Below are 288,358 nucleotides of genomic sequence, written 5' to 3'. Positions count from 1 at the left end.
GAGAGGAAGGACCCTTGTGAGGATGCTAGAGTTAGGGAGAGTCCAAGAGCTTGCAGAGGCTTGATTGACCCATATGGAGAAAGCCATGAAGGGGACGCAAGTGGGGGAAGAGCATGCATTCAGATCCAAGAGCAAGAGGACAGCCCAGGCAAACGGGCAGTGAGCAGCCCCACAACGAATAGGGGCAAAGAATGTGTGAGTTCTGTGGAGGTAGTATGCCAGGTGGTAGGGTGGCAGTTCAAGGCAGGACACTATGCTAACTTCTACAAGGACCCCTAGCCCTCAATCCCTGCTGCCAATGTATCCGAGCCATGAAGAAATGGGTGGAATTAAGTGGCTGCCCACATAGCGAGCATCGCAGAAGAAGATGGAGGGAGGGATTGCAGTAGCGAGGCTGGCATTGAGCCCCTTCTCGAGCACAAAGATGTGTTCCCTGTGCAAAGGTGGTGCAATGACCGCTGGTGACCAGGGCAGGTGCTGCAGCACGAAAGAGGTTCAAGAATATGGCGCAAAAGGCCCGGGCCCGACAGCGCAAGAATGCTAGCACCAAAAAGGGTACCCTATGGTTGTGGCTTATTACTTTATGAAATGCTGTGTTTATGTTTTCCTCTTGTTACCTTTGGCACGGGATGTTGTGATGGCAGCAGGTGCACGTGCTGTCATGTGAGAATGTCACGTGTGTGGCTCCAATAAAAGGGGCAAGCGGCTATCCTCTCGCCAGTTATGTCACCCACTAACTGATTGTGTGGGTGCGGTAGAGTTGGGCCGGGCCTACCGGGTGGGGGTCCCAATATGCCATCTCTTCTGACAACCCTTGATACCATAGGACTGCTCCAGGGGTGATGGGCGTGGAATAAATGTCCAATAATGTATCAGAACATCTCACCAACAGGCTCCTCTCCAGCTCTTGGATCATGATTTCTGAGATGCCCATGGTGTGGCCCGCATTGTCTGACCCGCATGGTGTAGCCTACATGGTGTGGCCCGCATGGTGTGGCCTGCATCGAGTAGACCACATGGTGTGACCTGCACGGTGTGGCCTGCAGGGTGTGGCCAACATTTGTATGTTTGTTTATTTATATAGCACGCTGGGCCCAAGTGTGTGGTTGGGCCCACACGGCGTGGCCCGCATGGTGTGGCCCGCACGGTGTGGCCCACATGGTGTAGTCTGTATGGTGTGACCTGCATGGTGTGGCCTGCATGATGTGGCCCGCATGAAGTCACAGTAGTGCTCTGCAGACACAGGTGTTTGGAAGTGGGATGTGATTGTTGTTTTTTTTATTTATTTGTGAGATCTTTGCTGGGGTTTGTAAGGATCGGTTTATGGTCTAACCATGCCTGCCATGACAGGCCAGAATGATGCCCAGAACTATACTTATAGGGACTTATCTGGTATGACTGCCCATTAGCCTACAGAAGTGTGCAGGGCACCAACCAGGGCCTCTAGTAGTTTGTGGAATGGACCATGGCCTTGCCAGGCTGTGGCCAGAATCGTAAGGTCAGACCGTGAAGATGCATTTGGGAACATGGTGTTCAGAGTGAGTAAGGGCACTCTCCTAGCATCAGAATAATATGTGGAAACAACAATAGGTGTCATAAAAGGTGCATGCTTAATGACATGGGCATGTTGAGAAGTAAATCGCCATCCATAGCGCATGGCTCCAGAAGTGGATGTTTTGGGGTTCGCATTGCCCATCGGGATATGATTGTGCCTTAGGTTTAGGGCTGCTCTGCTAAATGTCTTGGGATTCAAAGGAATTGTGGCACCACTCGCCAAAGGGTTAATTATTCTCAGACCAAAAAGGAATGTTTCCAAGGAATTCTTGCAAAATCCAAGAGTTGCTCCTTTATTCTGCTAATTGAGAGTATATCTTGGTGACGCTATTATCCACTGGGTGCTGGAGGCCAATACAGCCCAGCATCAAGTGGTGTTCTGAAAGGAAACGAGCTGCAACAGAACACAGTTCTGCAGATTCTATTCATATAGAAAGAACATGAGAAGATTGTCACTATAAACTCTGCCGGCTGCAAAGCAAGTCCGGGATGCAGTCCGCGGACACCCACCTTATCTACCGAGCAATACAGACCTATGACCCTGCACATTGTGAAATCGCAAGCAATTCCAGGAGTGCTGGAAAATTACATTGAAAATAGGTACAAGTTAATCTCTTTACATAGTTGCACGTAATAAGTTTGTAAAATTAACTGCAAGCCATCTTAAAGTGCCACCAAGAAATAGAATGTACATGGCACTCTAGGTAATCGTGACATTCAAGACTTAGGGCCTCGTTAGGACCCTGACGCTCAGTGTTTAACGGAGCCGTAAAAGGCTGCGGCGCCATTAAACACTTAGCGCCTAATTACGAGGTCCCTTTGCGGGACCCGACCTTAACGGCTGGTCTACACCAGCCGTTAAAGTTGGGACCCGCAAAGGGACCTTGGTGCTAATTACGGTACCGTAATTAGCGCCTTTCCCATTCCCATTGAGCCCTATTGGGCAAAAATGGGAATGGGGAAGGGCCATGGCGGCATGGGGAATTACCGCCCCGCCAACCTTGGAATGGGGTGGTAATTCCCCACTCCGCCATGGCGGACTCCGGCATGGACCATGGTGCTAATAGCACCATGGTTTAGCACCGGAGTCCTAATGAGGCCCTTAAAACCCATATCCTGAGAGGAGGCCGCGCTGTTGGAATTTGAGTTCATAGGCAGGGTAGAAATTCCATGGCTGGAAACCATACAAGAGCTTCAATGTTCTCCTCTGTAACATTCGACGCTAGTTCATTGATTCTCTTGAATATATGTATATTGATTGATTTCTGAGAACTTGAATCCTTCTTATTTGATGGGTTGCCCAATAGGACTACTGAACTACTGATTAGTCTTTTGGTGAATGTGTACTGAATACATGTTTCTTCTCTCTGCAGGTAACTACGTGGGGTCTCATGGAAACAGATAACAACACCCGAGTCAGTGAATTCATCCTCCTGGGATTTTCCTACCACCCACAAACCAAGATTCTGCTCTTCATGCTGTTACTCGTGCTATATCTCGTGAACCTCGGCGCCAACAGCGTGATCGTCATAGTTACTTTGGGAGACCCCCACCTCCGCGCACCAATGTACTTTTTTCTATGTAACCTGTCACTTCTGGACCTCTGCTTCGCATCGGTCAGCACACCCACTGGACTTGGGGGGCTCCTTGTACAGAGGTTCACCATTGCTTTCTCTCATTGCGTAACACAAATGTACATCGCTCTCTCCTTGGGTCAAGCTGAATGTTTCCTATTGGCCGTGATGGCCTGGGACCGCTATGTTGCTATATGTTCCCCGCTGCGCTATCAGCAGATCATGAGCACTAGAGCCTGTATCAAGCTCACCATCATGACATGGGCTAGCGGCTTCCTCATCTCCCTAACATCGATGGCTATTGTTCCAGTGATTCGCTACTGCAGGCAGAACGTCATCGACCATACAGTCTGCGAACTACAAGCTATCTCACGGCTCACCTGCATGGACTCCCATTTCTCTAACGCTTCAACCCCTTTTTTTGCTTTTGTCACTCTTGTGGGCCCCCTTTGCTTTATCCTTTTCACCTATATTCGGATCCTTTCCACCATCTTCAGAATGTCGACGGCGGAGAGCAGGAGCAGGACGTTCGCTACCTGTGGGTCCCACCTGCTGGTTGTGATTCTCTTCTACGGAACTGCTATTGGGATTTATTTGTTGCCTAAGTCATGGGTCTCATCTGAGAAGGACAAATCGATGTCTTTGTTCTATGGAGTGGCGGTCCCAGCGCTTAACCCTCTCATTTATACTTTGAGGAACAATGAGGTGAAGGGGGCTCTGCGGAAACTGTACAGTAAGAACATGTCTTGTGATAGATTCAGAGAATGAGCTTAAACTAGAGCTTGGCAAATACTCTCCAGAGAGGGGTCAATGAAGACCCAGAAATGCCAGATATCACTTCAATGTTTTTATTCAATATTATAACTCCAAGGCCCTGACAAACAAAGGGAACATTCTTTTGTCTTCTCGAGCAACAAATACCAATTGAAGATGAGCTGTTTCTGACAGGGGATAATGTGGTATTATCTCACAGGTATATCCTTTCAGAATATCTTTCTAGACAATGTTAAAGTACACTGTGAAGCGTACCTGAGCTTGTTGGAGTGTGCTGCCTGACCATAGGACATCATCAAGGACTTAATTAGGGGAGATTCTATTCAGTTTGAGCCTGTGCTGTTCAGTTGCATTGATCTGTCATCAAGTTCTTCCCAATTTCCCAATTAAGCTAGAGGAGGTGAAAGATAGAGAAACGCTTACCTTTGACTATTGGGCTTGCTTGGCCCATTGAGCCAGTGTCTTGGAAGTCAATCAAGGTCACTGAGCAACACACCATAGAGCTAGACTCCTACAAAAACACCAGGCTGGTGCAGGCACAATTCCATAGACGAGGAGCTAGGTGCCTTGGCTGTAATACTCATTTAAAGAACTTGCAACTTCACACATAAAGAGACTGGCCAAGCCTATCACGAGTGTTAAGAAGTGTTTGTGCAATTCAAATCATGCCGTAGTTTTCACTTTTCCACATTGTTCTTTTTAGTGATACTCTGTCTGAAGGACTATCAATTGATCCCATCCCAATGTACAATTCTAACTCTAGGTCATCCAAAATGACCAGTTATACGACCAAAGCATTGATTAATGATAATTACTATGAATAGAAAGGGGCCGTTCCACTGTTTGAGCCAAACCACCAATGAATACCTGAAGAGAGAGCTGCAGGGATCCAGGCTGGTGGTGACATTGGCCCAACATCACCAAAGATAAGCTACAGCAAGGGTCCACTCACACTCAAACCTCTGTAATACTGACATTCATCATAGAAGAAAATTGGTTGCAGAACAGTAAAGAGATCTCAAATGACAAATAACTAATCCAATTCCAACTAATTCCATGATTCTTATATATTTATTTGGTGAAAAATAAAAATCTGCCAACGCGTGTTCGGACCACTGAAGGTCCTCTTCACGGCTGTTAAAATCAAACATTTCAGAATAAATACAGTCAAAATATAAAGTGCAAGAGTAAAACCCCCAATTGCACATAAATACACGAATTGGACAGAACCAGAATATGAACAGTGCATGAAATGTGACTGCCCAATAATATGATATGATAGGGTATTTATAACACACTTAATACCCAGAGGTTTCTAAGCATGGACCCAGGGATCGAACCTGTGTTGCTCCGTGTTGTCTTGTTTCCAAGACAAGCACGTTGCCGCTGAGCTATCCTCCCGAACAAATAATAATAGTGAATCTTGATATGAAACCAAATGAAAAAACTGAAATAAACATAAAACATGAAAAACAGGGAGAGAACAAATACATAAAAAGTAGATTATTAAGCTCTGAATATGCACAGTTTCCAGGACCAGAAATTAAATGAAAATAAGTCTTGTGTACTGGCATTCAATCTGTAAAATGTGTGTCCCTACCGCGAAAGGGCACATATAAAATGAGCATCTATACATATAAAACAAAGTCATGTTTGTTTGTGGGTTTGTATGTGGCGTTCTTGGGACATTACTCCTCATGAGTGGTGAGGTCTGGTTTTATGGATTTTGCATGGAATATTCTTTATTTCATTGGTGAATTAATGCAACTATGTCTGGCTCAAAAGGTCATCCTGTTCCCGAGATAATTAATCTTTTTGGTTTTTTGGCTTTATTTTACGGCATTATGTTTTCTAGTGTTACACTGCCCTCTACAGGTCATTTGTAGAAGATGCTCATCATCGCACATCGAAGTTGAAACATGATCAACACCTGATTATTTTCTATCGCAACATTTTGTAAAGGACAGGTACTTCACCCTCATGACAGCAAATGGAATTTTGCTACAATTTGAAAATTACATAGTTGAATCAGTTGATTTGATTCAGGTTCCATGTTTAACAAAACAGACTTCTTTCCTATGTATTCTGTCCTTAATGCTTTAATCTCACAAATATATTTTTACAGAAATGCCACAAAAAAAGAGAGCAGTATGTAATCCCACCCAAATAAAAACAAAACCTTGAAAGCTGAAACATATCAACATTCTGTTGAAGAAAGATCTCAAAAACATGAAGCTGATAGAATTCAACAAACTTTGAGACAGAACAATGAACGTGCTGAAAAACCTGGAGCAAGACTTATTAATCAGAGAATGTGTGCTGCTAAAAAACAAAGCAAGGGAACTGCTGAAGAAACTGAAACAACTTGCAGTGAAGAGAATTTGTGCTGCTTAAAAACGAAGCAATGAAACTTCTTAAGAAACTCAAGCTACACTTACTGATCTGAGAATTTGTGCTGCTAACAAAGAAATTGAATAGAGACTTACGATCAGATTTTTAAAAATCTGAGAATTGAAATCCCAGGCGCGGCTGGGTAGTTAAGCTATAATCCATGTAAGAAGTGAGATCCCACTGCTGAAGTGTGAGGTAGAGCAGGAACATGGGAGCAGGAAATGACCAAAGTGTAAAGAGATAAGAGATAAGACTAGTCTAGTATCAATGTGCTTGAGAGAACTAAAAAACACACAGCCAATACAGTGAAATTACAACAGATCCAAATGGCAGCAAGAACCTTAGAACCTTTCCCCACATGCGTGAAAGATTCAAATTGTGCAATACCCAATCCTAAAATGGCAAATCTCCTTACTAACTGCATTGATTAATGAAACGAGCTGGGGGTAGATCTCTGTGTTCGGCTGGAGCCTCCCTTTGGAACTGCCTCCCTTCCACCTTGAAACTTGAGAACCCCCATTTGTCTTCTGCACTTATCAGATACACCCTATCTGACTAACCTTGCACTTTGCCACTCACAGGCTGCACTATCACTGTTTTTGCTAACATTATTTGTTTATTTACATATTATTTATATTGTTCTCTCCTATTCTCTGCACTTTCCAATTTCTCCCCCCTCCCATGACCGTTCCCCCTTTTCCCTTCCCAATGACTTGCGCATTCTCAATGTCACTGGGCCTAGTAAGATTGTTGTTTTTGTTTTCTCCCTTGTTCCCTTCCCTTTGCCTGGTTGCGCTCTGAAAACACCTGTGTACGAGCGCAATATAAATATCATATCATATTATATCCTGAAAGCCCCTATTAAGGCGTGATTAGCGTCACCAAATCCTAACTGTAGCAAGATAAACATGTTATAAACAATGCCAATAATGTAAACTTCCCTGCCCCTTAACATCAAATCATATACATACATGTATATGCAAATAAACATAGATTAATAGATACACACATCAATCTAACACAAACACACATGTGCACACATATATCATATATATAGATACACATACACATACACATACACACATGCATGTACACACACATACAACTGATAATCTCTCCCTTTACCCTGCTAACCTCTCTCTCCGCTCTATCCCTCTCTCCCTCCTTTTCCACACTGCTTCCTGACTGCCCGGCGGGTGCACCTCATATTCTCACAGGTTCCTGGCACCCTTGCCAGTCTTATCACACTTGCCTCCGGGCCTGCACTTGCCTCATCGCTACTGCACTTGGCCAATGAACCATGAGAGTGACATCTTTCAGCACTGGTGTAAAGCAAAAGTGATTCCAGGACTCAGCGCCATCAAATATATGCTTGTTTAATTGTGTTGATTGTCACACATTCAAAAGCGAAAAGGGCCCATAAATGATAACATGTTTTGGCTATACTAAGCCTTTTTCAAATCTGGGCTACATAATTCGGGAAGTATCACACGCAAAAGCAGCAGGGTACGTGTATTCCAGGGGTGCGCGGGAAGTATCACATGCAAAAGCAGCAGAGTACGTGTATTTCAGGGGTGCGCGGTAAGTATCACACGTGATCCATCAGGGTATGTGTATTCCAGGGGTGCGCGGGGAGCACCACACGTGAATTGCACGTGTGGGTCCTCCCAGGTGTTCCCTCTACACCCTCCATGGCCCCTGCAGGCGGCAGGGACTACCCTGCACATGTCCCGCAGGCAGCCCATCCACCATGCCCATGCCCCCCAGCCAACCCACATGTCACCTTGTACTACTGCCCACCAACGCATGTCCCCCTGCACCACCAGCCCCCAGCATCCAGGGGCACCCTCCACCAGGCCCCCACTCATGTCCAACTCATGTCACCCAGCACTCCCACCCCCAGCAGTGCAGGGCACCCTCCACCAGGCCCCCACTCATGTCTCCCATCACCCCCACCCCCCAACATCCAGGGGCACCCTCCACCAGGCCCCCACTCATGTCCAACTCATGTCTCCCACCACCCCCACCCCCCAGCAGTGCAGGGCACCCTCCACCAGGCCCCCACTCATGTCTCCCACCACCCCCAGCCCCCAGCAGTGCAGGGCACCCTCCACCAGGCCCCCACTCATGTCTCCCATCACCCCCACCCCCCAGCAGTGCAGGGCACCCTCCACCAAGCCCCCACTCATGTCTCCCATCACCCCCACGCCCCAGCATCCAGGGTCACCCTCCACCAGGCCCCCACTCATGTCTCCCATCACCCCCACCCCCCAACATCCAGGGGCACCCTCCACCAGGCCCCACTCATGTCCAACTCATGTCTCCCACCACCCCCACCCCCCAGCAGTGCAGGGGACCCTCCACCAGGCCCCCACTCATGTCCCCCTGTACCCCCATCCCCCAGCATCCAGGGGCAACCTCGACCAGGCCCCCACCCATGTCTCCCATCATCCCCACCCCCCAGCAGTGCAGGGCACCCTCCACCAGGCCCCCACTCATGTCTCCCATCACCCCCACCCCCCAGCAGTGCAGGGCACCCTCCACCAGGCCCCCACTAATGTCTCCCATCACCCCCACCCCCCAGCATCCAGGGGCACCCTCCACCAGGCCCCACTCATGTCCAACTCATGTCTCCCACCACCCCCACCCCCCAGCAGTGCAGGGCACCCTCCACCAGGCCCCCACTCATGTCTCCCACCACCCCCACCCCCCAGCAGTGCAGGGCACCCTCCACCAGGCCCCCACTCATGTCTCCCATCACCCCCACCCCCCAGCAGTGCAGGGCACCCTCCACCAAGCCCCCACTCGTCTCCCATCACCCCCACCCCCCAGCATCCAGGGTCACCCTCCACCAGGCCCCCACTCATGTCTCCCATCACCCCCACCCCCCAGCATCCAGGGGCACCCTCCACCAGGTCCCCACTCATGTCCAACTCATGTCTCCCATCACCCCCACCCCCCAGCAGTGCAGGGCACCCTCCACCAGGCCTCCACTCATGTCCGCCTGCACCCCCACCCCCCAGCATCCAGGGGCACCCTCCACCAGGCCCCCACTCATGTCCAACTCATGTCTACCACCACCACCACCCCCCAGCAGTGCAGGGCACCGTCCACCAGGCCCCCACTCATGTCTCCCATCACCCCCAACCCCCATCATCCAGGGGCACCCTCCACCAGGCCCCCACTCATGTCCAACTCATGTCTCCCACCAGCCCCACCCCCCAGCAGTGCAGGGCACCCTCCACCAGGCCCCCACTCATGTCTCCCACCACCCCCACCCCCCAGCAGTGCAGGGCACCCTCCACCAGGCCCCCACTCATGTCTCCCATCACCCCCACCCCCCAGCATCCAGGGGCACCCTCCACCAGGCCCATGCCCCCCAGCCAACCCACATGTCACCTTGTACTACTGCCCACCAACGCATGTCCCCCTGCACCACCAGCCCCCAGCATCCAGGGGCACCCTCCACCAGGCCCCCACTCATGTCCAACTCATGTCACCCAGCACTCCCACCCCCCAGCAGTGCAGGGGACCCTCCACCAGGCCCCCACTCATGTCTCCCATCACCCCCACCCCCCAACATCCAGGGGCACCCTCCACCAGGCCCCCACTCATGTCTCCCATCACCCCCACGCCCCAGCATCCAGGGGCCCCCACTCATGTCCAACTAATGTCTCCCACCACCCCCACCCCCCAGCAGTGCAGGGGACCCTCCACAAGGCCCCCACTCATGTCCCCCTGTACCCCCACCCCCCAGCATCCAGGGGCACACTCCACCAGGCCCCCACTCATGTCTCCCATCACCCCCACCCCCCAGCAGTGCAGGGCACCCTCCACCAGGCCCCCACTCATTTCTCCCATCACCCCCACCCCCCAGCATCCAGGGGCACCCTCCACCAGGCCCCCACTCATGTCTCCCATCACCCCCACCCCCCAGCAGTGCAGGGCACCCTCCACCAGGCCCCCACTAATGTCTCCCATCACCCCCACCCCCCAGCATCCAGGGGCACCCTCCACCAGGCCCCCACCCATGTCCAACTCATGTCTCCCACCACCCCACCCCCCAGCAGTGCAGGGCACCCTCCACCAGGCCCCCACTCATGTCTCCCACCACCCCCACCCCCCAGCAGTGCAGGGCACCCTCCACCAGGCCCCCACTCATGTCTCCCATAACCCCCACCCCCCAGCAGTGCAGGGCACCCTCCACCAAGCCCCCACTCATGTCTCCCATCACCCCCACCCCCCAGCATCCAGGGTCACCCTCCACCAGGCCCCCACTCATGTCTCCCATCACCCCCACCCCCCAGCATCCAGGGGCACCCTCCACCAGGTCCCCACTCATGTCCAACTCATGTCTCCCATCACCCCCACCCCCCAGCAGTGCAGGGCACCCTCCACCAGGCCTCCACTCATGTCCGCCTGCACCCCCACCCCCCAGCATCCAGGGGCACCCTCCACCAGGCCCCCACTCATGTCCAACTCATGTCTACCACCACCCCCACCCCCCAGCAGTGCAGGGCACCGTCCACCAGGCCACCACTCATGTCTCCCATCACCCCCACCCCCCATCATCCAGGGGCACCCTCCACCAGGCCCCCACTCATGTCCAACTCATGTCTCCCACCAGCCCCACCCCCCAGCAGTGCAGGGCACCCTCCACCAGGCCCCCACTCATGTCTCCCACCACCCCCACCCCCCAGCAGTGCAGGGCACCCTCCACCAGACCCCCACTCATGTCTCCTATCACCCCCACCCCCCCAGCAGTGCAGGGCACCCTCCACCAGGCCCCCACTCATGTCTCCCATCACCCCCAACCCCCAGCATCCAGGGGCACCCTCCACCAGGCCCCCAATCATGTCCAACTCATGTCTCCCAGCATCCCCACCCCCCAGCAGTGCAGGGCACCCTCCACCAGGCACCCACTCATGTCCAACTCATGTCTCCCAGCACCCCCACCCCCCAGCAGTGCAGGGCACCCTCCACCAGGGCCCCACTAATGTCCAACTCATGTCTCCCAGCACCCCTACCCCCCAGCAGTGCAGGGCACCCTCCACCAGGCCCCCACTCATGTCTCCCATCACCTCCACCCCCCAGCAGTGCAAGGCACCCTCCACCAGGCCCCCACTCATGTCTGATATCACCCCCACCCCCCAGCATCCAGGGGCACCCTCCGCCAGGCCCCCACTCATGTCCAACTCATGTCTCCCACCACCCCCACCCCCCAGCAGTGCAGGGCACCCTCCACCAGGCCCCCACTCATGTCTCCCATCACCCCCACCCCCCAGCAGTGCAGGGCACCCTCCACCAGGCCCCCACTCATGTCTCCCATCACCCCCACCCCCCAGCAGTGCAGGGCACCCTCCACCAGGCCCCCACTCATGTCTCCCATCACCCCCACCCCCGAGCAGTGCAGGGCACCCTCCACCAGGCACCCACTCATGTCTCCCATCACCCCCACCCCCCAGCAGTGCAGGGCACCCTCCACCAGGCCCCCACTCATGTCTCCCATCACCCCCACCCCCCAGCATCCAGGGGCACCCTCCACCAGGCCCCCACTCATGTCTCCCATCACTGCCACCCCCCAGCATCCAGGGGCACCCTCCACCAGGTCCCCACTCATGTCCAACTCATGTCTCCCACCACCCCCACCCCCCAGCAGTGCAGGGCACCCTCCACCAGGCCCCCACTCATGTCCCCCTGCACCCCCCCCACCCCCCAGCATCCAGGGGCACCCTCCACCAGGCCCCCACTCATGTCCAACTCATGTCTCCCACCACCCCCACCCCCCAGCAGTGCAGGGCACCCTCCACCAGGCCCCCACTCATGTCTCCCATCACCCCCACCCCCCAGCATCCAGGGGCACCCTCCACCAGGCCCCCACTCATGTCCAACTCATGTCTCCCACTACCCCCACCCCCCAGCAGTGCAGGGTACCCTCCACCAGGCCCCCACTCATGTCCCCCACCACCCCCACCGCAAGCAGTGCAGGGCACCCTCCACCAGGCCCCCACTCATGTCTCCCATCACCCCCACCCGCCAGCATCCTGGGGCACCCTCCACCAGGCCCCACTCATGTCTCCCATCACCCCCACCCCCCAGCATCCAGGGGCACCCTCCACCAGGCCCCCACTCATGTCCAACTCATGTCTCCCACCACCCCCACCCCCCAGCAGTGCAGGGCATCCTCCACCAGGCCCCCACTCATGTCCCCCTGCACCCCTACCCCCCAGCATCCACGGCCACCCTCCACCAGGCCCCCAATCATGTCCAACTCATTTCTCCCACCACCCCACCCCCCCAGCAGTGCAGGACACCCTCCACCAGCCCCCCCTCATGTCTCCCATCACCCCCACCCCCAGCATCCAGGGGCACCCTCCACCAGGCCCCCACTCATGTCCAACTCATGTCTCCCACCACCCCCACCCCCCAGCAGTGCAGGGCACCCTCCACCAGGCCCCCACTCATGTCTCCCATCACCCCACCCCCCAGCATCCAGGGGCACCCTCCACCAGGCCCTCACTCATGTCCAACTCATGTCTCGCAGCACCCCCACCCCCCAGCAGTACAGGGCACCCTCCACCAGGCCCCCACTCATGTCCAACTCATGTCTCCCAGCACCCCCACCCCCCAGCAGTGCAGGGCACCCTCCACCAGACACCCACTGATGTCCAACTCATGTCTCCCAGCACCCCCACCCCCCATCAGTGCAGGGCACCCTCCACCAGGCCCCCACTCATGTCCAACTCATGTCTCCCAGCACACCCACCCCCCAGCATCCAGGGGCACCCTTCACCAGGCCCCCACTCATGTCCAACTCATGTCTCCCAGCACCCCCACCCCCAGCAGTGCAGGGCACCCTCCACCAGGCCCCCACTCATGTCTCCCATCACCCCCACCCCCCAGCATCCAGGGGCACCCTCCACCAGGTCCCCACTCATGCCCAACTCATGTCTCCCACCACCCTCATCCCCCAGCAGTGCAGGGCACCCTCCACCAGGCCCCCACTCATGTCTCCCACTACCCCCACGCCCACCCCCCAGTGGTGCAGGGCACCCTCCACCAGGCCCCCACTCATGTCTCCCATCACCGCCACCCCCCAGCAGTGCAGGGCACCCTCCACCAGGCCCCCACTCATGTCCAACTCATGTCTCCTACCACCCCCACCCCCCAGCAGTGCAGGGCACCCTCCACCAGGCCCCCACACATGTCTCCCATCACCCCCACCCCCCAGCATCCAGGGGCACCCTCCACCAGGCCCCCACTCATGTCCAACGCATGTCTCCCACCACCCCCACCCCCCAGCATCCAGGGGCACACTCCACCAGGCCCACACTCATGTCTCCCATCACCCCCACCCCCCAGCAGTGCAGGGCACCCTCCAACAGGCCCCCACTCATGTCTCCCATCACCCCCACCCCCCAGCAGTGCAGGGCACCCTCCACCAGGCCCCCACTCATGTCTCCCATCACCCCCACCCCTGAGCAGTGCAGGGCACCCTCCACCAGGCACCCACTCATGTCTCCCATCACCCCCACCCCCCAGCAGTGCAGGGCACCCTCCACCAGGCCCCCACTCATGTCTCCCATCACCCCCACCCCCCAGCATCCAGGGGCACCCTCCACCAGGCCCCCACTCATGTCTCCCATCACTGCCACCCCCCAGCATCCAGGGGCACCCTCCACCAGGCCCCCACTCATGTCCAACTCATGTCTCCCACCACCCCCACCCCCCAGCAGTGCAGGGCACCCTCCACCAAGCCCCCACTCATGTCCCCCTGCACCCCCCCACCCTCCAGCATCCAGGGGCACCCTCCACCAGGCCCCCACTCATGTCCAGCTCATGTCTCCCACCACCCCCACCCCCCAGCAGTGCAGGACACCCTCCACCAGTCCCCCACTCATGTCTCCCATCACCCCCACCCCCCAGCATCCAGGGGCACCCTCCACCAGGCCCCCACTCATGTCCAACTCATGTCTCCCACTACCCCCACCCCCCAGCAGTGCAGGGCACCCTCCACCAGGCCCCCACTCATGTCCCCTACCACCCCCAGCAGTGCAGGGCACCTTCCACCAGGCCCCCACTCATGTCTCCCATCACCCCCACCCCCCAGCATCCAGGGGCACCCTCCACCAGGCCCCCACTCATGTCTCCCATCACCCCCACCCCCCAGCATCCAGGGGCACCCTCCACCAGGCCCCCACTCATGTCCAACTCATGTCTCCCACCACCCCCACCCCCCAGCAGTGCAGGGCATCCTCCACCAGGCCCCCACTCATGTCCCCCTGCACCCCCACCCCCCAGCATCCACGGCCACCCTCCACCAGGCCCCCAATCATGTCCAACTCATTTCTCCCACCACCCCCACCCCCCAGCAGTGCAGGACACCCTCCACCAGCCCCCCCTCATGTCTCCCATCACCCCCACCCCCAGCATCCAGGGGCACCCTCCACCAGGCCCCCACTCATGTCCAACTCATGTCTCCCACCACCCCCACCCCCCAGCAGTGCAGGGCACCCTCCACCAGGCCCCCACTCATGTCTCCCATCACCCCACCCCCCAGCATCCAGGAGCACCCTCCACCAGGCCCCCACTCATGTCCAACTCATGTCTCCCAGCACCCCCACCCCCCAGCAGTACAGTGCACCTTCCACCAGGCCCCCACTCATGTCCAACTCATGTCTCCCAGCACCCCCACCCCCCAGCAGTGCAGGGCACCCTCCACCAGGCACCCACTGATGTCCAACTCATGTCTCCCAGCACCCCCACCCCCCATCAGTGCAGGGCACCCTCCACCAGGCCCCCACTCATGTCCAACTCATGTCTCCCAGCACACCCACCCCCCAGCATCCAGGGGCACCCTTCACCAGGCCCTCACTCATGTCCAACTCATGTCTCCCAGCGCCCCCACCCCCAGCAGTGCAGGGCACCCTCCACCAGGCCCCCACTCATGTCTCCCATCACCCCCACCCCCCAGCATCCAGGGGCACCCTCCACCAGGCCCGCACTCATGTCCAACTCATGTCTCCCAGCACCCCCACCCCCCAGCAGTGCAGGGCACCCTCCACCAGGCCCCCACTCATGTCCAACTCATGTCTCCCAGCACCCCCACCCCCCAGCAGTGCAGGGCACCCTCCACCAGGCACCCACTCATGTCCAACTCATGTCTCCATGCACCCCCACCCCCCAGCAGTGCAGGGCACCCTCCACCAGGCCCCCACTCATGTCCAACTCATGTCTCCCAGCACCCCCACCCCCCAGCAGTGCAGGGCACCCTCCACCAGGCCCCCACTCATGTCCAACTCATGTCTCCCAGCACCCCCACCCCCCAGCATCCAGGGGCACCCTCCACCAGGCCCCCACTCATGTCCAACTCATGTCTCCCAGCACCCCCACCACCCAGCAGTGCAGGGCACCCTCCACCAGGCCCCCACTCATGTCTCCCATTACTGCCACCCCCCAGCATCCAGGGGCACCCTCCACCAGGCCCCCACTCATGTCCAACTCATGTCTCCCACCACCCCCACCCCCCAGCAGTGCAGGGCACCCTCCACCAGGCCCCCACTCATGTCCCCCTGCACCCCCCTACCCCCCAGCATCCAGGGGCACCCTCCACCAGGCCCCCACTCATGTCCAACTCATGTCTCCCACCACCCCCACCCCCCAGCAGTGCAGGGCACCCTCCACCAGTCCCCCACTCATGTCTCCCATCACCCGCACCCCCCAGCATCCAGGGGCACCCTCCACCAGGCCCCCACTCATGTCCAACTCATGTCTCCCACTACCCCCACCCCCCAGCAGTGCAGGGCACCCTCCACCAGGCCCCCACTCATGTCCCCCACCACCCCCAGCAGTGCAGGGCACCTTCCACCAGGCACCCACTCATGTCTCCCATCACCCCCACCCCCCAGCATCCAGGGGCACCCTCCACCAGGCCCCCACTCATGTCTCCCATCACCCCCACCCCCCAGCATCCAGGGGCACCCTCCACCAGGCCCCCACTCATGTCCAACTCATGTCTCCCACCACCCCCACCCCCCAGCAGCGCAGGGCATCCTCCACCAGGCACCCACTCATGTCCCCCTGCACCCCCACCCCCCAGCATCCACGGCCACCCTCCACCAGGCCCCCAATCATGTCCAACTCATTTCTCCCACCACCCCCACCCCCCAGCAGTGCAGGACACCCTCCACCAGCCCCCCCTCATGTCTCCCATCACCCCCACCCCCAGCATCCAGGGGCACCCTCCACCAGGCCCCCACTCATGTCCAACTCATGTCTCCCACCACCCCCACCCCCCAGCAGTGCAGGGCACCCTCCACCAGGCCCCCACTCATGTCTCCCATCACCCCACCCCCCAGCATCCAGGGGCACCCTCCACCAGGCCCCCACTCATGTCCAACTCATGTCTCCCAGCACCCCCACCCCCCATCAGTGCAGGGCACCCTCCACCAGGCCCCCACTCATGTCCAACTCATGTCTCCCAGCACACCCACCCCCCAGCATCCAGGGGCACCCTCCACCAGGCCCTCACTCATGTCCAACTCATGTCTCCCAGCACCCCCACCCCCAGCAGTGCAGGGCACCCTCCACCAGGCCCCCACTCATGTCTCCCATCACCCCCACCCCCCAGCATCCAGGGGCACCCTCCACCAGGCCCCGACTCATGTCCAACTCATGTCTCCCAGCACCCCCACCCCCCAGCAGTGCAGGGCACCCTCCACCAGGCCCCCACTCATGTCCAACTCATGTCTCCCAGCACCCCAACCCCCCAGCAGTGCAGGGCACCCTCCACCAGGCACCCACTCATGTCCAACTCATGTCTCCATGCACCCCCACCCCCCAGCAGTGCAGGGCACCCTCCACCAGGCCCCCACTCATGTCCAACTCATGTCTCCCAGCACCCCCACCCCCCAGCAGTGCAGGGCACCCTCCACCAGGCCCCCACTCATGTCCAACTCATGTCTCCCAGCACCCCCACCCCCCAGCATCCAGGGGCACCCTCCACCAGGCCCCCACTCATGTCCAACTCATGTCACCCAGCACCCCCACCACCCAGCAGTGCAGGGCACCCTCCGCCAGGCCCCCACTCATGTCTCCCATCACCCCCACCCCCCAGCATCCAGGGGCACCCTCCACCAGGCCCCCACTCATGTCCAACTCATGTCTCCCACTACCCCCACCCCCCAGCAGTGCAGGGCATCCTCCACCAGGCCCCCACTCATGTCCCCCTGCACCCCCACCCCCCAGCATCCACGGCCACCCTCCACCAGGCCCCCAATCATGTCAAACTCATTTCTCCCACCACCCCCACTCCCCAGCAGTGCAGGACACCCTCCACCAGCCCCCCCTCATGTCTCCCATCACCCCCACCCCCAGCATCCAGGGGCACCCTCCACCAGGCCCCAACTCATGTCCAACTCATGTCTCCCACCACCCCACCCCCCAGCAGTGCAGGGCACCCTCCACCAGGCCCCCACTCATGTCCCCCATTACACCAACCCCCCAGCAGTGCAGGACACCCTCCACCAGGCCCCCACACATGTCTCCCTGCACCCCCACCCACCAGCAGTCAGGGGCAGCCTCCACCAGGCCCCCACTCATGTCCCCCAGCCAACACGTCATCACAATCCAGATCCCAGGCTCCTAGGCCCACCCAAATCCCACCCCACGCCACCGCAGTCCAAACACCCAACCAAGCTTTACATCCATTCAAAATGGAAATACCCATTACATGATAGATAACAAATAAGCAGTATGCGCATGAGTACAAGTCCCTCAGACCCACACAATGGCAACACATGACTGTGAAAACCCACACTGTGGCAGGCATGAAACCAATGAGAGAAGTCCACACATTGAAGTAAGAAACAAAAATGTATTACAGTGTAAATGAAGTGAATGAAATCAAAAGAAACAATAATGGCAACAAATATCAAAATGCTGCATGTCCACCAAAATAATAAATAATGAAAATGGGAATCCAAAATAACCGTAATGAAATTGTGTCCAAAATCACCGTCCAACAAAGCAAATCCAAAGGGAAAGTAAAGTGAAAATCCATTGCTCCATGGTGAAAAAATAAGAAAAGATGACGGCCACAAATCCACTGTCAAACGATGTACAAAGAGCAAATCCAGGGTCCATGATCCCAACGATGTAAATGAAACCTACAATATAGCCTACCTAACTAATAACTATATACAAAAAAGTGGGGCATAGTCCAAGTGCCACAAATTAAAAAAATAAAAATAAAACCTAACACTAATTAACTATATACAATGGCAGCGGGCTAGTCCAACGGCTCACTTCTGGATGTTGCGGGCCAGGACATCATCGAACTCCTGCTCAATGTCCCGGAGGCGGTCCTGTTCCATGGCCCCGAGGGTCCGCAGGGACGACGACATGTTCTCCTCCATCTCCCTGCGGATTGCCTCGAGGCACTCGGCCCGCCTCATGGCCCTCCGCATGGAGCTCTCCGTCCTGACCATCGTGAGCCGTGCCTCTTCTGCCTGCTGCCGCTCCGCATCTATGGCGTGGCCCAACCGCTGCCACACAGAAGACACTTCCCTTCCTGGGTCCTCCTGCCCTCCGGCCGATGCCTGCCCCTCTGATGTCGAAGGCCCCGAGCCATCGTGGCTCCCACCTACAGCCTCCTGCTGCTGCTGCTGCTGTCCATGTGCCCTGTCCGATGGTGCCTGCACATCCTCCTCCAGCTGGGGTGCAGTTGTTGATGTGGCCACCCCTGCTGGATGTCCGACACCCGACTGTGGCAGGGATCCGCTGTCCACCAGCCTGGCCGCACGGTCAGAGGCAGCTCCACAGGGCACCCAGGTGATACATGGGTGGGAAGATGGCATGGAGGACGACTGGGGCATAGGGGGTTCCGTTGAGGAGGGGGTCGGAACAAGGTCCAGGAAACGGAGGAATCCGGCCATGGTGAGCTGTCCCAGTAGGTCAACGCGGTCAACGAGCCATGTGAGAAGACGTGCAGTCTCATCATGGAAAGACTGCAGGTCAGCTCGCATGGCCCGTTGACGCAACGCCACCCCACCCTGGACAAGCTCAACCTGTTGCAGGATAGCCACATCCGCAGGGAGAGGAAGGCCAGTTGGTGTAAGCCAATCCCCTTCCTGAGAACGGGTCTGGAGGTAGGCATCCCTGCTGGTGCAAGATGATGCAGTGACAGGAGCAGGGACAGGATTGCACACAGGCACCTCCGCGGTGGCCTGTGCTGCCACCTGTCCCTGGTCCTGCACTGCACCACTAGCACCAGTGGAATCCCCACCTCCAGACCCCGCCTCTGTTGCTTGCACAGCCTCCTCCTCCACCAAACCCCCCACCAACCTGGATGACTCCGTTGGGCCCTGTGGGGTCCCAGCTGCCCCTTCTGCTGCCGAGGAGTCCAACTCCAACCTCCGCCTCCTGGACCTCCCCTTGGCAGCTGCGGCCTCGGACGCGGCACCGGACTCCTCACTCCCCGACGAGATCACAACCTGGGAGGGGAGCCGGGCCTTGCGTCTCCGGCTGGTGGTGCGACCCCTGCCGCTGTGCTCCACAGCACCTTCTCTGCCCTCTTCATCAGTTGACGCTGCAGACAGGGAGAAATAAAACACAGGCATCAGGGCACTGTATAATGGACTCATAAACACATGACAGTTGTACATGAGTGGCATTGGCAAACCTCAGACATGCCATCACAATCCCCAACACACATGTCATTTCAACTTGCACGCATGAGCTATACCACAGCCATATCGCAACAGCCAGCACCATCCATACACATACAACAGCATGAGCAGGCAAAGGTGAGCCAGACATCACATGTGACACAGGGAGTGCACTACACATGCACACACACCACCACACTTGCATGCATGTGTACACCTCTGCCAACTGTCGCAGTGTTCAAATCAGCATCCATGTCACACCTGCCAATCATTCTTCCACATCCTTTGCCATGCAAACCTACACACACAAGCGCCATCCATGTGTCACACACGAGAGCCCTCGCATGTGTCAGCCTCACGGCCCTGTACCGCCCCCATACTTGGCCACATAAAACCACATGTGCAACCTGCACACTCCTGCCACACCACCACACGCACGGCTCACAATCAGTATGCATGTACACTTACCGCTCGACTCCAGATGGGTCTGCCTCTCAAGGACCTGGACGTGGAGCGCTGGGGATATGTGTTCCAAGACCCTCATCTGATCTTCTGACAAGTGGCCCCGGCGCCCCTAAGCATCCGCTGCTTTCAGGAGGCGACGGGCCTCCTTGAGGGTCCTGGACCTGAATTCCTACCAGCGCTTCTTCACATGATGGAATAGTCTGACGGCCACCCCCTCCGCGTTGATGGCAGTCACGATGTCCGTCCAGATCCGAGTCCGTCCTTCCTTGTCAGCGCGCAACCTTCCAAAGAGGGCATCATACTGCCCCAGGACATGCTCCTCCAGGACACCAACTTCGGTGGCAGTGAAGCTGGTGCCCCTCTGCCTCTCTGGCCGGGGATTGCCACTGGTGCCAGATGTTGCAGTGCCCGACATGGCAACCCCAGAGGCAGGAGTGGGTGGGCAACTGGGTCCTGGGGCTGGGCTGTGGAGCGACAGCAACAGCACCCCTGGCTAATGTGCAGGCAGCAAATGGCAGGACACGTGGGCAGCAGGCAGTCAGGCAGCAGCAGATGGCAGGTGGGAGCATGCTCGGGGCTCTGGGGGGCAGTAATTCGGCCTTCTGGGCAGGAGCGTGGTCTTCCATGTGCTTACGCGTGGCCAGCTTGATACGGAGTGATTTGGCACGTGAAAATCCAGCATGTCTGCGTGTAATTCGGGGAAAGGCCCTTAGCGTGTAAGCGTGTCAGCACACGTACGTTAATTCATTGGCCCAAAGGCCCCCAGGCGCATCTATGATGTCACGCGCATGGCCGTAGAGAATGGCGCGTGTAAAAAAATATATACACGCCCCAGTGTCAAAGCGTGTAATTGGCGGAAATGGCTTCATCACTTATGCGCGTCTGTGATGTGTGTATAAAAGGTACGTGTAGAACGCCATTTCCTTGTATGTGCTTTTCGTGGAGAGCGAGTGGGTGAAATCTGTACTTCTTGTCGGTTCACACACGATTTACTTCACGGCGTTTCAAGTTCGTACTCCCTGTTACCTCTGACAGCTTTTTCTCTTTTCCTCTTTTTCCTGGGCCTGTTCCCTCAAACAGCTTTCCCTTCTACTGTTGTCCTGTCTCCTCAGACAGCGTACAATTCTTCTTTTGGCGGGGGTGTTGCCAACGCGCACACATGCATATTTTGCACGCTTTTGTTCCTGGCAGACGGTGAGTCATGCACGTATTTAACATCTGTGCTTGCCCCGTGTGTCGCATACCCCTTCAGAGGTCATTCTAGGCTTCGTGTGACACGCATACGTTCATTCTTGTGTTTCTGTGTGCCACAGCGTAGTGCAGGTTTATTTTTTCACACACGTGGTCTAGGAGGAGTGGTGCACATTACTTCCCTTTTTTGGGGTGCCTGTGCATTGCGTGACCCGTCATCTTTCCCCAGGGGTGACATACAGCCTTGCTTGAGCACTAGGGTACGATTACCATCTGGTACCCAACCCCTTTGACCCCAATTGCCCAGGACAATAGTTCACAGCGACTCCCATACGCACAATAACATCAGTGCCATGGCTGGGAGGCGAACAAGCCGTAAGGGTGCAAAGGTGACCGAGCCCCAAGTGGTGGCCGTGGTGGATCCGGTAGGGGACGTGGCCGTGACTTGCACGGTGCCCCTAGCCCCCCATGTGTGGAGGACCAGTCAGGGATACCCATGCCCCCCCCCTTGTTGAGGGTAACGTGGCTTACACCATCCATGCTCAGCCCTTGTTGGACCAGCCCACTCTGGAACCAGACCTGGCACAGGGTGACTCCATGGCTGACTTCCAGGTCAGCAGGTCTAGGCCACGTGCGCCGGTGCACGTTGGTGTCATCAGGCCACGTGGATCAGGGGCAGCTAGGTCATCTGCTGCCCTGCGTAGGCAGGCTGGGGAGGCTGCAGGGGCAGCTGTGGCTCCATCCACCCCACCTCTCACACACCCAGCCAGGACAGTGTCGGTCCAAGTCCATCCTGCTGACATTCCCCCTGACACCATCACACTTGAGCTAATGCCTGCACCAACTCCCATGCTGAGTGTGCAATCCCACATTCCTAGTACAGAGTCCACCGGGGCTCCTGCCCCTAGTGTCCAGAGCGGCGTAGGACACTCAGGATCCCCACCACCTTCCAAGCGGAAGAGGAAGAGTGCTCGTCCAGTAGAGGCTGATGCCCCAGACACGGCTACACAGTCCGGCCCGTCAAGGAAGACCAGCTACAATGAGGCCGAACTGAATGCACTTGTAGAGTATGTGTCCGCACATAACCGTGAAATGGTGATTGTTGCAGGATCCAAAACCACACCTGCACAACGTCTGGCACACTGGCAGACCATCGCGGACATCATAAGTGCCCTTGGAATCGTGAGGCGCACAGCTACTGAATGCTACAAGCGCTGGAATGACCTGAAGCGCAGGGCAAAGAATAAGCTGGCCTCAAGTCATGCCGCTACTCTAGTGACTGGAGGTGGGTCTCCAGCAGAGGACATAGAACTCAGTCCACATGAGCATGTTGCTGGGACCTACGTCACGGAGGAACAGATCCAAGGGTGGGAGAACTGGCAGATTACGAGGAATTGTCCAGTGAGTGCACATGTATGTGTGTGTCATCCATGTGCATAGTGTGTGTGTGTGAGGGCTTCTGTTTGGGTGCCAGGTGAGGGTGTGTGTGCCTGAGTGGTTTGGGTCACCCATGTGCCTCATCCAATACATTCTGCGCACCAGCATTTGGGTATAGCAGTATCCCTTCTGCCAACATTAGACATCTAGCCCAACACCACGCCAGTTGCCCTTGAAGTGTCATCTTGCCACAACATTGTTGCTTATTTTTCTCTGTTTATTCAGGCAGATTGTTTGCATGCCACCACTTTTACTAGGCATTTCTCAGTCCTATTGTCACATGTCTAACATGGCTATGGTACAGTGGACTGACTTTGTTTCCTGGATATGATTTGTTTAGACATGTCCCTGTGCTATAGGACCATTTTGGACTGGCAGCTCCAGGTTAAACATTTGAACCATTTCAATGAAAAAATCAATTTCATGAGCAAACTAGACTGAATGAACAATTGGTGCCCTCCTCTCCCTCTTCACTTTATGGCTAAGGTACATGCCATCTGTATGATGGCATGTGTATTTGACCTGCCAATCACAGGCCAATGTGTGATGCCACTGCTAGGCAGCATGCAGCGAATTTGTTCATCTTCCATCTTGGTGTCATCAATGTGTGCCATCTGCCTCCCCTTCACACGCAGTGACGGTGCATGCATGGGAGGGTTTTAGTCATGTGGGACATGTGTCAATCAAGTACTGGTTCTCTTGCTTCTCAGCCCTCATTGTGTGCCATGGTGCTAATGCCTGTTTCCATTTCTTTTCTTTTATGTCTTTGCAGGGGATGACGCACTTGATACTGCTGGGGTTGTGGAGATGGTGCAGACCCAGGAGGGGTCTCAGTGCCGACCGACCACCAGTGAGGGACGTGGTGTGGTGGTGGGTGAGAACCCACAACTGCTGCAAGTCGTGCTCTCAAGGGGTGTCTCTGGCTGCACCTCCCCCGAGCTGTATTCAGGTGTCGATTCGGATGATTAGACCTATGTGCCGTCGCAGGTGAGTGTTCCTGGGAGAGATTCTGTTCTGTCTGACCCACCTGCATCAGGCTTAGAACCCTCAATGGGGATGTCAGTGTTGGCAGGTACGCCTTTGGTGGTTACGGATGCAGGGTCACACTCCGCAACATCTGATCCTGTTCCTGGGCCAGCGGATCAGAGGGGGAATGCAGTCCTGCAGCCTCAGGCAACGCCGGCACAGCAAGGTGCAGTTTGCCTTGCCCCAGACAGGTGTGGTGCCCGCCGACGTGGTGGCCGTACGCCACCTGGCAATACCGCATGGGAGCAATCCATATACGGTATGGCAACCCAACAGGCAGCATCATCAGAGATGATGGCTCAGGCCATGGATAGGGTGGCCACTTCCATTGTCCCGCCCGAAAGGCTGATGGAGCGACTACAGCAGGCAACAGACTCCATCTGCCAGTCACACAGGGAGGACATGTTGGCGTCCGACAGGGACAGGCGGGCGGCACTGTCGACTCTGCGGGTAGCCATTTCCATAGAGTCCCAGGGCCACAAGGAAGCCCTGAGGGTGGAACTCTGTCACCTCAGGACGACTCTTGTTGAGCTTGAGGCTTCAACAAACACAAGGACAGAACAGCAGATGGAGCGTCTCACACGTACGCTCTCAGCTGAGATGCAGGCAACTAGGGCGGAGGTCCGGGCATCCCGTAAGTTGTTGCATGGGGACCTACGCACAATTATCCTCCAGAACGAGACCTTCCACACCCGCATGCTTGCTGCCATGGAGGACCAGACTAGGGCTTTGCGTGGGCTGCCTCCCATAGTGCCACCACCTCCTGATGCAGCTGCAGAGGGTGAGGAGAGCGACAGCAGTGATTCTCTCACAATAGGGTAGCCGTGCAGGCCATGAGCCCATGGAGGTGTTTTTTTTCCGCAAGATCCACACAGATGGGTTTTGGTGTGCACCCTGTCCTCCGACCCCCTGGGTGGCCTCCCACACCCTCCCGGGCCCATTAATGGCCATTTTTGATTTTCTTATTTATCAGTGTTAGGGAGAATTCTCTGTTTAGGCTAAATTTCCTAACCTAGCGAGTCCCCCAGCAACTTTGCTGGATTTCTGGAGTTTGTTTTTTCCACCCTGCCAAGAGTGAGACTCTTTTTCTCCCACTCTTGGACATGAATGTGTGTAATTCCTTTGAATGTCAATGTGTTCTATGGGCTATGGGGTCTTTTACTCCATAGGGTCTCATATGTTTTTCTATGTGTGTTACACCGCACCCTAGGTGCCGTAACACTGGGGCGTCCTAGCGGACCTCCATCATAGACTCCATACCCGGGGACTGACTACTGTCTCCCCGGGCATGTAAAGTCACCATTGGCTTTACTAGACCTAAATTTACTAACAGAACTAGTACAAACCATCCTATTGTGGACGTACTAGTAGGGGTAATTTGATTACTCCTGGGTCTGTTATTCGAGGGGGCACTGTCCCGTCCCCTCTCGTCGAGTTTTGGCTGGTGGCAGTGGAAACTACTTGTTATATTCGACCCCGAATATAACCCTATGGGATTCTTCCCATTGTTAGAGATTGATACTGTTTCTCGTTAATCTCTAACATACCACCGGTCTACTTATCTTAAATAAGTCTATTGGATGGTATTTTCTGCCAGAACTCGGTTTTTGAAATGGCGTCTGTGTTCGTCTCTGTGACTCCTAAACCAAAGGTCGAGCCCTTTGTTCCACTTTTGGCGGGCTCTGTACAGAGACCCTCCAAAGTGGTGCCATTCTGTCTGGGTTACCACAGGGGTGTGGGAGGGGGTTTAGGCACCCTGCACCGAGTTGCCTTGCCAACTCCAGTCGCACTCTGGTGTGATTGGCCAAAGTGGTGAGCCTCCCCGCTCACCACTTAGCGTGTGTTGATTGACAGCTTGGCTGAATGAATGGGTGTTTTCTGCATAAAAGTAGGGCTTTTGAGACTGGATCTTCAGAAGTCGCCACAGGACCTAAGAATCCGACGAGGGTAAAGCTGAGCCGACCTGCAACGACGACACCTCCGGTGGAGCCCTGCTGAACCGACTCACCACTTCCCGACGACAGAGGAGATCTCCCTGCCGGAGAGTCTCTTCCCCTGACTGGTGGGAACAACCAGTCCCTTTTGCTTTTTCTTCGCCTCAGGACGCAGTGGTCGAATTGCCCGTGCAGAGCACCTCGGCAACCGGATAGCCACTACCCCTGTACCGCGACCAAAAGGTGGTGCCTTGTGATGGAGCACTCCGCGGCTGGTCTCTTCCCTGGTGGTGCAACGATCTTCAACTTTCCTTCGACGACGAGATCCTCTCTTCTCTTGGCAAAGACCGGACGTGCATCCACCACCAGGAACAACTGCCCCCGCCGGAGCTGTCTCTCCACAATCAAGGTACTGTGTCCGCCTGGCTTCCCTTGTTGCCGGATAGAGTGAGGCGTCTTAATCCACGCCTCTCCATAGGGTCGCCTCCAAGCTTTCTCTAGCGTGTTGTTCTGAACTGGTCCAATCTGCCGATAACAATTTGCTTCAAAGACTCGAACGCATTTTCACTAAGATACTTTTGGGACATATCGCCTCGCCTCTCTCCGAGTGGGCCTGGCCTCTGACCTTTATAATCTATCGTGGTTCTTGTCTTCTAGCCTTGCATTTGCCCATTCAGTATTGGGACCGTGTTGATTTCGTAACCTGCTTATTTTTCTCTCCCGTCCTAACAAATGCTAGAGTGCTATCTAGGTCGAGGCGTACACCTCGGTCTGCAAATAAGTGATGCTGGTAGAACCTAGACTTGTCGAACTATTGTTAGGGGGATTGATCTGTTCTCTTCGTAGAGTAATTGTAATTTAATTGTTTGCCGTGATAGTGCCAAAGTGTTTTCTATAGATGTGCCGTTATAAATAAATACCTTTATATCTTTACACTGAAGCCTTGTTGCGTGTTTGCTTGTCTTACTGTGAAGAATTGCCCTATCTTGTATACTCCACATACTGCTTAACTCTTCTTGAGGGAAGTCTGACTGCTCAGCCACAGCTACCAAGTGAATCTGTGTGGTACAGACTGCTACCAAGTGGGTTTACTGCCAAACACCTGCAGTCCTAAATCTTTTGCAGTGGTCCCAGAGGGAACTGCACAGGTTTCCGCCTAACAATCAGGTAGTGAGGCTACCAATTTTTTAAGTCTGTACTGTCATGTTTAAGGTAGGTTGGAGGTTGTGTAGGTGATTGGTATTCTTGGTAAGTATTTGGTAATGTGTGTTGTAGGTCCTGCATTACTGTGAACATTTCATGTGTGGCCAGTTTCCATTAGGGACACTGTAGTTGGTGACACTTGGGGCATGTTGTGGGGATTAATTTGTTTGCTCTCACATTGCATGACATGCCATTGTGTGTTGTGTGGCCGTGCCGGGGAGGGGTTGGGTGACATGGCACTGTTCTCATGTAGTATTTTGCAAGTGGGTATTCATTTCTGCTGCATGGAAGTGTGTCTTTTGATGACACTGCATTGGTGGTGTTTGTGTAGGTAGGGATGCACACATTGTGACACTTCCACATGAACAATCTCAGGCTGCTATGGTTCTGACAGTTGACTGTCCCTTTGTTCGTCATAATTGTCAGGTCGAGTCATCATTGCTTATCAGATGGTATGTGCCAGGGCTGTGTGCACTCCACAGGGTTGTGATTTCTATGTGAAGTAATTAGCCACCAGCTGCGTACGGGCTGCCTCACCCCGTGCCCTTTCCCCTCCCATGCGCAGCTGGCGTGCATGTGGTTGGGGATGTGGGGGCACCACCATGTCCACAGCCAGGCCCCGGCGTGTTGCAATATTGTGCAGGACACATGCTGCCACTATGATCCTGCACACTACTGGGGGCGCATATATCAGCTGCCCGCCAGAACGGTAAAGGGAGCGAAAGCGTGACTTGAGCACTCCGAATGTGCGCTCCACTATGCCCCGGCTTGCAATATGGGCTGTGTTGTATCTTACCTCGGGAGGCGTGATGGGGTTCCGAATTGGCGTCATCATGTGGGTGCTCAGAGGGTAGGCACTGTCCCCTGGTGAGGAGGTGATGGGTATCATTAGTGCGGTAGTGACATAACTCTGCATCTGACATGCATGCATGTGTAGTGGCAGTCATACTCACCAAGCAGCCATGTATCGCCATGCCGCCCAGCTTCTAGGTCCCGGCTTAGGGTAGACATTCGGTAAATGAAGCTGTCGTGGGTGGACCCTGGATAGTTGGCATATACTGAGGTGATGATTCCCTTGGAATTACATACTACCTGCACGTTGATGGAATGCCAGTGCTTGCGGTTCCTATAGATGTGCTCAGATGCCCTGGGGGACTTAGTGCCACATGGGTGCAGTCAATGGCACCTAGCACTTTGGGGAATTGTGCCACACCGTAGAAATCCAGGGCGGCAGCCTGCCATTCTGCAGGTGTCCTGGGCAGGTATATGTGCCTGCGGACTGATGGGCGTGCAGTCATGATGTTCAAGACCGGGTGTAGGCAGCGTGACTGCTTGGCCTGTGACACCCCACCCACTATGGCACTTGTCCGCTGAAATGATCCAGTGGCCAAGAAGTGCAGTACATTAAGGACCTTCTCCAGGGGGCTGAGTGCTTGGGAGCGCAGGGTGGTATTATGTGAGGTGGAAACCTGTACCTCCCATACACCTGGTAATCAGGCATCCCAAAAAGGCTGGTTCTGGGACTGAAAATTCGGGCCCTCACTATCCTCCTCCTCCTCCTTTGGTAACCCACGGCCACTGCTGCTAGGAACGGTATATTCATCCTAGTGTCTGAGCTTGTTTCTTGTTTGCACGCACTTTTATGCTGCGCGGGTCGACGTACGCCTGCTTCCTGCTGGCGTACGTGTTTCCGGATTAGCACGTTTTTTTGTGCGCATGCCTTAGCCCCGTTCAATTCCATGGATACGTGTTGTTGGCGAGCGTGTAAAACTTCCCGCGCACCCCTGTAATACACATAGCCAAGCAAATCGCGTGTGAGAATTCCTGCACACCTCTGTAATACACGTACCCAAGCAAATCGCGTGTGAGAATTCCTGCGAAGCCCTGCAATACACGTACCCAGGCCAATTGCGTGTACGCGCACTTTCATCCAATTACACGCAATGATACTCTGACGTGCAGTGTGCTCTGTCATCACGTGCTATGACGGAAACACCCGCGCGCGTCACGTCACAGACGCGCTTACGCGCTGAGGGCCTTTGGTCCAATGGAATCGCGTATGCGTGCTGACGCGCTTACGCGCTAAGGCCCTTTCCTCAAATTTCACGTTGACGTGCAGGATTTTCACGTGCCAAATCACTCTGTATCAAGCTGGCCACGCGTAAGCACACGGAAGACCACACTCCTGCCCAGAAGGCCGAATTACTGCCCCCCAGAGCCCCGAGCAGCCTCACACGAGCCATCTGCTGCTGCCTGCCTGCCTGCTGCCACCGTGCCCTGCCATTTTGTGCCTGCACATCTGCAGGGGTCCAGTTGCTGTGTCCACCCCTGCTGGAACAGAAGACTCCCGACTGCTATACCATTGCTCCACAGCCCAGCCCCAGGACCCAGTTGCCCACCCACTCCTGCCTCTGGGGTTGCCATGTCGGGCACTGCAACATCTGGCACCAGTGGCAACCCCCGGCCAGAGAGGCAGAGAGGCACCAGCTTCACTGCCACCGAAGTTGGTGTCCTGGTGGAGCAAGTCCTGGGGCAGTATGATGCCCTCTTCGGATCGTCACGCGCCAACAAGGAAGGACGGAACATGATCTGGGACGATTTGGTGGTTGCCATCAACGCGGAGGGGGTGGCAACCCGCAACATCCAGAAAGTCAAGAAGCGCTGGGAGGACTTGAGGTCCAGGACCCTCTTGAAGGCCCGGCGCCTCGTGGAGGGGGGCCGGGCCGTATGAGTACCATCCAGGTGAGGGTCCTGGAACGTGTAGACCCAGCTCTCCAGGCCCAGATCCTTGCGAGGCAGACCCATCTGGAGTTGAGCGGTAAGTGGGCAAGCATTGCTGTGTGAGACAGGGCATGTTGCAGTGTGCTGGTTGTCTGATGCTTGCCTGTATGTGTGACATAGGCCATGTACGCATGTATGAGTGCAGGGACATCATGGTCATGCATGTGAGACCAGTAATATGTGAACCACACGGTTGGTGCATGTGTTTAAATGCATCATGGGGAGTCCTATGCGGATTGGACACATGAGAGCATGCCAGTCTCTGTTCCTGGACATGGGTGGGGGTGAGGGATGGGTGCTGATGCCATGTACATGTATGGTATCCATGTCTGTGTGTCTGACCTGCGTGTCTGTGACTTGTGAATGCCATGGATGCATGACACATGTCTGTGACAATGTACAGATTCACAGATGCTGCCTAGTTATCCTTGTATCCACTGTGTCTGGGGTGTACAAGGCCAGATGGATGAAATTAAGTTGATGTGTGTGCATGTGATAGGCATGACCTATGATTAGGGTGTCCGGTTTTCGGGGATAACCGGAAAGTGCCTGATATGTGACCCCCGTTAAAATGTATAAACCCCGTATTTCATAGTGCTGGGAGCGGGATTCGAAAGCATGGTGTCTTGTTTCCAAGACACACATGTTGCCAGTGAGCTATCCTAGCAGCTCTGTTAAAGCATTGTCTATTTGAACTGACATTGCTACTGACACTACAATGATCATTTTTTATTATCCCCTATTGCCACCTTGTGTCCAAATGCCGATTTGACTGCCTGGTCATAAGGACCTCACATTGCAAACTTTGGGCTTGTTTTTGAAGCAAGTCGCGTGTTTTTTTCATAGGTCGCTTGTCAAGGGTTTTGTCCGCTTATCGTGTGTTTTAGTCGCTTAATGTTGTGCTTATTTCTTCATAAGCACAACAATAAGAACACTTCAGTTCTCCCTGCACCTAAGATCAGCCCCTCCCATTACAATGCCAGCACCAAACTGCTAATGATGGGCCATTAGTCACTGAATGGTTTCGTGCTGTTATTGTAATGGTAGGGGAGGTGTGCCGGTGCATGGGGAGTGGGCCTGCATTCTAGGCAGCTTTACCTCTCTGCAGGTGTGCAACTGTCATCAGTTAACACTCTGTGACTCATTCATACCAGCACCAGTTTGCCCGCGTAAAAAGCGCTTAAAAACACCCCAGTGTCACTAACAGAGCAGAGAGCACTGACAGCAGCCACTTGCCACTCGTCTGCCGTCTCCAGTGAGCCTGAGCCAGCTTCTTCTTTGTTTTGCTCCTGCCCGGCATCACCGTCTGTCCCCAGAGGATCCAGCTTGCAGCCTGCCCGGGAGTCGCGAGCTGTTCCCCCTCCCCCCCCATTCAGTATCTTCAGTAAGGTAAGTGAGTCATGTGTGTTCCGCTTTTTACCACTTTGTGCCCCGAGCTCCCCAGCCCCCTTCCATGTGTTTTAATGGCAAAAGTGCCCCCCAGGCCCGCATGTGCCCCGAGCTCCCCAGCCCCCTTCCATGCGTTTTTCCTCCAAAAGTGCCCCCAGGCCCCCCCTTCCATGCGTTTTAATGGCAAAAGTGCCCCCCAGGCCCCCACGTGCCCCGAGCTCCCCAGCCCCCTTCCATGCGTTTTAATGGCAAAAGTCCCCCCCAGACCCCCGTGTGCCCCGAGCTCCCCAGCCCCTTCCATGCGTTTTAATGGCAAAAGTGCCCCCAGGCCCCCGTGTGCCCCGAGCTCCTAACCCCCTTCCTTGGACATGTATGCAAATGTCCATAGCATGTGCCATGCCTGTTACTGCGTGTGTTTTGCCTGCACTGACCCATGTTTTGTGGAGGGACATGATGGAAGTGATCTTTGACAGTGCCACTCATCTGCTATTGCTTCCTGTCTAGGGGACCATTGTACAGTACCCTGATGCTTGTGTTCTATGTCTCCCTCTACACAGCGGCAAGTGAAGAAGAGGGTGGAGACGGCGCTGTGGAGCAAAGCGGCGGGGATGCCCCCACGGCTGCAGCGGAAGGGGTGGGTGAGCCCCCACAGGGGCTTGCAACGGCGGAAGACGGTGTGGAGCCATCCAGGTTGGTGGTTTCCACAGAGGAGGAGGAGGCCGCTACTGAGCCGCACATGGGGCCTGGTGGGGGCATCCCTACTGGTGCAAGTGGTGCAGTCCAGGGGCAGGGGCAGAAGGCAGCACAGGTCGCCGTGGAGGGGCCTGTGCATGTCACTGTCCCTGACACTGTGACTGCACCACCATGCACCAGCAGTGATGCCCCATCCCAGGCCCGTCCGCAGGTAGGGGGGATGTCCATGTCATCTGACTCCCCTCCACCTGCGGACGAGGGGACCCCTGGCCGTATGGAGAAGGTCCTGATTGGTGTCGCGTTGCGCACGGGTGTCATTCGTGATGACGTGCATGCTTCCCGGGAGGAGCTTGCATGTCATCACGAAGAGCACCGTGCCAACGTGGCCCAGTTGGGATCGGCCGTGGTCAGGGGTTTCATACATGTGTCGACCAATCTGGCGGCCCTCTCCTCCTCTGTGGAGACTATACGGCAGTCGTTCTCCATGCCGTCTTCCAGCCCAGATGCCACCAGGGCCCCCTGTGGACCTGCCCTGACCAACGCAGCCAGCTTGGTGGGGATCCCATCCCTGCCACAGTCGGGAGTCGGAGGTCCAGCAGGGGTGGACACCACAGCAACTGGACCCCAGCAGATGGAGCATGTGCCGGCATCATCAGGCAGGGCACGTGCACGACGGCGTCGGTGGATTCCATCAGCCTGGATGCCGTCGTGCTGGCAGAGGCAGTGGCGTCGGAGGCAGCAGCGGAGTCAACGTGGGAGGCATCATGGCTCGGGGCCATCAACATCGGAGGGGCAGGCATCGGCCGGAGGGCAGGAGGACCCAGGACGGGAAGTGTCTTCCGTGTGGCAGCGGTTGGGCCAGCAGATAGGTGCAGAGTGGCGGCGGGCGGAAGAGGCGCGGCTCACGATGGTCAGGGTGGAGAACTCCATGCGGAGGGCCCTGAGGCGGGCCGAGTGCCTCGAGGGAATCCGCAGGGAGTTGGAGGAGGACATGTCGGCGTCCCTGCGGACCATCGGGGCCATGGAACAGGACCGCCTCCGGGACATCGAACAGGAGTTCGATGATGCCCTGGCCCGGGACACCACGGAGTGAGCCGCTGGACTAGCCCGCCGCCTTTGTACATAGTTAATTAGTGTTAGGTTTTATTTCTTTTTTTTAATTTGGGGCGCTTGGACTATGCCCCACTTTTTTGTATATAGTTATTAGTTAGGTAGGTTTTATTGTAGGTTTCATTTACATCGTTGGGATCATGGACCCTGGATTTGCTCTTTGTACATAGTTTGACAGTGGATTTGTGGCCTTCATCTTTTATTATTTTTTTCATCATGGAGCAATGGATTTTCACTTTACTTTCCCTTTGGATTTGCTTTGTTGGACAGTGACTTTGGACACAATTTCTTTACGGTTATTTTGGAGTCCCATTTTCGTTATTTATTATTTTTGTGGACATGCTGCTTTTTGATTTTTGTTGCCATTATTGTTTGTTTATATTTCATTCCCTTCATTTACACTAATACATTTTTGTTTCTTACTTCAATGTGTGGACTTCTCTCATTGGTTTCATGCCTGCCACAGTGTGGGTTTTCACAGTCATGTGTTGCCATTGTGTGGGTCTGAGGGACTTGTACTCATGCGCATACTGCTTATTTGTTATCTATCATGTAATGGGTATTTCCATTTTGAATGGATGTAAAGCTTGGTTGGGTGTTTGGACTGCGGTGGCGTGGGGTGGGATTTGGGTGGGCCTAGGAGCCTGGGATCTGGATTGTGATGACGTGTTGGCTGGGGGACATGAGTGGGGGCCTGGTGGAGGCTGCCCCTGACTGCTGGTGGGTGGGGGTGCAGGGAGACATGTGTGGGGGCCTGGTGGAGGGTGCCCCTGACTGCTGGGGGGTGGGGGTGATGGGAGACATTGTGGGGGCCTGGTGGAGGGTGCCCCTGGATACTAGTGGGTGGGGGTGCAGGGGGACATGAGTTGGACATGAGTGGGGGCCTGGTGGAGGCTGCCCCTGACTGCTGTGGGGTGGGGGTGCAGGGAGACATGTGTGGGGGCCTGGTGGAGGGTGCCCCTGACTGCTGGTGGGTGGGGGTGCAGGGGGACATGAGTTGGACATGAGTGGGGGCCTGGTGGAGGCTGCCCCTGACTGCTGGGGGGTGGGGGTGCAGGGAGACATGTGTGGGGGCCTGGTGGAGGGTGCCCCTGACTGCTGGTGGGTGGGGGTGTAGGGGGACATGAGTTGGACATGTGTGGGGGCCTGGTGGAGGGTGCCCCTGGATGCTGGTGGGTGGGGGTGCAGGGGGACATGAGTTGGACATGAGTGGGGGCCTGGTAGAGGCTGCCCCTGACTGCTGGTGGGTGGGGGTGAAGGGGGACACGAGTGGGGGCCTGGTGGAGGGTGCCCCTGACTGCTGGGGGGTGGGGGTGATGGGAGACATGTGTGGGAGCCTGGTGGAGGGTGCCCCTGGATGCTGGTGGGTGGGGGTGCAGGGGGACATGAGTCGGACATGAGTGGGGGCCTGGTGGAGGCTGCCCCTGACTGCTGGGGGGTGGGGGTGCAGGGAGACATGTGTGGGGGCATGGTGGAGGGTGCCCCTGACTGCTGGGGGTGGGGGTGGTGGGAGACATGTGTGGGGGCCTGGTGGAGGGTGCCCCTGGATGCTGGTGGGTGGGGGTGCAGGGGGACATGAGTTGGACATGTGTGGGGACCTGGTGGAGGGTGCCCCTGGATGCTGGTGGGTGGGGGTGCAGGGGGACATGAGTTGGACATGAGTGGGGGCCTGGTGGAGGCTGCCCCTGACTGCTGGGGGGTGGGGGTGGTGGGAGACATGTGTGGGGGCCTGGTGGAGGGTGCCCCTGGATGCTGGTAGGTGGGGGTGTAGGGGGACATGAGTGGGGGCCTGGTGGAGGGTGCCCCTGACTTCTGGGGGGTGGGGGTGATAGGAGACATGTGTGGGGGCCTGGTGGAGGGTGCCCCTGGATGCTGGTGGGTGTGGGTGCAGGGAGACATGAGTTGGACATGAGTGGGGGCCTGGTGGAGTCTGCCCCTGACTGCTGGGGGGTGGGGGTGCAGGGAGACATGTGTGGGGGCCTGGTGGAGGGTGCCCCTGACTCCAGGGGGGTGGGGGTGATGGGAGACATGTGTGGGGGCCTAATGGAGGGTTCCCCTGGATGCTGGTGGGTAGGGGTGCAGGGGGACATGAGTTGGACATGGGTAGGGGCCTGGTGGAGGGTGCCCCTGACTGCTGGGGGGGTGGGGGTGGTGGGAGACATGTGTGGGAGCCTGGTGGAGGGTGCCCCTGGATGCTGGTGGGTGGGGGTGCAGGGGGACATGAGTCGGACATGAGTGGGGGCCTGGTGGAGGCTGCCCCTGACTGCTGGGGGGTGGGGGTGCAGGGAGACATGTGTGGGGGCATGGTGGAGGGTGCCCCTGACTGCTGGGGGTGGGGGTGGTGGGAGACATGTGTGGGGGCCTGGTGGAGGGTGCCCCTGGATGCTGGTGGGTGGGGGTGCAGGGGGACATGAGTTGGACATGAGTGGGGGCCTGGTGGAGGCTGCCCCTGACTGCTGGGGGGTGGGGGTGATGGGAGACATGTGTGGGGGCCTGGTGGAGGGTGCCCCTGACTGCTGGTGGGTGGGGGTGCAGGGGGACATGAGTTGGACATGTGTGGGGGCGTGGTGGAGGGTGCCCCTGGATGCTGGTGGGTGGGGGTGCAGGGGGACATGAGTTGGACATGAGTGGGGACCTGGTGGAGGCTGCCCCTGACTGCTGGTGGGTGGGGGTGCAGGAGGACATGAGTGGGGGCCTGGTGGAGGGTGCCCCTGACTGCTGGGGGGTGGGGGTAATAGGACACATGTGTGGGGGCCTGGTGGAGGGTGCCCCTGGATGCTGGTGGATGGGGGTGCAGGGGGACATGAGTTGGACATGAGTGGGGGCCTGGTGGAGGCTGCCCCTGATTGCTGGGGGGTGGGGGTGCAGGGAGACATGTGTGGGGGCCTGGTGGAGGGTGCCCCTGACTGCTGGGCGGTGGGGGTGCAGGGGGACATGAGTGGGGGGCTGGTGGAGGGTGCCCCTGACTGCTGGGGGGTGGGGGTGATGGGAGACATGTGTGGGGGCCTGGTGGAGGGTGCCCCTAGATGCTGGTGGGTGGGGGTCCAGGGGGACATGAGTGGGGGCCTGGTGGAGGGTGCCCCTGACTGCTGGGGGGTTGGGGTGATGGGAGACATATATGGGGGCCTGGTGGAGGGTGCCCCTGGATGCTGGTGGGTGGGGGTCCAGGGGGACATGTGTGGGGGCCTAGTGGAGGGAGCCCCTGGATGCTGGTGGGTGGGGGTGCAGGGGGACATGAGTTGGACATGAGTGGGGGCCTGGTGGAGGCTGCCCCTGACTGCTGTGGGGTGGGGGTGCAGGGAGACATGTGTGGGGGCCTGGTGGAGGGTGCCCCTGAATGCTGGGGGTGGGGGTGCAGGGGGACATGAGTGGGGGCCTGGTGGAGGGTGCCCTGCACTGCTAGGGGGTGGGGGTGATGGGAGACATGTGTGGGGGCCTGGTGGAGGGTGCCCCTGGATGCTGGTGGGTGGGGGTGCAGGGGAACATGAGTGGGGGCCTGGTGGAGGGTGCCCCTGACTGCTGGGGGGTGGGGGTGATGGGAGGCATATGTGGGGGCCTGATGGAGGGTGCCCCTGGATGCTGGTGGGTGGGGGTCAAGGGGGACATGAGTGGGGGCCTGGTGGAGGCTGCCCCTGACTGCTGTGGGGTGGGGGTGATGGGAGACATGTGTGGGGGCCTGGTGAAGGGTGCCCCTGGATGCTGGTGGGTGGGGGTGCAGGGGGACATGAGTGGGGGCCTGGTGGAGGGTGCCATGCACTGCTGGTGGGTGGGGGTGCAGGGGGACATGAGTTGGACATGAGTGGGGGCCTGGTGGAGCGTGCCCCTGACTGCTGGGGGGTGGGGGTGGTGGGAGACATGTTTGGGGGGCTGGTGGAGGGTACCCCGGGATGCTGGTGGGCGGGGATGCAGAGGAACATGAGTTGGACATGAGTGGGGAGCTGGTGGAGGGTGCCCCTGACTGCTGGGGGGTGGGGGTGGTGGGAGACATGTGTGGGGGCCTGGTGGAGGGTGCCCCTGGATGCTGGTGGGTGGGGGTGCAGGGGGACATGAGATGGACATGAGTGGGGGCCTGGTGGAGGCTGCCCCTAACTGCTGGGGGGTGAGGGTGCAGGGAGACATGTGGGGGCCTGGTGGAGGGTGCCCCTGACTGCTGGTGGGTGGGGGTGCAGGGGGACATGAGTTGGACATGAGTGGGGGCCGGGTGGAGGCTGCCCCTGACTGCTGGGGGTTGGGGTGGTGGGAGACATGTGTGGGGTCCTGGTGGAGGGTGCCCCTGGATGCTGGTGGGTGGGGGTGAAGGGGGACACGAGTGGGGGCCTTGTGGAGGGTGCCCCTGACTGCTAGGGGGTGGGGGTGATGGGAGACATGTGTGGGGGCCTGGTGGAGGGTGCCCCTGGATGCTGGTGGGTGTGGGTGCAGGGGGACATGAGTTGGACATGAGTGGGGGCCTGGTGGAGGCTGCCCCTGACTGCTGGGGGGTGGGGGTGCAAGGAGACATGTGTGGGGGCCTGGTGGAGGGTGCCCCTGACTAAGGGGGGTGGGGGTGATGGGAGACATGTGTGGGGGCCTGGTGGAGGGTGCACCTGGATGCTGGTGGGTGGGGGTGCAGGGGGACATTAGTTGGACATGAGTGGGGGCCTGGGGGAGGCTGCCCCTGACTGCTGGGAGGTGGGGGTGCATGGAGACATGTGTGGGGGCCTGGTGGAGGGTGCCCCTGACTGCTGGTGGGTGGGGGTGCAGGGGGACATGAGTTGGACATGTGTGGGGTCCTGGTGGAGGGTTCCCCTGGATGCTGGTGGGTGTGGGTGCAGGGGGACATGAGTTGGACATGAGTGGGGGCCTGGTGGAGGCTGCCCCAGACTGCTGGGGGGTGGGGGTGCAGGGAGACATGTGTGGGGGCCTGGTGGAGGGTGCCCCTGACTGCTGGGGGGTGGGGGTGATGGGAGACATGTGTGGGGGCCTGGTGGAGGGTGCACCTGGATGCTGGTGGGTGGGGGTGCAGGGGGACATGAGTTGGACATGAGTGGGGGCCTAGTGGAGGCTGCCCCTGACTGCTGGGGGGTGGGGGTGCAGGGAGACATGTGTGGGGGCCTGGTGGAGGGTGCCCCTGACTGCTGGTGGGTGGGGCTGCAGGGGGACATGAGTTGGACATGAGTGGGGGCCTGGTGGAGGCTGCCCCTGACTGCTGGGGGTGGGGGTGCAGGGAGACATGTGTGGGGGCCGGGTGGAGGGTGCCCCTGACTGCTGGTGGGTGGGGGTGCAGGGGGACATGAGTTGGACATGTGTGGGGGCCTGGTGGAGGGTGCCCCTGGATGCTGGTGGGTGGGGGTGGTGGGAGACATGTGCGGGGTCCTGGTGGAGGGTGCCCCTGGATGCTGGTGGGTGGGGGTGCAGGGGGACATGAGTTGGACATGAGTGGGGGCCTGGTGGAGGCTGCCCCTGACAGCTGGGGGGTGGGGTGCAGGGAGACATGTGTGGGGGCCTGGTGGAGGGTGCCCCTGACTGCTGGGGGGTGGGGGTGATGGGAGACATGTGTGGGGGCCTGGTGGAGGGTGCAAGTGGATGCTGGTGGGTGGGGGTGCAGGGGGACATGAGTTGGACATGAGTGGGGGCCAGGTGGAGGGTGCCCCTGACTGCTGGGGGGTGGGGGTGGTGGGAGACATGTGTGGGGTGCTGGTGGAGGGTACCCCTGGATGCTGGTGGGTGGGGATGCAGGGGGACATGAGTTGGACATGAGTGGGGGGCTGGTGGAGGCTGCCCCTGACTGCTGGTGTGTGGGGGTGCAGGGGGACATGAGTGGGGGCCTGGTGGAGGGTGCCCCTGACTGCTGTGGGGTGGGGTGATGGGAGACATGTGTGGGGGCCTGGTGGAGGGTGCCCCTGGATGCTGGTGGGTGGGGGTGCAGGGGGACATGAGTTGGACATGAGTGGGGGCCTGGTGGAGGCTGCCCCTGACTGCTGTGGGGTGGGGGTGCAGGGAGACATGTGTGGGGGCCTGGTGGAGGGTGCCCCTGAATGCTGGGGGTGGGGGTGCAGGGGGACATGAGTGGGGGCCTGGTGGAGGGTGCCCTGCACTGCTAGGGGGTGGGGGTGATGGGAGACATGTGTGGGGGCCTGGTGGAGGGTGCCCCTGGATGCTGGTGGGTGGGGGTCAAGGGGGACATGAGTGGGGGCCTGGTGGAGGCTGCCCCTGACTGCTGTGGGGTGGGGGTGATGGGAGACATGTGTGGGGGCCTGGTGAAGGGTGCCCCTGGATGCTGGTGGGTGGGGGTGCAGGGGGACATGAGTTGGACATGAGTGGGGGCCTGGTGGAGGGTGCCCCTGACTGCTGGGGGGTGGGGGTGGTGGGAGACATGTTTGGGGGGCTGGTGGAGGGTACCCCTTGGATGCTGGTGGGTGGGGATGCAGGGGGACATGAGTTGGACATGAGTGGGGAGCTGGTGGAGGGTGCCCCTGACTGCTGGGGGGTGGGGGTGGTGGGAGACATGTGTGGGGGCCTGGTGGAGGGTGCCCCTGGATGCTGGTGGGTGGGGGTGCAGGGGGACATGAGTTGGACATGAGTGGGGGCCTGGTGGAGGCTGCCCCTAACTGCTGGGGGGTGAGGGTGCAGGGAGACATGTGGGGGCCTGGTGGAGGGTGCCCCTGACTGCTGGTGGGTGGGGGTGCAGGGGGACATGAGTTGGACATGAGTGGGGGCCTGGTGGAGGCTGCCCCTGACTGCTGGGTGGTGGGGTGGTGGGAGACATGTGTGGGGTCCTGGTGGAGGGTGCCCCTGGATGCTGGTGGGTGGGGGTGAAGGGGGACACGAGTGGGGGCCTTGTGGAGGGTGCCCCTGACTGCTAGGGGGTGGGGGTGATGGGAGACATGTGTGGGGGCCTGGTGGAGGGTGCCCCTGGATGCTGGTGGGTGGGGGTGCAGGGGGACATGAGTTGGAATGAGTGGGGGCCTGGTGGAGGGTGCCCCTGACTGCTGGGGGGTGGGGGTGGTGGGAGACATGTTTGGGGGGCTGGTGGAGGGTACCCCTGGATGCTGGTGGGTGGGGATGCAGGGGGACATGAGTTGGACATGAGTGGGGAGCTGGTGGAGGGTGCCCCTGACTGCTGGGGGGTGGGGGTGGTGGGAGACATGTGTGGGGGCCTGGTGGAGGGTGCCCCTGGATGCTGGTGGGTGGGGGTGCAGGGGGACATGAGTTGGACATGAGTGGGGGCCTGGTGGAGGCTGCCCCTAACTGCTGGGGGGTGAGGGTGCTGGGAGACATGTGGGGGCCTGGTGGAGGGTGCCCCTGACTGCTGGTGGGTGGGGGTGCAGGGGGACATGAGTTGGACATGAGTGGGGGCCTGGTGGAGGCTGCCCCTGACTGCTGGGTGGTGGGGGTGGTGGGAGACATGTGTGGGGTCCTGGTGGAGGGTGCCCCTGGATGCTGGTGGGTGGGGGTGAAGGGGGACATGAGTGGGGGCCTTGTGGAGGGTGCCCCTGACTGCTAGGGGGTGGGGGTGATGGGAGACATGTGTGGGGGCCTGGTGGAGGGTGCCCCTGGATGCTGGTGGGTGGGGGTGCAGGGGACATAAGTTGGACATGAGTGGGGGCCTGGTGGAGGCTGCCCCTGACTGCTGGGGGGTGGGGGTGCAAGGAGACATGTGTGGGGGCCTGGTGGAGGGTGCCCCTGACTGCTGGTGGGTGGGGGTGCAGGGGGACATGAGTTGGACATGTGTGGGGTCCTGGTGGAGGGTGCCCCTGGATGCTGGTGGGTGGGGGTGATGGGAGACATGTGTGGGGTCCTGGTGGAGGGTGCCCCTGGATGCTGGTGGGTGGGGGTGAAGGGGGACATGAGTGGGGGCCTTGTGGAGGGTGCCCCTGACTGCTAGGGGGTGGGGGTGATGGGAGACATGTGTGGGGGCCTGGTGGAGGGTGCCCCTGGATGCTGGTGGGTGGGGGTGCAGGGGACATAAGTTGGACATGAGTGGGGGCCTGGTGGAGGCTGCCCCTGACTGCTGGGGGTGGGGGTGCAAGGAGACATGTGTGGGGGCCTGGTGGAGGGTGCCCCTGACTGCTGGTGGGTGGGGGTGCAGGGGGACATGAGTTGGACATGTGTGGGGTCCTGGTGGAGGGTGCCCCTGGATGCTGGTGGGTGGGGGTGATGGGAGACATGTGTGGGGGCCTGGTGGAGGGTGCCCCTGACTGCTGGTGGGTGGGGGTGCAGGCGGACACGAGTGGGGGCCTTGTGGAGGGTGCCCCTGACTGCTGGGGGGTGGGGGTGATGGGAGACATGTGTGGGGGCCTGTTGGAGGGTGCCCCTGGATGCTGGTGGGTGGGGGTGCAGGGGGACATGAGTTGGACATGAGTGGGGGCCTGGTGGAGGCTGCCCCTGACTGCTGGGGGTGGGGGTGCAGGGAGACATGTGTGGGGGCCTGGTGGAGGGTGCCCCTGACTGCTGAGGGGTGGGGGTGATGGGAGACATGTGTGGGGGCCTGGTGGAGGGTGCACCTGGATGCTGGTGGGTGGGGGTGCAGGGGGACATGAGTTGGACATGAGTGGGGGCCTAGTGGAGGCTGCCCCTGACTGCTGGGGGGTGGGGGTGCAGGGAGACATGTGTGGGGGCCTGGTGGAGGGTGCCCCTGACTGCTGGTGGGTGGGGGTGCAGGGGGACATGAGTTGGACATGAGTGGGGGCTTGGTGGAGGCTGCCCCTGACTGCTGGGGGGTGGGGGTGCAGGGAGACATGTGTGGGGGCCTGGTGGAGGGTGCCCCTAACTAAGGGGGTGGGGGTGATGGGAGACATGTGTGGGGGCCTGGTGGAGGATGCCCCTGGATGCTGGTGGGTGGGGGTGCAGGGTGAAATGAGTTGAACATGAGTGGGGGCCTGGTGGAGGCTGCCCCTGACTGCTGGGGGTGGGGGTGCAGGGAGACATGTGTGGGGGCCTGGTGGAGGGTGCCCCTTTCTGCTGGTGGGTGGGGGTGCAGGGGGACATGAGTTGGACATGTGTGGGGGCCTGGTGGAGGGTGCCCCTGGATGCTGGTGGGTGGGGGTGGTGGGAGACATGTGCGGGGTCCTGGTGGAGGGTGCCCCTGGATGCTGGTGGGTGGGGGTGCAGGGGGACATGAGTTGGACATGAGTGGGGGCCTGGTGGAGGCTGCCCCTGACAGCTGGGGGGTGGAGGTGATGGGAGACATGTGTGGGGGCCTGGTGGAGAGTGCAAGTGGATGCTGGTGGGTGGGGGTGCAGGGGGACATGAGTTGGACATGAGTGGGGGTCTGGTGGAGGCTGCCCCTGACTGCTGGGGGGTGGGGGTGCAGGGAGACACGTGTGGGGGCCTGGTGGAGGGTGCCCCTGACTGCTGATGGGTGGGGGTGCAGGGGGACATGAGTTGGACATGTGTGGGGGCCTGGTGGAGGGTGCCCCTGGATGCTGGTGGGTGGGGGTGGTGGGAGACATGTGTGGGGTCCTGGTGGAGGGTGCCCCTGGATGCTGGTGGGTGGGGGTCCAGGGTAACATGAGTGGGGGCCTGGTGGAGGCTGCCCCTGACTGCTGTGGGGTGGGGGTGATGGGAGACATGTGTTGGGGCCTGGTGAAGGGTGCCCCTGGATGCTGGTGGGTGGGGGTGCAGGGGGACATGAGTTGGACATGAGTGGGGGCCTGTTGGAGGGTGCCCCTGACTGCTGGGGGGTGGGGGTGGTGGGAGACATGTGTGGGGTGCTGGTGGAGGGTACCCCTGGATGCTGGTGGGTGGGGATGCAGGGGGACATGAGTTGGACATGAGTGGGGGGCTGGTGGAGGGTGCCCCTGACTGCTAGGGGGTGGGGGGGTGGGAGACATGTGTGGGGGCCTGGTGGAGGGTGCCCCTGGATGCTGGTGGGTGGGAGTGCAGGGGGACATGAGTTGGACATGAGTGAGGGCCTGGTGGAGGCTGCCCCTAACTGCTGGGGGGTGGGGGTGCAGGGAGACATGTGGGGGCCTGGTGGAGGGTGCCCCTGACTGCTGGTGGGTGGGGGTGCAGGGGGACATGAGTTGGACATGAGTGGGGGCCTAGTGGAGGCTGCCCCTGACTGCTGGGTGGTGGGGGTGGTGGGAGACATGTGTGGGCTCCTGGTGGAGCGTGCCCCTAGATGCTGGTGGGTGGGGGTGCAGGGGGACACGAGTGGGGTCCTTGTGGAGGGTGCCCCTGACTGCTGGTTGGTGGGGGTGATGGGAGACATGTGTGGGGGCCTGGTGGAGGGTGCCCCTGGATGCTGGCGGGTGGGGGTGCAGGGGGACATGAGTTGGACATGAGTGGGGGCCTGGTGGAGGCTGCCCCTGACTGCTGGGGGGTGGGGGTGCAGGGAGACATGTGTGGGGGCCTGGTGGAGGGTGCCCCTGACTGCTGGGGGGTGGGGGTGATGGGAGACATGTGTTGGGGCCTGGTGGAGGGTGCACCTGGATGCTGGTGGGTGGGAGTGCAGGGGGACATGTGTTGGACATGAGTGGGGGCCTGGTGGAGGCTGCCCCTGACTGCTGGGGGATGGGGGTGCAGGGAGACATGTGTGGGGGCCTGGTGGAGGGTGCCCCTGACTGCTGGTGGGTGGGTTTGCAGGGGGACATGAGTTGGACATGTGTGGGGGCCTGGTGGATGGTGCCCCTGGATGCTGGTGGGTGGGGGTCCAGGGGGACATGAGTGGGTCCTGGTGGAGGCTGCCCCTGACTGCTGTGGGGTGGGGGTGATGGGAGACATGTGTTGGGGCCTGGTGGAGGGTGCACCTGGATGCTGGTGGGTGGGGGTGCAGGGGGACATGTGTTGGACATGATTGGGGGCTTGGTGGAGGCTGCCCCTGACTGCTGGGGGATGGGGGTGCAGGGAGACATGTGTGGGGGCCTGGTGGAGGGTGCCCCTGACTTCTGGTGGGTGGGGGTGCAGGGGGACATGAGTTGGACATGTGTGGGGGCCTGGTGGAGGGTGCCCCTGGATGCTGGTGGGTGGGGGTGGTGGGAGACATGTGCGGGGTCATGGTGGAGGGTGCCCCTGGATGCTGGTGGGTGGGGGTGCAGGGGGACATGAGTTGGACATGAGTGGGGGCCTGGTGGAGGCTGCCCCTGACAGCTGGGGGGTGGGTGTGCAGGGAGACATGTGTGGGGGCCTGGTGGAGGGTGCCCCTGACTGCTGGGGGGTGGGGGTGATGGGAGACATGTGTGGGGGCCTGGTGGAGGGTGCAAGTGGATGCTGGTGGGTGGGGGTGCAGGGGGACATGAGTTGGACATGAGTGGGGGCCTGGTGGAGGCTGCCCCTGACTGCTGGGGGGTGGGGGTGCAGGGAGACACGTGTGGGGGCCTGGTGGAGGGTGCCCCTGACTGCTGGTGGGTCGGGGTGCAGGGGGACATGAGTTGGACATGTGTGGGGGCCTGGTGGAGGGTGCCCCTGGATGCTGGTGGGTGGGGGTGGTGGGAGACATGTGTGGGGTCCTGGTGGAGGGTGCCCCTGGATGCTGGTGGGTGGGGGTCCAGGGGGACATGAGTGGGGGCCTGGTGGAGGCTGCCCCTGACTGCTGTGGGGTGGGGGTGAATGGAGACATGTGTGGGGGCCTGGTGAAGGGTGCCCCTGGATGCTGGTGGGTGGGGGTGCAGGGGGACATGAGTTGGACATGAGTGGGGGCCTGTTGGAGGGTGCCCCTGACTGCTGGGGGGTGGGGGTGGTGGGAGACATGTGTGGGGTGCTGGTGGAGGGTACCCCTGGATGCTGGTGGGTGGGGATGCAGGGGGACATGAGTTGGACATGAGTGGGGGGCTGGTGGAGGGTGCCCCTGACTGCTAGGGGGTGGGGGGTGGGAGACATGTGTAGGGGCCTGGTGGAGGGTGCCCCTGGATGCTGGTGGGTGGGGGTGCAGGGGGACATGAGTTGGACATGAGTGAGGGCCTGGTGGAGGCTGCCCCTAACTGCTGGGGGGTGGGGGTGCAGGGAGACATGTGGGGGCCTGGTGGAGGGTGCCCCTGACTGCTGGTGGGTGGGGGTGCAGGGGGACATGAGTTGGACATGAGTGGGGGCCTAGTGGAGGCTGCCCCTGACTGCTGGGTGATGGGGGTGGTGGGAGACATGTGTGGGCTCCTGGTGGAGGGTGCCCCTAGATGCTGGTGGGTGGGGGTGCAGGGGGACACGAGTGGGGTCCTTGTGGAGGGTGCCCCTGACTGCTGGGGGGTGGGGGTGATGGGAGACATGTGTGGGGGCCTGGTGGAGGGTGCCCCTGGATGCTGGTGGGTGGGGGTGCAGGGGGACATGAGTTGGACATTAGTGGGGGCCTGGTGGAGACTGCCCCTGACTGCTGGGGGGTGGGGGTGCAGGGAGACATGTGTGGGGGCCTGGTGGAGGGTGCCCCTGACTGCTGGGGGGTGGGGGTGATGGGAGACATGTGTTGGGGCCTGGTGGAGGGTGCACCTGGATGCTGGTGGGTGGGGGTGCAGGGGGACATGTGTTTGACATGAGTGGGGGCCTGGTGGAGGCTGCCCCTGATTGCTGGGGGTTGGGGGTGCAGGGGGACATGTGTGGGGGCCTGGTGGAGGGTGCCCCTGGATGCTGGTGGGTGGGTTTGCAGGGGGACATGAGTTGGACATGTGTGGGGGCCTGGTGGATGGTGCCCCTGGATGCTGGTGGGTGGGGGTCCAGGGGGACATGAGTGGGTCCTGGTGGAGGCTGCCCCTGACTGCTGTGGGGTGGGGGTGATGGGAGATATGTGTGGGGGCCTGGTGAAGGGTGCCCCTGGATGCTGGTGGGTGGGGGTGCAGGGGGACATGAGTTGGACATGAGTGGGGGCCTGGTGGAGGGTGCCCCTGACTGCTGGGGGGTGGGGGTGGTGGGAGACATGTTTGGGGGGCTGGTGGAGGGTACCCCTGGATGCTGGTGGGTGGGGATGCAGGGGGACATGAGTTGGACATGAGTGGGGGCCTGGTGGTGGCTGCCCCTAACTGCTGGGGCGTGGGGGGTGCAGGGAGACATGTGGGGGGCCTGGTGGAGGGTGCCCCTGACTGCCGGTGGGTGGGGGTGCAGGGGGACATGATTTGGACATGAGTGGGGGCCTGGTGGAGGCTGCCCCTGACTGCTGGGGGGTGGGGGTGGTGGGAGACATGTGTGGGGGCCTGGTGGAGGGTGCCCCTGGATGCTGGTGGGTGGGGGTGCAGGGGGACACAAGTGGGGGCCTTGTGGAGGGTGCCCCTGACTGCTGCGGGGTGGGGGTGATGGGAGACATGTGTGGGGGCCTAGTGGAGGGTGCCCCTGATGCTGGTGGGTGGGGGTGCAGGGGGACATGAGTTGGACATGAGTGGGGGCCTGGTGGAGGCTGCCCCTGACTGCTGGGGGGTGGGGGTGCAGGGAGACATGTGTGGGGGCCTGGTGGAGGGTGCCCCTGACTGCTGGGGGGTGGGGGTGATGGGAGACATGTGTGGGGGCCTAGTGGAGGGTGCACCTGGATGCTGGTGGGTGGGGGTGCAGGGGGACATGAGTTGGACATGAGTGGGGGCCTGGTGGAGGCTGCCCCTGACTGCTGGGGGGTGGGGGTGCAGGGAGACATGTGTGGGGGCCTGGTCGAGGGTGCCCCTGACAGCTGGTGGGTGGGGGTGCAGGGGGACATGAGTTGGACATGTGGGGGGGCCTGGTGGAGGATGCCCCTGGATGCTGGTGGATGGGGGTGCAGGGGGACATGAGTTGGACATGAGTGGGGGCCTGGTGGAGGCTGCCCCTGACTGCTGGTGGGTGGGGGTGCAGGGGGACATGAGAGGGGGCCTGGTGGAGGGTGCCCCTGACTGCTGGGGGGTGGGGGTGCAGGGGGACATGAGTGGGGGCCTGGTGGAGGGTGCCCTGCTCTCCTGGGGGGTGGGGGTGGTGGGAGACATGTGTGGGGGCCTGGTGGAGGGTGCCCCTGGATGCTGGTGGGTGGGGGTCCAGGGGGACATGAGTGGGGGCCTGGTGGAGGGTGCCCCTGACTGCTGTGGGTGGGGGTGATGGGAGACATGTGTGGGGGCTTGGTGGAGGGTGCCCCTGGATGCTGGTGGGTGGGGGTCCAGGGGGACATGAGTGGGGGCCTGGTGGAGGCTGCCCCTGACTGCTGGGGGGTGGGGGTGATGGGAGACATGTGTGGGGGCCTGGTGGAGGGTGCCCCTGACTAAGGGGGGTGGGGGTGATGGGAGACATGTGTGGGGGCCTGGTGGAGGGTGCACCTGGATGCTGGTGGGTGGGGGTGCAGGGGGACATTAGTTGGACATGAGTGGGGGCCTGGTGGAGGCTGCCCCTGACTGCTGGGGGGTGGGGGTGCATGGAGACATGTGTGGGGGCCTGGTGGAGGGTGCCCCTTACTGCTGGTGGGTGGGGGTGCAGGGGGACATGAGTTGGACATGTGTGGGGTCCTGGTGGAGGGTGCCGCTGGATGCTGGTAGGTGGGGGCGCAGGGGGACACGAGTGGGGGCCTTGTGGAGGGTGCCCCTGACTGCTGGGGGGTGGGGGTGATGGGAGACATGTGTGGGGGCCTGGTGGAGGGTGCCCCTGGATGCTGGTGGGTGGGGGTGCAGGGGGACATGAGTTGGACATGAGTGGGGGCCTAGTGGAGGCTGCCCCTGACTGCTGGGGGGTGGGGGTGCAGGGAGACATGTGTGGGGGCCTGGTGGAGGGTGCCCCTGACTAAGGGGGTGGGGGTGATGGGAGACATGTGTGGGGGCCTGGTGGAGGGTGCACCTGGATGCTGGTGGGTGGGGGTGCAGGTGGACATTAGTTGGACATGAGTGGGGGCCTGGTGGAGGCTGCCCCTGACTGCTGGGGGGTGGGGGTGCATGGAGACATGTGTGGGGGCCTGGTGGAGGGTGCCCCTGACTGCTGGTGGGTGGGGGTGCAGGGGGACATGAGTTGGACATGTGTGGGGTCCTGGTGGAGTGTGCCCCTGGATGCTGGTGGGTGGGGGTGCAGGGGGACACGAGTGGGGGCCTTGTGGAGGGTGCCCCTGACTGCTGGGGGGTGGGGGTGATGGGAGACATGTGTGGGGGCCTGGTGGAGGGTGCCCCTGGATGCTGGTGGGTGGGGGTGCAGGGGGACATGAGTTGGACATGAGTGGGGGCCTGGTGGAGGCTGCCCCTGACTGCTGGGGGATGGGGTGCAGGGAGACATGTGTGGGGGCCTGGTGGAGGGTGCCCCTGACTGCTGGGGGGTGGGGGTGATGGGAGACATGTGTGGGGGCCTGGTGGAGGGTGCACCTGGATGCTGGTGGGTGGGGGTGCAGGGGGACATGAGTTGGACATGAGTGGGGGCCTGGTGGAGGCTGCCCCTGACTGCTGGGGGGTGGGGGTGCAGGGAGACATGTGTGGGGGCCTGGTGGAGGGTGCCCCTGACTGCTGGTGGGTGGGGGTGCAGGGGGACATGAATTGGACATGAGTGGGGGCCTGGTGGAGGCTGCCCCTGACTGCTGGGGGGTGGGGGTGCAAGGAGACATGTGTGGGGGCCTGGTGGAGGGTGCCCCTGACTAAGGGGGTGGGGGTAATGGGAGACATGTGTGGGGGCCTGGTGGAGGGTGCCCCTGGATGCTGGTGGGTGGGGGTGCAGGGTGAAATGAGTTGAACATGAGTGGGGGCCTGGTGGAGGCTGCCCCTGACTGCTGGGGGTGGGGGTGCAGGGAGACATGTGTGGGGGCCTGGTGGAGGGTGCCCCTGACTGCTGGTGGGTGGGGGTGCAGGGGGAGATGAGTTGGACATGTGTGGGGGCCTGGTGGAGGGTGCCCCTGGATGCTGGTGGGTGGGGGTGGTGGGAGACATGTGTGGGGTCCTGGTGGAGGGTGCCCCTGGATGCTGGTGGGTGGGGGTGCAGGGGGACACGAGTGGGGGCCTTGTGGAGGGTGCCCCTGACTGCTGGGGGGTGGGGGTGATGGGAGACATGTGTGGGGGCCTGGTGGAGGGTGCCCCTGGATGCTGGTGGGTGGGGGTGCAGGGGGACATGAGTTGGACATGAGTGGGGGCCTGGTGGAGGCTGCCCCTGACAGCTGGGGGGTGGGGGTGATGGGAGACATGTGTGGGGGCCTGGTGGAGGCTGCCCCTGACTGCTGGGGGGTGGGGGTGATGGGAGACATGTGGGGGGCCTGGTGGAGGGTGCCCCTGACTGCTGGTGGGTGGGGGTGCAGGGGGACATGAGTTGGACATGAGTGGGGACCTGGTGGAGGCTGCCCCTGACTGCTGCAGGGTGGGGGTGGTGGGAGACATGTGTGGGGTCCTGTTGGAGGGTGCCCCTGGATGCTGGAGGGTGGGGGTGCAGGTGGACACGAGTGGGGGCCTTGTGGAGGGTGCCCCTGACTGCTGGGGGGTGGGGGTGATGGGAGACATGTGTGGGGGCCTAGTGGAGGGTGCCCCTGGATGCTGGTGGGTGGGGCTGCAGGGGGACATGAGTTGGACATGAGTGGGGGCCTGGTGGAGGCTGCCCCTAACTGCTGGGGGGTGGGGGTGCAGGGAGACATGTGGGGGCCTGGTGGAGGGTGCCCCTGACTGCTGGTGGGTGGGGGTGCAGGGGGACATGAGTTGGACATGAGTGGGGGCCTAGTGGAGGCTGCCCCTGACTGCTGGGTGGTGGGGGTGGTGGGAGACATGTGTGGGCTCCTGGTGGAGGGTGCCCCTGGATGCTGGTGCGTGGGGGTGCAGGGGGACACGAGTGGGGTCCTTGTGGAGGGTGCCCCTGACTGCTGGGGGGTGGGGGTGATGGGAGACATGTGTGGGGGCCTGGTGGAGGGTGCCCCTGACTAAGGGGGTGGGGGTGATGGGAGACATGTGTGGGGGCCTGGTGGAGGGTGCCCCTGGATGCTGGTGGGTGGGGGTGCAGGGTGAAATGAGTTGAACATGAGTGGGGACCTGGTGGAGGCTGCCCCTGACTGCTGGGGGTGGGGGTGCAGGGAGACATGTGTGGGGGCCTGGTGGAGGGTGCCCCTGGATGCTGGTGGGTGGGGGTGCAGGGTGAAATGAGTTGAACATGAGTGGGGACCTGGTGGAGGCTGCCCCTGACTGCTGGGGGTGGGGGTGCAGGGGGACATGAGTGGGGGCCTTGTGGAGGGTGCCCCTGACTGCTGGGGGGTGGGGGTGATGGGAGACATGTGTGGGGGCCTGGTGGAGGGTGCCCCTGGATGCTGGTGGGTGGGGGTGCAGGGGGACATGAGTTAGACATGAGTGGGGGCCTGGTGGAGGCTGCCCCTGACAGCTGGGGGGTGGGGGTGATGGGAGACATGTGTGGGGGCCTGGTGGAGGGTGCCCCTGACTGCTGGGGGGTGGGGGTGATGGGAGACATGTGTGGGGGCCTGGTGGAGGGTGCCCCTGGATGCTGGTGGGTGGGGGTCCAGGGGGACATGAGTTTGAGCCTGGTGGAGGCTGCCCCTGACTGCTGTGGGGTGGGGGTGATGGGAGACATGTGTGGGGGCCTGGTGAAGGGTGCCCCTGGATGCTGGTGGGTGGGGGTGCAGGGGGACATGAGTTGGACATGAGTGGGGGCCTGTTGGAGGGTGCCCCTGATGCTGGGGGGTGGGGGTGGTGGGAGACATGTGTGGGGGCCTGGTGGAGGGTGCCCCTGCCTGCTGGGGGGGTGGGGGTGGTGGGAGACATGTGTGGGGGGCTGGTGGAGGGTACCCCTGGATGCTGGTGGGTGGGGATGCAGGGGGACATGAGTGGGGGGCTGGTGGAGGGTGCCCCTGACTGCTGGGGGGTGGGGGTGGTGGGAGATATGTGTGGGGGCCTGGTGGAGGGTGCCCCTGGATGCTGGTGGGTGGGGGTGCAGGGGGACATGAGTTGGACATGAGTGGGGGCCTGGTGGTGGCTGCCCCTAACTGCTGGGGGGTGGGGGTGCAGGGAGACATGTGGGGGGCCTGGTGGAGGCTGCCCCTGACTGCTGCAGGGTGGGGGTGGTGGGAGACATGTGTGGGGTCCTGTTGGAGGGTGCCCCTGGATGCTGGTGGGTGGGGTGCAGGGGGACACGAGTCGGGGCCTTGTGGAGGGTGCCCCTGACTGCTGGGGGTGGGGGTGATGGGAGACATGTGTGGGGGCCTAGTGGAGGGTGCCCCTGGATGCTGGTGGGTGGGGGTGCAGGGGGACATGAGTTGGACATGAGTGGGGGCCTGGTGGAGGCTGCCCCTAACTGCTGGGGGGTGGGGGTGCAGGGAGACATGTGGGGGCCTGGTGGAGGGTGCCCCTGACTGCTGGTGGGTGGGGGTGCAGGGGGACATGAGTTGGACACGAGTCGGGGCCTTGTGGAGGGTGCCCCTGACTGCTGGGGGTGGGGGTGGTGGGAGACATGTGTGGGGTCCTGTTGGAGGGTGCCCCTGGATGCTGGTGGGTGGGGGTGCAGCGGGACACGAGTGGGGTCCTTGTGGAGGGTGCCCCTGACTGCTGGGGGGTGGGGGTGATGGGAGACATGTGTGGGGGCCTGGTGGAGGGTGCCCCTTGATGCTGGTGGGTGGGGGTGCAGGGGGATATGAGTTGGACATGAGTGGGGGCCTGGTGGAGGCTGCCCCTGACTGCTGGGGTGGGGTGCAGGGAGACATGTGTGGGGGCCTGGTGGAGGGTGCCCCTGACTGCTGGGGGGTGGGGGTAATGGGAGACATGTGTGGGGGCCTGGTGGAGGGTGCACCTGGATGCTGGTGGGTGGGGTGCAGGGGGACATGTGTTGGACATGAGTGGAGGCCTGGTGGAGGCTGCCCCTGACTGCTGGGGGGTGGGGGTGCAGGGAGACATGAGTGGGGCCTGGTGGAGGGTGCCCCTGACTGCTGGTGGGTGGGGGTGCAGGGGGACATGAGTTGGACATGAGTGGGGGCCTGGTGGAGGGTGCCCCTGACTGCTGGGGGGTGGGGGTGGTGGGAGACATGTGTGGGGGCCTGGTGGAGGGTACCCCTGGATGCTGGTGGGTGGGGAGGCAGGGGGACATGAGTTGGACATGAGTGGGGGCCTGGGGATGGTGCCCCTGGATGCTGGTGGGTGGAGGTGGTGGAAGACATGTGTGGGTCCTGGTGGAGGGTGCCCCTGGATGCTGGTGGGTGGGGGTCCAGGGGGACATGAGTGGGGCCCTGGTGGAGGCTGCCCCTGACTGCTGGGGGTGGGGGTGATGGGAGACATGTGTGGGGCCTAGTGGAGGGTGCCCCTGATGCTGGGGGGTGGGAGTGCAGGGAGACATGTGTGGGGGCCTGGTGGAGGGTGCCCCTGAATGCTGGGGTTGGGGGTGCAGGGGGACATGAGTGGGGGCCTGGCGGGGGTGCCCCTGACTGCTGGGGGGTGGGGGGTGATGGGAGACATGTGTGGGGGCCTGGTGGAGGGTGCTCCTGGATGCTGGTAGGTGGGGGTGCAGGGGGACATGAGTTGGACATGAGTGGGGGCCTGGTGGAGGCTGCCCCTGACTGCTGGGGGGTGGGGGTGCAGGGAGACATGTGTGGGGGCCTGGTGGAGGGTTCCCCTGACTGCTGGGGGGTGGGGGTGATGGGAGACATGTGTGGGGGCCTGGTGGAGGGTGCACCTGGATGCTGGTGGGTGGGGGTGGCGGGGGACATGAGTTGGACATGAATGGGGGCCTGGTGGAGGCTGCCCCTGACTGCTGGGGGGTGGGGGTGCAGGGAGACATGTGTGGGGGCCTGGTGAGGGTGCCCCTGACTGCTGGGGGGTGGGGGTGCAGGGGGACATGAGTTGGACATGTGTGGGGGCCTGGTGGAGGGTGCCCCTGGATGCTGGTGGGTGGGGGGGCAGGGGGACATGAGTGGGGGCCTGGTGGAGGGTGCCCTGACTTCTGGGGGTGGGGGTGCAGGGGGACATGAGTGGGGGCCTGTGGAGGGTGCCATGCACTGCTGGGGAGTGGGGGTGATGGGAGACATGTGTGGGGGCCTGGTGGAGGGTGCCCTGGATGCTGGTGGGTGGGGGTCCAGGGGGACATGAGTGGGGGCCTGGTGGAGGGTGCCCCTGACTGCTGTGGGGTGGGGGTGATGGGAGACATGTGTGGGGCCTGGTGGAGGGGGTGCCCCTGGATGCTGGTAGGTGGGGTCCAGGGGGACATGAGTGGGGGCCTGGTGGAGGCTGCCCCTGACTGCTGGGGGGTGGGGGTGATGGGAGACATGTGTGGGGGCCTGGTGGAGGGTGCCCCTGGATGCTGGTGGGTGGGGGTGCAGGGGACATGAGTTGGACATGAGTGGAGGCCTGGTGGAGGGTGCCCCTGACTGCTGGGGGGTGGGGGTGGTGGGAGACATGTGTGTGGGCCTGGTGGAGGGTGCCCCTGGATGCTGGTGGGTGGGGGTTCAGGGGGACATGAGTTGGACATGTGTGGGGGCCTGGTGGAAGGCTGCCCTGACTGCTGGGGTGGGGGTGCAGGGAGACATGTGTGGGGACTTGGTGGAGGGTGCCCTGACTGCTGGTGGGTGGTGGTGCAGGGGGACATGAGTTGGACATGAGTGGGGGCCTGGTGGAGGGGGCCCCTGACTGCTGGGGGGTGGGGGTGGTGGGAGACATGTGTGGGGGCCTGGTGGAGGGTGGTGGAGGGTACCCCTGGATGCTGGTGGGTGGGGATGCAGGGGGACATGAGTTGGACATGAGTGGGGGGCTGGTGGAGGGTGCCACTGACTGCTGGGGGGTGGGGGTGATGGGAGACATGTGTGGGGGCCTGGTGGAGGGTGCCCCTGGATGCTGGCGGGTGGGGGTGCAGGGGGACATGAGTTGGACATGAGTGGGGGCCTGGTGGAGGCTGCCCCTGACTGCTGGGGGGTGGGGGTGCAGGGAGACATGTGTGGGGGCCTGGTGGAGGGTGCCCCTGACTGCTGGGGGGTGGGGGTGATGGGAGACATGTGTTGGGGCCTGGTGGAGGGTGCACCTGGATGCTGGTGGGTGGGAGTGCAGGGGGACATGTGTTGGACATGAGTGGGGGCCTGGTGGAGGCTGCCCCTGACTGCTGGGGGATGGGGGTGCAGGGAGACATGTGTGGGGGCCTGGTGGAGGGTGCCCCTGACTGCTGGTGGGTGGGTTTGCAGGGGGACATGAGTTGGACATGTGTGGGGGCCTGGTGGATGGTGCCCCTGGATGCTGGTGGGTGGGGGTCCAGGGGGACATGAGTGGGTCCTGGTGGAGGCTGCCCCTGACTGCTGTGGGGTGGGGGTGATGGGAGACATGTGTTGGGGCCTGGTGGAGGGTGCACCTGGATGCTGGTGGGTGGGGGTGCAGGGGGACATGTGTTGGACATGATTGGGGGCTTGGTGGAGGCTGCCCCTGACTGCTGGGGGATGGGGGTGCAGGGAGACATGTGTGGGGGCCTGGTGGAGGGTGCCCCTGACTTCTGGTGGGTGGGGGTGCAGGGGGACATGAGTTGGACATGTGTGGGGGCCTGGTGGAGGGTGCCCCTGGATGCTGGTGGGTGGGGGTGGTGGGAGACATGTGCGGGGTCATGGTGGAGGGTGCCCCTGGATGCTGGTGGGTGGGGGTGCAGGGGGACATGAGTTGGACATGAGTGGGGGCCTGGTGGAGGCTGCCCCTGACAGCTGGGGGGTGGGTGTGCAGGGAGACATGTGTGGGGGCCTGGTGGAGGGTGCCCCTGACTGCTGGGGGGTGGGGGTGATGGGAGACATGTGTGGGGGCCTGGTGGAGGGTGCAAGTGGATGCTGGTGGGTGGGGGTGCAGGGGGACATGAGTTGGACATGAGTGGGGGCCTGGTGGAGGCTGCCCCTGACTGCTGGGGGGTGGGGGTGCAGGGAGACACGTGTGGGGGCCTGGTGGAGGGTGCCCCTGACTGCTGGTGGGTCGGGGTGCAGGGGGACATGAGTTGGACATGTGTGGGGGCCTGGTGGAGGGTGCCCCTGGATGCTGGTGGGTGGGGGTGGTGGGAGACATGTGTGGGGTCCTGGTGGAGGGTGCCCCTGGATGCTGGTGGGTGGGGGTCCAGGGGGACATGAGTGGGGGCCTGGTGGAGGCTGCCCCTGACTGCTGTGGGGTGGGGGTGAATGGAGACATGTGTGGGGGCCTGGTGAAGGGTGCCCCTGGATGCTGGTGGGTGGGGGTGCAGGGGGACATGAGTTGGACATGAGTGGGGGCCTGTTGGAGGGTGCCCCTGACTGCTGGGGGGTGGGGGTGGTGGGAGACATGTGTGGGGTGCTGGTGGAGGGTACCCCTGGATGCTGGTGGGTGGGGATGCAGGGGGACATGAGTTGGACATGAGTGGGGGGCTGGTGGAGGGTGCCCCTGACTGCTAGGGGGTGGGGGGTGGGAGACATGTGTAGGGGCCTGGTGGAGGGTGCCCCTGGATGCTGGTGGGTGGGGGTGCAGGGGGACATGAGTTGGACATGAGTGAGGGCCTGGTGGAGGCTGCCCCTAACTGCTGGGGGGTGGGGGTGCAGGGAGACATGTGGGGGCCTGGTGGAGGGTGCCCCTGACTGCTGGTGGGTGGGGGTGCAGGGGGACATGAGTTGGACATGAGTGGGGGCCTAGTGGAGGCTGCCCCTGACTGCTGGGTGATGGGGGTGGTGGGAGACATGTGTGGGCTCCTGGTGGAGGGTGCCCCTAGATGCTGGTGGGTGGGGGTGCAGGGGGACACGAGTGGGGTCCTTGTGGAGGGTGCCCCTGACTGCTGGGGGGTGGGGGTGATGGGAGACATGTGTGGGGGCCTGGTGGAGGGTGCCCCTGGATGCTGGTGGGTGGGGGTGCAGGGGGACATGAGTTGGACATTAGTGGGGGCCTGGTGGAGACTGCCCCTGACTGCTGGGGGGTGGGGGTGCAGGGAGACATGTGTGGGGGCCTGGTGGAGGGTGCCCCTGACTGCTGGGGGGTGGGGGTGATGGGAGACATGTGTTGGGGCCTGGTGGAGGGTGCACCTGGATGCTGGTGGGTGGGGGTGCAGGGGGACATGTGTTTGACATGAGTGGGGGCCTGGTGGAGGCTGCCCCTGATTGCTGGGGGTTGGGGGTGCAGGGGGACATGTGTGGGGGCCTGGTGGAGGGTGCCCCTGGATGCTGGTGGGTGGGTTTGCAGGGGGACATGAGTTGGACATGTGTGGGGGCCTGGTGGATGGTGCCCCTGGATGCTGGTGGGTGGGGGTCCAGGGGGACATGAGTGGGTCCTGGTGGAGGCTGCCCCTGACTGCTGTGGGGTGGGGGTGATGGGAGATATGTGTGGGGGCCTGGTGAAGGGTGCCCCTGGATGCTGGTGGGTGGGGGTGCAGGGGGACATGAGTTGGACATGAGTGGGGGCCTGGTGGAGGGTGCCCCTGACTGCTGGGGGGTGGGGGTGGTGGGAGACATGTTTGGGGGGCTGGTGGAGGGTACCCCTGGATGCTGGTGGGTGGGGATGCAGGGGGACATGAGTTGGACATGAGTGGGGGCCTGGTGGTGGCTGCCCCTAACTGCTGGGGCGTGGGGGGTGCAGGGAGACATGTGGGGGGCCTGGTGGAGGGTGCCCCTGACTGCCGGTGGGTGGGGGTGCAGGGGGACATGATTTGGACATGAGTGGGGGCCTGGTGGAGGCTGCCCCTGACTGCTGGGGGGTGGGGGTGGTGGGAGACATGTGTGGGGGCCTGGTGGAGGGTGCCCCTGGATGCTGGTGGGTGGGGGTGCAGGGGGACACAAGTGGGGGCCTTGTGGAGGGTGCCCCTGACTGCTGCGGGGTGGGGGTGATGGGAGACATGTGTGGGGGCCTAGTGGAGGGTGCCCCTGATGCTGGTGGGTGGGGGTGCAGGGGGACATGAGTTGGACATGAGTGGGGGCCTGGTGGAGGCTGCCCCTGACTGCTGGGGGGTGGGGGTGCAGGGAGACATGTGTGGGGGCCTGGTGGAGGGTGCCCCTGACTGCTGGGGGGTGGGGGTGATGGGAGACATGTGTGGGGGCCTAGTGGAGGGTGCACCTGGATGCTGGTGGGTGGGGGTGCAGGGGGACATGAGTTGGACATGAGTGGGGGCCTGGTGGAGGCTGCCCCTGACTGCTGGGGGGTGGGGGTGCAGGGAGACATGTGTGGGGGCCTGGTCGAGGGTGCCCCTGACAGCTGGTGGGTGGGGGTGCAGGGGGACATGAGTTGGACATGTGTGGGGGCCTGGTGGAGGATGCCCCTGGATGCTGGTGGATGGGGGTGCAGGGGGACATGAGTTGGACATGAGTGGGGGCCTGGTGGAGGCTGCCCCTGACTGCTGGTGGGTGGGGGTGCAGGGGGACATGAGAGGGGGCCTGGTGGAGGGTGCCCCTGACTGCTGGGGGGTGGGGGTGCAGGGGGACATGAGTGGGGGCCTGGTGGAGGGTGCCCTGCTCTCCTGGGGGGTGGGGGTGGTGGGAGACATGTGTGGGGGCCTGGTGGAGGGTGCCCCTGGATGCTGGTGGGTGGGGGTCCAGGGGGACATGAGTGGGGGCCTGGTGGAGGGTGCCCCTGACTGCTGTGGGTGGGGGTGATGGGAGACATGTGTGGGGGCTTGGTGGAGGGTGCCCCTGGATGCTGGTGGGTGGGGGTCCAGGGGGACATGAGTGGGGGCCTGGTGGAGGCTGCCCCTGACTGCTGGGGGGTGGGGGTGATGGGAGACATGTGTGGGGGCCTGGTGGAGGGTGCCCCTGACTAAGGGGGGTGGGGGTGATGGGAGACATGTGTGGGGGCCTGGTGGAGGGTGCACCTGGATGCTGGTGGGTGGGGGTGCAGGGGGACATTAGTTGGACATGAGTGGGGGCCTGGTGGAGGCTGCCCCTGACTGCTGGGGGGTGGGGGTGCATGGAGACATGTGTGGGGGCCTGGTGGAGGGTGCCCCTTACTGCTGGTGGGTGGGGGTGCAGGGGGACATGAGTTGGACATGTGTGGGGTCCTGGTGGAGGGTGCCGCTGGATGCTGGTAGGTGGGGGTGCAGGGGGACACGAGTGGGGGCCTTGTGGAGGGTGCCCCTGACTGCTGGGGGGTGGGGGTGATGGGAGACATGTGTGGGGGCCTGGTGGAGGGTGCCCCTGGATGCTGGTGGGTGGGGGTGCAGGGGGACATGAGTTGGACATGAGTGGGGGCCTAGTGGAGGCTGCCCCTGACTGCTGGGGGGTGGGGGTGCAGGGAGACATGTGTGGGGGCCTGGTGGAGGGTGCCCCTGACTAAGGGGGTGGGGGTGATGGGAGACATGTGTGGGGGCCTGGTGGAGGGTGCACCTGGATGCTGGTGGGTGGGGGTGCAGGTGGACATTAGTTGGACATGAGTGGGGGCCTGGTGGAGGCTGCCCCTGACTGCTGGGGGGTGGGGGTGCATGGAGACATGTGTGGGGGCCTGGTGGAGGGTGCCCCTGACTGCTGGTGGGTGGGGGTGCAGGGGGACATGAGTTGGACATGTGTGGGGTCCTGGTGGAGTGTGCCCCTGGATGCTGGTGGGTGGGGGTGCAGGGGGACACGAGTGGGGGCCTTGTGGAGGGTGCCCCTGACTGCTGGGGGGTGGGGGTGATGGGAGACATGTGTGGGGGCCTGGTGGAGGGTGCCCCTGGATGCTGGTGGGTGGGGGTGCAGGGGGACATGAGTTGGACATGAGTGGGGGCCTGGTGGAGGCTGCCCCTGACTGCTGGGGGATGGGGTGCAGGGAGACATGTGTGGGGGCCTGGTGGAGGGTGCCCCTGACTGCTGGGGGGTGGGGGTGATGGGAGACATGTGTGGGGGCCTGGTGGAGGGTGCACCTGGATGCTGGTGGGTGGGGGTGCAGGGGGACATGAGTTGGACATGAGTGGGGGCCTGGTGGAGGCTGCCCCTGACTGCTGGGGGGTGGGGGTGCAGGGAGACATGTGTGGGGGCCTGGTGGAGGGTGCCCCTGACTGCTGGTGGGTGGGGGTGCAGGGGGACATGAATTGGACATGAGTGGGGGCCTGGTGGAGGCTGCCCCTGACTGCTGGGGGGTGGGGGTGCAAGGAGACATGTGTGGGGGCCTGGTGGAGGGTGCCCCTGACTAAGGGGGTGGGGGTAATGGGAGACATGTGTGGGGGCCTGGTGGAGGGTGCCCCTGGATGCTGGTGGGTGGGGGTGCAGGGTGAAATGAGTTGAACATGAGTGGGGGCCTGGTGGAGGCTGCCCCTGACTGCTGGGGGTGGGGGTGCAGGGAGACATGTGTGGGGGCCTGGTGGAGGGTGCCCCTGACTGCTGGTGGGTGGGGGTGCAGGGGGAGATGAGTTGGACATGTGTGGGGGCCTGGTGGAGGGTGCCCCTGGATGCTGGTGGGTGGGGGTGGTGGGAGACATGTGTGGGGTCCTGGTGGAGGGTGCCCCTGGATGCTGGTGGGTGGGGGTGCAGGGGGACACGAGTGGGGGCCTTGTGGAGGGTGCCCCTGACTGCTGGGGGGTGGGGGTGATGGGAGACATGTGTGGGGGCCTGGTGGAGGGTGCCCCTGGATGCTGGTGGGTGGGGGTGCAGGGGGACATGAGTTGGACATGAGTGGGGGCCTGGTGGAGGCTGCCCCTGACAGCTGGGGGGTGGGGGTGATGGGAGACATGTGTGGGGGCCTGGTGGAGGCTGCCCCTGACTGCTGGGGGGTGGGGGTGATGGGAGACATGTGGGGGGCCTGGTGGAGGGTGCCCCTGACTGCTGGTGGGTGGGGGTGCAGGGGGACATGAGTTGGACATGAGTGGGGACCTGGTGGAGGCTGCCCCTGACTGCTGCAGGGTGGGGGTGGTGGGAGACATGTGTGGGGTCCTGTTGGAGGGTGCCCCTGGATGCTGGAGGGTGGGGGTGCAGGTGGACACGAGTGGGGGCCTTGTGGAGGGTGCCCCTGACTGCTGGGGGGTGGGGGTGATGGGAGACATGTGTGGGGGCCTAGTGGAGGGTGCCCCTGGATGCTGGTGGGTGGGGCTGCAGGGGGACATGAGTTGGACATGAGTGGGGGCCTGGTGGAGGCTGCCCCTAACTGCTGGGGGGTGGGGGTGCAGGGAGACATGTGGGGGCCTGGTGGAGGGTGCCCCTGACTGCTGGTGGGTGGGGGTGCAGGGGGACATGAGTTGGACATGAGTGGGGGCCTAGTGGAGGCTGCCCCTGACTGCTGGGTGGTGGGGGTGGTGGGAGACATGTGTGGGCTCCTGGTGGAGGGTGCCCCTGGATGCTGGTGCGTGGGGGTGCAGGGGGACACGAGTGGGGTCCTTGTGGAGGGTGCCCCTGACTGCTGGGGGGTGGGGGTGATGGGAGACATGTGTGGGGGCCTGGTGGAGGGTGCCCCTGACTAAGGGGGTGGGGGTGATGGGAGACATGTGTGGGGGCCTGGTGGAGGGTGCCCCTGGATGCTGGTGGGTGGGGGTGCAGGGTGAAATGAGTTGAACATGAGTGGGGACCTGGTGGAGGCTGCCCCTGACTGCTGGGGGTGGGGGTGCAGGGAGACATGTGTGGGGGCCTGGTGGAGGGTGCCCCTGGATGCTGGTGGGTGGGGGTGCAGGGTGAAATGAGTTGAACATGAGTGGGGACCTGGTGGAGGCTGCCCCTGACTGCTGGGGGTGGGGGTGCAGGGGGACATGAGTGGGGGCCTTGTGGAGGGTGCCCCTGACTGCTGGGGGGTGGGGGTGATGGGAGACATGTGTGGGGGCCTGGTGGAGGGTGCCCCTGGATGCTGGTGGGTGGGGGTGCAGGGGGACATGAGTTAGACATGAGTGGGGGCCTGGTGGAGGCTGCCCCTGACAGCTGGGGGGTGGGGGTGATGGGAGACATGTGTGGGGGCCTGGTGGAGGGTGCCCCTGACTGCTGGGGGGTGGGGGTGATGGGAGACATGTGTGGGGGCCTGGTGGAGGGTGCCCCTGGATGCTGGTGGGTGGGGGTCCAGGGGGACATGAGTTTGAGCCTGGTGGTGGCTGCCCCTGACTGCTGTGGGGTGGGGGTGATGGGAGACATGTGTGGGGGCCTGGTGAAGGGTGCCCCTGGATGCTGGTGGGTGGGGGTGCAGGGGGACATGAGTTGGACATGAGTGGGGGCCTGTTGGAGGGTGCCCCTGATGCTGGGGGGTGGGGGTGGTGGGAGACATGTGTGGGGGCCTGGTGGAGGGTGCCCCTGCCTGCTGGGGGGGTGGGGGTGGTGGGAGACATGTGTGGGGGGCTGGTGGAGGGTACCCCTGGATGCTGGTGGGTGGGGATGCAGGGGGACATGAGTGGGGGGCTGGTGGAGGGTGCCCCTGACTGCTGGGGGGTGGGGGTGGTGGGAGATATGTGTGGGGGCCTGGTGGAGGGTGCCCCTGGATGCTGGTGGGTGGGGGTGCAGGGGGACATGAGTTGGACATGAGTGGGGGCCTGGTGGTGGCTGCCCCTAACTGCTGGGGGGTGGGGGTGCAGGGAGACATGTGGGGGGCCTGGTGGAGGCTGCCCCTGACGGCTGCAGGGTGGGGGTGGTGGGAGACATGTGTGGGGTCCTGTTGGAGGGTGCCCCTGGATGCTGGTGGGTGGGGTGCAGGGGGACACGAGTCGGGGCCTTGTGGAGGGTGCCCCTGACTGCTGGGGGTGGGGGTGATGGGAGACATGTGTGGGGGCCTAGTGGAGGGTGCCCCTGGATGCTGGTGGGTGGGGGTGCAGGGGGACATGAGTTGGACATGAGTGGGGGCCTGGTGGAGGCTGCCCCTAACTGCTGGGGGGTGGGGGTGCAGGGAGACATGTGGGGGCCTGGTGGAGGGTGCCCCTGACTGCTGGTGGGTGGGGGTGCAGGGGGACATGAGTTGGACACGAGTCGGGGCCTTGTGGAGGGTGCCCCTGACTGCTGGGGGTGGGGGTGGTGGGAGACATGTGTGGGGTCCTGTTGGAGGGTGCCCCTGGATGCTGGTGGGTGGGGGTGCAGGGGGACACGAGTGGGGTCCTTGTGGAGGGTGCCCCTGACTGCTGGGGGGTGGGGGTGATGGGAGACATGTGTGGGGGCCTGGTGGAGGGTGCCCCTTGATGCTGGTGGGTGGGGGTGCAGGGGGATATGAGTTGGACATGAGTGGGGGCCTGGTGGAGGCTGCCCCTGACTGCTGGGGTGGGGGTGCAGGGAGACATGTGTGGGGGCCTGGTGGAGGGTGCCCCTGACTGCTGGGGGGTGGGGGTAATGGGAGACATGTGTGGGGGCCTGGTGGAGGGTGCACCTGGATGCTGGTGGGTGGGGGTGCAGGGGGACATGTGTTGGACATGAGTGGAGGCCTGGTGGAGGCTGCCCCTGACTGCTGGGGGGTGGGGGTGCAGGGAGACATGAGTGGGGGCCTGGTGGAGGGTGCCCCTGACTGCTGGTGGGTGGGGGTGCAGGGGGACATGAGTTGGACATGAGTGGGGGCCTGGTGGAGGGTGCCCCTGACTGCTGGGGGGTGGGGGTGGTGGGAGACATGTGTGGGGGCCTGGTGGAGGGTACCCCTGGATGCTGGTGGGTGGGGATGCAGGGGGACATGAGTTGGACATGAGTGGGGGCCTGGTGGATGGTGCCCCTGGATGCTGGTGGGTGGAGGTGGTGGAAGACATGTGTGGGGTCCTGGTGGAGGGTGCCCCTGGATGCTGGTGGGTGGGGGTCCAGGGGGACATGAGTGGGGCCCTGGTGGAGGCTGCCCCTGACTGCTGGGGGGTGGGGGTGATGGGAGACATGTGTGGGGGCCTAGTGGAGGGTGCCCCTGATGCTGGGGGGTGGGAGTGCAGGGAGACATGTGTGGGGGCCTGGTGGAGGGTGCCCCTGAATGCTGGGGTTGGGGGTGCAGGGGGACATGAGTGGGGGCCTGGCGGAGGGTGCCCCTGACTGCTGGGGGGTGGGGGTGATGGGAGACATGTGTGGGGGCCTGGTGGAGGGTGCTCCTGGATGCTGGTAGGTGGGGGTGCAGGGGGACATGAGTTGGACATGAGTGGGGGCCTGGTGGAGGCTGCCCCTGACTGCTGGGGGGTGGGGGTGCAGGGAGACATGTGTGGGGGCCTGGTGGAGGGTTCCCCTGACTGCTGGGGGGTGGGGGTGATGGGAGACATGTGTGGGGGCCTGGTGGAGGGTGCACCTGGATGCTGGTGGGTGGGGGTGGCGGGGGACATGAGTTGGACATGAATGGGGGCCTGGTGGAGGCTGCCCCTGACTGCTGGGGGGTGGGGGTGCAGGGAGACATGTGTGGGGGCCTGGTGGAGGGTGCCCCTGACTGCTGGGGGGTGGGGGTGCAGGGGGACATGAGTTGGACATGTGTGGGGGCCTGGTGGAGGGTGCCCCTGGATGCTGGTGGGTGGGGGGGCAGGGGGACATGAGTGGGGGCCTGGTGGAGGGTGCCCCTGACTTCTGGGGGTGGGGGTGCAGGGGGACATGAGTGGGGGCCTGATGGAGGGTGCCCTGCACTGCTGGGGAGTGGGGGTGATGGGAGACATGTGTGGGGGCCTGGTGGAGGGTGCCCCTGGATGCTGGTGGGTGGGGGTCCAGGGGGACATGAGTGGGGGCCTGGTGGAGGGTGCCCCTGACTGCTGTGGGGTGGGGGTGATGGGAGACATGTGTGGGGGCCTGGTGGAGGGTGCCCCTGGATGCTGGTAGGTGGGGGTCCAGGGGGACATGAGTGGGGGCCTGGTGGAGGCTGCCCCTGACTGCTGGGGGGTGGGGGTGATGGGAGACATGTGTGGGGGCCTGGTGGAGGGTGCCCCTGGATGCTGGTGGGTGGGGGTGCAGGGGGACATGAGTTGGACATGAGTGGAGGCCTGGTGGAGGGTGCCCCTGACTGCTGGGGGGTGGGGGTGGTGGGAGACATGTGTGTGGGCCTGGTGGAGGGTGCCCCTGGATGCTGGTGGGTGGGGGTTCAGGGGGACATGAGTTGGACATGTGTGGGGGCCTGGTGGAGGCTGCCCCTGACTGCTGGGGGGTGGGGGTGCAGGGAGACATGTGTGGGGACTTGGTGGAGGGTGCCCCTGACTGCTGGTGGGTGGTGGTGCAGGGGGACATGAGTTGGACATGAGTGGGGGCCTGGTGGAGGGGGCCCCTGACTGCTGGGGGGTGGGGGTGGTGGGAGACATGTGTGGGGGCCTGGTGGAGGGTACCCCTGGATGCTGGTGGGTGGGGATGCAGGGGGACATGAGTTGGACATGAGTGGGGGGCTGGTGGAGGGTGCCACTGACTGCTGGGGGGTGGGGGTGGTAGGAGACATGTGTGGGGGCCTGGTGGAGGGTGCCCCTGGATGCTGGTGGGTGGGGGTGCAGGGGGACATGAGTTGGACATGAGTGGGTGCCTGGTGGAGGCTTCCGCTGACTGCTGTGGGGTGGGGGTGATGGGAGACATGTGTGGGGGCCTGGTGAAGGGTGCCCCTGACTGCTGGTGGGTGGGGGTGCAGGGGGACATGAGTTGGACATGAGTGGGGGCCTGGTGGAGTCTGCCCCTGACTGCTGGGAGGTGGGGGTGGTGGGAGACCTGTGTGGGGTCCTGGTGGAGGGTGCCCCTGGATGCTGGTGGGTGGGGGTGCAGGGGGACACGAGTGGGGGCCTGGTGGAGGGTGCCCCTGACTGCTGGGGGGTGGGGGTGATGGGAGACATGTGTGGGGGCCTGGTGGAGGGTGCCCCTGGATGCTGGTGGGTGGGGGTGCAGGGGGACATGAGTTGGACATGAGTGAGGGCCTGGTGGAGGCTGCCCCTGACTGCTGGGGGGTGGGGGTGCGGGGAGACATGTGTGGGGGCCTGGTGGAGGGTGCCCCTGACTGCTGGGGGGTGGCGGTGATGGGAGACATGTGTGGGGGCCTGGTGGAGGGTGCCCCTGGATGCTGGTGGGTGGGGGTGCAGGGGGACATGAGTTGGACATGAGTGGGGGCCTGGTGGAGGCTGCCCCTGACTGCTGGGGGGGTGGGGGTGCAGGGAGACATGTGTGGGGGCCTGGTGGAGGGTGCCCCTGACTGCTGGTGGGTGGGGGTGCAGGGGGACATGAGTTGGACATGTGTGGGGGCCTGGTGGAGGGTGCCCCTGGATGCTGGTGGGTGGGGGTGCAGGGGTACATGAGTTGGACATGAGTGGGGGCCTGGTGGAGGCTGCCCCTGACTGCTGGTGGGTGGGGTCCAGGGGGACATGAGTGGGGGCCTGGTGGAGGCTGCCCCTGACTGCTAGGGGGTGGGGGTGATGGGAGACATGTGTGGGGCCCTGGTGGAGGGTGCCCCTGGATGCTGATGGGTGTGGGTGCAGGGGGACATGAGTTGGACATGAGTGGAGGCCTGGTGGAGGGTGCCCCTGACTGCTGGGGGTGGGGATGGTGGGAGACATGTGTGTGGGCCTGGTGGAGGGTGCCCCTGGATGCTGGTGGGTGGGGGTTCAGGGGGACATGAGTTGGATATGTGTGGGGGCCTGGTGGAGGCTGCCCCTGACTGCTGGGGGGTGGGGGTGCAGGGGGGCATGAGTTGGACATGAGTGGGGGCCTGGTGGAGGGTGCCCCTGACTGCTGGGGGGTGGGGGTGGTGGGAGACATGTGTGGGGGCCTGGTGGAGGGTACCCCTGGATGCTGGTGGGTGGGGATGCAGGGGGACATGAGTTGGACATGAGTGGGGGGCTGGTGGAGGGTGCCCCCGACTGCTGGGGGGTGGGGGTGGTAGGAGACATGTGTGGGGGCCTGGTGGAGGGTACCCCTGGATGCTGGTGGGTGGGGATGCAGGGGGACATGAGTTGGACATGAGTGGGGGGCTGGTGGAGGGTGCCCCTGACTGCTGGGGGGTGGGGTGGTAGGAGACATGTGTGGGGGCCTGGTGGAGGGTGCCCCTGGATGCTGGTGGGTGGGGGTGCAGGGGGACATGAGTTGGACATGAGTGGGGGCCTGGTGGAGGCTTCCCCTGACTGCTGTGGGGTGGGGGTGATGGGAGACATGTGTGGGTGCCTGGTGAAGGGTGCCCCTGGATGCTGGTGGGTGGGGGTGCAGGGGGACATGAGTTGGACATGAGTGGGGGCCTGGTGGAGGGTGCCCCTGACTGCTGGGGGGTGGGGGTGGTGGGAGACATGTGTGGGGGCCTGGTGGAGGGTACTCCTGGAAGCTGGTGGGTGGGGATGCAGGGGGATATGAGTTGGACATGAGTGTGGGGCTGGTGGAGGGCATAGCTCTCAACCATTTCTGTTGCAAAGGCGGGTGAAATCACCCGATTTTGTTTTTGGCGGGTGAGACGCCCATTGAAATGAATGGGCGTGCATGAGGCTTGGCGGGTGAGTTAGCCCTTTACAAGGCGGGTGACACCCGCCAAAAACGTGTGAGTTGAGAGCTATGGTGGAGGGTGCCCCTGATTACTGGGGGGTGGGGGTGGTGGGAGACATGTGTGGGGGCCTGGTGGAGGGTGCCCCTGGATGCTGGTGGGTGGGGGTGCAGGGGGACATGAGTTGGACATGATTGGGGGCCTGGTGGAGGCTGCCCCTAACTGCTGGGGGGTGGGGGTGCAGGGAGACATGTGGGGGGCCTGGTGGAGGGTGCCCCTGACTGCTGGTGGGTGGGGGTGCAGGGGGACATGAGTTGGACATGAGTGGGGGCCTGGTGGAGGCTGCCCCTGACTGCTGGGGGTGGGGGTGGTGGGAGACCTTTGTGGGGTCCTGGTGGAGGGTGCCCCTGGATGCTGGTGGGTGGGGGTGCAGGGGGACACGAGTGGGGGCCTGGTGGAGGGTGCCCCTGACTGCTGGGGGGTGGGGGTGATGGGAGACATGTGTGGGGGCCTGGTGGAGGGTGCCCCTGGATGCTGGTGGGTGGGGGTGCAGGGGGACATGAGTTGGACATGAGTGAGGGCCTGGTGGAGGCTGCCCCTGACTGCTGGGGGGTGGGGGTGCGGGGAGACATGTGTGGGGGCCTGGTGGAGGGTGCCCCTGACTGCTGGGGGGTGGCGGTGATGGGAGACATGTGTGGGGGCCTGGTGGAGGGTCAACCTGGATGCTGGTGGGTGGGGGTGCAGGGGGACATGAGTTGGACATGAGTGGGGGCCTGGTGGAGGCTGCCCCTGACTGCTGGGGGGTGGGGGTGCAGGGAGACATGTGTGGGGGCCTGGTGGAGGGTGCCCCCGACTGCTGGTGGGTGGGGGTGCAGGGGGACATGAGTTGGACATGTGTGGGGGCCTGGTGGAGGGTGCCCCTGGATGCTGGTGGGTGGGGGTGCAGGGGTACATGAGTTGGACATGAGTGGGGGCCTGGTGGAGGCTGCCCCTGACTGCTGGTGGGTGGGGGGGCAGGGGGACATGAGTGGGGGCCTGGTGGAGGGTGCCCCTGACTGCTGGGGGGTGGGGGTGATGGGAGACATGTGTGGGGGCCTGGTGGAGGGTGCCCCTGGATGCTGGTGGGTGAGGATCCAGGGGTACATGAGTGGGGGCCTGGTGGAGGGTGCCCCTGACTGCTGGGGGGTGGGGTGATGGGAGACATGTGTGGGGGCCTGGTGGAGGTTGCCCCTGGATGCTGGTGGGTGGGGGTCCAGGGAGACATGAGTGGGGGCCTGGTGGAGGCTGCCCCTGACTGCTTGGGGGTGGGGGTGATGGGAGACATGTGTGGTGGCCTGGTGGAGGGTGCCCCTGGATGCTGGTGGGTGGGGGTGCAGGGGGACATGAGTTAGACATGAGTGGGGGCCTGGTGGAGGGTGCCCCTGACTGCTGGGTGGTGGGGGAGACATGTGTGGGGGCCTGGTGGAGGGTGCCACTGGATACTGGTGGGTGGGGGTGCAGGGGGACATGAGTTGGACATGAGTGGGGGCCTGGTGGAGGCTGCCCCTGACGGCTGGGGGGTGGGGGTGCAAGGAGACATGTGTGGGGGCCTGGTGGAGGGTGCCCCTGACTGCTGGTGGGTGGGGATGCAGGGGGACATGAGTTGGACATGTGTGGGGGCCTGGTGGAGGGTGCCCCTGGATGCTGGTGGGTGGATGTGCAGGGGTACATGAGTTGGACATGAGTGGGGGCCTGGTGGAGGCTGCCCCTGACTGCTGGTGGGTGGGGGGGCAGGGGGACATGAGTGGGGGCCTGGTGGAGGGTGCCCCTGACTGCTGAGGGGTGGGGGTGCAGGGGGACATGAGTGGGGGCCTGGTGGAGGGTGCCCTGCACTGCTGGGGGGTGGGGGTGATGGGTGACATGTGTGGGGGCCTGTTGGAGGGTGCCCCTGGATGCTGGTGGGTGAGGATCCAGGGGGACATGAGTGGGGGCCTGGTGGAGGGTGCCCCTGACTGCTGGGGGGTGGGGGTGATGGGAGACATGTGTGGGGGCCTGGTGGAGGGTGCCCCTGGATGCTGGTGGGTGGGGGTCCAGGGGGACATGAGTGGGGGCCTGGTGGAGGCTGCCCCTGACTGCTGGGGGTGGGGGTGATGGGAGACATGTGTGGGGGCCTGGTGGATGGTGCCCCTGGATGCTGGTGGGTGGGGGTGCAGGGGGACATGAGTTAGACATGAGTGGGGGCCTGGTGGAGGGTGCCCCTGACTGCTGGGTGGTGGGGGGAGACATGTGTGGGGGCCTGGTGGAGGATGCCACTGGATACTGGTGGGTGGGGGTGCAGGGGGACATGAGTTGGACATGAGTGGGGGCCTGGTGGAGGCTACCCCTGACTGCTGGGTGGTGGGGGTGCAGGGAGACATGTGTGGGGGCCTGGTGGAGGGTGCCCCTGACTGCTGGTGGGTGGGGGTGCAGGGGGACATGAGTTGGACATGTGTGGGGGCCTGGTGGAGGCTGCCCCTGACTGCTGGGGGGGTGGGGGTGGTGGGAGACATGTGTGGGGGCATGTGGAGGGTGCCCCTGACTGCTGGTAGGTGGGGGTGGTGGGAGACATGTGTGGGGGCCTGGTGGAGGGTGCCCCTGGATGCTGTTGGGTGGGGGTGCAGGGGGACATGAGTTGGACATGTGTGGGGACCTGGTGGAGGGTGCCCCTGGATGCTGGTGGGTGGGGGTGCAGGAGGACATGAGTGGGGGCCTGGTGGAGGGTGCCCCTGGCTGCTGGGGGGTGGGGGTGCAGGGGGACATGAGTGGGGGCCTGGTGGAGGGTGCCCCTGACTGCTGGGGGGTGGGGGTGATGGGAGACATGTATGGGGGCCTGGTGGAGGGTGCCCCTGGATGCTGGTGGGTGGGGGTGCAGGGGGACATGAGTTGGACATGAGTGGGGGCCTGGTGGAGGGTGCCCCTGACTGCTGGGGGGTGGGGGTGGTGGGAGACATGTGTGGGGGCCTGGTGGAGGGTGCCCCTGGATGCTGGTTGGTGGGGGTGCAGGGGGACATGAGTGGGGGCCTGGTGGAGGATGCCCCTGACTGCTAGGGGGTGGGGGTGATGGGAGACATGTGTGGGGGCCTGGTGGAGGGTACCCTGGATGCTGGTGGGTGGGGGTGCAGGGGGACATGAGTGGGGGACTGGTGGAGGGTGCCCCTGACTGCTGGGGGGTAGGGGTGGTGGGAGACATGTGTGGGGGCCTGGCGGAGGGTGCCCCTGACTGCTGGGGGGTGGGGGTGGTGGGAGACATGTGTGGGGGCCTGGTGGAGGGTGCCCTGGATGCTGGTGGTTGGGGGTTCAGGGGGACATGAGTGGGGGCCTGGTGGAGGGTGCCCCTGACTGCAGGGGGGTTGGGGTGATGGGAGACATGTGTGGGGGCCTGGTGGAGGGTGCCCCTGGATGCTGGGTGGTGGGGGTGCTGGGGGACATGCGTTGGTGATCAGTAGTGCAAGGTGACATGTGGGTTGGCTGGGGGGCATGGCCATGGTGGATGGGCTGCCTGCGGGACATGAGCAGGGGTTCAGGATAGTCCCCTGTGGTGTGGGCTGCCTGCAGGGGCCGTGGAGGGTGTAGAGGGAACACCTGGGAGGACCCACACGGTCAATTCACGTGTAGTACTACCCGGCACCCCCGAAATGCACGTACCCTGCTGAAATCGCGTGTGGAACTTCCCGCGCACCCGGAGTACACGTACCCTTCAGGATTAGCGTGTGGAACTTCCCGCGCACCCCGGAATCCACGTACCCTGCAGAATTAGCGTGTGGAACTTCACGCGCACCCCGGGATACACGTACCCTGCAGGATTAGCGTGTGGAACTTCCCGCGCACCCCGGAATCCACGTACCCTGCAGAATTAGCGTGTGGAACTTCACGCGCACCCAGGAATAAACGTACCCTGCAGGATTAGCGTGTGGAACTTCCCTCGCACCCCGGAATCCACGTACCCAGGCCAATCGCGTGTGGGACTTCCCGCGCACTCCGGAATACACGGACCCAGCCAATTTGCGTGTGGGACTTCCCGCGCACCCCGGAATACACGGATCCAGGCAATTCCCGTGTGGAATTTCCCGCCCACACCGGAATACACGTACCCAGCCAATCGCGTGTGGCACTTCCCGCGCACCCCAGAGTACACGTACCCAGGCAAATCGCGTGTGGGACTTTCCGCGCAGCACAGAATGCACGCACACGCTATTTTTCACACAGCGGGTGCCCGTGTTTGTCGCGTACCCCTTTGCACGTCATTTCTCTTAGAGGGCCACAGTATGTGACATTCATCAAAGCTGTATATAGGTGCTTTTTGTTGGCGCACATTTTGGCGCACATTTATTTCAGGGGCAGGGACACTACCGCCTGCTTTCTTGTGGCAGACGTGTTTGGGCCTGTGCGCTGGTTTGACTGTGCGCTGGTTTGCCCTATTGGATTCCATGAATACATGTTGTAGGCGAGCGTGTGGGCGTACCGCGCACTTGCCTCCTGTACTTCCCCCGTGACGCCCACATTTTGACGAGTTGTTCCCCATTCCGAGTGTTACACCCCGTGTTACGCCTACTTTTGTTGTGTGCGCCGCGCTATGTGCGATTTCGCTGTGGCCGTGGCGCACGCCGTTAGATATCCTGTGCGCCGGCGTGCGCCGCGCACTTTTTCAGCGCACATCCGATATTTTTTTTCGCGCATGGCCTTCCATGAATCGATGTGCGCTGGTTTCCCTGCGATTTTCACACTTGCACTGCGGTTTTCGCACTTTTACTGCGAATCGCACGTTTTGGCACCTCTGCGCAGGAATTTTCGGCGCACATTAATTCCATGAATCGACACCATAGTGATTAGTGAAATCAATAATAATAAAGCCAATATAGGCACAAGGTCAGCGTATTAACTAGTTGTGTACGTGGTGTTAATGCTTACCCATTGTAGTATGAGACAAATCCACAAGACTATTGTCACTGTGGTAGTAACGGGGTAAGGTCCCCAGAACAGAATCTGTAAACAAGTAAGTGTAATTTCAAGTATTGGTATTGCAAAGATGTTGATTAACTTCTCATTGCAAAAGAAAATATTCATGCCAAAAATCCCCTATGTTTAGTGCAAGTAACGTGTTGTGATGTTCCTACTTAGTATTAATCACAATATGTCCGAAAGTATCCGTGGGCTAGGGTGTAATGCGAATACAAGAAAGAACAGGAATCCCGTATGCTAAGGAATACTTCCCTCACGCCGCACCGTATTGTTAGAAGTTTAAATGCAAACTCATCCCAAATTGTCTTATTACAAAACAGAAACACTATGGTTTATAGCTATCTGGCTACGTATCCAGATTCACGAGTCTACGTCTAGCAAGACCCGTTGAAAAACAGAGCATTCAAAGACCAGAGCTCACTATGGCTTACCTTCACTCTGTGAACAGGCAATCACACGCATTGGCAAAATCAGAGTGCCGAACAGGGGCGCCATCTTGTTATCTCTACCATGTACGGTGGGCATGGCAACGCGTGTAACGTTGCCATGGAGATCTGCATCTGTTTGGAAAACGTCCGCCGTGACCTCAAGTATCATTAGCTTCTTACCCTCTTGGAGGTGGCAGCCGACATTACCAAGGCGGCCCCTGAGCCCACTACTAACTGTTGTCACCAGTTGACATTATGAAACTTTGTCTACCTCATGCTGACTCAATCAAACGTGATAATTTGGAAGAGTACTATATGTAATACAAGAAAAATAATTAATTACACGACATTATAGAGAAACATATATCACAGTAGGGGTACCAGCTTTGCACCTGCAATGTAAAACTCCAGGAAAATAAACACATTTCACATTCATTGAGATGTACAATACTGCAAGTCTAAATGTACTAAAGAGCTATGTTGCAATTTGCCAACACTACAGAAAGGAAACCATTTCGTTATCACTGTTAAGGCCTGTGACAGTGGAATTGAAATAACAAATTGTTTGCGCTTCAGCTTTCCTCAGTGCTTTCAGTCTGTCACCGCCCCTTTTATTCAAAGTCACTTGCTGTAGACCAATAAATTTGATCTCGGATTTATTGTGCAGTTGATGTACCTTCTGCCAATGTTCTGCTAGTGGTGTTGTTGGGTCCTGGCTGCCAATCTTTGCCAGGTGCTCATGTATCCGGATTCTCAAAGCTCGCTTGGTGCTACCAATATATAATCTTTACATACACTGTTGATACAGTAAACAACAAATTTTGTTTTGCAGTTAATTCCCTGTTTAATGGTCCAATGTTTGCCATTAATGTATTCAAACTCCTTCGTAGAATCATGTGCATATTTACACTGCGGGCATGTGCCACATTTTCTGAAACCCTGATCTTTTCTATATAGCCATGTGCCTTGATTATCTTTCGTAACGTCCGGCAGCAGGGATGGACTAAGGATGGACTTAAGTGTGCTCGCTCTTTTGTAGATTATACGTGGATGCTCACCCACAAAGTTACAAATGTGATCATCCAATTTGAGTAGGTACCAATGTTTATTGAGTATTTTCTGTATTGTCCGGTGGTCAGAACAATATCGGGTAATGAAACTTATTGCCGTATTCAAATCAGAGTTCCTCTTTGGTCGATATCCCAAAGTATCTTGTTGCTTCATAGGTTTTGTTTTCTTATATGCCCTTGTCACAGATGTATTCGAGTAACCCCTGTTCCTAAAGCGTTGTTGTAAAAGAGTACACTCCTCTTCAAATTTATCTTCATGTTGGCAGTTTCGTCTGGCTCGAATATATTCACCTGATGATATGTTGAAGATGGTTAAGTGAGAGTGACAGCTGCTGGCATGCAACGTCGAGTTCACTTCTGTGGTTTCCTAAATGTCCATGTCTGTAGCTTATCGCCATCTGTATGTATTGTTAAATCTAAGAAATTGAGTTCGTGTGGATCACAGACCCCTGTGAATTGTATATCAAAGCAATTCAAGTTCAGCACTACACCAGTTTCTGACTGACTGGGTGCACTTGGACCCCCTCCCTGCACTTGTTCCCCCTTCCCTCTCCTGTACCGTCTGTGCACTTGCACAATCTGAACGCACCATGCCTTGAAGATCGTCTATCTATCTTCCATGCCTCCCTTCCTTGCATGGTGGCGCCACAATGCACTTAGAGATCTGCAGAATCATTGTCAGACTTATTTTGGTTATCTACACCGTTACTTCTATTATATGCACTTGTTCCATGAACCCACTCGGCCTATGCAGACTTGAATCGTTCAGAAATTCAAGGGGCTCTGAATGACTGTTGTTTTCCCCCCTTGTTCCCTCCCTCCTTGAGTGCTTATGAAACACTTGTTTTGTATATAGGCGCTTTGCAAATAAACATTACCATACCATACCAATTTCAGGGTGTGGTACACAAACATACACACACATACATCCTACATATATAATTATAGGCACATGCATACCTACATATATACACATAAATCTGATCATTCCGGTGTGGAGTACAAAACAAAAAAGCTGTCTTTATCTTATCTCCTCCGTCTTTCTTCTACTTCACACCAAGGAGTACCCACACTCACCTCTGTGCCGTGCCAACTACCTACACATCAGTGTATTACCATCTACTGCCCTTACACATAGCTCTGCTGCCCTGCCTGGAGCTTCCCTTGCTGGGCATCTTACCCCCATACTGGCCCGTGCTGAACCCCCCCTTGTGAACTACTAAGCAGCCTGCATGCCCACAAACACCTGCAATGTTGCCTCTGCCAGCAGCAGTTCTCCTGGCAGCGGTGTGTGCCCACACTTCCACCGCCCTCTACCCCAGAGTAGTCACGGGCCGGGATTTCCTGGAGTAACACTAACCCTGACATACAGCACATTGTTCCATATGAGTGAAGTTTCATGACCCCACTTTGCCCACCCACAGGGCCGACTACCCGGGGTATCAGCATAGCCATATCATGGCCGCCCCCTACCTTGAAAGCGGCGTCCATTGCTGGTCGCTGCCCTGTTACTGCACCAACTGCACCTCCCCTGGGGTACTAGTAGTTGCCCAGGTGCTCGATAACCCCACAGAGGCCTCTTGACTTCACCTGGATATGAACATCTATAGTGTTTTGTTTTAATGAACTAGTCATTAACAGAAAAAGTGGCCTGTGATAGAAAATGTCCATCAATGATCCTCGTGGAGGTCCTGCATCACCCACACACATTCATCCATTAGGCGGCCCAGCAAGTGCTTGAGATCCCTGATGGCGGTTCGTATGCCTTGCTGGTGTTGTTTTATATAAGACTGCATTGCAATAGGCTGCCTCCAAGCCTGCTAGAGGCAGATGGGGGAGGGGCTGATCATGACCTACAAGCAGTTGGCCTTCAAGGGTAAAGGCGCTTTATTTGAACACCCTCCCACTCCTGCGTTCCGCCACCATTCCTTCATCCGATGGCACCAGGCGTGTAGCAAGACCCGGGGAACTCTATGTAAAAAGAGAAGATTCCTGAATGTTCCTGGAGTGCATGTGCAGACCGACCAATGCACAGCTCCTCCCTCTCGTGCACTTTCCTGCATCGTCCCCATATGCCCTGCTTCCATTCCAGTGGAATTTATTGCGCACTATGCAGCGCAAAGTGCTGTACCACAATGTAAAGAAAGACTCTCTTATGCCACACAGGTACACCATGTGGTGTGCTGGGGTGAGTATATGGGAACATGTTTTTGCATGGTGAGGGAGTGGTGAGGTGAGTTTGGGGGATGGTGGCTTGTGTGAGGTGCTTGGGTGATAATGGTTGCAGTGGTGGGATGTTAGATTGTGGAATGAGGTGCTGGGACAGGCTGGGTGCTGGGGCTCAGTGATCAGTTGCAGGGTTAGGTTTGGGGGTTGATGGTGCTGCGGAGGAAAATTATAGTGTAATGTTGGGTGTTGCTGCACTCATGGGAGGTGCTGGGTTGATGTTGGGTACTGGGGTCCTGGAGCAAGGCATTCAAAGATGTTGCCTGGGGAGTGATGGGTTACCAGGTGTAGGTTGCTGGGGGCACTAGAGTCGGGTGCTGGGGTGAGGTTAGATGTCTTATGCACGTTGCGCTTCACTGGACTCCTCCTTTGCACTCCAACTGACTGTCCCATGAACCCTGTGCCTCCTTCCTGCTTCGGCTCCTTCTCCCTGCTTGCCACAGCCCACTGGATCCCAATGCCCATCACAATCAAAGCCTGGCCCACTGGATCCCAATGCCCATCACAATCAAAGCCTGGCCCACTGGATCCCAATGCCCATCACAATCAAAGCCTGGCCCACTGGATCCCAATGCCCATCACAATCAAAGCCTGGCCCACTGGATCCCAATGCCCATCACAATCAAAGCCTGGCCCACTGGAACCCAATGCCCATCACAATCAAAGCCTAGCCCACTGGATCCCAATGCCCATCACAATCAAAGCCTGGCCCACTGGATCCCAATGCCCATCACAATCAAAGCCTGGCCCACTGGATCCCAATGCCCATCACAATCAAAGCCTGGCCCACTGGATCCCAATGCCCATCACAATCAAAGCCTGGCCCACTGGATCCCAATGCCCATCACAATCAAAGCCTGGCCCACTGGATCCCACTGCCCATCACAATCAAAGCCTGGCCCACTGGATCCCAATGCCCATCACAATCAAAGCCTGGCCCACTGGATCCCAATGCCCATCACAATCAAAGCCTGGCCCACTGTGGATGTCTTCACAGCTTAGCTTAAACTTCACTTACTTGCAAAGGTGGGAGCTCGCACTGGACTCTGTACAATCCTCTTTACCTTCCCCCCCCCACCCCCCACTACCCTCAGTACTTTGTTGTTTTGCCCCTGGTCTATCACCCACTTTCTTCACACCCTCATAAACTGGCTCACCACTTGTTCTCGTCTTTGTGCTATTTTAAAGACACCCTTCTTTAGAATGCTTCCACAGTCTCTTAATGTGTTATTGTGAGTCATTTCTGATTGAAATTGACATCCCTGTCTTTCTAGTAAATACAAATACAAACAATAGATGCTGGAGGTTTGAGTGGCAGGTGAGCTGTGTTGCAGTGCTTGGGGGAGTTGGGTGATGGGGCACTGTGATGAAGTGCTACGGTGATGCAGGATGCAGTGACACAGGGGTGAGGGCCCAGTGTGAGGTTGAGTGGTGCGGGTGCTGTTGTGAGATGCTGGGGAGGTTGAGTGGCAGGTGAGCTGTGTTGCAGTGCTTGGGGGAGTTGGGTGATGGAGCACTGTGATGAGGTGCTACGGTGATGCAGGATGCAGTGTCACAGGGGTGAGGGCCCATTGTGCGGTTGAGTGGTGCGGGTGCTGTCGTGAGATGCTGGGGAGAATGAGTGGCAGGTGAGCTGTGTTGCGGTGCTTGGGGGAGTTGGGTGATGGAGCACTGTGATGAGGTGCTACGGTGATGCAGGATGCAGAGTCACAGGGGTGATGGCCCAGTGTGAGGTTGAGTGGTGCGGGTGCTGTCGTGAGATGCTGGGGAGGTTGAGTGGCAGGTGTTAGGGAGAATTCTCTGTTTAGGCTGAATTTCCTAACCTAGTGAGTCCCCCAGCAGCTTTGCTGGATTTCTGGAGTTTGTTTTTTTTCCATCCTGCCAAGAGTGAGACTCTTTTTCTCCCACTCTTGGACATGAATGTGTGTAATTCCTTTGAATGTCCATGTGTTCTATGGGCTATGGGGTCTTTTACTCCATAGGGTCTCATATGTTTTACTATGTGTGTTACAACGCACCCTCCGTGCCGTAGCACTGGGGCGTCCTAGCGGACCTCCATCATAGACTCCATACCCGGGGACTGACTACTGTCTCCCCGGGCATGCAAAGTCACCATTGGCTTTACTAGACCTAAATTTACTAACAGAACTAGTACAAACCATCCTATTGTGGACGTACTAGTAAGGGTAATTCGATTTCTCCTGGGTCTGTTATTCGAGGGGGCACTGTCCTGTCCCCCCTCGTCGAGTTTTGGCTGGTGGCAGTGGAAACTACTTGTTATATTTGACCCCGAATATAACCCTATGGGATTCTTCGCATTGTTGGAGATTAATACTTTTTCTCTCGTTAACCTCTAACATACCACCGATTTACTTATCTTAAATAGGTCTATCGGATGGTATTTTCTGCCAGAACTCGGTTTGTAAAATGGCGTCTGTGTTCGTCTCTGTGACTCCTAAACCAAAGGTTGAGCCCTTTGTTCCACTTTTGGCGGGCTTCTGTACAGAGACCCTCCAAAGTGGTGCCATTCTGTCTGGGTTACCACAGGGGTGTGGGAGGGGGTTTAGGCAACCTGGACCGAGTTGCCTTGCCAACTCCGGTCGCACTCTAGTGTGATTGGCCCAAGTGGTGAGCCACCCCGCTCACCACTTAGCGTGTTTTGATTGACAGCTAGGCTGAATGAATGGGGGTTTTCTGCATAAAAGCAGGGCTTTTGGGACTGGGTCTTTAGAAGTCGCCACAGGACCTAAGAATCCGACGAGGGTAAAGCTGAGCCGACCTGCAACGACGACACCTCCGGTGGAGCCCTGCGGAACCGACTCACCACTTCCCGATGACAGAGGAGATCTCCCTGCCGGAGAGTCTCTTCCCCTGACTGGTGGGAACAAGCAGTCCCCTTTGCTTTTTCTTCGCTCCAGGACGCAGTGGTCGAATTGCCCGTGCAGAGCACCTCGGCAACCAGATAGCCACTACCCCTGTACCGCGACCAAAAGGTGGTGCCTTGTGACGGAGCACTCCGCGGCTGGTCTCTTCCCTGGTGGTGCACCGGGCTTCAGTTTTCTTCGACGACGAGATCATCTCTACTCTTGGCAAAGACCTGACGTGCATCCACCACCAGGAACAACTGCCCCCGCAGGAGCTGTCTCTCCACAAACAAGGTACCGTGTCCGCCTGGCTTCCCTTTCTGCCGGATAGAGTGAGGTGTCTTAATCCTCGCCTTTCCATTGGGTCGCCTCCAAGCTTTCTTTAACGTGTTGTTCTGAACTGGTCCATGTTAGGCAGAAACCTGTGCAGTTCCCTCTGGGACCACTGCAAAAGATTTAGGACCACAGGTGTTTGGCAGTACACCCACTTGGTAGCAGTCTGCACCACACAGATTCACTGTTGGTAGCTGTGGCTGAGCAGTCAGACTTCTCTCAAGAAGAGTTAAGCAGTATGTGGAGTATACAAGATAGGGCAATTCTTCACAGTAAGACAAGCAAACACGCAACGAGACTCAGTGTAAAGATATTAAGGTATTTATTTAAAACGAAACATCTATCAAAAACACCATGGCACTATCACGGCAAACAAATCAATCACAATTACTCTATGAAGAAGAAACGATCAATCCCCCTAACAATATGTCGACAAGTCTAGGTTATTCCAGCACCACTTATTTACAGACAGAGGTGTATGCCTCAACCTAGATGGCACTCTAATATTAGTTAGGACGGGAGAGAAAAATAGGCAGGTTACGAAATCAACACAGTTCAATACTTCGCGGGAAAAATGCAAGGCAAGAAGGCAAGAACCACAATAGATCATAAAGTTCAGAGGCTAGGCCCACTCGGAGAGAGGCAAGGCGAGATGTCCCAAATGTCTCTTAGTGGAAATGCGTTCGAGTCTTTGTAGCAAATTGTTATCGGCAGTTTGAACTAGTTCAGAAAAATACGTGAGAAAGCTTGGAGGCGACCCAACGGAAAGGAGAGGATTAAGACACCTTACTCGAACCGATCGAAAGGGAAGCCAGGCGGACACGGTACCTTGTTGAGGAGGGCAGCTCCGGCGGGGGCAGTTGTTCCTGGTGGTGGATGCACCTCGGGTCTTTGCCAAGAGTAGAGATGATCTCGTCGTCGAAGAAAAGTGAAGTCCGGTGCACCACCAGGGAAGAGACCAGCCGCGGAGTGCTCCGTCACAAGGCACCACCTTTTGGTCACGGTACAGGGGTAGTGGCTATCCGGTTGCCGAGGTGCTCTGCAGGGGCAATTCGACCACTGCGTCCTGGGCCGAATAAAAAGCAAAGGGGACTGGTTGTTCCCACCAGCCAGGGGAAGAGACTCTCCGGCAGGGAGATCTCCTCTGTCGTCGGGAAGTGGTAAGTCGGTTCCGCAGGGCTCCACCGGAGGTGTCGTCGTGCAGGTCGGCTCAGCGTTACCCTCGTCGGATTCTTAGGTCCTGTGGCGACTTCTGAAGATCCAGTCCCAAAAGCCCTGCTTTTATGCAGAAAACCCCCATTCATTCAGCCTACCTGTCAGTCAACACATGCTAACTGGTGAGCGGGGAGGCTCACCACTTGGGCCAATCACTCCAGAGTGCGACCGGAGTTGGCAAGGCAACTCGGTCCAGGGTGCCTAAACCCCCTTCCACACCCCTGTGGTAACCCAGACAGAATGGCACCACTTTGGCGGGTCTCCGTACAGAGCCCGCCAAAAGTGGAACAAAGGGCTCGACCTTTGGTTTAGGAGTCACAGAGACGAACACAGATGCCATTTTACAAACCGAGTTCTGGCAAAAAATACCATCCGATAAACTTATTTAAGATAAGTAGATCGGTGGTACGTTAGAGATTAACGAGAAAAAGTATCAATCTCCAACAATGGGACGAATCCCATAGGGTTATGTTCGGGGTCGAACATAACAAGTAGTTTCCACTGCCACCAGCCAAAACTCGACGAGGGGGGACGGGACAGTGCCCCCTCGAATAACAGATCCAGGAGTAATCGAATTACCCCTACTAGTACGTCCACAATAAGATGGTTTGTACTAGTTCTGTTAGTAAATTTAGGTCTAGTAAAGCCAATGGTTACTTTACATGCCCGGGGAGACAGTAGTCAGTCCCTGGGTATGGAGTCTATGACGGAGGTCCGCTAGGACGCCCCAGTGTTACGGCACGTAGGGTGCGGTGTAACACACATAGAAAAACATATGAGACCCTATGGAGTAAAAGACCCCATAGCCCATAGAACACATTGACATTCAAAGGAATTACCCACATACATGTCCAAGAGTGGGAGATAAAGAGTCTCACTCTTGGCAGGATGGAAAAAACAAACTCCAGAAATCCAGCAAAGCTGCTGGGGGACTCACTAGGTTAGGAAATTCAGCCTAAACAGCGAATTCTCCCTAACAGTCCAATCTTCCATAACAATTTGCGATAAAGACTCGAAGCGCATTTCCACTGAGACACTTTTTGGGACATATCGCCTTGCCTCTCTCCGAGTGGGTCTGGCCTCTGAACTTTGTGATCTGCAGTAGACCCTGCCTTACTTGCCTTGCATTTGTCCGTAAAGTATTGGTACCGAGTTGACTTCATAACCTGCCTTATTTTTTTCTCCCGTCCTAACGAATACTAGAGTGCCATCTAGGTTAAAGCATACACCTCTGTCTGAAAATAAGTGATGCCGGTGAACCTAGACTTGTCGAACTATTGTTAGGGGGATTGATCTTTTTCTTCGTATAGTAATTGTGATTGAAGTTGTTTGCCGTATTAGTGCCAGAGTGTTTTCTATCGATGTGTGGTTATAAATAAATACCTTTATATCTTTACACCAAAGCCTTGTTCCGTGTTTGCTTGTTCTACTGTGTAGATTGCCCTATCATGTATACTCCACATACTGCCTAACTCTTCTTGAGGGAAGTCTGACTGCTTAGCCACAGCTACCAAGTGAATCTGTGTGGTACAGACTGCTACCAAGTGGGTTTACTGCCAAACACCTGTAGTCCTAAATCTTTTGCAGTGGTCCCAGAGGGAACTGCACAGGTTTCCGCCTAACACTGGTGTACAGCGGTGGGATTTGTATCGAGTATACAGTTTAGAGTGCTTTTTGACACTTTAGGATAACTAACCACAAAGCTTAGCACTAAAAAGCAACTTTCAAAAACATGTCTACTATGGAAGCTTACATCGAGAATTCTTGTCAGGTGAAAATATTGAGAGTTTACGAGCTCTCTGTAGGCAAGAGAATCTTTCCATAAGAGGCAAAAAGTTAGAAGTGATAGCGAGATTGCTGGAAAATCAAAGTCTGGGTACTGGTTCAGAGGAACCAACTTCTCCAGCAGATGTAGATAACAGTGATGGTGTTGATCTAAATCGTAATTCAGACGATAGTGATGAAGAGGCTGAAGAGGAAGGAGAGGCTAACGAAACTGTCTCCCCTGCTCCTCTACCTGCCTTACCAGCTGTACCTATGGGGCCCATACCAGGTCCCACATGTAACCCTGCTTATTTTGAACTTGAAAAAATGAAGCTCAAATTAGAATACAAACGGTTCTTGGCTCAATCTGAGAGAAACCAAGAGCTAGAGTTCAGAAGAATGAATGCCCAGGCTGAGCAGAAGCAAGCTGAGTTAAGACTCAGGGAAATATAACTTAATCACGAGTAAGAGATGAAAAAGTTGTCTGTGGAAAATGCTTCTCTCTCCTCTGGTTCCTCTAGGAGCTCCAGTCCCAAAAGACCCCGGATGCCGAAGGAATTAGTGGGTATGTATGAACCGAGATTGGATGTGTTGGATTGGTTAAAACTGTTTGAGTACAATCATGGGCTCCAGGACATCACCGGGAATGATTTACTTCCCTGGTTGTTCTCTAGGCTCCCCCCTGTTGCGACTGATGTGGTAATGGAGTTGGGGGAGGCGGATAAGACGGATTACGAAAGTGTGAAAATAGCTTTGATAGCTAGATTTGGGAAGACCCCTTCCCAGTATCTTAAGAGGTTTAGAATCCTCAAAAAGCATGACGGTACCCCTTGGGCTACCTGGGTGAGTGAAGGGTTGAAAAACTTAGAGGGATGGATTAAGGGTTACAAAGTGAACACTTATGAGGGTATGAAGAATCTTTTTATGTTGGAGTCGATTTATGATGCCTGTTCTCCCGAGCTCAGACAGCACTTGGCTGATTCGAAGGAATTGGATTCCCGGAGGCTAGCTAAGGCTGCTGACTTATGGGTTGCCAACAGGGCTACTCATAAGGATTCTGGGGCAACTCAGAAAAAGGATGAGGGAAAACAGATTAAAAAAGACTCAATAGAGAATTCTAATAACTCAAATTCCAAAGAGGGCCCCAAACAAAACCAGAAGGGTCAGGGCTCTCTCTTCCTAAATATCTTCCTTCCCAAGCCCTTCGCTCATCCGTCTCCAACTCCCTCAGGGTCAGCCGCTTCTCAAAGCAACGAGCTGGGGGTAGATCTCTCTCCGCGGCAGGGGCCTCCCTCTGGAACAGCCTTCCTGCCTCCCTGAAACTTGAGGAGAACCATCTCTGGTTCCGGAAACACCTCAAAACCTTCCTCTTCACTTCTGCTTTCTCTCTCCCTCTCCCCTGCTAAATTCTTCACCTAAACTGCACTGATTCTGCAACTGGGCCACTCTCACCGACCTCGGTCCTGGGCCCAGTCACTCTTCACTTGCACTGCCTCCCTGGCAACCCCTGCACTGCGGGACTGTCTCTGTATCCCTACAGCCCCCCCCAGCACTTGTCTGCACTTACCTTGCACTTGCCACCAGCTGGCCCTATTATTTATTATTTTATTTCTATTCTACTTATTTGTACTGCACTCCCCCCCCCTTCCCCTTGCACTTTTTCCCTTCCCCCTACCCCTGCACTTGCGCGGTCTGAATGACACCTGGCCTAGTAGGATCGTTGTCTGTCTTCCCCTTGTTCCCCCCTCCCTGCCTCGTCGCGCCTTGAAACACTTGTGTATAGGCGCGTTACAAATGCCATATCATATCATATCATATCACAAGGAAAACCGCAGCAGAATAGTGTGTCTTCTGGTGCCAAACCGGAAGGAGGCCAGAACAAGCCACCATTCCAAAAAGCATTCGGTAAATGCTTTGTTTGTGGCTCGACTGCCCACGTGAAAGGAGATCCCAGATGTAAGGGTAAACTTTCAGGGGTCCAGCTTGTCTCCTTAGCCTTCGCTCCAGAGGAGGAAGTCCAAATGGCAAGTGGAAACTTTCTACTGCTAGCTGATGAACCCATTGGAGTCTCAGCCAGCGTTTCTTTAGTATCTCTGGGGTTGTGGGAGCAACAGAATTTAGACGTCTATAATTCTATCCCCGATAATACTAAAGAGTATTGTAAGGACAGTGTCCAGGTGAATGGTCAGGAGACTCCTGCCAATAGGGACACTGGGGCCAGCATAACTGTGGTGGATAAATCGTTTTTTCAGGCTGAGGATGTTGCTAAGGCACCCAAACGCCTCACCAAGTTAGCTGGAGGGCCTGTGCAGATGCTTCCCCAATTACCTGTTCTCATCCAGTGTAACGACATGACTGTGAAGATACCTGTCAGCGTACAGAGTGAGGTACCAGGACGCGTACTGTTGGGTAATGATTTGAAAACTCTCAGAGTTGTATTGCATACTCCCAGACCTCCTAGTAAACGGTTACAGGAGGTAACCAGACCTGCAAGAGAGAGGACCATGCGCGGTACTCTCCAGGAGATGATGAAGAAAGAAATCACTCCTGCTCCACTGGAATTATCGGCCGCTGTCTCGAAGAAACCAGAAGCGAAAGGGAAACCTAAGACTTCTACCCCAAAACCAGCAGCCCGCATTTCAGTGCAGCCAACAAGGACTTCCCCGCGGTTGTCCAAAAATACACCCGTAATTCCACCTCCAGCTGAGGCTGAGAGGGAGGTACAACCCTGTGTGGTAGAAGTACACTCTGACGAAGAGCTAATGGAAGGCCAGGAACTCATTGGAGATCTGGATCCTGTTGACCATCCTGAGCTGCAGTCTTTACTGGCAGAAGGTGGACCCAGCAGGGCAGACTTCAGTAGGGGACAGAGAGAATGTCCAACTCTGGAAGGTCTTCGCCACCAGGCTGAAGCTCAGGCTGAAGGGCAAGACCCTGGGAAATACAGGTTGCACTGGGAAGATGGCCTCTTCTACAGTGAACCGACCGAGACTGCACCTGGAGACTACAAGCGGCTTGTAGTACCCCAAGAGAACAGACCACAGTTCTTGCAGTTAGCCCACGAGATTCCTTTGGCTGGTCACTTGAGTTTCAAGAAGACTAAGGAAAGGCTATCTCTCTACTTCTATAGGCCAAAGATGGGAGCCGAAGTAGAAAAGCACTGCAGGAGCTGCCACACCTGCCAGACCTCTGGTAAGGTTGGCTCCAAGAATGTGGCACCTTTAGTGCCTCTCCCAGTTGTGGGAGTCCCATTTGAGAGAGTAGGGATTGACATTGTTGGTCCCCTTGATCCTCCAACCTCCTCAGGCAACAGGTTTATACTTGTTGTAGTAGACCATGCTACTAGGTATCCTGAGGCAATTCCTATGAGGACTGTTACAGCTCCGGCTGTGGCTAAGGCCCTCCTTGGTATTTTTACCAGGGTCGGGTTTCCTAAGGAAGTAATCTCTGACAGGGGGTCAAACTTTATGTCCCACTACATGAAGGCCATGTGGAAAACCTGTGGAGTTACTTACAAGTTCTCAACAGCTTACCACCCACAAACCAATGGGTTGGTAGAACGGTTCAACCGAACCATGAAGAGCATGATAGGTGCTTTAGAGGAACCCCTTAAGCGTAAGTGGGACCTTCTACTGCCATGCCTTCTCTTTGCTTATAGGGAAGTCCCTCAGGAGGGAGTAGGTTATTCTCACTTCGAACTTCTCTATGGTCATCCCGTCAGAGGTCCATTGGCCCTGATTAAGGAGGGGTTGGAGAGTGCTCCTTCCCCCAAGCCAGTCAGAGTGACTGACTACGTGATAGGTCTCCGGAGGAGAATGTCGCACATGATGACAGAAGCAAGCGATAACTTGAAAGCTGGACAAGCATTGGTCAAGCACTGGCACGATCAAAAGGCTAACATGGTTGAGTTTGCTCAAGACCAGCTCATTCTCGTTATGATCCCACAAGGCAGAGGGCCTTGCAAGACAAGTGGATGGGACCCTTCAGAGTTGTGGGTAAACTCGGAGAGGTCAACTATCTGGTGGACTTGGGCAATCCCAAGGAGGCTCCGACAGTCTTCCACACCAACCGACTCAAAGCGTATGTCTCAAGATCCGATGTAGGAGCTTTGCTTCTAGCATCATCCGAGGAAGAAGAAGAGAGTGAAGCTCTTCCTGATCTCCTCAGAGGCTTACCTTTGGACGAAAAAATAGAAGGAGTAAATCTCTCTTCCAATCTGACACCCGAGCAACAAGAAGAGTGCAAATCCATGTTGAATCAGTTTGCCTCTCTGTTCTCGCTTTCACCAGGCTTGACCCCTTGGGGCCAGCACGACATACTCACTGGTGACTGTCTGCCAGTCAAAAGCAGAGGATACCGAATGTCAGAAAACGTACAAACCCACATCAAAGGTGAGGTCAGCAAGATGCTTGATCTCGGGGTAATAGAGCCCTCTTCTAGTCCATGGTCTAGCCCAGTTGTGTTAGTACCAAAGGCCGGATCTAAAGAACTTAGATTCTGCGTGGATTATAGAGCTCTTAATGCAGTCACCAAGACTGATGCCCACCCTTTGCCAAGAACAGATGAGTTGGTGGATAAACTTGGCGCCGCCAAGTTCCTCAGCACATTTGACTTGACGTCAGGCTATTGGCAAATAGCCCTGACAGACCATGCCAAGGAGAAAACGGCATTTTCTACCCCCGTTGGCTTATACCAGTTTAAGGTAATGCCTTTCGGATTGAAGAATGCACCTGCTACGTTTCAACGGATGGTAAATCAGGTTCTGAACGGGATGGAGGGCTTCTGCATGGCATACTTGGATGACATAGCAGTGTTCAGCAATTCCTGGGAAGAACATGTAACCCACCTGAGAGATGTTTTGCAGGCTCTTGGACGAGCCAATCTGACCATAAAGGCAAGTAAATGCCAAATTGGACAGAGTAAGGTAGTCTATCTTGGACATGAGGTAGGAGGTGGAGAAATAAGGCCTTTGCTCAGTAAGATTGACGCTGTGCAAAATTGGACAACACCTACTACTCAAACCCAAGTGAGAGCCTTCCTAGGCCTCACTGGGTATTACAGGAATTTCATCGAGAACTATGGGACCATAGCTTCTCCACTGAATGTCATCTCCTCGCCCAAATTTCCTAAAAAGGTTGGATGGAACGAGGAGTGCAATCAGGCTTTTGAAAACCTGAAAAAGCCTCTTTGCCAAGCCCCAGTACTCAGAGCTCCTGATTACCGCCAACACTTCATTGTGCAGACAGATGCTTCAAATGTAGGAAAAGGTGCCGTACTCAGTCAACTGGATGGGAAAGGTAGGGAGCACCCCGTTTGCTTCATCAGCCGCAAGCTGAAGGATCCTGAAACAAGGTGGGCAACAATCGAAAGAGAGTGCTTTTCTATCGTGTGGGCTCTGAAGAAGTTTAGGTTGTACTTGTATGGTTCTACTTTTGTCATTCAGACTGACCACCAACCCTTGAGATGGTTAATGCAAATGAAAGGGGAAAACCCGAAACTATTGAGATGGTCGATCTGCCTGCAAGGGTTTGATTTCACCATTGAGCACAGGTCAGGATGTCACCACCAAAATGCTGATGGTCTCTCTAGGATGTATGTCATCAAATAGAGGTATGAGATTCATCCAGGAGTGGATTAAATCCTCCTGTCCCTTAGTCTGGGGGGGGGGCGAGTGTTAGGGAGAATTCTCTGTTTAGGCTGAATTTCCTAACCTAGTGAGTCCCCCAGCAGCTTTGCTGGATTTCTGGAGTTTTTTTTTTCCATCCTGCCAAGAGTGAGACTCTTTTTCTCCCACTCTTGGACATGAATGTGTGTAATTCCTTTGAATGTCCATGTGTTCTATGGGCTATGGGGTCTTTTACTCCATAGGGTCTCATATGTTTTACTATGTGTGTTACAACGCACCCTCTGTGCCGTAGCACTGGGGCGTCCTAGCGGACCTCCATCATAGACTCCATACCCGGGGACTGACTACTGTCTCCCCGGGCATGTAAAGTCACCATTGGCTTTACTAGACCTAAATTTACTAACAGTACTAGTACAAACCATCCTATTGTGAACGTACTAGTAAGGGTAATTCGATTTCTCCTGGGTCTGTTATTCGAGGGGGCACTGTCCCGTCCCCCCTCGTCGAGTTTTGGCTGGTGGCAGTGGAAACTACTTGCTTTATTCGACCCCGAATATAACCCTATGGGATTCTTCCCTATGTTGGAGATTAATACTTTTTCTCTCGTTAACCTCTAACATACCACCAATTTACTTATCTTAAATAGGTCTATCGGATGGTATTTTCTGCCAGAACTCAGTTTGTAAAATGGCGTCTGTGTTCGTCTCTGTGACTCCTAAACCAAAGGTCGAGCCCTTTGTTCCACTTTTGGCGGGCTCTTTACAGAGACCCTCCAAAGTGGTGCCATTCTGTCTGGGTTACCACAGGGGTGTGGAAGGGGGTTTAGGCACCCTGGACCGAGTTGCCTTGCCAACTCCGGTCGCACTCTAGTGTGATTGGCCCAAGTGGTGAGCCGCCCCGCTCACCACTTAGCGTGTTTTGATTGACAGCTAGGCTGAATGAATGGGGGTTTTCTGCATAAAAGCAGGGCTTTTGGGACTGGATCTTTAGAAGTCGCCATAGGACCTAAGAATACGACGAGGGTAAAGCTGAGCCAACCTGCAACGACGACACCTCCGGTGGAGCCCTGCGGAACCGACTCACCACTTCCCGATGACAGAGGAGATCTCCCTGCCGGAGAGTCTCTTCCCCTGACTGGTGGGAACAAGCAGTCCCCTTTGCTTTTTCTTCGCTCCAGGACGCAGTGGTCGAATTGCCCGTGCAGAGCACCTCGGCAACCGGATAGCCACTACCCCTGTACCGCGACCAAAAGGTGTTGCCTTGTGACGGAGCACTCCGCGGCTGGTCTCTTCCCTGGTGGTGCACCGGGCTTCACTTTTCTTCGACGCAAGATCATCTCTACTCTTGGCAAAGACCCGACGTGCATCCACCACCAGGAACAACTGCCCCCGCCGGAGCTGTCTCTCCACAAACAAGGTACCGTGTCCGCCTGGCTTCCCTTTCTGCCGGATAGAGTGAGGTGTCTTAATCCTCGCCTTTCCATTGGGTCGCCTCCAAGCTTTCTTTAACGTGTTGTTCTGAACTGGTCCAATCTTCCATAACAATTTGCGATAAAGACTCGAAGCGCATTTCCACTGAGACACTTTTTGGGACATATCGCCTTGCCTCTCTCCGAGTGGGCCTGGCCTCTGAACTTTGTGATCTACAGTAGACCCTGCCTTACTTGCCTTGAATTTGTCCGTAAAGTATTGGTACCGAGTTGACTTCATAACCTGCCTTATTTTTCTCTCCCGTCCTAACGAATACTAGAGTGCCATTTAGGTTAAAGCATACACCTCTGTCTGAAAATAAGTGATGCCGGTGAACCTAGACTTGTCCAACTATTGTTAGGGGGATTGATCTTTTTCTTTGTATAGTAATTGGATTGAAGTTGTTTGCCGTATTAGTGCCAGAGTGTTTTCTATAGATGTGTGGTTATAAATAAATACCTTTATATCTTTACACCAAAGCCTTGTTCCGTGTTTGCTTGTTCTACTGTGTAGATTGCCCTATCGTGTATACTCCACATACTGCCTAACTCTTCTTGAGGGAAGTCTGACTGCTCAGCCACAGCTACCAAGTGAATCTGTGTGGTACAGACTGCTACCAAGTGGGTTTACTGCCAAATACCTGTAGTCCTAAATCTTTTGCAGTGGTCCCAGAGGGAACTGCACAGGTTTCCGCCTAACAGCAGGTGAGCTGTGTTGCAGTGCTTGGGGGAGTTGGGTGATGGAGCACTGTGATGAGGTGCTACGGTGATGCAGGATTCAGTGTCACAGGGGTGAAGGCCCATTGTGAGGTTGAGTGGTGCGGGTGCTGTCATGAGATGCTGGGGAGGTTGAGTGGCAGGTGAACTGTGTTGCAGTGCTTGGGGGAGTTGGGTGATGTGGCACTGTGATGAGGTGCTACGGTGATGCAGGATGCAGTGTCACAGGGGTGAGGGCCCAGTGTGCGGTTGAGTGGTGCGGGTTCCTTCATGAGATGCTGGGGAGTTTGAGTGGCAGGTGAGCTGTGTTGCAGTGCTTGGGGGAGTTGGGTGATGGGGCACTGTGATGAGGTGCTACAGTGATGCAGGATGCAGTGTCACAGGGGTGAGGGCCCAGTGTGAGATTGAGTGGTGCGGGTGCTGTCGTGAGATGCTGGGGAGGTTGATTGGCAGGTGAACTGTGTTGCAGTGCTTGGGGGAGTTGGGTGATGGGGCACTGTGATGAGGTGCTACGGTGATGCAGGATGCAGTGTCACTGGGATGAGGGCCCAGTGTGAGGTTGAGTGGTGCAGGTGCTGTCGTGAGATGCTGGGAGTTTGAGTGGCAGCTGAGCTGTGTTGCAGTGCTTGGGGGAGTTGGGTGATGAGGGACAGTGATGAGGTGCTACGGTGATGCAGGATGCAGTGTCACAGGGGTGAGGGACCAGTGTGCGGTTGAGTGGTGCGGGTGCCGTCGTAAGATGCTGGTGAGTTTGAGTGGCAGGTGAGCTGTGTTGCAGTGCTTGGGGGAGTTGGGTGATGGGGCACTGTGATGAGGTGCTACGGTGATGCAGGATGCAGTGTCACAGGTGTGTGGGCCCAGTGTGAGGTTGAATGGTGGGGGTGCCATTGTGTGATGCTGGGGAGTTTGAGTGGCAGCTGAGCTGTGTTGCAGTGCTTGGGGGAGTTGGGTGATGTGGCACTGTAATGAGGTGCTACGGTGATGCGGGATGCAGTGTCACAGGGGTGAGGGCCCAGTGTGCGGTTGAGATGTGGGGGTGCCGACATGAGATGCTGGGGAGGTTGAGTGGCAGGTGAGCTGTGTTGCAGTGCTTGGGGGAGTTGGGTGATGGGGCACTGTGATAAGGTGCTACGGTGATGCAGGATGCAGTGTCACAGGGGTGAGGGCCCAGTGTGCGGTTGAGTGGTGCGGGTGCCGTCGTGAAATGCTGGGGAGGTTGAGTGGCAGGTGAGCTGTGTTGCAGTGCTTGGGGAGTTGGGTGATGGGGCACTGTGATGAGGTGCTACGGTGATGCAGGATGCAGTGTCACAGGGGTGAGGGCCCAGTGGGAGGTTGAGGGGTGGGGGTGCCATTGTGCGATGCTGGGGAGGTTGAGTGGCAGCTGAGCTGTGTTGCTGTGCTTGGGGGAGTTGGGTGATGTGGCACTGTGATGAGGTGCTACGGTGATGCAGGATGCAGTGTCACAGGGGTGAGGGCCCAGTGTGCGGTTGAGTGGTGGGGGTGCCGTCATGAGATGCTGGGGAGGTTGAGTGGCAGGTGAGCTGTGTTGCAGTGCTTGGGGGAGTTGGGTGATGGGGCACTGTGATGAGGTGCTACGGTCATGCAGGATGCAGTTTCACAGGGGTGAGGGCCCAGTGTGTGGTTGAGTGGTGCGGGTGCCGTCGTGAAATGCTGGGGAGGTTGAGTGGCAGGTGAGCTGTGTTGCAGTGCTTGCGGAGTTGGGTGATGGGGCACTGTGATGAGGTGCTACGGTGATGCAGGATGCAGTGTCACAGGGGTGAGGGCCCAGTGTGAGGTTGAGTGGTGGGGGTGCCGTCGTGAGATGCTGGGGAGTTTGAGTGGCAGGTGAGCTGTGTTGCAGTGCTTGGGGGAGTTGGGTGATGGGGCACTGTGATGAGGTGCTACGGTGATGCAGGATGCAGTGTCACAGGTGTGTGGGCCCAGTGTGAGGTTGAATGGTGGGGGTGCCATTGTGCGATGCTGGGGAGTTTGAGTGGCAGCTGAGCTGTGTTGCAGTGCTTGGGGGAGTTGGGTGATGTGGCACTGTAATGAGGTGCTACGGTGATGCGGGATGCAGTGTCACAGGGGTGAGGGCCCAGTGTGCGGTTGAGTGGTGCGGGTGCTGTCATGAGATGCTGGGGAGGTTGAGTGGCAGGTGAACTGTGTTGCAGTGCTTGGGGGAGTTGGGTGATGTGGCACTGTGATGAGGTGCTACGGTGATGCAGGATGCAGTGTCACAGGGGTGAGGGCCCAGTGTGCGGTTGAGTGGTGCGGGTTCCTTCATGAGATGCTGGGGAGTTTGAGTGGCAGGTGAGCTGTGTTGCAGTGCTTGGGGGAGTTGGGTGATGGGGCACTGTGATGAGGTGCTACAGTGATGCAGGATGCAGTGTCACAGGGGTGAGGGCCCAGTGTGAGATTGAGTGGTGCGGGTGCTGTCGTGAGATGTTGGGGAGGTTGAGTGGCAGGTGAACTGTGTTGCAGTGCTTGGGGGAGTTGGGTGATGTGGCACTGTAATGAGGTGCTACGGTGATGCGGGATGCAGTGTCACAGGGGTGAGGGCCCAGTGTGCGGTTGAGATGTGGGGGTGCCGACATGAGATGCTGGGGAGGTTGAGTGGCAGGTGAGCTGTGTTGCAGTGCTTGGGGGAGTTGGGTGATGGGGCACTGTGATAAGGTGCTACGGTGATGCAGGATGCAGTGTCACAGGGGTGAGGGCCCAGTGTGCGGTTGAGTGGTGCGGGTGCCGTCGTGAAATGCTGGGGAGGTTGAGTGGCAGGTGAGCTGTGTTGCAGTGCTTGGGGAGTTGGGTGATGGGGCACTGTGATGAGGTGCTACGGTGATGCAGGATGCAGTGTCACAGGGGTGAGGGCCCAGTGGGAGGTTGAGGGGTGGGGGTGCCATTGTGCGATGCTGGGGAGGTTGAGTGGCAGCTGAGCTGTGTTGCTGTGCTTGGGGGAGTTGGGTGATGTGGCACTGTGATGAGGTGCTACGGTGATGCAGGATGCAGTGTCACAGGGGTGAGGGCCCAGTGTGCGGTTGAGTGGTGGGGGTGCCGTCATGAGATGCTGGGGAGGTTGAGTGGCAGGTGAGCTGTGTTGCAGTGCTTGGGGGAGTTGGGTGATGGGGCACTGTGATGAGGTGCTACGGTCATGCAGGATGCAGTTTCACAGGGGTGAGGGCCCAGTGTGTGGTTGAGTGGTGCGGGTGCCGTCGTGAAATGCTGGGGAGGTTGAGTGGCAGGTGAGCTGTGTTGCAGTGCTTGCGGAGTTGGGTGATGGGGCACTGTGATGAGGTGCTACGGTGATGCAGGATGCAGTGTCACAGGGGTGAGGGCCCAGTGTGAGGTTGAGTGGTGGGGGTGCCGTCGTGAGATGCTGGGGAGTTTGAGTGGCAGGTGAGCTGTGTTGCAGTGCTTGGGGGAGTTGGGTGATGGGGCACTGTGATGAGGTGCTACGGTGATGCAGGATGCAGTGTCACAGGTGTGTGGGCCCAGTGTGAGGTTGAATGGTGGGGGTGCCATTGTGCGATGCTGGGGAGTTTGAGTGGCAGCTGAGCTGTGTTGCAGTGCTTGGGGGAGTTGGGTGATGTGGCACTGTAATGAGGTGCTACGGTGATGCGGGATGCAGTGTCACAGGGGTGAGGGCCCAGTGTGCGGTTGAGTGGTGCGGGTGCTGTCATGAGATGCTGGGGAGGTTGAGTGGCAGGTGAACTGTGTTGCAGTGCTTGGGGGAGTTGGGTGATGTGGCACTGTGATGAGGTGCTACGGTGATGCAGGATGCAGTGTCACAGGGGTGAGGGCCCAGTGTGCGGTTGAGTGGTGCGGGTTCCTTCATGAGATGCTGGGGAGTTTGAGTGGCAGGTGAGCTGTGTTGCAGTGCTTGGGGGAGTTGGGTGATGGGGCACTGTGATGAGGTGCTACAGTGATGCAGGATGCAGTGTCACAGGGGTGAGGGCCCAGTGTGAGATTGAGTGGTGCGGGTGCTGTCGTGAGATGTTGGGGAGGTTGAGTGGCAGGTGAACTGTGTTGCAGTGCTTGGGGGAGTTGGGTGATGGGGCACTGTGATGAGGTGCTACGGTGATGCAGGATGCAGTGTCACTGGGATGAGGGCCCAGTGTGAGGTTGAGTGGTGCAGGTGCTGTCGTGAGATGCTGGGAGTTTGAGTGGCAGCTGAGCTGTGTTGCAGTGCTTGGGGGAGTTGGGTGATGAGGGACAGTGATGAGGTGCTACGGTGATGCAGGATGCAGTGTCACAGGGGTGAGGGACCAGTGTGCGGTTGAGTGGTGCGGGTGCCGTCGTAAGATGCTGGCGAGTTTGAGTGGCAGGTGAGCTGTGTTGCAGTGCTTGGGGGAGTTGGGTGATGGGGCACTGTGATGAGGTGCTACGGTGATGCAGGATGCAGTGTCACAGGTGTGTGGGCCCAGTGTGAGGTTGAATGGTGGGGGTGCCATTGTGCGATGCTGGGGAGTTTGAGTGGCAGCTGAGCTGTGTTGCAGTGCTTGGGGGAGTTGGGTGATGTGGCACTGTAATGAGGTGCTACGGTGATGCGGGATGCAGTGTCACAGGGGTGAGGGCCCAGTGTGCGGTTGAGTGGTGGGGGTGCCGACATGAGATGCTGGGGAGGTTGAGTGGCAGGTGAGCTGTGTTGCAGTGCTTGGGGGAGTTGGGTGATGGGGCACTGTGATAAGGTGCTACGGTGATGCAGGATGCAGTGTCACAGGGGTGAGGGCCCAGTGTGCGGTTGAGTGGTGCGGGTGCCGTCGTGAAATGCTGGGGAGGTTGAGTGGCAGGTGAGCTATGTTGCAGTGCTTGGGGAGTTGGGTGATGGGGCACTGTGATGAGGTGCTACGGTGATGCAGGATGCAGTGTCACAGGGGTGAGGGCCCAGTGTGAGGTTGAGGGGTGGGGGTGCCATTGTGCGATGCTGGGGAGGTTGAGTGGCAGCTGAGCTGTGTTGCTGTGCTTGGGGGAGTTGGGTGATGTGGCACTGTGATGAGGTGCTACGGTGATGCAGGATGCAGTGTCACAGGGGTGAGGGCCCAGTGTGCGGTTGAGTGGTGGGGGTGCCGTCATGAGATGCTGGGGAGGTTGAGTGGCAGGTGAGCTGTGTTGCAGTGCTTGGGGGAGTTGGGTGATGGGGCACTGTGATGAGGTGCTACGGTCATGCAGGATGCAGTTTCACAGGGGTGAGGGCCCAGTGTGTGGTTGAGTGGTGCGGGTGCCGTCGTGAAATGCTGGGGAGGTTGAGTGGCAGGTGAGCTGTGTTGCAGTGCTTGCGGAGTTGGGTGATGGGGCACTGTGATGAGGTGCTACGGTGATGCAGGATGCAGTGTCACAGGGGTGAGGGCCCAGTGTGAGGTTGAGTGGTGGGGGTGCCGTCGTGAGATGCTGGGGAGTTTGAGTGGCAGGTGAGCTGTGTTGCAGTGCTTGGGGGAGTTGGGTGATGGGGCACTGTGATGAGGTGCTACGGTGATCTAGGATGTAGTGTCACAGGGGTGAGGGCCCAGTGTGAGGTTGAGTGGTGCGGGTGTCGTCGTGAGAGGCTGGGGTGTTTGGAACGGGCATTGGGATGAGATACTGCGAGGGTTGGATGGTGGGGGCCATGGGTGAGGTTTCAGGGTGAGGTGGTACTGACATGCTGGGCTTAGGGATGGGTGGTGGAGGCACTAGGGTGATGTACTGGGGCTTGGTGGTACAGGTGCTGAGGCAAGGCTAAGGGGTAACTCATTGGGCTGAAAATGTTTGTTGAGGTGCTGTGAGCAGGCTGTAGGGTTGGGTTGAGTGCTAGGTGAGTTTGAAGGCTGAGGTAGTACCGGCGTGAAGTTAGGTGGTAGGTGATGAGGTGGTGCTGGACCCAGATTGGGTGGTGGTAATGCTGGGGTGAGGCTGGGTTGCTGGGAAAGGTTTGGTGATGGGAATGCTGTAATGCCTCCCAATCTATTGACTCTCCAAGATGGTGAGATTAGGTGTGTTTATTTATTTATTTAATTTATTTTTCATTCATTTGTACATTTGTAGCAGCGCACGTACCCCACGGGCATCTAGACGCTGGCTACAGGGAAATAGAAAGGGGGTAGGAATGTCACTTGAATAGCAAAGGTGAAGGAACGACAAAGAGGATGTGAGTGAGAGTCTGTCTAGAGGAAGCGCTGGTGTGGGTATAAGAGATCGGGAGGCCTGGGCTGGAGACCAGGATATCCTTTTTGAACTTCTGCCTACCAAACTTAGTGAGAAGGGAAGGGTAGTCGATAGAGAAGCAGTTGGAAAAGATAGGAGAGACAGAGATCACCGTACCTGAAGTAGAGGGGCGGGGGAGAGAGAAGCAGGTGAGCAGGAAATGAGGGAAGAAAGGAGGTAGGGAGGGGAGACAAAAAAGGGGGGGTGAAGTAGAGTAGACGAGAGCTATGGCAGGAAAAGCACAGCAGGTAAAGCTCAGTGGTCATTGTGCACAGCACAAATTTGAAAAATGTGGCACAGCACAATTCGAACAAAGTGGCAAGGCAGATGAAAGCAGTGGTCACACAGGGGACAGGGGCAGGTTAAAATAGATTTTCAGATCATGCAGGCTAACACATGAAACAACAGGCAGGCTAAGTTTGATTTTCAACTAAGGCCGGTGAAAACAATTAGTGCTTGGGCAATGATAGTTAAGTTGGAAGTCCAGAATGAGAAGGAGTGAGAGGTTGACCAGTCCCGGTGTGTAGGAAAGGGTCAATGAGGATATTTAAAGCAAATGACTTGCAGAGAAGTGTTAGGTGTACCGTTTCTTACTGTATGATCCCGGTAACATATGAAGCGTGAGAGGAGGTGTAGAGAGGGCACCCAGGCCCGGCCAGGCAATGGACAGCAGAATAGACAGGGCCTTAGAAAGTGGGCCTTTGATAAAGCCTGCTAGTCCCCGATAGGCCACTTTAGCTACACCAAGGCCCAATCACTGTTCAGGGAGTCAGAAGCACACACAGTCAGGCAGCCTTTGTAGGAAGAAAAAAGGCGGCAGCCATCTTGGACATGCCACGAGATGGCAAGCAATGCACAAACGAATTAGGAGAACCCAGCACACAGGGCCCATCTCCCATGGACGACAGCTACACGGCATGGATTTAATCTGCAGCTCACGTTGCACCGGGATGAGACCATTTCTTTACAAACTGATCAACTACGTCTCCTAAACCTGGAAACCACACCTTCATTCGCAGTCGTGACTTTGTCTTTGTGGGGTTCTGGTAGCTCTGGTGTGCCAATTCAACCACTTGTGAAATGAGCGTGGAATGGATCACTACCTTCGTACGCCTCAGCAACAGTCCATCATCGGTAAGCGTGAGTACACTCCTGACCTTCCAGAGCTGCTCAGGTAACATGCAGCCCCCCTGTGTGGGCTTATCAAGACCAGACAACGCCCATTTCAAGTCACCTTTTGCGATGACATTCCTCAGCAGTTTGAAGCACTCATCCATTCCTGAAGCTTCCGACAGTTCTTGCACCAACACGGAGTTGGTCAAAGCAGCTTCCATGAGGAGTCAGACAAATTCCTCCAACTCAGCCTCTTCCCGGGTGCCTGGGAACTCCTGCGGGGGACAGCGGGGTGCAGGGGGTAAGTGATCAGTTAGTCGTCATCATTGTCAGCACCAGGACAATAAATCAGGACAGTATTATAATAGCACCAGCATCCGTATTTAAATCCTTGCCGGTGGTTTAGATGAGGATCCTGCCATGATCGGGAACAGGGACAAGTGTAGGGCAGCAGGAAGGACGTGTAGGGCATCAGGGGCACTCCCTGACAAACTGGCCTGCTGCCTGCTTCAAAGCAATACAGACTCTCTGTCCATACTGGGAAGAGAGCTTACATCCAAGCCTGCATCTCTGCAGCATTTAACAGCTTGGCCAAACCTTTCAAAATCTATATGGAGCTGGCCAATCCTGCTACAGTCTCTACCTCTCCTGTTCACTCCCAGGCCCTCTGCACGGCCTTGGCCTCTCATTTCACTAGTAAAACTCAATGCATCCTGTCCAAACTCTCTTCCTTTACCGCCTCTTCTTCCTCCACTACCACTCCTGGCCTGTCTGAGGCCGTCTCTCCTCCTCCTTTCTCCTCCTTTCCTCTGACGATGTTTCTAGACAAGTCTGATCCATGAAAGTCTCGTCAAAGCAGGTTCTCCCCTGCTCATCCAGAACCATCAAGGACCACATAGACACCCTGGCTCCAGCCTTGGCCAATTTCTGCAATCATTCCTTTGCCACTGGAACTTCCAGTGCCTCCTCAAGCATTTTGTTGCGACCACTCTAAAGAATCCCTCAGCCAATCCTTCGTCTCCGGATAACTATGACCTGATCCCCATTACTCCTTTCCTGGGCAAACTCTTGGAAAAGCTGGCCATCTCCCAGCTTAATCTCCATACTGAATCTGTTGGTTTTCTCCATGACCACCAGTTTAGCTTCTGAGCTGGCAGAAGCACAGAAACTGCTCTCCTCAACACTCATGAAGACTTGCTCTCTATTCTTGACTCTAATCTTCCTTCTGTCCTCATTCTCCTCTATCTATCCTCTTCTTTTGACACGGTCAACCATGCCATCCTGCTCAATCGCCTCTGTGACAACCTTGGTATTACTGATCAGGCCCTGGCCTGGTTGACCTCCTTTCTCACTGACCGCCCCTCTCAGATACAACTGGTGTCTTTCTATCTTTCGCTCTACTTGTGGTGTTTCCAAGGGGTCTAACCTCTCTCCCTGGCTCTTCAACCACTACCTGGCACCTCTTACCCACTGCATTACCACTTTCTGCTCCAATTTTCAATGTTATGCAGATGACACTTGTTAAGATGGATTTCTAAACTCTGACCTGGTGGGCAGAGGTTTAGGAGGCCACCCTCAGTTTAGTGAAACAGGGGAACCTTCTGGACAAGCCAGACCAATCTAGTTAACATGGCAGGCAGTCAAGACTAAGTCTCAGGAGGGGAGAGCATGATCGGAAGCCCACAATGACCACACACATCAACAAAGCACTCATTTCTCTTAGACAAGTGTATATAAAAAATATCTATACATTTATTGTCCGCCGGACCAAATAGACACAACTAACTTTAGCAATGAGAAAAACAATGATCACAGAAATCCTTAATCTATACAGTATATACACATTACGATTCCTACTGAATTATAGTGATAACTGCAACCACAACCTGTAAAGAAAGGGTTAAATTAGCACAAAGATAGCAGTCAGCAATTCTTCAGGGTGTGTTACCTATCTTTCGAGTTCAGGCCTACGAAGAGTGAACTCTTCTGCTCAACAGTACGGTTGTGCGTAAATAAGCATGATCGCGCAGATGAAGCAGAAAGACGGTCTACTTGGAGGGGCTGTAGCAAGTCAGGAAGGGGCTCGAGGTGATGAAGAATTGGTTCCCACTATTCGTGTAGGCCCTGACTTGGCGGCAAAGCAATATTCAATAGGGGAGAGTAGCTAGGGAGCGCAGGCTAACCCAGCCGGGTTCGAATACCTTTATGGGATACTTGTGTGTAAAAATGATCGGCTGTGCCAGGGGGCCACCAGCAAGTTATGCAAGTACTCACCGACCCTCGGCAGAGTCCAGATCAAACTTTGCCAGTTTAGTCGAGGTCGCTCGTAGGTTTGAGTTCTGCAGTTTTGAGGGTCTCGGCGGCTCCAGTGGAGAATGATCGCCTGTGAAGGGACAGTTGCCTTTTCTCAGCTTCCAAAAGAGGTTTGAAGAAAATTCCGGTTCAGTGAGCTTCAGGGCACAGTAGAGCAGAACAGCAAGGGGTCTACAGTGAAGATGACCAACCGGTAGTGATGCAGGAATCACAAGTGCTTGTTCGGTAGGTAAGCAGGGGACACCAAGAGTAGTTGTTTCCACTACTCCAAAGGGCGAAGTGCCTTGGCAGGCCTTCTGGTACAATGAAGAAAGTGGAGATCCGACAGGACAGCAGAGGGCAAATGGTGCCAAAACCTTCCAAAGCATTTTCAGCTGTTTCACAAGTCTGTTTCTTCATTCAGGGGGCTTGGCTCCTTCTGTAGTTTGGTGAGAACTTAGGTGATTGACCTGCAATGGATGCAGAGCCCGTTCTCTTATCTAAAATTCGCTTTGCGCCAACATCGAGGACTTCCAATCGAAGATCTGTTCTCTTGCAGGCATCCCAGACATGGATCAATCACAGTGCACGGTGGTCTCAGTCATCCAGGCACTCTAGACATCCTGGCATCAGTAGTGCGGATTGGGACTAGGCAGTCCCAACCCTCTTCCTGAGCACACACATGTGACAGGCAAAAGCTCACGAAAGAGAAAGTTTTCGCGGGAGGCTGCATGTCCAAATGGGGAAAACCCTGGTTAATCGACCTAGGTGAAGGCAAGGGACAGAACAAAAGACATTGTGGCTCGCCAATTTTCTGACCTGGCCTCATCCTTGAGCCAAACGCGGTAAACACTCTTCCCAGGGACACTCGTACAATTACCTAAAAATCCTTTGAGGGTGTCTAGGATCATACATCAAAAAGGAACCCCATTACATGGTACTGGAAGGTACATTGAGCACTGTTAAAAAGGTACCAAGAAATGGCAACATAGTCAAAGACTAAGCGAAGCATAGTTTCCCAGCACTGACAGTCTAAAGGATGTGTCAGTTTTCCCATAACAAGTGAGGAAAAGCCCAGGGGAGTTCAGCTGAAGGCTGTGCTCCACTGGAAAAAGTCAGGATAGTAGAGCCAAACAAAAGCAAAACGTTTGGGTTGGTCCATAATTGGAGGGAAAATTGCACAAGAATAAAATCTTTATTAACAGTCAGTGCAAAGTCATTTCTGCAGTACAAAATGAGCTTTGCACTGACTTTGCCCTGCGAAAGGAGGATAGCCCTGCCCTGCGCTGAAAGGAGGATAGCACAGAGGCAACACGCTGGTCTTGGAAGCAAGACCACGGAGAGCCACAGAGGTTTGAATCCAGGATCTGCGCTTAGAAACCGAACTCAGGTATGGTATTAGGCCCGTTGTAAAAAAAAAAAAAAATAAATAAAATAAAATACACTTTGCACAGTTCCATGAATCAGGGTTTTGTCGGCAGTGCAAAGTCACTTTTCAGCAGTGCAAAGTCACTTTGAACTGTGCAACAAATTCCATGAATCGGGCCCTATATCCATTGTTTTAACCATGCCAAATACCGCAATCAGGCTTTAGCCTCTGCTCCCTGGCTGTGAATCTCAGTCGCGCAGCATTCTTCTCTCCAGAGGATTTTTAAAATGCATTTTTTCTGTGTTGCTTTCCCTTCATTTGAGAATTGAGTTCAATATTTTGGTTCTAATGGGTTTGTCTTTTCGGAATCATTTGTCAATAATACTTCTATAAATTGCTTTATGCCTGCTTTTCATCCTTTCATTTACTTTTTCCTTTGCTTTGGGTCACCTATTCATCGATCTCATTCTACAAATTGTCATTTTATTCTTAAATACTTCACAGTTCCCAATGACCCTTTGGCTGTTAGGATGCCCTCTATACACTCGATACATACGAAAACCTTAACATTGGTCCTCATCTTCAGCTGGCCCTGAGGTTAGAGACCCAACATCACAACTATTACCTGAAAGAAGGAAACACAGGGCCACCAGGGAGAGGGGATCTGTGCTGCCAGAGACTGAGATGGGCTGAACTAGAAACTAGTGGACAACCAAGGCCCCCATGTAGAAGCAGGAGGGGTGAAGTGAGTCCCACACACACCTTCTCCACCATATCACCAGGGAGGGATTTTGGAAACATAAATATGTAGGAACTAGCGTGTAATAAAGTGGGATGGAGGGGACACTGGCTTTTTCGGTGCAAGTCCCTTAAGCCATTTCCCTGCCTAGGAGAGGAAATTGGTCAGTTTTCTCCCAAAAAGAACCTTGTCCACATTGAGGTATATTAAGTGGATATGAAGCAGCCACAAGATGAAGCTTGGAATTGGTTTCCAGGTCTGGATGTGAGTGCATCCTCTCCCTAGTTTTGCCAGTGCACTTGTGCAAAGAGGCTGATCAGGTGCACAAGAGCTTTATGAATAGATTTGATATAAAACAGCCAAAAAGTCAGTACATGTAAAAGAAAGGGACAGCACAGAAACTGAATTTCGGATTTTCTGTGCGTGGATAACTTTTATTCTGTATATTTAGGCACAAAAGTGTGGGATTCCCTGGAAGAGAGTGTGTTTCATGGTTAGTACAGATTAGGGAGCAACACCACTGGCAGAACAGTTTGAAACGTCATCAAACTCATTACACCAGCAGCGCATGGAGGCAGATCCTTAACAATAAATAAATAAATAAACAAACAATCAAACAAACAAACTATGTGATAAGAGAAGATGGGACAGTGACTGTAGAGGCATTCACTGTAAATGATGTCTGGGAAGTGTCCATTAATTAAAATACATTAGAATGTCTCCATGTCTATTCAGCAGTATCAGGCTAGCAGAACACTGATGATGTCACTGGTATAGCTCTGTGATGTCACAAGGTGTAGAGGACAGGAAGACATCAGAGGGTGCACATGAGAGACTTGAACTACAGTGGAGCGAAAAGGAGCATCACTGGGGCTGGGTACAATAAACCAGCAAGCCTTCTATCCAGTTTCAAACATAGCCTGTGTATCTTCAGTAGATTTGCCAGTAGTAGATCATCTTCTAGTTTTGCTCCCCGCCCCCCTTCAATCAGGAGCCACATGATATCACCCACACTGAAGCGATGTCATCATGACATGTGATACGTTTCCCATTGTGACACATTCCTGGTATAAAGATCCCTGGTGACCAGGGAGCTGCAGCATTGGAGACCAAGCAAGCTGCATTGAGGTGCCCACGACCAATGACCTGAAGAGGGCCAGGGGTCGGAGGGGGCAAGGGGAAGAAGGTAAGTATATAAACAAACTGAACCAAATGGAACTGAACTGAATACAAACCTGAAACCTCCTTTGAAACCTACCCTGAAATCCTGCTCCCACTGAATCCTCTTAATCCCCTAACCTAACCCTATTTCAGTATTGTCTTTCTAATCCAACGTTCAATCTTCAATTCTCATATTTCAACCATATTTAAACTCTCGCATTCTGAATTTTGACTTTTTCCTTCCCACGCTATTGCTCCAATCCTATCACTACCCTAATGCTGTCCTGCTCCTTTAATCTGTAATCCTCTCCTTCTCAGCCACGTCTCCTCCAACTCCCCCTTCTCTCTACCCTCCCATTTCCCTCCTGATTCCACTCAACCCAATACCACTTCAATCTCTACTCCCATCGCCTCTAGACCACATAGACGCAATCCAATTGATCAATGCATGCTTGCTTTTGAAGTTTGAAGAGGGTACAACAACACCAGTTTACCTGAATTGGACTCTGCTGGTGTCAAATATACTGCAGCTTTTGATATTAAGGCAAAAGAGTATGCTAGCAAGAATTACCAGTGTGAACAGTATACATCCTTTCAACAACATTTACCAAGATTCAATGACTGGAATTCTCGGAATAGGTCTTGAAAACGACCATGTAAGGGTCGAAACACGTGTCGGCTGTACCAGGCTGTACCATTCAATTGATATGTGGATTAAACCACTGTACTGCACAATCGAACTTTGTTACTTTTTACATTGCTCATCATTCTTGGATTCATTTATCTGAGCGCAATCAGCCCGATCCATTTTGCAATTTCTAGGATTAACTTAGTGCAGATCAATAGTGGGGATCTGTGGGATACAGGCATTTGCTGCTGTGTCTGAACATTGGATCTATTGAGATTGTGAGGGTGGACTTCAGATCGTTCCCACCACTTTGGATTCTTTACAATTACAAGCGCTTTTGAAATCAGGGAACCCCCGACTGAGGTAAGCAGTAACTCTTGTAACTTATTTTGGATGGCACACAGCTAACACAGGGTAAGTAATTAATTTATCTGAGCGCAATCAGCCCGATCCATTTTGCAATTCCTACGCTTGTAATTGTATATTACATCCTTAGGTTTTACTCACCTAGCATAACTGTGTATTATGACAAAAGTAGGTATAGGTTTTTACTGCACCTAGAATAAGTGTTTCACTATTCACCAAAAGTATATTGTCCAGTTGACTGATTAAGTGATTTGTGCTAAGAATCATTATACAATTGGAAGAGTCTACTGCCCTTGCATTACTGAATGTAATTGTAAAAAGTAACCATTGGTTTTTACTCCCCAAGAATAGGCTTGACCTATACTGAATGTGTATGAAAAGGTTTAGGCTTCCCTAGGACTACTGTTAGGTTTTCCAAATATGGTCTATGTTTGGGTCTGTGTACTTTCAAGTATAGTATTGGGTTTTTATACTGTGATTTTATGTAATGTTTGAGTGCTTACTTACCCCTAGATTTATCTGGGCTACTTGTATTTAAATAAATCCTTTATTTTTACAATACATAGGGTTTCAGTGTTTCTTTGGATCATTTGTATTACAATTTCACTTGTACTGATTCTACAGCCCTCTCTCCCTCCTAAGATAAGCCTGGCTGCTCTGTCTACGCTACCATGAACTCAGGTGGTACAGCCTTATACTAAGAGTGGAGTCTTGCACTGCCTCAGTTGAATGGTTTTACTAAGCCCTTAGTTGGACTTCAGAAAAACTGTCCTCACACCCACCCGCACCCTCCTCTCCGTACCTCACCCCTCCTCTCCCTACCCCCACGCCCTTCATACTCCACCCACCCCCTCATAGCCCTACCCACCATCCACAAAACACCCTCCTCTCCCTACCCCACACCCCCTTCTCTCCCTAACTCCTTCCTTTCCACCCACCCCCCTCCTTTCCCTACTCACATCCACACCCCTCCTCTTCCTATCCCTCACCCACCCCCACCTCTGTACCTCCATGCACCCACTGCCCCTCCTTTCCCTACCCCCCTCCCATGCCTCTCCTCTCCCTACCTCCACCCACCCCCCTTTCTTCTCTCCCTAGCTCCGGGCACCCACCCCGTCCTCTCCCTAGCCCAACCCACCCCCACTCCTCTCCTTACCCCCACCCCCCTCCTCTCCCTACCCCCACACGCCCACCCTTCCCTCTTCTCCCTAACCCCACCAATGCACCCCCTCCTCTCCCTACCCCCTCCTCTACTTACCTCCACACACCCACACTCCACCTCCTATCCCTACCCCCACCCACCCCTCCTCCTCTCCCTACCCCCACCCACCCCCTCCTCTGCCTTCACCTCCCACACACCCACCCCCTGAAGTGGGAGCAAAATGGCACTTCAGTAACTTTCAAAAGGGGTAGAAAGACAAAGGTTATAAACTACAGGAGGCACTTCCATTCAATAGTCCTGGGCCAAAGTCTTGGATAGGATAGCACAGTTCTGGTAGTAAACGGTTAAGTCTTTGCCAATGTTCTTAAAAGTAGTTTGTCAGAAAAAGAGTAATATGTCAGATTAGGAGCGAACAAGACTCCAAAGTTGGGAAAGTTTCACAAAAATTCACAGCGGCAGAAAGGATTTCCACACCGTGTTTGCACAGTACCTTATGGATGAAGAAAAGCTGTAGCTGAGGCAGTTGTTCCTGGCAGTTCCTGCAGATCTCGCTGTTCCTGAGCTTCAGTCGTGGGGACAAGAAGGAGGATGTCGGGAGGTTTCTGCACTGCCCAGGGAAGAAGCCACAAGCTGTAGCAAGACGTCGGTTTAAGGTGTGAGTGCCTTGAAGTCCACAAACTGGTATCCTTCTCACTGGCTATCTGGTTTTCAACAGCACTCTGAATAAAATTCGACCAGTATGGAGACGGTGTCCAGGTGGCTTGCGAGTTGGTTGTTCCCACCAGCTCAAGGGAAAAGTCGTCATTGAAGGGGCTTCTCTGTTGAGGGAGTTTCAGGCAATTCGGACCTGCAGCAAGGCTTCACCAGGCTTTACCAGGCAAACCAACAGTCCAGGAGTTGCAGCAGTCGTCTTCCTTCAGCTCATCTTCGGTTCTTTTGTTCCAGTGGTCGACTCTGCCTTCCAAGTCCCAGAGACCTGCTTTTAAACAGTTTTTTCCCATTCATTCCAGACTAGCTGTCACTCACCCAGCAGGGTGGCTGTCCTTGCCGGACCATCAGCCAGCCAATCATGCGAGAGTGCATTCAGGTCTCCTAGGAGACTAAGCACAGAGAGTTTTGGGCACCTCGCTCACATCCTGTTTGCTTGCAACACTTCGCGCCAGAGCATCCGTGAGAAATGGCCTTGGGAGGCACAGCCGCAGGAGGAAAAATGGAGGGGCTGTCAGTGCTCACTGGGCGCGACACTGCTGAGGGGAGAGAAGGCTTCACAGGTACCAGAATGCGGCCTAGTCCAAAGATGGAGTATGGGGTACACAAAATGGAGTCCAGATATATCTTGCAATAGTTCCACCTCTGCATGTGCCAGGGACTAGTCCACTGAGGCCACAGAAGGGCAAGCAAGTCGTCCCCCCACCATTGCAAGAACAGGTGGTGCCTTTCGGGTCAAATGTACAGGAGGGGGCAAACCAACCGCCTCCTTCCTTACAAGATCCTATCAAATTTGGAAATCATTCTTAGTAAAGCAGAAGAATTACGTACAACATTTATTTTTTACTAAACAGGCATCCTATGATTGCAAACTTTTATATATTGCCTATGGTACAAAAACATCCCACAGGAAGACCAATAGTATCTGGTACGAACAGTGTACTCCAACCCTTAGGAAAGTGCATTTGCAATCTCCACACTCAGACTCCTGCATTTCGAGTCACTCCTCTGAGCACCAGGAACTATGCAACCAGATTCCGCCGGGCTCCCGGAACTGCCCCGCACAGCCGTGTGAAAACCGACCATCACTGACATACGCATCACCACAAGCAAAGACATCCACCCCCCTTCTCGGACCTTTCGGGACAGGGTCTTACAGATCATTTCCAGCTGACTATTTCCAGCTTCTGAACACTATTTACATCCTCTCAAAAATATTCTGTCCCCGTACTGCATTGGATCTGAATGACTGCTCTAAAATACTGCTACCCCCTGCCTACATAAAACGAGCGCCCACTAGTACTGCTTGACACATTGTGCTGTACTCGTGCCTGCTTCACATTCTGCGATTCCTGGATGCATCATGATCTTCTGAGCAGTGTAACACATGTGTCTCACACCTAGATATGATGTCAATGCCTAATGTCTGCACTTAGCCATTGTACCGCATGCACGCTCTGCCTGATCACACCCTGATACCGTGTGATGCCTGGCCTGAACTCTGCATCTAGCCATTGCACCCGATGTATGCACAGCCTGACTGCACCTAGGCACGGGGCACCCATGTATTGCTACCAACCTAGCCTAGTAGTGGATTTTACTAATAATTGCCTAGCCATAGTATAACCTCACACAATTGAGATTTCTAGAACATTACTGGCAGATCGCTCTCTCTCTATTTTGAGCTCCTTTTCAGCACCTAGATACACCTTGATATCGCAAGCGTACTGCCCCTAACCCAATCCAGTGATTGGTGTGAATAAACTGCCTAGATACAATCTGATTTTGCTAGGTCAGTACTCCTAACCTAGTCCTCTCGCTAGAACTGGCCAGATTTAGCTCCAGCCACAATATCGTTATCCCTCATGGACCCCCCCAGCCCAGGAATTCTGCTCTGTAGACGTGGTTCATTCACCGAGATGGGGAACGGCCTTGCTCGACTCTGGTGCACCCGACACCACACCCTCCCGTGCCCAACTCCCTTCCTCCCCAGAACATGCCCCTTCCTTGCACCTGCAACACATCCCGACATTGCTACACCATCTATTCAATCCACAGAGATTACACATACTGTTCACATAGCCAGCCCCCTTCACACTCCCCGCGTCTAATACCACCATCGAGATAGCTACTACCACCACGTCCTCAGGCTCTGCGGACCTTAACTCTTGAACACCTGCCACAACACCTCCTTCCATCTGCCCTATTTTAGGGACTATAAAACGATCTAGACTCTCCTCACGTACCAGCTCACATAACCACAGAAAGTCCACTTTGGCTCCACCACCCACCTCTCACTCCTTCACCTTGCAGAGACCCCAGCAATCTGGCATACCTATGGCATAAACACCTACACAGCCAGCCCATACTTCCTCACTGCCCATAGGATCCAATACCCCTACTTTAACTAACCAACTGTCATACCCAATGGACATGAAAAAAAGCTAGAGAACCCTGAAATTAGACACCAAGGACACTCTCCATACAGACGATACTATACACGTGAAAGGAGCTCTCATCAATGCATTACAGTAAGCGACTTGGACATCCTCGCTGTCACGGAAACCTGGCTCCACGCAGCTTCAGGTCCCACCCTCTCCCTAGCCATCCCAGAAGGTTACCCGATTTACTGAAAAGACAAAACAACTGCCGAAGGAGGAGGAGTAGCCCTCCTTGCCAAAAACACCTATGTTTTAAGAATATCGGCAGAACACCCTTTCACCTCAGGTGACGTAATTACCTTGAAAATTGCATTCACGTACAATTGTACCCTTACCCTCCACATCGTCTACAGACCCTCAGGCCCAATATCCTTCTTTGATAATGATATCACTTCTTTCTTATCCTCCAATACAAAACCCCTCTCTAAAATAATCATCCTTGTTGATTTCAACCTTGGCCTGAACGATCCTCTTGACACCCAGGCAGGCCTCCTGGCCAATTCAATGAAAGCTCAAGGGCTGACTCTAGATTGGCCAGACCACAGCACCATCCTATTCTCCACTGCCATAATCACCAAACCAGTCAAACCTACCCTTCTCACATCCAATCTACCATCAAGAAGCCTAAAAAATATCAATCGAGATAACATGCTACCCCTCCTGTTGCCAATAACCAAGACCATCTATCAGCCTACTGATCCCAAAATACTAGTCACCCGCTTTAACAAAACTATGTTAAAAGCCATTGACAAAGTAGCCCCTTTGAAATCTAAAAAAACTAAACCGATTACTCACACCAACTCCTGGTTTACAACAGACTTGCGACACCTTTGTGCGGCTAAAAGGTCAGCAGAAAGTAACTGGCTAAAAAGTCCATCCACTATAAATAAGGCCCACTTTCATGCTCTAGCCAATGAGTACAAAGAAGCAATTATTAAAGCCATAGGTGATTCCTACAACTAGAGAGTTGAGAAGGCCCAATCAAGCTCCAGATAATTATTTGCCATACTTCACGAGCCCACACCCCAATCACTCGATTAAAGACCAGCAAGGGTGCTCCAATGTCCAAAACGCCCTAGCTGACAAAATCACTCTCCTTCAGAACAAAATTGAAATCAAGAAAACCAAACTCAACCAAGACCCTACTGTTAAGGAAAATTCTCAAGAATGTGCTAATTTCCCTTAACTTTTGAGACCCCCAGCAACTTTGCTGGATTTCTAGGATTTTTACTTTTACCTGGAAAGAGTGTGAGCCTTTTTTCCCACTCTTTCATGTGTTTTGATGTGTGTTTTACTTTTGTGTTCTTTGGATATGGAGTTTTAAAACAACTCCATAAGCATCATCTTTTACTTGTGTGTCACAAAGCACTTTCAGTGCAGTGGCACAAGGATGTCTTTGAGACTTCCCAAAGTTTAAATACCTTCTCTGGGACTGACTACTGTCTCCCAGAGCATGTAAAGTTAAACTGGCTTTACTAGTCTCTTTAGATTTACAGACCCAGCACACACTATCTTCCTATAGAGTGCTGGAGGGGTTGCCTAGCATCCCCTGAGTCTAAGCACTCATTTAACAGTAAAATGCTACCCTTTCCTACTTGAAATGGCTGCTGGCAGTGGTTTTTAACAAACTACCATGATTTTTCCCGACCGCGAACACCGGTAGCTAAAAATCAGGTCAGCCATATTTTACAATATGGCACCCAAGACCTATCTGTAAAAATAGACTCTGGTCGACTTTTTTCGCCATTTCTTTTAGGAAAGGTCCTTCTTGTCTTTGTCTCTGTGTGCCAAACCAGGTTTAGTATCTTTGTTTGTTGGCCTTTGCCGGGCTTCAGTGATGAAGCCCCCCTCTGGCGCCTGAGTGTCTGGGGTGGACAGGATGTCAGGGAGGTGCCCTAAACTCCCTCTGCTTAGTCTCCTAGGACACCTGAATGCACTCTGGCATGATTGTCCGGCTGGCTGTCCGGAAAGGGCCGCCACCCTGCTGTGTGAGTGACAGCCAGGCTGGAATGAATGGGGAAAACTGTTTAGAAGCAGGTCTCTGGGACTTGGAAAGCAGAGTCGACCACTGTAACGAAAGAACCGAAGACGAGCTGAAGGAAGAGGACTGCTCCAACTCCTGGACGACCGGTGAAGCCCTGCTGCAGGTCCGAATTGCCTGAAACTCCATCGACAGAGAAGCCCTTCAAGGTTAACTTCTTCCCTTTAGTTTGGTGAGAACAGCCAACTCGCAAGTCACCTGGACACAGTCTCCATACTGTTCGAATTTTCTTCAGAGTGCTGTGGAAAACCCGATAGTCAGGGGGAAGGAAACCAGCTCATGGACTTTAAGGCACTCACACCTTAAACCAAAGTTTTGCCAAGCGTGTGGCCTCTTTCCTGGGCAGTGCAGGAACCTCCCGGCGTCCTCCTTCTTGTCCCCACGACTGGAGCTCAGGAACAGCGAGATCTGCAGGAACAGCCAGAAACTACTGCCTCAGCTACACCTTGTTAGGCAGAATCACATGCAGTACCCTTTGGGAACACCACACATAATTAAGACTACAAGTGACAGTACAAACTCACCTTTGGTACAAGCCTGTACTACACAGTAAAGTGGTAGCAATGACTCAGCAGCCAGACTTATCTCAAGAGTAAAGTGAGCAGTATCAATAGTTACACAAAGGACAGCAGTTACTATGGTTCAAACAAACACTGACTCAAGGTTTCTGAGTAAAATAATATACATTTTGTTACACATCAGTTGTAAAACAGTTCACTAAGTAAAACCATCAGAAAAATCACAAGCTTAATACACTACACCACACCCAATGAATTCTGGACAAGTTAAGCTCAAAATGAAGTGTGAGCAAAATGGCACTCCAATAATTAAAAAAGGGAGGGAAAGACAAGGTTATACAAATTTAAGCAGCACCAACAAGTAAGTGGGCAGGGCAATCTAGAAAAGGCTAACTAAAACTAGGATTCAAATCAATAGGCCTGGGCTGTCTATGGTACAGAGTCTTTGCAGAGGATCACAGAAGTTCAGAGTAGTTTGCGGTTAAGTCTTTGCCAAGAGTTCGAAACGAAGTTGGTCGGAAGAAAAGTTACTTAAAAGAGAAGAGAAGGACAAGCCCTAGGCTAGGCAAAAGATTTCAAACACTTTCACTGTGGTCGGACGGAATGAACAACCGGGTTTGAACAGTACCTTATAAGAAGAAGAATGCAGTAGCTGAGGCAGAATTTCCTGGCAGGTCCTGCAGGCTCACGGTTCCTGAAGTGACTGTCAGACTGACATGAAGTAGGAAGACTGGAGGGTCCTACACTGCCCAGGGAAGAAACCAGCAGCAGAGCAAAGCAACAAATAAAGCGTGCACTCCTTAAAACCCAAGCAGGGTCCGGTCCTTCTGGCTATCCAGTTCACTGTAGATGTGCACAGCAAATTCAACTAGAGGAGGGAGGCCTGGCTTGCAGTTTGGCGAACTGGTTGGTCCCACCAGCTCAAGGGGAAGCTGATTCCTTGCAGCTCTTCCCTGTCGTTGAAGTTTGAAGATTCGGACCCGCATCAGGGCTTCACCGGGAGGTTCAGTCGTGGTAGAGGTACTCTTCTGTCAGCTTCTCTTCGGTTCTCTTGATCCAGTGGCGACTCTGTCTGCTCAGTCCCAGAGACCTGCTTTTTATGCAGTTTTCCCCCATTCACAGAGCCTGGCTGTCAATCAGACAGCAGGGTGGCTGTCCTAGCGGCACAGTCACCACAGCCAACCATACAGAGTGTGACATGGGTGTCCAAGGAGACCCTGTGCAGGGAGTCTCAAACCCCTCCCTCACATCCTGTCCCCCTCAGACATTCAGACGCTTAAGGAGGGCTTCTGTGCAGAAGCCCGCCAAAGGACGGCGAACAAAGGAACCAAACCTGGTTTGTCGCGCAGCGTAATACACGAGAAAGACCGTTACAAAAAGAAATGGCGAATAAACCCAGCCGGAACCAAATAAAAGTAAATGGGGTCCAGCGGATTTAAGTTTGAGGTTACTAACAGCCTAAAACAATTCCAAGGCTATTTAAATAGAGCGCGGTAGGAAAAATATGATAGATACCACTGCCACCAGCCAAATCTTAAAGAAAGGGGAATGAAATAATGTTCCATGAGAAACGCACAAAAGGGGATAACTATTAACCCTTCCAGTACTCTATGGAAGATAATTTGTACTGGGTCTGTAAATGTAAAAAGACTAGTAAAGTCAATGGCAACTTTACATGTTCTGGGAGACAGTAGTCAGTCCCAGAAAATGGAGTTTAATAGTGGGAAGTCTAAAAAGACAACCCCGTGCGACTGCACTAAAGGTGCTGTGTGACACACAGTGAAAAGATGATGCCTATGGAGTTGGTGAGACTCCATAGTCCATGACCAAAAAAATGTAAAACACATTGAAAATGAAAGGTTTAAAGCCCAAAAATATAGCAAAGCTGCTGAGGGACTCAATATGTAAGGGAAATTAGTCATTCTGGAGAATTCTCCCTAACAGACTAAGGGACAGGAGGATCTAATCCCCACCAGGATGGATCTCCTGTTGCAAGTCGGTTAAATGGCATGCTGAGTACACCAGAAACCTTTTGTAACCCTGGCTATGAAACTTTCTATCAGTGGTTTTCATTTGTAAATTATATGACCTACAAACCTGTTGTGGTACATCCCTCTTTTTTAATGTATAGGGGATCCCGATCTAACAGTCCCTTAGAAGTTGTAACAATCTCTGAACCTACCATAGGCTTTTTCAAGGGGTCCTTGGAAAGGGATCCCTTAGATCTAGAGGGGCCTCCATGGTTCCTCACCACCTCTCTCACAGGAGCAGGTTGGGTCTCAGGTATCTTGGCCGGGGGGCTGTGGTCAAGCAAGGTACATGCTGCCACTTCCTCTGAGAACTGACCTGTAAGGATATTTGGCGTGTTACAGCACAGAGTACAGCAGTACTGCACAGGTAGCAATTATTTTTTTGCAGCACCACCACATGGGTGTGGTGCATTGCTATATGTGTTGCCAGAGTAACATGGACCTATAAGTAAAGCAAACCTATTTTACAGTTAAAAGCAGACGTGCACATTTAAAAATGCACACTGTTTTTCACCTGAAATGCCTATGGTGCAAGAGACACATTTGAAAATTAATAACTAACCTCATTAATAACTAACCTGACTAATAAAAATGCACTTAACATAACCCACTAATAAAAATGTGTCTCCACTGCAGAATTAGGCCTACTCTGAAAGTGAACTTTTAAACGCACATTCATTTTTTTTTTCGTTTTCTCTGCTGCTCTGTCCACATAACTACAGGAAGCAAAGGGCTCGAAGGAACAGGAAATCAGTTGGTTACAAATTGATATTGTAGAAATAAGCCATTGTGTAGTGAGGGAGGAGATGGCATGATTGATTCTGATTGGAGCAGCATCATAGCAAGTATCATGCTAGAGGCAGTGATTAGAGTTTTGCTGGGGAAGCTTGAGGAGAGGGGGAGGACAATCGAGATTTGGCAGAGCTGGGAGAAGGACCTGTTTCCTGGCTGAAGCATTCCTGCTGCAAAAGCTGAGAATTCCAGGCAATAACCCCGGTTTGAGAACAAAAGACGCTCGTTTTCACTGGGGTTAATCTTCAAGGGAGCCAAATTCAGAAAGAGAACAGAAGGAGAAAACTCATGCTGAACAGATAAGGTAATTACAGAAGTGTGGGGGCTGAGTGTGTACGAGAATATTCAGTCAGTGTAGGAAAGGAGATTCCTGTGCTTTACTCACGTGTTTAATGTTGCAAATTGAGTTCTTGTCTCCGCCACTCTCTTTTCAGTGTATCACAGATAATGCTGTTACTGTGCAATTTTATTTATTTCTGTAAAGAGTGAGATCGTGTTTAAATGCAACTTTTATAATACACAAAAATATTTGAAAGCAGACGGGTGGTGTGTTTTATATTTACCAATACAGTGCTGATGATGTGGGGAGATGTTTAGACAGTGCAATTGTCACTTTCAAGGTAGCTAAACATTGGCTGCAGCCGTGTGTACAATGTAATTCAGTATGAGCAATTATAACTAGCTGTGTGTGTTGTAGTTTGTCGGAGGTCTATGAGCCGGCAAAAAGGGAGGCCCGGGACATAGTTCACTACCGTATATAAGATAGTGAAAATACCACATGATAGCTCGCTGCCGTAGATAAAACAGAGAGAAATTGCCCATGGTGGCACACTAAAAGTGAAAATGTGGTGTTCCTGAAATGCAAGCCTGAGGTCTCTCTAGTGATTACACAAAAAATCTAAACAAAAATAAGGGGTTCTGGATATTGGGGCCACAAATAAAACAAGGGAATTATGCTCACCAAAATACCACCAACCACGCATACCAACCACGCATACCAACTACGCATGTCTGTGCTGAAATAATGCATGTCCACTGTATTATTGTTGTACATGGCCCAATCTGAATACAAGGAGTGATTGTTGCTAAGTTATTTTTCGGCGGTAAGAAAATACCGCCAGGCCCCAAATCTCCACAAAATACCCTACATATTTATGGTGCGTTGCAGGCTGGGAAAGTGATCATAGAGTACCTACTGGGCATGGCAAGCGTGTCTCACACTGCCATTTGCACATTAAAGGGAACCCATTTTATAATAGCAGTGTGCCACTAAAAACGAATTTCAGAATGTCACAAAGGGAAACCACATTTTCAGACCTAGTGCAATATTTAGAGACAAAGTTGTTTGCACATGGGACGTGGTCGTCGAACAACACGTTAGAATGGAGTAACCGCATTCAGGGTGAGGTGCAGAAAAAAAAACTAGACAATATTTTTGCAGAAGGCAGCATAATTCAGGTCTGCCTTACAAGATTATTGAATGCAGCCGATAAAAGTGCAGAGAAAGACTGTTTAATACGGCTATGCGGCAAAATATGGTTTATTTTGAATAAGTCCCTGCGAATGCAAGAGAATGATACTCAGCTAATTAACAGGTTAAAGACTGAATTAGATGGGGCAAGTAAAAATCAGGAAATGTTAAGAGCAGAATTGGATGTATGCCAAAAAGACATGCAATTAAAATTTCAGAGACTTTGATGCTCAGTTATCCAAACGCAAGAAACAATTTGAGGATAGTGAGCAAGAATTGGTACACTTAAAAGCCTTAGTGGACCACATTAGACGGGATAAAGATGAGGTTGTTTCAGAGATGCAGATTTTACAAAAAGAACATTGTGAAAAAGAATGTGATCTCCAGAGTGCAGAACAAGAAATGATTAAAATGATTCAAGAAAGAGACAAGAGAAATAAAGAGTTCAATGAATGCCAAATGCAAATGTGCGACATGCAGGAGATGAATAATAAGATGAGTGATGAAAACAACTATTTGCAAAATGAAGCAAACAGACTCCTTAAAAAGTGTAAGGACTTAGAACAGCAAATGTGCATTCCCAGGTCCCAGGAGAGGCGGCAGGGTACCACATTCAATGGAGTGGAGGTGAATTCTAGCTCTGCCCAAAGAGCTAGTGCCCCAGTGACAGGGCCGGTGACTGAACTTGGTTGCAGCGCCCTTGGGGGATTTGATATTCCCATTGGGGGCAGCCACCAATCTCATACACCTGAAAACAGGATTGAATCACAAAGTAGTGCAATTCCATGCATTGCAACAAGTAGCCCCATAAAAATAATGAAATCCATTAAAGCCCTGATGAAACCATTTAAAAAGGGAGGTGAATGCTGCATTGAGGATCACTTAGAAGCGGTGCATGACATTTTTAAAGCACTCTAGATACCTAAGGAACAGTACAGACAATATTTTCATTTAACTTTAGATGCCCTGACGGCCAGCATCATAAGGGGATTAAATGAACAGCAGAATATGACATGGCTGGAGTTTGAAAAAGAAATTAGGCGTCATTTTTCTCCTTTTCAGTCATTGCAGGAGGCAAAGAAAGTCGCTTACACAATTACTGCTGGACCTAATACATCCCCTCGCTAATTTTTACAAGACTTAAAAAGAGCATTTTCTCGCTTTGATGTATCTTTTGACTCAAATTCCAATGAGTTTAAAACTGCATACTTCTATGGGCTACAGAAAGACATCATATCCCAATTGTTCCGTGAATTTGACCGTGACAAGTCCCTTGAATGGATTGTACATCAAAGCACAAAACTATATGAGGTACTCTATTGTCAGGGTAGAGAAAGTGATAAAATGAAAGATACTAGACCTAAATCTAAAGAACCCTCAGCCACAGTAATGGAAATCAGGTCAGCCAAAATGTCCCTTGAGTCTGCTCAAAGCCAAGGTAAAAATAATGTGACAGCTGAACAAAGGGGTAATCAACAAAGATCGCCATTTCCTGTACCAATGTTCCAATCACATGATCCTAGTAATAGGGAGAGCTACATCAGCCCTAGGTATTTAGGGGACAGACCCCGGGTAGGATACCGGCCTGATATGGCGGGTATGAACAATAACCAGAGACAAAATCAAGATCAAAGAAATGATGGTCCCTACCAGTCATTGGGGACACAGAGTAGATTTGATCCCAACACCATGATATATGGTAATCAGGATAGACCCCGATATGTGGATCGATTTACTGATAATGGAAATCAACATAGGGGCCAGTACCCACAATCTGAGAGACAGGACATGAGGCAAAACGTGAACTACAATCCACGGCAGTACAATGATTCCCCACCAGGGGACTATAATCAAAGGATGGGTGCAACCCGCTCCCCTCCACAAATGAATCAAGAGTTCAGAAACCATCCCAACCGACATCAATCACCTGAGAGGTATCAGAATAGATCCAATCAGGGGGAAAACAACCAATATCGACCTAGGCCACAGAGAGAGGATCCTAGAGAGATGGAAAGGTTCCAGTGCCTTGAGGCCCAAGTGAAAATGTTAGCTGAGCAAATAGGAAAGCTCTATACAGCGCAAAAACAACCTTCCAAAGAGGGGGCTGATGGCCATAGCAATGACCGGGGGGCTTCCGAAAAGTGACTAAGTACTCATGATAACTGCAGTGCCAAAATGACAGATTGCTCTGATATAATTTTGCATAACGACTCTGAGATGCCTAATGGATTAAAAATGAAAGTGGCAGTAAATGAACTTGTGACAGAAAGTGCAAATACTTCTAAAAAAGAGGTACGGTTTAACCTAGAGCTAAATAAACCAGTAAAGATGTGCACAAATGAAAAAGAAACATTAGGAATTCCAAAAGAACAAAGGGACAGATTTAAGAAAAATGACTCATGCATGGGGAATACCAGTGAATAGGGAGTAAGTGGGGATACTATAGCTCCTTCCCTGGGCAAGCAAAACAATGACCAAACACAGACAGAAAAAGGAAATACTCAAAAGGAGGGTACACGTCAATCACCTGAAGAATTCTTTGAGCCACATATTTCTGAAGAGGCTGAAAGGGCTGGTATCACACTAAATGATCACAAATGCACAGAATTAAAAAATGACAAATTGCTGAATGATGTTGTTACACATGTTGAGTTGGAAGATTGTAATGTGGTCTCTGATGTTACCCAGATGGATGGGCGAACAGTGGCCACACTCCAAAAAACCTCTGATCATGGAGAAATGAATAAAGTCTCTCGCGCAGAAATGGGTAAAAAGGAGGGAAAAATGTCTTTCCATTTACCAATGTGCTTAGCCAAAAGTGAAAAAGATCTGAGAAAGGTGAGCCCTGAAATCAGTAAGAATTCACACTTCTTATGTGTATTAGAGGAAGTTGAGGACAGATATTATGCACCCATCACTGTAGAAGAAAAATGCCACACCTTTGCTATGATTGACACTGGCGCACAGGCCACAATTATGTCCAAGGAGCTGGTAAAGAGTATCAATGAAGGGAGACCCCCACAGAGTCAGATCACAGTAAAGGAAAATCAAGGCCCAGTGCATAACTTTAATGGGGAGGAGGTGCCCATCATAGGTGTAACTGAGGTTGACATAAAAATAGGAAAGCACAGAATGAAACAAGAGGTATTGATCACATCTATTTGTGAAATTCCATTTCTGATGGGGACAGATTGCCTGAAAAGATTGTCTCCTCTCATAGACGGGGTGAATGGAGTGCTGTGGTCCTTAACCAAAAAACCATTGAGGCATAAGAAACTAAAATCACAAAACAGCAATATAAATGAATGTCACACCGTTGCCAAAACAAATGATGCTGTGGAGGTATATCTCCAGAATAGCTGCATACCTAGTGTCACTGTTATATTAATGTGTCAAGACAAAATGCAGAGTGACAATGAAAAACTACCTGTACAAATATACTTGGACCCAAGGAAAAATTGGCAGACTGCCATAGATGAGCACACATTACGTTTTTATTTAAAAGAGAAAACATGCAAACCGAATATTGCTCCTAAAACAGATTCAGAAAAACACATTACCACTCTGGCAGAAATACACATGGGAGATGAGCAACCATGGGTTCATGTTGGTATAAATGACTATTTTAAAACAATAAAAGCCACTTTAGCGCTTGGACATGAAAGGAGTTTCATTAATGAGAAATTGTTGCAAAAAATAATGGAGAGGGAAGAAATCCCGAAATTTAGGATTAAAAACCAATATGTTTCTGGGTTGGACAGTCCAGACTTTGAAAACCGAATTGCAGGCAGATGCATGCTTAAAATTAGCATTGGGCAGAAAACAATTTACCATAATGTATGGATAGTGAGTGGAGCACAAAATGAATTTTACATGGGCAATGACATCATGCACAGAATGTGTATGGTGTTAGATTTCCTTAATCAAAAAATATGGTCACGCCTAGGTGGTCCGGCACCTGAATTTGAAGACAAAAGAAGGGCTTATCATTGTGCACAACTGGTTCCTTATGCAATCGAATTACAAATGAGGAAAGATACTATTATTCCTGCATTTACAAAACAGTTTGCAATAACACTGAAATGCAAAAATGGACAGCAGATGAAAGGCTCTGATGCATTTGTATGCCTGAATGAATCCATAAAACAGCAAGGCCTGTATTATGAATACATTCCATTGGTAGACATTGGTGAAGGATCTGTAAAAATTATGGTAAATAATAAAGGTTGTCAGGATATTCATTTAGAGGAAAACTCCCCATTAGGAATGGCCATACAAAAATCACATTATACGGCAGATTTAAATAACATGGTGATTGGAAATATTCCTGAAAAGTATGTAGATGCCAAGGGTGAGTTGCCAGAACACCTGGACTCTCAGCCCAAAGGAATATTTAAAATTCATTATGTGTATCCTTATGATTCAAATGAGACAGTGTGCTGCCATCAAGAGGATTGCATAATATTTAATTTAAATGAAAATGAAACAGAAAATCAGCCCATTGAAGTGGAAGCTGATATGCCAAAATATTTATAAGTGGCAGCTTTACAAAAAGACACAGCCACACAGTTAGAGGAAAGCGCCGAGATTCCCTTACCAGAAGATTTTTCAGAATTTTCCAAAATGGTAGAAGAGCAGATCTCCTTAGGGGATGCGTGTGAAAGCAATGAGGATAGGGACAATCTGAGGGAGATATTTATGGAGTTTAAGGATGTATTTGCAAAAGATGCTTATGATTGTGGTTTAACTGATTTACATGTGGCCACACTACCAGAAGGGTGTAGCAGAAATCCAGTGTTTGTACGCCAGTATAGACTACCGCTGGCATGTTTAGAATCATTGGCAGAGATTATTCAAAATTTGGAATCGCGGGGAATCATCAGGCCTATTCATAGCACATCCAATACACCTATTTTAGGTGTGTTAAAGCCAAATGGTCAATGGCGGCTATGTGCAGACTTGAGAGAGTTAAATAAAAGAGTACCAGTATCTAGATGGCCACTGCCATTCATTGATCAGGGCCTAGCTCAGGTACATGGTTCAAATGTATTTACCACATTAGATCTCACCTCTGGATATTGGTGCGTGCCATTGGCAGAGGAGATCCAACATTTATTTTCCTTTACATTTGACAGTACTCAATATGCCTGGCTTAGAGCTCCGTTCGGGTACATCAATAGTGGGAGTGAATTTGGCATATTTTTTGAGAAAGGCCATGCCTGATGCAGCGGAAAGAGGAACAATAGTTTATGTGGACAATGTTCTGATAAAAAATGAAAGCCTGAAAAGCCATTTCGATGAAATAAGACATGTACTTGGCCAATTGCAGAAAGCAGGCGCCAAAGTATCTTTGCAAAAAGCACAATGGTGCAAGAAAAAAGTGAACTTCCTAGGGCATGAAGTGACTGAACATGGGCTAAATCCACAAAAGAAGAAAATAGAGGCCATACAAAGATTAAAAGATCCTAAAAATGTGAAAGGAGTAAAAAGTTTATTAGGGATGACAGGCTATAACAGAAGGTTCATTGAAAATTATGCAGAAATCACTCAACCATTGACTAAACTGCTTAAACTGAATACTCCCTGGAAATGGGAAAAAGAGCAGTCTGAGGCAGTGGCTAAATTAAAGGAATGTCTTGTAAAGGCACCATGTTTAGCATATCCCATAAAGGACAGGGATTTCTTTATAGAAATAGGTTTTCCTGAACATTGTATGTCAGCAGTGTTATCACAAAAACACGATTTGAATCACAAAACCATTGCCTATGCAATTAAGGCATTTTCCCAAGTTGAAATGAAATTTAATGAATGTGAAAAGGCCCTATTAACCACTGTGTGGGCGCTACAACATTTCCGCCCCATTGTTCAGGGAGAAAAGGTGATTATTGAAACAAATCATCAACCTTTGCAATTTTTAGAGAGTAAAAGAATTAGATCAGGTAATCTAGCGCAATCCAGAATCACTTCATGGACGCTGGCATTACAAGGTTTTCCCGTAGAAGTGAGATATGGACAAAATAAAAAGAACCCAATTGCTCAAGGGTTAGCTGACTTACATGACTGTGCAGCTGAACAAATACCAAATGAAATGGAAGTGGAAACTAGTTTGCAGGAATTTGAACAATCACCACAAAAGGCTTTTGATGAAAAAACATGCAAGGATTTGCCAACTGTATATGTGGATGGTTGTGCTTTTCACATTGAAAATGACAGTAATAAACAATTAGTGGCAGGAATAGGAAATGTCTGGTTGAAATGTGAAGGCGTCCCCAGTATAGGGATGAGGATTGGAGATAGGAGCAGTCAGGTGGCGGAATTGGCAGCCATTTATAAAGCAATTGCTACTGCAGTTGATAAAAAGTTCAGTGAAATTGTCCTGGTGACTGATTCTGACTATGCACGGAATAGCTTTGTGGAGTATTTGCCTGGTTGGAAAGCAAGAGGCATGGTTACATACAACAAAAAGCCACTTAAACATGGAAAAATGATACAAGCCATAGACAAATTGGTGTCAGAGAATAATTTAACAATATACTGGAGAAAAATTCGTGGGAATTTAAAAACACCAGGAGAGGATAAGGAGGGAAATGATAAGGCAGACCACCTGGCTAAGATTGGGGCTGTGATGGGAGAATTGCTACCTATTGATTATTTAATGGGTGAAATACAAAGTGATGCAGTGACACGTTCTAAAGCACCAAGATTTGATTGAGGCACAAAAGAATGATCGAATTTTGGGAATCTATTATAATCATTTGATAGATCCTGAACAAAATTCTTTAACAGAAAATGATTGTATGGGAAAAGAAGAGTTGAGGGTGCTATTAAAGAACAAAACACGAATTAGATTACAGGATGGACTCATGATTAGAGAGTCCATAACAGGACAAATACAGTGGGTAGTACCCCTTTCATTCAGAGGGCTAATGCTACACCATGCACATGATGCCATAACTGCAGGCCATAGAGGTTCACAAAAAACATTAGAAATACTAAAAGATTATGCTTACTGGCCACATATGTCCAAAGATGTGGAATTATATACTAGAGGATGTCTAGTATGCGCCCAATTTAAACCTGCTTCACTAATGCATAGAGCACCATTGATGAAAAGAGGCCTAACTCTCCCATGGTCAGATTTGCAAATAGACTATGTAGGTCCTTTAAAAAGGTCGAGCAGGGGAAACCGTTATATTTTAAGTGTGGTATGTTTGATGTCGAAGTGGATTGAATGCATTCCTGCACCAGATTGTAGTGCGCAAACAGCAGCCACATTGCTGGTGAACCATGTGTTCTCAAGGTTTGGGTCGCCACAAAGAATTGAGTCAGACAGAGGAAGTCATTTCACAAGTACTCTAATGAGTAAGGTATGGCAAATACTAGGTGTAAAAAGGAAACTACATATCGCATATCGGGAAGCGTCTTCAGGTACAGTTGAAAGAAGCAATAGGTCTGTTGTGGATATTTTAAAGAAATTTGTGGCAGAAGCAGGTTCCAGCTGGGATTTACGTTTACCGTTGGTTTTGATGGCAATCAGATCAACTCCTGCCAAAGCAACAGGTGTTAGCCCCCATGAGGTCTTGACAGGTAGGAAAATGGTGTTACCACAACACCTACTATACAGAACACATGAGCAGACACTTGTGAGTGCATCCACAGTTCATGAGTACATTGATGAACTGAGGAGGCATTTGCAACATGCATTTGCTTTTGTGCAGAGAAATCTGGAAAGAGCTGTTGACAGTGCAAAGTCTTATTATGACAAAAAGACATCAGTAAAGGAATACAGTGTAGGGGATCAGGTGTACAAGTTTCATTTTGGAAAAAGTAAACAGAAAAATTCTGAATTTCTAGCAGCCTGGCAGGGGCCATTTCGAATTATAGATAAGGTCTCTGTAACGCTCACCTGATTCCCATAGAGGCGCCGGTCTTGACTGGGCGTATACCGTATCTTCAAAGGTGATGTGTAACACACGGCTGGCTCTTTGGGCTGGACCTCTGTGCACTCTATGTCTGACTCGAAGGGTAAGATGTCTGATTCCCGTAGAGGCGCCGGTCTTGACTGGGGGTATACCGTATCTTCAAAGGTGATGTGTAACACACGGCTGGCTCTTTGGGCTGGACCTCTGGGCACTGTATGTCTGACTCGAAGGGTAAGATGTCTTAGATAAGTGAACGCCGTGCTCTCCATCTGCCTCGGGGCAGGGTGCTGTAACCAGTTTCTTCACTGGATAAGGGGAGCAGGCCTCTTGACTTCAGTGGACTGCTGTCCGTCGTTTACTGCACGAACGGTAAGTTTCGAGTAATTCTAATGTCTTTAAAGTCTTTAGTAATGATGTCTCTTGTTTTGCAGGGTTCCGGCGATGGTGGATGACGGGCTGAAGTGAGTTGAAGATGGAGCCCGTGTGATGAATAGAAGCGCCTGGAAGCACGTAAGTAAGCGCTTGTTGCCTGCTTCACGATGCGCTCTAACTGTCTTTTTATTTTGCAGGTACAAGTTCGGAGCGGCTGCAGGGTGCCGGAATACCCACTGGGTTAGATGTGGAAAGGAGTAATGGCACGTGAGTATTAAAGTTCCCCAATGTCTTTAAACGCATCTTGTTTTGTCTTTCAGATGCGGGATGCAGCGCCGAAGGCCTCCGGAGCGTGCAAAGAGTTGGTAAGCTTTTGTCTTTCAGATGCCGGAATGCAGTGTGAAGACCTCCGGAGCGCACGAAGAGTAGGTAAGCCTTTGTCTTTCAGATGTCGGAATGCAGCGCGAGGCGTTGGTGACAGCCGATGGACCAGGTAAGTGAAGAGCTGTCACTGAAGACCGTAATGCTAACCTGTTCTTTCTTGTCTTTATAGGTGTTGCTGAAGACTGGATTCAGGATGGTAAGCCTTTTTCCTTAGGCCCAGGATCAGATGCAGAAGATACGATGAGAGTTCTGCTGCAGAGGATGCAGAATAACGCAAAGCACGATTCATCCATCGGGTGTGGTTTAAATAGCCTCCTGTAGTGCTTAGGTGTCTCCTTCCACAGCCACGCCTAGGTAAGAAAAGAGTTCCTGCTTTCCAGAAGAGTTCCAGTGTTCTGAACCTAGGGAGTGGCTCCTGCCCCACCCAACAGGAAAAGTAGTTCCAAACAGAAGAGGATCAGAGGCTCAACTGGCAGGCAAGTAAGCAGCATGGTCTGCTGCAGGTAAGTCCACCCAAGCATTATGAGCCCGGGGCTTCCAGCGCTGGGACTGGGCATATTTATGAGCCTGGTGCCACTGGCGCCAGGACTGGGTCCAAAAGGTCCCAATTGGGACTGGTTGGCACTCGGAACCTGGGTTATGGATCTGCTTCCAAGGGAGTTGGGAAAACCCTGACCTTTTGGAAGCAGAGATCATGACAGTCTCTCCTGTAGTTTATACAATTTTGAAAAATGAAGGTGAAACGGCAATAGAGCAGTTTGTCCATGTAAATCAAATCAAACCATGCCATCCCAGACATGATATCAGGCAGCTTGAGCATGTAGAAACAGATAAAGTCCATTGAACACAAAAAAGAGAAAATAAATGGGTACAATCAGGAGGCAGTGACAAAGAAGTTAAAAAGTTGATTGTTATAATGGCAGATAAACACTGTAATATATGTAAAAATATATAATATAAAATAAATAAATAAAGAAATATATATAATGGAAGCTCATGGTTGGTGTGCAGAGAGAAAATGTATTAAATATTGAATGCTGTTTTATATGTGCTTGTTTTCTTTTTAACTTGTGTTTAATTTCAGAAGAAAAAAAAATATATATATTTTTACCAAGCATGTTTTATTTTTGGCAAAAGGGTGAAGTTAGTATTGTGCTATGTACTTAATTTGTTTATTTTCTATTTGATTTAGAAAATTAACATTATTTGGTCGGAGGTTCCGGGATCAGAGCCCACGGGAGACGATGGAGTCCTGGAGCCCACATGGACGGATTCCGGGAAAGCCCCAAAGAGGGGTGAAGACCAAGGCTGCAAAGCGATCAGCATTGAAGATGATACCGATGATATGGTTAATGATGATGATATTTGGAGGGATCTTCAAGAATTCAGAAGCACAGGTTGTCATTGAACCTGGACCAGCATCTGGTATCGCGGTGGAAGAGGCACCAGGATTCATCATGAGTGATAGAAGGATGATTTTCCAAAATATCTACATACCATTGAATCCTGAGATTTTGATTGAAAAACATTTGAACAATACCGGAATTAAAATTGAACAGACTAAAGAGTGGCTGGAAATAAGAAAAGAGGACTCTAAGGAGTCAATAAGAGATATATTAATGCAATTGGAAAAAACATTCGTGAATTCAGCAGACATTAAGAAGAGAAGAGGAAAGAGAGGTGCGGTGATGCTCGCGATATCATTGGTAATGTCTATAGTTGTTGCCATAATAGGTACCACAATATCAACAGCCAATTCTATTTTGGTAGGAACACTAAGTACTAAAGCGCAACAACTGAGTATTGACCTAGAAATAATACAAAAACATTAGATGGAATTAGAGGGGGACTGGATGATTCATAAATGAAACTGCAATCATTCTAAATGAACAAGCGGATGTAATGCAACGGGCGACTAAAATAATACTTAAGCATGACAGAATTTTAAATGAAATATTGAACATAATGAGTCCTGTTGATAGACTATTAACGAATTATATGAGAGAAGTTCAAACTGCAGTTTCACAATTGATTCAAGGACATATCCCATTGTATTTTGTTTCGCAGGATATCATTTGTCAAATGATAGAAAGATTGACCAGGAGGGAAATTGATATAATACAGGTAAAAATTGCATTCGAAATGGGTAATGCAATGCCGTTATATGTGGACTTGGAAAGACTAGAGATCGGATTTTTGCTATGCATCCCATATGTAGCCCCTGAACTTATTTATCAAACGAAGTGGGTACACAACGTGGGATTTTGGCAAGAGGACAAATTCATTAAGATTAAGACTCCAGAAGTGGTGGCATTTCAGTCATGGGAACCTGAAGTTTATTTAATACCAAACCTGGAAACATGTGTAAAATTTAAAGAACAAAATTATATGTGTCCAGGTAAACCGTTTGTTCCTGATGCCACAGATGCTATTTGTGGTTTGAAATCTGACCCAAGTATATCAGAAGGATGTGAAGTGATTATTAGCAATATGGGGAGTGAAGAAATGACACAGGCTAAGATGGTCAGAGGTAAATGGTTGGTCAGCACCTGTTTAAAGAACATGACGGTAGTACATTTAAACCATGGAAAATACGTGGTTAAACAGGTGAAATATAATGTTTTTTATTTACAGGTTCCAAAGGATACAATTGTGTCAATTGGGGGGTTAACATTGTTTCATGTAACAAATGATGTTTGGGAAAGCCAAGTGGAAAATATCGATTTTTTTCAAAGGGATACTTTTCCAATAGATCCGGATGTAGAATATTTATTGAATCACAAAGAAAGACATGTTATAAAAATGAATTTGAAAAAAAACAATATTACAATTAGTAATCTGGGGATAATAGAAGTGGAAAGATTTAATTGGGGAACCTGGGGGGAACGCTCAATAGTGGGTTTGGCTGTCCTGGTGCTAATCATGGGTGGATGGTTGATTGTGCTATCAGTAAAAATGAAAATGTTACTGATTTTAGTAGCTACGTCAGGAAGAGAAAGATATCCCAATACACATGCATTTTAAAAGAAAAAAAAAGAACAAGTTGTTTTTAGGAATTGGCTTGGATCGTAGCCAAGTTCTAAAAACAAAAGGAGGGTATGTAAGGATATTTGGCGTGTTACAGCACAGAGTACAGCACTACTGCACAGGTAGCAATTTTTTTTTGCAGCACCACCACATGGGTGTGGTGCATTGCTATATGTGTCGGCAGAGTAACATGGACATATAAGTAAAGCAAACCTATTTTACAGTTAAAACCACACGTGCACATTTAAAAATGCACACTGTTTTTCACCTGAAATGCCTATGGTGCAAGAGACACATTTGAAAATTAATAACTAACCTCATTAATAACTAACCTGACTAATAAAAATGCACTTAACATAACCCACTAATAAAAATGTGTCTCCACTGCAGAATTAGGCCTACTCTGAAAGTGAACTTTTAAACGCATATTCATTTTTTTTTTTCGTTTTCTCTGCTGCTCTGTCCACATAACTACAGGAAGCAAAGGGGTCGAAGGAACAGGAAATCAGTTGGTTACAAATTGTTATTGTAGAAATAAGCCATTGTGCAGTGAGGGAGGAAATGGCATGATTGATTCTGATTGGAGCAGCGTCATAGCAAGTATCATGCTAGAGGCAGTGATTAGAGTTTTGCTCGGGAAGCTTGAGGAGAGGGGGAGGACAATCGAGATTTGGCAGAGCTGGGAGAAGGACCTGTTTCCTGGCTGAAGCATTCCTGCTGCAAAAGCTGAGAATTCCAGGCAATAACCCCGGTTTGAGAACGAAAGACGCTCGTTTTCACTGGGGTTAATCTTCAAGGGAGCCAAATTCAGAAAGAGAACAGAAGGAGAAAACTCATGCTGACAGATAAGGTAATTACAGAAGTGTGGGGGCTGAGTGTGTACGAGAATATTCAGTCAGTGTAGGAAAGGAGATTCCTGTGCTTTACTCACGTGTTTAATGTTGCAAATTGAGTTCTTGTCTCCGCCACTCTCTTTTCAGTGTATCACAGATAATGCTGTTACTGTGCTATTTTATTTATTTCTGTAAATAGTGAGATCGTGTTTAAATGCAACTTTTATAATACACAAAAATATTTGAAAGCAGACGGGTGGTGTGTTTTATATTTACCAATACAGTGCTGATGATGTGGGGAGATGTTTAGACAGTGCAATTTTCACTTTCAAGGTAGCTAAACATTGGCTGCAGCTGTGTGTACAATGTAATTCAGTATGAGCAATTATAACTAACTGTGTGTGTTGTAGTTTGTCGGAGGTCTATGAGCCGGCAAAAAGGGAGGCCCGGGACATAGTTCACTACCGTATATAAGATAGTGAAAATACCACATGATAGCTCGCTGCCGTAGATAAGACAGAGAGAAATTGCCCGTGGTGGCACACTAAAAATGAAAATGTGGTGTTCCTGAAATGCAAGCCTGAGGTCTCTCTAGTGATTACACGAAAAATCTAAACAAAAATAAGGGGTTCTGGATATTGGGGCCACAAATAAAACAAGGGAATTATGCTCACCAAAATACCACCAACCACGCATACCAACCACGCATACCAACTACGCATGTCTGTGTGCTGAAATAATGCATGTCCACTGTATTATTGTTGTACATGGCCCAATCTGAATACAAGGAGTGATTGTTGCAAAGTTATTTTTCGGCGGTAAGAAAATACCGTCATGCCCCAAATCTCCACAAAATACCCTACAGACCTTACCTATTTGAGAAGTTTCCCTCTTAATACTAGGATTTACACTGGAGTCTTCAGTAGAAGCTCCAGCAGTCTTAAGGGGTTTAGCCTTAGGCCTATTTTCCCTGGTTTTCCACCAGCTCTGAGAATTACCAGTCCTCAGAGGCCTAGAGAGGGGTCCAATGTGTCTATCCACCTCCTCCTCAGATGCAGGGGGGGTCAAGGACTTTACAATTGGATGGGCAATGATATAGCTTGGTTGGGGCTCCTATTTACGTACTATACTAGCCTCTGATTTGCCTGGGTTAGAGGTCAGTTTACTAACACCAGGGCTTGCAGTGGGGTTCTCTGTAGAGGTTCCCACGGGCTCAGGGTGGTCTCTTAAGGTTGCCTCTCTAGCAAATTTGGTGTGGTTCTGTTTCTTCTTACTGGGAGGCCTGGGGGTACTGGATACTACTTCTAGAGCTTTTAAATCATTCCTCAACAGGACTCTCCCAGGCACCTCATTCTGAACACTGACAGGAATCCTCACTGTCATGTTATTACACTGAATGAAGGCTGGTAAAATTGGAACCATTTGGACAGGGCCTCCAAACATCTTAGTGGGACCTTTGGGTGCCTTAGCAACATCCTCAGGCTTGAAAAAGCTTTCATCCACTACTGTCCTGCTGGCCCCAGTGTCTCTCCTGGCAGGAGTATCCTAGCCATTGACAAGAACACTGTCCATATAATACCCGCTAGAGTTCTCTGGAATGGAGTTGTACACATCCATATTCTGTTTCTTACCCAGACCCATGAACTCTAAGGATACAGTTGCCCGAAGACCCAAGGGTGCTTCAGCAAATAGTTGAAAGTGGGCACTAGCCATTTGTACTTCTTCCTCTGGGGAGAAGGCTAAGGAGACAGTGCTGATCCCTGCAGGTTTACCCTTGCACCGGGGAGCTCCTTTCACATGGTCAGTTGACCCACAAACATAGCATTTACCAAATGCTCTCTGGAATGGGGATTTCTGCTGACCTTCCTCTGGTTGGGCACCAGACGATTCACTAGCCCTATTTGGTTTCCCATGTGGTTTACTTTTGAGTCGGATTGCCGACTCGTGGAGTTTAGCAGACGATCAGGCGTTCATGTGTACGAGCTTTACGACGTTGGGCATTTTCCTCAACTTATTCCTTTTTAATTATACCGAGCAGTTGCATGTTCACTACCACATTATGCACTGCTTCATAGTATACAGCACGAAAATCACTGGCGTTCTTGATTACTATGATTTTGGTGCATTACACATCTTTTCCAGCTTGCTACCGACAATACACTCAACCCCAGACCATAGATAATGCCGTAGATACCAGACTCTCTAGACTAGGTTGAATCACTGATACACCCTTTCTTTTCACAGTCCTCCAGATTTTGGGTTGTGAAATCACGCTGACGAGATGATTTATCCTCTCACCAAGATTAAGTACCAGTAGATTGATCCCTGGCACCTCACCGTGGCTGGTAGGACATTGTTCTTCCTCTAGGATATTAACTCTCTGGTTCAATATAGTGTCTTGATACCTCCTGTCACACTTATTTGCTTACATCGTTTGGTCATTTTTCACAGACTGGACATTTTGTGGATTTGATTCCCATCCCTCTCTGAAGAAGTGAGACTCTCTGATTCTCATGCCATTGTGCATCTGATTATGGTAAGCACCGTGACCAGACTCTACATTCTCCCACCAGGAGATTTCTTAGTCATGCATTAATAGCCCCTGAAATAATATAATAGTACTCACAACCCAACACTCTCCTGATCTCTTGTCCTGTCCATTTCTCTTGACAGAACACATAGGATCTTCCATGTTCACTTGTTGTCTTCTGTCCTGATGAAGGCCGACCAAACAACAGCTACTGAAAGGTAGCACAGAGGCCGAAACACTGTTGTGTTGACCATTTGACCCCTCTCTCATGTGTCACTTTTGTTACTACTTTGCACCACTGTATTGTGTACTGCGATTGTTTCTTGATTGGTTATGCTATTCTCAGTAAGAGTACTTTTGATATGTAATTGCTGAATTTGTAACCTAACTACTTGCTCTTGGGTCATGCCATTGATGTACTATACCCACATGCTCTATGTATGTTTTGTGTATCATTAAGTATCCTATGTCTTTCTTTTGTGTAAATAATACTGGCTACTAAATTTTACAATATGGATTAAAGTAGCAGTCTTTGATACTCACTGTTTTGTTCACTGACCATCAGGAGCTAGTGTTTTGCTAGTTTGGGTTCACATGCTTTTGCTCATTTGTGTTTAATATAAGATAATGTAAGAGACCAAGAAAAAATCTCATTGAAGGATTGTCCCAGAAGAGTAATACAGTCCATCCGGTTGACGCCCACCTGAAAAGTGCTGCAGGCCAGGCAACTGAGACACCGCCTCCAGCCACCACAGGCACTGGAACAATATATAATATAATAATAACATATGGAGGTGACAGCCCTATACGGAGTGTGGAACGACCGCCACGTAATGTTTGAAGAATCATAGTGAGGAAGAGAGCAGGACGATAGAACTGTAGAACATTTACCTGACTACACTGTGGTGCATATACATCCGAAAGCTAGTGGGTACAGTGAACACAGATTCAGCGACAGAAACCGGAGATAGAACTGCACTCCAATAAAATAATGAAGGGTTCCAACAAGAAGAAGGGTCCCATGGATTCATGAGCTGGCCCTCGCCCCAGAAACACCTACCCCACCAGGTACATGTCAAGGAGAAACCGGAGAGAGTAACACACGCGAAGACCAACTGCTGACCACTATGCAAAGCAGGTTTTTGTCAATAAATGTAAAGCTTGATGACATTGTCTCCACTTTTCAGGTGGAAAGAGTGCATCAAACTCTTGCTCCCCTGTCGTCCCGGGGACGCGCCTCTGCAAACAATAATTGCGAAACTGTTGAATTACAGAGATTGAGACACAATCCTAAAACTTTCCAGGGAAATGGGGACGCTGCAATATGAATCAAGCAACATACACATTTACCCGGACTTCAAGGCTGAAGTGCAGGCGCAAAGTAAAACATATGACTCAGTGAAACGACTGCTCAGAGCATGGCGGGTACCTTACTCCCTGAACTTTCCTAGTACATTGAGGATTCAGCACGGGGGGGAAAACCCAGCTGAGACACTCAGCTATGTAGACGCTTCAATACCCGCCCCCACACCCTGCCAGAATAGAGAACTGAAAGGCCATCCAAGAGACAGAGGGGGTGAATCGGAGAGAATGACTGACAGGAGCTGCGCTTTAAATTACTATCCAGTAGAGTGGCATGGAAACCAGAAACGCAAGACTGAAAATGTAGCAGTTAAGATGGGGCACGTTGAAGCTGAACCGGGAAGACATGTCAGCCGTCACAGCACCCCTGGTAGCTTCTAAGGTTTTTGGGACATTGCATCATCAAGTTGGGGTGGATGGTGAGGGAGGTGGGAGGGGAGTTCTACACGTTATGACGAAACCGAGGACGGTGGTAAGTGGAGCCCAGCTGGGCTCAAAGGTTGTGGGTACAAAAAAGGGAGGGAAATGTTGCAAGTGGGTGAAGGGATCGATCAGGAAAATTAAGAAATATAAAATGTACATCATCCTGATTGAAGTAAAGATACATACAATAGATTGCAAATGACTAGTAGCCTGAAATTGATAAGATAGAATGTGCGCGGGCTGAACAACCCGATAAAAGTCAGGAAGATATGGGTTTACCTGGAAAGACACTCACCCATCATAGTAATGTTGCAGGAGATCCATGCGCTGGATGCAATACACAGACAAATTGCTCCAAGATGGGGTCATCACAGGTTTTATACTAGTTACTCCTCGTAGGCAAGAGGAGTGATTACATTAATACACAAATCCATAAATTATAACGCTGGGATTACCCATATAGACCCTGATGGCAGATATGTCAGAGTTACTGAGATTATAAATGATAAGGTAATAACATTAGCATATACACATGGCCAGGGTCGGACTGGGACAAGAAATAGGCCCGGACACCAAAAATAAAGTGGCCCACCCCTCGCCTCAAAAAAGTGGCCCACCCCTCACCTCAAAAAAGTGGCCCACCCCTCGCCTCAACAAAGGTGGCCCTCAAACCATCATCCGTGAATCGCATCAATTCACCAATTTGGTGAATTGATGGTTCATGTGTCTGTTACATTACAACACAACTCATAAAATAACATTACTTTGCATACAGTTCTGTGACAGGGTCCGTCCACAGCTCCGAGGCGTAGGAGTGGCATGAACCATCCACCCCCTCTGCGGTTTTGGGACCTGATGCAAGTCAATGCTTATACAGGGCTCTGCAACCCCAGCATGGAGAGAGGGTTAGGGTGACAATGGTTGGATGGGGGGCTGGGAAACCCGAATGAGGTTTAGGGAGAGGTTATGGATAGGTGGAGGATTTTAGGGTAAGGTTTGATCGCTGCACACGCTTCCAGCATTTAGGGGATCTGGAAGCATGTACCTGTTTACATGCAACACGAACACCAACCCGGCACCATTTTTAGTTTGTGCTATTGGGCAGAGGTGTTGCTAGGGCTGGAAAAGATCCAGGGGCAGGCTATGCTAATGTTGGGGCTGGCGGGACTCTGGCCTACCTACCATTTTGGTTGTAGGCAGCCCTGCCCCCTGAGCTTCTATCCAGGGCTTTAATGAAAAGAGGACCCAAGGCTATGGCCTCCTTAGCCCCCCCACACCCTCCCTAGCAACGCCTTTGCTCATGGGAACTCTTTGAGCTCACGTTAATCAAGCCTTATCAAACTGTGCACTTGCAGTGCCTGCCAGTGTTTATCAAAGCCGTCTTCTGAGAGTTAATAGCTTAATTCGAGTTGCAAACCGCTACTCGTGTAATAAAAATGTCTTACGTTGGTCTATTGTCAGAGTCCCAGGGAGCCGGCTTTACCTCCCCAACCACAATTTTTTGAATTTTTTGAATTCTTTTAAAAAAACCTTGAAAGAATTGGATTCTTTACATTAAGTAAAACAAATATGAACATTGAGTAGAAATACAGACTGACGTATCTTATGTTTATATCCTGTGGATAGAGAAACTTAATAAAAATCTTATTTCATCCATGAAGCAGTGTTAAAGGAATTCTAAGTACGTCATAAGAGGGCGAACCCAAATTCAACACAAAATAAAATATATGATAAAAATACCCCCTACAGAATCGACCAACCTGAGTCCTCTCATGTGCGAATATAAAAGGGTATACACAGGGATGAGACCCCTCCTGGTCCTTTTGTATTAAATAAAAATGTCTTAACCAGGTCATCCTAGAGCCACTTGATTTATAGGCTTTTTGTGTGACCTGCTCTGAGGTCCTGTTCAAATCAAACATTGGCAAAGCCAACAGTTTTGACTTTGCACAAGTGGCCTTTCTCAGGCACTGCTGTGATATGCCCAGGTACTCGCTCACACTATTTTGCACCGGCTACCATCCATGGGCAGTCAATACGACTACAACTGTGCCTGGCAAGTGGACCCGCATCCAGTACATGGCTAAATGCTCGTCAACGCACACGCAAGCAACATAGACATTCCAGATAAACATAATCTCAATTGTAAATTCAATTGACAACGGCTAATCCCCAGGCTGACACCTAATCCCTTCATGGCCCAGACTTTGCTCACCTTGAAGTTGAGGTGGCTGCTGGCATGGAAGCTATTTGCTCTTGGTTCAAAAGCAAAGATTGTTTGCACGGTAGACAGTCAAACCTGACTCCTGGAATGGTTGGGTGGGGGTTCAAACTCGGGCTTCCATTACCCTCACCTCTGAAGGGAGCACAACGACACTAAACTCACAAGCAACTGCAAGCCATTCCCTTGGGCCCAGAGATACTCACACCACGCACACAGTCCAGTCCCGTCTCTGCCCAGCACACATTCACTGCACCCACAGGCCACATGCTCAGAGACCGAGTGAAGCCTCGGGGTTCTCACAGAATGCAGGCACTGCAGACCCGCTACGGCAACAACACACTTTGAGCCCCACGCCAAGCCCCAGAGGAACTCCCCCGGGGTTACTCTCACATCACAGTCACACATTGTATAATCAAGTAGCCTTTCACGGATTGACCAACAAGAAGAATGTCTGTCACACCGTGAAAGAGTCTTATTCCAAAAAGGCACATCATGAGGCACCAAAAACTGTTTAAGGTTGTTAGGTGGGAGTCTTGAAGGACGGAGACAGTATCAATGTTCTGAACCTTTGAGGTAGAATTCAGAAAAGACAAAGTCTTTGAAGTACAAAACCCAACAGTGTTTTTAGAGGAACTGTGAAAGACTGCTGCAGGCTCCATGGCAAATCTTGCTTTGAAAGGCAACAGTAAGGTGTTGGAAGGTGGAGCCAGAGGTACAGCAGAGTTGGTTGCTTTAGGAAGGTTTTCCAAGGCATCAGACGAGGCAATGGCAAAGTCAAGATTAGCTGCAGAAATTTCACGAGTCACAGTGGCGGGTTCTCCATGATTAGTAGGAAGTTCAGAAACCACCGCAGCAGGGAGATCATGAATGACTGTAGATATGTCCGATGCTGTAGCAACTGAGAGTGTGGGTGCCGTAGAAGAACCAGCGAGCAGTGATGCACCTAAGACTGACAGAGTAGAGTCTGGTAGTTTTAGTGCTGCAGAGGCACCAGCAGGAACAACCGGAGCTGTAGTCCTAAAAGAAAAGTTGTTTTCTGACTAAGCAACCGGTTCTGTCTTAGCAGGCAGAGAGGAAGGGGGTGCTTCTACTGCAGAAAGAGTGATGTGAGATGCTGCAACAGTAGCAGATTTAGAAGTATTAGCAGGAGGAGCATCAGAGATTGGGTTCGCAGATACAGTAACAGGCAGTATGATAGATGTGGGGTCAGGATAGGATAGGCGTTCTGAAGGCTGATCTTCAAAGTCTGGTGTGCTCAGATTGCTAGGTGGGTCTGGGGTATTGACAGATGGAAAGGCTGGATTCCAGACAGGTACTGGGTATTGCTCAGAATTTGAATCGTGGTCTGATGTACAAAAACCCTTAGAAGCAGAATACATTTCTGATTTGATCACTTCAGAAGAGGCTGTAAGTGTGAGTAAAGGACAGTAGTCAGGGGTAAGAGCGGAACAATCCTTTGACTCAGAAGGATATCTAATCAGAAGATTATGCTTGTCTTGTGGTGTAATGGCAGTGTGAGTGATTTTGCCCACCGAAGGATTTAATTCTTTACTGTCTGTACAACAACCTGAGTTACTGTGGCTGGAAAGTGAAAGAGCTGTGTCAGACTTTAGAAGGGATGCATATGCTAAATGTAGGTCTTCCATCTGCTTGCTATAAGTCTGTATCCTTTTCTGCATGGCAATTCCAGGCCTTATCATGTCGATCTCTAAGGACAGAATATCGGGTGTAGGACATAGTGTCAGAAGGTCTGGAATATTGTGTCCCTTCATTAAATTTTTACTATGTAAATAAAAAAAGTCATCATAGAGTTCTTCGGTCTGTCTTTTAAGGCGTAGGAGTTGTTCTTGAAGCAGGTATGTTCCATTAGCCTGATCTAAAGCTTCAGAATCTGGTGTAGCAGAAAATTTGGTTGTAGCAATAGGAAGACTGACCTTATGGTTATTATGGTTAGTAGATACTGGGGAAGTATTAAGACAACCGATGGTCAGTATTGGTCTTTTGTACCCAGGACCAGGTGGACTAACCTCAGGCTACTTACTGCCTTGTCCTGTCAAATGAGGGTTTCCAGCAGTCTGGGGACCTTGCCAAGATGATCTTGAGCATATCACTCTAGCAACAGCGTACTCTGGTTTAGAGTCTCCCACAATGAGTGCTATATCCTTGGCTGTAGCAGTGTTAGAAGAAATGTCAGAAGACGCAGGAGTGTTTTTCACTGTTTGGGCTAACAAGATCTGTAAGAATTCATTATCTTGCTGTAGCTCTTCAACAGATAAGGACTGCGGATCATAGTCGCAAATGTCATAATAATTATATATGGAAGAAGGGTCAGCAAGCCAGTGAGTGTAGTACCGTGCTTGTAAATATTTGTTAACTAAGGCGAGACTGTCTTTTAGACTAATGTTTTTGTTTGACGTTTTAAGGGAAACTATAGATTTTTGCAAAGGTTTCTTAACCCGAAAGGAAAGCATTCTTGGTCTGTGTGTGCCTTTCCTGCCTATGGAACAAGACATTTTTGGCTCTTGCATTCTATCACGGATGGCACTCTGTTAAGAGTGGCACAGGACACCCAGGAAGGGTTTGGGTGGTTGTGCCGAAGTAAGGTGGACTGATAAGTACACACACAACTGAAAGTAAAGAGAACGATGAGTAGGCAAGTTTAGCAAGGAAATAAGGTACAACAGAATGGATTCCCTCTAGGGGTGTATGCAGATATAGGAAAAGAGTATTCCACGGACCTTAGGAAAAAACTCTAGCCTTCTGCACAGTTTGCTATAACAGAGGCCCACGCTGTTTGCTCATGGTTTGGAACAACAGTTATGGGTGTCTGTAACTCAGAAACGAGACAAGGGAAGGGGCAGAGGTTGCCTGACGGAACCAACAGACAAGCTCTGTACAAAGGGGTCTACAAACAGTACAAGAAAAGACACTAACAAAAGGAAGTCGATAAGCAAACTAGCAGAAGGAAATGAAGGGAATAGCCATATAACAGGATTGGATAGGGATAAAGAACAGAGGGTTGAAAACAAGGAAGAAAGCAAAGGAGCAGCAGTCAGGAAACAGGGGAACTGCAATAACTGAAAGTAAATAATGTAGGTAAATTGATGTGGATAGCAGAGGACGGTAGGGTACACGGTTGAAAGCTCAGAAAAGCAGGGAAGCAATGAGCAAGCCCAAAAGGAGCAGGGCTGTAAAGAAGGGAGCCCAGAGGGAAAGGGCATAGGGCAGCGGAGTGAAGCAGGCTGCACGGCAAGGAGCCCAGAAGGGCCGGGCAGCAAGGAGTGAGCCCAGAGGAGCAGGGCCGCTGACTGTAGAAGGCTGCAGAGGACTGTAGATGGCTGCTAGACTGGAAGCCCAGCGGACGAAGACTGTAGGATGAAGGCAGCGGAGCGTGATCGGCTGCAAGGCAGGAGTCTGGGAGGCAAAGGCAAAAGGTAGCAGTGGAGCGTGATCGGCTGCAAGGCAGGAGAATGGAAGGCAAGGGCGGAAGGTAGCAGCATTTATACCACCCTGCCCAGCACAGAGGCAGGCTAATTGGTTGCACCTTCCCTCTCTGTTCCTGAGCTGGTGGAAACAGAGGAGATCCCTAGGGCTTCTGGGGATTGTAGTTCCGAAGATGATGAATAGGATTGGCCAGGAATAGATGGTTATAGCCAAGTGCATTGTGGTAAGTGTAGTTTGTTTGGAAAAATAGAAAAGCACCAAAGTCTCGCAAATGGAAAATAAAGTCCATATTGATCGTAAATGTATGCGCCCATGGCGCAGGCATGACAATTTCTTTAACACAATTCCAATATGGCCAGGGTGGAGATTTTTTGCTACATTGCGAATATTGGCCGTGCGATTCGCGTGACGGGGTGGAACAGCCCGCATGAAGTGGGAATCCCTATCCCAACCAAACAATAGAGGCCTCCTGGCCGAGTTATACTAGGGGCGGCCTGGCCGAGTTATACCAGGGGCCTCCTGGCCGAGTTATACCAGGGGCCTCCTGGCCGAGTTATACCAGGGGCGTCCTGGCCGAGTTATACCAGGGGCCTCCTGGCCGAGTTATACCAGGGGCGGCCTGGCCGAGTTATACCAGGGGCGGCCTGGCCGAGTTATACCAGGGGCGTCCTGGCCGAGTTATACCAGGGGCGTCCTGGCCGAGTTATACCAGGGGCGGCCTGGCCGAGTTATACCAGGGGCGTCCTGGCCGAGTTATACCAGGGGCCTCCTGGCCGAGTTATACCAGGGGCGGCCTGGTCGAGATATACTACTTGGCTGCCCATTATGCAGAGTAAAGGTATCGATCAGATTTTAAACACCACACGGAATTGGAGTCCTATGGGGCATCCTGATTGATCTTCAGTCAGTCATAGTGACCGTTATATAGACTCATGCCCATAGGATCCGGTACGCACAACGGTGGATGCTTGGCGGTGGATAAACACCAGATTGGGAATACAAAATCCATATTGTATTAACATTCCACTGTGGAACTGCCCGGCCTACCTCCCTCATTTGATAAAAATATTCAAACGGCTTGGGACCCTGACAGGAAGATGAAACTGGGAGACCTCTACCCGGAGGGAAGATTTGTTATAATAGAAGAATTTAAAACCAAACTGGGGGACACCCCAGTATGACTGCTGCAATATTACTGTAAGCAGGCAGCTGTAAAAAAGAAAGGCCCAATGTTCCCACAGGAACCTGAATCAAAAGAATGTACTGACATGATGGTGCAGGGTGAGGGTAGGAAGGGTATACTAGCAAGGCTATAGGCTAAAATACAAAACAGGACAGATCAACAACCACAATCAAACAGAAATGGGAGAAAGACATCAAGAACACAATAAATGATACTAAATGGCAGAAGGTTTGTAACCTAACTAAAGAAGTCACACTTAATGCACGACTTTGTTTAATACAGTTTAAAGTGTTGAACAGACTCCACTATACACCTGCACAAACCTCACGATTTTACCCAGATAAAGAACAAAAATGTCCGAAGTGTGGGAGTGAAGAGGCAGACACCATTCACATGTTCTGCAGCTGCCCCCAGATTAGAGACTTCTGGCAACAAATTGCAGGGTTGCTGCTCGACATAACTGATATCTCCCGAACACTCCTCCCCCTGAAGTACCTCTTCATAAAGGGAAAGTAAAAATAAAAATATGCAGACTCTTCAACATTGGGTGTGTTGTAACCCAAAAAAGCATTTTACTCAAATGGAGATCAAAAGATTCTCCCACAATCCAACATTGACTTAAGGAACTAACCTATATCAACGACAAGGAGGAAGGATATGTATGCACAGTGATAGCACCAAGCAGACCAAAAGATATATGGGGCCCGTTCTGGGAATACATGAATAAACAAAAAAAAACAGAAATTGAAATGCTCCATTAGTGCTGGATTGTGTATGTACTGTAAATGTAACCCTAACAAGAACCTAGAGGTATTAAGGTTATGAACAATGAAACTGAGAAATGTACTTTGCAAAAATGTATGTACAATGACAAGAATCTCAAGACAGTGGGGGTCATTCCGAGTTGGGTGGTAAGGGAAAAATGATGCCGGTAAAGGACTACCGGCATTGTTTCCTGTTACGGCTCATTCTGACCCACCAGACCATTATTTACGGCGTCGTAAAGTACGATGCCGTAAATAGCGGTTTAGTGGCGCGCGCCTGACACGCCATGCCGTAATTAGCGGCATGGCGTACACCGGAGCTGATCCCAAGTAAAGCGGACATGGAAAAAACGGCCTCCACAAGACCGCAAAGTACCTTACCGCCATGGAGTAAATACCGGCATCGCCGAGAAGGTGTTAAGGACCCTGAGCAGTGTTTCCAAGAGGAACAGGTGCACTCAATCAGCACAGGTGGAGGCAATGGAGTCTGGCACAGCACAAAAGGAGCACACCCACACACCACACCCCCTCCCACACCAAGATGATACCAATTGTAGCAGCATTCCTGGAGCTGGAGGCCCTGCTTGCAAGGCAGCAACTACAACAACAGCAACTACAACAACCACAACCCCCACCACAGAGGATACACAGGAGGAGAAGGAGGGTGAGACAGGTCCAGCATGCCCTACCGGTGCAGCCACCATTACCACGCCGGCAGCCCCCAATCCCCTGCATCAGAGCCACCCCCTTCAACCTCACACCAGAGCAGATCCACACCCTGTACCGGCTTGACTGGGACACCATTACCAGCATAGTGGACCTGATACATGATGATACAGTGAGCCGCATATAAATCCAAACTGCCATCCCCCCTCTACTGAAGGTAGTGTCTGTGCTCCACTTCCTCGCCACAGGCAGCTACCAGCATACAGTGGGGCACATGCATGGCATTTCACAGCCCATATTTTCACGGATACTCAAACAAGTGCTGGATGCCCTCCTCACCCACACAAGGGAATACATATCCCTACCCCGTACTCCCCAGGAGATATATGACACCAAAGCTGCCTTCCATGCACTGGCAGGCATGCCAAATTGCATAGGTGCCATCGACTGCACCCACATGGAATTAGTGGTCCTGCATGCCATGGAGGTGCCGTATCGCAACCGCAAGCAAATCCACTCCATCAACGTCCAGATGGTGTGTAATGCCAGTAAATCCATCACACATTGCAATGCCAGATACCCCGGATCAACTCATGACTCCTTGGTCCTGCGGAACTCAACACTACCACGCTACATGGAGCGACATGCTGGACGACGTGCCTGGTTGCTTGGTGAGTAACCTGAATGGGCCATGGCAGTGCATTGGGGCTGTGAGTAGGTCGCCTGCATACTCCACCTGGGTGTGAAAAGGAGGGGGATGCATACTCCACCTGGGTGGGAAAGGGGAGGGGGGATGCATACCCCACCTGGGTGGGAAAGGGGGGGATGCATACTCATCCCAGTAGTCATCTGTGGCCATGTAAGACTAGTACAATTCTCCACCATGAATGCACACACAATTACCTCCTTTCCACTTCCATGCAGGTGATGCTGGCTACCCTCTAAAGCCGTGGCTCATGACCCCGGTCTGCAACCCACAGAACAGGCACGAGGAGGACTACAATAGATCCCATACCCGTACACAGGTGTTGATAGAGCAGACCTTCGGCCTGTTGAAGGCACGATTTCGTTGCCTCAGCCGGTCTGGTGGGGCACTCATCTACAGCCACGAGAAGGTGTCCAAGATCACCATGGCATGTGTAATGCTACACAACATGTGCATCCGTCGGAACGTGCCACTGCCCCCTGACGTGGAACTGCTACCACCAGATGATGATGAGGGGGAGGAGGAAGGAATGGCAGGACAGCAGCACGGTGCCGATGCACAGGAGGGACGTTCAGTGCGTCAATCATTGATTGGACAATATTTCTGACTCACAAGTCAGCTGAGGGTGTGAGGGTGAGAGGACATTGGGCACTGGGTGTGGGGATACATGTACACCATGCAATGTGCGACATTAAAAGACACAAGCAAAATGAGCAATGTCCACTCTGTTTTTTTGGAATGAACAACCAGTGTATTCAACATTTATGTAGGAACGTGTACAACAAAACCACCACCCTCACCCCCCTCCCCCTCCCCCCCAACTCCCACACACACCCTCACCCCCCTCCCACTCCCCCTCAACTCCCACACACACCCTCACCCCCCTCCCCCTCCCCCCCAACTCCCACACCCACCCTCACCCCCCTCCCCCTCCCCCCCAACTCCCACACACACCCTCAACCCCCTCCCCCTCCCCCCACAACAACCCCACAATAGTCCCATCAGTGCAACATAGGCCACATGTGTGTGGCAGTATGGTAATTGTGTACTTCCAGAGCCAGGGGTATCCATGTTCTGGCGGCAGAGTGTGCGCATTGACCGACAGACAGGGCTGGTCTGCGTGGAGGATCCGGCCCAGCACCTCACAGAGCCGGTTTGTGTTGGCAGTGATGACTTCGCCCAGGGCCTGCAGGTCATTGTGGCACTCCGACCTGGATTCACGGTTGTCCCGGATAAAGTCCTCAATCAGGCCCGTGAGGCGCTGGGAGTGCAATCCATCCATGGCCGGTGTGGCAGATGTGCTCGGCAGCCGTGGTGTTGAGCCTGCAGCCCTTTCGGGGCTTTCTGCAGGGGAGGTGGATCCAGGACTGGCAGGTGGTGCTCCTTGGCCTGTGAGGCCTGGGGTGTCACTCTCCCCGGAGTCGCTGTGTGCAACTTGACTGTAGGATGGGGTGTCTGGGCTGTGTACAATGTCATAGGGCTCCTCCATGTTGGATACGGGAACTGATGTTGGGCTATCTGGCTCCTCGAGGAGGCACATGGCAGCATTCTCCCCTGCCACACTGGACTCCTCTGAGTGCACCGTGGGGCATGTCTCCGTCGGAAGTGCAGGCATGGGTAGGGGTGTGGGTGTGGGTTGTGCAGCCTCCATGGGGGTTGCTGGTGCAGGTGGTGTTGCCTGTGCCTTCTTCCTTCCTGCAGGTTTACGCTGTCCCCTGGCTGTGCCCCTGGAGATACAGGGCTGCGTGGCTTCCTGGCCCTCACTTTCATGGCCGCTGCCTGTGGGGTGGAAGAGAGAGATGGCATGAGCTATGATTTGGGGGTCAGCATTTCTTCAAGCCTATGGTATAACAATGGGATTGCAGTGTTTTGTTGACATTTGGGTGGGGAGTGGGACAGTGATCTGGGCTTGATGGTAAATGCATGCAGGTGTCTGGGTCACTCATGTTGGTGGAGTACTGTGCTGACTCACATTGACTGCCTCTTTGTGTGCTCTGGCCAATATGGGTTGGAGCCTTGCACCTGGCATCAGCCTGGGTCTCACTTGTGACGGCATGATTTGATGGGGGGGGTTCCCATAAGTGATGTGACTGCTTGCCCAGCCCTTGGCGGTGCCTTACATTGGGAATGCATTTACTATCTTCACTCATGACACTCACCTCCATCTGCGGATGACGGGGCACTGCACTCCATCTCGCCGACCCCCGCTATGGCTTCAGTGCCCATCATGTCCGCACACGTTTGCTCCCAGGGCATAATCTTGATGGGAGAAGCTGGGCCTCCTCCTGTCTCCAGGGCTTGTGTTCGGTTGGCCGATAGGATGGCCCGCACCCTGAGACGGAGGTCATCCCACCGTTTCCTGCAGTCCCTCGTCGTACGGGGGGTGTTCCCTACGGTGCTCACCCTCTGTGCAACCAAGTCCCAGATCTCCTTCTTCCTGGCAATGGTGGGCCTACGCATGTCACTGCTGAATACTATCTCAGCATTTGCGTGCAGGGTGTCCACCAGGACCTGGAGCTCGTCCTGCGTGAAACGCTCCTTCCTGATGCGGGCGGCACCTTTCTTCAGTGCTTTCGGCATGATACTGGTCATTGATGGCTTTTTTAAGGGTCAAAATATACCTCCGGATACTGTATTAAGAGGATGGCAATGGATTGTGTTTTTAAAGATGGCCGCCACGCTCCTTCCCGTTCCTGTGCAATGACGTAATTTCCGTATCCGTTAATTAGCGGTGACCGTAATTTACGGATACCGTAAATTACGGTCACCGCTAATAACGGACAGCGAAGCTTCGGTGGCGGTGTTGTAATGACCGTCTCGCTTCATGCCGCTAAGGGGTTTTACGGGCCCTTTAGCGGTATGCCGCTAGGGGATTTACCGGCATGGCGGAAAGCTCGTGCCCGCGAAGTCGCAATGGCCTGTAAATTGCGGCATCGTAACAGACCAGACTCAGTCTTTCCGCCATGCCGGTAAAAACCCATACTTACCGCAAAACTCGGAATGAGGCCCAGTGTGATGATGTCCCTGTAACCCACTGCAAACAAGTTAAATAAAGTTTGAAGAAAAAAAAGAAAATTGGAGCAGAAAGTAGCAATGCGGTGAGCAAGAGGTGCCAGGTAGTGGTTGAAGAGCCAGGGAGAGAGGTTAGACCCCTGGGGAACACCACAAGTAGAGAGAGAGAGAGAGAGATAGATGAGAGGAAAGACCCCAGTTGGACCTGAGAGGGTTGATCAGTGAGAAAGGAGGTCAACCAGGCCAGGGTCTAGTCAGTAATACCTGGATGCCTTAGGTCTTTGGTGCTATATAAATGTTATAACATAACATAACATAACAAGGTTAAGGCCGAGACGATGGAGCAGGGTGGCATGGTTAACTGTGTTATAAGCAGAGAATAGATCGAGGAGAATGAGGACAGAGGGAAATTATAGTCAAGATTAGAGAGCAGATCTTCACGGGTGTTCAGGAGAGCAGTCTCCATGCTTCTGAAAGCTCTGAAGCCAGACTGGTGGTCATGGAGGCAATCGACAGATTCAGTGTGGAGGTTAAGCTGGGAGATTGGCAGCCTTTCCAAGAGTTTGCCCAGGAAAGGAGTGATGGAGATCGGGCGATAGTTAGCCAGAGATAAAGGATCGGCCGATGGCTTCTTTAGAAGGGGGTGCACAAGAGAATTCTTAAGGAGAGAGGGGGAAATTCCTCTCAAAGAGTGATTGCAGAAATCAGTCACGGCTGGAGTAAGGGTGTCAATGTGGTCCTTGATGGTTCTGTATAAGCAGGGGAGAACCTGCTTTGACAAGACTTACATAGATCGGACTTGTCTAGAAACATTGTTAGGGATGAACAGGAGAAAGGAGGAAGAGAGATGGCCTCAGGCAGGACAGGAGTGGTAGAGGAGGATGAAGAGGAGGAAGAGAGGGAGGACAGGATGTCCTGAGATTTAGTAGTGAAATGAGAGGCTAAGGCCTTGCAGAGGGCCTGGGAGGGAACAGGAGAGGTAGAGACTGCAGCAGGATTGGCCAGCTTCTGGCAGATTTGGAAAGGTTCGGCCGAGTTGTTAGATGCCGCAGAGATGCAGACTTGCATGTGGGCTCTTTTTTTAGAGAGGACAGAGAGTCTGTACTGCCTTTGGAGAAGGCGACAGGGTAGTTTGTCAGGGTGTGCACTCGATGCCCTCCACTTGCTCTTCGCCGCCCTACACTTGCATTTAAGGGCAGCATGGTCGGACTCATATCAAGAATTGCACTTGGTTTGGGCTTTATGTGGATCTTCATGACAGGGGCAAGTATATCCAGAGTGTAGAGATAGAGAGATGAAGGCTAGCGAGGGCTGTGTCAGGGTGCAGAAGGATGAGAGAAAATAGCAGCGAAAGCCTCAACTGACACACGCTTCATGGGATGGATGACCGAGAAGGTAGGTGGCAGTGCTGGAGTCGGGTTGACCTGCGGGGAAGAAAGAGAGAGGTGTGAAGAAAGGTGAAAGTGTTCACTCCAAGAGAGAGGAATGGTGAGAGGGTTAGAGAAGGGATGTCTGGGGAGATCAGAACATCCAGGGTGTGACCTGCAGAGTGAGTTGGGCCAGAGGGAAGAATAGAGAGAGAGAGAGAATTGCAGAGGTTGCGAAACAGTCCTGAAGAAAGGCTGGTAGCATCTAGGTGGATGTTCAAGTCTCAGAGGAGGACAAGTTGAGAGGTAGAGGAAAGGAGTGTGGAGGAGAGGTCAGCACACTCAGAATGGAAGAGGGTGGCCTGGCCAGGTGGCCTGTAGATAGTGGCCACAGTGAGAGAGAGGCCAGGAGAGATAGGGAGCCTACAGACCATGCATTCAAAGGAGGAGAAGTGCTGCAATGGAATGATAGAAGCAGGGATTCAATCCAAGAAAGTCAATGCTACACCCCCACCCGGACCGTTGGTTCTGGGTTCGGAGAGGATCTTGTAGCCATCTGGAAAGAGAGTGTCGAAACTCGTGACAGTGCTGGCCGTGAAGCAAGTCTCGCTGAGGCCGAGTACATCCACATGAAGCTCTTACAGGAGACGGCAGATGTCAGAGGAGTGTTTGACAGCTGAACGAGAGTTGAGAGTAGCGATCAGGAGCAGGTTGACACATCCAAAAGCAATGACCGTTCCCTGGTCACCTGAGAAGAGGATCCAAGGGGAGTAGGTGTTAGGATACCCTCAGGCAATAAAAGCATTTCTATAATCCCTATGATTAACCTTTTTCTTTCCACCATATAAGGATAAAAATGGACACAAAACATTGAACTATGAATTTATACAATTTTTAAAATGTATTAAAATTATAGACATGCATTTTCACATAAAATGTCTTATATCTAAAAATACATCACTCTTGAAAATATAATCAAAATACATGATGTGGCTGCAATACAACCCCTAGTCATACATACTCCAGCCATGTCTATCTCTCATACCTACATCCATATTTACAATGTTTATTTTCAAACAGAACAACAAGTCAAGGTCTCACTTCCTATTTCACTAATGTGTAAATACTTAATTTCTAGTGTAGGCTATATATAGACATGGTATATACCAGAGGGATTGAACCATGCACACCTGCATCCAATCAGCCTCCCTGAAGATTGCTGAGGCATGAAAGCGCACTAGGAGGAGAACATCTATGGACTGTGAGCTTACTGCAGCTGGGACGCAGAGTAGCGCCTCTGCCATTCCTCTTGTATTGTTTGCACATCTAACTGCAGACTGGTGCTACAGAGGGGCTGTACCTGGACTACACCTGCCTAACTTTGGAGTGCCATACCAATGGTAACTCCCCCCCCTTCCCATTAAGGGCTAACATTGAAAATGGGGTGTAGCTGGATCCTGGCTGTCTCTCCACTACAGTTACCAGAATTCCCTGCTGCCACTGCCTGGTACATACCAGAGGGATTCGACCCTGCACACCTGCATCCAATCAGCCTCCCTGAAGATTGCGAAGATTGCTGAGGCATGAAAGTGTGCTAGGAGGAGAACGTCTTTAGAGAAAATCCATCCAGTAGTAAAACAGGCAAAATGTAGGTACCAACAAATGTGTGATATCTGGGTTCGCTACGCCGACCCATTTCCCTGTTCACTCCACAAACAGGACTCTGATTCACCCGAAGGGCCGTGTGATGTCCGCAGACACCCAACATTCCTGCTGATTGCCTAGATGGAAGCGTGATGTCCATCACATTTTCCCTATACGCCCGCCATATTGTATTCGCAGATATTCGTGGATAGAGAAGCGGCTAACAGGGCTGGAAAACATGTTTTGGGGCATCTGGTGTTGGAAGGAGGGGCTGGAAAGGGCGGGGGAGTGAAATATGGTTCATATGATGTATTTGTTTAGGTGCAAGACGAGAGTGTTGTGCTCGCGGCAGTCCACGGACACTGCAGCAGTTCGCAGGTAGGTCCCCAGGCAAGCAGCTTATCTGGTGACTGCATCCAGGCTTCATTAGGGTAGGGGAGTGGAATGTAGATGATATAAGGATGTTTGTATAGGCTGTACTATGCTGTAGTGCTTGTGGCAAGCATGCACCCAAGAGTTTGCCCACTGGTTGCAAGTACTGCAATAGTATATGTACAGAGGTGGGCTGGGGCTCAGGAGGCTGGCGTATGCGTGTACGTTGTAGCCACTGGGCAGGTTCTTGGGTGCATGGCTGTATTATGTTGTGGTGATTACGGCCAGGTACTAGATTCTTGGGTGCACCCAAGAGTCTGGTCTGCCCAGTGGCTGCAAGTGCTGTAATAGTATGTGTACAGAAGTGGACAGGGTGTGTGGCAGCTGGCTTATTGTACTGCCCTGAGATTCTTGGGTATATGACAGTCTGTGCAGTGGGTGCGAGTAATGTAATACTATGTGGATTTAGGTGGGCAGGGACTCAGGCAGCAGTCTTATGTGTGTGGGTTGTGGCTACTGGGCAGATTTTTGGGTGCATGGCTGCATTGTATTGTGTTCTGCCCACTGGGTGCAAGAATTGTAATAGTATGTGTACAGAAGTGGACAGGACAAGTGGCAGCTGCTTTATTGGACTTCCCTGAGATTCTTGAGTGTATGAGAGTCTGCCCACTGGGTGCAAGAATTGTAATAGTATGTGTACAGAAGTGGACAGAGTCTCAGGTGGTTGCCACATGTGTGTGAGTTGTGGCCACTGGCCAGATTCTTGGGTTTATGGCTGTATTTTGCTGTGCTTGTTGTGGCCTGCCACTAGACTGTTGGGTGCTGTGGCGTCTGCACATTGGGTGCAAACACTGTAATAGTATGTGTACAGAAGGGTCTTGGGCACCTGTATTGTGTGTGTGTGTTGTGGGCAGTGGCCATATTCTTGGGGGCATGGGGGCATTATGCTGCGATGGTTGTGGCCTGGCCCTAGAGTCTTGGGTGCATAGCTCGGTTATGCTGTGATGCTTGCGGGCTGCTCCTAGACTTTTGGGTGCATGACAGTCTGTCCACTGCTTGCAAGAAGAGTAATTGTATGTCTATAGAAGTGGATAGGGAATCGGGTGTCTGGATTATGTGTGTGGGTTGTGGGCCCTGGACAGATTTCTGGGTGCAAGGCCGTATTATGCTGCAGTGGTTGTGGCCAGGACCTAGACTCTTGGGTGCAGGTTTGTAACATGTCCTGCGTTTACATGTTGGATTCATGGAAGACAGGGATTTTGCATCTGAAGAGTAATGCCTGCTTTTGTGGTTCGAGCCATTTGTGATTTATTCCCCAGTGACGGCGGACAATACCGTGGATTGATGCAGCAGTATCTGAACTGCAGCATATATTTTATAGATGTCTTGATCTCCCCTGACCTCCCCCTTTCCATCCCTCTGACCAATCCTCTCTCTTGGAGCGATCACTCCCTCCTCTCCTCTCATCTCTCCCTCTCTCCCCTCAGGCCAAGCCTACCCCAATACTGCCACCTACCTTCTTGGACATCCAGCCCATGGAGCGTGTGTAAGTTGAAGCCTTCGCCACCACCTCCCCACCCCCCTCCACCTCAGGCTGTCTCACATCCCGACACAGCCCTGTCCCTGCTCTACTCTTCTATTTCTGATAGTCCTCATGCTCTTGCCCCTGTCATGAGGATCCGTTTGAAGTCCAAAGCCAAGTGCAATTCCTGGTACCACTCTGACATAGCTACACTTAAACGTAAGTGTAGGGCGGCTCAGAGGACATGGAAGGCTTCTTGTCCATCCTCTGACAAGCTGGCAATATTTACTCTGTGTTCTCCCCAAGAAGAGAGTCCACATTCAAGCCTGTGTCTCTGCGGCAACCAACAACTCGGCCGAACTCTTTAAAATCTGCAAGGAGCTGGCCAACCCTGCTGCGATCTCTACCCCTATTGTCACCTCCTATGCTCTTTGTAATGCCCTTGCCTCTGACTTTATCTCAAAAACACAGGACATTCTGTTCACCCTCTCCTCACCTACTACTCCTCTCCCCTGTCCTACTTTACATGCTGACCGTCCTCCAGCCACCCCTCACCCTCTTTCTCATCCTTTCCTCCTTTCTCCCCTGATGAAGTCGCTAGACAAGTCCGATCTATGAAAGCCTCGTCAAAACAGGTTCATCCCCGTTCCTCTGAAACCATCAAGGACCACGCCGATACCCTCGCTCCGGCCCTTGCCGATTCCTGCAACCACTCCTTTGCCTCAGGAACCTTCTGCTCCCTTCGGAAGCACTCCATTGTGCATTCCCTTCTCAGGAAACCCACAGCTGATCCTTCTTGTCTGGCTAACTAACACCCACTTTCCATTACTCATTTCCTGGGCAAACTCCTGGAAAAGCTGGCCATCTTTCAGCTTAATCTTCCATCCAATTCTGCTGGCTGTCTCCACGACCACCAGTCTGGTTTTAGAGCTGACAGAAGCATGGAAACTGCATGGAATCTTCTCTCCTTAACATCCGTGAAGACCTGTTCTCCAACCTTGACTCTAACATTCCCTCTGTCCTCATGCTTCTCGATCTCTCTTCTGTCTTTGACACAGTGTTAGGCAGAATCACCTGCAGTACCCTTTGGGAACACTACACACAATTAAGACTACAAGTGTAAATACAATGTCACCTTTGGTACAAGCCTGTAGTACACAGTAAAGTGGTAGAGATGGCTGAGCAGCCAGACTTATCTCAAGAGTAAAGTGAGCAGTAAAAACAGTTACACAAAGGACTAGCAATCACAGTTGTTCAAACAAACACTTACTCAAGGTTTCTTGGTAAAAGAATATACATTTATTTACACAATCAGTTGGAAAACATTCCACTAGTAAGAGCATCACAATCTTATATACTACAATACACAACCAATCAGTTTCTGAACAAGTTCAGCTCCCCTGAAGTGGGAGCAAAATGGCACTTCAGTTACTTTAAAAAAAGAGGTAAAAAGACAAGGTAAAAAGAATCATAGCACAAATACTTTCATGGGTAGGGCAAATAGGTTCAGTTCACTACAACCAGCAATTCAATTCAATAGGCCTGGGCCAAAGTCAATTGTTCAGAGTCTTGGATAGGATAGCACAGTTCTGGTAATAAACGGTTAAGTCTTTGCCACGGTTTTTAGAAGTAGTTGGTGAGACGAAAAGTTATATGTCGGTTTAGGGAAAGACAAGCCTTCGAAGTTTGGAGAGTTTCACAAACTTTCACTGCGGCAGAAAGGATTTCTTGACCGCACTTGCACAGTACCTTTTAAATGAAGAAGAGCTGTAGCTGAGGCAGTTGTTCCTGGCAGTTCCTGCAGATCTCGCTGTTCCTAAGCTTCAGTCGTGGGGACAAAAAGGAGGACGTCGGAAAGTTCCTGCACTGCCCAGGAAAGAGGCCACAAGCTTGGCAAAACGTTGGTTTAAGGTGTGAGTGCCTTAAAGACCACAAACTGCTATTCTTCACACTGGCTATCAGGTTTTCCATATCACTCAGAAGAAATTTCGACCAGTATAGAGACGGTGTCCAGGTGACTTGCGAGTTGTTTGTTCCCACCAAACTCAAGGGAAGAAGTTAACCTTGAAGGGCTTCTCTGTCGATGGAGTTTCTGGCAATTCGGACCTGCAGCAGGGTTCACCGGTGGATCAGGTGTTGCAGCAGTTGTCTTCCTTCAGCTCGTCTTTGGTTATTTCGTTCCAGTGGTCGACTCTGCTTTCCAAGTCCCAGAGGCCTGCTTTTAAACAGTTTTCCCATATTCATTCCAACCTGGCTGTCACTCACACAGCAGGGAGGCTGTCCTCACCGGACAGCCAGCCGGCCAATCACACCAGAGTGCATTTAGGTCTCCTAGAAGATTAAGCACAGGGAGTTTCGGGCACCTCCCTCACATCCTGTCCACCCCAGACACTCAGGCACCAGAGGAGGGCTTCAGCACTGAAGCCCGCGAAAGGCCAACGAATAAAGGGACCAAACCTGGTTTGGCGCGCAGAGACAAACACAAGAAGGACCTTTCCTTGAAGAAACAGCGAAAAAGATGACCGGAGTCTGTTTTTACAGATAGGTCTTGGGCGCCAAATTGAAAAACATTGCTGTCCCGATTTTTAGCTACCAGTGTTCGCGTTCGGGAAAAATCATGGTAGTTTGTTTAAAACCCCTGCCACCAGCCATTTCAAGAGGGAAAGGGTAACATTTGACTGTTACATGAGTGTTTAGACTCAAGGGATTCTAGGCAACCCCTCCGGCAATCTATAGGAAGATAGTGTGTGCTGGGTCTGTAAATTTGAAAAGACTAGTAAAGTCAATTTAATTTTACATGCTCTGGGCACAGTGGTCAGTCCCAGAGAAAGTATTTAAACCTTGGGAAGTCGGAAAGGCATACCTGTGTCACAGCACTGAAGGTGCTGTGTGACACACGAGAAAAAGATGATGCTTATGGAGTTGTTTTAAAACACCATATCCAAAGAACACAAAAGTAAAACACACATCAAAATACATGAACGAGTGGGGAAAAAAGGCTCACACTCTTTCCAGGTGAAAATTAAAATCCTAGACATCCAGCAAAGTTGCTGGGGGTCCCAAAAGGTAAGGGAAATTAGCACATTCTTGAGAATTCTCCCTAACACATGGTCAACCATACCATCCTGCTCAACCATCTCCATGATAACCTGGGAGTCACCGATCAGGCTCTGGCATGGCTGACCTCTTTCCTCACTGATCGACCCTCCCAGGTCAAACTTGGGTCCTTCCTATCCTCTCTACCTGTGGGGTTTCCCAGGGGTCTAATCTCTTGCCCTGGCTTTTCAACCAATACCTGGCAACTCTCGCCCACTGTATTGCCACTTTCTGCTCAAATGTCCAGTGCTACGCTGACGACACTCAACTCATTTTCAGGCTGCCCTCAGCCGCCTCCTCCCCCTCTCTCATCTCTGATTGCCTAACTGCCATTCAAGATTGGTGTGCCGCCAATGATCTTTGTCTGAATACCAGCAAGACGGAGATCCTCCTCATTGGCCCACCTTCACCCACCTGTCCCTTCACTCTCTGGCCGACCTCCCTTGGCCACCCTCCTACCCCAACCTGTGAGGCCAAGAAACTCGGGGTCATCTTCGACTCCACACTCTTCTTCTCTGTCCACATCTCTGATGTCTCCAAAAAGTCAAACTCCCTTCTGTGCCTCCTCAGAGGTATTCTTCCTTACCTTTCCTTCCCTGAGAAGCTAACTGTCTCTCAAGCTCTGGGTATCTCTAGGTTGGACTATTGCAACAGCCTCCTTCTAAATACACCTGCCTCTACTCTCCGCCCTCTGCAACTAATCCAGAACAGGACTGCGAGACTTGTTTTGGCCTCAAGCCCTGGGATCGTATCTCTCCAGCTCTGAAATCTCTCCATTGGCTACTAGTGGAAGCAATAATTAAATTCAAGACCCTCTGCATTGCCCACAAGGTTTTTCTGGGGCCTGGGTCCAAAATACCTTCATCTATCCCTCTGCAAACACCTCCCTTCTCAAGCCCTTCCCTCCTCTACCTCTACCTCCCTCAGGGTCTGTCGTATTTCTAAGAAACGAGCTGGGGTTAGATCTCTGTCCTCGGCTGGGGCCTCCCTCTGGAACAGCCTCCCTGCCACTCTAAAACTTGAGGAGAACCATCTCTCATTCCGGAAATTCCTTAAGACCTTCCTCCTTGCTTCTGCTTTCTCCTCCCCTCTCCCTTGCTGATCTGTTATCACTGTGCACCTGGCCACCCTCTGTCTTTCGGGCACAGGTACCTGCTCACCCTGCCACCCTCCCGCACTGCCTCTGGGCCACCCCCTGCACTGGGGTTTGTATCTGTACCCATACAGTTCACCCCCCGGCTTTCTTCCTGCACTTATCAGACCCACCCTGTCTGTTGCCTTCCACTTAGCGCTTGCCCTCGCTGGCTGCACTACCATGATTTGCTGTCTTTTTTATTTATTTATCTATTTATTATAATTTATTATGTGTTTCTCCTTTGCTCCGCACTTTCTACCACCCGCTCTTTGCACTTTCCCTTCTCCCTCTCCCATGCACTGCGCATGCTCGATTTCACTGGGACTAGTAAGATCATTGTTTTTGTGTCTCCCCTGATTCCCCTTCCTTGCTTGGTCACACTCTGAAACACTTGCGTATGAGCGTGATATCAATACAATGTCAATATCAATATCAATATTCTCTCTTGCTTACCTTACTGTGCATCTGCAATTCAGGAATGGTGTGCCTCCAACAATGTCTGCCTTAAAGCCAGTCAAATTGAGATCATTCTTATTGGACCTCTGCTACCGTTTTTCCTCTTTCACTCCAGCTGTCCTCCTTGGGTCCTGTACCTTCCGGTGAGGAAAAAGACATTGGTGTCATCTTTGACTCCACCCGCTCCTTCTCTCCTCACATTACTGACGTCTTTAAGCAGTCCCACTAGCAGCTGTGTCGTAAAGCCCCAGCGTGCTAAGGGTCAAATGGGGGCATATTCATTCAGTAGATGCCACCTCTGTCCCTCCTGCAGGGTCATCAGGTGGGGAAAGTTGGCATCTGCTGGAAGGAAACCTGTGTTGCAACAACTTGGGGCCAAAAACTACAGCACCCAGCGTGCTGGGCGCCTCTAGCAGTCTCCATGCACCCTAATCAAGAGAAACAGGCACACAGAGCCTGCAAACCTGTTTGGGAACGCCCCTGCCAATGCCCTAACGTCTGCGCATGTGCGAACACGGGACGCTTGTTCGCGCTCAGACTTTCCTCCGGGCGGACGCCTTTACAGAAGCTCCGGTTGGGCTGAAAACACACGCGGGGCCGCTCCTCGCCTAGAGACATCTCCTCAGGCCCTGCGAACATAAAGATAAGCGAAACCCTGGTGTGCGCAAGCAGATCTGATGCGAGTGAAGCGTGTTTGTTGGCTAACGTTACGGCAGCAGCTGGCCGTGAAATTCATGTTGTGAAAGTGCTTGGGAACGGAAAACTCTCGCGCAGAAGGCCATAGACTTAACCCAGTGGTGAAACTAACACACGCATGGCAGCGGAGTTGCACAGCATGCGGGATGAACTAATCCTACCGTATTAACCCCTTAGACCATGATACACTGTGAGCGCGTACTAATTGTATTTTCTTCTGGCAGACGCTGTGTGCTTTCTTTGCCTTCCGGACATTGCAGAAACCAGATTTGGGCACCGGACTTCTGAGCAGCAACCAGAGCTAAGTGCTGTTTGTTTATTTGGCATGCTAGTGCATTTTATGTTATGTAATTCACAGAAAGGGGATGCTGAAAGGGTAAGAGTGTGTGTGCTGTAATTGGGGATCCAATCTCACGCTTTTGCAACCGCTGTTCTGAGAGCAATCCTATGGTGGGTTGGGGCAGGCACACAGTAGTGCTTGTTCTTCCTTTGGCAATCCTTTCAAGTTACTGTTTATGTGCGACCCATTGGTGAGGCGTCTACAGTTGAAGTTGGAAGCAACTCGGTGCATTCTAACTGGGTGGGGTGCCTTCCAAGTTGTACATTCTTAGTGCATCAATGAAAGGTGCACTACAGGTTGTTCAATGAGAGTGTAATTGAGCGGCCTCTTAGTGGTTGTCTTCCAAACCACGTCAAGCTGAAAAGAAGCTCCGAGGTCAAAGGAACAAGAGCCAAGGAGCATGTTTCCCCAGTTCTCCCCTTCCCTGTCCAGAACCTCTCCCTAACCCTATTTCCGGTCTTCCCTCAACCCTCTACCTATCCAATCCGTGGACCCTAACCCTCTTTCCCCGTGGTGGTTGCGGAGGTCGGTGCACTTTTAGTTCCAGACGCCAAAACCATTAAGGGGAGGTAGGAGTTTGTGCTGCTTCTGCGCTGGACCAGAGATCTACACGACAAGCTGCACCTACTGAGAGGCATTGTTCCTTTTGTCACTTTCCCACAGAAGCGTCTCAAGAGCCCTAGTTCTCTCTAGACTGGACTATTGTAACAGCCTCTTTCTAAATCTTGCTGCCTCTACTCTTTGCCCTCTGCAACTAATTCAGGCAAGGACTGCGAGACTTGTCCTTGGCCTTAAGCCCCGGGATCGTATCTCTCCAGTCCTGACACCTCTACACTGGCTCCAATTGGTGGCTGCAAGGGCCAAGTTGAAGACCCTCTGCATTGTTCACAAGGCTTTCTGGGGCCAAGGGCCACACTACATGCAAATGTATCTTCCTAAGCATTTTTCCACATCCAACTCTCTGGAGTGCGATGCTTCTCTAGGTAGAGAGTTGGTGGGGGAGGGTTGATTCCTCTCCTCTGACTGGTGACTCCCTCTGGAACAGCTCCTTTATGTTTTTGTGTTCTCTCTCTGGTTATCTGCGCACACTCTAAACCTAATGGGGACCAGGCTCCCTCATGACCAGGAGTCCTTGCACTGCCTCCAGGCCCACCGCACCCTATGCACTGTATCTGCAATCCCACGTGCCCTGCCTATTTGCATTTACTTAGAGCTGGCCACCCCAGCGTCACTTACTGGAGGTTGCTTATTGCACTCTCTCCATCCATCAGCCCTGTACTTCTCCTCTTGTTTCCCCTTGCACTTGCACAATATGAATGACACAAGGCATAATAAGATCATTTGTCTGCTTCCCTTTGTTTTTCCCTTCTTTGTCTTGTCGTTGCCTAGAAACACTGGTGTACAGGTGCGTTATCAATGACTTATCATATCATATCATTTTTGTTTTGTTCCCTGGCTCCCCCCCACCCTTTTTGTGGTATGATAAGTGGCTGCAGATTGTAATAGACCAAAGGTTTATGTGCCAGTGTTAGCCAACTTTGAAATAACGGGTGAAGGAATTTGTATTGCCAATGTACATTATCACCATGCGCCTGTGGCCTTTGCAGATGTACATCTTACTGTGGCGGGCAACGAGGGGTGCGTGCATGACTGCAGAAATGGATATGATTGTGGGAATAGATGTACACAGAAACTAGTAAGCCTGTACTCCACCGTTCGTGTCTCTACACTTTCAAGTGATCCCTGTACTTCTCTTTCCATCACTATCATCACTTCAGGTCCCAGCAATTATGTCGGACAAACTCTGATGCCTTTGTGATTGCTTTAAGGATGAAATTCCAAACCTTTGCTTTATCCACAAGGATGTCTTGGGCGTGGGAACACACTACTTGCAGCTCTTTCTGACAAACGACTCTTCTTCACAATACCTTCGATCCTGTCGCTCCAGCTCTCGGCTGGGGAAATGCTTCTCATAGCAGAGAGCAGGGAGCAGATCACTATTGACGTATAGGGAAATCCGTGCCTGTGTGGACCGCACCTAAGTCTACCTTTGAAAACGTAAATGTATTGGGAACAGGCGCTTTGATACCGTTAAAATGGAAGTAAGTATTGTGATATGTGGTTTGCTTGAAATATTTTTTTGTTTTTCAGTACACAGTAATATTGTTCATTTTTGTGGCATGTGTTACCAAAAATGAAACTGACTCTGGCACGCTGTGAACGCCAGATGAAGAGTCTCATGGTTATGCCTCTTTGAATACACTGTACTAAGAATTTGAAGGACTAAATGTGTCGATAATTCTTAATCCAGAAAGAAATGATAGGATTCCCTATACTGAAATCTTACGCCGGAAAATAAAGTTTCTATTTTCGAAAAAAACTGTGTTTTGAAGCGGTTGGTCCTCCTCTACCTCGAAAGAATGGATTTGCAAAACACAATTTAAGCAAGATTATACATAGCAATAATTGAAGAGTGGATTGAAAGTGTGCTGTGAGCGATATGATGAAGGTTCTGATGGATGAACGTTCAATTTGATGCAAAGAATAGACATCGTACGTGTTAATTGTAAGCTAAATCTATAGCCAAAATAAGAATGTTCTGTGTATATTCAACTATAAAGTGGTTACTGAACTATGTTTTAGCATTCTCAATTTTACATAGTTATATAATCCTGATGTGTGCCTGTCATGTGTACAGTCTACCGACCGACGGCTTCTTCAACAGTATTTAGATAATAATTGTCAACAACAGATCTGTGATAACGATCATCTGAGACGATCACCAGGCAACAATATAGAGTGCCATGTGTGTAGATTACTCGTCGGTCATGGAAGATCATTTTTTGTGAAGAACGCAAAGGCTTGGTTTAATTGATCGACGATCAGATTTGACATTAACAGATCACCGTTCACAGTTACACTAAAAATGAAAACAATGTGAAGTTCGGTAGCAATGAACTGTGTTAAAAAAAATTAACCAGGTTTTCGTGGACTTAATTAAATGTTATCATCGTTGTGCCAAAATGAAAACTTCTTGTTACGGTCTCGACTATTGCTGTTTTCTTCAAAATAAAATGTTTCTATAATTAAAACAATACAAAAGTTGTGCATTTGGTGTGGATGTGTGTGTTTAAGTTCCTGGTTCTGCATTAGATAATCTTATGACGCTGGTGATGACAGGGTATGTTTGGCTATGCTGCCCACTAATGTCGTTGAAATAGATGGAGTTCATACTGAGCGTATAGTGATGTTAGCGTGAAGGACGGGCGAATACAATCAGTGCCACGAGGGCCTTTGAAGTTAGGGCGATAGAATCTTATTGAGTCTATCTACTTTATCGAGAAATGTAAATTAGATGGAGTCTATAAGATATTTTTTTTGTTCTATTTTTTAACTGTGAAAGGTGGTTCCTAAAGGAAAGCTTTTTGTTTGTTTTTTATTCTTTTTTTTTTGCAGGAGAGGTAAAAAAGTAAGGTGGGGAGGGAAATGAGGGAAGAGGCGCCAACCACAAATATGGAGGAGCAGGTGGACAGGATAAGATGTTGCGCGTGAGTTACATCTAAGGTAGAGGACAGTGTTTCTCATGCTCCTTGATTGCAGCTGCAAAAGCACTTTGCAATTGCTCCTGTCTGCACAGTGGTGTGTTGGAGTATATACAGAGTACTGTTGTTTTCGAAAGATTTGGATCAACCGCCTTTTTTATCGCTTGCAAGGTAGCTGGTGGGATTTTGTGTGCCACAGAAGTAGGCTGTGTGGTTAGAGTATTGGTTGAGGAAGATGAGGTGGAGGAAGACAGCCTCGTACATGCTAAGAAAGGAACAACCTTTCGGAGAACATTTCAGTGGTTGGTTTTGTTGTGGCGGCGCATGGAGGTGGTCCCGTAGGAGTACAGTCCAGGTAGTTCAGTGCATTTCAGATTTAGCCTTTGGTACATTCCCAACAGTGGTAAAGAACTGCCACACCCACGATTCTCTCTGGGTGCTAGAGGTAGGCACTTCCTCTACCTCATCTTCTTGGTCCTCTTCATTGTCTGTAAAAATACTGCGCCTTTTTGTTGTGTAGATCCTCCAGCTGGGGTGGGGGTGGTGGTGGTGGCTGTTGGGGAGAAGGGATGGCAATAGCTGATGCCATTTGTAAGATAAATCGCTGTTTTGCTAACATTCTTCTGAGTATGTGCTCTGTTAGAATGTTAATGGATAATGAGTAAGAATAGGTGGAGGAGGTTTGAAAGAGTACATTTATTTTATTTTTTTATTGTATTTGGTTAGTTCAAACCTTTACAAAAACAATTTCAAGTAATCACATAGTACACATAATTATAAGATAATAATAAGAAGATGCTAAAAGAAGAATAAAGTAAAATAGTACACACAGAATTACCAAACAGGAAAACAAAATAGATTAAGAGAAGGGTAATCAATTTAAGTCCAATACATCAACAGGAGTTCTCCCTCGAGTTGAATTAACTGGGTTGGTTGAGTGTGCACACAGCAGTTAATAATACCACAGATAGAGCAGCATATAAAAAAAGATCAGCAATTACAGTCACATCAGATATTAAATACTACCAGTTGTGGTCTAGAGACAGTGAATCCACAGACAAGTCAAATAAAATGAATACATTCAGATTAAGCCCAAATTTTGCAGATCGCGTCAAGTTAAATAGAAATAAAATGAAATGCATCCCCTGCCAAGTGTCATCGGTTTACCAGGTCTACAAATTAAGTGATTTGATGAAACCCGCCAGGGCCAACCCTTCCCTGATATTAAAGTTTTCAAGACAATATTGTTTCCATAACATATCTTCATCATAGAGGAATGGATTAATTGCAAGTGGCCCCAGGTATTGGGTTCTTAAGCCCTGTAGTTGGAGGCATTCAAGCACCAGATGCCTTAAGGTCTCCGGTTTTGCCATACAGAACCTACAAGTAGCTAACTCCGCCGTGAGGAGCGATCTCCTAAGCTGGATTTCCTAGTTAGTAGCAAGTTCCACCTCACCCTTAGTAGGAAGCCCGTGTAGGGACGATTAGGAAATTGTAACAGGATCCTAGTCAAGGTTCCTCTTCGTCTGGGGTCATGTGTCTGGTGGCTCATTGATGGATAAGAGTGAAATGTATCGGTATTCTGAGTTCAATCATAGTCAAATAAGGCTCGCTTAGCCTTAGTAGGGTTCGAGATCAGTGTTTCCACAGAGATACCAATCTCATTTAGGGTACATTCAGACCGAGCTCGGAATGGCCATTAATACAGATGAGTGGTCCAGGTTTCGACGTATTAGTTGGTATAGGGAATCAGGAATGGGCGCACAGATTTTTGAGTAGAGAACAAGGGAGGCCCATTGGACCCGTGCCCACAGCGACACCATGCCCAACTCAAAACGGATGGCTGCGATCGGAATCGCGTTAGGCACTCCAACGATACTCCTCCAAACTTTTTCCTACAATTCTGCTCAGGATTTTACCCAAATTATCAGATCTTAATTCTAAACCATAGGTCAATTGAGGCACAATTTTGCATTCGAAGAACATCATTGACGGTTTGAAGGAGAATCTGCCAAACCTTCGGTCAATTCTAATAATCTGAGCTTCTAAAAGTTGAGCCTTGTGCAATAGCCTCTCATTAGCTATTTTAGGGCCTTTACAGGGGCAGAAATCGATGCCCAGACACCGAACTGAATCCGATAATTTCAGGGGAATGCCTCCAAGGGAACATTTTAAGCTTCAAAGTTCCTAGATGAGCTGAAAAATGCAGTTCTGTACTGTTGGCGATGTACGGACCCATTTGCAAAGTGAGGACGCATTCTCAAGCACGTCATCATGCCTTGCGTGTGCACAAGGTCACGTGACACAGTCCAGAAAGTCTGCGATGACGTCAGATGTTCGCAGACATCGACAAACACAAAATCTGTGGAAAAATTAGCAAAAAGTATATAGAAGTGTTAAAAATGATGATAGAAGGTGGGAAATGGCCGAGCTTTAAGGTGCACCTTTGTAAAATGGACAAAAGTATTGCTATATTGGGTAAGTATGATATTAGTAAGTTGTGGGAAATTAGCATGCACTGGTGAAACTCCATGAAATTCACTGGAAAGGTTGTTAAAGGGACGTTGTAGTTAAAGTGCGCTATTAAAAACCTATGCAATTCTCTGAAAAAATGTTGTTAAAGGGACGTTATGGTTACTAGTAAAACCAAACAATCTCAGAAATTCGCCATTTATGGTAAGATAAGCAACCATAACTCGAGCCACCACCATGCACTTGAGGCACCTGTGTCCAGACGGGTGCTTTGGTTCCGTCTGCCATGAAAATGGTAGAAGACGTACTATTCAGATTCAATAACATAGCACAACAGGGTATTGAAAAGAGTTTCTCATTCTTCATCGCGGCACAACTCTGAATGACCCAAGCAACATCAGTGACGGGCAGCAGGGGAGGAAATGAATGCCGATTCTGCTGCATGCCCCCCCACACGCTCCCCGTTAAGTATAAATCTTTGGTACACCGAATGGCTGGTCAGTCTATCTGCCTGTCAATGTTATTGATTGACTATTTGCACGCTTCTTGTTGACAGAATGGTTATTTGCCCCGTGTTCTTCCTTTGTTTCTTTTTTCTCTTGCAACATTGGAGCACCATTGATGCTATTTTTTGAAGGAATGTGTATTTTGCATGCGCGTTTGGCTATGTGTGAAATTATGAATATTATACTGCACATTTTTCATGTTTACTTATGAAGTATAGTGTTGGGTGGGACGAGGAGTGCCAGCCTTTCACCACAGGATTCGCTTCACTTGGCGCAAGTTCTGTCCTCTTGGTTCCCACTTTCCGGTACTGACCATATATCGGGTCTATACGCCGTATATAACAGCACTTTATTCAGCACTTTATTCAGCCACTAGTTCTCTATCTCTATCATAAAAGTGTAAGATGTTTTTATGAAATGAATTTATATATTAAATGTTTTTTATCTATTTGATATCAATAAAAAGTGTTATATTGTAACATGTGTTTTCAGCTATGCCTCTATTATAATTACTTATAGCCGTTCATTTGAAGCTTTGTTCAATGTATGCGCTGAGGAGTTACGTTTCACACAACTCCCTTTTGGCATTTAATGTTATTGATATGGTAATGTGTGAGGGCCAATGACACAGTAATGCAATTCTTGGTCACAGTATCGGGGGCCACTAACAGAGGAATACGAGGATTTTGTCCCTAAAATCAAACACACTGTATTGGTAGGACTTTTTTTTTACATGGCCCTCATTACAAGTTTGGCAGTAGCCTTGCTGGTAAAACTGGCAGGCTGCCACCAAACCTGCAAATTCTTCCGGCACCCGTGAAAAGGAAATGACTATGTCATTACGGCCCCGCTGGACCTGGTAATCGCCCATTCGAGGGTGTCAGAAAATATTCTTCCCCATTCCCAATGGGAATGGGGAGGCCGGATTCACTCTCACTATTTGGGAATGGTGCCAATGCATCCGACATGCTCTGCTCGCGTGGGCCGGTCCTCCCCCCAGGTCAGACCTGGCGGCCGTAATGGCACCCGCGAGAAGAACTCATAGTTTGCCAGTCCGGTAACTACGGTACCAGAAAGCTTACCGGTACCGTAGTTACCGAACTGGCAAACTTGTAATGAGGCCCATAGTGTGAATGTAATCACGTATAAGGACTCCAGTTGTAGGTCTGGAGTGCAAGTGGAAGCAAATGAGTCCACCATGAGTCGAGTGTGTTTTGGGAGGGGATGAGCAGAGAGGGGGAGGGAGGAAGGATAAGCCTTACCATGGCCATGACTGTAATGGGCAGGGGCCTAGGCGTTACCATGGCCACGGGATGGAATAGGCAGGGAAGAAACAAACAGCACCCACAGGATGTGTGCCCCTCTTCAGATTGCAAGTCGCAAAATGTCTTCCTCCTCCGATCTGATTTCCCATATCTCACCTCTCCAAACTAAAAAGAGAGAAAGAGGAGAGAAGAGAAAACAAAACCCCTAAAATAATAACTATTCCAAAGTGACCAAGTAGAAATAGTGCTGGAGATCCCACAGAAAATAAAGTTAGTGATGTAGTGCTCACCTGTTTATTGGATGTTTGTCATCCGTCTCGGGAGGATAGCTCAGGGGCAATGTGCTCGCCTTGGACGCAAGACGACACAGGTTTGATCCCTGGTTCGCGCCGTAAAGAATGGCGTATCTGGCCTGCCTCGTGTCTAGATGCCACCCTTTTGTATTGTTTATATACGCATGCATAACACAGCCAGAAGTGTCTGACGTCATAGTTACAGGGTACACCCTGAATACTCAATATCAATAATTTGTGATTTATCCATGTCTTTCTATTTCCCGTAGAAATACTGCTCATTTTTACACAGACTAGATCTTTTTACTGGCGCAGTTAAGGATGTCGCACACGCATGACGTAACTATGGGTTGAATACCAGAAGGATGGGTGACAAATGACTCTCAGAGGCACCATTTAACAGTGGGACAAGGGACAAATGCCCACGGGCCCCCTAACTCTGTCCCTCCCACCTCAAAGACACAGAGCCAGGACTTCAGACGCCTCCCATCGACGTGGTATCACGTGAACACGTCACAGCAGGGAAGGATTAGTGATGGCACCAGACATGCTTACAATGATGGGTGATTAGAAATTATGTCGGTAGACAGCAGGCTGTGGCAAGGAATGACCTTATCATGCATTTGACTGCACTTCATGTCTGTAGGAAACTATAGATTCTCATGTATGTGCAATGCTGGAACTTGCAGACTTCATTCACAATGGGGAAAACATAGGCACTATACTAGGTTGGTCATTTTCCAAGTTCTGAAGAGTGGAGATAGTGGTGGTAAGAGCCACTTTTTAACCCACTGCAGGATTATGTACAACACACTTAACACATTTGCTTGCCCTTCCAAACCTGGCAAATCTTTGGTTCTCCTCACAGCATGTATTTTACATTTGAAAACCAGTCCACCTGACTTTTACGCCTGGTAACAACGGGCACATTTCAAAGGAATCCATAGCCTGGTAACAACGGGCACATTTCAAAGGGATCCATAGCCTGGTAACCACGGGCACATTTCAAAGGAATCCATAGCCTGGTAACAATGGGCACATTTCAAAGGAATCCATAGCCTGGTAACAACGGGCACATTTCAAAGGAATCCATAGCCTGGTAACAACGGGCACATTTCAAAGGGATCCATAGCCTGGTAACCACGGGCACATTTCAAAGGAATCCATAGCCTGGTAACAACGGGCACATTTCAAAGGGATCCATAGCCTGGTAACCACGGGCACATTTCAAAGGAATCCATAGGGCAATCCTCGCACAATCGTTAATTGTGGGGTTCATTTACACTTTTCCAGACAGGAAGCTGAGAAGTAAAGAGTTTGCCTGTGTTTTATGAATTACTTTTCTAGGATTTAGGGGAGATAATTCAAATTGGACAGAGAAGCCTTTTTGCCTCTAAAATGCAAAGAGGGGCCCTTTTGCTCAAAACTGCAAACAGAAGTGTAAGCTTTATGCAATTTAGGATTCAAAGCAAAAGGGCCGCATGCAGATTTGCTTACCAGGTTTCTACAATGAAGTATATATACATTGTCCGTTTGTTTTTTTTAATTTTTTACATTTTTTTAAAAACATTTATTGATATAGTTGAATTAAATCAACCTTTCAAAAAGTACATACAAAACATACAGAAATGAATTTCATAAAAGTAAAAGGAAAAATGAAGAACAAAATCAGCACATTTCATGATAAAATTAACTGCTTAAATACTTACTTACTTAGAAGTAGCAGAATAAAACTATAAAACAAATATACAGTCTTTCATTCTCTTACATCACATTTGGTTCAAATCACATTTGTGGGTTTATCATGTGACTTGTGCACTTTTAAAGCCAATCGGCCGGACAAAGACTGATATGTTTGGGATATTTCTTCTCTGTGAAAGATAGTGAGCTAAAGACTCTGGGTAAGGCTCTCGTAACCAGGACTAATGTCTGGCAGAGGGACTCCCAGGACCCCCCTTGTCAATTTGCATATTCAAGTAACCTTGGGTCTCACCCTAAATTACTAGGGGACTCCAGACGTGGACCCCTTGCTCACTATTCTTAGAGAGGCACAGCTACACTCTACTGATGAGGTCCAACCAGACCGAAACACGTGTATGGGGTTGCTGTTGGTACTATTGTTCAGAGGAGAATTGCCTAGCATTTCCGTGCTGGACTGGCCCAGGGCAGGACAAAGACTGATATGTTTGGGATATTTCTTCTCTGTGAAAGATAGTGAGCTAAAGACTCTGGGTAAGGCTCTCGTAACCAGGACTAATGTCTGGCAGAGGGACTCCCCGGGCCCCCCTTGTTATTTTCAGAGGTTCGAATCCCGGCAGGGCCAACACCACACACTGTGGCCATTAATAAGCAGCGCTCAGACGCCTCAGGGTTCCTAGCGCTATATAACTTATTATTATTATTATTATCATTATATAATAATAATGAGCCTTCATATTCGCCATGCAAAGATGCGTGTAACACCCGGAGGGTGTTGGCAACATTTCCAAACGCCGTTGCTGATGCACTTCCCTCACACCCTGAACTCAATGTGCCTCAAAGAGGCCACAATACAATGTTATGCTTCATCATGTCATTGTGTAAGCCACACAATACCCCATTCTATGCTGGAGTATTCTGGGGGAGGGGGAACCCCACGCCCATTCTCTGCAGCCTGCCGGGAGTAGCCACAGTGTTTAGGGAGGGAGGAGAGCGGGCATCATGCTGGACATAGTGAGGGTGCGTGGGATGGAGGCAAAGGAGAAGTGTGGCAAGGGTGAAAGGTGATGGGCAGTGGATGGAATAGGAAGGGGAGAGCAGAAGGGGAGGGAAAATCTGTCGATTGATGTTCCCACGCTACTTTTCATCCTTTTCTATTTTGTGGGTTTAGGCTGTTTTTTATAGATTAGTTAATGCAAACATGTTGAATAAAAGGAACATAATTCCGATTCTTAGGGCATGATTAGGTGGGATTCTCTTCTCAGTCTGTGGTTTACAGTTTTCATGTTGTGGCAATTTTTGTTCTTATGGGGAATGGGGAGTAGGTGAAAGGGATTGTGGACTGATGGAAGATAGCAGCGAGTGGAAGGAGAAAAGGGGGCGGATTGAAGAAGAGAAGAGAACCATTTGGAAGGGGTACGCATGGACCAGGCTGTTATTTTGGGAGGGATGGAATGGATGGCAGATTTCCCTCTTGAACTGCATTGGCCGATAGATCTGGGCGCTTTCTACACTGAACGTGCATCGCTCTGTGAAATGTCTAATTGAGAGTTTTAGGGCCCGGTTAGAGGCATTATTGTCACGGTTCAAAGTGACTTTGCACGGTTGAAAAGTGACTGCACTGCCGACACAAACCCTGATTCATGGACTGTGCAAAGTGTATTTTTGCAGTGCAAAGTCATTTGTTGTTCCCACTACTCCAAAGGGGCGAAGCGCCTTGGCAGGCCTTCTTGATCGATGAAGAAAACAGGGGTCCAACGGGACAACAGAAGGCGAAGGGTGCCAAACCTTCCAAAGTGTCTCAGGCAGGTTCACAAGTCTGTTGCATCCTCGCAGGATACGTGGCTCCTTCTGTAGTTTGGAGAATTCAGGTGATCGACCTGGAATGGATGCAGAGCCCCTTCTATTGTCCAAAGTTAGCTCATGCAGGCATCCCAGTCGTGGTCCAATCAAGGTCCACGGAGGTCCCAGTCATTCAGGCACTCCAGACATCCTGGCACCAGTAATGTGTATTGGGAGCAGACAGTCGCAACCTGCTTGCTGGGCACACACACGTGACATGCAGAAGCCCGCAAAATAGATCCGTTTTGGCGGGATGCTGCATGCCCAAATAACGGAAACCCAGGTTACTCGACCTAAGCAAGGGCAAGGGACAAAATGACCATAGGACAGGACAAAAGAGTTTGTTGCGTGGCCATTTTTGGTCCTGGCCACAGTCTTGAACCAAATGCGGTAAACGTGATGTGATCCTGTAAAAAGAAGTAAAACACTTATAAAAAGTAACTGCTGCCACCTGCGCGTTCCAGGCATATTTAAACAATCACCAAAAAATCCTTTGAGTGAGTGTACAGCCATAAAACAAAAAAGACCCCAGCGCACGCTACTGGAGGGTACATTGTGCACTGTTAAAAAGTTACCAAGAAATGGCAACATCGTTGAAGACTAAGGGAAATATAGGAGGTGTCAGTTTCCCCATAACAAGGGAGCAAAAGCCCAGGGGAGCGCAGCTGCAGGCTGTGCTCCCCTGGCAAAAGTCAGGATAGGACAGCCAAACAAAAGCAAACGGTGTGGGGGGTCCACAAATGGAGGGGAAATTACACATTGATGAAATACTGTTCCCGTAGCTCATGAAGATCATGGGAAGCACTCAAGTCCTTCCTCTATCCTATTTAGTCCGGATAGCGTGTCCTGACCTCGGCATGATAGGTTCCCCCCAGGATCTTTAGCCCCACGATACCCTCAGGTCGCAGCGCGTTCCACCTGGTAACATAACATAAGGCAACTCGAGTTTGTACTCTCTCCAGACTGCTCCAAACCTGCACACTCTCCTTCTCTAATCTCCCACCCCATTGCATGCTGGGAGCGATTTAGTTAGTCCTTGCTCCTTCTCCTGGTGCCACGGTGTGTGGCTGACATTACTAGGGCATGGTTGGCCGCCATATCTTTTCTGGTTTTCCCATCCTACCCACGTGCAGGAGAACCCGCGCTTTGCTCTGTTCCTGGATTTCTGGCCTCGCCAATGCAGTGGCTTCCCTGACGCCTCTGGGCCAGAATGAACCAGAGAATGGCTTCATACCACAGGGCCCCAGAACAGTTCTCATGGCAACCATGTCTTCACCTCTTCAATGTCCATGGCTAGTTAAGTCACCCGTGTGACCAGATGCTGGGGTGGACCAGGGCACCTCCCCCCAGAACCAGACCCTGCAGAATGTAGTGGGTTGCGGCACCCGCCCCATGGTCTCCGTCCCTGGCACCCTCCCAAGGATCAGATGGGTGACATCATGTGTCAGCCTCCTCATTGAGTCCTCATTCACATGAAGCTATCCTTTCCTGTGCCCCATAGAAGGGGTGCAGGGCTGCAGACTAACAGAGCACCTCGTGAAGGGTCTACCAGTGTCTGTATTCTTGGCCAGGCAGACTACTATGAAGTGGTGCCTTCTGAGAGATTACGCAACCCTCTTGGTGGCCAAGCACTCAAGTTCTAATGGCTATGGCGAGTGCAACTGCTGACTGGTGAGAAGGAAAGTGTGTGCCATCCCTAGGAGAACTTGAGAAAGCGCGGCCAGGGAGCTCCTGTCTGCAGTATGAAAGGTTCTGTAAGGTCAGACATAACATAAGTGGGGAGGGGTGGGTGCACAGGGAGGATTCCTTCAGTTTGGGGACCCTTCAATGTGTCTGTCAAAGTTTTGGAAGTCGTTGCCAAGTTGAGTAAAAAACCTTCCACAGTACCTAAGCAGTTGCACACAATATTGCTGGTCCTGCCCCCGCAGGAGCACGTCTGAGGCGACCCTCCGCCCCCAGAAATACCAACGAATGCTCCCCTGATAATATTTGAGGCTGACCCCCCACTTTTTCGAGGCACACGTCGTCATATTTTAGGAAGAGGGGACCCCAGGGGATACACCCGAGATCAACACCCACCACAATTTTACAACTTCCAGGGAACCGACAAGAATGTCCGACCCTGCACTCAAAGTGTCCCTTTTCTACTCGGGGTAGACTCGGGGTGATGCATTCCAGCTCAGCCCGACATGTGTGCTACTCAGGCAAGATGCCTCTGTACACACATCGGACAGTTTACACGCGCCTTCAGTGAGCATGGCTGTAGAGTTCAGTGCCCTGGCCAGGCAGTAGGGCAGCTCTTCGTGTGTCCACATGGAGAAACCCGAGGAAGCCGCCAGTGTCGCATCGTTTCCAGGTCCCAGCGTTCAGCTTTATTTATTTATTTATTTATTTATTTATTTATTTATAGCTTGTAGATGAAGCGTCATCCTTTCCCTTTCTTTCTGTGCTCTGTTTCCTCTGCATACAGGGCCTGGCTCGGCAGAAGGATTAAGGGGACTAATCCATGACTGCAGCACAATGGCGGTGATGGTGAACGTTGAGGTACGGAATGAGTGCTAATGTCTGACATAGGAACAGTCTTGTGTAGTCCGTAGTTTTCGACTCCATTTCCTAGGCCATGCACATATAGACCCCCGCACCCCCCGCCCCCCACGTGCCCACACGCAGCACCGGCTGATGAGGGCGTTTACACAGTACTGGGTGTTGCTTGTGCTGCAGAATGTTGATCGGCGGGGCTTGAGGCAATATTTGCTGGTTAGGGGGCACTTTAATGAATCGGGGCTGGTAAGGAAAGGGTGTTCGGGTAGCGTCCCTGCCTATTGCCACCCTTATGCCTGGCATCAGTCAGGGCCATGCCCCAGAGTAGCACCTATGCCACGGCCACAGAGGTGGGTGTTTCATTGTGTCCTGGCCTTAGAGCCTCTGTGAGACACACATGTGTGATGCGCCCGCGTGTGCTGCCAACATGGCTTCGCTCATCACCTCTGAGACTTCCATCGACTCCATCTTTCCGTTTTCAAAGGATGAACCCGGGGAAGGAGTTGGAGGGCGCATTTCCTGGGAGGTGTGAAGGTCCCTGGAGCCCCCCTCTGGGAACACGAAATAAAGCATCTCTTGGTACAAGCCAAGCACATTTAAGGCCAGTGCGTGTTGGCATCGAGAAGCAGCCCTCCTCGTACGGGCACTGCCAGCGTGCCATGCAGTACTGTGCTAGGGCTGAGAGAAGGAGGGCATCCTGCCAAGGGACGAAGACTGCTTGAGTGTCTGCGAAGGTATGTCGGTGTGCAGAGCAGGAGGGCATACATCCATGCCAGCCGTCCTTGGCTACGGACCTGCTGGGGTGCTTGCAGTGATGTGCCAGAGAGCAGAATACCAGTCTTCCTTAGCACAGGACATGCTCTGGTGCTTGCAGTGATGTGCCAGGGAGCAGAATGCCAGCCTTCCTTAGCACAGGACATATTGGGGTGCTTGCAGTGATGTGCCAGGGAGCAGAATGCCAGCCTTCCTTAACACAGGAAATGCTGGGGTGCTTGCAGTGATGTTCCAGAGAGCAGAATGCCAGCCTCCCTTAGCGCAGGACATGCTGGGGGGCTCGCAGTGATGTGCCAGAGAGCAGGATGCCAGCCTCCCTTAGCACAGGATAATCTGTGGTGCTTGCAGTGATGTGCCAGAGAGCAGAATGCCAGCCTCCCTTAGCGCAGGACATGCTGGGGTGCTTGCAGCGATGTGCCAGAGAGCAGAATGCCAGCCTCCCTTAGCACAGGACATGCTGGGGTGCTTGCAGTGATGTTGCAGAGAGCAGAATGCCAGCTTTTCTAAGCGCAGGACATGCTGGGGTGCTTGCAGTGATGTGCCAGAGAGCAGAATACCAGTCTTCCTTAGCACAGGACATGCTCTGGTGCTTGCAGTGATGTGCCAGGGAGCAGAATGCCAGCCTTCCTTAGCACAGGACATTTTGGGGTGCTTGCAGTGATGTGCCAGGGAGCAGAATGCCAGCCTTCCTTAACACAGGAAATGCTGGGGTGCTTGCAGTGATGTTCCAGAGAGCAGAATGCCAGCCTCCCTTAACGCAGGACATGCTGGGGGGCTCGCAGTGATGTGCCAGAGAGCAGGATGCCAGCCTCCCTTAGCACAGGATAATCTGTGGTGCTTGCAGTGATGTGCCAGAGAGCTGAATGCCAGCCTCCCTTAGCGCAGGACATGCTGGGGTGCTTGCAGCGATGTGCCAGAGAGCAGAATGCCAGCCTCCCTTAGCACAGGACATGCTGGGGGGCTCTCAGTGATGTGCCAGAGAGCAGGATACCAGCCTCCCTTAGCGCAGGACATGCTGGGGTGCTTGCAGCGATGTGCCAGAGAGCAGAATGCCAGCCTCCCTTAGCACAGGACATGCTGGGGGGCTCACAGTGATGTGCCAGAGAGCAGAATGCCAGCTTTCCTTAGCGCAGGACAGGCTTGGGTGCTTGCAGTGATGTGCCAGAGAGCAGAATGCCAGCTTTCCTTAGCGCAGGACATGCTGGGGTGCTTGCAATGATGTGCCAGAGAGCAGAATGCCAGCCTTCCATAGCGCAGGACATACTGGGGTGCTTGCAGTGGTGTGCCAGAGAGCAGAATGCCAACATTCCTTGGCGCAGGAAATGCATGGGTGCTTGCAGTGATGTGCCAAAGAGCAGAATGCTAGCCTTCTTTAGCACAGGGCATGCTGGGGTGCTTGCAGTGATGTGCCAGAGAGCAGAATGCCAGCCTTCCTTAGCGCAGGGCATTCTGGGGTGCTTGCAGTGATGGGCCAGAGAGCAGAATGCCATCCTTCCTTAGCGCAGGAAATGCACGGGTGCTTGCAGTGATGTGCCAGAAAGCAGAATGCCACCCTTCCTTAGCGCAGGGCATTCTGGGGTGCTTGCAGTGATGGGCCAGAGAGCAGAATGCCAGCCTTCCTTAGCACAGGACATGCGCAGGTGCTTGCAGTGAAGTGCCAAAGAGCAGAATGCCAGCCGTCCATTGTGCAGGACATGCTGGGGTGCTTGCAGTGATGTGCCAGAGAGCAGAATGCCAGCCTTCCTTAGCGTAGGGCATTCTGGGGTGCTTGCAGTGATGGGCCAGAGAGCAGAATGCCATCCTTCCTTAGCGCAGGAAATGCACGGGTGCTTGCAGTGATGTGCCAGAGAGCAGAATGCCACCCTTCCTTAGCGCAGGGCATTCTGGGGTGCTTGCAGTGATGGGCCAGAGAGCAGAATGCCAGCCTTCCTTAGCACAGGACATGCGCAGGTGCTTGCATTGAAGTGCCAAAGAGCAGAATGCCAGCCGTCCATTGTGCAGGACATGCTAGGGTGCTTGCAGTGGTGTGCCAGAGAGCAGAATGCCAGCCTTCCTTATTGCAGGACATGCTGGGGTGCTTGCATTTATGTACCAGAGAGCAGAATGCCAGCCTTCCTTATGGCAGGACATGCTGGGGTGCTTTCATTGATGTGCCAGAGAGCAGAATGCCAGCCTTTCTTAGCGCAGGACATACTGGGGTGCTTGCAGTAATGTGCAAGAGAGCAGAATGCCAGCCGTCCATAGTGCAGGACATGCTGGGGTGCTTGCAGTGATGTGCCATAGAGCAGAATGCCAGCCTTTATTAGCGCAGGACATACTAGGGTGCTTGCAGTAATGTGCAAGAGAACAGAATGCCAGCCTTCCTTAGCACAGGATATGCTGGGGGGCTTGCCGTGATGTGCAGGATACCAGAATGCCAGCCTTCCTTAGAGCAGGACCTGCTGGGGTGCTTGCAGTGGTGTGCCAGAGAGCAGAAAGTAAGCCTTCCTTAGCGCAGGAAATGCACGGGTGCTTGCAGGGATGTGCCAGAGAGCAGAATGCTAGCCTTCTTTAGAACAGGGCATGCTGGGGTGCTTGCAGTGATGGGCCAGAGAGCAGAATGCCAGCATTCCTTAGCACAGGACATGCTTGGGTGCTTGCAGTGGTGTGCCAGAGAGCATAATGTAAGCCTTCCTTAGCGCAGGAAATGCACAGGTGCTTGCAGTGATGTGCAGGAGACCAGAATGCCATCCTTCCTTAGAGCAGGACATGCTGGGGTGCTTGCAGTGGTGTGCCAGAGAGCATCATGTAAGCCTTCCTTAGCGCAGGAAATGCACGGGTGCTTGCAGTGATGTGCCAGAGAGCAGAATGCTAGCCTTCTTTAGCACAGGGCATGCTGGGGTGCTTGGAGTGGTGTGCCAGAGAGCATCATGTAAGCCTTCCTTAGCGCAGGAAATGCACGGGTGCTTGCAGTGATGTGCCAGAGAGCAGAATGCTAGCCTTCTTTAGCACAGGACATGCTGGGGTGCTTACAGTGATGGGCTAGAGAGCAGAATGCCAGCATTCCTTACCACAGGACATGTGCAGGTGCTTGCAGTGATGTGCCAGAGAGCATAATGCAAGCCTTCCTTAGGACAGGACATGCGCAGGGGCTTGTAGTGATGGTGCAGAGATAGAATGCCAGCCTTCCTTAGCACAGGACATGCTGGCGTGCTTTCAGTGGTGTGCCAGAGAGCAGAATGCCAGCCTTCCTAATTTGCCAGAGAGCAGAATGCCATCCTTCCTTAAAACAGGGCATGCTGTGGTGCTTGCAGTGATGTGCCAGAGAGCAGAATGCCAGCCTTCCTTAGCACAGGACATGCTGGGGTGCTTGCAGTGATGTGCCAGAGAGCAGAATGCCAGCCGTCATTAGCACAGGATATGCTGGGGGGGCTTGCAGTGATGTGCAATAGAGAAGAATGCCAGCCTTCCTTAGCACAGGATATGCTGGGGCGCTTGCAGTGATGTGCAATAGAGCAGAATGCCAGCCTTCCTTAGCACAGGATATGGTGGGGGGCTTGCCGTGATGTGCAGGAGAACAGAATGCCAGCCTTCCTTATTGCAGGACATGCTGGGGTGCTTGCATTGATGTGCCAGAGAGCAGAATGCCAGCCTTCCTTATCGCAGGACATGCTGGGGTGTTTTCATTGATGTGCCAGAGAGCAGAATGCCAGCCTTTCTTAGCGCAGGACATACTGGGGTGCTTGCAGTAATGTGCAAGAGAGCAGAATGCCAGCCGTCCATTGTGCAGGACATGCTGGGGTGCTTGCAGTGAAGTGCCAGAGAGCAGAATGCCAGCCTTCCTTAGTGCAGGGCATTCTGGGGTGCTTGCAGTGATGGGCCAGAGAGCAGAATGCCATCCTTCCTTAGCGCAGGAAATGCACGGTTGCTTGCAGTGATGTGCCAGAGAGCAGAATGCCACCCTTCCTTAGCGCAGGGCATTCTGGGGTGCTTGCAGTGATGGGCCAGAGAGCAGAATGCCAGCCTTCCTTAGCACAGGACATGTGCAGGTGCTTGCATTGAAGTGCCAAAGAGCAGAATGCCAACCGTCCATTGTGCAGGACATGCTAGGGTGCTTGCAGTGATGTGCCAGAGAGCAGAATGCCAGCCTTCCTTATTGCAGGACATGCTGGGGTGCTTGCATTGATGTACCAGAGAGCAGAATGCCAGCCTTCCTTATCGCAGGACATGCTCGGGTGCTTTCATTGATGTGCCAGAGAGCAGAATGCCAGCCTTTCTTAGCGCAGGACATACTGGGGTGCTTGCAGTAATGTGCAAGAGAGCAGAATGCCAGCCGTCCATTGTGCAGGACATGCTGGGGTGCTTGCAGTGAAGTGCCAGAGAGCAGAATGCCAGCCTTCCTTAGCGCAGGGCATTCTGGGGTGCTTGCAGTGATGGGCCAGAGAGCAGAATGCCATCCTTCCTTAGCGCAGGAAATGCACGGGTGCTTGCAGTGATGTGCCAGAGAGCAGAATGCCACCCTTCCTTAGCGCAGGGCATTCTGGGGTGCTTGCAGTGATGGGCCAGAGAGCAGAATGCCAGCCTTTCTTAGCACAGGACATGTGCAGGTGCTTGCATTGAAGTGCCAAAGAGCAGAATGCCCACCGTCCATTGTGCAGGACATGCTAGGGTGCTTGCAGTGATGTGCCAGAGAGCAGAATGCCAGCCTTCCTTATTGCAGGACATGCTGGGGTGCTTGCATTGATGTACCAGAGAGCATAATGCCAGCCTTCCTTATCGCAGGACATGCTGGGGTGCTTTCATTGATGTGCCAGAGAGCAGAATGCCAGCCTTTCTTAGCGCAGGACATACTGGGGTGCTTGCAGGAATGTGCAAGAGAGCAGAATGCCAGCCTTCCATAGCGCAGGACATGCTGGGGTGCTTGCAGTGATGTGCCAGAGAGCAGAATGCCAGCCTTTCTTAGCGCAGGACATACTAGGGTGCTTGCAGTAATGTGCAAGAGAGCAGAATGCCAGCCTTCCTTAGCACAGGACATGCTGGGGCACTCGCAATGATAGGCCAGAGAGCAGAATGCCAGCCTTCCTTAGCACAGGATATGCTGGGGGGCTTGCAGTGATGTGCAGGATACCAGAATGCCAGCCTTCCTTAGAGCAGGACATGCTGGGGTGCTTGCAGTGGTGTGCCAGAGAGCAGAAAGTAAGCCTTCCTTAGCGCAGGAAATGCACGGGTGCTTGCAGGGATGTGCCATAGAGCAGAATGCTAACCTTCTTTAGAACAGGGCATGCTGGGGTGCTTGCAGTGATGGACCAGAGAGCAGAATGCCAGCATTCCTTAGCACAGGACATGCTTGGGTGCTTGCAGTGGTGTGCCATAGAGCATAATGTAAGCCTTCCTTAGCGCAGGAAATGCACGGGTGCTTGCAGTGATGTGCAGGAGACCAGAATGCCATCCTTCCTTAGAGCAGGACATGCTGGGGTGCTTGCAGTGGTGTGCCAGAGAGCATCATGTAAGCCTTCCTTAGCGCAGGAAATGCACGGTTGCTTGCAGTGATGTGCCAGAGAGCAGAATGCTAGCCTTCTTTAGCACAGGGCATGCTGGGGTGCTTGGAGTGGTGTGCCAGAGAGCATCATGTAAGCCTTCCTTAGCGCAGGAAATGCACGGGTGCTTGCAGTGATGGGCTAGAGAGCAGAATGCCAGCATTCCTTAGAACAGGCCATGTGCAGGTGCTTGAAGTGATGTTCCAGAGAGCATAATGCAAGCCTTCCTTAGCACAGGACATGCGCAGGGGCTTGTAGTGATGGTGCAGAGATAGAATGCCAGCCTTCCTTAGCACAGGACATGCTGGCGTGCTTTCAGTGGTGTGCCAGAGAGCAGAATGCCAGCCTTCCTAATGTGCCAGAGAGCAGAATGCCATCCTTCCTTAGAACAGGGCATGCTGTGGTGCTTGCAGTGATGTGCCAGAGAGCAGAATGCCAGCCTTCCTTAGCACAGGACATGCTGGGGTGCTTGCAGTGATGTGCCAGAGAGCAGAATGCCAGCCTTGATTAGCACAGGATATGCTGGGGGGCTTGCAGTGATGTGCAATAGAGAAGAATGCCAGCCTTCCTTAGCAGAGGATATGCTGGGGCGCTTGCAGTGATGTGCAATAGAGCAGAATGCCAGCCTTCCTTAGCACAGGATATGGTGGTGGGCTTGCCATGATGTGCAGGAGAACAGAATGCCAGCCTTCCTTATTGCAGGACATGTTAGGGTGCTTGCATTGATGTGCCAGAGAGCAGAATGCCAGCCTTCCTTATCGCAGGACATGCTGGGGTGCTTTCATTGATGTGCCAGAGAGCAGAATGCCAGCCTTTCTTAGCGCAGGACATACTGGGGTGCTTGCAGTAATTTGCAAGAGAGCAGAATGCCAGCAGTCCATAGTGCAGGACATGCTGGGGTGCTTGCAGTGATGTGCAAGAGAGCAGAATGCCAGCCTTTCTTAGCGCAGGACATACTAGGTTGCTTGCAGTAATGTGCAAGAGAGCAGAATGCCAGCCTTCCTTAGCACAGGACATGCGCAGGTGCTTGCAGTGAAATGCCAAAGAGCAGAATGCCAGCCGTCCGTAGTGCAGGACATGCTGGGGTGCTTGCAGTGATGTGCCAGAGAGCAGAATGCCAGCCTTCCTTATCGCAGGACATGCTGGGGTGCTTGCATTGATGTGCCAGAGAGCAGAATGCCAGCCTTCCTTAGCGCAGGACATACTGGGGTGCTTGCAGTAATGTGCAAGAGAGCAGAATGCCAGCCTCCTTTAGCACAGGTCATGCTGGGGGGCTCGCAGTGATGTGCCAGAGAGCAGAATGTCAGCTTTCCTTAGCGCAGGACATGCTGGGGTGCTTGCAGTGATGTGCCAGAGAGCAGAATGCCAACATTCCTTAGCGCAGGGCATTCTGGGGTGCTTGCAGTGATGGGCCAGAGAGCAGAATGCCAGCCTTCCTCAGCACAGGACATGCGCAGGTGCTTGCAGTGATGTGCCAGAGAGCAGAATGCCAGCCTTCCTTAACACAGGACATGCTTTGGCGCTCGCAGTGATGCGCCTGAGAGCAGAATGCTAGCCTTCCATAGCGCAGGACAGGCTTGGGTGCTTGCAGTGATGTGCCAGAGAGCAGAACACCAGCCTTCCTTAGAACAGGGCATGCTGTTGTGCTTGCAGCGATGTGCCAGAGAGCAGAGTGCCAGCATTCCTTAGCATAGGACATGCTGGGGTGCTTGCAGTGATGTGCCAGAGGGCAGAATGCCAGCCTTCCTTATCGCAGGACATGCTGGGGTGCTTGCATTGATGTGCCAGAGAGCAGAATGCCAGCCTTTCTTAGCACAGAACATACTGGTGTGCTTGCAGTAATGTGCAAGAGAGCAGAATGCCAGCCTTCCTTAGCACAGGATATGCTGGGGGGCTTGCCGTGATGTGCAGGAGACCAGAATGCCAGCCTTCCTTAGAGCAGGACATGCTGGGGTGCTTGCAGTGGTGTGCCAGAGAGCAGAAAGTAAGCCTTCCTTAGCGCAGGAAATGCACGGGTGCTTGCAGGGATGTGCCAGAGAGCAGAATGCTAGCCTTCTTTAGCACAGGACATGCTGGGGTGCTTGCAGTGATGGGCTAGAGAGCAGAATGCCAGCATTCCTTAGCAAAGGACATGTGCAGGTGCTTGCAGTGATGTGCCAGAGAGCATAATGCAAGCCTTCCTTATCACAGGACATGCTGGGGTGCTTTCATTGATGTGCCAGAGAGCAGAATGCCAGCCTTTCTTAGCGCAGGACATACTGGGGTGCTTGCAGTAATGTGCAAGAGAGCAGAATGCCAGCCGTCCATAGTGCAGGACATGCTGGGGTGCTTGCAGTGATGTGCCAGAGAGCAGAATGCCAGCCTTTCTTAGCACAGGACATACTAGGGGGCTTGCAGTAATGTGCAAGAGAGCAGAATGCCAGCCTTCCTTAGCACAGGACATGCGCAGGTGCTTGCAGTGAAGTGCCAAAGAGCAGAATGCCAGCCGTCCATAGTGCAGAACATGCTGGGGTGCTTGCAGTGATGTGCCAGAGAGCAGAATGCCAGCCTTCCTTATCGCAGGACATGCTGGGGTGCTTGCATTGATGTGCCAGAGAGCAGAATGCCAGCCTTCCTTAGCGCAGGACATACTGGGGTGCTTGCAATAATGTGCAAGAGAGCAGAATGCCAGCCTCCTTTAGCACAGGTCATGCTGGGGGGCTCGCAGTGATGTGCCAGAGAGCAGAATGTCAGCTTTCCTTAGCGCAGGACATGCTGGGGTGCTTGCAGTGATGTGCCAGAGAGCAGAATGCCACCTTCCTTAGCGCAGGGCATTATGGGGTGCTTGCAGTGATGGGCCAGAGAGCAGAATGCCAGCCTTCCTCAGCACAGGACATGCGCAGGTGCTTGCAGTGATGTGCCAGAGAGCAGAATGCCAGCCTTCCTTAACACAGGACATGCTGGGGCGCTCGCAGTGATGCGCCTGAGAGCAGAATGCTAGCCTTCCATAGCGCAGGACAGGCTTGGGTGCTTGCAGTGATGTGCCAGAGAGCAGAACACCAGCCTTCCTTAGAACAGGGCATGCTGTTGTGCTTGAAGTGATGTTCCAGAGAGCAGAATGCCAGCCTTCCTTAGCATAGGACATGCTGGGGTGCTTGCAGTGATGTGCCAGAGGGCAGAATGCCAGCCTTCCTTATCGCAGGACATGCTGGGGTGCTTGCATTGATGTGCCAGAGAGCAGAATGCCAGCCTTTCTTAGCACAGAACATACTGGGGTGCTTGCAGTAATGTGCAAGAGAGCAGAATGCCAGCCTTCCTTAGCACAGGATATGCTGGGGGGCTTGCCGTGATGTGCTGGAGACCAGAATGCCAGCCTTCCTTAGAGCAGGACATGCTGGGGTGCTTGCAGTGGTGTGCCAGAGAGCAGAAAGTAAGCCTTCCTTAGCGCAGGAAATGCACGGGTGCTTGCAGGGATGTGCCAGAGAGCAGAATGCTAGCCTTCTTTAGAACAGGGCATGCTGGGGTGCTTGCAGTGATGTGCCAGAGAGCAGAATGCCAGCCTTCCTTAGCACAGGACATGCGCAGGTGCTTGCAGTGAAGTGCCAAAGAGCAGAATGCCAGCCGTCCATAGTGCAGGACATGCTGGGGTGCTTGCAGTGATGTGCCAGAGAGCAGAATGCCAGCCTTCCTTATCTCAGGACATGCTGGGGTGCTTGCATTGATGTGCCAGAGAGCAGAATGCCAGCCTTCCTTAGCGCAGGACATACTGGGGTGCTTGCAGTAATGTGCCAGAGAGCAGAATGCCACCCTTCCTTAGCGCAGGGCATTCTGGGGTGCTTGCAGTGATGGGCCAGAGAGCAGAATGCCAGCCTTCCTCAGCACAGGACATGCGCAGGTGCTTGCAGTGATGTGCCAGAGAGCAGAATGCCAGCCTTCCTTAACACAGGACATGCTGGGGCGCTCGCAGTGATGCGCCTGAGAGCAGAATGCTAGCCTTCCATAGCGCAGGACAGGCTTGGGTGCTTGCAGTGATGTGCCAGAGAGCAGAACACCAGCCTTCCTTAGAACAGGGCATGCTGTTGTGCTTGCAGTGATGTGCCAGAGAGCAGAATGCCAGCCTTCCTTAGCACAGGATATGCTGGGGGGCTTGCCGTGATGTGCAGGAGACCAGAATGCCAGCCTTCCTTAGAGCAGGACATGCTGGGGTGCTTGCAGTGGTGTGCCAGAGAGCAGAAAGTAAGCCTTCCTTAGCACAGGAAATGCACGGGTGCTTGCAGGGATGTGCCAGAGAGCAGAATGCTAGCCTTCTTTAGAACAGGGCATGCTGGGGTGCTTGCAGTGATGTGCCAGAGAGCAGAATGCCAGCCTTCCTTAGCATAGGACATGCTGGGGTGCTTGCAGTGATGGGCCAGAGAGCAGAATGCCAGCATTCCTTAGCATAGGACATGCTGGGGTGCTTGCAGTGATGGGCCAGAGAGCAGAATGCCAGCCTTCCTTAGCACAGGACATACTGGGGTGCTTGCAGTGATGTGCCAGAGAGCAGAATGCCAGCCTTCATTAGCACAGGATATGCTGGGGGGCTTGCAGTGATGTGCAATAGAGCGGAATGCCAGCCTTCCTTAGCACAGGATATGCTGGGGCGCTTGCAGTGATGTGCAATAGAGCAGAATGCCAGCCTTCCTTAGCACAGGATATGGTGGGGGGCTTGCCGTGATGTGCAGGAGAACAGAATGCCAGCCTTCCTTAGCACAAGGACGTGCGTGGGTGCTTGCAGTGGTGTGCCAGAGAGCAGAATGCCAACATTCCTTGGCGCAGGAAATGCATGGTTGCTTGCAGCGATGTGCCAGAGAGCAGAATGCCAGCCTTCCTTAGCGCAGGGCATTCTAGGGTGCTTGCAGTGATGGGCCAGAGAGCAGAATGCCAGCCTTCCTTAGCACAGGACATGCGCAGGTGCTTGCAGTGATGTGCCAGAGAGCAGAATGCCAGCCTTCCTTAACACAGGACATGCTGGGGCGCTCGCAGTGATGCGCCTGAGAGCAGAATGCTAGCCTTCCATAGCGCAGGACAGGCTTGGGTGCTTGCAGTGATGTGCCAGAGAGCAGAACACCAGCCTTCCTTAGAACAGGGCATGCTGTTGTGCTTGCAGTGATGTGCCAGAGACCCGAATGACAGCCCTCCTTAGCACAAGGCATGCTCTAGTGCTTGCAGTTAAGTGCCAGAGAGCAGAATGCCAGCCGTCCATAATGCAGGACATGCTGAGGTGCTTGCAGTGATGTGCCAGAGAGCAGAATGCCAGCCTTCCTAATGTGCCAGAGAGCAGAATTCCATCCTTCCTTAGAACAGGGCATGCTGTGGTGCTTGCAGTGATGTGCCAGAGAGCAGAATGCCAGCCTTCCTTAGCACAGGACATGCTGGGGTGCTTGCAGTGATGTGCCAGAGAGCAGAATGCCAGCCTTCATTAGCACAGGATATGCTGGGGCGCTTGCAGTGATGTGCAATATAGCAGAATGCCAGCCTTCCTTAGCACAGGATATGGTGGGGGGCTTGCCGTGATGTGCAGGAGAACAGAATACCAGCCTTCCTTAGCACAAGGACGTGCGTGGGTGCTTGCAGTGATGGGCAAGAGAGCAGAATGACAGCCTTCCGTAGCGCAGGACATACTGGGGTGCTTGCAGTGATGTGCCAGAGAGCAGAATGCCAGCCTTCCTTGCACAGGGCATTCTGGGGTGCTTGCAGTGTTGGGCCAGAGAGCAGAATTGCAGCCTTCCTTAGCAGAGGACATGTGCAGGTGCTTGCAGTGATGTGCCAGAGAGCAGAATGCCAGCCTTCCTTAACACAGAACATGCTGGGGCGCTCGCAGTGATGCGCCAGAGAGCAGAATGCTAGCCTTCCATAGCGCAGGACAGGCTTGGGTGCTTGCAGTGATGTGCCAGAGAGCAGAACACCAGCCTTCCTTAGAACAGGGCATGCTGTTGTGCTTGCAGTGATGTGCCAGAGACCCGAATGACAGCCCTCCTTAGCACAGGGCATGCTCTAGTGCTTGCAGTGAAGTGCCAGAGAGCAGAATGCCAGCCGTCCATAGTGCAGGACATGCTGGGGTGCTTGCAGTGATGTGCCAGAGAGCAGAATGCCAGCCTTCCTTATCGCAGGACATGCTGGGGTGCTTTCATTGATGTGCCAGAGAGCAGAATGCCAGCCTTCCTTAGCACAGGATATGCTGGGGGGCTTGCCGTGATGTGCAGGAGACCAGAATGCCAGCCTTCCTTAGAGCAGGACATGCTGGGGTGCTTGCAGTGGTGTGCCAGAGAGCATAATGTAAGCCTTCCTTAGCACAGGAAATGCACGGGGGCTTGCAGTGATGTGCCAGGGAGCAGAATGCTAGCCTTCTTTAGAACAGGGCATGCTGGGGTGCTTGCAGTGGTGTGCCAGAGAGCATCATGTAAGCCTTCCTTAGCGCAGGAAATGCACTGGTGCTTGCAGTGATGTGCCAGAGAGCAGAATGCTAGCCTTCTTTAGCACAGGGCATGCTGGGGTACTTGCAGTGATGGGCCAGAGAGCAGAATGCCAGCATTCCTTAGCACAGGACATGTGCAGGTGCTTGCAGTGATGTGCCAGAGAGCATCATGTAAGCCTTCCTTATCACAGGACATGCGCAGGGGCTTGTAGTGATGGTGCAGAGATAGAATGCCAGCCTTCCTTAGCACAGGACATGCTGGGGTGCTTTCAGTGGTGTGCCAGAGAGCAGAATGCCAGCCTTCCTAATGTGCCAGAGAGCAGAATGCCATACTTCCTTAGAACAGGCCATGCTGTGGTGCTTGCAGTGATGTGCCAGAGAGCAGAATGCCAGCCTTCATTAGATTAGCACAGCATATGCTGGGGGGGCTTGCAGTGATGTGCAATAGAGCACAATGCCAGCCTTCCTTAGCACAGGATATGCTGGGGCGCTTGCAGTGATGTGCAGTAGAGCAGAATGCCAGCCTTCCTTAGCACGGGATATGGTGGGGGGCTTGCCGTGATGTGCAGGAGAACAGAATGCCAGCCTTCCTTAGCACAAGGATGTGCGTGGGTGCTTGCAGTGATGGGCAAGAGAGCAGAATGCCAGCCTTCCATAGCGCAAGACATACTGGGGTGCTTGCAGTGGTGTGCCAGAGAGCAGAATGCCAACCTTCCTTGGCGCAGGAAATGCATGGGTGCTTGCAGTGATGTGCCAGAGAGCAGAATGCTGGCCTTCTTTAGCACAGGGCATGCTGGGGTGCTTGCAGTGATGTGCCAGAGAGCAGAATGCCAGCCTTCCTTAGCGCAGGGCATTCTGGGGTGCTTGCAGTGATGGGCCAGAGAGCAGAATGCAAACCTTCCTTAGCACAGGGCATGCTGTTGTGCTTGCAGTGATGTGCCAGAGAGCGGAATGCCAGCCTTCCTTAGCATAGGACATGCTGGGGTGCTTGCAGTGATGTGCCAGAGAGCAGAATGCCAGCCTTCCTTATCGCAGGACATTCTGGGGTGCTTGCATTGATGTGCCAGAGAGCAGAATACTAGCCTTTCTTAGCACAGAACATACTGGGGTGCTTGCAGTAATGTGCAAGAGAGCAGAATGCCAGCCTTCCTTAGCACAGGATATGCTGGGGGGCTTGCCGTGATGTGCAGGAGACCAGAATGCCAGCCTTCCTTAGAGGAGGACATGCTGGGGTGCTTGGAGTGGTGTGCCAGAGAGCAGAAAGTAAGCCTTCCTTAGCGCAGGAAATGCACGGGTTCTTGCAGGGATGTGCCAGAGAGCAGAATGCCAGCCTTTCTTAGCGCAGGACATACTGGGGTGCTTGCAGTAATGTGCAAGAGAGCAGAATGCCAGCCGTCCATTGTGCAGGACATGCTGGGGTGCTTGCAGTGATGTGCCAGAGAGCAGAATGCCAGCCTTCCTTATCGCAGGACATGCTGGGGTGCTTGCATTGATGTGCCAGAGAGCAGAATGCCAGCCTTCCTTAGCACAGGATATGCTGGGGGGCTTGCCGTGATGTGCAGGAGACCAGAATGCCAGCCTTCCTTAGAGCAGGACATGCTGGGGTGCTTGCAGTGGTGTGCCAGAGAGCATAATGTAAGCCTTCCTTAGCACAGGAAATGCACGGGTGCTTGCAGTGATGTGCCAGGGAGCAGAATGCTAGCCTTCTTTAGAACAGGGCATGCTGGGGTGCTTGCAGTGGTGTGCCAGAGAGCATCATGTAAGCCTTCCTTAGCGCAGGAAATGCACTGGTGCTTGCAGTGATGTGCCAGAGAGCAGAATGCTAGCCTTCTTTAGCACAGGGCATGCTGGGGTACTTGCAGTGATGGGCCAGAGAGCAGAATGCCAGCATTCCTTAGCACAGGACATGTGCAGGTGCTTGCAGTGATGTGCCAGAGAGCATCATGTAAGCCTTCCTTATCACAGGACATGCGCAGGGGCTTGTAGTGATGGTGCAGAGATAGAATGCCAGCCTTCCTTAGCACAGGACATGCTGGGGTGCTTTCAGTGGTGTGCCAGAGAGCAGAATGCCAGCCTTCCTAATGTGCCAGAGAGCAGAATGCCATACTTCCTTAGAACAGGCCATGCTGTGGTGCTTGCAGTGATGTGCCAGAGAGCAGAATGCCAGCCTTCATTAGATTAGCACAGCATATGCTGGGGGGGCTTGCAGTGATGTGCAATAGAGCACAATGCCAGCCTTCCTTAGCACAGGATATGCTGGGGCGCTTGCAGTGATGTGCAGTAGAGCAGAATGCCAGCCTTCCTTAGCACGGGATATGGTGGGGGGCTTGCCGTGATGTGCAGGAGAACAGAATGCCAGCCTTCCTTAGCACAAGGATGTGCGTGGGTGCTTGCAGTGATGGGCAAGAGAGCAGAATGCCAGCCTTCCATAGCGCAAGACATACTGGGGTGCTTGCAGTGGTGTGCCAGAGAGCAGAATGCCAACCTTCCTTGGCGCAGGAAATGCATGGGTGCTTGCAGTGATGTGCCAGAGAGCAGAATGCTGGCCTTCTTTAGCACAGGGCATGCTGGGGTGCTTGCAGTGATGTGCCAGAGAGCAGAATGCCAGCCTTCCTTAGCGCAGGGCATTCTGGGGTGCTTGCAGTGATGGGCCAGAGAGCAGAATGCAAACCTTCCTTAGCACAGGGCATGCTGTTGTGCTTGCAGTGATGTGCCAGAGAGCAGAATGCCAGCCTTCCTTAGCATAGGACATGCTGGGGTGCTTGCAGTGATGTGCCAGAGAGCAGAATGCCAGCCTTCCTTATCGCAGGACATTCTGGGGTGCTTGCATTGATGTGCCAGAGAGCAGAATACTAGCCTTTCTTAGCACAGAACATACTGGGGTGCTTGCAGTAATGTGCAAGAGAGCAGAATGCCAGCCTTCCTTAGCACAGGATATGCTGGGGGGCTTGCCGTGATGTGCAGGAGACCAGAATGCCAGCCTTCCTTAGAGGAGGACATGCTGGGGTGCTTGGAGTGGTGTGCCAGAGAGCAGAAAGTAAGCCTTCCTTAGCGCAGGAAATGCACGGGTTCTTGCAGGGATGTGCCAGAGAGCAGAATGCTAGCCTTCTTTAGAACAGGGCATGCTGGGGTGCTTGCAGTGTTGTGCCAGAGAGCAGAATGCCAGCCTTCCTTAGCATAGGACATGCTGGGGTGCTTGCAGTGATGGGCCAGAGAGCAGAATGTCAGCATTCCTTAGCATAGGACATGCTGGGGTGCTTGCAGTGATGGGCCAGAGAGCAGAATGCCATCCTTCCTTAGAACAGGGCATGCTGTGGTGCTTGCAGTGATGTGCCAGAGAGCAGAATGCCAGCCTTCCTTAGCACAGGACATACTGGGGTGCTTGCAGTGATGTGCCAGAGAGCAGAATGCCAGCCTTCATTAGCACAGGATATGCTGGGGGGGCTTGCAGTGATGTGCAATAGAGCAGAATGCCAGCCTTCCTTAGCACAGGATATGCTGGGGCGCTTGCAGTGATGTGCAATAGAGCAGAATGCCAGCCTTCCTTAGCACAGGATATGGTGGGGAGCTTGCTGTGATGTGCAGGAGAACAGAATGCCAGCCTTCCTTAGCACAAGGACGTGCGTGGGTGCTTGCAGTGATGGGCAAGAGAGCAGAATGCCAGCCTTCCATAGCGCAGGACATACTGGGGTGCTTGCAGTGGTGTGCCAGAGAGCAGAATGCCAACATTCCTTAGCGCAGGGCATTCTGGGGTGCTTGCAGTGATGGGCCAGAGAGCAGAATGCCAGCCTTCCTTAGCACAGGACATGCGCAGGTGCTTGCAGTGATGTGCCAGAGAGCAGAATGCCAGCCTTCCTTAACACAGGACATGCTGGGGCGCTCGCAGTGATGCGCCTGAGAGCAGAATGCTAGCGCAGGGCATGCTTGGGTGCTTGCAGTGATGTGCCAGAGAGCAGAACACCAGCCTTCCTTAGAACAGGGCATGCTGTTGTGCTTGCAGTGATGTGCCAGAGACCCGAATGACAGCCCTCCTTAGCACAAGGCATGCTCTAGTGCTTGCAGTGAAGTGCCAGAGAGCAGAATGCCAGCCGTCCATAGTGCAGGACATGCTGAGGTGCTTGCAGTGATGTGCCAGAGAGCAGAATGCCAGCCTTCTTTATCGCAGGACATGCTGGGGTGCTTTCATTGGTGTGCCAGAGAGCAGAATGCCAGCCTTCCTAATGTGCCAGAGAGCAGAATGCCATCCTTCCTTCGAACAGGGCATGCTGTGGTGCTTGCAGTGATGTGCCAGAGAGCAGAATGCCAGCCTTCCTTAGCACAGGACATGCTGGGGTGCTTGCAGTGATGTGCCAGAGAGCAGAATGCTAGCCTTCCTTAGCACAGGATATGCTGGGGCGCTTGCAGTGATGTGCAATAGAGCAATATGCCAGCCTTCCTTAGCACAGGATATGGTGGGGGGCTTGCCGTGATGTGCAGGAGAACAGAATGCTAGCCTTCCTTAGCACAAGGACGTGCGTGGGTGCTTGCAGTGATGGGCAAGAGAGCAGAATGCCAGCCTTCCGTAGCGCAGGACATACTGGGGTGCTTGCAGTGGTATGCCAGAGAGCAGAATGCCAATCTTCCTTGGCGCAGGAAATGCATGGGTGCTTGCAGTGATGTGCCAGAGAGCAGAATGCTAGCCTTCTTTAGCACAGGGCATGCTGGGGTGCTTGCAGTGATGTGCCAGAGAGCAGAATGCCAGCCTTCCTTTGCGCAGGGCATTCTGGGGTGCTTGCAGTGATGGGCCAGAGAGCAGAATTGCAGACTTCCTTAGCAGAGGACATGTGCAGGTGCTTGCAGTGATGTGCCAGAGAGCAGAATGCCAGTCTTCCTTAACACAGAACATGCTGGGGCACTCGCAGTGATGCGCCAGAGAGCAGAATGCTAGCCTTCCATAGCGCAGGACAGGCTTGGGTGCTTGCAGTGATGTGCCAGAGAGCAGAACACCAGCCTTCCTTAGAACAGGGCATGCTGTTGTGCTTGCAGTGATGTGCCAGAGACCCGAATGGCAGACCTCCTTAGTACAGGGCATGCTCTAGTGCTTGCAGTGAAGTGCCAGAGAGCAGAATGCTAGCCGTCCATAGTGCAGGACATGCTGGGGTGCTTGCATTGATGTGCCAGAGAGCAGAATGCCAGCCTTCCTTAGCACAGCATATGCTGGGGGGCTTGCTGTGATGTGCAGGAGACCAGAATGCCAGCCTTCCTTAGAGCAGGACATGCTGGGGTGCTTGCAGTGGTGTGCCAGAGAGCATAATGTAAGCCTTCCTTAGCACAGGAAATGCACGGGTGCTTGCAATGATGTGCCAGGGAGCAGAATGCTAGCCTTCTTTAGCACAGGGCATGCTGGGGTGCTTGCAGTGGTGTGCCAGAGAGCATCATGTAAGCCTTCCTTAGCGCAGGAAATGCACGGGTGCTTGCAGTGATGTGCCAGAGAGCAGAATGCTAGCCTTCTTTAGAACAAGGCATGCTGGGGTGCTTGCAGTGATGGGCCAGAGAGCAGAATGCCAGCATTCCTTAGCACAGGGCATGTGCAGGTGCTTGCAGTGATGTGCCAGAGAGCATAATGCAAGCCTTCCTTAGCACAAGACATGCGCAGGGGCTTGTAGTGATGGTGCAGAGATAGAATGCCAGCCTTCCTTAGCACAGGACATGCTGGGGTGCTTTCAGTGGTGTGCCAGAGAGCAGAATGCCAGCCTTCCTAATTTGCCAGAGAGCAGAATGCCATCCTTCCTTAGAACAGGGCATTCTGTGGTGCTTGCAGTGATGTGCCAGAGAGCAGAATGCCAGCCTTCCTTAGCACAGGACATGCTGGGGTGCTTGCAGTGATGTGCCAGAGAGCAGAATGCTAGCCATCCATAGTGCAGGACATGCTGGGGTGCTTGCATTGATGTGCCAGAGAGCAGAATGCCAGCCTTCCTTAGCACAGCATATGCTGGGGGGCTTGCTGTGATGTGCAGGAGACCAGAATGCCAGCCTTCCTTAGAGCAGGACATGCTGGGGTGCTTGCAGTGGTGTGCCAGAGAGCATAATGTAAGCCTTCCTTAGCACAGGAAATGCACGGGTGCTTGCAATGATGTGCCAGGGAGCAAAATGCTAGCCTTCTTTAGCACAGGGCATGCTGGGGTGCTTGCAGTGGTGTGCCAGAGAGCATCATGTAAGCCTTCCTTAGCGCAGGAAATGCACGGGTGCTTGCAGTGATGTGCCAGAGAGCAGAATGCTAGCCTTCTTTAGAACAAGGCATGCTGGGGTGCTTGCAGTGATGGGCCAGAGAGCAGAATGCCAGCATTCCTTAGCACAGGGCATGTGCAGGTGCTTGAAGTGATGTGCCAGAGAGCATAATGCAAGCCTTCCTTAGCACAAGACATGCGCAGGGGCTTGTAGTGATGGTGCAGAGATAGAATGCCAGCCTTCCTTAGCACAGGACATGCTGGGGTGCTTTCAGTGGTGTGCCAGAGAGCAGAATGCCAGCCTTCCTAATTTGCCAGAGAGCAGAATGCCATCCTTCCTTAGAACAGGGCATTCTGTGGTGCTTGCAGTGATGTGCCAGAGAGCAGAATGCCAGCCTTCCTTAGCACAGGACATGCTGGGGTGCTTGCAGTGATGTGCCAGAGAGCAGAATGCCAGCCTTCATTAGATTAGCACAGGATATGCTGGGGGGGGCTTGCAGTGATGTGCAATAGAGCAGAATGCCAGCCTTCCTTAGCACAGGATATGCTGGGGCGCTTGCAGTGATGTGCAGTAGAGCAGAATGCCAGCCTTCCTTAGCACAGGATATGGTGGGGGGCTTGCCGTGATGTGCAGGAGAACAGAATGCCAGCCTTCCTTAGCACAAGGATGTGCGTGGGTGCTTGCAGTGATGGGCAAGAGAGCAGAATGCCAGCCTTCCATAGCGCAAGACATACTGGGGTGCTTGCAGTGGTGTGCCAGAGAGCAGAATGCCAACCTTCCTTGGCGCAGGAAATGCATGGGTGCTTGCAGTGATGTGCCAGAGAGCAGAATGCTGGCCTTCTTTAGCACAGGGCATGCTGGGGTGCTTGCAGTGATGTGCCAGAGAGCAGAATGCCAGCCTTCTTTAGCGCAGGGCATTCTGGGGTGCTTGCAGTGATGGGCCAGAGAGCAGAATGCCAGCCTTCCTTAGCACAGGACATGCGCAGGTGCTTGCAGTGATGTGCCAGAGAGCAGAATGCCAGCCTTCCTTAACACAGAACATGCTGGGGCGCTGGCAGTGATGCGCCAGAGAGCAGAATGCTAGCCTTCCATAGCGCAGGACAGGCTTGGGTGCTTGCAGTGATGTGCCAGAGAGCAGAACACCAGCATTCCTTAGAACAGGGCATGCTGTTGTGCTTGCAGTGATGTGCCAGAGTCCCGAATGACAGCCCTCCTTAGCACAGTGCATGCTCTAGTGCTTGCAGTGAAGTGCCAGAGAGCAGAATGCCAGCCGTCCATAGTGCAGGACATGCTGGGGTGCTTGCAGTGATGTGCCAGAGAGCAGAATGCCAGCCTTCCTTATCGCAGGACATGCTGGGGTGCTTGCAGTAATGTGCAAGAGGGCAGAATGCCAGCCTTCCTTAGCACAGGACATGCTAGGGCACTCGCAATGGTAGGCCAGAGAGCAGAATGCCAGCCTTCCTTAGCACAGGATATGCTGGGGGTCTTGCCGTGAGGTGCAGGAGACCAGAATGCCAGCCTTCCTTAGAGCAGGACATGCTGGGGTGCTTGTAGTGGTGTGCCAGAGAGCATAATTTAAGCCTTCCTTAGCACAGGAAATGCACGGGTGCTTGCAGTGATGTGCCAGAGAGCAGAATGCCAGCCTTCTTTAGAACAGGGCATGCTGGGGTGTCTGCAGTGATGTGCCAGAGAGCAGAATGCCAGCCTTCATTAACACAGGACATGCAGGGGGGCTCGCAGTGATGCAGCAGAGAGCAGAATGCCAGCCTTCCTTAGCACAGGGCATGCTGGGCTGCTTGCAGTGATGTGCTAGATAGCCAAATGCTAGCCTTCCTTAACACAGGAGGACATGCTGGGCCACTCGCAGTGATGGGCCAAAGACCAGAATGCCAGCCTTCATTAGCACAGGGCATGCTGGGGTGCTTGCAGTGATGGGCCAGAGAGCATAATGCAAGCCTTCCTTAGCACAGGACATGTGCAGGGGCTTGTAGTGATGGTGCAGAGATAGAATGCCAGCCTTCCTTAGCACAGGACATACTGGGGTGCTTTCAGTGGTGTGCCAGAGAGCAGAATGCCAGCCTTCCTAATTTGCCAGAGAGCAGAATGCCATCCTTCCTTAGAACAGGGCATGCTGTGGTGCTTGCAGTGATGTGCCAGAGAGCAGAATGCCAGCCTTCCTTAGCACAGGACATGCTGGGGTGCTTGCAGTGATGTGCCAGAGAGCAGAATGCCAGCCTTCATTAGCACAGGATATGCTGGGGGGGGGCTTGCAGTGATGTGCAATAGAGCAGAATGCCAGCCTTCCTTAGCACAGGTTATGCTGGGGCGCTTGCAGTGATGTGCAATAGAGCAGAATGCCAGCCTGCCTTAGCACAGGATATGGTGGGGGGCTTGCCGTGATGTGCAAGAGAACAGAATGCCAGCCTTCCTTAGCACAAGGACGTGCGTGGGTGCTTGCAGTGATGGGCAAGAGAGCAGAATGCCAGCCTTCCATAGCGCAGGACATACAGGGGTGCTTGCAGTGGTGTGCCAGAGAGCAGAATGCCAACATTCCTTGGTGCAGGAAATGCATGGGTGCTTGCAGTGATATGCCAGAGAGCAGAATGCTAGCCTTCTTTAGCACAGGGCATGCTGGGGTGCTTGCAGTGATGTGCCAGAGAGCAGAATGCCAGCCTTCCTTAGCGCATGGCATTCTGGGGTGCTTGCAGTGATGGGCCAGAGAGCAGAATGCCATCCTTCCTTAGCACAGGAAATGCACGGGTGCTTGCAGTGATGTGCCAGAGAGCAGAATGCCACCCTTCCTTTGCGCAGGGCATTCTGGGGTGCTTGCAGTGATGGGCCAGAGAGCAGAATGCCAGCCTTCCTTAGCACAGGACATGCGCAGGTGCTTGCAGTGAAGTGCCAAAGAGCAGAATGCCAGCCGTCCATAGTGCAGGACATGCTGGGGTGCTTGCAGTGATGTACCAGAAAGCAGAATGCCAGCCTTACTTATCGCAGGACATGCTGGGGTGCTTGCATTGATGTGCCAGAGAGCAGAATGCCAGCCTTCCTTAGTGCAGGACATACTGGGGTGCTTGCAGTAATGTGCAAGAGAGCAGAATGCCAGCCTCCTTTAGCACAGGACATGCTGGGGGGCTCGCAGTGATGTTCCAGAGAGCAGAATGTCAGCTTTCCTTAGCGCAGGACATGCTGGGGTGCTTGCAGTGATGTGCCAGAGAGCAGAATGCCAACCTTCCTTAGCGCAGGGCATTCTGGGTGCTTGCAGTGATGGGCCAGAGAGCAGAATGCCAGCCTTCCTTAGCACAGGACATGCGCAGGTGCTTGCAGTGATGTGCCTGAGAGCAGAATGCTAGCCTTCCATAGCGCAGGACAGGCTTGGGTGCTTGCAGTGATGTGCCAGAGAGCAGAACACCAGCCTTCCTTAGAACAGGGCATGCTGTTGTGCTTGCAGTGATGTGCCAGAGACCCGAATGACAGCCCTCCTTAACACAAGGCATGCTCTAGTGCTTGCAGTGAAGTGCCAAAGAGCAGAATGCCAGCCGTCCATAGTGCAGGGCATTCTGGGGTGCTTGCATTGATGTGCCAGAGAGCAGAATGCCAGCCTTCCTTACCGCAGGACATACTGGGGTGCTTGCAGTAATGTGCAAGAGAGCAGAATGCCAGCCTCCTTTAGCACAGGACATGCTGGGGGGCTTGCAGTGATGTGCCAGAGAGCAGAATGTCAGCTTTCCTTAGCACAGGACATGCTGGGGTGCATTCAGTGATGTGCCAGAGAGCAGAAGGCCAATCTTCCTTAGAACTGGACAGGCTGTATTGCTTACAGTGATGTTGCAAAGAGCAGAATGCCATCTTTCCTTAGCGCATGGCATGCTGGTTGCATGCAGTGATGTGTCAGAGAGCAGAATGCGAGCCTTCCTTAGCACAGGGCATGCTGTGGTGCTTGCAGTGATGTGCCAGAGAGCAGAATGCCACCCTTCCTTAGCGTAGGGCATTCTGGGGTGCTTACAGTGATGGGCCAGAGAGCAGAATGCCAGCCTTCCTTAGCACAGGACATGTGCAGGTGCTTGCAATGATGCGACAGAGAGCAGAATGCTAGCCTTCCATAGCGCAGGACATGCTTGGGTGCTTGCAGTGATGTGCCAGAGAGCAGAACGCCAGCCTTCCTTAGAACAGGGCATGCTGTTGTGCTTGCAGTGATGTGCCAGAGACCAGAATGCCAGCCTTCCTTAGCACAGGGCATGCTCTAGTGCTTGCAGTGATGTGCCAGAGAGCAGAATGCCAGCCTTCCATAGTGCAGGACATACTGGGGTGCTTGCAGTGATGTGCCAGAGAGCAGAATGCCAGCCTTCCTTATCTCAGGACATGCTGTGGTGCTTGCATTGATGTGCCAGAGAGCAGAATGCCAGCCTTTCTTAGCACAGAACATACTTGGGTGCTTGCAGTAATGTGCAAGAGAGCAGAATGCCAGCCTTCCTTAGCACAGGATATGCTGGGGGGCTTGCCGTGATGTGCAGGAGACCAGAATGCCAGCCTTCCTTAGAGCAGGACATGCTGGGGTGCTTGCAGTGGTGTGCCAGAGAGCAGAAAGTAAGCCTTCCTTAGCACAGGAAATGCACGGGTGCTTGCAATGATGTGCCAGGGAGCAGAATGCTAGCCTTCTTTAGCACAGGGCATGCTGGGGTGCTTGCAGTGGTGTGCCAGAGAGCATCATGTAAGCCTTCCTTAGCGCAGGAAATGCACGGGTGCTTGCAGTGATGGGCCAGAGAGCAGAATGTCAGCATTCCTTAGCATAGGACATGCTGGGGTGCTTGCAGTGATGGGCCAGAGAGCAGAATGCCATCCTTCCTTAGAACAGGGCATGCTGTGGTGCTTGCAGTGATGTGCCAGAGAGCAGAATGCCAGCCTTCCTTAGCACAGGACATACTGGGGTGCTTGCAGTGATGTGCCAGAGAGCAGAATGCCAGCCTTCATTAGCACAGGATATGCTGGGGGGGCTTGCAGTGATGTGCAATAGAGCAGAATGCCAGCCTTCCTTAGCACAGGATATGCTGGGGCGCTTGCAGTGATGTGCAATAGAGCAGAATGCCAGCCTTCCTTAGCACAGGATATGGTGGGGAGCTTGCTGTGATGTGCAGGAGAACAGAATGCCAGCCTTCCTTAGCACAAGGACGTGCGTGGGTGCTTGCAGTGATGGGCAAGAGAGCAGAATGCCAGCCTTCCATAGCGCAGGACATACTGGGGTGCTTGCAGTGGTGTGCCAGAGAGCAGAATGCCAACATTCCTTAGCGCAGGGCATTCTGGGGTGCTTGCAGTGATGGGCCAGAGAGCAGAATGCCAGCCTTCCTTAGCACAGGACATGCGCAGGTGCTTGCAGTGATGTGCCAGAGAGCAGAATGCCAGCCTTCCTTAACACAGGACATGCTGGGGCGCTCGCAGTGATGCGCCTGAGAGCAGAATGCTAGCCTTCCATAGCGCAGGGCATGCTTGGGTGCTTGCAGTGATGTGCCAGAGAGCAGAACACCAGCCTTCCTTAGAACAGGGCATGCTGTTGTGCTTGCAGTGATGTGCCAGAGACCCGAATGACAGCCCTCCTTAGCACAAGGCATGCTCTAGTGCTTGCAGTGAAGTGCCAGAGAGCAGAATGCCAGCCGTCCATAGTGCAGGACATGCTGAGGTGCTTGCAGTGATGTGCCAGAGAGCAGAATGCCAGCCTTCTTTATCGCAGGACATGCTGGGGTGCTTTCATTGGTGTGCCAGAGAGCAGAATGCCAGCCTTCCTAATGTGCCAGAGAGCAGAATGCCATCCTTCCTTAGAACAGGGCATGCTGTGGTGCTTGCAGTGATGTGCCAGAGAGCAGAATGCCAGCCTTCCTTAGCACAGGACATGCTGGGGTGCTTGCAGTGATGTGCCAGAGAGCAGAATGCTAGCCTTCCTTAGCACAGGATATGCTGGGGCGCTTGCAGTGATGTGCAATAGAGCAATATGCCAGCCTTCCTTAGCACAGGATATGGTGGGGGGCTTGCCGTGATGTGCAGGAGAACAGAATGCTAGCCTTCCTTAGCACAAGGACGTGCGTGGGTGCTTGCAGTGATGGGCAAGAGAGCAGAATGCCAGCCTTCTGTAGCGCAGGACATACTGGGGTGCTTGCAGTGGTATGCCAGAGAGCAGAATGCCAATCTTCCTTGGCGCAGGAAATGCATGGGTGCTTGCAGTGATGTGCCAGAGAGCAGAATGCTAGCCTTCTTTAGCACAGGGCATGCTGGGGTGCTTGCAGTGATGTGCCAGAGAGCAGAATTCCAGCCTTCCTTTGCGCAGGGCATTCTGGGGTGCTTGCAGTGATGGGCCAGAGAGCAGAATTGCAGACTTCCTTAGCAGAGGACATGTGCAGGTGCTTGCAGTGATGTGCCAGAGAGCAGAATGCCAGTCTTCCTTAACACAGAACATGCTGGGGCACTCGCAGTGATGCGCCAGAGAGCAGAATGCTAGCCTTCCATAGCGCAGGACAGGCTTGGGTGCTTGCAGTGATGTGCCAGAGAGCAGAACACCAGCCTTCCTTAGAACAGGGCATGCTGTTGTGCTTGCAGTGATGTGCCAGAGACCCGAATGGCAGACCTCCTTAGTACAGGGCATGCTCTAGTGCTTGCAGTGAAGTGCCAGAGAGCAGAATGCTAGCCGTCCATAGTGCAGGACATGCTGGGGTGCTTGCATTGATGTGCCAGAGAGCAGAATGCCAGCCTTCCTTAGCACAGCATATGCTGGGGGGCTTGCCGTGATGTGCAGGAGACCAGAATGCCAGCCTTCCTTAGAGCAGGACATGCTGGGGTGCTTGCAGTGGTGTGCCAGAGAGCATAATGTAAGCCTTCCTTAGCACAGGAAATGCACGGGTGCTTGCAATGATGTGCCAGGGAGCAGAATGCTAGCCTTCTTTAGCACAGGGCATGCTGGGGTGCTTGCAGTGGTGTGCCAGAGAGCATCATGTAAGCCTTCCTTAGCGCAGGAAATGCACGGGTGCTTGCAGTGATGTGCCAGAGAGCAGAATGCTAGCCTTCTTTAGAACAAGGCATGCTGGGGTGCTTGCAGTGATGGGCCAGAGAGCAGAATGCCAGCATTCCTTAGCACAGGGCATGTGCAGGTGCTTGCAGTGATGTGCCAGAGAGCATAATGCAAGCCTTCCTTAGCACAAGACATGCGCAGGGGCTTGTAGTGATGGTGCAGAGATAGAATGCCAGCCTTCCTTAGCACAGGACATGCTGGGGTGCTTTCAGTGGTGTGCCAGAGAGCAGAATGCCAGCCTTCCTAATTTGCCAGAGAGCAGAATGCCATCCTTCCTTAGAACAGGGCATGCTGTGGTGCTTGCAGTGATGTGCCAGAGAGCAGAATGCCAGCCTTCCTTAGCACAGGACATGCTGGGGTGCTTGCAGTGATGTGCCAGAGAGCAGAAGGCCAGCCTTCATTAGATTAGCACAGGATATGCTGGGGGGGGCTTGCAGTGATGTGCAATAGAGCAGAATGCCAGCCTTCCTTAGCACAGGATATGCTGGGGCGCTTGCAGTGATGTGCAGTAGAGCAGAATGCCAGCCTTCCTTAGCACAGGATATGGTGGGGGGCTTGCCGTGATGTGCAGGAGAACAGAATGCCAGCCTTCCTTAGCACAAGGATGTGCGTGGGTGCTTGCAGTGATGGGCAAGAGAGCAGAATGCCAGCCTTCCATAGCGCAAGACATACTGGGGTGCTAGCAGTGGTGTGCCAGAGAGCAGAATGCCAACCTTCCTTGGCGCAGGAAATGCATGGGTGCTTGCAGTGATGTGCCAGAGAGCAGAATGCTGGCCTTCTTTAGCACAGGGCATGCTGGGGTGCTTGCAGTGATGTGCCAGAGAGCAGAATGCCAGCCTTCTTTAGCGCAGGGCATTCTGGGGTGCTTGCAGTGATGGGCCAGAGAGCAGAATGCCAGCCTTCCTTAGCACAGGACATGCGCAGGTGCTTGCAGTGATGTGCCAGAGAGCAGAATGCCAGCCTTCCTTAACACAGAACATGCTGGGGCGCTGGCAGTGATGCGCCAGAGAGCAGAATGCTAGCCTTCCATAGCGCAGGACAGGCTTGGGTGCTTGCAGTGATGTGCCAGAGAGCAGAACACCAGCCTTCCTTAGAACAGGGCATGCTGTTGTGCTTGCAGTGATGTGCCAGAGTCCCGAATGACAGCCCTCCTTAGCACAGTGCATGCTCTAGTGCTTGCAGTGAAGTGCCAGAGAGCAGAATGCCAGCCGTCCATAGTGCAGGACATGCTGGGGTGCTTGCAGTGATGTGCCAGAGAGCAGAATGCCAGCCTTCCTTATCGCAGGACATGCTGGGGTGCTTGCAGTAATGTGCAAGAGGGCAGAATGCCAGCCTTCCTTAGCACAGGACATGCTAGGGCACTCGCAATGGTAGGCCAGAGAGCAGAATGCCAGCCTTCCTTAGCACAGGATATGCTGGGGGTCTTGCCGTGAGGTGCAGGAGACCAGAATGCCAGCCTTCCTTAGAGCAGGACATGCTGGGGTGCTTGTAGTGGTGTGCCAGAGAGCATAATGTAAGCCTTCCTTAGCACAGGAAATGCACGGGTGCTTGCAGTGATGTGCCAGAGAGCAGAATGCCAGCCTTCTTTAGAACAGGGCATGCTGGGGTGTCTGCAGTGATGTGCCAGAGAGCAGAATGCCAGCCTTCATTAACACAGGACATGCAGGGGGGCTCGCAGTGATGCAGCAGAGAGCAGAATGCCAGCCTTCCTTAGCACAGGGCATGCTGGGCTGCTTGCAGTGATGTGCTAGATAGCCAAATGCTAGCCTTCCTTAACACAGGAGGACATGCTGGGCCACTCGCAGTGATGGGCCAAAGACCAGAATGCCAGCCTTCATTAGCACAGGGCATGCTGGGGTGCTTGCAGTGATGGGCCAGAGAGCATAATGCAAGCCTTCCTTAGCACAGGACATGTGCAGGGGCTTGTAGTGATGGTGCAGAGATAGAATGCCAGCCTTCCTTAGCACAGGACATACTGGGGTGCTTTCAGTGGTGTGCCAGAGAGCAGAATGCCAGCCTTCCTAATTTGCCAGAGAGCAGAATGCCATCCTTCCTTAGAACAGGGCATGCTGTGGTGCTTGCAGTGATGTGCCAGAGAGCAGAATGCCAGCCTTCCTTAGCACAGGACATGCTGGGGTGCTTGCAGTGATGTGCCAGAGAGCAGAATGCCAGCCTTCATTAGCACAGGATATGCTGGGGGGGGCTTGCAGTGATGTGCAATAGAGCAGAATGCCAGCCTTCCTTAGCACAGGTTATGCTGGGGCGCTTGCAGTGATGTGCAATAGAGCAGAATGCCAGCCTGCCTTAGCACAGGATATGGTGGGGGGCTTGCCGTGATGTGCAAGAGAACAGAATGCCAGCCTTCCTTAGCACAAGGACGTGCGTGGGTGCTTGCAGTGATGGGCAAGAGAGCAGAATGCCAGCCTTCCATAGCGCAGGACATACAGGGGTGCTTGCAGTGGTGTGCCAGAGAGCAGAATGCCAACATTCCTTGGTGCAGGAAATGCATGGGTGCTTGCAGTGATGTGCCAGAGAGCAGAATGCTAGCCTTCTTTAGCACAGGGCATGCTGGGGTGCTTGCAGTGATGTGCCAGAGAGCAGAATGCCAGCCTTCCTTAGCGCATGGCATTCTGGGGTGCTTGCAGTGATGGGCCAGAGAGCAGAATGCCATCCTTCCTTAGCACAGGAAATGCACGGGTGCTTGCAGTGATGTGCCAGAGAGCAGAATGCCACCCTTCCTTTGCGCAGGGCATTCTGGGGTGCTTGCAGTGATGGGCCAGAGAGCAGAATGCCAGCCTTCCTTAGCACAGGACATGCGCAGGTGCTTGCAGTGAAGTGCCAAAGAGCAGAATGCCAGCCGTCCATAGTGCAGGACATGCTGGGGTGCTTGCAGTGATGTACCAGAAAGCAGAATGCCAGCCTTACTTATCGCAGGACATGCTGGGGTGCTTGCATTGATGTGCCAGAGAGCAGAATGCCAGCCTTCCTTAGTGCAGGACATACTGGGGTGCTTGCAGTAATGTGCAAGAGAGCAGAATGCCAGCCTCCTTTAGCACAGGACATGCTGGGGGGCTCGCAGTGATGTTCCAGAGAGCAGAATGTCAGCTTTCCTTAGCGCAGGACATGCTGGGGTGCTTGCAGTGATGTGCCAGAGAGCAGAATGCCAACCTTCCTTAGCGCAGGGCATTCTGGGTGCTTGCAGTGATGGGCCAGAGAGCAGAATGCCAGCCTTCCTTAGCACAGGACATGCGCAGGTGCTTGCAGTGATGTGCCTGAGAGCAGAATGCTAGCCTTCCATAGCGCAGGACAGGCTTGGGTGCTTGCAGTGATGTGCCAGAGAGCAGAACACCAGCCTTCCTTAGAACAGGGCATGCTGTTGTGCTTGCAGTGATGTGCCAGAGACCCGAATGACAGCCCTCCTTAACACAAGGCATGCTCTAGTGCTTGCAGTGAAGTGCCAAAGAGCAGAATGCCAGCCGTCCATAGTGCAGGGCATTCTGGGGTGCTTGCATTGATGTGCCAGAGAGCAGAATGCCAGCCTTCCTTACCGCAGGACATACTGGGGTGCTTGCAGTAATGTGCAAGAGAGCAGAATGCCAGCCTCCTTTAGCACAGGACATGCTGGGGGGCTTGCAGTGATGTGCCAGAGAGCAGAATGTCAGCTTTCCTTAGCGCAGGACATGCTGGGGTGCATTCAGTGATGTGCCAGAGAGCAGAAGGCCAATCTTCCTTAGAACTGGACAGGCTGTATTGCTTACAGTGATGTTGCAAAGAGCAGAATGCCATCTTTCCTTAGCGCATGGCATGCTGGTTGCATGCAGTGATGTGTCAGAGAGCAGAATGCGAGCCTTCCTTAGCACAGGGCATGCTGTGGTGCTTGCAGTGATGTGCCAGAGAGCAGAATGCCACCCTTCCTTAGCGTAGGGCATTCTGGGGTGCTTACAGTGATGGGCCAGAGAGCAGAATGCCAGCCTTCCTTAGCACAGGACATGTGCAGGTGCTTGCAATGATGCGACAGAGAGCAGAATGCTAGCCTTCCATAGCGCAGGACATGCTTGGGTGCTTGCAGTGATGTGCCAGAGAGCAGAACGCCAGCCTTCCTTAGAACAGGGCATGCTGTTGTGCTTGCAGTGATGTGCCAGAGACCAGAATGCCAGCCTTCCTTAGCACAGGGCATGCTCTAGTGCTTGCAGTGATGTGCCAGAGAGCAGAATGCCAGCCTTCCATAGTGCAGGACATACTGGGGTGCTTGCAGTGATGTGCCAGAGAGCAGAATGCCAGCCTTCCTTATCTCAGGACATGCTGTGGTGCTTGCATTGATGTGCCAGAGAGCAGAATGCCAGCCTTTCTTAGCACAGAACATACTGGGGTGCTTGCAGTAATGTGCAAGAGAGCAGAATGCCAGCCTTCCTTAGCACAGGATATGCTGGGGGGCTTGCCGTGATGTGCAGGAGACCAGAATGCCAGCCTTCCTTTGAGCAGGACATGCTGGGGTGCTTGCAGTGGTGTGCCAGAGAGCAGAAAGTAAGCCTTCCTTAGCGCAGGAAATCCACAGGTGCTTGCAGGGATGTGCCAGAGAGCAGAATGCTAGCCTTCATTAGAACAGGGCATGCAGGGGTGCTTGCAGTGATGTGCCAGAGAGCAGAATGCCAGCCTTCCTTAGCATAGGACATGCTGGGGTGCTTGCAGTGATGGGCCAGAGAGCAGAATGCAAGCATTCCTTAGCACAGGACATGCTTGGGTGCTTGCAGTGGTGTGCCAGAGAGCATAATGTAAGCCTTCCTTAGAGCAGGAAATGCACGGGTGCTTGCAGTGATGTACAGGAGACCAGAATGCCATCCTTCCTTAGAGCAGGACATGCTGGGGTGCTTGCAGTGGTGTGCCAGAGAGCATCATGTAAGCCTTCCTTAGCGCAGGAAATGCACGGGTGCTTGCAGTGATGTGCCAGAGAGCAGAATGCTAGCCTTCTTTAGCACAGGGCATGCTTGGGTGCTTGCAGTGGTGTGCCAGAGAGCATCATGTAAGCCTTCCTTAGCGCAGGAAATGCACGGGTGCTTGCAGTGATGTGCAGGAGACCAGAATGCCATCCTTCCTTAGAGCAGGACATGCTGGGGTGCTTGCAGTGGTGTGCCAGAGAGCATCATGTAAGCCTTCCTTAGCGCAGGAAATGCATGGGTGCTTGCAGTGATGTGCCAGAGAGCAGAATGCTAGCCTTCTTTAGCACAGGGCATGCTTGGGTGCTTGCAGTGGTGTGCCAGAGAGCATCATGTAAGCCTTCCTTAGCGCAGGAAATGCACGGGTGCTTGCAGTGATGTGCCAGAGAGCAGAATGCTAGCCTTCTTTAGCACAGGACATGCTGGGGTGCTTGCAGTGATGGGCCAGAGAGCAGAATACCAGCATTCCTTAGCACAGGACATGTGCAGGTGCTTGCAGTGATGTGCCAGAGAGCATAATGCAAGCCTTCCTTAGCACAGGACATGCGCCGGGGCTTGTAGTGATGGTGCAGAGATAGAATGCCAGCCTTACTTAGCACAGGACATGCTGGGGTGCTTTCAGTGGTGTGCCAGAGAGCAGAATGCCAGCCTTCCTAATATGCCAGAGAGCAGAATGCCATCCTTCCTTAGAACAGGGCATGCTGTGGTGCTTGCAGTGATGTGCCAGAGAGCAGAATGCCAGCCTTCCTTAGCACAGGACATGCTGGGGTGCTTGCAGTGATGTGCCAGAGAGCAGAATGCCAGCCTTCATTAGCACAGGATATGCTGGGGGGGCTTGCACTGATGTGCAATAGAGCAGAATGCCAGCCTTCCTTAGCACAGGATATGCTGGGGCGCTTGCAGTGATGTGCAATAGAGCAGAATGCCAGCCTTCCATAGCACAGGATATGGTGGGGGGCTTGCCGTGATGTGCAGGAGAACAGAATGCCAGCCTTCCTTAGCACAAGGACGTGCGTGGGTGCTTGCAGTGATGGGCAACAGAGCAGAATGCCAGCCTTCCATAGCGCAGGACATACTGGGGTGCTTGCAGTGGTGTGCCAGAGAGCAGAATGCCAACATTCCTTGGCGCAGGAAATGCATGGGTGCTTGCAGTGATGTGCCAGAGAGCAGAATGCTGGCCTTCTTTAGCACAGGGCATGCTGGGGTGCTTGCAGTGATGTGCCAGAGAGCAGAATGCCAGCCTTCTTTAGCGCAGGGCATTCTGGGGTGCTTGCAGTGATGGGCCAGAGAGCAGAATGCCAGCCTTCTTTAGCGCAGGGCATTCTGGGGTGCTTGCAGTGATGTGCCAGAGAGCAGAATGCTAGTCTTCTTTAGCACAGGGCATGCTGGGGTGCTTGCAGTGATGTGCCAGAGAGCAGAATGCCAGCCTTCCTTAGCGCGGGGCATTCTGGGGTGCTTGCAGTGATGGGCCAGAGAGCAGAATGCCAGCCTTCCTTAGCACAGGACATGCGCAGGGGCTTGCAGTCATGTGCCAGAGAGCAGAATGCCAACCTTCCTTAACACAGGACATGCTGGGGCGCTCGCAGTGATGCGCCTGAGAGCAGAATGCTAGCCTTCCATAGTGCAGGACAGGCTTGGGTGCTTGCAGTGATGTGCCAGAGAGCAGAACACCAGCCTTCCTTAGAACAGGGCATGCTGTTGTGCTTGCAGTGATGTGCCAGAGACCCGAATGACAGCCCTCCTTAGCACAAGGCATGCTCTAGTGCTTGCAGTGAAGTGCCAAAGAGCAGAATGCCAGCCGTCCATAGTGCAGGGCATTCTGGGGTGCTTGCATTGATGTGCCAGAGAGCAGAATGCCAGCCTTCCTTAGCGCAGGACATACTGGGGTGCTTGCAGTAATGTGCAAGAGAGCAGAATGCCAGCCTCCTTTAGCACAGGACATGCTGGGGGCTCGCAGTGATGTGCCAGAGAGCAGTATGTCAGCTTTCCTTAGCGCAGGACATGCTGGGGTGCTTGCAGTGATGTGCCAGAGAGCAGAATGCCAGCCTTCCTTAACACAGGACATGCTGGGGCGCTCGCAGTGATGCGCCTGAGAGCAGAATGCTAGCCTTCCATAGTGCAGGACATGCTTGGGTGCTTGCAGTGATGTGCCAGAGAGCAGAACGCCAGCCTTCCTTAGAACAGGGCACGCTGTTGTGCTTGCAGTGATGTGCCAGAGACCAGAATGCCAGCCTTCCTTAGCACAGGGCATGCTCTAGTGCTTGCAGTGATGTGCCAGAGAGCAGAATGCCAGCCTTCCATGGTGCAGGACATGCTGGGGTGCTTGCAGTGATGTGTCAGAGAGCAGAATGCCAGCCTTCCTTATCGCAGGACATGCTGGGGTGCTTGCATTGATGTGCCAGAGAGCAGAATGCCAGCCTTTCTTAGCACAGAACATACTGGGGTGCTTGCAGTAATGTGCAAGAGAGCAGAATGCCAGCCTTCCTTAGCACAGGATATGCTGGGGGGCTTGCCGTGATGTGCAGGAGACCAGAATGCCAGCCTTCCTTAGAGCAGGACATGCTGGGGTGCTTGCAGTGGTGTGCCAGAGAGCAGAAAGTAAGCCTTCCTTAGCGCAGGAAATGCACGGGTGCTTGCAGGGATGTGCCAGAGAGCAGAATGCTAGCCTTCTTTAGAACAGGGCATGCAGGGGTGCTTGCAGTGATGTGCCAGAGAGCAGAATGCCAGCCTTCCTTAGCATAGGACATGCTGGGGTGCTTGCAGTGATGGGCCAGAGAGCAGAATGCCAGCATTCCTTAGCACAGGACATGCTTGGGTGCTTGCAGTGGTGTGCCAGAGAGCATAATGTAAGCCTTCCTTAGCGCAGGAAATGCACGGGTGCTTGCAGTGATGTGCAGGAGACCAGAATGCCATCCTTCCTTAGAGCATGAGATGCTGGGGTGCTTGTAGTGGTGTGCCAGAGAGCATCATGTACGCCTTCCTTAGCGCAGGAAATGCACGGGTGCTTGCAGTGATGTGCCAGAGAGCAGAATGCTAGCCTTCTTTAGCACAGGGCATGCTTGGGTGCTTGCAGTGGTGTGCCAGAGAGCATCATGTAAGCCTTCCTTAGCGCAGGAAATGCACGGGTGCTTGCAGTGATATGCCAGACAGCAGAATGCTAGCCTTATTTAGCACAGGACATGCTGCGGTGCTTGCAGTGATGGGCCAGAGAGCAGAATGCCAGCATTCCTTAGCACAGGACATGTGCAGGTGCTTGCAGTGATGTGCCAGAAAGCATAATGCAAGCCTTCCTTAGCACAGGACATGCACAGGGGCTTGTAGTGATGGTGCAGAGATAGAATGCCAGCCTTCCTTAGCACAGGACATGCTGGGGTGCTTTCAGTGGTGTGCCAGAGAGCAGAATGCTAGCCTTCCTAATGTGCCAGAGAGCAGAATGCCATCCTTCCTTAGAACAGGGCATGCTGTGGTGCTTGCAGTGATGTGCCAGAGAGCAGAATGCCAGCCTTCCTTAGCACAGGACATGCTGGGGTGCTTGCAGTGATGTGCCAGAGAGCATAATGCCAGCCTTCATTAGCACAGGATATGCTGGGGGGCTTGCAGTGATGTGCAATAGAGCAGAATGCCAGCCTTCCTTAGCACAGGATATGCTGGGGCGCTTGCAGTGATGTGCAATAGAGCAGAATGCCAGCCTTCCTTAGCACAGGATATGGTGGGGGGCTTGCCGTGATGTGCAGGAGAACAGAATGCCAGCCTTCCTTAGCACAAGGATGTGCGTGGGTGCTTGCAGTGATGGGCAAGAGAGCAGAATGCCAGCCTTCCATAGCGCAGGACATACTGGGGTGCTTGCAGTGGTGTGCCAGAGAGCAGAATGCCAACATTCCTTGGCGCAGGAAATGCATGGGTGCTTGCAGTGATGTGCAAGAGAGCAGAATGATAGCCTTCTTTAGCACAGGGCATGCTGTGGTGCTTGCAGTGATGTGCCAGAGAGCAGAATGCCAGCCTTCCTTAGTGCAGGGCATTCTGGGGTGCTTGCAGTGATGGGCCAGAGAGCAGAATGCCAGCCTTCCTTAGCACAGAACATGCGCAGGGGCTTGCAGTGATGTGCCAGAGAGCAGAATGCCAGCCTTCCTTAACACAGGACATGCTGGGACGCTCGCAGTGATGCACCTGAGAGCAGAATGCTAGCCTTCCATAGCGCAGGACAGGCTTGGGTGCTTGCAGTGATGTGCCAGAGAGCAGAACACCAGCCTTCCTTAGAACAGGGCATGCTGTTGTGCTTGCAGTGATGTGCCAGAGACCCGAATGACAGCCCTCCTTAGCACAAGGCATGCTCTAGTGCTTGCAGTGAAGTGCCAGAGAGCAGAATGCCAGCCTTCCTTATCGCAGGACATGCTGGGGTGCTTTCAGTTGTGTGCCAGAGAGCAGAATGCCAGCCTTCCTAATGTGCCAGAGAGCAGAATGCCATCCTTCCTTAGAACAGGGCATGCTGTGGTGCTTGCAGTGATGTGCCAGAGAGCAGAATGCCAGCCTTCCTTAGCACAAGACATGCTGGGGTGCTTGCAGTGATGTGCCAGAGAGCAGAATGCCAGCCTTCATTAGCACAGGATATGCTGGGGCGCTTGCAGTGATGTGCAATAGAGCAGAATGCCAGCCTTCCTTAGCACAGGATATGGTGGGGGGCTTGCCGTGATGTGCAGGAGAACAGAATGCCAGCCTTCCTTAGCACAAGGACATGCGTGGGTGCTTGCAGTGATGGGCCAGAGAGCAGAATGCCAGCCTTCCTTAGCAGAGGACAAGTGCAGGTGCTTGCAGTGATGTGCCAGAGAGCAGAATGCCATCCTTCCTTAACACAGAACATGCTGGGGCGCTCGCAGTGATGCACCAGAGTGCAGAATACTAGCCTTCCATAGCGCAGGACAGGCTTGGGTGCTTGCAGTGATGTGCCAGAGAGCAGAATGCCAGCCTTCTTTAGCGCAGGATATGCTAGGGTGCTTGCAGTAATGTGCAAGAGAGCCGAATGCCAGCCTTCCTTAGCACAGGACATGCTGGGGCACGCGCATTGATGTGCCAGAGAGCAGAATGCCAGCCTTCCTTAGCACAGGACATGCTGGAGGGCTTGCCGTGATGTGCAGGAGACCAGAAAGCCAGCCTTCCTGAGCGCAGGACATGCACGGGTGCTTGCAGTGATGGGCAAGAGAGCAGAATGCCAGCCTTCCATAGTGCAGGACATACTGGGGTGCTTGCAGTGGTGTGCCAGAGAGCAGAATGCCAACCTTCCTTGGCGCAGGAAATGCATGGGTGCTTGCAGTGATGTGCCAGAGAGCAGAATGCTAGCCTTCTTTAGCACAGGGCATGCTGGGGTGCTTGCAGTGATGTGCCAGAGAGCAGAATGCCAGCCTTCCTTTGCGCAGGGCATTCTTGGGTGCTTGCAGTGATGTGCCAGAGAGCAGAATGCCAGCCTTCCTTAACACAGCACATGCTGGGGCGCTTGCAGTGATGCACCAGAGAGCAGAATGCTAGCCTTCCATAGCGCAGGACAGGCTTGGGTGCTTGCAGTGATGTGCCAGAGAGCAGAATGCCAACCTTCCTTATCGCAGGACATGCTGGGGTGCTTGCATTGATGTGCCAGAGAGCAGAATGCCAACCTTCCTTATCGCAGGACATGCTGGGGTGCTTGCATTGATGTGCCAGAGAGCAGAATGCCAGCCTTCCTTAGCGTAGGACATACTGGGGTGCTTGCAGTAATGTGCAAGAGAGAAGAATGCCAGCCTTCCTTAGCACAGGACATGCTGGGGCTCTCGCAATGATAGGCCAGAGAGCAGAATGCCAGCCTTCCTTAGCACAGGATATGCTGGGGGGCTTGCCGTGATGTGCAGGAGACCAGAATGCCAGCCTTCCTTAGAGTAGGACATGCTGGGGTGCTTGCAGTGGTGTGCCAGAGAGCATAATGTAAGCCTTCCTTTGCACAGGAAATGCACGGGTGCTTGCAGTGCTGTGCCAGAGAGCAGAATGCTAGCCTTCTTAAGAACAGGGCATGCTGGGGTGCCTGCAGTGATGTGCCAGAGAGCATCATGTAAGCCTTCCTTAGCGCAGGAAATGCACGGGTGCTTGCAGTGATGTGCCAGAGAGCAGAATGCTAGCCTTCTTTAGCACAGGGCATGCTGGGGTGCTTGCAGTGGTGTGCCAGAGAGCATCATGTAAGCCTTCCTTAGCACAGGAAATGCACGGGTGCTTGCAGTGATGTGCCAGAGAGCAGAATGCTAGCTTTCTTTAGCACAGCACAGGTCATGCTGGGGTGCTTGCAGTGATGGGCCAGAGAGCAGAATGCCAGCATTCCTAAGCACAGGACATGTGCAGGTGCTTGCAGTGATGTGCCAGAGAGCATAATGCAAGCCTTCCTTAGCAAAGGACATGCGCAGGGGCTTGTAGTGATGGTGCAGATATAGAATGCCAGCCTTCCTTAGCACAGGACATGCTGGGGCGCTTTCAGCGGTGTGCCATTGAGCAGAATGCCAGCCTTCCTAATGTGCCAGAGAGCAGAATGCCATCCTTCCTTAGAACAGGGCATGCTGTGGTGCTTGCAGTGATGTGCCAGAGAGCAGAATGCCAGCCTTCCTTAGCTCAGGACATGCTGGGATGCTTGCAGTGATGTGCCAGAGAGCAGAATGCCAGCCTTCATTAGATTAGAACAGGATATGCTGGGGGGGCTTGCAGTGATGTGCAGCAGAGCAGAATGCCAGCCTTCCTTGGCACAGGATATGCTGGTGCGCTTGCAGTGATGTGCAGTAGAGCAGAATGCCAGCCTTCCTTAGCAAAGGAAATGGTGGGGGGCTTGCTGTGATGTGCAGGAGAACATAATGCCAGCCTTCCTTAGCACAAGGATGTGCGTGGGTGCTTGCAGTGATGGGCAAGAGAGCAGAATGCCGGCCTTCGATAGCGCAAGACATACTGGGGTGCTTGCAGTGGTGTGCCAGAGAGCAGAATGCCAACCTTCCTTGGCGCAGGAAATGCATGGGTGCTTGCAGTGATGTGCCAGAGAGCAGAATGCTGGCCTTCTTTAGCACAGGGCATGCTGGGGTGCTTGCAGTGATGTGCCAGAGAGCAGAATGCCAGCCTTCCTTAGCGCATGGCATTCTGGGGAGCTTGCAGTGATGGGCCAGAGAGCAGAATGCCAGCCTTCCTTAGCACAGGACATGCGCAGGTGCTTGCAGTAATGTGCCAGAGAGCAGAATGCCAGCCTTCCTTAACACAGAACATGCTGGGGCGCTCGCAGTGATGCGCCAGAGAGCAGAATGCTAGCCTTCCATAGCGCAGGACAGGCTTGGGTGCTTGCAGTGATGTGCCAGAGAGCAGAACGCCAGCCTTCCTTAGAACAGGGCATGCTGTTGTGCTTGCAGTGATGTGCCAGAGACCCGAATGACAGCCCTCCTTAGCACAGGGCATGCTCTAGTGCTTGCACTGAAGTGCCAGAGAGCAGAATGCCAGCCGTCCATAGTGCAGGACATGCTGGGGTGCTTGCAGTGATGTGCCAGAGAGCAGAATGCCAGCCTTCCTTATCGCAGGACATACTGGGGTGCTTGCAGTGGTGTGCCAGAGAGCAGAATGCCAACCTTCCTTGGCGCAGGAAATGCATGGGTGCTTTCAATGATAGGCCAGAGAGCAGAATGCCTGCCTTCCTTAGCACAGGATATGCTGGGGGGCTTGCCGTGAGGTGCAGGAGACCATAATGCCAGCCTTCCTTAGAGCAGGACATTCTGGGGTGCTTGCAGTGGTGTGCCAGAGAGCATAATGTAAGCCTTCCCTAGCACAGATAAATGCACGGGTGCTTGCAGTGATGTGCCAGAGAGCAGAATGCCAGCCTTCTTTAGAACAGGGCATGCTGGGGTGCCTGCAGTGATGTGCCAGAGAGCAGAATGCCAGACTTCATTAACACAGGACATGCTGGGGGGCTTGCAGTGATGCAGCAGAGAGCAGAATGCCAGCCTTCCTTAGCACAGGGCATGCTGGGCTGCTTGCAGTGATGTGCCAGATAGCCAAATGCTAGCCTTCTTTAACACAGGAGGACATGCTGGGCCACTCGCAGTGATGGGCCAAAGACCAGAATGCCAGCCTTCATTAGCACAGGGCATGCTGGGGTGCTTGCAGTGATGTGCCAGAGAGCATAATGCAAGCCTTCCTTAGCACAGGACATGTGCAGGGGCTTGTAGTGATGGTGCAGAGATAGAATGCCAGCCTTCCTTAGCACAGGACATGCTGGGGTGCTTTCAGTGGTGTGCCAGAGAGCAGAATGACAGCAATCCTAATGTGCCAGAGAGCAGAATGCCATCCTTCCTTAGAACAGGGCATGCTGTGATGCTTGCAGTGATGTGCCAGAGAGCAGAATGCCAGCCTTCCTTAGCACAGGACATGCTGGGGTGCTTGCAGTGATGTGCCAGAGAGCAGAATGCCAGCCTTCATTAGCACAGGATATGCTGGGGGGGGCTTGCACAGATGTGCAATAGAGCAGAATGCCAGCCTTCCTTAGCACAGGTTATGCTGGGGCGGTTGCAGTGATGTGTAATAGAGCAGAATGCCAGCCTTCCTTAGCACAGGATATGGTGGGGGGCTTGCCGTGATGTGCAGGAGAACAGAATGCCAGCCTTCCTTAGCACAAGGACGTGCATGGGTGCTTGCAGTGATGGGCAAGAGAGCAGAATGCCAGCCTTCCATAGCGCAGGACATACTGGGGTGCTTGCAGTGGTGTGCCAGAGAGCAGAATGCCAACCTTCCTTGGCGCAGGAAATGCATGGGTGCTTGCAGTGATGTGCCAGAGAGCAGAATGCTAGCCTTCTTTAGCACAGGGCATGCTGGGGTGCTTGCAGTGATGTGCCTGAGAGAAGAATGCCATCCTTCCTTAGCGCAGGGCATTCTGGGGTGCTTGCAATGATGGGCCAGAGAGCAGAACACCAGCCTTCCTTAGAACTTAGAACAGGGCATGCTCGGGTGCTTGCAGTGATGTGCCAGAGAGCAGAATGCTAGCCTTCTTTAGCAAAGGGCATGCTGGGGTGCTTGCAGTGATGCGCCAGAGAGCAGAATGCTAGCCTTCCATAGCGTAGGACAGGCTTGGGTGCTTGCAGTGATGTGCCAGAGAGCAGAACACCAGCCTTCCTTAGAAAAGGGCATGCTGTTGTGCTTGCAGTGATGTGCCAGAGACCCGAACGACAGCCCTCCTTAGCACAGGGCATGCTCTAGTGCTTGCAGTGAAGTGCCAGAGCACAGAATGCCAGCCGTCCATAGTGCAGGACATGCTGGGGTGCTTGCAGTGATGTGCCAGAGAGCAGAATGCCAGCCTTCCTTATCGCAGGACATGCTGGGGTGCTTGCATTGATGTGCCAGAGAGCAGAATGCCAGCCTTCCTTAGCGTAGGACATACTGGGGTGCTTGCAGTAATGTGCAAGAGAGAAGAATGCCAGCCTTCCTCAGCACAGGACATGCTGGGGCACTCGCAATGATAGGCCAGAGAGCAGAATGCCAGCCTTCCTTAGCACAGGATATGCTGGGGGGCTTGCCGTGATGTGCAGGAGACCAGAATGCCAGCCTTCCTTAGAGCAGGACATGCTGGGGTGCTTGCAGTGGTGTGCCAGAGAGCATAATGTAAGCCTTCCTTAGAACAGGAAATGCACGGGTGCTTGCAGTGATGTGCCAGAGAGCAGAATGCCAGCCTTCTTTAGAACAGGGCATGCTGGGGTGCCTGCAGTGATGTGCCAGAGAGCAGAATGCCAGACTTCATTAACACAGGACATGCTGGGGGGCTTGCAGTGATGCAGCAGAGAGCAGAATGCCAGCCTTCCTTAGCACAGGGCATGCTGGGCTGCTTGCAGTGATGTGCCAGATAGCCAAATGCTAGCCTTCTTTAACACAGGAGGACATGCTGGGCCACTCGCAGTGATGGGCCAAAGACCAGAATGCCAGCCTTCATTAGCACAGGGCATGCTGGGGTGCTTGCAGTGATGTGCCAGAGAGCATAATGCAAGCCTTCCTTAGCACAGGACATGTGCAGGGGCTTGTAGTGATGGTGCAGAGATAGAATGCCAGCCTTCCTTAGCACAGGACATGCTGGGGTGCTTTCAGTGGTGTGCCAGAGAGCAGAATGACAGCAATCCTAATGTGCCAGAGAGCAGAATGCCATCCTTCCTTAGAACAGGGCATGCTGTGATGCTTGCAGTGATGTGCCAGAGAGCAGAATGCCAGCCTTCCTTAGCACAGGACATGCTGGGGTGCTTGCAGTGATGTGCCAGAGAGCAGAATGCCAGCCTTCATTAGCACAGGATATGCTGGGGGGGGCTTGCACAGATGTGCAATAGAGCAGAATGCCAGCCTTCCTTAGCACAGGTTATGCTGGGGCGGTTGCAGTGATGTGTAATAGAGCAGAATGCCAGCCTTCCTTAGCACAGGATATGGTGGGGGGCTTGCCGTGATGTGCAGGAGAACAGAATGCCAGCCTTCCTTAGCACAAGGACGTGCATGGGTGCTTGCAGTGATGGGCAAGAGAGCAGAATGCCAGCCTTCCATAGCGCAGGACATACTGGGGTGCTTGCAGTGGTGTGCCAGAGAGCAGAATGCCAACCTTCCTTGGCGCAGGAAATGCATGGGTGCTTGCAGTGATGTGCCAGAGAGCAGAATGCTAGCCTTCTTTAGCACAGGGCATGCTGGGGTGCTTGCAGTGATGTGCCTGAGAGAAGAATGCCATCCTTCCTTAGCGCAGGGCATTCTGGGGTGCTTGCAATGATGGGCCAGAGAGCAGAACACCAGCCTTCCTTAGAACTTAGAACAGGGCATGCTCGGGTGCTTGCAGTGATGTGCCAGAGAGCAGAATGCTAGCCTTCTTTAGCAAAGGGCATGCTGGGGTGCTTGCAGTGATGCGCCAGAGAGCAGAATGCTAGCCTTCCATAGCGTAGGACAGGCTTGGGTGCTTGCAGTGATGTGCCAGAGAGCAGAACACCAGCCTTCCTTAGAAAAGGGCATGCTGTTGTGCTTGCAGTGATGTGCCAGAGACCCGAACGACAGCCCTCCTTAGCACAGGGCATGCTCTAGTGCTTGCAGTGAAGTGCCAGAGCACAGAATGCCAGCCGTCCATAGTGCAGGACATGCTGGGGTGCTTGCAGTGATGTGCCAGAGAGCAGAATGCCAGCCTTCCTTATCGCAGGACATGCTGGGGTGCTTGCATTGATGTGCCAGAGAGCAGAATGCCAGCCTTCCTTAGCGTAGGACATACTGGGGTGCTTGCAGTAATGTGCAAGAGAGAAGAATGCCAGCCTTCCTCAGCACAGGACATGCTGGGGCACTCGCAATGATAGGCCAGAGAGCAGAATGCCAGCCTTCCTTAGCACAGGATATGCTGGGGGGCTTGCCGTGATGTGCAGGAGACCAGAATGCCAGCCTTCCTTAGAGCAGGACATGCTGGGGTGCTTGCAGTGGTGTGCCAGAGAGCATAATGTAAGCCTTCCTTAGAACAGGAAATGCACGGGTGCTTGCAGTGATGTGCCAGAGAGCAGAATGCTAGCCTTCTTTAGAACAGGGCATGCTGGGGTGCTTGCAGTGATGTGCCAGAGAGCATCATGTAAGCCTTCCTTAGCGCAGGAAATGCACAGGTGCTTGCAGTGATGTGCCAGAGAGCAGTATGCTAGCCTTCTTTAGCACAGGGCATGCTGGGGTGCTTGCAGTGGTGTGCCAGAGAGCATCATGTAAGCCTTCCTTAGCGCAGGAAATGCATGGGTGCTTGCAGCGATGTGCCAGAGAGCAGAATGCTAGCTTTCTTTATCACAGGGCATGCTGGGGTGCTTGCAGTGATGGGCCAGAGAGCAGAATACCAGCATTCCTTAGCACAGGACATGTGCAGGTGCTTGCAGTGATGTGCCAGAGAGCATAATGCAAGCCTTCCTTAGCACAGGACATGCACAGGGGCTTGTAGTGATGGTGCAGAGATAGAATGCCAGCCTTCCTAATGTGCCAGAGAGTAGAATGCCTGCCTTCCTTAGAACAGGAAATGCACGGGTGCTTGCAGTGATGTGCCAGAGAGCAGAATGCCAGCCTTCTTTAGAACAGGGCATGCTGGGGTGCCTGCAGTGATGTGCCAGAGAGCAGAATGCCAGACTTCATTAACACAGGACATGCTGGGGGGCTTGCAGTGATGCAGCAGAGAGCAGAATGCCAGCCTTCCTTAGCACAGGGCATGCTGGGCTGCTTGCAGTGATGTGCCAGATAGCCAAATGCTAGCCTTCTTTAACACAGGAGGACATGCTGGGCCACTCGCAGTGATGGGCCAAAGACCAGAATGCCAGCCTTCATTAGCACAGGGCATGCTGGGGTGCTTGCAGTGATGTGCCAGAGAGCATAATGCAAGCCTTCCTTAGCACAGGACATGTGCAGGGGCTTGTAGTGATGGTGCAGAGATAGAATGCCAGCCTTCCTTAGCACAGGACATGCTGGGGTGCTTTCAGTGGTGTGCCAGAGAGCAGAATGACAGCAATCCTAATGTGCCAGAGAGCAGAATGCCATCCTTCCTTAGAACAGGGCATGCTGTGATGCTTGCAGTGATGTGCCAGAGAGCAGAATGCCAGCCTTCCTTAGCACAGGACATGCTGGGGTGCTTGCAGTGATGTGCCAGAGAGCAGAATGCCAGCCTTCATTAGCACAGGATATGCTGGGGGGGGCTTGCACAGATGTGCAATAGAGCAGAATGCCAGCCTTCCTTAGCACAGGTTATGCTGGGGCGGTTGCAGTGATGTGTAATAGAGCAGAATGCCAGCCTTCCTTAGCACAGGATATGGTGGGGGGCTTGCCGTGATGTGCAGGAGAACAGAATGCCAGCCTTCCTTAGCACAAGGACGTGCATGGGTGCTTGCAGTGATGGGCAAGAGAGCAGAATGCCAGCCTTCCATAGCGCAGGACATACTGGGGTGCTTGCAGTGGTGTGCCAGAGAGCAGAATGCCAACCTTCCTTGGCGCAGGAAATGCATGGGTGCTTGCAGTGATGTGCCAGAGAGCAGAATGCTAGCCTTCTTTAGCACAGGGCATGCTGGGGTGCTTGCAGTGATGTGCCTGAGAGAAGAATGCCATCCTTCCTTAGCGCAGGGCATTCTGGGGTGCTTGCAATGATGGGCCAGAGAGCAGAACACCAGCCTTCCTTAGAACTTAGAACAGGGCATGCTCGGGTGCTTGCAGTGATGTGCCAGAGAGCAGAATGCTAGCCTTCTTTAGCAAAGGGCATGCTGGGGTGCTTGCAGTGATGCGCCAGAGAGCAGAATGCTAGCCTTCCATAGCGTAGGACAGGCTTGGGTGCTTGCAGTGATGTGCCAGAGAGCAGAACACCAGCCTTCCTTAGAAAAGGGCATGCTGTTGTGCTTGCAGTGATGTGCCAGAGACCCGAACGACAGCCCTCCTTAGCACAGGGCATGCTCTAGTGCTTGCAGTGAAGTGCCAGAGCACAGAATGCCAGCCGTCCATAGTGCAGGACATGCTGGGGTGCTTGCAGTGATGTGCCAGAGAGCAGAATGCCAGCCTTCCTTATCGCAGGACATGCTGGGGTGCTTGCATTGATGTGCCAGAGAGCAGAATGCCAGCCTTCCTTAGCGTAGGACATACTGGGGTGCTTGCAGTAATGTGCAAGAGAGAAGAATGCCAGCCTTCCTCAGCACAGGACATGCTGGGGCACTCGCAATGATAGGCCAGAGAGCAGAATGCCAGCCTTCCTTAGCACAGGATATGCTGGGGGGCTTGCCGTGATGTGCAGGAGACCAGAATGCCAGCCTTCCTTAGAGCAGGACATGCTGGGGTGCTTGCAGTGGTGTGCCAGAGAGCATAATGTAAGCCTTCCTTAGAACAGGAAATGCACGGGTGCTTGCAGTGATGTGCCAGAGAGCAGAATGCTAGCCTTCTTTAGAACAGGGCATGCTGGGGTGCTTGCAGTGATGTGCCAGAGAGCATCATGTAAGCCTTCCTTAGCGCAGGAAATGCACAGGTGCTTGCAGTGATGTGCCAGAGAGCAGTATGCTAGCCTTCTTTAGCACAGGGCATGCTGGGGTGCTTGCAGTGGTGTGCCAGAGAGCATCATGTAAGCCTTCCTTAGCGCAGGAAATGCATGGGTGCTTGCAGCGATGTGCCAGAGAGCAGAATGCTAGCTTTCTTTATCACAGGGCATGCTGGGGTGCTTGCAGTGATGGGCCAGAGAGCAGAATACCAGCATTCCTTAGCACAGGACATGTGCAGGTGCTTGCAGTGATGTGCCAGAGAGCATAATGCAAGCCTTCCTTAGCACAGGACATGCACAGGGGCTTGTAGTGATGGTGCAGAGATAGAATGCCAGCCTTCCTAATGTGCCAGAGAGTAGAATGCCTGCCTTCCTTAGAACAGGGCATGCTGAGGTGCTTGCACTGATGTGCCAGAGAACAGAATGCAAGCCTTCCTTAGCACCGATCATACTGGGGTGCTTGCAGTGATGTGCCAGAGAGCTGAATGCAAGCCTTCCTTAACACAGGACATGCTAGGGTGCTTGCAGTGATGTGCCAGAGACCAGGATGCTTGCCTTCCTTAGTTCAGGACATGCTAGGGTGCTTGCAGTGATGTGTCAGAGAGCAGAATGCCAGCCTTCTTTAGCGCAGGATATGCTAGGGTGCTTGCAGTAATGTGCAAGAGAGCCGAATGCCACTCTTCCTTAGCACAGGACATGCTGGGGCACTCGCATTGATGTGCCAGAGAGCAGAATGCCAGCCTTCCTTAGCACAGGACATGCTGGAGGGCTTGCCGTGATGTGCAGGAGACCAGAATGCCAGCCTTCCTGAGCGCAGGACATGCACGGGTGTTTGCAGTGATGGGCAAGAGAGCAGAATGCCAGCCTTCCATAGTGCAGGAAATGCTGGGGTGCTTGCAGTGGTGTGCCAGAGAGAAACGAATGCCCGCCTTCCTTAGCGCAGGAAATACACGGGTGCTTGCAGTGATGTGCGAGAGAGCAGAATGCTAGCCTTCTTTAGCACAGGGCATGCTGGGGTGATTGCAGTGATGTGCCAGAGAGCAGAATGCCAGCGTTCCTTAAAACAGGACATTCTGGGGCGCTCGCAGTGATGAACCAGAGAGCAGAATGCCAGCCTTCCTTAGCACAGAGCATGCTCGGGTGCTTGCAGTGATGTGCCAGAGAGCAGAATGCCAGCCTTCCTTAGCACAGGACATACTGGGGTTCTTGCAGTGATGCGCCGGAGAGCTTAATCCAGCCTTCCTTAGCGCAGGGCATGCTGGGGCGCTTGCAGTAATGTGCCACTGAGCAGACTGACAACCTTTCCTAGCACAGGACATGCTGGGGTGCTTGCAGTGGTGTGCCAGAGAGCAGAATGCCAGCCTTCCTTAGCACAGGAAATGCACGGGTGCTTTCAGTGATGTGCCAGAGAGCAGAATGCTAGCCTTCTTTAACAGAGGGCATGCTGGGGTGCTTGCAGTGATGGGCAAAAGAGCAGAATGCCAGCATTCCATAGCGAAGGACATGCTGGGGTGCTTGCAGTGATGGGCCAGAGAGCAGAATGCCAGCCTTCCTTAGCACAGGACATGCTGGGGTGCTTGCAGTTATGTGCAAGAGAGTAGAATGCCAGTCTTCCTTAACATAGGGCATGCTGGAGCGCTCGCAATGATGCACCAGTGAGCAGAATGCCAGTCTTCCTTAGCAGAGGACATGCTCGGGTGCTTGCAGTGATGTGCCAGAGAGCCCAATGCCAGCCTTCCTTAACACAGGACATGCTGGGGCGCTCGCAGTGATGTACTATAGAGCAGAATGCCAGGCTTCCTTGGCACAAGGCATGCCAGGGTGCTCATAGTGATGGGCCAGACACTAGAATGCCAGCCTTCCTTAGCACAGGGCACTTTGGGGTGCTTGCAGTGATGTGCCAGAGAGCATAATGCAAGCCTTCCTTGGCACAGGAAATGCACGGGGGCTTGCAGTGATGTGCCAGAGCAGAATGCCATCCTTCCTTAGAACAGGACATGCTGGGGTGCTTGCAGTGATGTGCCACAGAGCAGAATGCCAGCCTTCCTTAGCGCAGGGCATGCTGGGGCGCTTGCAGTAATGTGCCACTGAGCAGACTGACAACCTTTCCTAGCACAGGACATGCTGGGGTGCTTGCCGTGGTGTGCCAGAGAGCAGAATGCCAGCCTTCCTTAGCACAGGAAATGCATGGGTGCTTTCAGTGATGTGCCAGAGGCAAGAATGCTGGCCTTCTTTAACAGAGGGCATGCTAGGGTGCTTGCAGTGATGGGCAAAAGAGCAGAATGCCAGCATTCCATAGCGCAGGACATGCTGGGGTGCTTGCAGTGATGGGCCAGAGAGCAGAATGCCAGCCTTCCTTAGCACAGGACATGCTGGGGTGCTTGTAGTGATGTGCCAGAGAGTAGAATGCCAGTCTTCCTTAACACAGGACATGCTGGAGCGCTCGCAGTGATGCACCAGTGAGCAGAATGCCAGTCTTCCTTAGCAGAGGACATGCTCGGGTGCTTGCAGTGATGTGCCAGAGAGCCCAATGCCAGCCTTCCTTAACACAGGACATGCAGGGGCGCTCGCAGTGATGTACTAGAGAGCAGAATGCCAGACTTCCTTGGCACAAGGCATGCCAGGGTGCTCACAGTGATGGGCCAGACACTAGAATGCCAGCCTTCCTTAGCACAGGGCACGTTGGGGTGCTTGCAGTGATGTGCCAGAGAGCATAATGCAAGCCTTCCTTGGCACAGGACATGCACGGGGGCTTGCAGTGATGTGCCAGAGCAGAATGCCTGCCTTCCTTAGCACAGGACATACTACGGTGCTTGTAGTGATGGTGCAGGAATCAGAATGCCAGCCTTCCTTTGCACAGGACTTTCTGGGGTGCTTGCAGTGGTGTGCCAGAGAGCAGAATGCCAGCCTTCCTAATGTGCCAGAGAGCAGAATGCCTGCCTTCCTTAGAACAGGACATGCTGTCGTGCTTGCAGTGATGTGCCAGATAGCAGAACTCCAGCCTTCTTTAGAACAGGGCATGCTGTGGTGCTTACAGTGATGTGCCAGAGAGCAGAATGCCAGCCTGCCTTAGCACAGGGCATGCTGAGGCGCTTGCAGTGATGTGCCAGAGAACAGAATGCAATCCTTCCTTAGCACAGATCATACTGGGGTGCTTGCAGTGATGTGCCAGAGAGCAGAATGCAAGCCTTCCTTAACACAGGACACGCTGGGGTGCGTGCAGTGATGTGCCAGAGAACAGAATGCAATCCTTCCTTAGCACAGATCATACTGGGGTGCTTGCAGTGATGTGCCAGAGAACAGAATGCAATCCTTCCTTAGCACAGATCATACTGGGGTGCTTGCAGTGATGTGCCAGAGAGCAGAATGCAAGCCTTCCTTAACACAGGATATGCTGGGGTGCTTGCAGTGATGTGCCAGAGAGCAGAATGCCAGCCTTCTTTAGCGCAGGACATGTTAGGGTGCTTGCAGTGATGTGCCAGAGAGCAGAATGCCAGCCTTTCTTAGCGCAGGACATACTGGGGTGCTTGCAGTAATGTGCAAGAGAGCAGAATGCCAGCCTTCCTTAGCACAGGACATGCGCAGGTGCTTGCAGTGAAGTGCCAAAGAGCAGAATGCCAGCCGTCCTTAGCACAGGACATACTGGGGTGCTTGCAGTAATGTGCAGGAGACCAGAATGCCAGCCTTCCTGAGCGCAGGACATGCACGGGTGCTTTCAGTGATGTGCAAGAGAGCAGAATGCCAGCCTTCCATAGTGCAAGACATGTTGGGTGCTTGCAGTGATGTGCCAGAGAGCAGAATGCTAGCCTTCCTTAGCACAGGACATGCTCGGTGCTCGCAGTGATGTGCCAGAGAGCAGAATGCCAACCTTCCTTAGTGCATGACATGCTGGGGCCCTCGCAGTGATGGGCCAGAGAGCAGAATGCCAGCCTTCCTTAGCAGAGGGCATGCTGGGGTGCTTGCAGTGATGTGATTTGAGAGCAGAATGCCAGCCATCCTTAGCACAGGACATGCTGTGGTGCTTGCAGTGATGTTGCAAAGAGGAGAATGCCAGTCTTCCTTATCACAGGACATACCGGAGTGCTTGCAGTGATGTGCCACAGACCAGAATGCCAGCCTTCTTTAGCACAGGACATTCTGGAGCACTCGCAGCGATGGGCCAGAGAGCAGAAAGCCAGCCTTCCTTAGCGCAGGAAATGCTGGGATGCTTGCAGTGATGTGCCAGAGACCAGAATGCCAGCCTTCCTTAGAACAGGACCTGCTGGGTGCTTGCAGTGATGTGCCCACCCCCAGAGGGTGTCCAGTCAACTGGTCGACAACAAACTGGTCGACTGCAATTTGGTCGACACCATTTGGTCGAATGCCAAATGGTCGAATTTTTTTTTTTTTTATATATATATATGTGTTTTGTGGGTTTTCGTGTGGGGAAAAAAAAAAAAAGAAAAAAAGGGGGTTGGGGGGGGGACCCCCCCAAAAAAAAAAAAAAAATGGGTAAAAAAAAACAAAAAAAAAAATTCGACCATTTGGCATTCGACCAAATGGTGTCGACCAATTGTCCTGTCGACCAAATGTTTTCGACCATTTGACTGGTAACCCTGAGCATAACCAGCCTTCCTTAGCACTGGACATACTGGGATGCTTGCATTGAAGCGCCAGACAGCAGAATGCCAGCCTTACTTAGCACAAGACATACTGGCGTGCTTGCAGTGATGTGCCAGAGAGCAGAATGCCAGCCTTCCTTAGCGCAGGACATGCTGGGGCGCTCGCAGTGATGTGCCAGAGAGCAGAACACCAGCCTTCCTTAGTGTTGGACATGCTCGGGTGCTTGCAGTGATGAGCCAGAGAGCAGAATTCCAGCCTTCATTAGCACAGGATATGCTGGGGTGCTTGCAGTGATGTGCTAGAGAGAAAATGCCAGCCTTCCCTAGCACAGGACATGCTTTAGTGTTTGCAGTGGTGCGCCACAGAGCAGAAAGCCAGCCTTCCTTAGCACAGGAGATATTGGGGTGCTTGCAGTGATGTGCCAGAGAGCAGAATGCCATCCTTCCTTAGCGCATGACATATTGGGGCACTCGCAGTGATGGATCAGAGAGCAGAATGCCAGCCTTCCTTAGCACAGGATATGCTGTGGGGCTTGCAGTGTTGTGTCAGGGAGCAGAATGCCAGCCTTCCTTAGCGCAGGAAATGCACGGGTGCTTGCAGTGATGTGCCAGAGAACAGAATGCGAAACTTCTTTAGCACAGGGGATGCTGGGGTGCTTGCAGTGATGTGCCAGAGAGCAGAATGCCAGCCTTCCTTAGCACAGGACATTCTGGGGGTCTCGTAGTGATGGGCCAAAGAGCAGAATGCCAGCCTTCCTTAGCACAGGACATGCTCGGGTGCTCGCAGTGAAGAGCCAGAGAGCAGAATGCCAACCTTCCTTAGTGCATGACATGCTGGGGCCCTCGCAGTGATGGGCCAGAGAGCAGAATGCCAGCCTTCCTTAGCAGAGGGCATGCTGGGGTGCTTGCCGTGAGGTGCCAGATAGCAGAATGCCAGCCATCCTTAGCACAGGACATGTTGTGGTGCTTGCAGTGATGTGCCAGAGAGCAGAATGCCAGTCTTCCTTAGCAAAGGACATGCTGTGGTGCTTACAGTGATGTTGCAAGGAGCAGAATGCCAGCCTTCCTTAGCACAGGGCATGCTGGGGTGCTTGCAGTGATGTGCCAGAGAACAGAATTCCAGCCTTCCTTAACACAGGACATGCTGGGGTGCTTCAAGTGAAGTGCCAGGGAGCAGAATGCCAGCCTTCCTTAGGGCAGGCCTTGCTGGGGCGCTCGCGATGATGGGCCAGAGAGCACAATGCCAGACTTCCTAAGCACAGTGCATGCTGGGGTGCTTGCAGTGATATGCCAGAGACCAGAATGCCTGCTTTCCTTATTAGAGGGCATGCTGGGGTGCTTGCAGTGATGTGCCAGAGACCAGAATGCCAGCCTTCTTTAGCACAGGACATTCTGGAGCACTCGCAGCGATGGGCCAGAGAGCAGAAAGCCAGCCTTCCTTAGCGCAGGACATGCTGGGGTGCTTGCAGTTATGTGCCAGAGAGCAGAATGCCAGCCTTCCTTAGAACAGGACCTGCTGGGTGCTTGCAGTGATGTGCCAGAGAGGAGAATGCCGGCCTTCCTTAGCACAGGACTTGCTTTAGTGCTTGCAGTGGTGCACCACAGAGCAGAATGCCAGCCTTCCTTAGCACAGGACATATTGGGGTGCTTGCAGTGATGTGCCAGAGAGCAGAATGCCATCCTTCCTTAGCACATGACATGCTGGGGCGCTCGCAGTGATGGACCAGAGAGCAGAATGCCAGCCTTCCTTAGCACAGGATATGCTGTGGGGCTTGCAGTGTTGTGTCAGGGAGCAGAATGCCAGCCTTTCTTAGCGCAGGAAATGCATGGGTGCTTGCAGTGATGTGCCCGAGAGCAGAATGCGAAACTTCTTTTGCACAGGGGATGCTGGGGTGCTTGCAGTGATGTGCCAGAGAGCAGAATTCCATCCTTCCTTAGCATAGGACATTCTGGGGGTCTCGTAGTGATGGGCCAAAGAGCAGAATGCCAGCCTTCCTTAGAACAGGACATGCTGTGGTGCTTACAGTGGAGTTGCAAGGAGCAGAATGCCAGCCTTCCTTAGCACAGGGCATGCTGGGGTGCGTGCAGTGATGAGCCAGAGAACAGAATTCCAGCCTTCCTTAACACAGGACATGCTGGGGTGCTTCAAGTGAAGTGCCAGGGAGCAGAATGCCAGCCTTCCTTAGGGCAGGCCTTGCTGGGGCGCTCGCGATGATGGGCCAGAGAGCACAATGCCAGACTTCCTAAGCACAGTGCATGCTGGGGTGCCTGCAATGATATGCCAGAGACCAGAATGCCTACTTTCCTTATTAGAGGGCATGCTGGGGTGCTTTCAGTGATGTGCCAGAGACCAGAATGCCAGCCTTCTTTAGCACAGGACATTCTGGAGAACTCGCAGCGATGGGCCTGAGAGCAGAAAGCCAGCCTTCCTTAGCGCAGGACATGCTGGGGTGCTTGCACTGATGTGCCAGAGAGCAGAATGCCAGCCTTCCTTAGAACAGGACCTGCTGGGTGCTTGCAGTGATGTGCCAGAGAGGAGAATGCCGGCCTTCCTTAGCAGAGGACCTGCTTTAGTGCTTGCAGTGGTGCACCACAGAGCAGAATGCCAGCCTTCCTTAGCACAGGACATATTGGGGTGCTTGCAGTGATGTGCCAGAGAGCAGAATGCCATCCTTCCTTAGCACATGACATGCTGGGGCGCTCGCAGTGATGGACCAGAGAGCAGAATGCCAGCCTTCCTTAGCACAGGATATGCTGTGGGGCTTGCAGTGTTGTGTCAGGGAACAGAATGCCAGCCTTCCTTAGCGCAGGAAATGCACGGGTGCTTGCAGTGATGTGCTAGAGAGCAGAATGCGAAACTTCTTTTGCACAGGGGATGCTGGGGTGCTTCCAGTGATGTGAAAGAGAGCAGAATTGCATCCTTCCTTAGCATAGGACATTCTGGGGGTCTCGTAGTGATGGGCCAAAGAGCAGAATGCCAGCCTTCCTTAACACAGGACATGCTCGGGTGCTCGCAGTGATGTGCCAGAGAGCAGAATGCCAACCTTCCTTAGTGCATGACATGCTGGGGCCCTCGCAGTGATGTGCCAGAGACCAGAATTCCAGTCTTACATAGCAAAGGACATGCTGTGGTGCTTACAGTGATGTTGCAAAGAGCAGAATGCCAGTCTTCCTTAGCACAGGACATACTGGAGTGCTTGCAGTGATGTGCCAGAGAGCAGAATGCCAGCCATCCTTAGAACCGGACATGCTGTGGTGCTTACAGTGATGTTGCAAGGAGCAGAATGTCAGCCTTCCTTAGCACAGGGCATGCTGGGGTGCTTGCAGCGATGTGCCAGAGAAAAGAATTCCAGCCTTCCTTAACACAGGACATGCTGGGGTGCTTCAAGTGAAGTGCTAGGGAGCAGAATGCCAGCCTAACTCAGGGCAGGCCTTGCTGGGGCGCTCGCGATGATGGGCCAGAGAGCACAATGCCAGACTTCCTTAGCACAGGGCATTATGGGGTGCTTGCAGTGATGGGCCAGAGAGCACAATGCCAGACTTCCTTAGCACAGGGCATGATGGGGTGCTTGCAGTGATATGCCAGAGACCAGAATCCCTGCTTTCTTTATTAGAGGGAATGCTGGGGTACTTGCAGTGATGTGCCAGAGACCAGAATGCCAGCCTTCTTTAGCACAGGACATTCTGGAGCACTCGCAGCGATGGGCCAGAGAGCAGAATGCCAGCCTTCCTTAGCGCAGGACATGCTGGGGTGCTTGCAGTGATGTGCCAGAGAGCAGAATGCCAGCCTTCCTTAGAACAGGACCTGCTGGGTGCTTGCAGTGATGTGCCAGAGAGCAGAACCAGCCTTCTTTAGCACTGGACATACTGGGGTGCTTGCATTGAAGCGCCAGACAGCAGAATGCCAGCCTTACTTAGCACACGACATACTGGGGTGCTTGCAGGGATGTGCCAGAGAGCAGAATGCCAGCCTTCCTTAGCGCAGGACATGCTGGGGTGCTTGCAGTGATGTGCCAGAGAGCAGAATTGCATCCTTCCTTAGCATAGGACATTCTGGGGGTCTCGTAGTGATGGGCCAAAGAGCAGAATGCCAGCCTTCCTTAACACAGGACATGCTCGGGTGCTCGCAGTGATGTGCCAGAGAGCAGAATGCCAACCTTCCTTAGTGCATGACATGCTGGGGCCCTCGCAGTGATGTGCCAGAGACCAGAATTCCAGTCTTACATAGCAAAGGACATGCTGTGGTGCTTACAGTGATGTTGCAAAGAGCAGAATGCCAGTCTTCCTTAGCACAGGACATACTGGAGTGCTTGCAGTGATGTGCCAGAGAGCAGAATGCCAGCCATCCTTAGAACCGGACATGCTGTGGTGCTTACAGTGATGTTGCAAGGAGCAGAATGTCAGCCTTCCTTAGCACAGGGCATGCTGGGGTGCTTGCAGCGATGTGCCAGAGAAAAGAATTCCAGCCTTCCTTAACACAGGACATGCTGGGGTGCTTCAAGTGAAGTGCTAGGGAGCAGAATGCCAGCCTAACTCAGGGCAGGCCTTGCTGGGGCGCTCGCGATGATGGGCCAGAGAGCACAATGCCAGACTTCCTTAGCACAGGGCATTATGGGGTGCTTGCAGTGATGGGCCAGAGAGCACAATGCCAGACTTCCTTAGCACAGGGCATGATGGGGTGCTTGCAGTGATATGCCAGAGACCAGAATCCCTGCTTTCTTTATTAGAGGGAATGCTGGGGTACTTGCAGTGATGTGCCAGAGACCAGAATGCCAGCCTTCTTTAGCACAGGACATTCTGGAGCACTCGCAGCGATGGGCCAGAGAGCAGAATGCCAGCCTTCCTTAGCGCAGGACATGCTGGGGTGCTTGCAGTGATGTGCCAGAGAGCAGAATGCCAGCCTTCCTTAGAACAGGACCTGCTGGGTGCTTGCAGTGATGTGCCAGAGAGCAGAACCAGCCTTCTTTAGCACTGGACATACTGGGGTGCTTGCATTGAAGCGCCAGACAGCAGAATGCCAGCCTTACTTAGCACACGACATACTGGGGTGCTTGCAGGGATGTGCCAGAGAGCAGAATGCCAGCCTTCCTTAGCGCAGGACATGCTGGGGTGCTTGCAGTGATGTCCCAGAGAGCAGAATGCCAGCCTTCCTTAGAACAGGACCTGCTGGGTGCTTGCAGTGATGTGCCAGAGAGCAGAACCAGCCTTCTTTAACACTGGACATACTGGGATGCTTGCATTGAAGCGCCAGACAGCAGAATGCCAGCCTTACTTAGCACACGACATACTGGGGTGCTTGCAGGGATGTGCCAGAGAGCAGAATGCCAGCCTTCTTTCGCACAGGGCATGCTGGGGTGCTTGCAGTGATGTGCCAGAGAGGACAATGCCAGCCTTCCTTAGCACAGGACATACAGGGGTGCTTGCAGGGATGTGCCAGAGAGCAGAATGCCATCCTTCCTTAGCGCATGACATGCTGGGGCGCTCGCAGTGATGGACCAGAGAGCAGAATGCCAGCCTTCCTAAGCACAGGATATGCTGTGGGGCTTGCAGTGTTGTGCCAGGGAGCAGAATGCCAGCCTTCCTTAGCGCAAGAAATGCACAGGTGCTTGCAGTGATGTGCCAGAGAGCATAATGCGAAACTTCTTTAGCACAGGGGATGCTGGGGTGCTTTCAGTGATGTGCCAGAGAGCAGAATGCCAGCCTTCCTTAGCACAGGACATTCTGGGGGTCTCGTAGTGATGGGCCAAAGAGCAGAATGCCAGCCTTCCTTAGCACAGGACATGCTCAGGTGCTCGCAGTGATGTGCCAGAAAGCAGAATGCCAACCTTCCTTAGTGCATGACATGCTGGGGCCCTCGCAGTGATGGGCCAGAGAGCAGAATGCCAGCCTTCCTTAGCAGAGGGCATGCTGGGGTGCTTGCCGTGATGTGCCAGAGAGCAGAATGCCAGCCATCCTTAGCACAGTACATGTTGTGGTGCTTGCAGTGATGTGCCAGAGAGCAGAATTCCAGTCTTCTTTAGCACAGGACATGTTGTGGTGCTTGCAGTGATGTGCCAGAGAACAGAATTCCAGCCTTCCTTAACACAGGACATGCAGGGGTGCTTCAAGTGAAGTGCCAGAGACCAGAATGCCAGCCTTCTTTAGCACAGGACATTCTGGAGCACTCGCAGCGATGGGCCAGAGAGCAGAATGCCAACCTTCCTTAGCGCAGGACATGCTGGGGTGCTTGCAGTGATGTGCCAGAGAGCAGAATGCCAGCCTTCCTTAGAACAGGACCTGCTGGGTGCTTGCAGTGATGTGCCAGAGAGCATAGCCAGCCTTCTTTAGCACTGGACATACTGGGATGCTTGCATTGATGCGCCAGACAGCAGAATGCCAGCCTTACTTAGCAAAAGACATACTGGCGTGCTTGCAGTGATGTGCCAGAGAGCAGAATGCCAGCCTTCCTTAGCGCAGGACATGCTGTGGCGCTCGCAGTGATGTGCCAGAGACCAGAATGCCAGCCTTCCTTCGCACAGGGCATGCTGGGATGCTTGCAGTGATGTTCCAGAGACCAGAATGCCAGCCTTCTTTAGCACAAGACATTCTGGAGCACTCGCAGTGATGGGCCAGAGAGCAGAATGCCAGCCTTCTTTAGCACAGGACATACTGGGGTGCTTGCCGTAATGTGCAAGAGAGCAGAATGCCAGCCTTCCTTAGCACAGGACATGCTGGGGCACTCGCAGTGATCGGCCAGAGAGCAGAATGCCAGCCTTCCTTAGCACAGCACATGCACGGGTGCTTGCAGTGATGGGCAAGAGAGCAGAATGCCAGCCTTCCATAGCGCAGGACATGCTGGGGTGCTTGCAGTGGTGTGCCAGAGAGCAGAATGCCAGCCTTCCTTAGCGCAGGAAATGCACGGGTGCTTGCAGTGATGTGCCAGAGAACCGAATGCCAGCCTTCCTAACACAGGACATGCTGGGGCGCTCGCAGTGATGGGCCAGAGAGACAAATGCCAGCCTTCCTTGGCACAGGGCATGCCGGGGCGCTCGCAGTGATGGGTCAGGGACCAGAAGGCCAGCCTTCCTTAGCACATAGCATGCTGGGGTGCTTGCAGTGATGTGCCAGAGAGCATAATCCAAACCTTCCTTGGCACAGGACATGCGCGGGGGCTTGCAGTGATGTGCCAGAGAGCAGAATGCCAGCCTTCCTTAGCTTAGGACATACTGGGGTGCTTGTAGTGATGGTGCCGAGATCGAATGCCAGCCTTCCTTAGCCCAGGACATGCTGGGGTGCTTGTAGTGTTGTGCCAGAGAGCAGAATGCCAGACTTCCTAATGTGCCAGAGATCAGAATGCCTGCCTTCCTTAGAACAGGGCATGCTGTGGTGCTTGCAGTGATGTGCCATATAGCTGAATGGCAGCCTTCCTTAGAACAGGGCAGGCTGGGGTTGCTTGCAGTGATGTGCCAGAGAGCAGAATACCAGCCTTCCTTAGCACAGGACATACTAGGGCGCTCGCAGTGATGTGCCAGAGAGCACAGTGCCAGCCTTCCTTAGCACAGGGCATGCTGTAGTGCTTGCAGTGATGTGCCAAAGAGCTGAATGCCAGCCTTTCATAGTGTAGGACATGTTGGGGTGCTTGCAGTGATGTGCCAGAGAGCAGAATGCCAGCCTTCCTTAGCGCAGGACATGCTGAGGTGCTTGCAGTGATGTGCCAGAGAGCAGCATGCCAGCCTTCCTTAGCGCAGGACATACTGGGGTGCTTGCAGTAATTTGCAAGAGAGCAGAATGCCAGCCTTGTTTAGCACAGGACATGCTGGGGCGCTCGCAGTCAGGGCCAGAGAGCAGAATGCCAGTGTTCCTTAGCGCAGGACATGCTCGGGTGCTTGCAGTGATGTGCCAGAGACCAGAATGCCAGCCTTTCTTAACACAGGACATGCTGGAGAGCTTGCTGTGATGTGCAGGAGACGAGAATGCCAGCCATCCTTAGCGCAGGATATGCGCAGGTGCTTGCAGTGGTGTGCCAGAGAGCAGTATGTCAGCCTTCCTTAGCACAGGAAATGCACGGGTGCTTGCAGTGATGTGTCAGAGAGCAGAATGCTAGCCTTCTTTAGACCAGGGCATGCTGATGTGATTGCAGTGATGTGCAAGAGATCAGAATGCCAGCCTTCCTTAGCACTGGACATGCTGAAGCGCTCGCAGGGATGGGCCAGAGAGCAGAATGCCAGCCTTCCTTAGAATAGGGCATCCTTTGGTGCTTGCAGTGCTTTTCCAGAGAGCAGAATGCCAGCTTGCTTAGCACATGCCATACTGTGGTGCTTGCAGTGGTATGCCAGAGAGTAGAATGTTAGCCTTCCTTAGCACAGGACATGCAGGGGCGCTCGCAGTGATGTGCCAGAGAGCTGAATGACAGCCATCCTTAGCGCAGGACATGGGCGCGTGCTTGCAGTGAGGTGCCATATAGCAGAATGCCTGCCTTCCTTAGCACAGGGCATGCTGGGGCGCTTGCAGTGATGTGCCAAAGAGCAGAATGCCAGCCTTCAATAGCGCAGGACATGCGCAGGTGCTTGCAATGATGTGCCAAAGAGCAGAATGCCAGCCTTCCATAGGGCAGGGCATGCTGGGGTGCTTGCAGTAATGTGCCAGGGACCAGAATGCCAGCCTTCCTTATCACAGGACAAAGCTGGGGTGCTTGCAGTGGTGTGCCAGAGAGCAGAATGCCAGCCATCCTTAGCGCAGGATATGCGCAGGTGCTTGCAGTGATGTGCCAGAGAGCAGAATGCCAGCCGTCCTTAGCACAGGACATGCTGAGGCGCTCGCAGGGATTTTTGCCAGAGAGCAGAATGCTAGCCTTCTTTAGAATAGGCCATGCTGTGGTTCTTGCAGTGCTCTTCCAGAGAGCAGAATGCCAGCCTTCCTTAGCACAGGACAAAGCTGGGGTGCTCGCAGTGGTGTGCCAGAGAGCAGAATGACAGCCATCCATAGTGCAGGACATGGGCGTGTGCTTGCAGTGAGGTGCCAGAGAGCAGAATGCCAGCCTTCCTTAGCACTGGACATGCGGGGGCGCTCGCAGTGATGGGCCAGAGAGCAGAATGCCAGCCTTCCTTAGCACTGGACATGCGGGGGCGCTCGCAGTGATGGGCCAGAGAGCAGAATGCTAGCCTTCCTTAGTGCAGGACATGCGTGGGTGCTTGCAGTGATGTGGGTAAGAGCAGAATGCCAGCCTTCCATAGCGCGGGCATGCTGGGATGTGCCAGAGTCCAGAAAGCCAGCTTTCCTTAGAACAGGGCATGCTGTGGCGCTTGCAGTGGTGTGCCAGAGAGCAGAAAGCCAGCCTTCCTTAGAACAGGGCATGCTGTGGTGCTTGCAGTGGTGTGCCAGAGAGCAGAATGCCAGCTTTCCTTAGCACAGGCTATACTGGGGGGCTTGCAGTGGTGTGCCAGAGAGCAGAATGCTAGCCTTCCTTAGCACAGGACATGCTGGGATGCTCGCAGTGATGTGTCAGAGAACGGAATGATAGCCACCCTTAGCGCAGGATATGCGCAGGTGCTTGAGGTGATGTGCCAGAGAGCAGAATGACAGCCTTCCTTAGCACAGGGCATGCTGTAGTGCTTGCAGTGATGTGCTAGAGAGCAGAATGCCAGCCTGTTAGGGAAAATTCTCTTCTAGGGCTAATTTCCCTTACCTATAGAGTCCCCCATCAGCTTTGCTGGATTGGAAGGGTTTATTTTTTTCTCCTGCTAATAGTGAGACCCTTTTTTCCCACTCTTAGACAGTTTGCTAGTGTTTGTTTTAGGCTATCTTGTGTGCTTATGGTCTATGGGGTTTTTCTCTCCCTCATAGAAATCATCTTTTTACATGTGTGGTACACAGTACCCTCCGTGCCGTACCACAGGGGTGTCGTAGTGACCCCCAAACATAGACTCCATACCCTGGGACTGACTACTGTCTCCCAGGGTATGTTAAGTCCCAATTGGCTTTACTTGTCAATTCTTATGAACAAAACCAGTACAGCCCAACTTACTATGGAGGTACTGGGAAGGGTTAATAGATTTTTCCTAGTGTTCATTTTCAAGTGGGTACCGTACAGTCCCTCTCTCAAAACGTTTCTGGCTGGTGGCAGTAGTTACTACCATAAATATTCGGCCGCAAATAGTTCCCATGGAATTTTCCAATTGTTCGAGGCTACCACTTTTACTGACAGCCTCTAACATACCGCCGCTTTACTTTAATATTAACTTTACTCCAGTAGGTTTTTATTGCCAGAACTTTGATTATAATTCTTTCTCGTGTCTTTCTCTATAGTCCTTACCCAGGTCGGGGATCCTTTGTACATCCTTTTGGTGGGCTTCTGCAACAAAGCCCTCCTCTTGGCTCCACTGAGTCTGGGGTAGACAGGAGGTATGGGAGGGGGAATAGGCACCCTGGACAGGGTTGCCTATGCAACCCAAGGCGCATTCTGCCCTGATAGGCTGGGGGGTTTTCCCGCCAGGAGAGCCACCCCACTGTGTCAGTGACAGCTAGGCTGTATGAATGGGGGTCTTGCTGCATAAAAGCAGGGTCCTGAGGACTGGAGAACAAAACGTTGCCACTGGAACTAAGAAGCCGAAGAGGAGAGAAGCCAAAGACATCTGCAACGACTGAACCACCGGTGAAGCCCTGCTGCAGATCCTCACCACTTTTCTCCAACGACTCGAGAAGATCTTCACCTGGAAAAGTCTTCTTCCCTTGAGCTGGTGGGGCCAACCAGTTCACCAATCGCCTTCCAGGACCTGCCTTGGTCAAATCGCCAGTGCCAAGCACTAGGAGACCAGATAGCCAGGCACCAGTCTGCCATGACCGATTTAAAGGAGCGTACCTTTTATTCATTTGGCAGCTACACGGCTGGTTTCATCCCTGGGCAGTGCATTAACTCGAACATTCCTCCACGATGAGAGCCTCTCTTCCTCTGCTGGATCTCCCGAACTGCAGGAATAGCCAGGAACTACCGCAACCGCAGGAGCCTCTTCCACTTTTAAGGTACATTGTTCCGCCAGGCCTCCCTTTTCGTTGGGTACTGCTAAAGGTGTTTTAATCCTTTACTTACCTACTGGGTTGGCCGCCCCTATCATCTAACGTTGTCTTTCACCTTCTGCAACCGCCTTTTCGAATTGTTAAACAAAGACTTGACTGCAGCTACTAGAACATTTTGCTCCTGGGCACTTTGCCCTGTACCACTGACTCTGGCACAGGCCTATTGACTCTGGCTAAATCTGCTACAACTGCTTTCTCTAGATTGCTTCTCACCTAGAAATGTGTTGGTGCACCTAACTCTTATAACCACCTTTTCCTTACCTCTTTTTAAACTTGTGAAGTGCCATTTTGCTCAGTTTCACCTCAGTATTGCACATGCTAAAGTGCTGCCTTGCATAACTTGTTCACAATCTTCTTGGGAAGTGTTGCTGCTGTGTTAAAGAGTATAACCCTGTATGATTTGTCTTTTCCCTCCCTTTTGGAGGAATTGTTATAGTGCCATTTCTGCTTGGTTTTCACTGTGCCGTTTTCTCAGTTTTCACTCTTGCTCAAACTTGTCTACAATTTAAATAGGGAGTTGTGTATACTTTTCTTGACTGATTTAACTTGCTTTTATAATAGTGATTTGTGTGTGAACATCAGAGTGTGTAAAATAAATATTTATATTCTTTTTGATACAAAGCTTTGGTCAGTGTTTCCTTGTTCCATAGTGTTGTAGTCCTAATGTGTACACCCTGAATACTGGTCATCTCCCTCTTGCGATAAGTCTGACTGCTCAGCCACAGCTACCAACTAAATCTTTGTGGTACAGGCTGATACCAAAGAGGATTTATTGCATATACCTGTAGTCTTAATCTTCTGTAGTGTTCCCTAAGGGAACTGCACAGGATTCTGCCTCACACAGCCTTCCATAGTGCAGGACATGCTGGGGTGCTTGCAGTGATGTGCCAGAGAGCAGAATGCCAGCCTTCTTTAGCACAGGGCATGCTGGTGTGCTTGCAGTGATGTGCCAGAGAGCAGAATGCCAGCCTTCTTTAGCACAAGACATGCTGGGGCGCTCGCAGTGATGGGCCAGAGACCAGAATGCTAGCCTTCCTTAGCACAGGACTTGATGGGGTGCTTGCAGTGATGTGCCAGAGGCCAGAATGCCAGCCTTCCTTAGAACAGGGCATGCTGTGTTGCTTGCAGTGGTGTGCCAGATAGCTGAATGCCAGTCTTCCTTAGCACAGGCCATACTGGGGTGCTTGCAGTGGTGTGTCAGAGAGCAGAATGCCAGCCTTCCTTAGCACAGGACATGCTGGGGGCCTTGCCGTAATGTGCCAAAGAGCAGAATGCCAGCCTTCCATAGCGCAGGATATGCTGGGGTGCTTGCAGTAATGTGCCAGAGACGAGAATGCCAGCCTTCCTTAGCACAGGACAGGCTGGGGTGCTTGCAGTGATGTGCCAGAGACCAGAATTCCAGCTTTCCTTAGAACAGGGCATGCTGTGGTGCTTGCAGTGGTATGCCAGAGAGCAGAATGGCAGCCTTCCTTAGCACAGGCTATACTGGGGTGCTTGCAGTGATGTGCCAGAGAGCAGAATGCCAGCCTTCCTTAGCACAGGACATGCTGGGACGCTTGCAGTGATGTATCAGAGAGCAGAATGACAGCCGTCCTTAGTGCAGGATATGCGCAGGAGCTTGCAGTGATGTGCCAGAGAGCAGAATGACAGCCTTCATTAGCGCAGGACATGCGCAGGTGCTTGCAGTGATGTGCCAGAGAGGAGAATGCCAGCCTTCCTTAGCACAGGGCATGCTGGGGTGCTTGCAGTGATGGGCCAGAGAGCAGGATGCCAGCCTTCTTTATGTGCCAGAGAGCAGAATGCCAGCCTTCCATAGAACAGAACATACTGTGGTGTTTGCAGTGATGTGCCAAAGAGCAGACAGACAGCCTTCTTTACACATGACATTCTGTGGTGTTTGCAGGGATGTGCCAGAGCTCGGAGCAGAGGACCGGCCTTTCCAGGAGGGTGACATGATGTTGTGTTGGCTTCGTTTTTCTGGAAAGAGAGAAGGGACACAGCCTTCCTTGGCATGGCTTCTTGGGTTGTCCGCTGCGGTGTAACAGTCCTTCTATACCAGTCAATGTGGAGCCTGGAGGGATACAGTGAAGAACACCCCTCTGCCCTTTAGAAGACTGGAAGAGGGTCAGTATCTGAAGTGTGCCAGCTGAAGGTATGGGTAATCCCAGAGAGAGGCTGGACCTGTCTCTGGGCATGTACATCAACCTGTGGGCAAGGCAGGGTCTAACCAGTGATGTGTTCTTAGTTGACCTCAAGTCCTGAGAAACGCCCCTTTAGAATGAAAGACACAGTAATGCATATAGGAGAAAACCATTTCCCCTCCAAGATTAGCAGGAAACTCATGCAGCATAACAGCCCCTAAACTACTCCCACTTCTTCAACCAATCCTGCACTGGGATTCTGCCATTGCAACTAATGATGACCCAACCCGCCTGGTGAACCTCTACAATACCACTGTCCTAAATGCCATAGACAAACCAGCACCACAGAAGGCTTGCAAAGCCAAACCTGTCACCCACCTTAACACCTGTTTTACCCCACAACTGAGGACTCTCTGGAAAAATAAAATAGCAGCTGAAACAAACTGGAGAAACGCCTGTACGGCTCCTAACAAAGAAAACGTCCTAGCAGCCTCTACCTTATACAAATCTGCTATCTTACTAGCCAAATCTGACTCCTACAATAACCGTATCCAGAATGCAAATCCAACACTAAGGAACTATTCAGCATTCTTAGAGAACTTCAATCACCCTCACAACCCCCTAATACCTGCATCAAGGACACCTCCTGGTACCAAAACATTAAAAAAGCACTATCAGACAAAATCGAGCTCCTACAAAAGAAAATTGAAACTAAAAAAGCCAACCTAACCCAAAACCCTCTTGGTCCCTCATGAGCGATCACCCCACCCCCTCTCCAACCTAACTCCGTGTCAAAGAAGTAGAAGAAATAATACTTGGCCCCAAGCCCTCCAGATGCATGGGCAACATCTGCCCTGCTCCCATCATAAAAGAAACAGCAAAGGAAATTTCCCCATTTATCACCTCGCTGATCAACGCCTCATGCAAGACCAATGGAATCCCTACTAACCTGAAGGACGCATGGATCATGCCTCTCCTTAAGAAACCATCCATTGATCCCAACAACCCCTCCAACTATAGACCAATCACCATGGTGCCCTTCCTCCGGTAGATCATCGTCAGAGCAGCCTACTTACAAATCCAGCACCATTTGGAAAGCAACAATCTACTAGGGCTATGACAGTCCGGTTTCCGGCCTAGACACGGCACAGAAACTGCCCTGATAGATCTAGTAACTCAAATAGAGAACATAAAGGACTCAGGCAACCTTGCCCTCCTTCTCTTGCTAGACCTATCAGCGGCGTTTGACCTAGTCCATGATGAACTGGTTGTTTGATCCCCTATTTGAACTATGACATTTGGTGCCATGCTGTCATCTGAGGTGTCGCAGATGAGTCACATGTACTGTTTGTTACACTGGTTGTGCATGTAGTATGGTTCATCCACAAGGTTTTCTTCTTCCTGGGGTATTGGGTTCTCGTAGGGGTCACAGTCATCGTATTATTGTGCGGGTCCTTGCTCTAGCGCGTAACCTGCTTGCAGGTGAGGTGTATAGTCATACGCATGAGAGTATCTCGCTGGCGGATTGATGCTGAGGTTTTTGACCGCCCTTACGAACCCCTGGTGGGTGGGATATGTCAGGGTATTTCTGCCTGGGAACAATCTCCCGACGACTCTATCCTGGTATGGCCAGGGTGTAGGCCCTCTCGGCAGGTCATACATCCTGGGTGGACTGGGCAGAGGCACTGGTCTGTATTTCACGAGCATATGGACTTTTTCTTTACACATCGCTTAAAAGTGGTCTTCCTGTCCGCACCTCATGCACATCTGCACCATGGTTGGGCATTGTCCTTTGTGGGGAAATTCGAACCCACACCTGTAGGATTGTCTTTCTCCTAGGGTGCGTCTATTTGGGCTTTGGGGTTCCTGACGGCCTGGTGGTCTGGGGGATCGGGTGGCTAAGGCCACAATGGTGTCGCTTTTCTTTTGGATCTCCATTGTTGCTCCTTGGACGTCTATCCTTTCGTACACCCTTGCTAGGTCTGCGATTTCCTGTAGCGGGAGAGGTTTCTTCAGCAAGTGTTTTCAGAGCTGCAAGGACGTGTATCCTTCTATCACTCTCAGGCGGATGGCTTCATCATCGTTGAAGTTGGCGAAGTCACAGTGTGCAATTTTTCTCTGGAGTCTGAGGATGAATTCACCCACTGTTTCGTGTGTCTATGGTGCACATTGGTTAAATGTATACCTGTCATAGTCTCTGTTGGGGAGGACTACTAGATTCCTAATGACAGTGGTAATGAGGCATTGGTATGTGGCTTTCTCCTGCTCCGGGATGTTATTTACGATCCCTTTGATATCATTCTCTGCTAATTTTGCGAAAATGTCCTTTTTTTTGCTGCGTCTTGGTCACCTATGGCTCTCATAAAGTCCTAAAACTCCTCCATCCACTCCTCCCACCTCTGCCCTTGGTCATGATGTGGTTGCAGCGTGAATAGGTTTGGGTGCCGTAGGAATGTGGCTCTGGATGTTAGGTTCGTCCCCATGGCGGCTTGGATTTCTGCTCCTGAAGTGGCTTGCACTCCTTCAGATATTTTGTTGGTGGTCTGGGCTTATTTGTAGTGGCCTGCCCGTCTGGTGTGGCCTGTTAATCAGCTCATTGTGGCCTTGTGCTGTGGATGCCGGCTCTGGCGTCTGTGACCTCTTCTTGGGTTGCTGCTCTCTCTTCTGCTGTTCATCTTTTGTTGTTTTTACTTTCTCCCCCTCCCTCCTCTCAATGCTCTTGCACCCATGGGAGTGGGGAGGTTATCAACGCTGTCTCTCCTGTCCACTTTATCTGATCTCACTTTTCAGAGGCCCAGGTTATGAACAGCGAAAATAAATTATTATTATTTTTTTTGGAACGAGGCCATGTGTACTATGCTACAACGCGGCCCTGACTGCTGTATCTGCTGTGTGGTGGATATCTCTCCTGCTGCATCCCGCTTGCTCCATTCACCCTCATCTCGTGTATCTGGGGGCGGGCCTCCTTACTGCTATGTGTTCTCCAGTGGGTTGCTGTGCGGCTGTCCTCCACATGACCTCCTTGCACGCCCATGCCTGCGAACAGCGCCTATCGCTGTCCGTGGTCCACTGCACGCTTGGGCAGAGACCAGTCCTCAGGTGCCGGCTCCTCCCGGTCAACAGTGTGTCCCTCCTCGCACTCCGTTCTAGGCTGCAGGTCCTCTGTTGTAGTTCCTTCCTTGATCCGGCCTATTCCCTCAGCGTCCTCTCTCCCACCTGGTGGTGTGCATTTTTTCGGGTAGCTCGTCTCTTGCTGGTCCGTGCTGTGCCGGGTCCTCCCGCTTTCAGCGTTCTCGCAATGGTGCGCCATGTGGGTGGTGGTGCCTCGTCGGCAGTTGTTAGGCCCTAATAAATATACTTTACAAATGAAACTCGATTTATGGAGAGTGTCTCTTAACTCTTTATTTTCCTATTACAGACTAACCCCACACCCTTAACCCCCTCCCCTTCCTCCCGCCTCCCGCCTCCCCTTCCCGGCTTTAGTCCGGCCCTCTTAAAGGGCTCTGACTCCATTCTCTCCTGTAACAGTATCAATGCACAATTGTAAATACATACATTGGGGTGTGTAGAACATACAATGGGCCATTGCTATACCAACAGTTTATAAAATATTCCATACATAGAGAATGTACAGTTCTGAACCAGAACACAATCTACCATTTCAGGCAATGGTGATTACAAGGAGGTCTGCACGTTCAGAGGGGTGTACACAGATTGCTCAAGGCTGAGTAGGTGGTTCTTGAGGGTGGTCTGGAAGTGATTTATGGTGGGGTAGTCCTTGATGTCGGCGGATTGTGAATTTCAGCGGCGAGCAGCTACTAGGGTAAAGGAGCAAAAGCGAGATACAGCACAAGATAGATCGCAGACAGTGAAGTTAAAAATGCCCTGAGAGGAAAAGAAACAACGGGGGCAAATTTAGGGGGGTCAATCCATGCATTGAGGGGTAGACAAGGAGATGTAGTGTGTAAATGGAGCAATCATGAATAGGTAACCCATTGCCCCTGCTCTCAGGGTGGTGCGGTGGGAAGTGGGTGAGGGGCTTGAAAGGATGTAGAGGGTCAAGTAGGAGCAAAGTAGAAGGGTACTCCCTTAAGGATTCTGGAGCAATCACACAGCCTCTAAGACAGTGGTCTTCAAGCTGGGGGATGCCTCCACCCCACCCTCCAGGAGGACGCAAAGGATGTCCAGGGGGAGCCCTAGATTCTTTAGAAATCGATTAAGATGAATGTTTTTAATAGAACTTAATTCAATAGAAAATGAGCTTATATTTTAAAGAGCCTGGGGCCTCCTTGGCTATCCTTCGGGGGGAAAACCCGAGGTGGGAGGGGACCCAGAAATAATATTTTTACTCAAAGAGGGGCTTGGTATGAAATGGTTTGAGTACCACTGCTCTAAGAACGAGGGCGGAGATGAGGACTTTGGTGTCAGATGATGACACATTTCCTGAATGATGAGGCCATCGACCCTGCCAGCCGTGCAAATGATACATGTTTGCAGATTAATAATACTATTGGCGGGAAACCGCAGACTTTGAGCCCTGGAATATGGGTTTAGAAGATCCGGTAGGAAGGTAATTGGATATGGGGCACGGCGTGCTGCATTGGAGGCAGAGAGATAGATCACACAAGTTAGAGAGAGGCAGATGGTGATATGACTGAAGAGGTCTGGGGTTAACGACAGGGTTGGAGACCAGACTTGAGTATCCTACACAAATAGATGATATGAAAGGGTGAAGGACAAGAGGGGGGACTTATACCCACTGGAGAGTGGCAGAGGATGTACTGGGGTACTTGGAGATGGCGGCCCAAGCCAGGGCACTGTCTTGATGACCATGGTGGGAGAGAGTTGTGATTAGAGCGGTATGATCAACAGTGTGAAAGGCAGCGAAGAAATCAAGCAGCATGTAAATAGACAGGAGATGATAGAGGTACTTTATGGGAGCAGGCGAGACATGGCTGAGAGCCACTTCACTGCCGAACCCAGAATGGGCGCTTCTATGTGATGTGGTCACTGAAAAAATCCTGCAGCACAAAAGACCGAATTTTCCCAACATTTGTTGAACTTTATATGCGGGGGGAAACCCCTGCACCCACCTTATTCTCCCCATACAATAAATAATTACCCTAACCCACCACCCACATATATATGAAAAAACTTTGTTAAAGGGATGTTATGATTAAGTTGCACTAATAAAAACCTATGAAATTCAATGAAAAAACTTTGTTAAAGGGACATTATGGTTACAAGTAAAACCGAAAAACTCCAGAAATGTGCCAGTTAGGGTAGGCTAAGCAACCATAAGTCGCGTCACCACCATGCACTGCTAAGACTAACACCTGTGGCTTTGAAAAAACGATGCTATAACAAAACCCTTGAAATTCACTTAAAAAACCTTAGTTATGGGGCAGTTAAGTTGTGCAGATTTAACGCAATAAAAACACTTGAAATTCCACATATGTCTTCTCGTTCCCCCACTTGCACGGTCTGAATGACACAAGGCCTAGTAAGATCGTTTGTCTTGTCCTCCCTCTGTCTTCCCTTCCTTGTCTTGTCGCGCCTTGAAAAACACCAGTGTACAGGTTCGTTATAAATGACTTATAATATCATATAATATCATATTGGAGTGCAGACAGAGAAGGGCTGTCTTCTAGTTCTTCCCTTCCTACACCGCCGGAGTTCAAGTATGCACATGTCTTCACTTCTGGTGGATTGCAGACCTCCGGAGATGCTGAGTTTCTCAGTGCGGTAGCTTGGGGACAGCCTTGTAGAAGATGCAACAGGATTTGAAGATGATACGGGTTTGCAACTGGAGCCAGTGCAGTTTAATTAGGGTTGGGAGATGTGGTAGAATTTGCGAAATCCTTTCATGAGTCGTGCTGCAGCATGCAGGACATATCTTGGGGGAGCCATGGTAGTCACCCGGAAGGCCTTCCCGAAGGGAATTGCACCATCCAGGTGGGAGAGGGCCAAGGCCTGGAGAGCAGATCTGAAGTTGTTTTCTGGGATGAGGGGCTTGATTTGCTGCCGGAAACAAAGTTGGTTCTAAGCTGTTTGTGTCTTCCTTGTTATGTGCTGTTTGAAGGGAAGGCATCTGTCGATGTCAAATCTAAGGGACTTGGCGCAGGTGTCCAGCTGGGAATGAAACACTTGAGGTGCAGAGCAGAGAGGCAAGTCTAGAGTACAGGTGTTCAGTGTTGCTGGTCAGCAGTAGGAATTCAGTCTTGAAGGGATTGAGCTTCAGGTAACCACTGGACATCCACGACTGGATCAACGAGAGGCAGGCCTTGAGCCTGTGGATATCTTTAATGGAGGATATCTAAGATAAAGCTGATTGTCTTCTGCGTATTGGTGAATGTGGATGTTGTGTGGGGCGAGGAGGGTTCCAAGTGGTTCGATAGAAAGATTGAAGATCACAGGGACAGGATGAATCCGTGCAGGACTCCACAAGATATGGGTAGAGTTGGTGATCTGGAATCCATTTGTGTGTTGATTTGCAAGGTATGATTTGAAGCAGTTGAGGAAAATCTCACTGATCCACATGCAACGATGTAGATGGTTTTTGAGTGTCTGGTTGTCTACTGTGTCAAATGCTGCTGAGAGGATAAGGAGAACCAGGAGGTAAGGATGGCCATCATCAAGGATTTTGAGGGCGTTGTCGATCACCTTGGTGGGAGCTGTTTCTATGCTGCATTTGGGTCTGAAGCCAGATTGGTAGGATTGAAGGAGGTTGTTGGCTTTGATGAGTTGGAGGTGTTGGAGGAGTTGTGTGGCTACTGCTTTCACATGTATCTTATCTAGGAAGGGGAGATGGGTGATGGGGCAGTAGTTGCTGAGATCCTCTGGGTACAGTGTTGGTTTCTTGGAAGTGGGAAGATTTGCTCACTCTTGATGGTCGAGAGGAAGGTCCCTTGAGTTAGGGAGCTGTTGATGATTGTCAGGTAAGGGAGGAGTGCTTCAGCCGGAAGTGTCTTGAGTACAGAGGCAGGGTGGATGTCCTCAGAATATGATGTAGCCTTGAGGGATGCTAAAATAGTATTGAGGTCTTCCATAGTGAGTGTCTTGAAAGTTGTGCAGGTAGTTGTGGTTTTGTGAAAAGGGATGCATAGTGTGCTGTCAGTTGTGGGGTCGGTGTCTATGTGTTGGCATAACATGCTGAACTTATTGCCGAAGAAAGAGTTGATGGCAGTAGGTTTCTCAATGGAGTGAGGTACGGGTGGGTCGGGCAGAGGGTTGATGCCACGTTTGATGCTTTGAAGAGGGCTCAGCTTTCAATGCTGGCCTTGACTATGGTGTTTTGGTAGTAGTTGGTCTTGGCAGTGGGGATCAGTCGTCTGAGTGTGCTATGGTGTTCCTTGAACCGGGGCAAGGTCAGATTCGCTGCAGGATTTTTGCCAAGTCTTCGCTTGTTTTCTGATGGTTCGTCGTTTGAAGTTGAATTCTTGAGTGTACCAGGGTGTGCAAGATTTAAGCATGTGGTGCGCTGTTTCACTGGGACATGGCTGATGATGTGTGAGGGTGGTGTTCAGTTCTTGGAAGAGCGAGTCACAGTCCCGGTTTGTCACAGGTAAATCAGCCCTATTGCAAGATGGCAAAGGGCACTGATGATGAGACTGAGGATATTACCTTTCCTGTAGCTGGCTCGTTCGTGTGCTGTGTGATGCTCAGAGTGTTGAGTAGGCAGTGGAGATATTCTTTCACGTATTTATGTATTTTATTGTGCATTTTTAAGGTGCTTATACATCAAGAAATTGTGTCTAAAAGCGTCCATAGGGAAAAGGAGAGGGAACAAGGGAGCAAATCAAGACAATGGAATAAAGTAACAATGATGAGCAAAAGGCCGAGGCGGTCCTACTAGGCCTTGTGACATCGGAATGTGCAAGTACAGAGAGAGAGAAGGGACAGGGGAAAGGGGTACGTGCAAGAGGTTCCACAGACACGGAAGTGCCAGAGAGCCAGTTGCAGGGCAACAGGTAAGTGCCTGGCAGAGACCACTTGGCAGCGAGTGGTCACCTGCAAGTACAGTAAGTGCAGGCCTCTGAGACAGCACCGGCCAGTGGGTGCCCAAAGGCAAGTGCAGGGGGAGGGCAGAGGCCAGGACCCAGAAGTACATATAAGGGTCCATGTCAATAATCTCAGCAACTGAGGGCATTAGCATGGGAGGGAGAGGGGGCTGATGGGTTGCCAGGAATGCTGAAGTCATAGAGGAAGATGTTGCTGGCATGTGAAAGAGACATGGTGGTGACCAGGTCCGTGAAGTCTTCGATGAAGGCTTGGGTGGTCTATAGATGAGATGAAAAGTGACTTGTGTCCGCTGGGGACTGCTTCACCCTGTTCTCTGTAATGTTCATCTACCCAGTGCTTCTTTGTCGCCTTTCCCATGTCGTTCTTCCATCTCCTCTCTGTACTGTTTGTCTCCCTCCCTGATGCACTGCTGCCCTCCATCCTTCATCCCCTCACTCTCTACAATGCTTCCTTCTCCTCATTGTAATGTTTATTTCACAATTGCTTCTCCACACTCACTTCAGTGTCCTTCTCTCTCTCCTCTCTGTAAACATCATCTCCCTTAAGCTTCACTGTCATCCCTCCAATGTCTCTTTCTCACTAGCTTCGCTCATTGTCCTCTCTGTAAACATCATCTCCCTTAAGCTTCACTGTCATCCCTCCAATGTCTCTTTCTCACTAGCTTCGCTCATTGTCCTCTCTGTAAACATCATCTCCCTTAAGCTTCACTGTCATCCCTCCAATGTCTCTTTCTCACTAGCTTTGCTCATTGTCCTCTCTGTAAACATCATCTCCCTTAAGCTTCACTGTCATCCCTCCAATGTCTCTTTCTCACTAGCTTTGCTCATTGTCCTCCCTGTATTGTTCATCTGCCTATTGTGTCTTTGTCATTTCAACAAACTCTCTCAAGTCTCCATAATCCCTTTCACACTTCACAGTATTGTTCATCTCCTCAATCTACCACTGTCCTTTGTCCAATACCACGCGGTTCTCTATAAAAATTGCCTCTCACCCAGTACTCTTTGCATCCCGAGTACATGCTGTCAACCCCAATATCTCCCCACTGACTGTAACGTGTCTCCCTCCTCTCTATACTGTTCATTTCCTGATGCCTTCCTCTCTCCACTCTGCCACTTTATCCTCCCCGTAATGGGCATCACCTTAACACCTCTCTGCCATTCCTTCAATGCCCCGTCAAGGTCTACAATGCTTCCTTCTCCACTCTCTATTGGTCATCTGCTTAATTCCTGTCTCTACTGCATCTATTCCCCCTCCACTCTCTACAGAACCTGTCTTTATTCTATGTAAAGTTCATCTCATCCAGAATTCTTTCTCCTCCCTCCAATCACTCTCAGCCATTTGCAATGCCCTACTCCTTTCTGTAAAATTAATCTTATTTGTGCTTTTCTGTCCTACCGCCAGTGTCTCTCAATGTCATCTCCCTAATACTAACATTGTTTTTTCTCCCCTGTCCATCTACTCTCTAAAACGCTTGAATCTGTTAATTCCCCTAATCCTCTGATGCTTTGCATTCAATGCCTCAGAATGTCTAGGATGCTTCCCCCTATTCATCTTATTGTTCACCTTCTTAATGCTTTGTTGTCCTCCACCAACATCTCTCATCTCTCTATAATGCCTCATTCCCCTCCCCGTAATATTCTTCTCCCTATAACGTTCATGTTCCTCAGCTCTCTATAATGTGCATATCGCCTTCCTATAATGTTCATCTCCCTAATAATGAGCTTCCTTTCCTTCCATGCTCCTCATCTCTCTATAATGCTTATGTCTCCTCTTGTATGTTTCTTCTCCCTAATGCTTTGATGTATTTCCTTCCATGCTCCTCAGTTCTCTAAAATGCCTATCTCTCCTGCCTGTAATTGTCCACTCCCTAATAACGTATAGTTGTTCATTCCATGTTCCTTAGCTCTCTAAAATGTGTATATCTCCTCCATGCAATTTTCCTTTCCTAATAATCTCAATGCCCCACAACTATCAGCAATGATCCCCTCTCTTCTCGGTGCTGCTCATCTCCTTAATGCTCCCTTTTCCTCCCGTAAAATCCCCTCCACTCTCTTCAATGCTTCCATCTCATCTCTGCTCGGTTCATCCTTCTCATTGGCCAATGTCTTCCTACGTTGTCACTCCACTCTCTGTAATGCTTATTTCTCCTCCCTTTACTGTTTATCCTCCTAATACTTCTTGTTCCTGCCTCCAATGTGTCTCCACTCTATACAGTTCTGCTTTTGCCTCCAACCATTGCCCCACCACTTTCTAAAGATGCCTGTTCTCCATTTGATATTGCTACAGTCTCCTTTATGCCTCTCTCTCCTCTCTGTAATACTTCTCTGTCCTTACTCCAATGTTTCTCCACTGACTGCAATGCTTCAGTCTCCTCCTTTTACTGTCTATCTCCTGTCACAGCCACAACATCAGACAACTCAGAACTCAAGGAATGAGATTTAAACATGATTTCTTAGACAGGATAAATAGGCTTAGGGTTTCGTTTGGACAGACAACAAGGGGGCAACTCCAGCTTTCTTGAGCACCATAGTCCACCAGTCCATGACCCATTTCCCAGGGTCAGCCCTTCCTGGACACATTAAAAATTCACTCACAGTCAGAGGTTTTTATTCATTTTCCTCTGCAATTCTTTCTTGTCTTGGTCGGTTCTTCTGCTGTTGTCGTTATGGTCAAGATAAGAGCTTCTTCTGTAGTACTTTCTTCACCCCTCATTACTCTCCTCGTCTAAACCTCTGTGTACATTATGCTCTATCTCTTGCCTTCCTCCATGTGACACAACAATAAGGCCTCCTGCAACTAACATCCTTGACGCTCTTCTTCTCCCATGGGTGATCTTGACTTCTCGCCATGCTTGCTCTTCTCCTTCTCCTTGTCTTTATAACTATCTTTCTCTCCTGCAGAAACAGCAGCTGAAGAATTCTTTCTAAACCACAAGTGACCTCTGTGCAGCTCTGGAAGTCACACAAGGTAAGTAGCCCTTGTTTTGTCTCACACTTACACAGCAATTACAAACAGCTGGGCAATGCTGCCGCTACCTCTACCATGGGACCTGCTTTCATAAACTGATTTCCTTCTTTGAGAAAGTCGGTGGTCGTCATGGACCGGTGTTTGAGATGCCAGATCTATCCGTTGCATTTTAGGCAACCTTGGTTGGCAGCAGGGTAACCTTGCTGCACAACTGGGCATTGTGCATAAAGTGGCTTTGAGCGGTGGGTGGGTGGCTGATAAAATGGACCACCCACCAATAATTCTGTGGGTGCTCTGGTGGAACATCAAGGCGATTTGTCTCGTGGAAGGGCGGACATATATTTTAGAAGACCCTAAGGGTTGTTTTAAATGATCTTTCCCTAAGGCTGTTCTCATGTGCTGGGTCTATGAGCAATTATTTCTGATTTACTCCCTTTAGTGGGGTTCCTATCTTCCAAGTCGGGGAATATCCTCTGCGTTGCTGGGAAGGTAAGATTCACTGGGCTGGTCCATCAAATAGGAGGCAGTGGCTCCTAGTCCCTCTCCAGAACCATCACTCAGATGTGAACATGTGACTTCATCACACGCCTAATGCGTCTCTCTCCTCCTTCCAATGCCCTTCGCTCTCTTGTACCCTGCCCGCTTTTCTCATCTGTTCATGTGACTTATATATTTAATGCTGCTTATCTCACTCCCCTGTTCTGCCACCTCAAGATGCTGCAGGGGGGATATTCTTTCAGGAATTGCCATATTTGGCCCTCATAGTCATGTACGATTGGGGAAAACCACAGTTCATGCACTTAGCAACATTTCCTCTCCATGCACCTCTGACGCAGTCTCAGCAGGCAGCGTGCACCCATGAAGTATAACCACCCACCCCCGACTCCCAGCTACCACACTTCATGCACTATGCAACATTTCCTCTCCATGCATCTCTGACACAGTCTCAGCAGGCAGCGTGCACCCATGAAGTATTGAAGTATAACCACCCCACCCCCCGACTCCCAGCTATCACACTTCATGCACTATGCAACATTTCCTCTCCATGCACCTCTGACGCAGTCTCAGCAGGCAGCGTGCACCCATGAAGTATAACCACCCACCCCCGACTCCCAGCTACCACACTTCATGCACTATGCAACATTTCCTCTCCATGCACCTCTGACACAGTCTCAGCAGGCAGCGTGCACCCATGAAGTATAACCACCCCACCCCCTGACTCCCAGCTATCACACTTCATGCACTATGCAACATGTCCTCTCCATGCACCTCTGACGCAGTCTCAGCAGGCAGCGTGCAACCATGAAGTATAACCACCCACCCCCCGACTCCCAGCTACCAGACTTCATGCACTATGCAACATTTCCTCTCCATGCACCTCTGATGCAGTCTCAGCAGGCAGCGTGCACCCTTGAAGTATAACCACCCCACCCCGACTCCCAGCTACCACACTTCATGCACTATGCAACATTTCCTCTCCATGCACCTCTGACGCAGACTCAGCAGGCAGCGTGCACCCATTAAGTATAACAACCCCGACTCCCAGCTACCGCCCTTCATGCACTATGCAACATTTCCTCTCCATGCACCTCTGACGCAGTCCCGGCAGGCAGCGTGCACCCATGAAGTATAACCACCCCACCCCAGACTCCCAGCTACCACACTTCATGCACTATGCAACATTTCCTCTCCATGCACCTCTGAAGCAGTCTCAGCAGGCAGCATGCACCCATGAAGTATAACCACCCCACCATGACTCCTAGCTGCCACACTTCATGCACTATGCAACATTTCCTTTCCATGTACCTCTGACGCAGTCTCAGCAGGCAGTGTGCACCCATGAAGTATAACCACCCACCCCCCGACTCCCAGCTACCAGACTTCATGCACTATGCAACATTTCCTCTCCATGCACCTCTGACACAGTCTCAGCAGGCAGCATGCATCCATGAAGTATAACCACCCCACCCCCGACTCCCAGCCACCACACTTCATGCACTATGCAACATTTCCTCTCCATGCACCTCAGACACAGTCTCAGCAGGCAGCGTGCACACATGAAGTATAACCACCCCACCCCACCCCCCGACTCCCAGCTACCACACTTCATGCACTAGGCAACATATCCTCTCCATGCACCGCTGACGTAGACTCAGCAGGCAGCATGCACCCATGAAGTATAACGACCTAACCCCTGACTCCCAGCTACCACACTTCATGCACTATGCAACATTTCATCTCCATGCACCTCTAATGCAATCTCAGCGAGAAGGGTGCACCTATGAAGTATAACCACCCCACCTCCGACTCCCAGGTTCCACACTACATGCACTATGAAACATTTCCTCTCCATGCACCACTGACTCAGACTCAGCAGGCAGCATGCACCCATGAAGTATAACCACCCCACCCCCGACTCCCAGTTACCTCCATTCATGCACTATGCAACATTTCCTTTCCATGCACCTCTGACGCAGTCTCAGCAGGCAGCATGCAGCCATGAAGTATAACCCCCCTCCCCTTTCCTGCTCTCAACTACCACAGTTCATACACTATGCAACCTTTCCTTTCCATGCACCTCTGACACAGTCTCAGCAGGCAGCGTGCAGCCATGAAGTATAACCCCCATGACGCTCTCAGTTACCACAGTTCATGCACTATGCAACATTTCCTTTCCATGCACCTCTGACGCAGCAGGCAGTGTGCCACCATGAAGTATAACCCCCCCCACTCTCTTGGCTACCACAGTTCATGCACTATGCAACATTTCCTTTCTAAGCACCTCTGACGCAGTTACAGCAGGCAGCGTGCAGCCATGAACTATAACCCCCCACGCTGTTGCTTACCACAGTTCATGCACTATGCAAAATGTCCTTTCCATGCACCTCTGATGCTGCCTCATCAGGCAGCGTGCACCCATGAAGTATAACCACCCCACCCTCGACTCCCAGCTACCACACTTCATGCACTATGCAACATTTCCTCACCATGCACCTCTGATGCAATATCACCAGGCAGCGTGCACCCATGAAGTATAACCACTCCGACTCCCAGCTACCTCCCTTCATGCACTATGCAAGATTTCCTCTCCATGCACCTCTGACGCAGTCTCAGCAGGCAGCGTGCTCCTATGAAGTATAACCACCCCAACCCGGACTCCCAGCTACCACACTTCATGCACTATGCAACATTTCCTCTCCATGCACCTCTGACGCAGTCTCAGCAGGCAGCATGCACCCATGAAGTATAACCATCCCACCCCCGACTCCCAGCTACCACACTTTATGCACTATGCAACATTTCCTCTCCATGCACCTCTGACGCAGTCTCAGCAGGCAGCGTGCACCCATGAAGCATAACCACCCACCCCCCGACTCCCAGCTACCACACTTCATGCACTATGCAACATTTCCTCTCCATGCACCTCTGACGCAGTCTCAGCAGGCAGCGTGCACCCATGAAGTATAACCACCCCACCCCGACTCCCAGCTACCACACTTCATGCACTATGCAACATTTCCTCTCCATGCACCTCAGACACAGTCTCAGCAGGCAGCGTGCACCCATGAAGTATAACCACCCCACCCCACCCCCCGACTCCCAGCTACCACACTTCATGCACTAGGCAACATTTCCTCTCCATGCACCGCTGACGCAGACTCAGCAGGCAACATGCACCCATGAAGTATAACCACCTAACCCCTGACTCCCAGCTACCACACTTCATTCAGTTTGCAACATTTCCTCTCCATACACCTCTGATGTAGTCTCAGCAGGCAGCGTGCACCCATGAAGTATAACCACCCCACCTCCGTCTCCCAGCTACCACACTTCATGCACTATGCAACATTTCCTCTCCATGCACCTCTGATGTAGTCTCAGCAGGCAGCATGCACCCATGAAGTATAACCACCCCACCCCCGACTCCCAGTTACCTACCTTCATGCACTATGCAACATTTCCTTTCCATGCACCTCTGACGCAGTCTCAGCAGGCAGCATGCAGCCATGAAGTATAACCCCCCTCCCCTTTCCGGCTCTCAGCTACCACAGTTCATACACAATGCAACCTTTCCTTTCCATGCACCTCTGACGCAGTCTCAGCAGGCAGCGTGATCCCATGAAGTATAACCACCCCGCCTCCGACACCCAGCTACCACACTTCATGCACTATGCAACATTTCCTCTCCATGCATCTCTGACACAGTCTCAGCAGGCAGCGTGCACCCATGAAGTATAAACACCCCACCCCCTGACTCCCAGCTACCACACTTCATGCACTATGCACCATTTCCACTCTATGCACCTCTGACACAGACTCAGCAGGCAGCGTGCACCCATGAAGTATAACCACCTAACCCCTGACTCCCAGCTACCACACTTCAGGCACTATGCAACATTTCCTCTCCATGCATCTCTGACGCAGCCTCAGCAGGCAGCGTGCACCCATGAAGTATAACCAGCCGACCCCCGACTCCCAGCTACCACACTTCATGCACTGTGCAACATTTCCTCTCCATGCACCTCTGACTCAGACTCAGCAGGCAGCGTGCACCCATGAAGTATAACCACCCCACCCCTGACCCCCAGCTACCTCCCTTCATGCACTATGCAACATTTCCTTTCCATGCACCTCTGACGCAGTGTCAGCAGGCAGCATGCAGCCATGAATTATAACCCCCCTCCCCTTTCCAGCTCTCAGCTACCACAGTTCATGCACTATGCAACATTTCCTTTCCATGCACCTCTGACGCAGTCTCAGCCGGACATCTATGCCCATGAAGTATAACCCCCCCCACACCCTCGACTAACACAGTTCATGCAATATGCAACATTACCCTTGCATGCACCACTGACGCAGTCTCAGCAGGCAGCGTGCAGCCATGAACTATAACCCCCCACACTCTAGGCTACCACAGTTCATGTACTATGCAACATTTCCTTTCCAGGCACCTCTGACGCAGCAGGCAGTGTGCCGCCATGAAGTATAACCCCCCCCCACACTCTCGGCTACCACAGTTCATGCACTATGCAACATTTCCTTTCTAAGCACCTCTGACGCAGTTACAGCAGGCAGCGTGCAGCCATGAACTATAACCCCCCCACGGTGTTGCTTACCACAGTTCATGCACTATGCAAAATGTCCTTTCCATGCACCTCTGATGCTGTCTCAGCAGGCAGCGTGCACCCACGAAGTATAACCACCCCACCCCCGACTCCCAGCTACCACACTTCATGCACTATGCAACATTTCCTCTCCATGCACCTCTGATGCAGTCTCAGCAGGCAGCGTGCACCCTTGAAGTATAACCACCCCACCCCAACTCCCAGCTACCACACTTCATGCATTATGCAACATTTCCTCTCCATGCACCTCTGACGCAGACTCAGCAGGCAGCGTGCACCCATGAAGTATAACCACCCCGACTTCCAGCTACCTCCCTTCATGCACTATGCAACATTTCCTCTCCATGCACCTCTGACGCAGTCTCGGCAGGCAGCGTGCACCCATGAAGTATAACGACCCCACCCCTGACTCCCAGCTACCACAATTCATGCACTATGCAACATTTCCTCTCCATGCACCTCTGAAGCAGTCTCAGCAGGCAGCATGCACCAATGAAGTATAACCACCCCACCCCCTGACTCCCAGCTGCCACACTTCATGCACTATGCAACATTTCCTCTCCATGCACCTCTGACGCAGTCTCAGCAGGCAGCATGCACCCATGAAGTATAACCACCCACCCCCCGACTCCCAGCTACCAGACTTCATGCACTATGCAAAATTTCCTCTCCATCCACCTCTGACACAGTCTCAGCAGGCAGCATGCACCCATGAAGCATAACCACCCCACCCCCGACTCCCAGCCACCACACTTCATGCATTATGCAACATTTCCTCTCCATGCACCTCAGACACAGTCTCAGCAGGCAGCGTGCACCCATGAAGTATAACCACCCCACCCCACCCCCCGACTCCCAGCTACCACACTTCATGCACTAGGCAACATTTCCTCTCCATGCACCGCTGACGCAGACTCAGCAGGCAGCATGCACCCATGAAGTATAACCACCTAACCCCTGACTCCCAGCTACCACACTTCATGCACTATGCAACATTTCCTCTCCTTGCACCTCTGATGCAGTCTCACCAGGCAGCGTGCACCCATGAAGTATAACCACCCCACCTCTGACTCCCAGCTACCACACTTCATGCACTATGCAACATTTCGTCTCCATGCACCTCTGACACAGTCTCAGCAGGCAGCGTGCACCCATGAAGTATAACCACCCCACCCCCGACTCCCAGCTACCACACTTCATGCACTATGCAACATTTCCACTCTATGCACCTCTGACACAGACTCAGCAGGCAGCGTGCACCCATGACTTATAACCACCTAACCCCTGACTCCCAGCTACCACAGTTCATGCACTATGCAACATTTTCTTTCCATGCACCTCTGACAGAGTCTCAGCCGGACACCTATACCCATGAAGTATAACCCCCCCACACCCTCGGCTAACACAGTTCATGCAATATGCAACATTACCCTTGCGTGCACCTCTGATGCAGTCTCAGCAGGCAGCGTGCAGCCATGAAGTATAACCCCCCACACTCTAGGCTAACACAGTTCATGCACTATGCAACATTTCCTTTCCAAGCACCTCTGACGCAGTCGCAGCAGGCAGCGTGCAGCCATGAACTATAACCCCCATGACGCTCTCAGTTACCACAGTTCATGCACTATGCAACATTTCCTTTCCATGCACCTCTGACGCAGCAGGCAGTGTGCCGCCATGAAGTATAACCCCCCCCACACTCTCGGCTACCACAGTTCATGCACTATGCAACATTTCCTTTCTAAGCACCTCTGACGCAGTTACAGCAGGCAGCGTGCAGCCATGAACTATAACCCCCCCCACGGTGTTGCTTACCACAGTTCATGCACTATGCAAAATGTCCTTTCCATGCACCTCTGATGCTGTCTCAGCAGGCAGCGTGCACCCACGAAGTATAACCACCCCACCCCCGACTCCCAGCTACCACACTTCATGCACTATGCAACATTTCCTCTCCATGCAACTCTGATGCATTCTCAGCAGGCAGCGTGCACCCTTGAAGTATAACCACCCCACCCCAACTCCCAGCTACCACACTTCATGCATTATGCAACATTTCCTCTCCATGCACCTCTGACGCAGACTCAGCAGGCAGCGTGCACCCATGAAGTATAACCACCCCGACTCCCAGCTACCTCCCTTCATGCACTATGCAACATTTCCTCTCCATGCACCTCTGACGCAGTCTCGGCAGGCAGCGTGCACCCATGAAGTATAACCACCCCACCCCTGACTCCCAGCTACCACAATTCATGCACTATGCAACATTTCCTCTCCATGCACCTCTGAAGCAGTCTCAGCAGGCAGCATGCACCAATGAAGTATAACCACCCCACCCCCCGACTCCCAGCTGCCACACTTCATGCACTATGCAAAATTTCCTCTCCATCCACCTCTGACACAGTCTCAGCAGGCAGCATGCACCCATGAAGTATAACCACCCCACCCCCGACTCCCAGCCACCACACTTCATGCACTATGCAACATTTCCTCTCCATGCACCTCAGACACAGTCTCAGCAGGCAGCGTGCACCCATGAAGTATAACCACCCCACCCCACCCCCCGACTCCCAGCTACCACACTTCATGCACTAGGCAACATTTCCTCTCCATGCACCGCTGACGCAGACTCAGCAGGCAGCATGCACCCATGAAGTATAACCACCTAACCCCTGACTCCCAGCTACCACACTTCATGCACTATGCAACATTTCCTCTCCTTGCACCTCTGATGCAGTCTCACCAGGCAGCGTGCACCCATGAAGTATAACCACCCCACCTCCGACTCCCAGCTACCACACTTCATGCACTATGCAACATTTAGTCTCCATGCACCTCTGACACAGTCTCAGCAGGCAGCGTGCACCCATGAAGTATAACCACCCCACCCCCGACTCCCAGCTACCACACTTCATGCACTATGCAACATTTCCACTCTATGCACCTCTGACACAGACTCAGCAGGCAGCGTGCACCCATGACTTATAACCACCTAACCCCTGACTCCCAGCTACCACAGTTCATGCACTATGCAACATTTTCTTTCCATGCACCTCTGACAGAGTCTCAGCCGGACACCTATACCCATGAAGTATAACCCCCCCACACCCTCGGCTAACACAGTTCATGCAATATGCAACATTACCCTTGCGTGCACCTCTGATGCAGTCTCAGCAGGCAGCGTGCAGCCATGAAGTATAACCCCCCACACTCTAGGCTAACACAGTTCATGCACTTTGCAACATTTCCTTTCCAGGCACCTCTGACGCAGTCACAGCAGGCAGCGTGCAGCCATGAACTATAACCCCCATGACGCTCTCAGTTACCACAGTTCATGCACTATGCAACATTTCCTTTCCATGCACCTCTGACGCAGCAGGCAGCGTGCCGCCATGAAGTATAACCCCCCCACACTCTCGGCTACCACAGTTCATGCACTATGCAACATTTCCTTTCTAAGCACCTCTAACGCAATTACAGCAGGCATCATGCAGCCATGAACTATAACCCCCCATGGTGTTGCTTACCACAGTTCATGCACTATGCAAAATGTCCTTTCCATGCACCTCTGATGCTGTCTCAGCAGGCAGCGTGCACCCATGAAGTATAACCACCCCACCCCGACTCCCAGCTACCACACTTCATGCACTATGCAACATTTCCTCTCCACGCACCTCTGATGCAGTCTCAGTGGGCAGCGTGCACCCTTGAAGTATAACCACCCCACCCCGACTCCCAGCTACCACACTTCATGCACTATGCAACATTTCCTCTCCATGCACCTCTGACGCAGTCTCGGCAGGCAGCATGCACCCATGAAGTATAACCACCCACCCCCGACTCCCAGCTACCACACTTCATGCACTATGCAACATTTCCTCTCCATGCACCTCTGACACAGTCTCAGCAGGCAGCGTGCACCCATGAAGTATAACCACCCCACCCCCGACTCCCAGCCACCACACCTCATGCACTATGCAACATTTCCTCTCCATGCACCTCAGACACAGTCTCAGCAGGCAGTGTGCACCCATGAAGTATAACCACCCCACCCCACCCCCGACTCCCAGCTACCACACTTCATGCACTAGGCAACATTTCCTCTCCATGCACTGCTGACGCAGTCTCAGCAGGCAGCATGCACCCATGAAGTATAACCACCCCACCCCACCCCCGACTCCCAGCTACCACACTTCATGCACTATGCAACATTTCCTCTCCATGCACCTCTGATGCAGTCTCAGCAGGCAGCGTGCACCCATGAAGTATAACCACCCCACCTCCGACTCCCAGCTACCACACTTCATGCACTATGCAACATTTCCTCTCCATGCACCTCTGACTCAGACTCAGCAGGCAGCATGCACCCATGAAGTATAACCACCCCACCCCCGACTCCCAGTTACCTACCTTCATGCACTATGCAACATTTCCCTTCCATGCACCTCTGACACAGTCTCAGCAGGCAATGTGCATCCATGAAGTATAACCACCCCACACTCTAGGCTACCCTACCACAGTTCATGCACTATGCAACATTTCCTTTCCATGCAACTCTGACACAGTCTCAGCAGGCAGCGTGCAGCCATGAAGTATAAGCTCCTGCACTCAGCTACCACAGTTCATGCAATATGCAACATTACCCTTGCATGCACCTCTGACGCAGTCTCAGCAGGCAGCGTGCAGCCATGAAGTATAACCCCCCACACTCTAGGCTACCACATTTCATGCACTATGCAACATTTCCTTTCCAGGCACCTCTGACGCAGTCACAGCAGGCAGCGTGCAGCTATGAACTATAACCCCCCACGCTGTTGCTTACCACAGTTCATGCACTATGCAAAAATGTCCTTTCCATGCACCTCTGACACACTCTCAGCAGGCAGCGTGCACCCATGAATGTTAACCCCCCACTCTCAGCTACTACAGTTCATGCACTATGCAACTTTTCCTTTCCATGAACCTCTTACACAGTCACAGCAGGCAGCCATGAAGTAGAACCCCCCCAAGCTCTCGGCTACCACAGTTCAAACACTATGCAATATTTCCTTTTCATGCACCTATGACGCAGTCTCAGCAGGCAACGTGCACCCATGAAGTATAATTTCCACATGCTCTGGGTTACCACAGTTCATGCACTATGCAACGTTCCTTTCCATGCACCTCTGACTCAGTCTCAGCAGGCAGTGTGCAGCCATGAAGTATAAACTCCCCACGCTCTTGATTTGTGATTTGAATGTTAATTTGTATAGCACCTATACGCAATATGTTTGAAAACGCTTCAAGGAGGGAGGGAACATGGGAGAATACAATTACATTCTTACAGGTCCTTGAAACAAATCAGAATGTGAAAAATAACTGTCATATCATAACAGATAGTACAAGTGCATGGAGCAATAAGGGAGAGGAGAGGAAGGAAAAAGGAGACAAGACTAGCAGTAACATTACCATGCCTGACAGCAATTGTTGTAGTGCATGAATGACAAGAGGAGGGGGAGGAGGGGAGCTGAGGGGAGTGGAGAGAAAGGGTAAGGAGGGGAACAGAACAAGTGACTATCTACAAAGGTCAATGACTATTGAAGCCTGTGCCGGGGAGGGAGTGGGAGGAAAGGACAAGGAGGGAAGGGGGGAGACAGACAAGCTGTTATCAGAGGTCGAGGGACAAATGATAAAAGTACTAAGATAAAAGAAAAGGTGGGGGAGGGGCAGGGGAGGGAAGGTGGCTGCAAAAGACAGGCAGCTACGATTACTATGCCTGATGGCAATTGGGATAGTACTGGGATTTGACAGAGGGAGGGAAGGAAGGGAAGGAGGGGAAGGGAGGGGAGGTGAAGGGGAGGTGGGCAAAGGGCAATTAAAGATGAACAGGAGGTGAGTGGGGGGCAAAGAAACCCTCACTGGGGCAGGGGGTGGGGGGCTTGCAGACACTCAAGAGGGGCAGGTGGGGCTTACAGACACTCACAGACTGCAGGGGGTGGGGGGCTTGCAGACACTCCTGGGGGCCAGGGGGAGGGGGGGCTTGCAGACACTCACGGGAGCAGTGGTGAGGGGACTTGCAGACACTCAAGGGGGCAGGGGGTGGGAGGGCTTGCAGACACTCACAGAGGATGGAGGGGGCTTGCAGACACTCATGGGGCATGAGGTGGGGGGCTTATAGACACTCACGGGGTCAGGGGGTGGGCTTGCAGACACTCACAGGGGGCAGGGGGTGGGCTTGCAGGCACTCACAGGGGCATGGAGTGGGTTGGCTTGCAGACACTCACGGGGGTAGGGGTGGGCTTGCAGACACTCATGGGTGCAACGGATGGGGGTTCTTGCAGACACTCATGGGGGCAGGGGGGCTTTCAGACACTCACGGGCAGTGGGTGGGTGGCAGGGGTCGGTTGTGCTTGTAGACACTCACAGGGGGCAGATGGGCTTGCAGACACTCTTGGGGGCAGACACTCACAGGGGACAGGGGGTGGGAAGGGCTTGCAGACACTCACGAGGGAAGGGGGTCAGGGGGCTTGCAGACACTCACAGGGTCAAGGGGTGGAGGGGGATTACAGACACTCACAGGGGGCAGGGGTGGACTTGCAGACACTCATGGGGGGCAGGTGGTGGGCTTGCAGACAATCACGGGGCCGAACACAGAGCGGAATTGCAGCATACCATGGTGGACAGGGGTAGTGGTGGCCGGCTCCTGCCTCCCGGTTGCTTTGATTGTCTTAAGTGCCAAGTGCAACCAATGGGAGGAGGAAGCAGGGCCAGGTCACACCAGCAGGAGAAGTGAACAATGATGAGGCCATTTTGGAATGACTAAAAGCATGTGAGGCAGGGCTGCAACATGGCCAGAAAATGAACAAAACAAAGGCAGTCCAGAAAACAATTGAAGAATAAAGGATTTCTCGGCAAGCGGCATTGGAGCAGAATATTTAAATGCATTTAAAGTCAATTTTCATGATGCAATGAAAACGCACCAGCGAGCACTCAATAATTCGCCCAAAGCTTACCCCAAGTGATGTACAGAGCAGGGTAGCATGGTGAGGCAGGTGGGAACCACCAACAATGTCATCCAGATAAGGAAAAGGCAGCAGGGTGAAGGCAGGTAGAATTGAATGGCCTCGGGGCGCGTAGCCGGCGACGAAACAAAATGGCTGCATAGTTGATGAGCTCGCTGACAGAGCGGTAATAAAAGAGCATTTTTAAAGTTACAATGTACCAACGTGAATTCCAATAAAGAAGCAATGAATAATTTATTTGCTTAACACTCCTGGTGGTCCCTGGGGGAATCTCTCAGACGTATATGTGGGCTGGGCCTGAAGCCGGGAAGTCTCCTGATTAGGACACCAGCTGACTGACAAAGCATGTTGGAAAAAGCATGTTTTTTGCAGGGGAAATAATTTTCTTCACAACACAGGCACTGTTTATAAATAAACCCTAGGAAGGTCTAAATACCAAAGAAAAAGGTACTTTCAACTCCCCCTTTTACAGTACACTAACTTATTTAATATTTAACTGTTCTGAAAACTACTGGCTGAAAGCCGGAACTTCAATGCATATGGCTAATACCTCTGTGTAGGGCTACTGGTTACTCTATTATACAGTTTTGATGCATGACTAAGCTATTGCTGGATGAGGCACTCTCCGGAGATTAACTGCTGTCAAACAAAGTCTCTTCATTGTCACTTCCTCAGCTGCATAATCACTTCCTACTACTACTGATATTGCCAGAGGGTAGTGGAGAACACAGCATTGGCAGCAGGCTGAGGTGTGAGCGTGACCTGCCTACAGACGACTGGTGAAATGATAGGTTGTCGACAATGAAATAATACAGGGTAGTCGCCACCTCTGAGGTTATAAACTCACATCTCACTTTACGAGACTACACAGCTTTGGTTTTCTCTTCAGGCCGCTCTTGCCCGACACCGTGTAGCGAAAGGCGATAATTCAATATATAATCATCCAGCAGCTCAATTTCTTCACCGTGTTTGATACCCTAATCGCCGTAATGGCTTCTTCCCAAAGTGCTTCTACAGATTTATCTTCCATCAACAACTGTATGGAAAAGATACTTCAAGAACTCTCGTCCGTCCATCCAAACATCCATCTCTGTTTTGGACACAAGAACCTTGGGTATTCAGGATGATCTGAATGCATTTAAAAGCGATATGAAAACGATCAACTCCAGATTAACAGAGGTGGAAGAGCGTGTTTCATTTACAGAAGAGAGAATGTAAGGTCTAGAACAAATGCACAGCAAAATTCAGCACCTTGAAGTGGAAGTAGCGAACCTCGAAGACAGAAAGAGGAGGGATAATATAAGAATATACGGGGTGCCAGAAAATATCAAACTAAATTACACCATTCAATTCCTCACTGATTGGCTTCCACAAATTTTAAATCTCACTTTCACGCCTCTTCACAGGATTTCAACGCGTTCACAGAATCACAGATTCTCCTCACATAATACCTCGCCCATGCCCTTAATTGCTTGTTTATTACAACATCAACAAGCTCAATTAATTCTCCTGACGGCAAAGAAAATGTCACCTCTCACCTTTCAAGGAAACAAGATATTTATCTCCCCTGACTTTTCCAAATGTACACAAGATAAAAGAAGAAGATTCTTGGACCTATGACCGGCACTGAATAAACTGGATATTAAATATGGTTTGCTTGAACCGGCAAGAATGCTGATTACTCCTCCAGGAGGCATTATGAAAGAATATTTGGACCCTGAAGATTTATATGATTTTGTGCAATCCCTTTAATCTTCCGATATGGTCACCATGACCTGTGCATCGACCTCCAAAGATCATAATTATTCCAATAAATCTCCTCAACTGGATCACAATCTACAGGTCCGGGAAAAAAGAAAATCTGGTAAACTCTACCACTCCAGGAGTAGATCTGACCTCAACTCATCTGCCAAGGTGTTTGAAAACCCCGAAAAACAAAGGTATAAATCCAGGTCTCTGACTAGACATACTGCGTTACAAGTCACTCCAAATTCATGAAGGTTTAATTCATCCCTTCACTACTACTGGTTTATTTTTGCTCAGATGTTCTTCTTATCTACTTATCAATAGTTAGCCCAATCTTGTCATACATAAAGATTTAACTCTGTCCGCCTCATTAAGGTAATGTGTGCCGTCTTGCTATCTTCTACGGCAGCTCCTAACAGATTCCTGTTTGGTTTGCATTTCAAATTCAGGAACACTCATTTCTTTATGTTCTCTTGTACGATTGTTTCCATTTTTAGAATCAAATATTTGTTTGGTCTGGTTGTCACCTCTCCTCATATGTTTTCCTTACCCTGCTCTAATCTGTATTATATCAAATATATTGTTATATCAGAGGGACTAACTATCATTGTATACAAACTGACTCCAATCATTACAACCTTATTCTTTCTATTTCATGTTATCATTGCTCTCTTTATGTCCTTTTTTATTTTTTATTTTTTATTTTTAATGTCACTCCATAACGCCTTAGAGCTATGGGTATTAAAGTCTTATCTTGGAATGTTACATGGCTTAACAACCCTATTAAAAGACAAAGAATCCTTAGCCATCTAGGGAAAAGTAATCCTGACACTGCATTTATTCAGAAAATGCACCTAGATTTGATAGAAGAAAATAATAAATTGATTAAATCTTGGGTCAAGCATGCCTTTTTTTGCACCTGCAGTTGATACGAAGGGTGGAGTTAGTATCCTCATACATAAAAAAACATCCTTTCAGTTAATTGATCAGCAACATGATTCCTTGGGATGATGGCCTATTATTGACTCCATTATCAACAAGGTAGCGGTCACAATTCTTAATATCTATGGCCCAATACTGCTGACCCATCAATTTGGAGCCATTTAAAACACACTATTTTCAGCAAAAAATCAGATTGTCTCATTATTTGCAGAGATTGCAAAAAAGTTTTGTGATTTTACTCTAGACCATAAATCCCAATCCAAATTTATCAATACAAAATCACATAAACAATTCCACAATTTTATAGAAGATCTTGCCCTTGTTGATACTTGGAGCTTCTGCCCTCCAGAGGCAAACAAATATACCTTTACCCCCCACCCCACACACAAATCACTTTCAAGAATAAATCATATATTTATGAACTCCCCTCTTGCAACCAAAATTCTTCATTCTGAAATTGGCCCCATTATTATTTCTGATCATGCCCCTGTGTTTACTGTCCTGAAATGGGATCCATTGCCTTTCCATTCATCCAGATGGAGATTTAACTCCTTTTACTGAATGACCCAGATTTTATCCAACAAATGAATATCTTTATTACTGAATTCTTTACCCTTAATAATCCCCTTGATACATCGACACATAACAATTGTGATGCCTTTAAAGCCACATTGCGTGGATTCATTATACGCTATACATCCTTTAAGAAAAAACAAATGAAAAGTTCTCCCAAGACCTTATTTGCTCCATCAAGTCATTAGAACAGGCATATTTCAACAATCCCACAGAAGACTCCTTCAAATTCCTTCTTGCAAAACGTATGGAATTCAACAAATATAGCACAAATAAAGCCTGCTCCTCTTTATTAAGATCCAAAGCTACATTTTATGGCGGATCCAATAAATCGGGTAAATTATTAGCCGCTTATCTAAAAAGGAAAAAGGAAAAAGGAAAAAAAATGCCATAACTTCAGTAGTTAACCAACAAAATATCAGAATTTCTAATTCGCAACAAATTAATGGCGCATTTTTTGAGTTTTACTTCCAACTTTACTCGGCAGATCAAACAATTCTCAACGGCAATATTCTTAAATATATCAGCTCTAATAAAAAGATCAACAAACATCCAATAGACCTTTCATTCCTTGATAACCTGATTTCATTGCAAGAAATATAAAGCCATTTTAGATCTTAAAATCGGTAAAGCCCTGGACCAGATGGTTTTCCTATAGATTTTTATTGTTCCTTTTCATCCCTACTATCTCCTAAACTTCTCGAACTCTCCAATCATTTTCTTGCCTCAGGCTCTAGCACAGACTCTTTTGGATAAGCACTTCTTGTTTTATTTCCCAAACTGGACAAAGACCCCTCTTTGGTTAGAAATTACCGTCCCATCTCACTAATTAATTCAGATTCCAAAATCTTAGCCAAAATAATTGCCTGCCATCTGGACGGTATTATGCATAAACTAATTATCGTTAATCAAACAGGCTTCATTAAAGGAAGGTTTGCCTCAACTAATACAAGAATTATTTTCAATACTCTTATACATGCGCAAGATTGTACTGATCCTCTTTTCCTCCTTGCTCTAGATGCTGAAAAAGCTTTTGATAGAGTCTCTTGCCCTTTTTTTTCAATCTCTCTTATGGCACGGGTTCAGCCCTACCATTATCAAATTAGTGTCACTTCTATACTCATCTCCCGCAACCAGGATTTTTATTAATAACACCTTCACTAAAGCTTTTCCCATCTCATGAGGCACTAGACAGGGCTGTCCACTGTCCCCACCCCTTTTTGTTTTAGCTTTAGAACCTTTACTCCGAAGTATTACCATCAATGATAGCATTAAAGATTCAAGATTTAACTTTTAAGTTCACTCTTTATGCGGACGATATTCTGCTTTACTTATCACATCCCAACTCTTCGCTCCCAGCACTTATGTCTACCATAGATCAATTTGCTTATGTCTCTGGATATAAATTGAACTATGACAAATCTGAAATCTTGCCCCTTACAAATTCATGTACATTAGCAAACACACCTCTTTTTGGAATATAATGTTGTACTTCATATGTTAAATACCTTGGGACCCCTATTGCTAATAACCTTGAGTCCACCCTAAACCTAACCCACAATATGATTATTGATAAAAATGTACTCATCCATTAATCACTGGTGTCCTTTGTTCCTCTCTTGGTGGGGCAGACTAGACTCTATTAAAATGACTCTTCGGCTCATTATTCTCTATTATCTCTCTATGATACCAGTATTACTCCCAAATTCTTTCTTTAAAAAAATAGACAACATTTTTCTTCAATTCCTTTGGAAAGATAAATCTGCCAAAATTGCTTTCAATAAGTTGAAATCCAGTAAACCTTCCAGTGGAGTGAATTTTCCAGACTTCCTTAAATACCTGAAATCCTTTTTATTAAGACAAACTACCTTATGTTTAACTTCTGAAACACAATTTATTAACACCCCCTCATGGATTCTTTAGGAATCAAAACTCATTACTCCTTTGTCTTTTACTCACTTTCTCAAAACATCCCCATGGGCTGGAATCAAAAAACTTCCCCTTCTATACTCCTTCAAACAAGTATGGAATTTCTTAATTACAACACGTGATAATATCCAAGATATCTCCAGCGCCTTCTTGTGGTTTAATAAAGCTTTTTCTCATAAACCCAAACTTGGCATCCTTCATAAATGGTACTCAGACAGAATTTTCCTAGTCTCACATTTATTTAAGAATAATGCTCCTAAACCTTTCCAAGACCCCTGTACTTGCTTCAATTTGAATAAATCAAATTTTAAAACCGATTCCAGTTTCACTAAACTTATTGCTAAAGCTACTCCTCATTATACACATAAAATTCCCTAAAAATATTTACAACTAATTTTGTACTCTCACTCCACCAAAGCATCCAAATTCTATTCCATTCTCCATCAGCTCACTGATACTACCGCTAAACTCTATACCCTGTGGGAATCTGATTGGAACTTACAAATCACTGAAGAAATGTGGACTAAGATAGGGCTGCAATGCTTTTCCACTTCTGTTGCTGCAAATCTCTCTCAATCGCACTATTCCATACTGCATAGAACATATCTTACACCACAAAGGGTTGCCAAAATGTCTAACTCCAGGCAAAATGCATGCTGGTCCTGCCAATCTTCTCCTACAGATTTCATTCATTCAATCTTTAACTGTAATTTTGTTTTTACATTTTGGACTCAAATATGGAAATGCTTACAAAAAATGATTTCGTATCAGGAACCTCTCACGTTATGTAATGTCATGATTGGAGTTGTAGCAAATCCCTATATGTCACATATTACTTTGTCTGATTTATTTAATGTTCTGGTATATGGTGCCTTCCATCTCATTGTGTCTAATTGGAAAAATGCTTGAAAATTAACTTATGATTTATGGTGGAACTCTGTTTGCTTTTTTCACAGAATTGAAAAAATGTATGCCTTATCAACAAAAATGTTACCTAAGTTTCATAACAAATGGAATGCCTTTAATGATTACCTTACATAAAATGCTCCTTTTATTGCATGTATTGCTCTTCCCTCTCCCTACTCTTCCCTTACCGTGTCGTGTCTGTCCTCCCCTGTTTGTCCCAAACCATTCTATAGTTTTACTTCATATTTCTATAAGGTATTTAATATTGTTTGTAGTTAACTACAGCATCATGAATGATCATATTTACTATGATGTATTTCACTTTTCATACAACTTGCTGTCATGTCTACTTAATTATTCTTAACTTTCAAAACAAATCAATGAATGGCCTCAAGGTGGACCTTTGGTAGTGGTGGCCGGCTCTCGCCTCCGGGTTGCTTTGATTGGCTTAAGAGCCAAGTGCAACCAATGGGAGGGGGAGCAGGGCCAGGCCACACCAGCAAGAGAAGTGAACAAATGATGAGGCCATTTTGGAATGGCTAAAAGCACACGAGGCAGGGCTGCAACATGACCAGAAAATGAACAAAACAAAGGCAGCCCAGAAAAGAATTGAAGAATAAAGGCTTTCTCAGCAAGCAGCATCGGAGCAGAATATTTAAATGCATTTAAAGTCAATTTTCATGATGTAATGAAAATGCGCCATTAAGTATAACCCCCCTCCCCCGTCTCGGCTACCACAGTTCATGCACTATGCAACCTTTCCTTTCCATGCACCTCTGACACGGTATCAGCAGGTAGCGTGTACCCATGAAGTATAACCTCCCCCCTCCGCGGCCTTGGCTACCACAGTTCATGCACTATGCAACATTTCCTTTCCATGCACCTCTGATGCAGTCTCAGCAGGAAGCGTGCACCCATGAAGTATAACACCCACCCCCACGCTCTTGGTTACCACATTTCATGTACTATGCAACATTACCTTTTGACGCAGTCTCGGCAGACAGCATTCCACCATGAAGTATAACATGCCCACACTCTCGGCTACCACAGTTCACCGAGTTCTATTAGAAAGAAAGGAAACCAGTAGAGCAAAGCAGCTTTCATCCCACTTTGCCATCCCTGCTTTTCAGAAGACATCGAGTCCTCACTGTGGACCACACACGTTTCCCCTCCCTCTGCATCTTTGCAAACACACTGATACATCTATCAGAATAGCCAGGTCATGTGTATTTTTGGTTCCCCCCCTGACTACCTTGGGGTGGGCCGAGCTATGTGGCATATTTTAACTGAATGTTTTGTTTCTTTCTGCAGAGAAGAGTGTGGATCCAGATGGGACTTGGAAATGGAACTCAGGTGGTTGAATTCATCCTGCTAGGATTCTCCTACCCAGCACACATTAAGATTCTCCTCTTTGCGCTCCTCCTGATTGTGTACCTTGTCACCCTGATTGCCAATGGCCTCTTCATCTTGGCTACTCTAGGCGAGTCTGGCCTCCACTCCCCCATGTACTTCTTTCTATGTAACCTCTCTGTGCTGGATCTCTGCTACTCGTCGGTCAGCGGCCCCACCGTCCTGGGGGGCCTCCTCATTCGGAGCAGCACCATCACCTTTTATGGATGCGTAACGCAAATGTACATCGCCCTCTCCTTGGGTCAAACAGAATGTTTCCTCTTGGCCGTGATGGCGTGGGACCGCTACGTTGCTGTCTGCAACCCTTTACGTTATCAGCAGATTCTGAGTGGCAGTGTGTGCATCCGGGTAGCCACCACCACGTGGGCCGCCGGCTTCCTCATCTCCGTGACAGCTCTGTCTATCGTTCCCGTGCTACGCTTCTGTGGGCATAACATTGTCGACCACCTGGTGTGTGAACTACAAGCTCTCTCGCGGCTCCCCTGCATGAGCAGTCACTTTTCTAACTCTTCCACTCCTTTCTTTGCTCTTCTCACTCTTGTCGTCCCACTTTGCCTGATTTTCTTCACCTATGTTTGTATCATCGCCGCCATCTTGAGAATACCGACAGCAGAGAGCAGGCACCGGACGTTCGCTACCTGTGGGTCCCACCTGCTGGTTGTGGTTCTCTTCTATGGAACAGCCATGGGGATTTACTTGAGGCCCACGCTAACTGCACCCTCTGATAAGGACAAATTAACCTCACTGTTCTATGGGCTAGTGGTCCCAGCACTTAACCCTCTCATTTACACCCTCAGAAACAAGGATGTCACAGTGGCTCTGAAAAAACTTTATCGAAGCAGCACTTGATTGACTAAGTTACACAGTAATTGACATTAGCACTATAGCCTTCATCCAGTACATGGTTTGTCACTTTTGTTCCCATGGCCCTTTCGCAGTTAACCCGGCTCCAAATCTTTTCTTTATAAAATCTTTATTTGGAAAATCGTCATTTCCATCAAAGAATACATAACAGACGATACCATTAATTACACATTAAGATAAAACAAGCTATGATTAAAATACTGACAGCGCAGTTGAAGAGCACTTTCAATGTACGAATAAACACACTGTGCAGTTAACAAACCCAAAACAGATTAAAAAAAAGCCTAGAGGCAGACCCAACATGTCTCCATCCACGCGTTCTTAAGAAAGGAAGAAGAAATGTATCTATCGATGCCCCAAAGGCGGGACAAAACAGCATCAAATGATGAAGGCCATCTGCGTCATCTAGGATGCAAGGACAATTACGCTTGCCAGCATTGCCACCCTGAAATGGTGGCACCACATTATTTATGAGCAATATATTTGTTCTGAAGCAATAAAATGGGTACTAATAAGAGGAATGTTCCCATGATAGACTTGAACACTTTTCTTTTTTAATTCCTTAGATTCGCTCTACAAGAGAGGAACCCATTCACCGATTGACTTCTTTTAAAATCACTGATGAGTGGTTCCTCTACATAAAAACGTTGAAAGCCAAGAATATACAAGGTATATTTGATATCATTTAACCAAAGCGATGAGCTGCTAATATTTGAGGACATTACTGTGAGGAATTTGGCCATCCGCACCGGGAGAGTGCGCTCGCCTGGGCTTTTTTGATTTTTGAAATGAAAATGAATTATGGGAGACCAGCCTACGAAAATGTGTGAGGCCATTCTGCACACATTTACCCTGCTCACCGCACAACAATTGCCTAGTCACGTCTACTCTGGGAGGTCACAACCTGCAGGCACTGTCCTCTCCTGTCATATTCAGCTGGAATGTGACAGCCACAGGTACATCAAAACATCTCAAGAAGGGGAAACGCGACACTTTCCTCCGGCAATCGGCAGCCTAATTAAAATATCAAAGGCTCCATGGATCTGCCTTGCTATTGTCTAAACTGCTGGGGGCAGTGCATACTAATAGGAGTTAATTGGAACAGGCCTGCGTCAGGCTTGATCGCAGAACGGACAAGAGGAAGGCAGGACTAACACCTCTTGGATATGCAATGTGTCAACTTGAAGCTACTTCCCACCCCTCTATGAACGCCAGTGAATGGCATGTCTGGTTCCACTATTTACTGTACGCAACCCCTGCAGAGCGCACCCCTTTCAGAAGGACAAAGTATGTAATTTGATGGGAGGATGAGTTTGTTCTAACCACAAACTTCAAGGGAGACCTGCACTTTGATCAAAAGCCACAAACAGCTAAATTAACCAGAGAGACACTTTGATTTACAACAGACAGGAAGATGGGTGGGACTTAAGAGTACATGTTGTCACCTTTTACCTTTCCTGTTGCAATGCACTCTGGTCCTGACCTCACGCATAACAGAAGATTGTTGGTAGGGAACCAGGATTGGTTCATTAAGCTAGGCTTAGCCTGCACCAATCACTGGGCTCAATTTGTCTTTAAAAGCGGGCTGAGCTCCTCACTTAGCAGATCATCCAATGACTTTGAAAGGAGTATGAAGGACTCATTTGGAACCTGGCTGAAGGTACAGTCTATGTTACATCTTCCGCCAGAGAAGGAAGGCCAGGATTTCCAAGAGGGAAGCAAGATCCCTCCCCTAAACATCTCCCAGGGAACAGAGGGAGATACTGGACTCAGAGGACCCGTCCAGCAGCTCCAGAGCCAGTACACAGCCAGCACACAGCATGTCCTGCTAGGTTCTGCCAGCAAGCTTCCTAGGTGGGAAGTGCTAGAGAGTCTCTGAACAAAGGACAATCCTGTTTTGGATCGTCCGCCTTAAAGGATGACACAAGCCCTGCAAAGAAGCTGGGAGGAATGCCACAACAAGCATCAACCAGCGTCCATCTTTTAAGGACATTTTTGAAGCAGTCAAGCCATCGAACTGCGACAGGCTGCCCCACTGACTGTTATGATATGATATGATATTTTATTTGTATCACACTCATACACACGTGATTTAGAGCGCAACGAGACAAGGGGGAACAAGGGAGGACAAAACAACAATCTTACTAGGCCCAGTGTCATTGAGAATGCGCAAGTGTAGGGGAGAAAGGAAAGGGGAGGGTCCAAGGGAGAGGAGAGATGGGGAAACTGCTGAGCAAGGGATAAACCAACAACAACTGGTAATGCAGCCAGCAGGGGGCAAGAGCACGGTTTAAAGCAGAGACAAGGGGTGTCAATAAGTACATGTAAGGGGACTGTAGGGTCACAGGTACAGACCCAAGTGCAAGAGTTGCCAGGAGGCAGTGCGGGTGTGTGGTTGGGTGTGCAGGGACCTAGACCCGAAATCAGAGGGTAGCCAGGTACACGGAGCCAAAGCAGACAATTCAGCAGGGGAGAGGAAGAGCAAAGGCAGAAGCAAAGAGGAATGTCTTGAGGTGCTTCCAGAACCAGAAATGGTTCTCCGCAAGTTTCAGAGTGGTAGAGACATTGTTCCAGAGGGAGGCCCCAGCCGAGAAAAGAGATCTACCCCCAACTCGTTGCTTGGAGAAGCGACTGTTCGTGAGGCAATTGCAGGTGGAGGAGCCAAGAGCTCGAGAGGGAAGGTATTTGCGGAGGGAGAGTTGAAGGTATTTTTGACCCAGGCCCTAGAAAGACGTGTGGACAATGCAAACAGTCTTGAATTTAACCCTTGCAGACACTGGGAGCCAGTGAAGAGATTTCAGGGCTGGAGAGATACGATCCCAGGGCTTGAGGCCAAGGACAAGTCATGTAGTCCTGTTCTAGATGAGTTTCAGAGGGCAGAGAGTAGAGGAAGGCAGATTTAGAAAGAGGCTGTTGCAGTAGTCTAGCTTAGAGAGAACCAGAGCTCTGGAGACAGTAAGCCTCTGGGGAAAGGAGAGGAAAGGAAGAATACCCCTGAGGAGTTGAAGTGGACAGTTTGAATTCTTAGAGACGTCAGAGATGTGAGGAGAAAAGGAGAGTGTAGAGTCAAAGATGACCCAGAGGTTCTTAGCCTTGCATGTGGGAGCAGGAAGAGGGCCAAAGGAGGCCGGCCAGAGAGTGACAGGAAAGGAGGGTGCTGGTCTGCCGATGAGGAGAATCTCTGTCTTACTGGCAATAAGGCAGAGATCATTGGCGGCACACCATTGCTGGATGACAGACAGTCAGAGATGAGGGAGGGCGAAGAGGTGGTGGAGAGAAGTCTGAAAACGAGCTGAGTGTCATCCCATAGCACTGAAAGTTGGAGTCGAGAGCGGCAATGCAGTGGGCAAAGCGTGCCAGGTATTGGTTGAAAAGCCATGGAGAGAGTTTAGAACCCTGGGGGACACCACAAGTAGAGAATGAGATTGAGGAAAGAAAGGACCCAAGTTGGACATGAGAGGGTCATTCAGAAAGGAAAGAGGTCAGCCAGGCCAGGGCCTGATTGGTGATACCCAGGCTGTCACAGAGACGGTTGAGCAGGATGGCATGGTTGACCATTTCAAAGGCAGAAGAGAGATCAAGTAGGATGAGGACAGAAGGGATGTTACAGTCAGGGATGGAGAGCAGGTCTTCACCGACGTTTAGGAGAGCAGTTTCTGTGCTTCTGGCAGCTCTGAAGACTGACTGATGGCCATGGATACAACCAACAGACTCAGTGTGGAGATTAAGCTGGGAGATGGCCTGCTGTTCCAAGAGTTTGCTCGGGAAAGGAGTGATAGATATCGGGTGGAAGGTAGTCGGGCAAGAGGGGTCGGCTGTTGGTTTTTTGAGAAGAGGGTGTGCAAGAGAGTGCTTCAGAGGGGAGGGGAAGACTCCATAGGTGAAGAAGGCTTTGTCACGCTGTAGTCACTAAAACAGTCTGAGACGCCTCGACCAGTGACCCAGATCCACCTACCAGCACAGAGACAACAATTCCTAACCCCAAGTGGCAGTGTAGGCCAGCCTGCTGCCATCCGTCCAGCCTTGCTTGCCGAACAGCCTGCCACCTGATACCAGCAGCTGTCTCCCATCTTGAACTCTGTTGCAGGAGCTGCAAAGCGTCCTGAACTGACTCGATGCTGTCGAGCATTAAGATCATCTCAAGCACCAGGTACATTTTAGTTCTGTCCCCCTGGTCTTTCTTCGAAGGCCCCTAGTGACATTTACGACCCCTTGCTCTCTTGGTGCTGAAACCAAATAACCTTTAACAGTTAAGACTGATTGCTTTACCGACTACCCTCCTGTCCCTATCCTTCATGAAACTGTCTGTCCTCTCTGTTCATTTACAGGGTGGGGTATACTTTGTAGTGTGTTAGAACTGTCTGTTGTTATAATAATAAAGTAGATATGTTTACACAACCTTGATTGGACAGTCCCTTTCATCATTGGGTAATAAGTGTGTCTTTGCTGTGTTACAACTAACCAATGATCCACAACCTTGCAGAGATAAGCCTGCCGTTCCGTCTATGTTACCAAAATTGGACAACGAGGTTTATAATGTACTTGTGTTTCTGGTGTACTAGAGGTGTGGGGCTGATTGATGTTTTAGAACCCGATATCCATGCCTGGACCACTGGCATACATTCCCAGGGCCTTGTTTGACTCCTTGACAGGCTCTTCTGCTTCAGATTTCCCACCTTCTCGCATTTACATTCTCTTTGGTTAGTGTGACCCTTTTCTCCATCATTCTTTTGTTTCACAATAGATCTATAGTACTTTCTCACATTGGTCATTTTCAAATGCAGGTGTTTTTTCAATTTTCCATCTGCTTTCGTTTTGCTCATGGTGCTTCTCACATACAGTTTGACATCCACTATGCCTGTTTCACTTAAAATGTTCATTCGGTCTTCCAAATGCCTTGGTTTTCTTTAAATTGCACTTTTCATTCAATTCAGTATTCAATATAACGTAGTTTAATTCAAACCGCAAGTTTCATTCAGTTCGGTATTCAATATAGTTCCCATTTACTTAGATGTGTGAACCGTTACTTGCCTACGGTCCCCTGGAAGCGATCCGGTCTTCCTGTGTCACCTGACACTTATTGGCTCTTTGCATCTCCACTGTGGCAGGTCTTGATCCCCCGCTCAATGTCTCTGCAGCCAGGAAGCAGACCGCCTCTGCTCTGCTTACTTGCCTGGCACCTTTCTCCACAGGCTGGCATTTTGAAAGGGTGTGGACGGTGTCCCTCCTGCTTCACAGCTGTTTGGCAGCTCCCACTACCCGCCTTTGTTTTCAAGTGCTCCTCCTCTTGCTGGTGTGGGTCTCCTCCCTCTATACACCTGAACCCTATTAAGCGGCCCCAGGTGTTAGCTGTTGGCTTATCTTGCCTGACCATGATGTACCCAATCAATGGGACATGCCTGACCCCTCTTCTTCGTCCCACTACTAGAGTGGTGTTTGTAATAGGAAGTGTGCATTACTCCTAGTTGCTTCTTCTCTTCTCAATACTTGGTGGGTACCCACAGGGAATAACAGGGCATGAATGAAAGTAGCCCATAAAAGCTGAGGGAAGGGAGGGTAAATCAGTATAAATAAAGGGAAACACCAAGTCTTGACTTCCGGCCCTCTGTCCCCAATCCCCAAGGACCCTCCACTCAGGTGTTCCTTCCTCTTAGAAATTCTGGATAAAGCAGCTCATAATCAAATCCAACTATTTCTTGAGTCCAATCATTTCCTCGGCAGAAGACAATCTGGGTTTCGCATAGGACACGGCACAGAAACTGCCCTTCTTGGTCTCAAAAACCAAATCACCTCAATCATGGTCAACGGCATCTGGCTCTCCTCCTACTCCTGAATCTGTCAGCTGCCTTCGATCTCGTAGACCACAAAACTCTCAACTCTCACCTCATCAATGCAGCCCAATTCTCCAACAAGGCCTCTACATGGATTACCTCTTTCCTAAACAGAAGAGCCATGAAAGTGTTCTCTAACCAGGCTAACGCAGCACCTACAACCATACACTGCAGAGTTTCACAGGGCTCCTGCACAGCCCCCACTCTCTATAACTTATTCACCAAACCACTCTTCATCAAATTCGACTTGCTCGGCATAGCCTATTCGAACTATGCCGATGATACTCAGGTTCTCCTGCCCCTCTCTGGATCATATAACCAAGACGAGGCTACACTCCATCTTATCTACAGCACCATCCACACATGGATGGCCACAAATGGGCTGTGCCTTAACAGTGACAAAACCAAGTTCATTATAATAGGCCCCAAAGAGATCTTAGCAAAACTAGACCAACAATATTGCAACTTCACCATAGACAATTCAATAATCCCTGTCTCACCATCTGTCAAGACACTAGGTGTCTAACTCGACTCTACCCTGTCCATGACACGCCAGGTCAGCGCCATTGCCTCAGCATCCGCCCACACTACAAAGCTCATCAACAAGGTTAAACTCTACCTATCCAAACAAAACTGCCTTCCTATCGCCAGAGCCACTATCGGAGCTAAACTAGATTACTGCAACGTCATCCTTGCCGGAACCTCCACAAAAATTCGAAACCGTATGCAGGTTATCCAGAACAACGCCCTTAGAGCCGCTCTCAACCTACCTAAAAGGGATCATATCATGCAAGCAAGGTGTGACGCGCACTGGATCCCTGTGAACGATCGGATCACGTTCAAGATGTTCACACACAAGTGTCTCACACTGAATGCCCCACCCTACCTCTCCCACACCATTGCACGAGATGTGTCCACTCGCCCGAAAAGAAGCTGTAATGCCAACAAACTCTGCACCCCGACCATTAAAAGGTCGAAAACAGGAGGCATTGGCTTCCCCCCATATTACACCCAAACTCTGGAATGCACTCCCCAATTCGCTGAAAGCAGAACCCTCCCTCAGTATTCAGAAAAGTGCTAAAAACTTCCCTATCCAACAAACCTCCTGCCCTTTCCACCTTCCTAGTCTGTCTCTCTTTTCCCCGTGTCTCTGCAACTTAGTATGTACTGTATGCTCTTCCTCTTTCATGTACTATGTAACTAAGTTTGAACCTCCTGTAACAGCGCCACAATGCCTAAGGGCTGTTGTGCACTCTACAAATGAGAATAAATAAATGTCCGCCCCCAGGGTTGGGATCAAAAAGCGATGGCCCTTTCCTGGCCACCAGAGTAGAAGATGCCGGGGGAGTGGTTGTGAGAGTACCTTCAGGTTTCTCACAGCCGACACAAGCAAAGAAACACGATAACAAAACAAATACAGTGTCAACAACTTTCTAAATGACCTCTTGGTGGCTGTACAGATTCTGTACGAACCCACTGCATAGCAAAACCTCTTCAATGCTTTGGAATTCGTTAGTGAATTCATATGTACATAAATCAATGGCAGAATTGGTACTTTATCCCAATGAATTTCTCTGTCGACCACTTTCATAGTAAGTATTCAGATTTGTTAATACACTTCACACACTCATTAATTGTTACGCTCACCTAGTATCCACTGGGATGCCACCGAGCCCTGGTTGGATGATTTGCACCCTCAAACCCTCTCAGGGTCCCTTGGTAAGGCCTCTGGTTAAAGATGGGTCTGCAATATAGGAGAGCTGGATTCAATACCAGATTGTCTTTATGTTTTCCCACCTCCCTAGGCCTCAACTCCTTCCTCCCCCTTGGTCCTTCTCCTCAACTTAATATTGTGAAAGGTGGATTCTCCATCCTGCTCCTCGTGGCAGGGGCACGTAGATGTGAGGGGCAAGCATCGAGCAAGTTAGTTCACTGGTGCAAGCCCCTCTGTGGGAATCCAGGCCTGCTGTGACTCCACAGGTTTGCTGCTTTACAGTCTTTATATGCAGTTCTTATGTTCCTCTTAGTTTGAATAATAATGTCTTGCTTCTTTCCTTTTAGGTATGGAAAGGTATTTTGGTGTTGTCATGCAGTTTCAAGATGAGCATGGGCCGGTAGGCGAAAGCGCAGTGTGCGCGATGCTGTCCGGTGAATAATGCGCGATGCGCGGAGCTGTTTTGCCTTTTATGTTGCTAACTTGTGTCTTTTTTCTCTCCGTGCAGGTTGCGATGTTCCTTGCCGAGCGTCGTAATGTTCCAGCAATGATACTGACCAGGAGATGACTACCCAGGTAAGAATTGTGTGGCTTTCTTCATTCAGGAGGAAACGTGAGTAAACACTTACTAATGCTGTCTTTCTTTCTCGTCTTTCCAGGTTATGGTATTCCAGGATGCATGCGGTGCCCGATGATGGAGTTCGTACCTTCAGGTGAGTGGAACTGAAGTCAGCGATGGATTGAAGATAGGATACTGTTCCAGGTAAGTTTCGTAGTGTTCTTTCTCTCTCTACAGGTCCTTGGTTTCAGGTAAGCTGGCATCAAAGAACTGGACATGGTGAGCGTTACGCTGCCCACAGCATAATAACGCAAAGCATGTTCTGCTGTTTGGGTGTGGTTTAAATAGTCTCAGGTAAAGTAGTCCAGGTAAAATAGTCCCAGGCCTGCCACACCCAAAGTAGTCCAGGTAAAGTAGTCCCAGGCCTGCCACACCCAAAAGACTAGACCGCATAGCTCAGTTCCTTGTAACTGAGCTATGTGTGTGCCTCCATGTTGGCTGAACCCCCCAAGTTAAATAGTCCCAAGTAAATAGTCCCATTCTAATGTTGGTCTACATGATGGTTATGAACCTGGCGCCAAAGGCGCCAGGACTGATTCCAAGAGAGTCTTTGATGAGGTTTTAAGGCCTTTGACCTGGCCCTAACTGGAAGGCTGATTTGCCAGTGAGGACCAGGGGCAAGGGTCATGACATTAATAGTGCAAGATGAAATTGGAAGGTAAGCATGCTTTAGCTAGTTTGAGGGCTCATGGAATTAATGTGAAATAGTGGCGATGCTCCCTGCAATGAGGGCAGGTCTAGTGTGGGAGGGGTGGGGTCAGAGGGGATGAGAGTAAAGGACCATATCTGCCGTTGCTTGTGGGAATGTTTAAGAGAACCCTGGAATGCTAGAACTATACAAGATGCGGAGAGAGAGAGAACAATAGGGTGGTTAACCTCATAGTGGAAGGAGAAGGGAATATACTCGACCACATGGATGAAATAAGGACAATTACTTGTGGATGAGTGAAGAAAAAGGATGACAAGATGTTCAGGAGAAAGCTAAGAAAATGAATGGGGACCGTGTCTTTGTATGTGTGTGAAGGGAAAGGATGTAGAAATGGGTCCAGTGGAGAGGTCAGAATTGTGGACTATTCCGGAGGATGTTTGAAAATAGTATCAGGGCAATAAAATCAAAAGGTGTTTTGGATTAAAGGATGAGTCAGTCCAAATGATACAAATATGTGGGCTAGGGAGAGAATTTGATGGAAAGATGAGTAGGGCAAACAAAAGCGTGGTCTAGAGAGGGGATTTGCAAACTCCCTGTGGATTTGTTTTTAAATAAACTGAACTGTTCTGGTTTAAAACCTGGAAGCCGTGGAAGTCTGCTTTCCCAAAACTGTTTGTGATCCTACACTCATGAAATGCTTTAGTTTGTCAATGTTCATTTTTAACTTTCGTAACTGAAGCCAGCCATGATGACAGTTGGTAGCAGTTGAAGGAAGGAAAAAAATGATCCAGTTACAAAGGACTGCCATTTGTTTCCAAAGACTATTTCATAAATAAACTTATGGGCTTTCTTTTAAGACATGGTGGAATTCACTGACACCTTGGGGACAGAAATGGCAAAATATGGCAGATTACAAGAAAAGCATCCATGTTGCAAATGCAAGTTTGTGTACATACATCCCTTGTGATACTCCACATCCATGTATAAAGTTATAGAATTTTTAGCAATACAAATCCCATTGAAAAGCGTGAAAAACTGGTTGAAGGGCGAAACAAGGTTGCATGGACTGGAGGATTGGACTGCAATGTGCTGCACAAAATATGTAACCTGTGTATATAATTTTCTGAGAGATTACAATTGCATAAATGTATGTTTGTGGCAAACTCGGATTTTAGTTAAAGTAACTGTGGGAGGGTTTTGGACATTGTAAAACTCACATCATAAATCTGACATCATTTTCTGGAAATCCAACCAGCTGAGAGCGAGGCGGAGACTATCACCCTTGTCCAATCCCATTGCTAGATGCGTGTTTAGTTAAGCCTGCCACAGTCATATAATTTGATGATGTCACTATGCATTATACATAAGAGTCCTTGACAAGACTCTACACACACACTCTTTCTGATTTTCCTGCACTGGCGTCCTGTTCCTGTCCCATCCATCCAGATTCCAGATCCCAATTACAAGGCCAAAATATTTCTGACTCTACTCCAGGGCCCACTGCAAACCCCAAGCATTGCTGATCCTGCTCCAGCAAGGCCTCAATTCTGAAATCCCACTAAAATTCACAAATAACCAAAGGGGAAAGCTGTGGTGTCTTTGGGAAGCATGCTGAACCAGCCTGGCTTGCTGCTCCCTAACTGCATAACTGTAATCTTGCCATCCAGCTGACCTTTAGTATCCAGTGACCAGAATTGCCAGTCCAGAAGTGCCATCCGGTGACCAGAACTGCCCAGCTGTTTCCCAGGCGTGCTGCTGTGTAGTGACCAGAACCCTTGATGGTCCAAAATCCCAAACTAAAGTGGACTGTAAGTATCATCCCTACCCCATAGAAATCCACAGTCTACTTGTCTTGCTTTTGTCCTTATCCCACTCTCTAAGTCATCCTATCCTTACCCTGCTAACTTGTTAAAACTGTCAGAATCATTCTTGCAACCCTGCCCTTCATTTCTAGTGCTAGCACCATCTCTTTAGCAATTTTGTCTTATTTGAATCCTAAACCATTAGTCCTATTTTCAGTGATTGGACTGGTTCCACCAGGGTTGGGCACTAGGGTGAGAGGGTTGAACTCACGAATCAACCCTGGAGCTTACTGTGTCCCTCTTTGGTGGCCTAGCCGGAATAGTCTAGTGTGGAGTAAAACTGTTCTTGTCACAACTCATTTCCTTTCCTTTTTCACTGCTCCATTTTACTCAAAGCGCACCTTTTTATATCTTGCATCACTCATCAAATTTACCAGCTAGAGACTTACTTTCACTACCGGCCTATCCCTGTGATATACCTCTACACCCCAACCAATGAAACCACACTCCAGATCAGTGTATTTCACCAGTTTCTATAATAAACCGTTTGGGTAATTTCAGGCGGGAATTGAAAAAAAATGCAACGTGTCATTTTGCTGCAATCTGTTTTAATCTTTCCACTCATTTTCAAACCGTATGCTTTTGGTAATCCATTCTTTGTGATTCTTAGTGTCTTTGCACTGTTGCTTTAGTGAGGAATTCTATTTGCTTCAAGGTTTTAACACACATTCATTATTTATCTGTCAATTTCCGAGTTTCATTTCATAACATTGCAAGGGGTTTAAAATTTGTTTTTCTCTCTTATTTGGGGAGGGAAGGTCAGATTTGGATTCCGGTTCTTGTTTATTATTCCTGATTACCTACTGTGTCTTTCTATCCCTTCAGAATTCAAGTATTTGGGGGTTGAGGGAACATTGCAGAGGGACATTCTAACTTGGGTGCTATCTTTCCTAAATCAAAAAGTGCTCCTATTCCGCTGTGCTGTGTCTGTGTACCACTAGCAGCTTAAACCCAGTGCATTGCTCACATTCTCGTTGTAATTATCACCCCATTGGTGATTGCTGCCCCATATTAAAAAGTGTATGATTTCTTTTGAATTTTTAAAATACATAAATACTGTATTTTACCAACCAGCATGGTTCATGGTCCATTGTGACCCGGGGTATTTCAAAAGGGGGTGTGATATGAGTGGTGTACCATCTCGATATTGAATCAATGTTGTAAAAAGATAGGTATTTCAGTCGTGCGCTCAATACCTGGCCGAGACCAAGGTGTGTGTTGCCTGATTGAAATCCTTAACAAGGTAATTGTCTGATTTGTTCTATAATTGCTGCCAATAAGCGTCTAATCGCTAAGCCATTTTTAGAATCTTGGACAAAAGTATGCACGTCACTGCTACGGGCAACAAGAGTGGGGTAATCTCGGTGTATGAATATGAAGAGAGCAAGAAGTAGTCTGTCAGCACCATGGACAAACTCAGTAAGAAACGAATCAGGGAACTGCTCCCTCTTCCAGTTGTTGAAAAGTAGGTCTAAATCAGGCATTTTTCATTTTACTCTGGCACTCAAGGAGTGTTTCAGGGGAGCCACAGTCCAAATGTACATTTTTGTCTATTTACTGGATAGTCTTTGCATCCTTCTTCCTCATCATCGATTGAGTCTGCACATGCTGAAATTCTTCTTCTTGACTTGCCTCCAAATGTGTTTCGGGTGCGACAGTCTCTCCAGCATAGATTTACACATCTCCTAGGTGTATCCAAGCTCGTCTCCCTTGGACTTTAACTGCTGAGAGGGTAATGTCTTCCACAATGAAAGGGACACTAAATCTGGTTTTGTGCCACTTTCTTGTGAAATTCCTTATTAGAACCTTATCTCCAGCAAATAATTTAGGAACATGTAACTTCTCAAATTGCTGTATTGTCTTCAACTGGGTCCTGAGACCGACACACCTTCTGCTTGATTTGATCTGAAATGACAGAGATACTAGAGGTCATACATGTTAAGTACTCACGTAACTCCTTTCCTAACAATTCTGCAGTTGTCTGGGCATCACTCCTAGTCCTCAATGGAGGAATCAGAGGTGTTCTCATTTGCCTCTCTGTAACTAGTTTGTGGGGTATGAGGTGTCGGTCAGAGCCAAACTGATTTCTCAATGCATATAATGCAAGGGGCAGGCAATGCAGCCACCCTTTCTTTAGTGTCAATTTTAGTGTCTTAGCTATTCTGTCTTTGAGCAGACCATTGAGTCTCGCACATATCTTGTTCGCTTGTGGTTGATAAGCAGAAAAAATGTGTTTTATGCTAAGCAATAAGCTAATCTGTTCCAATACCTCATTCACAAAATCGGGTCCATTATCTGATCTCAACACCTCACATACTCCCCCATCTAGGAAATACTTCTCGAACTAAAAACTTTGCAACACAAGTGACATCAGGATGTGTGCATGGACCAGCTTCAATCCATCTCGAAAACGGGCACACTACCACTATCACATACCTATATTCATTACAGACCTGCCATATATCAACATAATCAATATGTAAAAGCTGAAAAGGACCATTTGGGCGAGGAATTACTCCTATGACTGTTCATAGCATGTGCCCAGCAGTAAACATTTGACATACAATCAATTTACTACATAAAAAGCAACGTGTTGTAACAGGTTTGGTACAAACCAGTCCTCCGCAATGGTTGCTGCGAAGGCTCTCCCTAGTGACATGCAAAGGGTAGTGTTTCTCGAGCACAACAATACGTGCCACCAATTCTGCAGCCTGTGCTGAAAAATTAGACATTAGTCTCACACTTGCTACCACTTCAAATTCCCCATTGGCTTTGTGTCTTACCACAGCTGAGCCTGAATGCCTTTCTCCATCAGTTTGATCGATTTTTGAAGAACCATCAATAAAGAGAACCTCCCCAGCTGCTACAGCATTTTCTTTTACCCTCAGGATCTCATAATAGAATTCCTCATAGTTTGAGCAATCATGCACTTGCTCATCCACTGCCAGTGGTTCGGCTACAAACGTGGCAGGCTTCACCATTTTACACCTGAGTATTTTGATCGCTGGATTTGATATAACCACCTCATGAGCAGAAGCTCTTTGAGACATCAGTGTACCCTTAGGTTTCTCCAAAACAGCAAACAAAGCATGCTCAACTAATAAAGTCATGGAACACCCATCACTATGCTTGCAGATTTCTCAATAATGAATGCAGCTGCTGCCATCGATTGTTCGCAAGGAAAGTGACCCCTCATAACTGGGTCCAAAATCCCACTGTAATATTCTAAGGGTTTGCACCCCAATGTGGTTCTCTGTGAAAATACTGCTGTCATAACTGTTCCATTTGTGTGTGAAAATAAAAAGAACACCTCAGAATAATTGGGAATCCCTAAAACTGGAGCTGTGAAAATTGCTTTTATCAATTCATCAAACCCTTCCTCCATCTCCTCTGTCCAGTCAATCGTTTCCTTATTCACTTGTGTCTTTTTCAGGGCCTGCAACAAGTTTCTTGTGTATGAACTATAATCAAATAACCATGTCCTAGCATAATTACACAATCCTAGAAACAGTTGCATTTGCTTTATCATGAGCGGTTTTGATGTTTTCATGATCGCCTCAGCTTTTTAAGGTGTAACTTTCTTTCCTTCATACAAAATGAACTGTCCTATGTATAACACCTCTTCCTGACAATACTGCAACTTCTCTTTATTTACTTTAGATCCTTTGTCTGCCAAAATAATAATCAGCTATATCGAGTTTCGTCTGCGCTCTTCCTCAGTTGTGCCACAGACTAAAATATCATCTACGTATTGCAGCACAATGCTTGGCAAATCAATATTGCTTAGGTCTGTCTGCAGGACTCTATTAAAGATCAATGGAGACTCACAATACCCCTGGGACAAACGTGTGCTTTTTAGCTTAGTCTGACGAAACGTAAATGACGTAAGATCTTGGGAATCAATGCAACGGTATTGAGAAAAACGCATTCTTCAAGTCAAACACTGTGAAAAATTGTGCTTCTGTGGGAATGCTGCATAGAATTGTCACAGGATTCGGAACTAGAGGAAACTCTGCCTCTACAATCTGATTTACGATCTCATGTCCTAAATTAAACGCCATTAGATTTTTTGATAGGATACACTGCAGTATCACATGGTGACTCATACGTCACTAAGATGCCTTGTTCCATCATAGCTGATATAGTCTTGAAAATACCATTGTCTGCCTCTCAAGACATGGGATAATGCCTTGCTTAAGGTACAATTGCTCCTGGTTTCAACTTAGTCTTCTCCCACCCCTTTTAACAGGCCTACGTCATAAGAGCCCGTAGTCCATAAGGTAATTGGAACGTTTTCCATAACCTCAACAAAAAATGCAAGGTTTTGCCGCACTATCATCATTCGTTGTGAGATCTCTCTTATCTCTATCCTGATACAATATTTAATGCTCATTTCGAACACTACATCATCATCTGCCGGGTCGTCTTTAAACATATGTTTGTCAGTGACGTCAGTCAACCCATACCCTTCCCCAATGGCAATCACTGATCTCCATGGCCTGCCATCATCATAAAATCCTTCGAGCATGGCCAATTCCCCTCACACTATGGCTGCCTGTAATTCCAAGGGAAAAACCTGTCCCCCCTCTTCGTCCATAGGTATCTGTGGCCTGAACAGAAATGTATCAGGTATCCTCATAATCTTGCCCACTAAACCGGGTAACCACATTAACAAAATGCCTACCCCATAGTGAAAAACCTCTAGCTCTAACGGTGTACCTCGCAGATCTATTTGTCCTGTAAATGCCATGATATATTCGCCCACATTCAATAATGTACTCCTGGAATTGAACACATTATGCCTTCATCAGTGAAGGAAATCGTCATATTTAGGTTTGTCATTAAATCTCGGCCCATTATGTTAACTGGTGTCTGTCTTGAATACAACCATGGAACCGACATATCACATTCTACTATAGAGACTGACAATTTCTCAGTAAAATAAACTCTACTTGTAGTTCCAGAGAACCCTTGGGCATTCATGGCATTTCCTGATAACAAAGGTTTTCCCTCTCATATACAAGAGCGAGTTGACCCTGTATCTACTAAAAAAGAAAAGGATTTGCCTCCTATGGTAACATCAACCCTTTGTTCCTCTTGAGGATTTGGCATCACCGATAGTCCTGAACACATCAAGTCACCATGTGAGCTGTCCTATTGCGGGTACATGCTTATTCCTGTACCTGTGAAAGGATTCCCTCCTGCGATAGTGACTCCCCCTACTCTAGGAGTCAATACCTGACCTGTGTTTGCACTCTGCTGTATTTGCATGGGTGGGTGCGTGCTGTGACTGACCTTGTGGTGGATTCAATGGTGCTTGCTGTGGTCGCAAAGCCTGTTGTGTTTGTGGTACTTATGCTCGATACATACACTGTCTGATCTTGGGTGAACGCATCCCTACTTTGTGTGCTATATGCTGGAGGATAAGCTGTCCCCCCTCTTGAGAATTGCCCATTCGGTACATACCCTTGGCTCCCACATGTTCGCGCAATATGTCCTGTCATTCCACATATCCAACACTCAGGAAGGAGTCTTCTAATTTGCCCTCCCTTCATGCCTTGATTATCATTCTGCACATTCTGAAAACCACCCTGCTTATACTGAAAGTTTCCCTGATTATTCTGAAAGCCTCCTCTACCTCGGAAGCCTCCCCTGCCTCTCGGCATAAATCAGTTCACTCCTTGATCCGTTTGCCATTGGTTATGCACCTGAGGCATACCTGCTGACTGCTGTGACCCTAGGCCCTCTCTGCTAGTCAGTATTGCCCCTTCTAAAGCATATTCCGACAGTTTTTTCTGTACTAGCTTAGCTTCCTCGAGTTTCCTAGCATCTTCCCCCTTTTTCATTTTTCTCTTGCAACAATCGGCAATGGTGCACAATGGTGAGCTGTATTTCTGGCCATAGCTTTGCTTCCATACCCACCAGCTTCTTGAGCTGTTTCTGTACCTGTTCTGGTAACCTCTGAAATAAAATATGATAAAATACAGGTATTGATTTCCCCCAAGGCTCCTGAGTTTCCAAAGACCACTGTTCCTGAAAATTCTGAATGTAAGCAACCCGATCCTCGCCTTCCTGCATCTTGCGTGCCAAGATTTTGTACTATAAGCGCTTTCCAGACTGCTCCTCTGCAATTATTAAACAGCGCTCCCTCATGCGCTGTGTTCTGTGCGATGACACTTGAGTATCCTGCTCTCGTCCAAAGGTCACCAGCCCTTTCTCCAAAGATAGTTGCTAGAAGACCATTAATGACCCCTATGGCTAAAGTATTTCCTCCTGTCATTTTTTCTAATTCACATATCTATTTCCCCACCCCCAATGTTAAACTGGGCAATTTGCATCTATAATTGTCCTTATCATCTGGTGCCATGGGATATACTGCAGTCTGACCCCTCCTTTTTCTAACAAAGGGAATTGCAAAATCCCAAAATCACAATCAGCTCCCATCATAGGGACAATGGTTCCTTAGCGCCTGGTAATGACCTCAGTCTGCTCACATATTGTGGTTATTCCCGCCTCTCACTATGAGATCGCCTTTCAGGTCGCTCTGGGTATGCCATAGGCTCCGGAGTCCATTCTTTGGGCTGGTCTATGTCTGCCCACCTCACTTCTTTATCAATCTGATAACATCCCTTAGGCTCTATGCTCAAGACTAAACAGCCTCCCTCTTTGCCTCGTGACTGGTTCATTTCAGATCGATCATCTGTCCCTTGATTTCTTATTTCACGTTTTGTCCACCTCTCCTGATAAGCCTTCTCAATTCTGTCTCCGATACTTTCTATCTCAAAATTCTCCTCTGGGTTTACCCTAGAGGGTCCTGGCATCGCATCTTGCGATGGGAGAAAACTCTTCTATGTCCTGCCACAATACTACTGGACTAGGTTCCATTAGCTCTTTTTTAATGCGATCAATGTCGCGTGCCCTCTGTTTTCTCTTTCGTTCCATTTCCTCATTATGCCCTTTGTTTCTTTGCTTCCTCTCTAACCCTTTCTTCTTCCTTTTTTCACCTCTTGTCTCTCATTTGCACTGCGCACCTCTTCGTCTAAGCGTCTTTGCATTCTTTTATCTCTCAGTTTCTGTTCTTCCTCTTCTTCTCTTCTTCTCTTTTCCGTTCTAGCCTATCTCGTTCTTTGATTGCGCTTTGCCTTTTGTCATATTTTCTCTGCTCTTCTGTTCTCTCTTTCTTCCTTTCTTAACTGTTCTTCATGATACATCTGTTCCTGTCTTTGTCTACTCTTTCTTTTATACTCATCTTCTTTCAATTGTTTCTCTCGTTCCCTTTCTTTTTTTATCTTGCTCATCTTGATCTTCCTTTTGCCTTGCTTCCTTGATGCTCTTCCCATCTAGTTTGACCAATATCTGAACACCCATCCATTTGTTCTGTATGAGCGCTATATCGTCAGCTTTATCTTGTTCACCGTTACATCTCTTAATTTCTCATTCTTTACCTCGGGTCACACATGGTTGTTCACTTTTCTCTTTGTCCCGTAAGACTTTAGAGATCACATCCTTTTCTAGAGTTCTTTCTGGGCTCTCGTCACTGCTGTATGCAGACGGCTCATGTATCGGGTTACTGTGTCCTGTCGCTGCTTTAAGCTCTCTTAATGGATACAATCCTTCATCTTTCGTACTATTGCCATTTTCTTCGGGTGCGGCAGGGGGAGCAGAAGGCTCAACACCCCCCTCTTTGCACTGATTAAGAATCCAATCTTCAGGAGGCGGGTCCTCCCGTTCCTCCTGATACATCTTCCAAAGCTGTAGGCTAGCTAACATTTTCTCTAATTTCTTTCCTGTGTAAGCAGCGTGCAATCTATTTACTAGATAGCCAGCCTCAGGATTACTTCGTATTCTTGCGTTACAGCATCTGTACAAGTGTAAAATGACTTTGCATTTTCTTCAGAGTTACTTTGCACGAGCATCTACATTTTGATCCCAAAATGTTGCTTTAATTCGATACCTCCTCTTCAGATCTCATAGAATGTCTATGTTCTATCATCGTTTGTCTTTTCTGGGTGTGTCAGTTCTGCTTTTCGTGAGTCACCATTCTCATCCATTTTCACACTTCTTCCAGGACTCTGTCCAATAGGGCGTAATTTCTTTGTGAATGCATATAGGGTTTTCTCAATGAATACCTTGGGCCTCATTCCGAGTAGGGCGGTAAGGGATACCGGGCACCGTTAAAGAGACCGGTGCCGGTAATCCCTTACCGCCCTACTACGAGGTCCCTTAGTGGGTCCCTCCTTTAACGCCTGGTCTGACCAGGCTTTATGGACAGGACCCGTTAAGGGACTTCAGAGCTAATAACGGTACCGCAATTTGAGGTACCATTATTAGCTACTTCCCCATTCCCATTGAGCCCTATGGGGGCTCAAATGGAAATGGGGAATGGATTTTTCAATGGGGACTTACCGGTCCAGCAAAGGTCGGACTACACCGGTAAGTCCCCATTGAACCAAGTCGGAGTCGGTACTGGTATGGGAGGTAGTCATGGCGCAAATAGCGCCATGACTACCACCATACTCGGAATGAGGCCGCTTGTTTCAAGAATTCTTTGCGGTATGGGCATCCTCACTGGTACTGCACGTGTCGCAATTTCCGGTTCCCAACATATAGGCAACATGAGGGCGGAGCTTCTGGTAGGGGTATTTGGCTCCTCCTCTACAGTACAATGGGAGATGATGAAGACTGTGGCCATTATATTTTGCACAACCCAAGAGATGTGGAAGGTTGAAACAAGGGAATTGTGGCAATGGTCGATCCCCTTCTTTTATTTCTTGGTCGAGAGGGGACTTCCCAAGGAGGTTTAAAGGCACTCGAAAAAATAAAGGGGTACAGAAGCAAAAGGATGGGCTGAGATACAATCTATTATCAGACACCACTGTAAGCGGTTGAAAGAAAAGGAGAAGGAAATGGCTCAATGGCTTCCATCAGAGGAAGCAAATCAAGTACAAAAGACATTAGCAAAGATATCAGTCGGAGAGCCCATGATTGCAGCATTACATGACCCCCAGACAAAGACAAGGGTGGTACAGGTAGACATGAGAACGTTCTCTTTATGGACAGGAGGGTACAACTGGAATGGTGGGTTTCAACCTCAATACCAAGGGTGACCCTAGGGAGGGTACCCATGTGGAAGGAAGGGGTTGCGGGCTCCCGAGGAGGACGGGGAGGAATTGGGGGTATGTGGCCCTGGGGCCTGGGGGATGTGGGGCATTGTTTGACATGTTGGAGAATGGGACGTTTTTTGCGAAGGTAAGGAAGTAGGATTGGTGGAGGATACAACCATATGCTCTGTATATCCCACCCCCTATCAAACACCATATGTCTCCGATCCTGCAGTGGCTCAGTATGGAGCACAACAAACTCCTGCCCAAGCAGCCCTTTCCCGTCTTACCCACAGTTGCATGCTCCTGGCACTAACTGTTAAGTAGCGTACACAGTGCACCCTGCCCCTCTGCAGGTACCCCAAATTCCCTACAGCAATGTGGTCCCTAATGGTACAGTTGCACATTACTAGCGAGCGAGTGTGTCCGGAAGCAGCTCTTTTGTTTTTCCAGGGACAAATACCTAACCAGATTAGGACAGCCCACAGTGAGCTCTTGCGTGCTGTTAGGCAGAATCATATGCAGTACCCTTTGGGAACACCACACACAATTAAGACTACAAGTACACGTACAAATTCACCTTTGGTACAAGCCTGTACTACACAGTAAAGTGGTAGCGATGGCTGAGCAGCCAGACTTATCTCAAGAGTAAAGTGAGCAGCATCAGAAGTTACACAAAGGACAGCAATTGCTATGGTTCAAACAAACACTGACTCAAGGTTTCTGAGTAAAAAAATATACATTTATTTACACATCAGTTAATAAACATTTCACTGTTATCAAGCAGTAGAAAAATCACGTTACCAATACACTACACTGCACACAATAGATTCTGGACAAGTTAGCCTCAAAATGAAGTGTGAGCAAAATGGCACTCCGGCAATTAAAAAGGGAGGGAAAGACAAGGTCATACAAAATTAAGCAGCACCAACAAGTAAGTAGCCAGGGCAATCTAGAAAAGGCTTGCTACAATGAGGATTCAAATCAATAGGTCTGGGCCAATGTTAGTGGTACAGAGTCTTTGCAGAGGATCACACCGTTCAGAGTAGTTTGCGGTTAAGTCTTTGCCAAGAGTGCGAAACAAAGTTGGTCAGAAGAAAAATTACTTAACCTTTTAAGTGCCATGGGTATTTCTCCCCAGTGCCAAGGCCTTTTATGGTGATTTTGTTATGTGGCCATTCAATGGCTTGTAATTTTTTTGTTACATGAGCTATCTCGGCCAAATTTGTCTCCTTTTTTCCCCACATGTAGGCGGTCGTAACGCCACCCAGGAATCCTAGGTTGCTGTAGGGGGGAGAGAGAAAATAACCAAAAACTGGGAAAATGTTGGGTTTTTTCAAAAATGTCAATAAAATGATGTACAAAGAAGCCTGTGGTTTTTTCCTTGTAATAGTGTAATAGAAACAAATGGTTTGCTGTGCTGAATTCCCCAGCTTCCTGGCTTTCAAGAACAGGTTGAGTAGAAATGAAAACAATTTATTTTGATGTGGTTATCAACCATTTTGTGAGAGGTAGGCAATTTTGGCCATTTTTGAAAAATTGGACATGTGTGGACGGAATGGAAGAAAAGGGTAGGAAAGCCGAATTGGAGGACAGAAAGGCATACATTTCTGAAAAGTAGACAAAATTCCAAGTTCTGGAAGGGGTGATTTGCGCAGTTCAGGCAACAACTACGTAGGGGAAAATTCCATAGTTTGGGGAAAAAGCGGGAAAATGACTGAAGAACAAGGTATGTGGTGGACATGGTTGGCTTGGTATGGCAATGGCTTCTATGAATTTTGAGAAAAAAAATGCTGCGCTTCATTCCCCTGACTCTTGCAGTTAGGAAATCACACATTTTTTGTAGTGTTTCACTAAAAAAGCAATACCACAAGCCAAACACTGAGCCATGGTACACAGGAGTTTTATGCTTACAGCCTGAACAGACGTACTTAGCATGTGTAAATCAGGAAAACCAATGTGGTGAGGAACGGCAAGCATATATTTTTTGAAAGAGCACAGGCAGGCCTTTCCAAGGGTAGGTGACTTGTGCAGGTTACAAAAGTGTATGGTGCCTAAAGCAGAGACTAAATGTAGGGCACATTTGGGAAATGAAAGGGTTGTGTTACAAAGGGTACCAGTAAATGGGTCAAAACGTTATGAAAACCACACAAACACAACAAATGTCATACCTTCCCACATTTCCACACGTGTCCCGATGAAAATGGTACCTCACATGTTTGGGTTCACCTACCTGGGCGCCAAGGGGAAAGCCTAAAACATGGCTAACCCCAAGTCTTTTCAGACAGCTGAATTTCATGATTTTTTCAGAAGGGCACAACATACAGATATGGGCCTCGGGTGTCCAAGCCACCAAGGAAAACAGGGAACCCCATGCATTTCCAAGAAGAGAACACCTGTGGAAATCCACAGAGGTCTGACATGCACAAATCGGCCCAGAATTTACTACCCACAAAGCCCAGCAAAATCTGAAATGTGGCAACAAAAAACAATGTCCACACATTTCACTCGGCTCACCCACCGAAACACGCCGCCAACAACACATGGCCTACCTTCCCGCGTTCCCACACGTGTCCTGATTTTTTCAGAAGGGCACACCATACAGATATGGGCCTAGGGTGTCCAAGCCACCAAGGAAAGCAGGGAACCCCATGCATTTCCGAAAAGAGGATACCCGTGGGAATCTGCAGAGGTCTGATTTGCGCAAATCGGCCCAGAATGTATTACCCAGAAAGCATGTTAAAGTCCGAAATGTGGCGAAAGAATCCCAATTTCTGCACATTTCACTCGGCTCACCCCCGAAGCACGCCGCCAACAACAAATGGCCTACCTTCCCATATTCCCACATGTGTCCCGATGAAAACGGTACCTCACATGTGTGGGTGCACTTACCTGGGCACCAAGGGGAAAGCCTAAAACACGACTAACCCCAAGTCTTTTCCGACAGCTGAATTTCACGATTTTGTCAGAAGGGCACACCATACAGATATGGGCCTAGGGTGTCCAAGCCACCAAGGAAAACAGGGAACCCCATGCATTTCAGAAAAGGGGAGACACGGGGGAATCTGCAGAGGTCTGACTTGCGTAAATCGGCCCAGAATGTATTACCCAGAAAGCCTGGCAAAGTCTGAAATGTGGCGAAAAACCCCAATTTCCGCACATTTCACTCCGCTCCCCCACCGAAACAAGCCGCCAACAACACATGGCCTACCTTCCCGCGTTCCCACATGTGTCCCGATGAAAACTGTACCTCACATGTGTGGGTGCACCTACCTGGGCACCAAGGGGAAAGCCTAAAACACAGCTAACCCCAAGTCTTTTCCCACAGCTCAATTTCATGATTTTTTCAGAAGGGCACACCATACAGATAAGGGCCTATGGTGTCCAAACCACCAAGGAAAACAGGGAACCCCATGCCTTTCCAAAAAGAGGACACCCGTGGGAATCCGCAGAGGTCTGAAGTGCGCAAATCGGCCCAGAATGTATTACCCAGAAAGCCTGGCAAAGACCAAAATGTGGCGAAAAAAACCCACATTCCGCACATTTCACTCGGCTCACCCACCGAAACACACCCACAACAAACACATGGTCTACGTTCCTGCGTTCCCACACGTGTCCTGACGAAAACAGTAACTCACATGTGTGGGTGCACCTACCGGGGCGCAAAAGGAAACGGGTTACCCACTGGTAACCCCAGGCCTTTCGGCACAGCACATTTTGTTCATGTGGGCAACCTACAGATTTGGGCCTAGGGTGTCGAAGCCAGCAAGGAAAACAAGGAACCCCATGCATTTCCCAAAAGAAGAAACCCGAGGTCTGACTTGCGCCCAGAATTTATTACCCAGAACCCCAGACAAAGTGAACATTGTGTTTTATCCCTACCAAATATCACACTTTGTCGGGATTGTGGCTAATAAAAACTGGGGCAATTTGCGCAAGGCAGACCTCTGTGGATTCCCACGGATATCCTCTTTTGGGAAATGCTTGGGGTTCCCTGTTTTCCTTGCTGGCTTCGACACCCTAGGCCCAAATCTGCAGGGTCCCCACATGAACAAAATGTGTTGTGCTGAAAGGCTTAGTGTTACCAGTGGGTTACCCTTTTCTTTTTGCGCCCCGGTAGGTGCACTACACATGTGAGGTACCTTTTTCATCGGGACACGTGTGTAGACGCGGGTAGGTAGGCCATGTGATTATAATATACAGTCTATCAAAGTCCACTGGAAAAATCTCTAGCCCCAAAACAATGTATGGCAGTCCCTTGCCAAAATAAATGTCCCTTAAAGGAATGAGAGTACACTTACAATATTTAAAAAAGAATCTTCCTCATCTGGGCAAAAAAGAGGGGCCCGCTTCACTCTTACTCTAGTTCTAAAATCATCAGGTTTCAACTTGTCATGAACGGGGAAACCTAAATACAGCAACATTGTTGCTAGATTAGGAAAGAACCCTCTAGAAACCACTGACAATTTCGCTTAACCCAATAAACACCAGAGATTTCAATGTGTTTAGTCTTAGGTTGTTGATACCTAAGTACTAAACTTAGCAATCCAGTGCATGTTGCAAACCAAGTGCAGTTCTGTCTAAAAGAAAGATGTCATCAGGGAATAGTAACACATGAATTTCTATATGATTAATCTTGTGGGAGAAAAGATTCAAGTGTAATAAATCTTCAACCAGATCAAATAGATATACATTGTGTTTGTTTATAAATAGATTCTTCCTACATCCTGATCCCCTCCCTCCCTCCTTCCACCCCACCCCCATTGCCTGATTGGTTGGATTGCCCTACCTAAGTGGACCCTCCAGGGCAGCCCCCTGCCCATTGCAGCCTCTGCGGCTAAGGGCTCTGAGGCAAAAGGCAGCTGCTGCAGTAGCAGCTCCAGACGTGTTTGACAGTGTTCGCTGATGAAGCACGCAGCACAGCCATCAACCTGCAGCGACTGACAAGGTAAGAAAGGTGCAGGCAAGGGAACAGCAATTACTGCTCCCTATTTAACTGTCCCGCCTCTCTTATTACTGCTATTACTTAAGCCTGCAGTCTGCTGCACGTCGCTCACATGTGTATGTTATCCACTGGCATTAGGTGCATTGTTGTAGTTAGTCATATTGGACCTTTCCTCTTTCTAGGAAAGTCGAGTCTGTCTGTTTTTGCATTTGATGTTGTGTTTGAAATGCAGGCTGTGTTCCCTTTATCTAGGAAAGTCGAATCTGGCTGTTTTTGCATTTCCTGTTGTGTTTGAAATGTAGGCTTTTTCCCTCTTTCTAGGAAAGCTGAATCTGGTGTTTTTGCATTTGCTGTTGTGTTTGAAATTTAGGCTTTTTTCCCTCTATTTTGGAAAATGGAATCAGGGTGTTTTGCATTTCTGTGGGTTTGAAATGTAGGCATTCCTCCCTCTATCCCTCTGTCTAGGAATTTTCCACTCTATCCCAAAACTCACTTCTACGCGTCTTGCTTTGCTTTTTCTGCTGAAACCTGGGCTTTTTCCCTTTATCCAGGACACTTGAATCTAGATTGTTTCATTTTTGTTGTGTTGACGATGGGCATCGTGCACTGCAGTTACTTTCACTCCCACTCCCCCCTCCTTCTCTCTGCGCTTTCTATCACCTATCCTATCTCTCTTTCAATGTCTGTAACGAAAAAGTGCAATCCAATCCAGGCCTGCCCATCACCAACACCTATGTCAACGCTTCTTCCAGGCAGACCGTCACTGACATCCTCTTTGTTATTCCCTCTCTGAACCTTTGGATTCCCCATATGGTCACAGTGCTCTCCCCTTTCTTTTCCTCACCCATTAATGGTGGCACCCATTGTGAAGTACTCTTGGCATACTTCCTTTCTTCTTGAGCCATCATTAATGTCTACCTGAATGGCACTGTCATGGTCAAGGGATCCCAGCTCAACAACCTCCTGCTTGATAGGCGTTTTCTGTCTCTCATCATCCTCCTCCCTTCTCCTGCCAAACCTCATTCTGCTACACCTCTGGCCCCTCTGCCACCACTGACGGGTGTACCAGATTCATGTACCCCTCCTCAGAAGACCGTCAAAGGTAGTAACCAGCTTCACATAGCTACCCTCAACTCTCGCTCTGGCGTAAAACACTCCTCTGACATCTGCCACCTCCTTGAAGACCTTGACATCCTCGCTCTCTCCGAGATGTGGTTCATGGCCAGCTCTGTCTTAAGTTTTGACACTCACCTCCCGGAGTGTTACAAGATCCTCCATAAGCCTCGGCCTATCCTGCCCAGGTGCGAAATAGCCCTCATCTTCCCTGAATGGGTCCCAGCTACTATCACGCCCAGTCCTACTCCTCCTTTGAATGCCTTGTCTGCATGCATGGTGTCTCTCCCATCCTCTTGCTGACATGGTCCGGTCTCCCTCTACCCTTCAGAGTGGTCTAACCTCACCTCTTCTGTCCTGGCATTTACCTCCAAGCTTCCCCTCCTCAGAAACATCAATATCCACCCTTCTCTAACACTCTCACTACACCTCCCTCCTGGTCTGACCATGCTCTCCTGCCCTCTCACGTAGACCTTTTGGGTCCCCCGTTTAAGCCCCCACCCGCACTGCCAGTCTTCTTCTCTGTCATTTGACCTCTGAAGCGAGTGTCAGTTACTGCTTTTGCCACCACCTTTATTCCTCAAACAACTACTACCTCTGACTCTCACTCTGACACAGTCCTTACTAACCTTCAACTCTCCATCTCCAACCCTCTGGGCATCCTTTCCCCTAACAGGAGGATCCGCATGAAGCCTGTCTCTAAGCGCAATGGGGTGACTCTGATCTAGCCTCTCTGAAACGCAAGTGCAGATCTGCTGAGCGGAAGTGGCAGGCTTTGAGCACATCATCCTCCAGTACAAT

At 52.2% G+C, this 288,358-nt stretch overlaps 1 protein-coding gene across 1 annotated transcript; it reads left to right on the top strand.

The window, feature by feature from the left end:
- Positions 1 to 98,777: 98,777 nt before the first annotated feature.
- Positions 98,778 to 261,708, top strand: LOC138452717 (olfactory receptor 2K2-like). The gene is made up of 2 exons (XM_069605066.1): positions 98,778 to 98,858; positions 260,761 to 261,708. The coding sequence occupies exons 1-2, from the start codon at positions 98,778 to 98,780 to the stop codon at positions 261,706 to 261,708; spliced, it is 1,029 nt and encodes a 342-aa protein (XP_069461167.1).
- The last annotated feature ends 26,650 nt before the right edge of the window (positions 261,709 to 288,358 follow it).

The sequence above is a fragment of the Ambystoma mexicanum genome, chromosome 4p (assembly GCF_040938575.1).
Source record: "Ambystoma mexicanum isolate Mex_15411 chromosome 4p, UKY_AmexF1_1, whole genome shotgun sequence".
Lineage (NCBI taxonomy): Eukaryota > Metazoa > Chordata > Amphibia > Caudata > Ambystomatidae > Ambystoma > Ambystoma mexicanum.
The sequence above is the reverse complement of the archived record's forward strand: the minus strand, read 5'-3'. Positions and strand labels throughout refer to the sequence as shown.

What these genes read in the sequence shown, in the direction of transcription:
- LOC138452717 (XM_069605066.1), top strand. Translation starts at nt 98,778, where the DNA reads ATGAAGAAAGTGGAGATCCGACAGGACAGCAGAGGGCAAATGGTGCCA. An exon ending in CATTTTCAGCTGTTTCACAA is followed by an intron (nt 98,859 to 260,760) that starts GTCTGTTTCTTC and finishes TTCTTTCTGCAG; the next exon opens with AGAAGAGTGTGGATCCAGAT.